The sequence below is a fragment of the Macaca fascicularis genome, chromosome 2 (assembly GCF_037993035.2).
Source record: "Macaca fascicularis isolate 582-1 chromosome 2, T2T-MFA8v1.1".
Classification (NCBI taxonomy): domain Eukaryota; kingdom Metazoa; phylum Chordata; class Mammalia; order Primates; family Cercopithecidae; genus Macaca; species Macaca fascicularis.
In genome coordinates this window covers 11,435,880-11,648,624 of record NC_088376.1, presented here as the reverse complement: position 1 = coordinate 11,648,624, position 212,745 = coordinate 11,435,880, and the positions used below count along the sequence as shown (strand labels likewise).

At 43.8% G+C, this 212,745-nt stretch overlaps 2 protein-coding genes and 1 pseudogene across 17 annotated transcripts in view; 2 read left to right on the top strand and 1 right to left on the bottom strand.

Moving 5' to 3' along the window:
* ADIPOQ (adiponectin, C1Q and collagen domain containing) overlaps positions 1 to 4,627 on the top strand; it is a 14,536-nt gene extending 9,909 nt beyond the window's left edge. Inside the window, exons 2-3 of one of the 2 annotated variants that reach the window (XM_005545459.5) lie at positions 1,072 to 1,290; positions 2,212 to 4,627. In XM_005545459.5, the coding sequence (XP_005545516.3) occupies positions 1,072 to 1,290; positions 2,212 to 2,732 (740 nt within the window). In that variant the 3' untranslated portion in view covers positions 2,733 to 4,627. The remainder of the gene's footprint in view (positions 1 to 1,071; positions 1,291 to 2,211) is intronic. The other variant, XM_074030796.1, reaches the window with a different exon arrangement.
* A 53,517-nt stretch (positions 4,628 to 58,144) lies between these two features.
* LOC102123090 (large ribosomal subunit protein eL29 pseudogene) lies at positions 58,145 to 58,728 on the bottom strand (annotated as a pseudogene).
* A 7,761-nt stretch (positions 58,729 to 66,489) lies between these two features.
* On the top strand, positions 66,490 to 211,532 carry ST6GAL1 (ST6 beta-galactoside alpha-2,6-sialyltransferase 1). 15 transcript variants are annotated; one of them, XM_074030794.1, is made up of 10 exons: positions 66,490 to 66,626; positions 100,951 to 101,092; positions 148,746 to 148,825; positions 155,364 to 155,698; positions 176,349 to 176,480; positions 180,216 to 180,872; positions 187,938 to 188,035; positions 205,791 to 205,889; positions 207,096 to 207,270; positions 208,494 to 211,532. In XM_074030794.1, the coding sequence occupies exons 6-10, from the start codon at positions 180,266 to 180,268 to the stop codon at positions 208,733 to 208,735; spliced, it is 1,221 nt and encodes a 406-aa protein (XP_073886895.1). In that variant the 5' UTR covers positions 66,490 to 66,626; positions 100,951 to 101,092; positions 148,746 to 148,825; positions 155,364 to 155,698; positions 176,349 to 176,480; positions 180,216 to 180,265; the 3' UTR covers positions 208,736 to 211,532. The 15 variants fall into 15 exon arrangements, with proteins under 15 accessions (XP_073886895.1, XP_073886896.1, XP_045243098.1 ...); XM_065539719.1 differs by lacking the exon at positions 66,490 to 66,626 and adding an exon at positions 66,712 to 67,017; XM_015444946.3 differs by lacking the exons at positions 66,490 to 66,626; positions 155,364 to 155,698 and adding exons at positions 66,712 to 67,017; positions 112,132 to 112,313.
* The last annotated feature ends 1,213 nt before the right edge of the window (positions 211,533 to 212,745 follow it).

Sequence of the window (212,745 nt, the reverse complement as noted above, 5' to 3'; positions counted from 1 at the left end):
AGCGAAGGGGAAGCAAGCACATTATATGGCGGCAGGAGAGAGAGTGAGAGAGAGGGGGGAGAGAGAGAGAGAGAGAGAGCACATATAGGGGAAGTGCTACACACTTTCAACCAGATCTTGTGAGAATTCACCTACTATCATGAGAACAGCAAGGGGGAAGTCAGCCTCCATGATTCCATCACCTCCCACCAGGCCCCTTCTCCAACACATGTCGACATGATATTTGGGTGGGGACACAGACCCAAACCATATTACCAGGGCACTGGAGAAACACAGAGGTGAAAGAACAAACCAAGGAGTGAGATGGAGAAGAAGGACTTCCTGAAAGAGATGACATCCGAACTGGGTCCTGAATAGAGATCAGACAGGAGAGGAGGGGCAGCTAAAGGTGGCCCAGGCAAACAAAGGGCCAGCGGATATGTTCATGGGATGATGTGTCTCTTGTTGTCTGTTTAACTGAAGGTGAGTCTCTCTCTCTTTCTCTCTCTCTCTCTCTCTGTGTGTGTGTGTGTGTGTGTGTGTGTGTGCAAATGTAATATACCAAATGGTCAAACATGTGCCCCAGGAGAAGGGTAGAGGAAGAAAGAATGAGAGAGTAAGAAGGAGGAATAGACACAGAAAATGAGAGAAAAGAGGGGAAAGAAAAAGAAGAAAGGAGCCAGGGGAGAGAAGCTGGTTAGCACTGATTGGAGCAATCTGTGTCATCGTACTTGGGAAACTCAAGGATGGATTCTTGGCAAGTTGACTCTTGGAGCTTTCCCTGTGCTTGTTCCTGTGCTCCGATATGGAAAAATTAGAGGAGTGTCATCTGTGCAATCACTGAATTCATAATCTTGGTGAGGAAAGGAGACTACACAAAGGAATAATGTTAAGTATTACAAATTTGGGGGCAGAAAGAGATCAAGGTGGGCTGCAATATTCAGAAAAGTCTTCCTGAAAGAGTTGAATACTGAGAAAGCAGCTCCTTGAAGTGGAATCTGCTGAGGCGGATGGAGTCCTGTGTAGGTATCAGCTGGGTGTGCTGTGTGGGGTCTGTCTCTCCATGGCTGACAGTGCACATGTGGATTCCAGGACTCAGGATGTTGCTGGGAGCTGTTCTACTGCTATTAGCTCTGCCCAGTCATGGCCAGGATACCACAACTCAAGGGCCCGGAGTCCTGCTTCCTCTGCCCAAGGGGGCCTGCACAGGTTGGATGGCAGGCATCCCAGGGCATCCAGGCCATAATGGGGTCCCAGGTCGTGATGGCAGAGATGGCACCCCTGGCGAGAAGGGTGAGAAAGGAGATCCAGGTAAGAATGTTTTTGGCCTCTTTCATCACATACCTCCTTAACTGATATAAACTACATGAAGGCATTCGTTATTAACTAAGGCCTAGACACAGGGAGAAAGCAAAGCTTTTTTATGTAAACCATAAGCGACTTGAAGTGGATTTGAGGTTGGTCTTCCAAGGATGAGAATAGGTGGTGCCTCTATAATGAAGACTTTGACTTTGCTGCATCTGCATGTCCTTTTCCATCCCCTTTCCCATCTTCACCCTCATCCTTATTCCCAATGCATTCATATTCTGATTCCTCTTTCTGTCTAGCTAACTTCTATTCCATCCAGTGGCATTCAACCACATTTACTGCACACCTGCACACCCCCCGAAGGGCACAATCTTGCCTTTGGGGAACTCTTGATCTAGGTAAGATGTCTAATGTGCAAGGCTCTGTTGGTGGTTACTACAAGATAGTCTACTCTGAAAATGTCAAACCGAATGTGAACGAGTATTCTAAGTATGGAGCATAGAGAAAGTGCACTCACCATGGACCTGGATGAAGAATGAAAGCTTCGAGGAGGAAGCAGAGCTTCAACGAGGCCTTGAATGATGGATAGGCAGAATAGAGGAGGAGAGACAGCCTAGATAGAGGGGGTAGAATTGCAAAACCAGGGTTGATGGTGCCAGCACAGAAAGGGCTGGCAGGGTGGAGGGTCTATGACAGAGACCTATAGGGGATAAAGATGGAGTTGAATTTATGGGAGCCTGCCTGTCTGTGGGAGATATAGAAGGAGGAGGTAACATCTCTCTCCTTTTGGGAGCTCTTATTGGTTTCTTGCTCTATAAGTCAAGAAGGTTGTGAGTGGGAGCCACAGGGATGGTAATTTAGGCTGTAACCAACCTAGGCAGGAGTTCTGTTCTTTGTGGTCACTGAGGTCTTCTCATTCCTTAGGTCTTATTGGTCCTAAGGGAGACACTGGTGAAACTGGAGTAACCGGGGCTGAAGGTCCCCGAGGCTTTCCGGGAATCCAAGGCAGGAAAGGAGAACCTGGAGAAGGTGCCTATGTATACCGCTCAGCATTCAGTGTGGGATTGGAGACCTACGTTACTGTCCCCAACATGCCCATTCGCTTTACCAAGATCTTCTACAATCAGCAAAACCACTATGATGGCTCCACTGGTAAATTCCACTGCAACATTCCTGGGCTGTACTACTTTGCCTATCACATCACAGTCTATATGAAGGATGTGAAGGTCAGCCTCTTCAAGAAGGACAAGGCTATGCTCTTCACCTATGACCAGTACCAGGAAAATAACGTGGACCAGGCCTCCGGCTCTGTGCTCCTGCATCTGGAGGTGGGCGACCAAGTCTGGCTCCAGGTGTATGGGGAAGGAGAGCGTAATGGACTCTATGCTGATAATGACAATGACTCCACCTTCACAGGCTTTCTTCTCTACCACGACACCAACTGATCACCACTAACTCAGAGCCTTGTCCCAGGCCAAACAGCCCCAAAGTCAATTAAAGGCTTTCAGTACAGTTAGGAGACTATTATTTAGTTGGAGGCCTTTGAATATTATTCATTCATTCACTCATTCATGTATTCATTCATTCATCAAGTAACTTTAAAAAAACCATATGCTATGTTCCCAGTCCTGGGGAGTTTCAGAAACATGACCAGATAACTGACTAGAAAGAAGCAGTTGACAATGCTCTTTTGTGCCCACTGTTTCTCCCGATGCTCATATCAATCCTGTAAAGCACAGGGAACAAGCTTTCTCCTGTTTTTACAGATTGGGTCCTGAGGCTGAGAGAGTTAAGTGAATGTCTAAGGTCACACAAGTATTAAGTGACAGTGCTAGAAATCAAACCAGAGCTGTGGGCTTTGCTCACTAGACCGTGCCCTTTTATAGAAGCACGTGGTCTCTTTGGAGTGTTGGTAGGTATCTGTTGCCCACCTCACCTGAGACTCATTGAATTTGCCTTTCCCCTTCTATCTCCCACAGACAGGCAGGCTCCCATAAATTCAACTCCATCTTTATCTCCTATAGGTCTCTATCATAGACCCTCCACCCTGCCAGCCCTTTCTGTGCTGGCACCATCAACCCTGGTTTTGCAATTCAAAAGGCAAACCTCCTCCAGCAGAGCTCCCTCAGAGAAAGTGGTTCTATGATGAAGTCCTGTCTTGAAAGGACTATTACTCAGTGGCCCCTGCACTACTCTACTTTTACCTATGTCCCTTCTCATGCTCTTCCCTCCAACTGGGAAAGCCAACTCCATCTCAACGTGCTGAACTCATCCCTGTTCCTCCAGGCTGCCTGGCCAGGAGCTTCTCTGATGTGATAGCCACTGGTTTTGTTTTGTTTTGTTTTGTTTTGTTTTGTTTGAGATGGAGTCTCACTCTATCACCCAGTCTGGAGTACAGTGACATGATCTCAGCTCCCTGCAGCCTCCTTCTCCTGGGTCCAAGCAATTCTGGTGCCTCAGCCTCCCGAGTAGCTGAGACTACAGGCTCACACCACCACACCTGGCTAATTTTTGTATTTTTGGTAGAAATGGGGTTTCGCCATGTTGGCCAGGCTGGTCTGGAACTCCCTGCCTAGGTGATCCACCCACCTAAACCTCCCAAATTGCTGGAATTACAGGTGTGAGCCACCGTGCCCACTCAATATCTCACTTTTTTTTTTTTTTTTGCCCTGCATAAGAGTCCGGGGTGTGAGGAACACCTCCCACCAGGCTAGAGGCAACTGCCCAGGAAGGACTGTGCTCCCTCCACCTCTGAATCCCTTGTAAATGCCTCGTGAAGACCAATCTCTTGAATCCCATATCTACCCAGAATTAACTCCATTCCAGTCTCGGCATGTAACCAGTTTTATCCACAGAAACGTTTTCATTTTAGGAAATCCCTGGTTTTAAGTATCCAATCCTCGTTCAGCTGGACAATATGAATCTTTTCCACTGAAGTTAGGGAGGACTGTGATTTTCAGAACACTTAAAGAATTTTCCATCAAGAAAGTAGCTTGAGCCTGAAATGCAAAACCCATGGAGGAATTTTGAAGCCATTCTTCCCTTGAGTACCAACAGGGTCAGGGAAGACTGGGCCTCCTGAATTTATTCTTGTTCTTTAGGAATTACAGGTTGAGGTAGTTGATGGTGGTAAACATTCTCTCAGGAGACAGTAATTCCAGTGATGCTTTTCAAAGATTTTAGCAAAAACTGAGTTAATAGCATTCTCTATCAATATATTAAAAAACCTATTTTTTTTTTGCTTACAGTTTTAAATTCTGAATAATAATTCTCTCATTTATGTGTATTGCTAATCATTAAGGTATTATTTTTTCCACATATAAAGCTTTGTCTTTTAAAATGCTTGTGTATTATTTTATTTTATTTCTTTCTCTTTCTTTCTTTCCCTTCCTTCCTTCGTTCCTTCCTTCCTTCCTTCCTTCCTTCCTTCCTTCCTTCCTTCCTTCCTTCCTTCCTTCTTTCCCCCCTCCCTCCCTGTCTCTCTCTCTCTCTCTTTCTTCCTTCCTTCGTTCTTTTTTTGTTTTTTAGATGGAGTCTCACTCTGTCACCAGGCTGGAATGCAGTGGCTTGATCTTGCCTCACTGCAACCTCCACCTCCCAGGTTTAAGCGACTCTCCTGCCTCAGCCTTCCGAGTAGCTGGGACTACTGGCACACGCCACCACACCTGGCTAATTTTTGTACTTTTAGTAGAGACAGGGTTTCACCATGTTGGCCAGGATGTTCTCGATCTCCTGACCTCATGATCTGCCCACCTCAGCCTCCCAAAGTGCTGGGATTACAAGCGTGAGCCACTGCGCCCGGCCTCGCATATTATTTTCTACAAGTAAAGATACTATCCAGCATTAAACATAAAAACACTTGCTGCACATCACTTTTTGTGTTTTTCTCTTTGAGATAGAGTCTCACTCTGTTGCCCAGACTAGAGTGCAGTGGCGCAATTTCAGCTCACTGCAATCTTTGCCTCCCAGGTTCAAGCGATTTTCCTGCCTCAGCCTCCTGAGTAGCTGGGACCACAGGTGCCTATCACCACGACCAGCTAATTTTTGTATTTTTAGTAGAGACGGAGTTTCATCATGTGGGCCAGGCTGGTCTCGAACTCCTGATCTTATGATCCACCCGCCTCCACTTTTGTTTTTATTTTTTGAGAAAGATAGATATGAGCTTTTCGGAGGGATGAAGAGGTGAGAGTAAGCCTTGTGTTAGTCAGGACTCACGTTGTGAATGTCATTCACAACAGAAAACCCAAAATATTATGCAAACTATTGTAAGCAAGAAAAATAATGGAAAAATGGAAACATTTATTCCTTTGCATAATAGAAATTACCAGAGTTGTTCTGTCTTTAGATAAGGTTTGAAACAAAGGTTCAGAACAATCAAGACCCTTTTTTGTATGTCCTTCTGCTCTTCCTTCTGCAGTGTAGGCTTTACCCTCAGGCACTACACAGTATAGTTCTAGGGTTTCCCTCCTGATAGCAAAAAGGCTGTGGCCCGCCCAGCTCTCGCATCCCCACGCCACACCATCGGGCTAAATGGACATCATGTTTTCTGGTGGTGCCCAAAGAAGAGAGAGGAAGCTCTCTTTCCCAGATGCCCCAGCAAGTATAACCTTGCATCTCATTGGCTCTGGCTGAGTTGTGTGCCTGTCTCTGACCAATCACTGAGTCAGGAGGATGAAATATTCATATCGACTTAATTGCAGTTTAAGCTAGGGGTATGTAGAGGTATTTTCCCTAAAGCAAAATTGAAACACTGTTATCAGAAGTGGGAGAATGGATGATAGAAGCAAAATAATACCTGTCCACAACAAACTCTTAATGCTGTGTTTGAGCTTTCCTGAGTTTCCCAGAGAGACATTGCTGGAAAATTCCTATTGATTTTCTCTAAAATTTCAACAAGTAGCTAATGTCTGGCCATACTCACAGTCTCACATCTGGTTGGGGTGGGCTCCTCACAGAATACGCTTTCACAGTTACCCTAAATTCTCTGGGGCCGGGTTATTCCTTTGTGGAACTAGAGGAACAGAGAGTGTCAACTGAGGCCAAAACAGGCCTGAGAGAAACTGAGGTCAAGATTTTAGGATTCATGGTCCTGTGATGCTTTGAGATATAATTGTGGATTTGTCCAGTTCTCTTTAGTTCTGTCAGCTTTTGCTTCATATATTTTAGTGCTCTATTGTTAGATACATACACATTTAGTATTATGTCTTCTTGATGCATTTACTCTCTTATCATTACTTAATGTCCTTTATCTCTGATAATTTTCTGTGTTCTGAAGTCTACTTTGTCTAAAAATAAGACTTTCTTTTCTTTTCAACTTTCTTTTCTTTCTCCTTCCTTCCTTCCTTCCTTCCTTCCTTCCTTCCTTCCTTCCTTCCTTCCTTCCTTCCTTCCTTCTTTCTTTCCTTCTTTTTTTGAGACAGAGTCTCATTCTGTGGCCCAGGCTGGAGTGCAGTGATGTGATCTTGGCTCACTGCAACCTCCTCCATGAGCAATTCTCCTGCCTCAGCCTCCCGAGTAGCTGGGACTACAGGCGCATGCCACTGTGCCTGGCTAATTTTTGTATTTTTAGTAGAGACGGGATTTCACCATATTGGTCAGGCTGGTCTCAAACTCCTGACTTTGTGATCCACCCACCTTGGCCTCCCAAAGTGCTGGGATTACAGGCATGAACCACCACGCCCAGCTAACTTTCTTTTGATTAGTGTTTTCACGGTTTATCTTTTTACATCATGTTACTTTAGATATATCTATATTATTGTATTTAAAATGTGTTTCTTACAGACTGTATGTAGTTGGTATCATTTTTATCCAGTCTAAAAACATCTGTCTTTTAATTGGTGTTTAAACAATTTATACTTAATAAAATTGTTGAATTTAAGATGGATAGCCATTTTATTTGTTTTCTATTCACCACTTCTGTTTTAGTCTCTTTCCAGAATTCTTTTGGATTATTTAAATATTTCATAATATTTTATCTTTATTTATTTATTGGGTTTTTGCCTATAACTCTGTGGTACTTTTTGATGGTTGCTTGAGGGATTACAGTGTACTTAACTTTTCACAGTATACATAGAGTTAATATTTTGCCACTTCCAGTAAACCACAGATGGCTTATAATCATATTAGTTCTTCTATCCATTTCCTTTTATGTTATAGTCGTCATATATATTACATCTATATACATTGAAACATTATAGGCAATATTATGATTTTTGCATTCAACAGTTATATATATTTTTTAAAGAATTTAAGAGGAGAAAAATACTTTGCTTATTAGGATCTTAATCATTTCTTTCATTCTTTATTAATTTCTAATGTTCTATGTTTCTGGTGTAATTTCTCAACCTGAAAAACTTTATTTAGCATTTATTTTAGAGCAAGTCTGTTGATGATGAATTCTCTTAGTTTTTCTTCATCTGAGAATGCCTTCAGCTTTTCTGCATTCCTGAAATACATTTTTGCTGGATATGGAATTCTGAGCGGATAGTTCTTTCTTCTAGCACTTTATTTTATTTAGTTTAATTTTTTTCAGTGCTTTAAAGATGTTTCTGTCTTCTGGGACCCATGGGGTGTGTGTGTGTGTGTGTGTGTGTGTGTGTGTGTGTGTGTGTGTGTTTGTATGTGTATGTGTATGTGTGTGTGTGTATATATATATATATTTTCCCTTTATCTCAAAGGTTCTATGGTTTCAGATGAGTAACCTGCAGTCACAGTTTTCTCTTTTGTGTAATTTATCATTTTTCCTTCCAGCTGCTTTCGAGATGCTTTGTTTACCTCTGATTTTCAACAATTTGATTTTGATGTGTCTGGGTGTTTTCAAGTTTCACCTATTTTAAGGTTCATTAAGCTTCTTGAATCTATAAATACAGATCTTTAAGCAAATTTAGGACATTTTCTGCAGACATTTTTTATTTTTATTTTTGAGACTGGGATGTTGCTATGTTGCCCAGGCTGGTCTCAAACTTCTGGGCTCAAGTAATCCTCCTGCCTTGGCTTCCCAAAGTGCTGGGATTATAGGTCTGAGCCACTGGATTTTCTGGCCCTCAGAACTGTGAGCCAACAAATTTCTTTTCTTTATAAATTACCCAGTCTGTGGTATTCTGCTATAGAAGCACAAAATGCGCTAAGATACTGGGCCGACCAGATTCCTCCAGGAATATGAATTAGGATGGACGTAAAACACGCAGATTCAGGACTCATGGGTCCTTCTGCCCTGCAGTGTAGAATAAGAAGAGGCCCAGCTGTGAGAAAGGTAGAGGCTTTGAGAGAAACAGAATCGAAAGTGAGAGAGAGAGAGAGAGTAACATCTTGGATGCTTTCCACTTTTTGGTTCAGTCCTACCTGAGATTTGACTATATCCCAACCCAAGGTGCCATAAGACACCAGTTCCTGTATTTTTATGCCATCTCTCCTTTTAATGTAAGTTAGCTTGAATTTATTTCTTTTATGTACATCTAGAAAGTACACAGTGGGTCAAGCTCAGTGGCTCACACCTGTAATACCAGCATTTTGGAAGGCCAAGGTGGGCAGATCACTTGACGTCAGGAGTTTGAGACCAGCCTGGCCAACATGGTGAAACTGAAAATACAAAAATTAGCTGGTTGTGGTGGCGAGCATCTGTAATCCCAGCTACTTGAGAGGCTGAGGCAGGAGAATCACTTGAACCTGGGAGACAGAGGTTGCAGTGAGCCAAGATAGTGCCACTGCACTCCAGCCTGGGCAACAGAGCAAGACTCTGCCTCAAAAAAATAAATAAATAAAAATAAAAAGTACACAGGATTAGAAATTATACTGTGACTGTGCCCAGGCACCAAGCTCAGGCTTAGTTAGGAAGAAGACTTGGCAACAGGATAATAGAGTCAAGTCATTAGGCCCTCATAAGGTCAAACCTAAAACCCTAGCTTCATTTACATGAATTTTATTAGCAATTAACCTCCTAGCTTAGAAATCCCTTGTGGACAGAGACTGTGGATTTCATCTTTGAATTCTTTACAAAGATCATTGATTTATTCAGTAAATATTTATTGTCTACTTTGTATTAGGCACATCATAATCTTAGAAATGATAATATAATTACCATTTTGAAGTAGCTGCTTGAAATACATTATTTTATTTACTTCTTACAACATCCTGTACGTTAAATACCATTGACCCCCTTGTTAGATAAGAAAACTGAAGCTTAGAGAAGATAATTAACTGGCTCAAAGCTGCAGCTAGTAAATTGTAGAGCAAAGAATCATAGTCAGAGCTGCCTGATACCAAAAGCCATGCTGTTACGAAAAATAAACCCCAATTTCATTGGACATTTTTTTCTTTATAGTTTCAAGACATTGGGGGATAGAGCATTTATATAACCTGTAGCCTTAATGTTAGCAATCCTGTAAATACCAGTAATGGAAGAACTTGCCTTTGTAAAATGAGTCATTGAATTTGTTATGTGGCAGAAAGTCTGGTTGTTTAAAGAAAATATGATGAAATGTCTCACTCAATCATTCATGTGGGCAAGTTCTGGGGACTGCACTGAGGTTCTTTGTAGTGTGGTGCAAGAAAATAAGGGTCTTCCAAAATAGTTGTTCATGCCAGCTGAAATAGGTTAATGCTCAACTTTTCTTTGTTTAAAAAATTCTGTAACTTGGCCGGGCGCGGTGGCTCAAGCCTGTAATCCCAGCACTTTGGGAGGCCGAGACGGGCGGATCACGAGGTCAGGAGATCGAGACCATCCTGGCTAACACAGTGAAACCCCGTCTCTACTAAAAAAAAAAAAAAAAATACAAAAAAACTAGCCGGGCGAGGTGGCGGGCGCCTGTAGTCCCAGCTACTCGGGAGGCTGAGGCAGGAGAATGGCGTAAACCCGGGAGGCGGAGCTTGCAGTGAGCTGAGATCCAGCCACTGCACTCCAGCCTGGGCGACAGAGCGAGACTCCGTCTCCAAAAAAAAAAAAAACAAACAAAAAAAAACTGTAACTTAAGTCCAGGTGCAGTGGCTCACACCTGTAATCCCAGCACTCTGAGAGGCAGAGGCTGATGGATCACTTGAGGTCAGGAGTTTGAGATCAGCCTGGGCAACATGGTGAAACCCTGTCTCTACTAAAAATACAAAAACTAACTGGGCATGTTTTTGGCGGGCACCTGTAATCCCAGCTACTCAGGAGGCTGAGGCAGGAGAATCACTGGAACCCGGGAGACAGAGGTTGCTGTGAGACAAGATAGTGCCATTGCACTCCAGCCTGGACGACAGAGTGAGACTCCATCTCAAACAAAACAAAACAAAACAAACAAACAAAAAACTATAACTTAAAAGTAGAATACTATTTCCCTAGTATGATAAAGAATAACAAATTGTAGGCCAGGCACGGTGGCTCAAGCCTGTAATCCCAGCACTTTGGGAGGCCGAGATGGGCGGATCACGAGGTCAGGAGATCGAGACCATCCTGGCTAACACGGTGAAACCCCATCTCTACTAAAAAATACAAAAAGTTAGCCGGGCGAGGTGGCGGGCGCCTGTAGTCCCAGCTACTCGGGAGGCTGAGGCAGGAGAATGGCGTGAACCCAGGAGGCAGAGCTTGCAGTGAGCTGAGATCCGGCCACTGCACTCCAGCCTGGGCGACAGAGCGAGACTCCATCTCAAACAAAACAAAACAAAACAAACAAACAAAAAACTATAACTTAAAAGTAGAATACTATTTCCCTAGTATGATAAAGAATAACAAATTGTAAATAATATCCAACATTATAACTAATAGCAAAACACTAAATAAATCCCTATTAAAATTGGTACAAAACAAGGATACAACAGGTGCTGGAGAGGATGTGGAGAAATAGGAACGCTTTTACACTGTTGGTGGGGCTGTAAACTAGTTCAACCACTGTGGAAGACAGTGTGGCTATTCCTCAAGGATCTAGAACTAGAAATATCATTTGACCCAGCCATCCCATTACTGGGTATATATCCCAAAGGATTATAAATCATGCTGCTATAAACACACATGCACATGTATGTTTATTGCGGCACTATTCACAATAGCAAAGACTTGGAACCAGCCCAAATGTCCGTCAATGATAGACTGGATTAAGAAAAGGTGGCACATATACACCATGGAATACTATGCAGCCATAAAAAAAGGATGAGTTCATGTCCTTTGTAGGGATGTGGATGAACCTGGAAATCATCATTCTCAGCAAACTATCTCCAGGACAGAAAACCAAACACTGCATGTTCTCACTCATAGATGGGAACTGAACAATGAGAACACTTGGACACAGGGTGGGGAACATCACACATTGGGGCCTGTTGTGGGGTAGGGAGAAGTGGGAGGGATAGCATTAGGAGATATACCTAATGTAATGTAACAAACCTGCATGTTGTGCACATGTACCATAGAACTTAAAGTATAATAAAATAAAATAAAATAAAAAAGAAAGAGCACACAGGTGAGATTGTATAAGAATTTTTAAAAATAGTAATTTAGGTGGGATAGGCAGCTAGCCTTGCTAGGTACTGAAACATATTACAAAATCATAGCAGTTAAAACAGAGTATCCTGGGCCAGGTGCAGTGGCTTCAGCACTTTGGGAGAGCGAGGTGGGCAGATCACTTGAGGTCAGGGGTTCGAGACCAGCCTGGCCAACATGGTAAAACCCCGTCTCTACTAAAAATTAAAAAATTAGCCAGGCATGGTGGACATGTATGTAGTCCCAGCTACTCAGGAGGCCGAGGCAGGAGAATTGCTTGAACCTGGGAGGTGGAGGCTTCAGTAAGCCGAGACTGTGCCGCTGCACTGCAGCCTGGGCAACAGTGAGACTCCATCTCATAAAAGCAAACAAACAAACAAAACCCCAAAAACAGAGTATCTCTAGCGAAGAATGGACAGACAGGTTAATGAAAGAGTGACCAGAATTAGACCTGAAGGTATGTGGAACTTTAATATGTGATAAAAGATTTATGCACTTTAGTTATTTAGAAATAAAGGAACACTCTTGGCCTCTTCCTCACACATGCTTGAAAAATATTGCAAATAGCCGGGCGCGGTGGCTCAAGCCTGTAATCCCAGCACTTTGGGAGGCCGAGACGGGCGGATCACGAGGTCAGGAGATCGAGACCATCCTGGCTAACACCGTGAAACCCCGTCTCTACTAAAAATACAAAGAACTAGCCGGGCGAGGTGGCGGGCGCCTGTAGTCCCAGCTACTCGGGAGGCTGAGGCAGGCTGAGGCAGGAGAATGGCGTAAACCCGGGAGGCAGAGCTTGCAGTGAGCTGAGATCCGGCCACTGCACTCCAGCCCGGGCTACAGAGCAAGACTCCGTCTCAAAAAAAAAAAAAAAAAAAAAAAAAAGAGAAAAGAAAAATATTGCAAATAAATCAAGTAGTTAAATTAACTTAAGGGTGAAAAATGAACCCATAAAAAAACCACTCTAAAAGTATATAAAAATGGCTACTAAGTCTCTAGATCAGACAGGAGACCTTCTAAGTTTAAAATAAGAGAAGAAGAAAAAGAAGAAAAGATAAATAGATGTGGCTACATAAAACTTTAAATTTCAGGGCTTTATAAAAAATGGCCAAAATTGCAAGGCATCAAACCTGAATGCGGGAGGTACTAAAAATTCCTTGACCAGAGGAGTCCTTTGACACAGGTTTTTTTTTTCTTTTCTTTTGTGGTGGTGTTAAGGATAAGAAAGGAACAAGACAAGCAAGCAAGGTGAGGCTTGCCCTAGGTCAACCTTTAGTGTTCATGGAGAAGAAGCTGTAAATTGTGAGGACTAGGAGGTGGTTGGCAGGGAAGAGGTAGCCTGTGGCTGAGCTGGGAAAAGTTGCAGCAGAACCACTGCCCTTAAGAGAGGTGAGTGTAAGTCACTTGGGGTGACCTAAGACACAACTTTTGCTTTCCTATTATTCTTTTTTTTTTTTTTTTTTTTTTTTTTGAGATGGAGTTCCACTCTTGTTGCCCAGGCTGGAGTGCAATGGCACGATCTCACCTCACTGCAACCTCCACCTCCCGGGTTCAAGTGATTTTCCTGCCTCAGCCTCCTGAGTAGCTGGGACTACAGGTGCACGCCACCATGCCCGGCTAATTTTTGTATTTTTAGTAGAGATGGGGTTTCACCATGCTGGCCAGGCTTGTCTTGAACTCCTGACTTCAGTTGATCTCCCCACCTTGGCCTCCCAAAGCGCTGGGATTACAGGCATGAGCCACCACGCCCAGTCCCATTATTCTTCTTAGACAAAACAGATCCTTTCAAAGGAATGGAAGGAATGATAAACTTGGGTTACAAAATATATTTGTTAAAAAATTGGGATCTCATGCCTGTAATCCCAGCGCTTTGGGAAGGGAGAGAATCTCTTGAGTTCAGGAGTTTGAAGCCAGCCTGGGCGAAACAGGGAGACCTTGTCTCTACAAAAAATTTTTTTAAAAATTGGGATCATCCTGAACATCTATTGTTTGTCCTGCCTTTTCAAATGACTTGAATCTTTTTCTATATCACAAAATATAATTTTCTTTTTTTATTTTTAAATTTTTTTTATTATACTTTAAGTTCTAAGGTACATGTGCACAACGTGCAGGTTTGTTACATATGTATACATGTGCCATGTTGGTGTGCTGTACCCATTAACTCGTCATTTACATTAGGTATATCTCCTAATGCTATCTCTCCCCTCTTCCCCCTCCCCACAATAGGCCCCGGTGTGTGATGTTCCCCTTCCTGTGTCCAAGTGATCTCATTGTTCAATTCCCACCTATCAGTGAGAACGTGCGGTGTTTGGTTTTCTGTTCTTGCGATAGTTTGCTAAGAATGATGGTTTCCAGCTGCATCCATGCCCCTATAAAGGACACGAACTCATCCTTTTTTATGGCTGACAAAATATAATTTTCAAATGTGATTTCTTTCCAATGTGATTTGTATGTGGATGCATAATGTTTCATTACATGGATGTCACTATGATTTACGTGAGCAATGTTTATGCCTAGAAATGAGACTTGTCGGCAATGTGCATGTAGATGGAGCAAAACGTCTGACTACTTTGGAGAATGGTGTCAGAGCCCAAATGACTTGGACATCTCCAGTCTGAGCCGATTGGCTCAGTGTTAGTCCTAACTGGAAAAGGGAGATGGGGAGAATGCCTCACAGACTCATGAATGTGTTTGTATGATGCAATTAATGGAGTAAATTATCAAATCCAGACCTATAAAAGCTCAACTATTTTGTATAATTTGAGCTTGTAGAAAACTTCCTTAATATTCCACTGTTGGCACACACACATCTGTTAACTGGCTGAGGTTTGGCAAAGGCAAATCAGTGTTAAGAGTTGAAGTAGCAGCCCTTTCTCAGATTCACACATTCCTTTTCACTTATTGGAAGCAAGATATTATCTGACTCCTAGTCTTGCTTACTTGGCAGACACCTTTCAGTAAATATGAATACATTACATCTCAGCCTTAAACACAAAGGCCTTACTGTCTTCCTCATCCATGACAAAAATCACAGCCGTAAAATAGGAGAATGAATTCTGGTATTCAACCGAAGACAAAGTTTGACTGAGTTGCTTTCCCACCCTGGAAAACTTCCTCTCAGAATAATTTCATGATGGATGATTCTGTGAGGAATGAAACAATGCTGTATCATTGCTATAAATGCTGTAATGTCTGCATGCCAAACTGCTTTCAATGAGTGTTTTCTCTGGAAACTGGAAATTGTGACACAGTCCAGGCATTAGCATACCCCTTTCTTCAGTAATAAAAAGAAAGAATACTGAGCGGAACTCAGGTGTGATAGAGATTTAAGGTATTTCCAAGTGATGCTTGCCTGACACTCTGTTAAATAAAATTAAAAAGAAAAAAAAAAAAAGCAAAAAAGATCTCTCTAAGTGGTATGGCATGATTTCCCAGATACAGCAAAAGAAGCTACCGTTATAACCTGCCTTTTCCTCCATCTTGTCTAGTGCATCTAGACACATAAACTCGTAATTTCCTTTTAACTTAATAAAAATTTATAAAATATGATACAGGACTTAAGAGGGGGAATGCTTTAGGTTGATGGAATTGTCAGAAGGTCTTTGTGTTGGGGATGACATTTGAACTAGGTCTTGCTAAACTGAGGAGTAAAGGAAGATATTCCATTTATAGTGAAGAGCAGATGCAAAGTCAAAAAACAAACAAAACATAAATAAGTTGATAAGGCAAGGTGAGAAGTTCAGTATGGCTGAGAAAAACAATATGTAAGACAAAAGGTCAGAGATAAAGTTGAGTATGGCCAAGCAAAGCAGATAGGGTAGAAAGGATCTGGACTTCATCTTTCCATGATGGAGGCCAACAAAGAACTTTTAAGCAGGAGCACAATATGATCAGATTGACATTATGTCGAGGTCACCTGCTGGAGTTACTGATAACTGGAAGGTATTTGTTATTGGTCCCAGTAAATGAAGACAAAAGCAGTGGTAATTGAATTAAAGAGTCAGTCCTGGAGAAATGTCTGTATTAGAATTATACGGGTAGGATATAAAAGAATAGACCACTGCTGTTTAATTCCATTGGAATGTGGGTATGAGCCAGGTGAAAGTATGAGTGTGTGTCAGGTGGAGGTAGAAGACTTGGCCTCTACTCTCAGAGAATAAACAGACACAGAGTTTGCTACATATCTCTGTCCTATTAGATGGGGCCTGTGCTCTTGAGAAAGTGGTGTATATATCAGTCCATTCAGGAAAATCCTCTGTGACCTCCCTAACATCTGAGCAATTGAAATTACAGGAAGAGTGCTTCCTCTTAGGAAGCCCACTTTATTAAATGTGTCCTCTGGATGCTACCTTTGTATTGAGAATTAGTGCTTTTTAGTGCATTTATTTTGTCATCTTAGATTTTCACGCTGTTCTGCAAGTTATCTTAACAAAGGGCTCTCTGTACATTGAGGGATGATGTTATGAGTAGTCAGGGGTGAGGTACTCGGGATTTATATAACTATAAGCCTTATGACAGTGTCTTCTGAGGTTAGTGGAAGCCCTTTGATGAAGACCTTTCAGGGGTTGATCACAACCAGTAAGAGCCTGGTTCTCCAATTATGATGGTATTTCTGATTTACTTTTCAGCCTATCCAAGCAAATGTTCGGGTCAATTATGGTTTCTCAGAAAGAGGCAGGAAGTGCATACAGCAGTCAGTTGGCCAGATAAGCCAGACGTACCACTTCCCTTTGTCAACTTATCACTGAGTCTGGCTTCCTCCTTGATTGGGTAAACATCCTTTTCTTATCCCTGTTTTTTTCCCCCCAAATCAGCACTTTCCTAATGGTTTCCTGTTTCTGAGCAAAATCTTCCATAAATCAAACATGAAATCAAGCAGAAGAAATTAGTAAGGCCAGCCATGGAGAGAGAATTTGAAGTTTTACAATTTGTCTGGGATATGGAAAGTTCAAGAATTAGATGGGGGTGCCATATCCAGGGCACACACCCTGCTATCCCTTCCTTCTGCACAAGGCTGTGTGTCATGACAGGAGACACTGATAGGCAAAAAGCTCTCCATGAAAGTTAACTAAGATTAGAAATAAACATTTCTCATTTAGGAGTGTCACATTGCTTCTAATTAGTCTAGTGCTTATATACAAGGTTGCAGGATAAAAAATGCTTCAAAGTGAATACATTTCTACTACCTCCTTTATATGACTGGTAATTTTTTTTCTTGAGCCACTGACAATTTTATCAGGGGAAGAGTTTTCTTCTAGTGATCATAAATTTGATAGCTGTCTTAGTCCATTTTATGCTACTATAGTAGAATACCTGAGACCGAGTAATTTATAAAGAACAGTCCAAGATCACGGTGCTGGCATTTGGTGAGGGTCTGTTTTCTGCCTCCAAGATGGCGCCTTGCATGCTGCATCCTTCAGATGGGAGAAACGCGGTGCCTGCCCTCACGTGGCAGAAGAGCAGAAGACAGGAAACCTGCTCCAACAAGCTTTTCATAATAATGGCGTTCATGAATTCATTAGAGAAGAGCCCTCATGACTTAAATACCTTCCAGAAGACCCTACCTCCCCACGCTGTTGCATTGGGGATTGAGTTTCCAATACATAAATTTGGGGGTATACATTCAGACCATAACAATAGCTTATTTTTTGATATGCCAAATGTCTTTTTCAAAAAATGTTTTTGTTACATTGTTCATATTATTTGCTAAACACAGTGACACATGCCACCCTCAGCTACTTGGGAGGTTGATGTGGGAAGATCTTTTGAGCCCAGGAGTTTGAGGCTGTAGTGAGTTATGATCACACCACTGCACCTCAGCCTGGGTGACAGAGTGAGACTCTTGTCTGTAAAATAAAATAAACAAAAACATTGTTTACATTATGTATCATAAACTGGTGTCTTCGTAGGAGAACTGATAATGAAAACTGTGTTAGTTTATGTAAATGTTAAACAGTAAGTTTACTAATCTTTTCTTAAGACTGCAATGTATTAAAATCTGTAAAACTAAATTTTTCACGGGGTTAAGATGAACACTTTACTTGGACCCTTTTCTATAACAATAGAAATAAAAGTGATTCTGTCAGTTTTGATTATTAAACACATTGAACAAAACCTTTGTTTTGTTTAAATTGGTTTTGACTAAAGAAAAAAAAATTTTTAAACAGTTTTGATGGTCTCCCAAATCATCCATTTCTCCTTTTCTTTCTTTTCTGGGCCAGTTATTGGGTTGGTTGATGGAGATCAAAAGATGAGTTTGAAAGTGAGACACAGTTCATGGACAGAAAAACTCATTAGTATAAATAGGTCATTTCCACCCTTCCAAGTTAATCCATACGATCAATACAATTTTAATTAAATCCCGACAAAGTTTTCATGGAATTTTCCAGGCTGATTCTAACATTTTTAGGAAGGATGAGAGGGCTGAGAAAAGCCAAATTTTTCTAAATAAAGAACATGGATAGAGAGTTTGTCCTTCTGGATAATAAGACTTATTACAAAGCCATAGTAATTAAAACAATGAAGCTTAGTTCATGGACAAAAAAATAAATAGAACCAGACATGAATCGGTGAATATGTGAGACTTTTATTTCACATGTTCATGCAAAATAATTCATAATGAAGGTTGCTTAAAAGATCAGTGGGAAAATTATAGATAATTTAATTACTGATGCTGGGATCATTGACTCTATAGATTTTTCAAACCATGAAGTTGAATTCCTTTCTTGCTCCATACAAAGAAGTTAATTCCAAGAAAGTTAAATACTTAAATATTAAATAAAAACTTTAACATTTTACTTATTTATATTTTAGAGATAGAGTCTTGCTCTGTTGCCTAGGCTGGAGTACAGTGGCACAATTGTAGCTCACTACAGCCTCAAATCCTGGGCACAAGGGATCCTCCAGCCTCAGCTTCCCAACTGGCTGGGACTACAGGTACATGCCACCAGGTTTGGCTAAAACTTTAAAAGAAAATATGAAGGTAAGAAAATATTTTATAAACATGACTCAAAAGATATAAACAATAGAGGAAAATATAGTAACATTAAAAACTTCTGTTGGCCGGGCGCGGTGGCTCAACCCTGTAATCCCAGCACTTTGGGAGGCCAAGGCGGGCGGATCATGAGGTCAGGAGATCAAGACCATCCTAGCTAACACGATGAAACCCCGTCTCTACCAAAAAACACAAAAAATTAGCCGGGCGAGGTGGCGGGCGCCTGTAGTCCCAGCTACTCGGGAGGCTGAGGCAGGAGAATGGCGAGAACCCGGGAGGCGGAGCTTGCAGTGAGCTGAGATCCGGACACTGCACTCCAGCCTGGGCGACAGAGCGAGACTCTGTCTCAAAAAACAAACAAACAAACAAACAAAAAAAACCAAAAAAACTTCTGTTAATCAGAAAATAATCTTCAAGAAAGTGAAAGAGACAAGCCGCGAATTGGAGGAAAGTTATTTGCACCACATATCACTGGTAAAAAATTAGCATTCAGAAAACATGAAGGAATAAAAACCAGTCATATAAAAATTAAATAAAAGTATCAAAAGATGCATGATTGGTCATTAATGTACAAAAAGATGGCTATTCTTATAAGTAATTTAGGAAATTAAAACTAAAACCACAATAAGATACCATCTAAAAAGTTTAATTTATAGTAACATCAAACTAAAGAATCTACATTGAAAACTATAAAACATGCTGATATTTTAAAAAATCAAAGTAAATGAAAATATATCATGTTTATGGACTGAAAGTTTCAATATTACTAAGAAATCAATTCTCCCCAAATTGATCTGTACATTCAATTTAATCCCTGTCCAAATGCCACCAGTCTTTTTTGGTAGGATTTCACGAGCTCATTCTAAAATTTACTTGGAAATGCAAAAGACCTAGAACAACCAAAACAATTTTGGGGAAAAAAAAGAATCAAATTGGGAGACTTACGGGACAGAAATCAAGAGTGCATGGTATTGGCAGAGAATAGCCATATAGATCAATAGATAAGAATAGAGAACCCAGAATTAGACCTACACATTAGAACACTAATAACTCAATAATAAAAAGACGAATAACCATACTTTTAAAAAGAGAAACATGAACAAAGATATATGAATGTCCAATGAGTTAATAAAAATATGTTCAAAATAATGAATCATTAGGAAAATGTAAATTAAAATCATGAATAACCCTTCATAAGCACTAGAATGACTAAAATTAAAAAGTCTGACTATGCCAAGTATTGGTGAAAATGTGAAGCCACTGGAACTCTGTTACTTTGTTGTTAGAAATGTAAAATAGCCAACCACTATAGAAAAGCAGTTTGATAGTTCCTTATAAAGTTATATATTTACCACCCAACCCGGAGAAATGAAAACATCCGTCTGTAAAAAAGTTGTACATGAATATTCATATTGGGTTTATTCACCACTCGTAATGGCCTCTAAAAACAACCCAAATCTCCATCTACAGCCAAATAGTAAACAAACTGTTGTGTATTCACCCACTCAGCAATTAAAAGGACCACATTTCTGATATTTGAAATAGTATAGTATAGAGTAATCAAAAAAATGTTATACTGGGTGAAAGAAAGCTGAATTCAGAATTGTAAATACTGTATGATTCCCTTTATATATATAGGTGTAGATTGTGCAGAATAAATGTAGGATGTTAGAAATAAGATCAGTGGTTGCCACATAAGGTGGTGGTGATGGTGAGGAGGAATTGGCTGTAAAAGAACATGAAGGAAATCTATCTATCTATCTATCTATCTATCTATCTATCTATCTATCTATCTATATTTTTTTGAGACAGGTTCTTGCTCTGTGGCCCAGGCTGGAGTGCAGTGGTGCCATCTTGGCTCACTGCAACCTCTGCCTCCTGGGTTCAACCAAGTCTCCTGCCTCAGCCTCCCAAGTAGCTTGGATTACAGGCATGCACCACTACGCCCCGCTAATTTTTTTGTATTTTTAGTAGAGACGGGTTTTCATCATATTGGCCAGGCTGTTCTTGAACTTCTGACCTTGTGATCCACCTACCTTGGCCTCCCAAAGTGCTGGGATTACAGGCATGAGCCACTGTGCCTGGCCGGAAATCTATCTATGTATCTATCTATGTATCTATCTATCTATCTATTTTTTTGAGAGGGAGTCTCGTTCTGTCACCCAGGCTGGAGTGCAGTGGCACGATCTTGGCTCACTGCAACCTCTGCCTCCCAGGTTCAAGTTTCTCCTGCCTCTGCCTTCCAAGCTGGAACTACAGGCACGTGGTACCATGCCCAGCTACTTTTTGTATATTTAGTAGAAACAGGGGTTTCACCATGTTGGCCAGGACGGTCTCCATCTTTTGACCTCGTGTTCCGCCTGCCTCAGCCTCCCAAAGTGCTGGGATTACGGGCGGAAATCTTTATTTTGATGCAGTGATGGTTACATGGGAATTTCCACTTTTCAAAGCTTACTGCCTCATATGCTTAAAACACGTGTATTTTATTGTATGTAAATTATACTTCAGTAAAGTCGATTAAAAACACAATGAGGAACACAGCAACGTGAGTGTATTTAATGCCACTGGAGACTTGAGTGGTTAAAATGCTAAATTGTATGTTATGTATGTTTAACCACAATAAAAAAAAATGAGTTACATTTTTCTTTTTCTTTTCTTTTTTTTTTTGAGACAGAGTCTGGCTCCGTCGGCCAGGCTGGAGTGCAGTGGTGCAATCTTGGCTCACTGCAACCTCTGCCTCCTGGGTTCAAGTGATTCTCCTGCCTCAGCCTCCTGAGTAGCTGGGATTACAGGCACAGACCGCCATGCCTGCCTAATTTTTGTATTTTAGTAGAGACAGGGTTTCACCATGTTGGCCAGGCAGGTCTCCAACTCCTGACCTCAGGTGATCCACCTGCGTTGGCCTACCAAAGTGCTAGGATTACAGGCATGAGTCACCATGCCCAGCCTGATATACATTTTAAAAATTATTATATGTAATTAAAAATTTGAAAGAGATATAAAAATAGAACCATACAATTATTCTCTTTATATCCATTCTGCATTATCTAGATTTAACCATTATTAAGCAAATATAGTAAAATTTTTACAATGTACAATTTTAACAATATACACATACACTGGAATAAACTATTAAATTTATAATTATATTTATTCTAATTATTAAGTTTATCAATATCTATTACATTTTTATACCTGCATAAATTAACAATAATTCATTAATATTATCTTTTATCTGCCCAATGCTCCAACTTTCCCAGTCTCCAAATTTCTCTTCTATCTCAATTAGGATTCAATCAAGAAGTATGCTTTGTTTTGTCCTTTTAGTCTCATTTAATCTAACACAGTTACCTTCTTCCCTTATGATATTGATTTTCTAAAGTCAACACACCAGATGTGGAAAGTCCCGTATTCTGGCTTTGTCTGTTTCCTCATAGTAACATTCACCTTGTTACTTGATTCCCTTTACCTTCTTGTAAAGTGGAAGCTTCTGGAGCTTGATTGATTCAGGTTATAATTTCTGACAAGAATTATTCTATAGGTAAATCCATGATAATTAATGTTGCATTACATCAGGAGACCCATCATGCCAGATAGTCTTATTGTTAGTGATGCCAAATGTAGTCACTCAGCTAAGGTGGTGACAGACAGATCTCTCCATTGTAGTGGTACATTTTTCTTTTTGCAATTTACAAGCAACAGTTTTGGCATCCACCAATGATCACTTGTTCCTTTTAAACCTACTAGATTGGCAAAATTTTTTTAAAAATCTGATAATACCAAGGGTTAACGTAAGTGCAAAGTCATTATTAATTGCTGGTAGGAGTGTAAGTTGATCCATTGGATTTTGCATGGATAGATAGATCCAATGGATTTCCACTTTGGAAATCCATTTCATATTATCTGGTAGAACTGAAGAGGCTTATAGTTTACAATCCATTCTCTCTTCCACCATTTTAAGAGAAAATTCCAGGCAGGTGTACAAGGAGACACACACAATAATTTTTATAGCAGATTGTTTTGTAAGAGCAAAACTTGGGAAACAACCCAAATGTACATCAGAAAGAGAATAAATAAAGTTTCATATAGAATACTGTAAGACAATAGTATTGTCTTACAAATATTGTTTAGAAAATACTGTCAAACAATAGAATACTGTAAGACAGTAATATTGAATGACCTAAAACCACAAGCGTCAGTCTGATAAATCTCACAATCATTACACACACACACACACACACACACACTCTCTCTCTCTCTCTCTCTCTCTCTCTCTCGGAGGAAACATGCGAGACTTTTGATAAAGATGCTGAAATTAACACATATATTTGCCTCTACTCTTTCTCCAAATTCCACTAAAACAACAGCAAATTTTTTAAAAAAGCATAATTGTTTGCACAAAAGCAAATGAAGAAGAGAGTAGACAGGAGCAATAACAACTTTCAGGCATAACTAATGATAATGATTTAGCAGACTGAAAAAGTTACTCTTAAGGTGGCAGGGAAAATGGAAAGAAGTATTATAGATGTTTCCCAAAACACACGAAAGATTCAGGAATTGGCAGCACCAAGTATCTCTTGCAATAGGAGTAAATTTGCGCTTAAAAAAGACAAGCTGGTTTCAATTCTACGCTAAACCTGCAGCATGATGACTGCCCCCTCTCGTCTGGTGGAAGATTGAGAGGGTAAAACAAAGGGCTCAGGTGTAGGCCTGGAAAAGTGGTGGTTATAGCACCAATTTAGCACTGGACAGGTAGGGTGCTGGACCCTAGGAGGCCTGTGAAAATAGCTTAGGTATTCAACAATGGGGTACAGCCACGGAGGCCTACCCAGGTTCAACAGATTGGTAGAAAGGAGGAGACAACATAACAGAAATGCGAAGAGAAAAAGTAGGTATAGTGAGAGTGAGTGAGAGAGAGAATGATTTGCAGATGTGAGGTAAGATTTCAGAGGTGAAATTCTAATGACGACCAACCCTTGGTTTCTCTTCAAGGAAATCTTGCTGAGAAACATTTCCGTAAAACCAGGCTTTGATGCCTTTTGGTTAGGGGTGATGGCTTTCACTATTTTCCTCCACTCTCAATAAACGCCAACAGAAAAAAGGTACTCCAGAAAGAATTTTCACTGTTGCAATATGGGGCAGAAAGAACAAAATTGCACGGGCTACCGTGGTAATAGGAAATAACATGGTGTAAGATATAGTTTTAACAAGCACAAGAGGCCGTGGTGCATCTGGTTTGCCCTCTCTGAGTGCCAGAGTGTTAGCTACCATTGTCAGCAAGCCTGTCTGGTGCATCGTGACCTTCCCAACATCTAGAGGACTTCTTTAACCTAATGAGATGACGATGAGCTGAGAATGACATCTTGAAAAGGCCTGAGTCAGTAGTTCTCCAAGCGGTTCTCAGACCAGCAGCATCAGCATGGGAACTTTGTAGAAATGTAAATAATTTGGGCTCTATCCCAACCCTAATGAATCAGAAGTTTTTGGGGTGGAGCCCAGCAATATGTGTTTTTAACAGCTCTTCAGGTAAGCACACTAAGGTTTGAGAATCACTGACCTGGATTTAATTTTTTACAATTTTCTAAAATTTTTTTGAGTCAGAGTCTCCATCACCCAGACTGGAGTGCAGTGGCGCGATCTCAGCTTACTGCAGCCTCCGCCTCCTGGGTTCAAGCAATTCTTGTGCCTCAGCCTCCCAGTAGCTGAAATTACAGATGCACGCAACCACATCCAGATAATTTTTGTATTTTATTTATTTATTTATTTTGAGACGGAATCTCACTCTGTCATCAGGCTGGAGTGCAGAGGTGCAATGTTGGCTCACTGCAACTTCTGCCTCCTGGGTTCAGGCTATTCTCCTACCTCAGCCTCCTGAGTAGCTGGGATTACAGGTGCCTGCCACCACACCCAGCTAATTTTTGTATTTTTAGTAGAGATGGAGTTTCACCATGTTGGTCAGGCTGGTCTTGAACTACTGACCTCGTGATCTGCCAGCCTCGGCCTCCCATAGTGCTGGGATTACAGGCATGAGCCACCACACCCAGCCAATTTTTGTATTTTTAGTAGTGATGGGGTTTCACCATGTTGGCCAGGCTGGTGTCGAACTCCTGACCTCAAGTGATCTGCCTACCTCAGCCTCCCAAAGTGCTGGGATTATAGGTGTGAGCCACCGTGCCCGGCCTAGATGTAATTTTTAGTCAACTTAAGCATGTGTAACCATATGCAATTATGTGCAAATACTATAAATAGAGCTGATGTTAATCTCTAGCCCCATTGCATGGAGTGTTGGTAAAACTCTTTTATTTTGTGATCCTTTTTATATTTTAGGGGATGTTTCTATTGATTCTCTTCTGTACCCACTGTTTCCTCTTTCATTGGAAGACACTAAAACAATTCAGAAATTTTTATAGCAATGCAGAGGATTCAAAATGTCTGAGTCATGCTCTTCCAAAGCAAGAATCATGTCATAGTCATCTTTTGTTTTTCTTGTAACAGCTTTATTGAAATAAAGTTTACATACAGAATTGTGAAACCATCACTGCAACCAATTTTAGACTAATTTTATCATCCCCAAAGGAAACCTCAAACCTATTAGCAGTTACTCCTCATTTCCTCTGAAATCCTCCAGTCTTAGGCTTTTCCTAATCTAGTTTCTGTTCCTATAGATTGCCTAACCTGGACATTTCATGTAATGCATTACACTATGATGTTTCATGACTGGCTTCTTTCACTTAGTATAATGTTTTGAAGGTTCATCCATGTTGTAGCACTTACTAGCACTTTATTTCTGTCAATTGCTTAATATTCCCTTATGTGGATACACAGTAGTTTCCTCTTATCTGGGGGGCATATGTTCCAAGTTCTCCAGTGGATGCTTGAAACCATAGATAGCACCAAATCCTGTATATACTATGTTTTTTCCTATACATAGATACCTATAATAAAGTTTAATTTATAAATTATAAGACAAAATAGAAATAAAATAAATTAGGCTCAGTAAGAGATTAACAACAGCAATAACTAAATATAACAATTTATAAAAACATGCCAGCATCACTACTTTGTGCTTTGGGGCCATTATCAAGAAAAATATGTGTGACTTGAATACAAGCACTGTGGTACTGTAACTGTCAATCTGATAAGTTACTAAGTGACTAATGGGCAGGTGTTACAGACAGCACAGATGCGTAGGACAAAGGCATGATTCACTTCCTGGGAAGGATGGAGTGGGATGACATAAGATTTTATCATGCTACTCAGAACAAGGCACAATTTCAAACTTTTGTTTTGTTTTGTTTTGAGACAGCGTTTCCACTCTTGTCACCTAGGCTGGAGTGCAGTGGCTCAGTCTCTGCTCACTGCAACCTCTGCCTCCCAAGTTCAAGCAATCCTCCCACCTCAGCCCCCCAAGCAGCTGGGACCACAGGCATGCGCCACCACGCCTGGCTACTTTTTGTGTATTTTGTAGAGATGAGGTTTCACCATGTTGGCTAGGCTGGTTTTGAACTCTGGGCCTTTAGTGATCTGGCTGCCTTGGCCTCCCAAAGTGCTGGGATTACAGGAGTGAGCCACTGCGCCTGGCCCGCACAATTTAAAACTTATAAATTCCTTATTTCTGGAATTTTTCATTTCACATTTTCCCACTGCAATTGACTGTATGTAACTGAAACTGCAGAAGGTGAAACTGCGGATAAGAAGAAGCACTACTGTACAACATTACATTTGTCCATTCATTAGTTGATGGACATTTGGGTTGTTCTCCACTTTGGGGCCATGATGAATAATGCTAAGAATATTTGGGTACAAGTTTTTGTGTACGCATATATTTTCATTTCTCTGGGTATATACCTAGGAATGGCAACTATGTTTAACATTTTGAAGAACTACCAAAATGTTTAACATTTTGAAGAACTTTGTGACTTTGCAAAGTCACAAGACAGAATTTCAAAATTTTTATTTTTCTTTGAGACAGATTCTCCACTCTGTCACCCAGGCATTGTACCATTTTACCTTCCTGGCATCAGTGCATGAGAGTTTCAGTTTCTCTACATTCTCATCAACATTTGCTCTTATCTGTCTTTTAAATTATAACCATCCTAGTGGGTGTGAAGTGGTATCTCAATGTGGTTTTGATTTGTAGTTCCTTGAGAACTAATGACGTTGAGCATTATTTTTGTGGTTACTGACCATTTGTGTATCTTCTTTGCAGAAGTGCCAATTTTCTTGCTTTTATTTGTTTGTTTAGTTAGTTTTCAAGATAGAGTCTCTCTCTGTCTCCCAGGCCGGAGTGCAATGGCATGATCACGGATCACTGCAGCCTTGTCTTCCCAGGCTCCAGCAATCCTCCCACCTCAGCCTCCCTAGTAGCTGGGACTACAGTTGTGTGCCACCACGCCTGGCTAATTTTTGTATTTTTTGTAGAGACAGGGTTTTGCCACGTTGCCCAGGCTGGTCTCAAACTCTTGGGCTCAAGCCATCTGCCCACCTCGACCTCCCAAAGTGCTGGGATTACAGGTTTGAACCATCACTCCCAGCCTGCTAAGAGTTTTATGGTTTCACCTCTTATGTTTAGGTCTTTAATCCATTTTGAGTTAACTTTTGTGTGTGCTGTGAGGTAAGAGTCCAACTTCATTCTTTTGCATGTACATATCCAGTTGTTTCAGCACCATTGATTGAATTGTCTTAGCACTTTTGCTGAAAATCAGTTGACTCTAAATGTGAGATTTATTTCTAGACTCTCAGTTCTATTCCATTGATCTACATATCTATCCTTTTGTCAGGGCTACTCTGTCTTGATACTGTAACTTAGCAGTAAGTGGTGAAATTAGAAAATGAGTCCTTTAACTTTGTTCTTCTTTAAGATTGTTTTGACTCTTTGGGGTCCCTTGCAATTCCATATGAATTCATGTTGCCCCACCCTGAGAAACACATAGTTTCTCAGACCACAGCCCATCCTTATTGACCCACTAGCATAGACTTAATTAGTAAATTCCAGTTGCAATCATTATGGATGATTACTGACCCAGTCCTCAAATCAGAAAAGTCCGGGTGGGTAAGGGGCTCCTATTACTGATGAGGAGTGGACATAGACTGGGTCCCAGGGTACTGTCCTGAGCTTGGTAAGAATGAACTTGAGCATGACTCATGGGGCTGTCTGTGGAGCAGGTTCCCTCTCCATGAGACAGGGGCCCAGGTACAGAGCAACCAACCCAGTACAGAAACTCCTCAGTGTGGGGATGGAGAGCAAACCTCAGGAATTCCTGCATTCTGGGAAATATGTGCCCTGGCAGCTTGGAAACAAGGGAATGACATCATACTAGACAACCTAAAGTAGTTCCCTCTTCAAAACCTCTGAAAGAGTTCAATAAAATATAGTCAACATTCTTTTAAATGCACAGCTGAACTAACAGAAATGTGAAGAAAATTACCAGGGGCCAAAAATAGAGAGAGAGATAACTGGAGCAATCATTATGGGCTCAGGCTAAGGCTGTCTTGGGGCCTTGGCTTCAGCAACCCAGGGGCATGGCTTTTAACACATTACAATGAAAGGAGTAAAGAACTTGTGGCCTGATGAAGTGAAAATTAAGAATGTAATAAGAGTGGACTAGAAAGCAATGCTCGTCCCACCTCCATCCAAGGAAAAAAAAACAAAGCAACTCATTTGTCTCAGCCTGTGTCTGGGTAAAGGTAAAAAAGAGTCTCCTGAGAATTTGCAACACAAACCCAGTACTCCTGGAAATCAAGGGTGTGGGTTCCTGCTTCCCAGGGTGGGTAGTCCTTGAACCAATAACTTGAAAGTAAAAATTAGTCCCTGATCATTTACTTGGCAACAATTTTAAAGTGTAATAATGAACATGGGAGAAGAGGTGTAGATCCTCAGAAGCTTTCACACACTGCTAGTGAAAATATAAATTTGTGCAGTCACTTTGGAAAATGGTTTATCATGACCATTACCTCCTAAAGTTGAACATTCACACACTCTATATAACACACAAGCTCCTTTTGTAGGTGAACGCCCAAGATAGTTGCCCATGAACAACAGGAGATATAAGATGTATATGAATGTTCATAGCAGCATTCCTCACACTAGCAGGCATCTGAAGAATCCAAATATCCCTCGGTGGGGTAAGGAACAATATAACTTAGTGAAATTCATGCAATTAAATATTATACAGGAGTCAAAATGAATGAACTGTAATGACATGCAGTAATATAAATGAATCTTAGCAATATAATATTAAATGAAAAGAGCAAATCCTAAAAGATTGTCAGGCCTCTGAGCCTAAGCCAAGCCATCGCATCCCCTGTGACTTGCACGTATACTCCAGATGGCCTGAAGTAACTGAAGAATCACAAAAGAAGTGAAAATGCCCTGCCCCCGCCTTAACTGATGACATTCCACCACAAAATAAGTGAAAATGGCTGGTCTTTGCCTTAACTGATGACATTACCTTGTGAAATTCCTTTTCCTGGCTCATCCCGGCTCAAAAAGCTCCCCCACTGAGCACCTTGTGACCCCCACTCCTGCCCGCCAGAGAACAACCCCTACTTTGACTGTAATTTTCCTTTACCTAACCAAATCCTATAAAACGGCCCCACCCCATCTCCCTTCGCTGACTCTCTTTTCAGACTCAACTCACCTGCACCCAGGTGATTAAAAAGCTTTACTGCTCACACAAAGCCTGTTTGGTGGTCTCTTCACACGGACGTGCATGACAATTATAGATTATACATAGCATAATACCCTGTGAGTATATGAGTATATATATATTTAGGAATATATATGTATATGTATTTGCATATATACTTATTTATGTGTATATGTATATATGTATATATATGTGTGTGTGTGTATATATACACATACATATATATATATAAAAGAATTAATGAGAATCAGAATTCCGTCCCCTTTGGTAATTGATTCTTTTGTCCTAAGTGCTCCTTCTTGAGGGCTTTGTTTCTAAGGTACTCTTTGTTTTTAATATGAAGTATGGTGCCATCAACGTGAATATGCACCATCATGCTCTCCCCCTCACAGGACTGCACCAGTGCGTACAATCTCCCCATTAGACCCTTATCTCTTCCAGTCAGATGTTGACATTGCCAGTTCCTCCTTGGAACCATTATTACTTCTATTTATATCATTGCGGCTGTGTATGCATGTGAATTCTAGCCCGGTTATGGGCAGAGGGGAGGGGTAAGAATGAAGAGTCATCAAGCAGGGGGAAGGGTGAAAAGAGACTGATAATTCAAACACGTACAGGGTGATTTAGGGACAGGGTACTAAAGAATAGAGTACAGGAAACCTGACACCTTGCAGATGTAAGGAGAGACAGGATTCAGGGTAGGATTTCTTCTTTGTAAATAGATTGACGCCTCCCTTCCCTGGCCACCTCCTCCTGCTTCAATATCTACCTCCTTAAAGTCACCTCTTACTGTGCTTATTGTTATAGTTACTCATAATATCCTTGGGACACTTTTTTCACTGTGGTCCTGAGCTGTTATTGAGGTGATAAATTGCTGAACTTTTCACCGATTTATATCTCTGATTTCCAGTTAAATCATAAGAAAATTGTCCTTAAGCCATGTGTTCATTCATCCATTTGGCTTAGTCCATTCATTATTATGGCCTCAAGTGCTGTAGGGACTTCAGAAATCTTCTTGTCCAACTATCTCATTTTATAAATGAAAAGATGAGGCTCAAATGAGAGGAGTGACTTATAGTAGGATCTATAGGGGTAGTTCTTGGCACGTACAAAATGTCAGCTATTGGTGACACTGAATAGATCTGACATCCTCAGTGACTAGATGAAACATTCAATGTTACCTTCTCCAATGACAAGAATCTACAATACAGCAAAGTAACCTGAATGGAAGCACTGTAGTCACTTATGTGGAGTAGCAGATGAAAGGGGCTGTTTTCTAACATACGTCAAACCTAGAGGGCAGCCCAAGTCCTCGGGGGGTCAGGATAATATGTCCATGTTTCTAAGAGCCCAGGGAGAACCATTCAGATCCTAACTTCATCACAAAAACATCACAAAACAAGAGGGAAGGAAAAGATACCAATGATCATCCCATTCACATCTCCATTTTCACTCACTAAGAGGGATATGCTGCCCACTCTGCATAGGACAAATCTGGGAGCCTTGACGTTGAGGAAGATGTGAGGAATAAACTTCTTTTTTTTTTTTTGAGACGGAGTCTCGCTCAGTCGCCCAGGCTGGAGTGCAATGGCGCAATCTCAGCTCCCTGCAACCTCCACTTCCTGGGTTCAAGCAATTCTCTTGCCTCAGCCTCCAGAGTAGCTGGGATTACAGTCATGTGCCACCATGCCCGGCTAATTTTTGTATTTTTAGTAGAGATGGGGTTTCACCATGTTGGCCAGGCTGGTCTTGAACTCCTGACCTCAAGTGATCCACCTGCCTTGGCCTCCCAAAGTGCTGGGATTATAGGTATGAGCCACAGCACCCAGCCTGAAATAAAACTTCTTAAATTGAAACTTGTACCAAGATGGCAAGAGGAATGGAGTCTAAGAGGCAATGAATAGAAGTTGTTCTTTCTCAGGAAGACCTGGCCAGCTTGGGGTCAGTTCAACAGTCACCTGATCAATCAAACATGTCATGACACCAAAAATATAATAACTTTGATGTTATACATAAATATTCAAGGTTGTCCATTGTAGCGATGTTTGTATAACAGCCTAAATGTCCATGATAGAGCATTGGCCAATGAATTCTAGTACCTTTAGAATGCAATGCTATGTAGGCAATAGACAGGAGGCAGTAGGCAGTAATGCAGTTCTATATTCATTGGCTTGAAAAATTTCTATATTTTTTAGTGAAAAATATTAATTACATAAAACCTTTAGACACTATGTAATTTATATATAGTATGTGAATACATATAATCAACATTTTACTTGTGTGTGTAATGTTTAGGGTGTATGTTTAGGGAGAACGCTGCAAAGACTACTAACAAAATATTTGCAGTGGTTACTTCTGGGGGTTAGTATTTTGTTCTTTTAAATTTTTTCATGGTGTTCTTTATTGCTTGACTTTTCTATACAATGTTTTCTATTATAATCAGAAAAATCAATAAAGGTCTTTTAAAGTCGTTTTGCTTTTTCTTATCTCTCTTTGTGAGAGCACATTGCTTGAAGAGAGGGAAGTCCAGAAAGGAGTAGGGGTGGGTCATACCTGTGGGTGCTGGAGCAAAGCCTGGGCTTATATGCCAGAAGCAGTTGTGATCACTGCCATTTATAGACCTTTTAAGGAGGCTGAGGCCGTCCAACCACATTCTTTCCCGCTTTCCATTCAATGTCCTACCAGACTACTTCATGTCCTAAGTATGTAAGGTTCTGAATTTTACGCCTTTTTACCTGCCTAGGGTGGCTTCTTATCTGGCTGACTTTCATCTGTACTTCAAATATCACCTCCACTTTAAAACCTTCCTGGACGCCAACAGGTAGATACAAAATTGCAAATATTTGTTTATACATCTGCTAAATGTGCTAGACTGTGACTTTCTCAGTGACAACCATGGTGATGGTGATTTTAGCTGTGGAGAAGCCAGAAGAAGCACACTGTAGTATTAAAGAATAGTCAATACTGAGGCTGGGTGTGGTGGCTCACACCTGTAATCCCAGCACTTTGGGAGGCTGAGGTGGGCATATCACGAGGTCAGGAGTTCAAGACCAGCCTGACCAATATGGTGAAAACCTGTCTCTACTAAAAATACATAAATTAGCTGGGCGTGGTGGCACACCTGTAGTCCCAGCTACTCGGGAGGCTGAGGCAGGAGAATCGCTTGAACCCAGGAGGCGGAGGTTGCAGTGAGCCATCGTGCCACTGCACTCCAGTCTGGACAACAGAGTGAGACTCTGTCTCAAAAAAAAAAAAAAAAAAAAAAAGAATAGTCAATATTGTGTTTAGCAGGAAGATAAAACATCAAATACTACAGAGTAACAGATAGCTAGGGCCAGGTTAGTGGTTATGCTACCCAGACTTCCATGCAGGGTGGAAGACGAAAAATGTCAAAATTTCAACCCTCAAGTTAGATAAAAAACTTAAACATGTGGAAAATCACTCAACCTTAAGTACAAGATACTATTTTTCATCAACTATATTGGTAATAATAAAAAAGTTTTATGAAGCAACATATTGGTAATGTTATGGAGAAACAGAAACATTTGGACAGGTGTGGTGGCTCATGCCCATAATCCCAGCACTTTGGGAGACTGAGGTCGGTGAATCTCTTGAGCTCAGGAGTTGGAGACCAGCCTGGGCAACATGACGAAACCCCGTTTCTACAAAAAAAATACAAAAATTACCAGAGTGTGGTGGCACACACCTGTATTCCCAGCTACTCAGGAGGCTGAGGTAGGAGGATTGCTTGAGTTTGTGAAGTCAAGGCTGCAGTGAGCCAAGATTGTGCCGCTGCCCTTCATCCGAGGTGACAGAGCAAGATCTTGTCTCAAACAAAAACAAAAGCAAAACCAGAAGCATTTGCTGGTGGGAGGGTAAATTGGTACAAAGTTTTTGAAAGGCAGTTTGGCAATATTTGTCAAAATTTTAAATCTGTTTATTTTTAGCCAAGCAGTTCTAATGAGAATTTAATATCTTACTCGTATGCGTACATATCTATGAAATGACATGTATGCAAGGTTTCTCACTGGAGCATTTTTCTTTGTAATAGCAAATTTTGTAAACAACTTGAAATTCATTAATAAAGAGAGATCAAGGCTGGGCACAGTGGCTCACGCCTGGAATCCCAGCACTTTGGGAGGCCGAGGCAGGTGGATCACGAGGTCAGGAGATGGAGACCATCCTGGCTAACACGGTGAAACCTTGTCTCTATTAAGAATACAAAAAAAAAAAATAGCCGGGCCTGGTGGCAGGCGCCTGTAGCCCCAGCTACTCGGGAGGCTGAGGCAGGAGAATGGCGTGAACCTGAGAGGCGGAGCTTGCAGTGAGCTGAGATCGCCCCACTGCACTCCAGCCTGAGCGACAGAGCGAGACTCCGTCTCTAAAAACTAAACTAAGCTAAAATAAAATAAAATAAAGTAAAAAACAAAGAGAGGTCAAACAAATTACCAAACATTCACACAATGGAATACGCTGTAGTCTTTAAAAAAAAATAAAGGAGCTTTAGATGTACTGACTTGGAATAATCTCTAAGATGCAGTATAAAATGAAAAAAAGCAAAGTGCATGATAGTATTTATAATATGTTAAAAGTTGTGAATATAAAGGGATATATATATTTCATCCAAAGATATACATAAGTGTATAGTATAAAATATACACTTATATGTATCTTTGGGTGAAGATACACATTTTTGAAGCCCTAGTTAGCTAGGGTTGCTATAACAAAATACTACAGACTGTGTGGCTTAAGAAGAGAAATTTATTTCTCACAATTCTGGATGAAAGAAATTTGAGACTGAGATGTCAGCAGGGTTGGTTTCTTCTGAGGCCTCTCTCCTTGGCATGTTGATGACTGTCTTCTCCCTGTATCTTCACATGGTCTTCCCTCTGTGTGTGTCTCTATCCTATAATCTCTTTCCTTCCTTCCTTCCTTCCTTCCTTCCTTCCTTCCTTCCTTCCTTCCTTCCTTCCTTCTTTCCTCCTTTCTGTCTTTCTGTCTTTATTTTTTGAGACAGAGTCTTGCTCTTGTCACCCAGACTGGAGTGCAATGGCGCAATCTTGGCTCACTGCAACCTCCTCCTCTTGGGTTCAAGTGATTCTACTGCCTCAGCCTCCCGAGTAGCTGGGACCACAGGAGTGTGCCACCAAGCCCAGCTAAGTTTTGTATTTTTAGTAGAGGTGGAGTTTCACCCTGTTGGCCAGGCTGGTCTCTAACTCCTGGCCTCAAATGATCCACCCACCTTGGTCTTGCAAAGTGCTGGGATTACAGGCGTGAGCCACTGCCACGGGACCACAATTTATGCCTTTCTATTACACACTGAGGTCAGAAACTATCCTTTGGGAAGATCCTCTGTCCCCTCATCCTCGTCTGTCTCGGCCTCTAACTGCCTGCCTATAATAATAAAATAAATAAAATCTGCTTTCTCCTTTTTAGAGGAATTTAATGACTAGGGTGGCTAACTAAGAGCTGTGCTCATTTCAGATAAAGTTCATGGCAGAATCGGATTCTTCTTTTTTTCCTTTTTTTTCAGAGATGGAGTTTCACTCATTGCCCAGACTGTAGTACAATGGCACGATCTCAGCTCACCGCAACCTCCACCTCCCAGGTTCAAGCGATTCTCCTTCCTCAGCCTCCCAAGTACCTGGAATTACAGGCACCCGCCACCGTGCCTGGGTACTTTTTGTATTTTTAGTAGTGATACTATTTCACCATGTTGGTCAGGCTGGTCTCGAACTCCCGACCTCAGGTCATCCGCCCATCTCAGCCTCCCAAAGTTCTGAGATTACAGGCGTGAGTTACCGCGCCCGACCTAGAAACTTCTGATTCTTCTGATTCTACATCAGGCGCGTATGTAGAACTCCTGAGGTCAGGAGTTCGCGACCAGCCTGACCAATATGGAGAAAGCCCATCTCTACTAAAAATACAAAATTAGCCAGGCATGGTGGCACATGCCTGTAATCCCAGCTATTCAAGAGGCTGAGGCAGGAGAATCACTTGAACTCAGGAGGTGGAGGTTGTGGTGAGCCAAGATCACGCCACTGCACTCCAACCTGGGCCACATAGCGAGGCTATGTCTCAAAAAAAAAAAAAAAAAAAAGAAGTTTCTTTCAATGAATATCAATGATGCTCCTGCTAGGCACCTAGAAATGGGCTTGACTCTCTGGATTCTAAGGATGAGCCTCAGGGAGAATTATAGACTAACAGAAATTACTCCTCAAACCCCATTTCCAGTTTAATTCAAGTTTTCCTGGACAAGGACAGGCCTGGTCAGTGTTAACCCCAAATCTGGGTGAGTAAGGGGTGTCCAAGGCTCAAGAAGTCCCTATTTTCTTGATGAAAGGCACTCTTGATTTTACGTTATTTGATGCAGAAAGGGAGTCAGACACAATCTGTAAGAGCAGAAAATCCCCAAGTATGCTTTAGCAGGGAAGGCATGACATAATTTCTTCAGAAGTAAAATTACCCACCTAATTATGGATGCGTGGGGCTACAATTACAGATAAATAGCATTTCCAAAGACTAAGGTTCTTCCTGCTTCCTTCTCCACAGCCCTTCTGGCAAAGCTCCCTGGGCCGTAGGTGCTGCAGAGGTGAGTGAGGCAGGCTCCGGGAGCAGTCCTGACTGGAGGACCAGAGGCGAGAGCAGGACAGAAGTGAGATGTCTTGTCTATATTCCCCTCGAAGGGAGGGCTTGCTGCCCAGCTGCAAGGACTCCAGGGCTTAGCTGATTTGCACTCTGCCTCAGCTGTAAAGTGGCCTCACACACAGTCATGCCCCTCCTGGGGCAGCCTGCATCTGGTGACCGAGTGAAGTGGGGACCTGATCTTAGATGCTGACAAGCAGCCCTCACCCCTCATCTCCACTATGGGCTTCTGAGCATTTTGTCAGGTCCCCATCACAGTTCAACTTGTTCCTGGGCCTGATCCTGCTTCTTTCCTTTCCTTTCAGAGGTGCTGAGCCTTCATAAACGTATTGTATCCCCAAACTCCTTTTTAATGTCTGCTGGAGAACTCACCCTATGACAAGGTTAGGGGATGGAGAGTAGGCCCAGCTGCAGATATAGAAAGAAGAGGTCCCTCCGGCCAAGTCTAACCCACATCGGCTCTGGGGCCCCGCTTGAGGAAGAGATGTTCTAACTGGCGGGCAACGCACAGCGCGGTACACAGAAGGGCCGGTGGTGCTCAGCTCCAGGGGGCCTGTCAAAGGCAATGTGCATCTTTACTGTGACTGTGTTCTCTTCCCCATCATATCATGATGTAGGCCCTTACCGTGTTTCTCCTGAATCATTTTGTAGTCTTCTAATTCTTCTTGTCTTTCACCAGACTGATCTTTCTGAAACCCATATCTGATCATGTCATTCTCTTCCATAAAACGTTCCAAAGACTCCCCTTAAACCTCAGGATCAGGCCCAAATGACTTAACTTGAATTATCATTGCCTTGAGATCTGACCTTGCTTTGCTGTCAGCTTATCTCTTGCAGCCCTGGGCTCAGTCAGCCCCTTTCCCACTTCTCACCATTGCTACTTAGTGGTCTGAGGGGGGCTTCTCCTGTTGCTCCACGCACCGGAGCCAACAGCTGAAAACAGTAGACAGCAGTACTCTTCCCTCCTAAAGAGAGCTGCCAACTTAGGCACAACCACCTTCCTGGGGCTTTTTAAGAGATAGCAGAACAGCCCTGATGCCCTACCAACCACCACAAACACCCCTCACCACATCCCAAGTCTGGCGAGAAGGGAGGGTGGTAGAGTGATGGAGGATGGCCAAGGCAGACAGCAGAGTATCCTCAGGACATGGCTTGCTGCATCTCACACTGGAGGGCTGTGCCTTGGGCCAGGCCACTCAGTAGAGGGGCAGACTATTGGGTTGGGAGCAGTGAAGGCGGGAGGATAGTAGAGGTGGACCTCCCATCTGGGAGCACCCAGGAGAGCTCTCACCTGAGACCATGGCGGACCGGGCACCTAAATGCCTGCTACCGCGAGGGCAAGAGGGCCAGCCTGTGTTAGCCAGAGGGTCACAGAGACCACAGAAAGGATCACAACAATGGCTGGTTAGATAGTGACATTCACCCCATGCCCTTCTCTCCTGTCCACCCCCTCACTGGAAGTGCCGGTTGTCATCAGAATTCCAGCCCCAATCTCAATAAGTGAGTTTGAAGATTTTTTGTTTTTATTTATTTTTTATTTATTTTTGAGACAGAGTCTCTCACTCTGTCGCCCAGGCTGGAGTGCAGTGCCATGATCTCGGCTCACTGCAACCTCTGCCTCCTGGGTTCATGGGATTCTCTTGCCTCAGCCTCCTAAGTAGCTGGGACTATAGGCACGCACCACCACGCCCAGCTAATTTTTGTATTTTTAGTAAAGACGGGATTTCACCATGTTGGCCAGGATCGTCTTGATCTCTTGACCTCGTGATCCGCCCGCCTCAGCTTCCCAAAGTGTTGGGATTACAGGCCTGAGCCACTGCACCTGGCTGAGTCTGAGGTTTTAAACTACCTTTTAAAAAACTAGAATGCGGGATCTGAAAAAGGGTGGTTGAAGACAGTAACTCAAAAAGAAAACAATTTTGTGTTTGTGCCCCATCATTACACTTTAGAATGATGCCATCTTCCTTAAACCCCAGCAGGACCACCTGCTTCTCATATCTACTCCAGAAAAGGGTCATATGCCAGGCAGGAGCCAGCTCTGCTTTTCTCCTCCAACTAGGAACTTGGATGGGCTATGGATGCCAGCATTTCTCCCTTCCCTTCACTCTCAGCAGTAACACTAGTTGGCTGAATACTTTCCACTTGCTAGGCAGTGTTTAAATTATTGATGTGTGGCTGGGAGCAGTGGCTCACACCTGGAATCCCAGCACTTTGGGAGGCCGAGGCAGGCAGATCACCTGAGGTCGAGTTTGAGACCAGCCTGGCTAACATGGTGAAACTCTGTCTCTACTAAATATATATAATATATATTGTATTTATATGTATTATTTTTTATATATGTATATACATGTGTGTATATATATATGTATATATACACACACACAAAATTTAGCTGGGCTTGGTGGCACACACCTGTAATCCCAGCTACCTGGGAGGCTGAGGCATGAGAATTGCTTAAACCAGGGAGGCGAAGGTTGCAGTGAGCTGAGATTGCGCCACTGCACTCCAGCTTGGGCATCAGCTGTCTCAAAATAAAAAAATAAATAAATAATGAATGTCTGTCCAATTCAAGCTCATTATTTAAAGAGCAGTCCATACCTGCTCCCTCCATGACTTCTCTTACCCCCTCTAAAACTGCTGCCAGTCGGGCAGTAATGACGCAGTTGGTATCTTTGCAATATTTGCTGATATTGACCCCTCCCTTCTTGAAAATTCTGCCTTATTTGGTTTGTGTGACCTCACTCCCTGTGGAGTTTCTCTTCCCACTGAGTACTCTTTTTCAGACCCATAGATTGGTTTCTAGCCAGCTTTCTTGCTATGCCTTCATGTTGATATAACTCTGGACTCCACTCTTCTCACTTGATTCTCTACCTTAGTAATTGTCTCCTTTACTGGGGCTTCAGTTACTGCAGCTATGAGACAGCCACACTCCAAACCCATAGATCTTTGGGTAATGGTTGGCTCTGCCAGAGTGTCTTTTAGGCAACCTAAAGTGATCATTTCCGAGGTTGAACATACCATCTCTGATAGAGCCAGTTCTTTTTGACATAACCCAGTCAGGAGAATAATTCCTAAGACTGGATCAAGGTTTCTCTCTCTCCCAACTCCACCAATCTCTTGCCAAATTCTTTTATTTCTACTTTTTTTTTTTCTCTCAGAAATAGCATCTTGGTCTGTCACCCAGGCTGGAATACAGTGGTGTAGTCATAGCTCACTGCAGCCTTGAACTCCTAAACTCAAGTGACCCTCTTGCTTTAGCCTCCAGAGTAGCTAGGACTATAGGTGTGTGCCACCAGGCCTGGCTAATTAGAAAAAAAAAGTTGTGTGTGGTGATCTGGTGATCTTGCTATGTTGCCCAGGCTGTCTCAAACTCCTGGCCTTGAGGGATCCTCCTACCTCAGCCTCTCAAAATGTTGGCATTACAGGTATGAGCCACCACACCCAGCCCTTATTTCTACTTTTTAAACTAGTGAGTCTCAAACTTTGGTCTCTGAATCCTTTTATGCTCTTAAAAATCATTGGGTATCTCAAAGAGGCTCTAAGTAAATGAGCCATATTTATAGATATTTACCATACTAGAAACTAAAATAAAAAATTTTTAAATATTTATTTAAAATAATAAACCCATCACATATTGACATAAGTAATAAACCCACCACATGTTTATAAGAATCATACACTGACACATTAACATAAACCCATCACATATTGACATAAGTAATAAATCCACCACATATTTATAAGAATCACACACTGACACATTAACACTAACATTTCTATTAGAAAACTATTTTCCAAAACCAAAAAACTGAGAAGAGTTGCCTTGTTTTACATTTTTGTAAATCTCTTAATGTCTGCTTAACAGAAGGAACTGATTTACAATATCTGCTTCTGTTGCAATATGTTCAATTGCAACCAAAATGCAATGATTTTTTTGAAGTATACAGAGAAAAATTCATCCTCAAACAGATAAGTAGATGGAAAAGGTAGGGGTGTTTTAACATCTTTTTTAGGTAATTGTAGATCGTTCTTTTGTTGCTACCCCAAAGCTCAACAAGTGGTAGTTTCTTAAAGGTTAGCTATAAAGTAGATTCTGAAACCATATCAGTGAATTTTTTATACTCTGTTATATTAAAATCTACTGGGTTATTTTATACTTTGAATGCATCTTTTACTCCTTAATGCATGACTTTGTGACATTGTGTACTGGGCTTTGGAAATTTTGTTCACTGAGTCATGCGTATCTTCCTGGCATTGACCCATTTCTCTCTAAATGTCAAATAATCATATTTGATGTTTGCACTACTGTATTGCTTTGTAGGGCTGCTATAACAGAGTACCACAAATTGTGTGGTTTATAGTAACATAAATCTATTCTGTCATATTTTCGAAGGCTGGAAGTCTGAGATGAAGATATTGGCAGGGTGGTTTCCTCCTTAAAGGGCCAAAGGAGAATCCCTTCGTGCCGCTGTCTGAGTTTCTGGTGGTGGCGTGAAGTGCTTGGTATTTCTTGGCTTGGAGCTGCATTACATCAATTTCTGCCTCTCTCTTCACAGGCCTACTTCCTTGGGTGTGGCTACATCTCTGTATCCAAATTTCTACTCATAACACCAGTTCATAGAATTCGGGGCCTCCTCTAATCCAGTATGACCTCATGGTAACTCAAGTGTATCTGAAAACCCTGTTTTCCAAGGTCACAATCATAGATATAAAAAATTAGGACTTCAACATGTCTTTTTTGGAGCCACAATTCAACCCACAGCAACCATTAGTGTCATCAGAAAAATGTTCAAGAATTGGGAAGCTGTCAGATTCACGGGGTGGATACAAGTCTTCCAAAATTCTAATTTTTACCCGAAAACTTAGATTTCATCATTGGCAAAAGATACAACTGGTAACAAACACTAAAACAAAAACTAGAAAAATTTGTTATTACTGAAGTGAGAGGTTCACTTTGTTGACTTTTAAGAAAATGTCTCCCAAATGTGCAAGTCTGATAACCCGAGTTTATACTAGTAATTTTCTTTCAGGTGAAATCATATTTACCATACTAGAAGTTAAAAGTATGGTAAAACTTTTAACATACAAGTTTTTTCATGTTCCATGAAAAAAAAAAACAGTTCAGTTCTTAACTACAAAAGCACTTTTCCTTGGGACAAACATCATATTTTACTCTGCAACTAAAATGCCTTGTATATCCTTCGTATATTGCATCACACAGAGTATTAAAAGGTTGTGGGCACAGTGGCTTACGCCTGTAATCCCAGCATTTTGAGAGACTGAGGCAGGCAGATTACTTGAGCCCAGGAGTTTGAGACCAATCTGGGCAACAGAGTGAGACCCTGTCTTTACAAAACAAACAAACAAAAATTAGCTGGGCCTGGTGGTGCATGCCTGTGGTCCCAACTACCAGGAAGGCTGAGGTGGGAGAATCGCTTGAGCCCAGGTAGTCAAAGCTGCAGTGAGCGGAGATAACGCCACTGCACTCCAGCAATACAGCAAAAACCCACCCCAAAAAACAAAAACAAACAAACAAAAAAAAGTAGGCTGGGGATTCAGGAATGACAGAAAAAAAAAAAGAAAAAAAAAGGATATGTACTCAAAGGTCAAGACTTAATAAAAATAAATAATATTTATTGCTTCATAAAGGATATTTTAAAAACTTTTTTTTTTCCTCTGTGAGTTGATGGTGGTGAAGCACGCAAGACTACTAGTGGACTTTAGTGCCTCATCGTACTAAGACACTAACAGTTTTACCCATTATTTCTTTCGCACTATTAGTGCAAATATCAATACAGTGAAAAACCCAAATATGATCTTACTGTAATTGTGAAAATAGTTGTGACCTCATGGACCCCCCTGAAAGTGTCTGTAGACCACATTTTGATAACCACAGTCCTAAATAACTCTCCACCAACTCTACCCCTGCCTTAGGACTCATCGGTTCTTAGGAAGACTATTATAGTGCCAGTTCTCTCTCTCTCTCTCTCCAGAGTTGTCCCCTTCTATCAGTCTTCCACACAGCCAGAGTGAGCTTTCAGAAAAGTATCCGTGGAACATTCTTCTGCTTAATACCCGTCAGTGAGTTCCCACTGACTTTAAGGTCCAAACTCCTTAGCATAGGGCATATGATGTAAACTCTGCATCTAGCAATGACTTATGTTTTCCACCTATTCTCCAGCCACATTCTCCACATGTCTTCCAATTCAGCCAGAACAGACCAGTTCTCTTAATCCATCATGCTGTTCTCCCTGCCAGGAATACCCTCATCTCCTACTTCTTATCTGGCTAAATCTTTCCTTACTCTTTAAAAGTCAACTTCTGTTACCTCTTCCAGGAAGACATCCTGGATCATCTTCCTGGTTCATCAACAGGATTAGCAGATTTTCCTTCTCTATATTTCCGTGCCATCGTGGGCTTAATTCTATTGTAGCAATTTTTTTTTTTTTGAGACAGAGTCTTGCTCTGTTGCCCAGGCTGGAGGGCAGTGGCGTGATCTTGACTCACTGTAAATTCCACCTCCCAGGTTCAAGCAAATCTCCAGCCTCATCCTCCCAAGTAGTTGGGACTACAGGCACACACCACCATGTCCAGCTATTTTTTTTTTTTGTATTTTTTAAAATTATTATACTTTAAGTTCTGGGGTACATGTGCAGAACGTGCAGGTTTGTTACATAGGTAATACATGTGCCATGGTGGTTTGCTGCACCCACCAACCCATAATCTACATTAAGTATTTCTCCTAATGCTATCCCTTCTTTACCCCTGGCAACCCCTGACAGGTCCCAGTGTGTGATGTTACCCTCCCTGTGTCCATGTGTTCTCATTGTTCAACTACCACTTATGAGTGAGAACATGTGGTGTTTGGTTTTCTGTTCTTATGTTAGGTTGCTGAGAATGATGGTTTCCAGCTTCATCCATGTCCCTACAAAGGACGAAAACTCATCCTTTTTTATGGCTGCATAGTATTCCATGGTGTATGTGTGCCACATTTTCTTTATCCAGTCTATCATTGATGGGCATTTGGGTTGGTTCCAAGTCTTTGCTATTGTGAACAGTGCCACAATAAACATATGTGTGCATGTGTCTTCATAGTAGAATGATTTATAATCCTTTGGGTATATACCCAGTAATGGGATTGCTGGGTCAAATAGTATTTCTACTTCTAAATCCTTCAGGAACCACCACACTGTCTTCCACAATGGTTAAACTAATTTACACTCCCATCAACAATGTAAAAGCATTCCTATTTCTCCACATCCTCCCCAGCATCTGTTGTTTCCTGACTTTTTAATGATTGCCATTCTAATTGGCGTGAGATGGTATCTCATTGTGGTTTTGATTTGCATTTCTCAAATGACCAGTGATGATGAGCTTTTTTTCATATGTTTGTTGGCTGCATAAATGTCTTCTTTTGAGGAGTGTCTGCTCATATTCTTTGCCCACTTTTTGATGGGGTTGATTTTTTCTTGTAAATTTGTTAAAGTTCGTTGTAAATTCTGGATATTAGCCCTTTGTCAGATGGATAGATTGCAAAAATTTTCTCCCATTCTGTAGGTTGCCTGTTCACTCTGATGATAGTTTCTTTTGCTGTGCAGAAGTTCTTTAGTTTAATTAGATCCATTTGTCAATGTTGGCTTTTGTTGCCATTGCTTTTGGTGTTTTAGTCATGAAGTCTTTGCCCATGCCTATGTCCTAAATGGTATTGCCTAGGTTTTCTCCTAGGGTTTTTATGGTTTTAGGTCTTATGTTTAAGTCTTTAATTCATCTTGACTTAGTTTTTGTATAAGGTATAAGGAAGGGATCCAGTTTCAGTTTTCTGCATATGGCTAGCCAGTTTTCCCAATACCATTTATGAAATAGGGAATCCTTTCTCCATTGCTTGTTTTTGTCAGGTTTGTCAAAGATCAGATGGTTGTAGATGTGTGGTATTATTTCTGAGGCCTCTATTCTGTTCCATTAGTTTTTGTATCAGTTTCAGTACCAGTACCATGCTGCTTTGGTTACTGTAGCCTTGTACTATAGCTTGAAGTCAGGTAACCTGATTCCTCCAGCTTTGTTCTTTTTGCTTAGGATTGTCTTGGCAATGTGGGCTCTTTTTTAGTTTCATATGAAATTCATAGTAGTTTTTTTTTCTAATTCTGTGAAGAACATCAATGGTAGCTTGATGGGGATAGCTTTGAATCTATAAATTACTTTGGGCAGTGTGGCCATTTTCATGATATTGATTCTTCTTATCCATGAGCATGGAATGTTCTTGCATTTGTTTGTGTCCTTTCTTATTTCATTGAGCAGTGGTTTGTAGTTCTCCTTGAAGAGGCCCTTCACATTCCTTATCAGCTGGATTCCTAGGTATTTTATTCTCTTTGTAGCAATTGTGAATGGCTCTCTGTTTGTCTGTTATTGGTGTATAGGAATGCTTGTGATTTTTGTACATTGATTTTGTATCCTGAGACTTTGCTGAAGTTGCTTATCAGCTTCAGGAGATATTGGGCTGAGATGATGGGGTTTTCTAAATATACAATCACGTCATCTGCAAACAGAGACAATTTGACTTCTTCATTTCCTAATTGAATACCCTTTATTTCTTTCTCTTGCCTGATTGCCCTGGTCAGAACTTCCAATACTATGTTGAATAGGAGTGGTAAGACAGGGCATGCTTGTCTTACTCCGGTTTTCAAAGGGAATGCTTCCAGCTTTTTGCCCATTCAGTATGATATTGGCTGTGGGTTTGTCATAAGTAGCTCTTATTATTTTGAAATATGTTCCATCAATGCCGAGTTTATTGAGAGTTTTTAGCATGAAAGGCTGTTAAATTTTATTGAAGGCCTTTTCTGCATCTATTGAGATAATAATGTGGTTTTTATCATTGGTTCTGTTTATGTGATGGATTATGTTTATTGATTTGCATATGTTGAACCAGCCTCGCATCCCGGGGATGAAGCCGACTTGATCGTGGTGGATAAGTTTTTTAATGTGCAGTTGGATTTGGTTCGCCAGTATTTTATTGAGGATTTTAGCACCGATGTTCATCAGGGATATTGGCTTGTGATTTTCTTGTTGTGTCTCTTCCAGGTTTTGGTATCAGGATGATGCTGGCCTCATAAAATGAGTTAGGGAGGATTCCCTCTTTTTCTATTGTATGGAATCATTTCAGAAGGAATGGTACCAGCTCCTCTTTGTACCTCTGCTAGAATTCGGCTGTGAATCCATCTGATCCTGGACTTTTTTTGGTTGGTAAACTATTAATTACTGCCTCAATTTCAGAACTTGGTATTGGTCTATTCAGGGACTTGACTTCTCCTTGGTTTAGTCTGGAGAGGGTGTATGCGTCCAGGAATTTATCCTTTTCTTCTAGATTTTCTAGTTTATTTGCATAGAGTGTTTATAGTATTCTCTGATAGTAGTTTGTATTTCTGTGGCATCGGTGGTCATATCCCCTTTATCATTTTTTATTGCTTCTATTTGATTCTTCTCTCTTTTCTTCTTTATTAGTCTGGCTAGCAGTCTATCTATTTTGTTGATCTTTCAAAAAACCAACTTCTGGATTCATTGATTTTTTTGAAGGTGTTTTTGTGTCTTTATCCCATTCAGTTCTGCTCTGATCTTTGTTACTTCTTGTCTTCTGCTGGCTTTTGAATTTGTTTGCTCTTGCATCTCTAGTCTTTTAATTGTGATGTTAGGGTGTCAAGTTTAGATCTTTCCTGCTTTCTCTTGTGGGCATTTAGTGCTATAAATTTCCCTCTAAACACTGCTTTAAATGTGTCCCAGAGATTCTGGTATGTTGTGTGTTTGTTCTCATTGGTTTCAAAGTACATCTTTATTTCTGCCTTCATTTCGTTATTTACCCAGTAGTCATTCAGGAGCAAGTTGTTAGTTTCCATGTAGTTGTGTGGTTTTGAATGAGTTTCTTAATCTTGAGTTCTAATTTGATTGCACTGTGGTCTGATAGACTGTTAGGACTTCCGTTCTTTTGCGTTTGCTGAGGAGTGCTTTACTTTCAATTATGTGGTCAATTTTAGAATAAGTGCGATGTGGTGCTGAGAAGAATGTATATTCTGTTTATTTGGGGTGGAGAGTTCTGTAGATGTCTATTAGGTCTATTGTTCCAGAGTTGAGTTCAAGTCCTGAATATCCTTGTTAATTTTCTGTCTCATTGATCTGTCTAATATTGACAGTGGGGTGTTAAAGTCTCCCACTATTATTGTGTGGGAGTCTAAGTCTCTTTGTAGATCTCTAAGAACTTGCTTTATGAATTTGGGTGCTCCTGTATTGGGTGCATATATATTTAGGATAGTTAGCTCTTCTTGTTGCATTGATTTCTTTAAGATTATGTAATACCCTTCATTGTCTCTTTTGACATTTGTGGGTTTAAAGTCTGTTTTATCAGAGACTAGGATTGCAACCGCTGCTTTTTTTTTGCTTTCCGTTTGCTTGGTAAATACTCTTCCATCCCTTTCTTTTGAGCTTATGTGTGTCTTTGCACATGAGATGGGTCTCCTGAATACAGCACATTGATGAGTCTTGACTATCCAATTTGCCAGTCTGTGTCTTTTAATTGGGGCATTTAGTCCATTTACATATAAGGTTAATATTGTTATATGTGAATTTGATTCTGTCATTATGATGGTAGCTGGTTATTTTGCCTGCTAGTTGATGCAGTTTCTTCGTAGTGTCGATGGTCTTTATAATTTGGTATGTTTTTGCAGTGGCTGATACCAGTTGTTCTTTCCACATTTAGTGCTTCCTTCAGGAGCTCTTGTAAAGCAGGCCTGGTGGTGACAAAATCTCTCAGCATTTGCTTCTCTGTAAAGGATTTTATTTCTCCTTCACTTATGAAGCTCAGTTTGGCTGGATATGAAATTCTGGATTGAAAATTATTTTCAGGGGTTGGGGGAGGAATGGCATTGGGAGTTATACCTGATGTTAATGACGAGTTGATGGGTGCTGACGAGTTGATGGGTGCAGCACACCAACATGGCACATGTATACATATGTAACAAACCTGCACGTTGTACACATGTACCCTAGAACTTAAAGTATAATAAAAAAAATGAAAATTCTTTTCTTTAAGAATGTTGAATATTGGCCCCCACTCTCTTCTGGCTTGTAGGGTTTCTGCTGAGAGATCTGTTTTTAGTCTGATGGGCTTCCCTTTGCGGGTAACCCGACCTTTCTCTCTGGCTGCCCTTAACATTTTTTCCTTCATTTCAACCTTGGTGAATTTGACAATTATGTGGTTGCTCTTCTCGAGGAGTATCTTTGTGGTGTTCTCTGTATTTCCTGAATTTGAATGTTGGCCTGCCTTGCTAGGTTGGGGAAGTTCTCCTGGATAATATCCTGAAGAGTGTTTTCCAACTTGGTTCCATTCTCCCCGTCACTTTCAGGTACACCAATCAAACATAGATTTGGTCTTTTCACATAGTCCATATTTCTTAGAGGCTTTGTTTGTTTCTTTTCATTCTTTGAAAATATTGTAGTATTAAATAATGATAATTACCTTTATTATAACAAGCAAATCTTGTCTTCTTGCTTTATTTCATTAAGTTCGTCTTCAATCTGTGATATCCTTTCTTCTGCTTGATTGATTAGGCTGCTAATACTTGTGTATGCTTCACGAAGTTCTGGTGCTCTGTTTTTTAGCTGTATCAGGTCATTTATGTTCTTCTATAAACTAGTTATTCTAGTGAGCAATTTATCTAACCTTTTTTCAAGGATCTTAGCTTCCTTGCATTGGATTACAACATGCTCATTTAGCTCAGAGGAGTTTGTTATTACCCACCTTCTGAAGCCTGCTTCTGTCAATTCATCAAACCCATTCTCTGTCCAGATCTGTTCCCTTTCTGGCAAGGAGTTGTGATCCTTTGGAGGAGAATAGACATTTTGGTTTTTGGAATTTTCAGCCTTTTTGTGCTGGTTTCTCCCCATCTTCATGGATTTATCTACCTTCAGTCTTGGATGTTGGTGACCTTCGGATGGGGTCTCTGAGTGAACGTCCGTTTTGTTGATGTTGATGCTATTCCTTTCTGTTTGTTAGTTTTCCTTCTAACAGTCAGGACGCTCTGCTGCAGGTCTGCCGGAGTTTGCTGGAGGTCCACAACGGACCCTGTTTGCCTGGGTATCACCAGCAGAGGCTGCAGAACAGCAGATTGTTGACCGTTCCTTCCTCTGGAACTTTCGTCCCAGAGGGGCACCCGCCAGATGCCAGCCAGAGCTCTCCTGTATGAGGTGTCTGTCGGCCCCTACTGGGAGGTGTCTCCTAGTCAGGATCCACAGGGGTCAGGGATCCACTTGAGGAGGCAGTATGACTTTTTTTTTTTTTTTTTGAGACGGAGTCTTGCTGTGTCTCCCAGGCTGGAGTGCAGTGGCCTGATCTCGGCTCACTGCAAGCTCCGTCTCCTGGGTTCACGCCATTCTCCCGCCTCAGCCTCCCAAGTAGCTGGGACTACAGGCGCCCGCCACCACGCCCTGCTAGTTTTTTGTATTTTTAGTAGAGACGGGGTTTCACCATGTTAGCCAGGATAGTCTCGATCTCCTGACCTCGTGATCCACCCGCCTCGGCCTCCCAAAGTGCTGGGATTACAGGCTTGAGCCACCGCGCCCGGCCTCAGTATGACTTTTATCAGAGCTCGAACGCTGTGCTGGGAGGTCCACTGCTCTCTTCAGAGCCATCAGGCAGGGATGTTTGAGTCTGCTGAAGCTGCATCCCCAGATGCCCCTTCCCTCAGGTGCTCGGTCCCAGGGAGATGGGGGTTTTATCCGTAAGTCCCTCACTGGGGCTTTTGTTCAGAGATACGCTGCCCAGAGAGGAGGAATCTAGAGAGACAGTCTGGCCACAGCGGCCTTGCTGAGCTGCGGAAGGCTCCACCCAGTTCGAACTTCCTGGCAGCTTTGTTTACACTGTGAGGGTAAAACCACCTACTCAAGCTTCAGCAATGTCAGATGCCCCTCCCCCCACGAAGGGTCCCAGGTCAACTTCAGACTGCGGTGCTGGCTGTGAGAATTTCAAGCCAGTGGATCTTAGCTTGCTGGGCTCCGTAGGGGTGGGACCCGCCCAGCCAGACTGCTTGGCTGTCTGGCTTCAGCCCCCTTTCCAGTGGAGTGAACGATTCTGTCTCACTGGCATTCCAGGTGCCACTGGGTTATGAAAAAACGACTCCTGCAGCTAGCTCGGTGTCTGCCCAGTCACCCAGTTTTGTGCTTGAAACCCACAGCCCTGGTGACGTGGGCAACTGGAGGGAATCTCCCTGTCTGCGGGTTGCGGAGACCATGGGGAAAGCACAGTATCTGGGCCAGAGTGCTCTGTTGGTCATGGCACAGTCCCTCATGGCTACCCTTGGCTAGGGGAGGGAAATCCCCTGACCCCTTGTGCTTCCTGGGTGAGGCGACACCCCACCCTGCTTTGGCTCGCCCTTCGTGGGCTGCACCCACTATCCAACCAGTCCCATGAGATGAACTGGGTACCTCAGTTGGAAATGAAGAAATCACCTGCCCTCTGCATGATCTCACTGGGAGCTGCAGACCAGAGCTGTTCCTATTCGGCCATCTTGCCAGCACAAATTTTTTTGCATTTTTAGTAGAGACGAGGTTTCGCCATGTTGGCCAGGCTGGTCTTGAACTCCTGACCTCAGGTGATCCGCCCGCCTCTGCCTCCCAAAGTGCTGGGATTACAGGCATGAGTCACTGTGCCCAGCCTATCATAGCATTTTTAATATCATACTATAGTATTAAATAATGATAATTACCATTATTATAAAAACAAACATCTATGCACTATTTGCTGGACACTGTGTCAAGCACTTTAAATGCATCATAATTTCTGGCATATTAATTTATTAATCATATTAAGTCTTCAAGTTCCTTAACCTCAGGGTATGGGAGGTAAGAGAGCAATAAGGTTCATAGTTTTTCTTTTTCTTTCTTTCTAGTTATTTATTTATTTTTGAGATGGAGTTTCACTCTTGTCGCCTAGGCTGGAGTGCAATGGCACGATCTCAGCTCACTGCAACCTCCACCTCCCGGGTTCAAGCAATTCTCCTGCCTCAGCCTCCCGAGTAGCTGGGATTACAGGCATGTGCCACCACGCTCAGTTAATTTTGCATTTTTAGTAGATACGGGGTTTCTCCATGTTGGTCAGGCTGGTCTCGAACTCCTGTCCTCAGGTGATCCATCCGCTTTGGCTTCCCAAAGTGCTAGGATTACAGGTGTGAGCCACTGTGCCTGGCCCTCCGTATTTTCTCATGAGAATTCAAAAGTGATTCAAATGGCTCCTCCACTATGTGATGTATCGTTTTTCCTCTGGTTGCTTTCAAAATTCTCCCTTTAGTTTTCAGCAGTTTGACTATGATAGGCCTATATGTGTCTTTATTTACATGTATGAGGCCTGGGGTTCACTGAACTTGAGTTTATAATGTATGTCTTTCAACACATTGGGGAACATTTAAGCCGTTTGTTCTTTAGAAAATTTTTTTCTGGTCTCATTCCCTCTTCTACTTCTGGAATTCAATGACATGTATGCAGGTATTTTTATATTGTACTACAGGTCCCTGAGACCCTATTCAATTTTTTCAATTTTTTTTGTTGTTGTTATCAGACTGGACAATTTGTATGGCTACAGAAATTCTCTCTCTCTGTCTTTTTTAAAAAATCAAGTCTGTCCAGTGAATTTTTAATTTAAAACATTGCATTTGTCAGTTCTAAATTTCCATTGGTTCTTTTTTATATAGTTTCTATTTGTTCTTTGAGATTTCCTGCCTTTCATTCATTAAAGTACATTTTCCTTTACTTTGTTGAGGTGAGTTGTAATACGTGCTTGAGAGTTCTTATCTGCTGCTTGGGTGGGTCCCAGTTCATTGTTTTTTCTCTTAACCCTGGATCATATTCTCTGGCTCTGTACTGTTTTTTTCCTCTTAACTTTGGATCATATTTTCTGGCTCCGTGCATGGTATGTGATTTTGGAGTATATTTAGGCATTATAAATTTGATGTTCTGGAGATTCTGCATCTTATTATGTTCTTCTGAGAATGTTGATGTTTTGTTTTAGCAAGCACTTAACTTAGCTGAGCTCAAACTGCAAAACTCTATCCTTTGGACAGCAACTCACCTCTTGGGTCATTTTCCCTTTGAGCATGCCTTATGTGAGTGTGGTTCAGGAATCTGCCCAAATCTTGATCAGAGTTTAGACACAGGATCCAGGTCTTTCTCACTCTGGCTCATTTCTTTCTAGTATCCTCCCACTCCCTGCTTTCTAGCATGCTGTAGTAGAGTTTTAGCTATCCCCGTAGTACCAACCTCAGCCTGTGCTCAGGCTACAAAACTACAAAAATAGGAAACTCATCCCTTGCCATTTCACTTATCCAAGATTTGACTCCCCCCGGATTCTGTCTGCTTCTATTTACTCTTTAGTGCCTTCGGGCTTTTTGTTTTTGTTTGTTTCTTTGTTTATTTCATACAGAGTTATCTATTATCTGTAGGAAACCAGGACCTGGTAGATGCTTATTTGTCCATACCAAAAGCTAAAATTGCTGGTACTTTTTTTCTGTTGCTTTTACTTTTGCTGTTCATTGTGTTAAATGTTGGGAGGAGAGACATTATATCATCTAGAGTCATTTTGCCATCTTTGTCCAGAAGTTTTCTTGTGCAAATGGTTTATTCTTCTAGAGCCTCAGCTTTATAATCTATAAAATAAGCGAAATAGTTCTTTGTGGAGTCGTTAAAAGGTTTAGATGAGATATCGCGGGTAAAATGTTTTAGCCCAGAGCTTGGAAGTTAATAAGATTATTACCATTATCTTCAGTGTCAGTATCTCATCCCTAACATGGTGCAGAGTATGTAGTAAGAGATAAGTAATGATTGTTGGATAAATGAATTAGATACATGAAACTAGAGAAGGAAGAGAATGGATACAAGAAATAGTGAAACTAACTACAGGAAACTGAGAAACTGCTTTAAGGCTGGCATTTCCTCACTGGAGCTGGGCACGTAACAGACACACAGGCCTGTGGCCAGGTAGCTCTTCCCTCTGGCCAGGCTCTGTTACACAACGTGTTCTCTTTAATTTGTGCGGTGATTCATGACACAAGCTGCAGCATGAGGCCAGTCCTGCAGAGCTGGGGGAAGAGTCTCCACATCCCCACTTTGTACACTTTCCAGAAGGCACTGAGGAATTTTGGGGGGATTCTGGAGCCTGCGTGGAACTCCCTTGATTCATGAGCGTTGGAGGAAATGTCTGAAAGCTGCATTTGGGTGGGGCAGTAGCAGAGACAGAATGGATACGTTTGGGGATGGAGGAGGCCTTCATTCTCCAAGCGTGACAAGCTTGTAACACCCGGACTTCAGGGAGGAACTATTACACACCCCAGAGGGCCGAAATGCCAACCCTCAGCAGGCGGTTGCGTGCTCCAAAACCATAATGGTATTTACCAGGGTGAAGGGGGCCAGCATTTAGGCACTACCAGTGACTGTGCTTCTATTCACAGCACCTGCCAGGGCTACTCCAAGAGGACGGTAATGTGAGCAAGCTCCTTGCGCCTGGGTGTCTTCTTTGCTGGATAAAGATACAAAAAGACTTTTGAAAATATTATTAAGTAACATGTTTAAAATGGTAAATTTTATGTTATGCTGGATAAAGATACAAAAAGACTTTCGAAAATATTATTAAGTAACATGTTTAAAATGGTAAATTTTTTGTTACGTCTGTCTTGCCACAATGACAAACAAACAATATTGGTAAAATAACACATGCTCATTATAGACAATTTGGAAAATTAAGAAAGATTTAAAGAAGAAACAAAGTTATTTATATTCTTTCTAATATTTTGACATATGTATTTCTTTTCTTCTTTTCTGTATCTGAGTGGACTTTTTTTTTACTTAACTCAATTAAGTAATTAATTTTACTTAAAAAATCCTATAATGTGGGATTTTTTGGGGGTAATTTAGCATTATAATCTCAGCATATTTGTCATTAAGTATTGTTTGAATATCTTTTAATGGATTCAAAGAAATTCATTTATGGATTCATCAAATTGTACTTAATGTTCTCAGTGGTTATTTAGGCAGTTCTTAATATTTTGCTAAAAAAAAGACACTTTAATAAACATCTTTAAACATGAGTCTTTGTGTAAACGACCTTCTGAAAGTAGAACTTTTTTCTTCTCTTCTTTCATCCTGCTTAGATCCTGCATCTCCTTAAATGCCAGGCTCAGAGTTGGCCTCTGCTAAAAAAAAACCTACCCTGAGATTTTCAGTCTGCAAGAATCCCTGCCTTCTCTGACTCCAATTCATTCATTTCTTTCCTCAAACATTATTTTATGACATATCAAATTTGTATATGTTTTATCAAATATTAATTTCTTCTCTAATGTGATTGCTTAGTACAATGATTATGGCTAAGCCTATTGAGTACTTACTCTATGTTGGCCCTTTTTAAAGCACTTTACATGGATTATATCATTTCATTTTTGTAATACTATCCATGCTTTACCTATGGGAAAACTGAAGCATGGAGAGGGTAAGTAATTTATCAAAGATTGCTCAGCTGTTCCTTGGGTGAGCTGGGATTTAACACCGCTACTGTGGCCCTGAGTCCATTAATTGTACTAACATTTATGAATACTGCCTCAGCTGGACTATTCTAGGGAGTAAAGTAGACAGAGCAAATACACTTCTGTCCTCTGGAACGAATTCACAGCCTGAGCTGCCCTACTGAGTCTGGATCGTAAAGGGTCTTGAGCGGTTTCCTGATGACGGTCTGTGGGTAAATCTTACTCTCTTCCATGCTGTGTACTCCTGCAGGGCTGGGATATTGTCCCCTTCTGCCTTCCACTCCCATAAAGCACACACTTAGTACCCAAGGGCTACTCATAAGGCCCTCAAACTGATGGCTGGGAGGTAGCAGAAAGAGATCTGAGCGCCTGGAGAGCGGGGTTTGCTTCTGTCACTGTGAAACACAGGTGAAGTTTCTCTACCAGTCTGGTGTCTGTTTCTTCATAAGGGAAATGAGATCATCTTTGATGTTCTGAGAGAGTGGTAAGATCTTCCAGTAATACCTTAGGTTTTTCTCGCGTTGGAAAGAGGAAACTCTAACATAAGACCCTCCGGTGGCCCTGAGCTCTTTGATCTGGCCCATGGCCTGTAATTTCTGGGTTAAACATGAGAAAGCTGTCTCCACACTGCTCCTTTTTCAGTATGCAAAGATGTGAACGGAAATCTTTTAGAGGCTAAAAAGCAGTGCTAACTTTCTCACTGCTACATGTAATCACAGTTACAATGTGTGTGTGTGTGTGTGTGTGTGTGTGTGTGTGTGTGTGTGTGTGTTTTGAGACAGAGTCTCGCTCTCTTGCCCAGGCTGGAGTGCAGTGGTGCGATCTCAGCTCACTGTTACCTCCAACTCCCAGATTCGAGCAATTCTCCTGCCTCAGCCTCCTGAGTAGCTGGGACTACAGATGCCTGCCACCACACCCTGCTAATTTTTGTATATTTAGTAGAGATGGGGTTTCACCATGTTGGCCAGGCTGGTCTTGAACTCCTGACTTCAAGTGATCCACTTGCCTCAGCCTCCCAAAGTTCTGGGATTACAGGTGTGAGCCACTGATCCCAGGCAAGTGTTTTGTTTTGAATGAGATTAAAGGAAGAAAGAGGAACAAAAAAGAAAGAGGAAGAAGAGGAGAAAGAGGCTTCCTATGCCAGGCCATAGGCATCTGGCTTTTCTGCATTGGTCCTAAGGTTAAAAAAAAATTAGTTGTTCACCTCCTTCTGACTGGTTTTACATCGATTAATTATAATACCTTTCTCCTTCTGTGTGGCACACAGCCTGCCACTGCATGCACCAGCGTTATTGCTGATCCTTGATGTGATCCTTCGAGGAATGAAGTACTTCCATTTCACAGGTTTGGAGAGCTAAGGGTCTTTTAAAAAGCTATCTGGCTGATTAAAAGCAAGACAGGAAGCAAACTCCACTCTTTTCGGCCCCAAAGAACTCCTGAGGCACCACCGCAGCACTGAGTTAGCTGCAGTCTCATTAGTTACCTAAAGAATGAACTGTTAGCAGCTGATGGAGAGGCACACTGCAGAGACATGGCCTTTTTGGAGTTTTTTTTTTTTTTTTTTTTTTTTGGAAATGGAATCTCACTCTGTCTCCCAGGCTGGAGTGCAGTGGTGCAATCTTGGCTCACTGCAACCTCTGCCTCCCGCGTTCAAGCGATTCTCCTGCCTCAGCCTCCTGAGTAGCTGGGATTTCAGGTGCGTGCCACCAGGCCTGGCTAATTTTTTTGTATTTTTAGTAGAGATGGGGTTTCACCATGTTGGCCAGGCTGGACTCGAACTCCTGACCTTGTGATCCAACCGCCTCGACCTCCCAAAGTGCTGGGATAACAGATGTGAGCCACTGCACCTGGCCCGTTTTGGAGTTTAATTAAAGACTTTGGAGGGGATGAGAGATGGAAATGTCAACTAAGAGGAGCAAGCCTATTTCCTGGCCATGAATGGAGCTAGGAGAGACACTTCCTTCCCTCCCGACCTCTGTGGTCCTAGGCCAAAATTTGGGGAATGGCTAAGTGAGGAGGGAAGGTTCCGATCTGATTTAATTTATGACTCTAAATCTGATAAAGAAAACTTTGTCCTTATTTGTGGAGTTATTTATGTAAAACAAAGTGTGTTTCTACGAAACACCTAATGCCTATTTATCTGAAAGGGTTTTAAAAACCAAATTCCAGGCCAGGCGCGGTGGCTCACGCTTGTAATCCCAGCACTTTGGGAGCCGAGGCAGGTGGATCACCTGAGGTTGGGAGTGCGAGACCAGCCTGATCAACATCGAGAAAAAACAGCTCTACTAAAAATATAAAATTATCCGGGTGTGGTGCACATGCCTGTAATCCCAGCTACCAAGGAGGCTGAGGCAGGAGAATTGCTTGAACCCGGGAGGCGGAGTTTGTGGTGAGCTGAGATCATATCAAAGCAGTCTAGCCTGGGCAACAAGAGGGAAACTCTGTCTCAAAAATAAATAAATAAATAAATAAATTACATTGAATAAAAAATAAAAACCACATTCCATTTAGTTATACATCAAGTACATGAGAAAACAAAAGGTACAGTCCCAGGAATTTCTGCATGTGTCTACTTCAGAGAAGGAAGAGATTAATGTGGATGCCAGGCTTCCAGGAGGAGCTTAGGATTGAACCAGACCTTAGAGGATGGCTTGAAGGCGGAGAGAGATGAAGGAGGCTTTTCAGAGCAATGAAGAAGCAAGTCCTAGTGGAAGAGACAGTGAGGAGACAGTCAGGTCATCCTCCCCTCACTTTGCCTCCAACGAAGAACGAGTGAGCCTATTGGTTAAAGAGTGGCTCTGAAGTCGTACACATCCTAGTTCAATTTCCATCTTTGGCAATTACAAGCCTTTGGCCAGTTATTCAAACCTGCTAAGCCTTAGTAATCTCATTTCCAAATGCGGTTAATGACGCACACCTCCCAAGGTCTTTATGAGGATTAAATATCATAACCATTTCAGCTCCTGCTTCAGTAATTTGAGGAAGTCATTATTATCTCTTAGATCATTCTGGAATATCCAGATCCTAATCTCAACCACGCTCTATTTCACCTCAGTAACCAATGGAAATTACAATTTCTTCTAGCTAGTGAGATCTTTGAAGCAGTAAAACTACCCCGACTCTATGTCAGAAACACTGGGGTGAAGGAAATGTGTTATCATAAGTCCAGATTCACACAAAGCCATCTCAAATGAGCGTCTTCTTTCTTCTCCCCAGCAACAACAGCAACATCCCACCAGACTTCTGGCCATTCTCTATAACCTCCACTTATCACGTTACACATTTTTCTTGGCACTTTGAAAAGACAGGCTGAAAACCCAGGCTAATGATCCCCAAGCAGCATGAAAAGTCAGAAAATAATGAGCAGGTCCTGATTCCTCTCAGGAACCTCATTATGAAGGGCAAGCACTGAAATTTCTGCTTTTTCTCAAGTCTTTTGTTCTTTATACATTTTTCTGGGCTACTCTCTGGCCCTTTATTAGCCTTTACAACAGAGTCAGAAGATCTGGGCTCTAGTCCAGCTGCTACCACTTATTAGCTGGTGATCTTTGGTAAGTTATTATGCTTTCTAGAACTCAGTTGATTTATCAGTAAAATAAGAATCAATTGAAAAATGTATAGGAATGCACCTTGCAAGTCCTCTAAATGTGTAATGCATATTAAAGTGAGTAGATGAATCAAGCAGGCACAGTGTACCCCTTTTACCTTAACCCAACCACCAGAGAAGTCCCAGATTCTGCAGTAAAATACTTCCTCAATAGTCCACTCTGAATGGATTTAAGACCTTTGCGTCTGTTCTGGGGAAGAAAATGTGTTTCCTAATAACAATCCTTCCTGTAAGTTTGAGAAAGGCCTCACAGAGGAACTTGGTTTGTAGAATTACAGCCCAGCTGGTGGGTTGGGACCCCAAGCAGATTGAATCCAACCCTTTGAATATAATCATATATATGGTTAACACACGTGCCTGTGCTTACGTTCCCCCAGACAGTCACGAACACACACAAATCTTCCACCTCAGTGGGCCTGAGCTGGAGTCCCTGCTTCCTGGATGAAGTTCTGGGGCCTTCACGTCATGGCCTTGTCTGAGCCTGTCTGGTTAGAGAAGTGCAGGCTCTTATTATAGACTGCCTGCTTGCTAATTGAACTGGACAGTTGAGTGCTTTATGATATCACCAAGTAAGACTGTAATGGAAAAGGCTGCACTGTTCAGGGGCTATTTCCTGCACTGAACCATTTCAGTGCTTCACAAATGCACATGTTATTGTCCGAACACTTAGACCTTAGCAGAGCTGGTTATAGGTTAATCCAAATCACCACCTCCTCCATCAGCTCCTGCCAGGAGGATGCTGAGGCTGTATGCTCAGGGATTTTTTTTTTCCTCTTTTTTCTTTTCCTTCAAGAAACAGAATCAATATCCATGTGCACTCAGATTCCTAATAGGGAGCTGCCAAAGGTTTTACCTTGAGCCCTGTACAAAGAGGGACCAGAAAATTAATGTAGTTTCATAGGGAGGCGTTTAAACTTTAGGAAATAACATTTTTTTTTCCTGCCTCAGGTTTATTTGTACAAACAGCACAGGAGGACCCCAGCCCCATACCGATGGCAGCCGGTGGGCGGTGCAGGGGGAGGGGGTGGTTGCACCAGTCCTTCTGTCCTCACGTTGGCACACAGAGATACCTACTCTGAAGCCTTTGTAGGGGCCTGGGCACCTTTGGGAGCCTGAGCTGGAACTGAAGCTGGAGCTGCAGCCTGGACCTTGGTTTGGTCCTTAACCTTGGCCTTTGGCCAGCATAGCCTGAGCCCCTTGGCAATGCAGGCACGAGCATGCTTCCCCAGCTTGGGGTGGGCAGTGTAGGCAAGTCCATCGAGCTTGTGGCTGAAGTCGCACACACTTCAGGGTGTACTTTGGGATCCTGGGCTTAGCTTCCTTGGGCTTTACGAGGCCTTGATAGCCTCGGCACGTGCACTCATGGCCTTGGCACTGTTGGCCCGCATCTTCTTCAGGCCCTTCTTGTGCTTCTTCGCAAAGCGCATGTTCCTCAGGAACTTGGGGTCCATCCCCTTAAGAGATTCGTATCTTTGTGATCGGGGTTTCTTGATACCATTTCTGTGCCATTTTCAGGACTGGTTGTGTGTGGTGTGGTTCTTGGACCTGGTCATGTCTGCACTTTAAGCCACGGCTCCTGAAGCACCTACAGTTAGAAGAGCAGGAAATATCTTAATGATAACAAATGTGGCTTTTTCCAAAGGTTATTGCACAGCTATTTGTGCTCAATTAACTACCGGTGATGATAATCATTGAGAATGTGGCTGAGGCTGCAGCCATGCAGCTACTGTCTAAAGCCCACAGTCCCTTGGCAAAGGGCAGCACCGCAGAGAGGGCTCCCTTGGTGATGGAGCACGAACATGTTCGGGCATGGTTGGTGGCCTTTTCCCCTTTAGAGGAATTTCTTTGTGAGAAGCTAGAAAGAGCCTTAGAGGTAACCCAGTTGACTTGTCTGTAAATCCTACAGCTCATCAGCATTGCCTGGGAAATTTGTTAACAATTATAGATACCCAGCATCTGACCTCAGAACCATTAAATCTTGGGGAGGAGAATGAGGATTTATACTATAAACAATTTCAGCAGGTGGCTCCAAAGTTCAGCCAGGCTTGAAAACAACTTTTGCCCAACTGCCCTTGTTTCATAAAGTAGTAAACTGAGAACAAGAAAGGGCAAGTGCCTTGGCTGAGGTCTGCAGGCTGGGTTGTGAGGGTTTAATGTGGAATGCCGGCCTGTTGACTCCTAAACTGGTGTGCTGTGTGTTATGTGGCCTCTCTCATCAAATATTGGCTCTCCTGGGGGAGAGATGTAGAAAACACATGTGAATAAAACGCAGTCAGTGATGGCGTAATCCTTTGAATTGAATGTTCAAGTCACCAGGACTCAGTGCTGGTCGTCACTTGCTGTAATTAGTCAAATATTTTGGTTAACAATTCAGCATCACTGGCTGAGTGCCGTGGCTCGTGCCTGTAATCCAGCACTTTGGGAGGCTGAGGCGGGCAGATCACCTGAGGTCAGGAGTTCAAGACCAGCCTGGCTAACATGGTGAAACCCCATCTCTACTAAAATACAAAAATTAGCTAGGTGTGGTGGCGGGTACCTGTAATCCCAGCAACTTGAGAGGTTGAGGCAAGAGAATCGCTTGAATCTCGGAGGTGGAGGTTGCAGTGAGCCAGGATCACACCACTGCACTCCAGCCTTAGTGACAGAGCGAGACTCTGTCTGGAAAAAAAAAAAAAAAAGAATTCAGCTTCACTAGCTGGGTGCCATGGCCCATGCCTATAATCCCAGCATTTTGGGAGGGTGAAGTGGGCAAATGACTTGAGATCAGAAATTCGAGACCAGCCTGGGCAACATGATGAAACCCCATCTCTACAAAAAACACAAAAAATTAGCTCGTCATGATACAGGCGCCCGCCACCATGCCCAGCTAATTTTTCTGTATTTTTAGTAGAGACAAGGTTTCACTATGTTGGCCAGGCTGGTCTCGAACTCTTGACCTCATGATCTGCCTGCCTCTGCCTCCCAAAGTGCTGGGATTACAGGCGTGACCAAAAACAACCTTAATGTCCAGCTGCAGGATAATGGTTGAATAATTTATGATGCATTCACATATTGTTAATAGCTACTGCTTATTCTGTGCTTACTGTGCCAGATATTGCTTTAAGCACTTTTCTTGTTATTAATTCATTTGTTATTTATTTATTTATTTATTTTGAGACAGAGTCTCGCTCTGTTGCCCAGGCTGGAATGCAATGGCGCAATCTCAGCTCACTGCAACCTCCACCTCCCGGGTTCAAGCGATTCTCCCTGCCTCAGCCTCCTGAGTAGCTGGGATTATGGGTGCCCACCACCACGCCTGGCTAATTTTTGTATTTTTTGGTAGAGACGGGGTTTCACCATGTTGGCCAGGCTGGTCTTGAACTCCTGACCTCAGTTGATCCATCTGTCTCAGCCTCCAAAAGTGGTGGGATTACAGGTGTGAACCACCACGCCCAGTCCATTTATTAATTAAAATAACTTTATGGGGCAGATACTATTATCCTCACTTTACAGTTAAGGAAACAGAGCCAGAGAAGTTAAGTAATTTGTCCAAAGTCATGAAGCTAGGAGGTAGAAGAGTCAGGATTCAAACCTGACTTAAGAGTCCTCTCAACCACTAAACTGTCTCTTGTATAGCCAACGATTAGTACAATAAACCACGAATAATTTGCTGAAGAATGCTTGCTTTGCATGTAATAAGGGCTAAACTGAATGACTACATTTATTGTTAAATACACATAGGAAATACTTATGACATATTTAAATGGGGGAGAAAAGCAGGATATCACTGTATGTACATTATAATTTTAACTATAGAAAGTTGTGGAAAAATGCCCAGGAAATAACTGGAAGAAAATAGGCCAAATGGTTAATTCTGTTTGTGGTTGATGGGCTGACAATTTTTCCCCCTTGCTTCTTTAACTTTGTCTGACTTTTCCGAATTTTCTAAAGCAAATGTTACCTGTAACATCAGAAAAAACGCTGTTAAAAACTGATTTCTAAAAACATGAGACCTTACAGACGCAGGATTGGGACAGATCACCAACAGGCAGCAAATACTGATTCTTTTCTCCCCAAAGAAATTAATGCAAAGAAGTTTCATTGACCCATGTAACCTCTTGCACAAAACACTGACTATTCCTGCAAGTTATTCTAACTGTCATCCTTAGATCATTAATACATAGGAGGCAATTTCTACTTTGGTTCTGATAGAAGTCTCCCAAGAGAAGCCAATTTCCTGAATCTTTTTGAGAGAATTTATTACAAGCATCTTTGCTTCCTCAGAGTCCCCGAGTTCTTGTATTCCCTACCATTATCAGTGTATCTGGTCTCCTGGGCATAGCTTATGAGTAGATGTTCAACACATGAAAATTATTTTTATGAACCGAGATATTTTGCTTAAAAATATGTGATTTGGGAACAGAGTCTTGGTTTCTCCTCGTGTCTTCCCAAGGACCTAGGATGGGGTTGGACACAGGAGATAGTTGGATGAAGGGCAGCCTAACTACTCATGTGACCACATGATATGTATATGTCTATTTCTTTTTTTTTTTTTTTTTGAGACAGAGTCTCGCTCTGTTGCCCAGGTTGGAGTGCAGTGGCCGGATCTCAGCTTACTGCAAACTCCGCCTCCTGGGTTTACGCCATTCTCCTGCTTCAGCCTCCCGAGTAGCTGGGACTACAGGCATCCGCCATCTTGCCTGGCTAGTTTTTTGTATTTTTTTAGTAGAGACGGGGTTTCACTGGGTTAGCTAGGATGGTCTCGATCTCCTGACCTCGTGATCCGCCCGTCTCGGCCTCCCAAAGTGCTGGGATTACAGGCTTGAGCCACCGCGCCCGGCCTGTATAGGTCTATTTCTCTGACCTATCCTGATCTCACCATGCCCATGTTCTACTCTGAGGTTTCTGGAGCCAGCAAGTCACTTCTTGCTGTACTCGGGGCTGTGGGGCCAGCCATCCTCCCAGTCTTGTGGCTGTGATCCTTTCATGAGACCTATTCCTAGTTTCCAGCCCCTGCATTCTAACACTCTTCTTTTCTGCCCCCACTCTGCTTTATCAGCCCATCTGTGCAGGTCTGCCGCACAGCAATCAGCAGGAGCCATCCCTGTGCGCTTAAATTAGAGATGCTGTCATTCTCTCTCTCTCTCTCTTTTAATAAAGCAAAGGAATTCATTTCTTACAGTTATGGAGGCTGAGAAGTCCAAGGTCAATGGACTGTATCTGGTGAGAGCTTTCATGCAGGCGGGGAGTCTGCAGAGCTCCATAGTGGCACAGGGCATCACACGGCAAGGGGGCTGAGCATGCTGCTATTTTCTTTCTACTTTTAAACTTGAGTTCTACAGACTTACTAGACTAGCTGTGTATATATATATAGTCATTATCCATAAGGCTAGAAGCATTGAAAGCCAACATGGTGGGCACAGGCAAACCACAGTTCTTTTAGGCCCCTGAACCTATCCTCATATTAGACAACATGTACTGAAGAGGAGACCTGACATGAAGAGGAGAGCTGTGAGGTTTATTTAAGGAACTTGATGAGCATCTGTAGTGGGTGGGGAAGAAAGATTTGGGAGGACATTTTCAATGCTTACTGTCTTCCCCCCCCCCCATGAAACATCACCTCCAATTCAAAAGTGTTATGAACGTATTATTTGCAGGTGGATTGTTGTAAATGAAAATTATGTGTAAGGCATTATGTGTATTAATCCTTAAGCTGTCTGAAATGATGACTGCACAATGTATTACCTAAAAATATTATATATTGGCTAAGGTTGAGGTCAAGGGTTGGGGGAGGAATGGGGGATGTGTTAGTCTGTTTGGGCTGCTATAACAAAAACACCATAAATTGAACGGCTTGTAAACAACAGGAGTTTATTGCTTATGGTTCTGGAGGCTGGTAAGTCTGACATTAAAATGATGACAGACTTGGTGTTTAGAGAAGGCTCAGTCTCCTGGTCATAAGTGGTACCTTCTAGCTGCATGCTTACATATTGGAAGGGGCTAGCTAGCTCTCTGGAGTCTCTTTTATTTTTTTTTTTTAACATATATATATATATATTTATTTATTTTTGAGACAGAGTCTTGCTCTGCTTGCCTAGGCTGGAGTGCAGTGGCATGATCTTGGCTCACTGCAACCTCTGCCTTCCGGGTTCAAGAAATTCTCCTGCCTCAGCATCCTGAGTACCTGGGACTATAGGCAAGTGCCATCACGCCCAGCTAAGTTTTTGTATTTTTAGTAGAGATGAAGTTTTGCCATGTTGACCAGGCTAGTCTTGAACTCCTGACCTCAGGTGATCCGCCCTTTTCAATTCCCCAAAATGCTGAGATTACAGGTGTGAGCCACCATCCCTGGCCCGGGTCTCTTTTATAAGGGTGCTAGTTCCACTCGTGAGGGCTCTGCCTCATAACCTAATTACCTCCCCCAAACACCCCACCTCCTACTACCATCATCTTGGGGGTTAGAAATTCATTGTACGAATTTTGGGGGATACAACATTCAGACCATAGCAGGAAGGTGTGGGTGGAGGGCCCAGAACTGAGATACTGTCCAGAGGGAAAGTGGGTATCTGTACTCCTCAAAAAAACCGAAACCAACCAGTCAAGGCAGGGACCCCAGAGACGATGGGAGGAGAAGCCTCACATGTATAGACTGGGGAGGACCGGATCATCTCCAAAGTAATGCCCCAGCCTCTGCCTCTCATTTATAGGTCAGAGGGTCCCCACTGATGAGACAGAACCTCAGTGGAGGCTGCTCCACAATGGTTCCCATCCTGGAATTTTACCAGGAGCACCCCTGCTTGCCCACTCATCTGTCTCAGAGGTCCAGGAAATTTTCGCACCTGTCATATCATCTGTGCTTATCTCAGTGTTGAGATAACCTTTTCCCTTGTTTTCTCCTTAATTTGATTTTCCAGTTCTCTGGAAAAGAGAACTGTGGAATGGGGACTGGACAATCTTTGAAAGAGCCTCTCCTGCTTTTGTTCTTAGTTTTTTCTGTTTTTTGAGACGGAGTCTCGCTCTGTTGCCCAGGCTGGAGTGCAGCGGTGCGATCTCAGCTCACTGCAAGCTCTGTCTCCTGGGTTCACGCCATTCTCCTGCCTCAGCCTCCTGAGCAGCTGGGACTATAGGTGCCTGCCACCATGCCTGGCTAATTTTTTGTGTGTTTTTAGCAGAGACAGGGGTTCACTGTGCTAGCCAGGATGGTCTCGATCTCCTGACCTCATGATCTGCCCGCCTTGGCCTCCCAAAATGCTGGAATTACAGACGTGAGCCACTACGCCTGGCTGTTCTTAGTTCTTAAGTAGTGTTGACACATGGGTGATGATGAAGGAGATGATTAAGGCTTTCAAAGAATGTGGAAGAATGTGTCAAATTCTCTCTTCACTTCCTAGATGACTTCAGTTTCCTAATCCATAAAATAGGACAAAGACCACTACTTATCTGATGAAAAGGAGAGACAGTGTAATAAGCAAGGTGCTTTGAATACTGTATTACTCCATTTTCACACTACTGAGAAAATGACAAATTACCTGAGACTGGGTAATTTATAAACAAAAGAAGTTTAATTGACTCACAGTTCCGCATGGCTGGGGAGGCCTCAGGAACTTATAATCATGGTGGAAGCTGGGGGGAAGCAGGGCACATTGTACATGGTGGCGGGTGAGAGAGAGGATACAGGGGACATGCCAGACACTTATCAAACAACCAGATCGCGCGAGAACTCCCTATCACAAGAACATCATGGAGTAACGGCCCCCATCATCCAATCACCTCCCATGAGGTCCCTCCCCTGACACATGTGGATTACAATTCAAGATGAGATTTTTGGGTGGCGACACAGAGTCAAACCATATCAGATCTCCAAATGGTAGCTATTATTTAGATGTCCTTTTCTTCTGTCTTGACACAGTCACTGACACAGTTCAGGCTCTTATTATATCTCCACTGATGTCAACTTCCAATCTAGTCTCTTGCATTCTCTGCTTCTGCCATCTATTTTCCAGTGTGGTGCCAGAGGAATCCTTGTAAAATACAAAGATGCATGTCATGCTACTGCACAGAATCTTTTAATAGCCTCCTTTTCTTTCCCCCCTTTTTAGAATAGGGCCTAAAATCTTCAATGTAGCATCTTTCCAGAAATAGTCTTCTGAACTTGTCTGCTTCTATTCATTCACTCATACATACATTTTACTGTTAGGAGCACCTTCTATATGCCGAACACTAAGCTAAGTGTTTCACATAGGTCATTTCACATAATCCTGAAAACAATGCTTTCCTTAGTATCTCCATTTTGCAGAAGAGGAAAGGGAGGCTCACAGGATGTGGAACTCACCCAAGAAGGCACAGCTAGTTGGTTATAAAGATTTGAATTCACTCTGGCTGGCACTCTCTTCAATTGGAGCTCTTTGTACCGAGCAAAAATGTCTCAGGGGCAGTAGGGAAGGGAATGACAGCATCAGCAGAAGGGAGCCAGGATCAGGACAGGGAGGAGGCAGTGTTTGGAAGAAGGGTGCTGGGGACGGGGTGCGGATGTAACTTCCCTTTCCAAGGTTGGTGATGGGGAGTAGGCACCTCATTTGGAGACAGAACTTTGGGCCTGGGCTTCAGGCACTTTAAGTGTGCACTGGACTTTGTGTTCCCAGAGGACCCCCAAACATTTCAGTACCTCCTTCCTTTCCCCCTTCCCACCCAGCACACACCTGGTGCCTAGCGTGCACTCAGTAGACAACTGGGATATGACTATTGCCTCTGGTAGTCACATCCTCTCTTTCGGCTATGGAAGGCTGGAGTCGAGGCCTTACAGGCCCCTCCCGTCCTCCTGTTGGGCAGTTTTTCTATCTTAAGGGAAATCGCACTGGGGCTATCGGGGATGGTCAGTACGCAGCTTGGTTAATCCTCTTTCCTTCCCCAGCAGCCCCACCGTCGTCCGGGTGAAAAGAAAGAACCACGCTCCCTTCACCATCCAGGCTGAGGCTTCGGTCTTTCAGCTTGCAGCTTGGGGTGGAAGCCTCTGGGTGCAGGGGTTCGAGGGCGCTCCTCTCCCTCTGTATTTGCCATTTGAGAGCGCCTAGTACGAGCCATGCCCCAGTGTTGGGAGGTTAATGCCAAACGCAGTGAAAGATTTTGTTCTTTCCTATTCTAGATAAGAGGAATACGAGTCTTCAGAGAGGTTAAGTGACTTCCTCAGGGTCTCGCAGTCAGCCGGTAGCAGAGACCGGGTGTATAGTGCCCGCATATTAGGACCAAAAGCCCGACACTGCTAAATTCACCCCTCGCGGCCAAGCGGGCAACAGGCATTTAGGGGTCTCTGCGCAGCCGCGTAGCCCCTCCCACTTGGTTCTCGATCCACCCTCCTTGAGGGCAGGCGGGATTGTGGCATCACCCGGTGCCTTCATCAGGAATCTTTAACCCCAAGCCCGCTCGCTAGCGACCTCCAGGCCGGTTTGGTGCGCGGTGTGGCCAGTGGCGAGAGGTGGAGTGGGGGCGGAGACCGACCCAGTCTTCGCAACTCTATTTGCATACGGAGGCGACTCGCTTCCTTCCCGCCCCTCCGCCGCGCTCTTCCTTCCTTCTCCCGTCTCTTCCAGTCTGCGTCTTCGGTCCCCCGTTCCTCCCCAGCGGACCCCTCCTCCGAGACTCCCTTGTGGGGTTCCCAGCTCCCGGGCGCTCCTGCCCTTGCCGAGCGCGGTTTCTGGAGTCACCTGGGGGAGGGGAGTCCTGGGCAGGGCCGGGCTGGGGAAGACGCCTGGGGCACTGCCCGGCGCTAACAAAGGGAGCCGGTACCGACCGGCGTGGGCGCGGAGCGGGCGGCCGCCACTGAGCGGGCTGAGCAACCGCAGCCTCCGCGGCCGAGAGTGCAGCGAGTGAGTAGGGGGTGCGGTGGGCGGCGGCGCGGCCCGGGCTCTCCCGGAAGGAGTGTGATGCAAAGGGGCGCGGAAGGATAGCGGAGGCGCGGGGCCCGTGGCGCGCCTAGGGCGCAGGGAATCTCTCTCCAGCGCCGCCTCAGTTGCCTTGGCTCCGGGGCTGGCCGCCTTTTGGCTGGGGGTGTGTGTATATTTGTCCGGGCCAAAGGGCCACCCAGGTTTCTCTGTGGCTCCGCGAGCCTGCGGATCCACAACAAACCCACGTGCGCGCAGCTCCGGGGAACACCGATTTCTCCACCGCACCGTCAGTGTTTGGCTGGGGGGTGGGGGGAGTGGGGAGGGGCGGTGCGCCTCGCAGAGTCCGGGTTCCTTCAAATCCTGCCTTCTGGGTTTACGGATCGACAAATTGGGGCCCGCGGCAGCGGAGGGGGCACAGGCACCATAACAAACGCACGTGCGCCCTGCCCAGAGATCTGGACGCACCGCAAACCCTTAGGGGCTGCCCTACGGTGCCGGGCCATTGTCTCAGCCTAGGGGGAGGGAGTGGCTCTAGAGGCGCCACTTGCTGGAGGAGGGCGAGAGAGACATTTAAAAGGTACCGCTTGGGCATCAGACTAAACTGCCAGACTTAAAAGGGAAATCAAAACAAGAAAGCAGCTACAAAAACGTTACTCCAGGCTGAGAGTCGGTCCCCGGCCGTGGCGCATTCGTTTGGGTGAAGTGGGCCACCCCTCACCTTCACCTCCTGGAGCGCTCTTAGAGATGTGGATTGGGTTAGGGTCTAAGGGTGCCCCTCAAAAAAAAAAAACAGTGCTGGGCGCACTATTGTTCCCGCACTCTGGCGATTGCGTCTGTGGGGGATATTTTGGGCGCCTCCTCAGCCTTCGGGAAGAATGGTCAATGTACGCGTCGCCCAGTGCGGTCTTGTGCTTTACCTCTGAGGCCCGTGTCCGTGTGCCCAGACACCCCAGATGTCACTAGCCCCTTTTGGCTTGTTATGCATTTTCGCAAGCAAGGCCAGCCGAGACCTCATGTTCTAGCTGGGGACATACAATTTTCAGTTCTGCGTTTATTTGAAAGAAATTCCGAGACCCGGAAAGAGAGAACTCTTGTTTGTTTTGCTTTTTCTTTACTTACATATGCTCAGCTCAGCTTTGCAGATGTTAATCAGACACGATCTGCAGCAGGGAGATGGTTTCGGGGTGAATTGGTCTCTGAGGCGATGGTGTTGGTGCAGGTTGTGGGCGTGCAGTGTGAGCAGGAGTGGAGGCGCCGCCACCCCAGTGTGTGCCTGCTGCCTCACCTTGGCTAGTGTGGCTGAAGATTAACCTGTTCCGGGGGGGGGGGGTCCTGGAGAGCTTCCAATCCTATTGCACTGTTACTGAAAGGGTCTAGAGAGCATCTAGGGAGCCTTCTTATTTTACAGGCAGGAAGCTGAGGCCGGGGAGTTCAGCCACTTGTCCAAGTTTAAACCGGGTGAAACAGGTCACAGAGAGAACACTGAGTGTGGGTCTCCCAACTCCCACTGCATCGCCCTGCCGGCAACTAAAGGCAAAACCGGGATTCTGTGGTTGGCTTAAAAGGCAGTGGCCTTAGGCAGAATAGGGTTAAACAAAGAGTAATTCAAATCGAAAGCTGCACCCTTCCATTATCCTTCAAGAGTTCTTTATTCTGTTGAGAAAAAATAGATTTAGTCATTCCTTACTCTCCTTCTAGCCTTTCAAAAGCTTAGTTATTTTTCTCTCCTGGCTGCCCCTTCCCCTCACATTGGAATAAGGCCAGCTACGGAGACTCCGATGTTTTGCCTCTCATCCTTGTGCCAGGAGGCCTTTGTTTGGGCAAAAGCATGGGCTGTTGACATCAGCCGCACGGGGAGAAAGTGTCTCTTAGAAAGCTACTCCTGAGTCACTTGTGAGAGCATTGTTTCCATTGATTTTATTAAAGTTACTTTTTTTTTTTTTTTTTTAATGAGAGTCCCATGGAAGTAGCTGCTTATTTTTGTATTTGGCAGAGAAGTAGGAAAACCAAAACAACACGGAGAAGCCGGATTTCCCCAAAGTTAACATGTTGTTTTGCACTGTCCCTGTTATCTCCTAGTTACACTTGTTTCTTTTCCTTAGAGTTTCCAGGGTGTCATGATGATTCTGGTAGCATCAGGAGGCAGCCAAATGCCTAGGCAGATAGGGGCGGGGGGTACCCGGTGAAACCCCCACCTCCAGGCCAAAGACAGTTTAAAGCCTGAAAGCCAAGCTCCAAGTTGAATCCTCAGACCAGAGTGTGAACTTCTGTTTGACATGCTTTCCCCTAATTGATCCCTACTTTTCACCTATTTTACATATACCTACCCTTTCCTAACTGGCTTTCTACACTGCCGTGCCCACCTTTGAGTGATGTCTTTGCTTTAATCTTTTTTGCATACTCACAAACCCGGTCAGCATGCATTCCCTATTCTGAGTCCATAAAAGTCCCTTGACCCAGCCACACTGGGGAGCTTTTCCGTCTTCAGGTAGGGGACCAACCCCACGTCTCCTCTCTGCTGAAAGCTGTTTTCATCACTCAGTAAAATTCTTCTCTGCTTTCCTGTCCCTTCAATGTGCAGTGTACCCTCATTATTCTTTGGTGTGGTGCAAGAGCTTAGAACCACTGAATGCGGGTACAAGCTATCATACAGTGAGCTGGGACACACTGGCATGGCTCAGGGAAGCACAGGTGGGGCGTCGCTGGCCGGAGGACCAAGAAGAAAAATCCTACGTCAATTCCACTTGGCCGTGCCGTAAAGTTTTCTCACCAGGACGCCGACCCTGTAAGGAACTTCAGAAATCATCTGACTGGACCCTTTTACTTTCCCGATGGGAAAACTGAGGCCTAGAGAAGAGAAATTACTTGCCCAATGATACACAACAATGCACGGTCTACTTTTGGTGCCCCTTTTTGCATAAAAGGGAAATTGTTGCATCAAATCAGTTGTTGTTGGTACTCCACAGAAAAGCCAAAGTTATGGTTGTTATAACAACACCCTTTAAGTCAGAGAACCAGCTCCTTATGGATTTAAATAGGTTTGGTTATTAAGCAAAGCCAGGGATCCCAGTGGTAGGTATGCTGAATATTGCAGTTATCTCTGGGGATCAGCTTTCTTTAGTGTTTGCTAAATGGTTCACTTTACTCTTGTGCTGGGTTCCTCCATGTCTCTCTGTCTTGTGCTTCCCTATTTAGGGGCTGCTTTGTGTGAAATCATAAGGCAAGAGGCAGTGAGAAGACAGAAGAGAGAGGCGCCACTTAGCTGTTCATGCTGCTTAACCTCTTGGGCTCCAGTTTCCTTCTTTGTGCAGTGAGAGCCCTCTTTGCCCAGTCTCTGCACAGGCTGTTCCAGCAGAGCGGAAGATGCTCAGGCTTTAGAGCCATAGGAGGGGTTTGGGGTCATCTTCCTGTCTCCAGTATTACTTTAAGACCAGCAGGCTGGGCCGGGCACGGTGGCTTACTCCAGTAATCCCAGCACTTAAGGAGGCCGAGGAGGGAAGAGTTCGAATTCCTTGAGCTCAGGAGTTTGAGATCAGCCTGAGCAACAGTAAGACCACCTCCCCCACCGCCATCTCTACAAAAACTAAAAGAACAGAATCAGCCAGGCATCGTGGCACGCTCCTGTGGTCCCAGCTACTTGGGAGGCTGAGACAGGAGAATCGCTGGAGCTTGGGAGGTGGAGGTTGCAGTGAGCTGAGATCTCGCCACTGTACTCCAGCCTGGGCGACAGAGCGAGACCCTGTCTCAAAAACAGAAAAGGAAACAAAACAAAACAACAACAGAACACCAGCAGGCTGCTTCTGCGTTGTGTAAAGTGACGGGAGTAAGGTGTATGAATCTCCTGGGGTTGTTGAGGGCATTAAGTCACATGACACATTCTTACGACCGGTCAGACCTCTTGGCAGGCTTGAGTGCTTACCAGCTTTCAAAAAAAAATTTTTTTTTTAAACTTTTATTTTGGGTTCAGGGGTACATGTGCAGGTTTGTTATACAGGTAAACTTGTGTCATGGGGTTTTGGTGTACAGAGTATTTAGTCACTCAGGTACTAAAACTTGTACCCAGTAATTATTTTCCCTGCTCCCTTTCCTCCTTCTACCCTCCACCCTTCAAGAAGGCCCTGGTGTCTGTTGTTCCCCTCTTTGTGTCGGTGTGTTCTCATTATTTCGCTCCTACTTATAAGTGAGAACATGTGGTATTTGGTTTTCTGCTCCTGCGTTAGTTGGCTAAAGATAATGACCTCCAACTCCATCCGTGTTCCTGCAGAGGATATGATCTCATTCTTTTTTATGGCTGCATAGTATTCCATGGTACATGTGCACCACATTTTCTTTATCTAGTCTACTGTTGATGGGCATTTAGGTCTTTGCTATTGTGAATAGTGCTGCAGTGAACATATGTGTGCATGTGTCTTTATGGTAGAACAATTTATATTCATTTGGGTATTTACTCAGTAATGGGATTGCTGGGTCAATGGCAGTTCTATTGTTAGTTTTCTGAGGAATCCCCACACTGCTTTCTACAATGGTTGAACTAATTTACACTCCCACCAACAGTGTATCAGCATTACCTTTTCTCTGCAACCTTGCCAGCATCTGTTACTTTTTGACTTTCTGATAATATCCCTTCTGACTGGTGTGAGACCAGCTTTTAAAGTGGTAGAGAATGTTAGTGGGAGAATGACCCCATAGGGTAAGCTCGTGGGCTCAGATTAGAAAAACCTCATCTTTCACAAAGAGGTGTAAAGCAAGGCCTGCCAAGCTGTCAAGCGAGGCTTTGAGTAGTTGTGAAGTTTGTGTGACTCTAAGGTGACCAGAACTAGAAAAAAAAAAAAAAAAAAAATTAAAATCAGAACCTTCACACGTAAGTGAGTAAAATCTCGAGTCATTCTGTTTATGTGTTCTGTGTTCACTGACAAACAGGTGCTGGGGGTGGAGGGGTCTTGTGCTTAACCTGAGATTACAAAGAGCATGGAGACCCATTCTTTGCCCGAGGAAAGCCCAGCCTAGCTCCACCACCCTCGCTTAAAACACTTTTGGCTCTCCCTTAGAAATTGCCCTCAGGAGCCCAGAGAAAATTGATCTAATTTATCTCAGTATTGACCTCTGGGGTCCCCTTCTCTTCATGAATAAAGGCAAGAGCAGGTGGTAAATGACAGAGTAGAAGAGGGAAGGCTTCAGAGAAAATCTGGCCCTCTGGAAATATGAGGACATGGTTGCATTAAAAAAATACAGGAATAATTCATTAATGAAATTCGCAGTAATTGTTCTGGACCATTAGATTCCTGAGAATTTGGACAGGGAGTTAGTTGCTCCGATGTAGTATCAGTCATTTATTCTGTAAGAACTGAATTAGAGGCCAATGAATTTTTTCTTGCTTGTCTGCAGAAAGCTATACGATGGCATTCTGACTCCTATAGATGTATTTTTGATAGACTTATATGTAACAGTAACATTGAGCAGTGCAGTGTCACCATATTAAAATACTGAGATGATTTTCTCAATCATTATTATACTGGAAAGGTCAGGTTAGCCTTCAGAATCAATGTAGTGATTTAATTTTTATTTATTCTGATTATAAAAATAAAGCTAGGGTCCAGGCACAGTGGCTCATGCCTGTGATTTCAGCACTTTGGGAGGCCGAGGCAGCTGGATCACCTGAGGTCAGGAGTTCAAGACAAGCCTGGCCAACGTAGTGAAACCCCATCTCTACTAAAAACACAAAAATCAGCCGGGCATGGTGGGCGGGTGCCTGTAATCTCAGCTACTTTGGAGGCTGAGGCAGGAGAATCGTTTGAACCTGGGAGGCGGAGGTTGCAGTGAGCCAAGATTGCACCACTGCACTCCAGCCTGGGTGACAGAACAAGACTCTGTCTCAAAAAAAAAAAAAAAAGATTGCCCGTTGAGGATAATTTGGAAAGTTCTGTACAAAAAAGCATAGAGAAACAGAAAAAAATTCCGTTATCCAAAGACAACCCCTCTTAACAGTTGGCAATTTTCCTTCTTTTTTTTTTTTAAATGGATTTATTTTTTATAAATGGTTGTGAACATACTGTATGTGCAATTATGTCTCTTGCCTCCTTGCTTAACTTTCCCATATATACATTTCATGGTTAACATTGTATTAAAGCTGTACCCTTTCATTCATCACCCATATCAGCTGTTCAGCTTCCCCAGGGTCGTGTGGACCCCTGGGATCTCATCATTTCAGTGAGGGCCTGTAAAATTTCAGGAGCCTCCAACTGCCTCTGCCTTTCCCACCGTTGTCTCAAGTGTTCAGCCGTCACCCATGGGTTCTTTGGAGGTCTACAGGTACTGGTATTACAGTGGGGAGAGAAGAGGCCTGCACGTGGCCTTGAGTTCTAGTCTGCCCTTGTAACCTTCAAAAACTTAACTTTAATACTCCAGTCTTCATGTCTGTACGTGTCAAATGAGCAACTGCAGTGTCACGTATTAATTTATTCACCGCATATTTGAGTGCCCACTCTAAACCAAAGATAAATAAGAAGAGCTTAGTTTTTCAGAAGCTCGTAGTTCAAAGGAGGAGGCAGGGGTAACAAGAGATTAGTGCAGGATGCTGGCGACCGTGAGGAGGGAGTCACCAATGACTGGAGCAGTGGGAAAGGCTTCCTGCGTGAGGCCACATTAGACAGCCAACCACATCGAACTTTCTCTTACTGTTATTGACACCGTGATTAAAATATCTGTGAAGAGCCAGGTGTGGTGGCTCACTTCTGTAATCCCAGCAGTTTGGGAGGCTGAGACAGGCAGATCACCTGAGGTCAGGAGTTGGAGACCAGTCTGGCCAACATGATGAAATCCTGTCTCCACTAAAAATACAAAAAACAGCCAGGCATGGTGGCGGGTGCCTATAATCCCAGCTACTCGGGAGGCTGAGGCAGGAGAATTGCTAGAACCCAGTAGGCAGAGGTTGCAGTGAGCTGAGATCTCACCACTGCACTCCAGACTGGGTGACAGAGCACGACTCTGTCTCAAAATGAAATGAAATGAAATAAAATAAAATATTTATGAAGAAATCTCTGTTCATTTTCCAGATGATTCCCATAGGATAGTCCTAAAGTTGAGATTACTGGGTTATACTTTAAAGGGTATGACCAGTTTTAAAACTTCATGGATTTAGTTCAATTACCTATAAAGTCTTCAAGTAGCTAAATATATATTGTGGGAATGGGAGAAACTAACAGCACAATGAATTTGGGATTTGCATTCTTGCCCACTATGTACCACCTATGTAGATTTGGGCAAGCTACTTAAGCTTACTAAGCTTCCATTTCCTTCTCTGTAAAATGGGGATAGCAGACCTTATCTCATAGGCAATTATGAGCATTAGATAAAATCATAGGTAAAAGGCTCAGTGCAGTGCCAGGTATACAGGAAGCACTCAGTTAAGTAATAGCTGTTATTGTTATAACTGAGGTTTTCACAAGCCGCACACTTTTGCTCCTGGTATTTTTTCTTACCACGACAGCAGGCTATTGTTTGGCTTTCTGTGCTGAGGGAAGCAGAAAGTTAATTAAAATGGAAACCCCCACCAAGTGACAAGTTGAGAGACAAATGATCACTCACATGATAGGTCAAAAAAAAAAAAAAAAGTCTTTCTTATTATGGAAAATTTCAAACATACACAAGTACAGAGAAGAGTGTAAGGAACCCTATATATCACTTGGCTTCAACTCTGACTGAAACTTGAGGCTGATCTGTAACCCCATCATCAACCCCAGATTACATGCAAGTGCATCCCAGACATCTTATCAGCCCGGCCATAGCTATTTCAGTCATATGTCACATGATGCGTGTTTGAGGCACTGAGTTGTGCTGGCTAGGAACCTGTCTCTGCTGTCGCAGTCATGGGACTGTGTGTGTGTATGTGTGTGTAGTGGGGATTGGGAGTTAGGAGAGAGACAGAAAGTCAACCGAGGAACTGTTTTTTTTTGTTTTGTTTTGAGACAGGGTCTTGCACTGTCACCCGGGCTGGAGTGCGGTGGGACGATCATGACTCGCTGCAGTCTCTGACCTCCCAGGCACAAGCAATCCTCCTGCCTCAGCCTCCTGAGTAGCTGGGACTACAGGCATGCACCACCACACCCAGTTAATTTTATTTTTATTTTTTGTAGAGATGGGTGTCTCACTGTGTTGCCCAGGCTTGAACTCCCGGGCTCAAGTGATCCTCCTGCCGTGGCCTCCCAAAGTGCTGGGATTACAGGCATGAGCCACCATGCCCAGCCTCCAACCTGGGCACTTCTTAAGTTTTACTGCCCAAGTCAGGAGGCCTTCCTGTGTCCCGAACAGACAGAGTGGAAGGAGCACTGAATTTGGAGTCAGGAAACCTGATTTCAAATAAGGGCCCCACCCCTTAATGGATGTATGCTTTTAGAAAGTGACTTTTGAATTTCTTGGGGCATATTTGTAAACATTTTGTGAGTATTATATGAGATAATCCATGTGACAGCTGAAGTGGCTTAATAGGAGTTGGACCTAAATCAGACTCGAGCCCAGCCTTCCCTTCCCGAGAGGCAGTCTCCAGATGCAGCTGAGGTCCCTGGCTGCCACCTGCGGCCTCACTAGAATGCATTCAGGGAGCGTTGCTGCCGGTCTCTCATGCCGAAGATGTGGTGGTGGCTCAGATGAGCATCTGACTCACACAACGCCCCATGCTTGCAAATCTCCCGTCCCCTCTGTTAGTGCCTTTCCTCTGCTTTATGGATGAGGGCAGGGGATCCAGAGAAGGTCCCAGTCCTTGGTAGCAGGCCCTCTCACACCCCTTCTATGGGAAGGCAGGGTCCCCTCTCCACCTCTGACTTTGATGATTCTTCGTCTCCTCTAACTTCCTGTTACACCCAAGTAGGAATTTTTGACTCAAATAAAATCGGAAAGTCGATCTGATTTAGTAATCAAGTCAAAGTCCTCTCCTTAATCCTCTGGGACACCCATTATTTCAACACCTGGACTGTGACTTGTGGTCTCTGGCTGTTGCTGGCTAGCTATGTGACCTTGGACAAATGCATGCCACCCTGGGTATGCCACCTCGGAGAATCAGCGCTCAGCCCTGTGCAGTGCCTTCCAGCACTGAGATCAGCAAATGAAACATACATGTAAGACTGGGAGGCTTCTTCACATAAATAATAAATGAAATGATTTTTTTTTAGAAGATTGAAATGGGGTAAAAAGTTAACCCCTCAGCTTATGCCATTCCTCCCTCATTCCACTTCTCTTTGCAGTGACTACGGTTTGCAGTTTGATGTCTGTCCTTCCAGCTCCTTTGTACACATTTATATAGGTATTTGTGGTTATATGCAAATACGTTTTTAAAACTCAGTAGATGGATTACGATCAAACTTGTTCAACCCGTGGCGTGGGGGCTGCATGTAGCCCATGATGGCCTTGAGTGCGGCCCAACACAAATTCGTAAACTGTCTTTAAAAATTATGAGGTTTTCTTTGCATTTTTCTTTTTTCTTTAATCTCATCAGCTATCATTAGTGTTAGTGTATTTAATGTGTGGCCCAAGATGATTCTTCCAATGTGGCCCAGGGAAGCCAAAAGATTGGACATTCCTGACGTTATACTAACCCATTTACAAACTTGCCTTTTTCATTTTACTGTGTGTATTGGAGGCCTTCCCATAACAGTGTTTATTTTTTTTTTCATAGCTGCATTGCATTCTATATTTTGAATGTGTTTTCCTTACCAATCTTCTGTTGATGGACATTTATGTATTCCCATAAAAATATATTTCTAAGTGTTTTTAGACCTCAAACATTACGGAAAGATAGTTGTAAATGTCAGTGGGTCAAATGAACCTGGTCCATCAAGTTCTGGAATGGGTGGTGAGAGAGTGGGCGCAGAAACACGGGGGTCTGCACTCTGGAAAGCGGATTGGAAGGGCTCTCAGGAAGCTACCAAGAGGCTGCTTGCATGGAAGGTTATTTTTGGAGGTAGCCTGCCTGGTTTGGTGTCCTCAGCTGCAAGTGCAAAAACTGAGCTGCGTCATCACCTTCCCCTCCCCCTCTCACCATCCTTGGGCCTTCCAAGTTTGTTTCTGTTCTCAGGGTCAGGATCCGGACCTCGTGGGAGAACTGGCACTTCAGTGATAGAGAGGGAGGAGAGAGAAGTGAAGAAAAGGAGTGTTTGATCTCAGGCTCTGGAGGAGGAATTGTGATAGTTATATTGTACTTTGTCTGGTTGTTCAAACCTACCTGGAGTGTTATGCTTCCCTGGGTCCCCTCCAGAGAGTGATAAAATGATGCAAACCCAGAAATTGGCTACTCGGAAGACAGTGGCTTAGGACAGCATATCGGAGGTGGGATAAATGTGGAAACTAGGACTTTCTAGTCTGCCGGAGATAAAAATAAGAGGCATCCTTTTCATGTGGAAGAAATCACACTTCATTAGAGGCACACTGAGTGGCTGCTGCAGAGGGGAGAAGCAAGATGGGGGTGGGTGAGGAGGGGAAAGAGTTGCAGGAAGACAAATGAGAACTGACTTAACGGAGCTAGCCAACAATGGAACAAGCTATGTCACAAGGGCGCCGCGCCGATCACATAAAGTGATCCAAGCAAAAGTTGCAAGTAAACTTCTTTGCCATCAGAGGACTTCTGCGTTGCAGAGGGGTTGACGTCAACGCCCACGTAGGCCCCCTCCAGCTTTGAGAGTCTGTGACTATGGGGCAAGAAGCAGAAAGGTGCAGACTAGAACTAAAGGGATGGGGCAAGTTATAGACAATGTAATGAAGCAATTTTCACCTGCTCTGAAAAGGTGGAATAAGATGGAAGCCATCAAAGGAGGCTTCAGCCTTGTTTCCCTTGGATCTTGGCAACCCTCTCCCTGTTCTGTCCTTGGCTTCAGCTCCCTTTGGCCTTGTATTCATAAATTATTTCCACCAGAATAGATATATGACATACACTTGACCAGGAAATCTGGCAAGGAAATGACCGGGAAATCTGGTCTGTCAGGAGATGACCAGGAAATCTGGCAACTGGAAAAGAACTACCTGCCCCAGGAGGATGATTGTACATTTTTTTCATTGCAGTCTTTGTAAATCTGCATCCATCTCCTGGTTGATGGAGTCTTTCTCAGCACAGTGCTGAGCTTCCAGCTTTAATTTTAGGAATGCTGTACCCTTTACAACCTCTTGACGGTCCTCTGTGCTGGAATTGAGGGCACCCACCATGTTTAAGGCTGATCCCTTTCCTTCCTGCAAATGAAGAATAATGTTTTGACTTGAGTCTTAGCCAAGTCTGGTGAAGGAAACGTGGCAAAATTTACCATCTTCTGGGCTTTTGCTGTGTGCCTGGCCCTGATTAGGCATGATGTGTGTTCCCTCATCCAACCATCATAGCAAGATCTGCTGTCTCGGTATCATTCGCTCCATTTTGCAAATAAGAAAACCAAGCTTCAGAAAGGGCTAGAAGCTCATCCAAAGTTTCACTGCTGCTGAATGGTGAGGCTGGGATTGGGTGTAGTACAGGTTTTTCCACTGCTAATAATTCCTAGTCCTTTGAGTCTGAGACATGGTTAGTCCTTTTGGTTCACTGGGGGCTTCACTGAATAATATCTCCTTACAGAGTTTTTCTTCCATTTCCTTAAGAACGTATTAAAGAGCTCGTGAGCTAGTCATGTGTGACTAGCATGCCTTTTAGCTTCAGCATACTTTTGCTCCTTTTTCTTTTTAATAAGAGTTATTTGGGTCAAGCCTGGTTTGCACTTGTTTTATTTTTTCCTTGCCCTTTAAAGCGGTGATATCTATCTGTAGCCATTATCTAGTTCAGACTGGGAATAAGCACACTGTTAGTGAGCATGGCCGTAGATTGACAGGTACCACTACTTGGCTACCTGAATTAAGCTTGTAAATGGCACTCAGTATCAGCACTGTTAATGGCTTATCTTGTAGTTGTGCTTTAAGGTTCTTAAGCAATTTCTTCTTTTGTAGAGTTTATTCAATAATTCAACAATAATTTGGTCATAAAATATTTGTTGAATGTCTGTTATATGCTCAGCATTGGGAATACCTTCATCAAGAACACACATTGTAGATATGTACACACACATATTCAGTGTAGCTAGCAGAGCCTTGGAGATTAGTGGCAGACAAATCACCCATATCACCCTCTTCCTCTTTTCTCATAGTCCTTGCTTTGTTCTTTCACTCAACAAACATTGAGTGCCTGCTGCAGGCCATCCACAATGCTCATTTCTATTTTTTTATTTTTAAAATTTTAAAAAATTTATTTATTTTTAAGATAGAGTCTCTTTTGCCCAGGCTAGAGTGCAATGGTATGATCTCAGCTCATTGCAACGTCTACCTCCTAGGTTCAAGTGATTCTCCTGCCTCAGCCTCCCGAGTAGCTGGGATTACAGGGGCCCAACACTACGCCCAACTAATTTTGGTATTTTTAGTAGAGATGGGGTTTCGCCGTGTTGGCCAGGCTGGTCTCAAACTGCTGATCTCAGGTGATTTACCCGCCTCAGCCTCCCAAAGTGCTGGGATCACAGGCGTGAGCCACTGTGCCAGGCCTGCGATGCTCATTTTTAGAACATAGACCCAAATAATCCCCATAGTCTGTTCCTTCCAGAGCTTAGTTGAAGGTGGATGTGCACGTATTAATCACAATATAGTGTGATAAATGTGATGATTTGGGTGTGCACAGATGATGGGAAGAAGATACAGTGAGTTTGGGAAAGATTTCTGGAAGAGGCAACACACAAGCTGGTCTTAGAAGGTAGGAGCTCTCAGCCTCGGGGAAATGAGCATTTCTGGGGCAGGGGAAGGCTGCAGGAGCAAAGATTTGAGGGTGAGAAACGGCTCATTGTATGTGTCAGGGAAACACTAGCAGGTTGATATTCCTGGAGAGAAATGCATGAGATATGAAGTGGCGGGAGTTGAGGCTGGAACCATTATATGCATTATTTAATAGAATTTTCATAACACTGTATACACTATTATTATCTTAATTTTTTTTTTTTTTTTTTTTGAGATGGAGTCTTGCTCTGTTGCTCAGGCTGGAGTACAGTGGCGCGATCTCGGCTCACTGCAAGCTCTGCCTCCCGGCTTCAAGCCATTCTCCTGTCTCAGCCTCCTGAATAGCTGGGACTACAGGTACACGCCACCATGCCTGGCTAATTTTTGTATTTTTAGTAGAGACGGAGTTTCACCATATTGGTAAGGCTGGTCTCAAACTCCTGACCTCATGATCCCCCCGCCTCAGCCTCCAAAAGTGCTGGGATTACAGGTGTGAGCCACCATGCTGGCCTATTATCTCAAATTAATAGGTGAGGAAACAAAGGCTGAAGGAGATTCATGACTTGCTCAAAGTCAGACTGTGAGTGTGTTCAGTTGCGTGGACTTGAACATAGGCCTGCTTGCCTCTGGAGCCCATGTCTCAGCCTCCACTTCAGTGCCTGCAGAGGCAGGCTGTGAAGGTCTGGCTTGCTGGCTAAGATGATTGTTCCCTCTCTTAATGTTTCAAGGACAACACCCCTTGCCGAATCCTCTTCTTTCCACCTGCCTCATGGTGTTATCCACCTTTTTGTTAAATTGGGACCAGTGGGTCTGATGTTGACAGCTTTTCTGTAGCTTGGTTCTAGGGTTTACCTTCCCTTTTATCCAGCCAATCATTAGTCCATAAATCTTCAAATAAAATCTTTCTGTGCCCAACCATGTGTGAAGAGGGAGAAGAGTCATCCTGTTTCTCAAAAGCTCCAGGTTCATTTGTGAGCCCAGGTAGTGCCTGCGAATCCTTTAGCTTGGGGGAACCCTTTGGGAACTGGAACAGGAACAATCACAGTTGGTTGGAGGAACGTGGGCTAATGGGCCTTGAGCTGTCCCTTTAAGGATGAGTAGGAGTTGCGAAGGTGGAGGGTATAACATATGAGCAAAATTATTGTCTCGCTTAATGGTGAATGGGACCTCTTTTTCCTATTCTCCCCATCCTCCAAGATAATTCCTGGGTTAGAGTTGGCTCTCGGGTAGAAGAGGCAGTATGGGGAATTCATTCATGCAAAATCAAGATTATTGAAAACTAATCAGATCCCAAAGACAAGATGATGAAACTACACAGTGAAATAAAAAAGGTAATTACAGAGCCAAGGAAGACATTGAGGATAAAAACAATGTCATTACAGAAAAAGTTAACAGGAAACATAACAGAATCTGTTGAAAATTAAATTGCTAACAGAGAAGGAAGGCTTGAGGAAAATCACAGCCTACGCTGAGAAAAAAGATAAAGCACTTAAATCAAAGATGTAAAGATCATACAAAGGTGGCCCTTCAGAAGGGTCACTGGAGAGGTAATTGGAGAGTCTGCGGAGGCACGCATTGCTTTTGCTCATATTCCATTGGCCAAGACTTAGTCACATAGATAGACACAGCTGGCTGTAAATAACTGTGGGAAAAAGTCTCCAGCTGAGAGGCCATATGCCTTCTTAAAACTCAGATTTGGGGGAAGCTTTCTACTACTGAAAGGAAAACCTGGTTATTGGGATCAACTAGTATCTGCTTTAAGGGAAGTCATGTTGGTCTCACACGTGACTAAGCAGGATTGTAGAGGCCAGGTGAGGTGGCTCATGCCTGAAATCCCAGCACTTTGGGAGGCTGAAGCCTGAGGATAGCTTGAGGCCAGAAATTTTGAGACCAGCTTGGGCAGCGTATGGAGACCCTAATGAAAATCATTAGCTAGGTATGGGAGTGCGTGCCTGTAGTCCTGGCTACTTGGAAGACTGATGTGGGAGGATCCCTTGCCCATGAGCTTGAGGCTGCAGTGAGCTGTGATTGTGCCACTGTGCTCCGGGCTAGGTGAAAGACCAACACCCTGTCTCTATTTGAAAAAAAAAAAAAATTGTTGTAGAGTTCTGGGACAAAGGCAATGGGACTGAAGAATTTTACACTCAAATTACTTTGCAAGTACCTCAGGCAGACATCCTCACACATGCAAGAATTTAGGGAATCTAGCGCTGACGAGGCCTTCTCAGGAAACCCACTTGAGGATGAAAAAGATTAATCAACAAACATACTTAGGAAGGCATAGTGAAAGGTCAATTGGTGAACTCTTAATCCATTCAAATAGAGAAGCAAAGCTAAGCACGGGCAGGGATGGGCAGTGAGGGCTAAGGAACAGAATGTGAGGAAGTAGAAAGAATATACCAGAAATAGGGGGTTAGGGGAGATGTGAGGAGATGTTAAGTGTTAACTTTAATTAGAAGTGTACCTTTTCTGGCCGGGCGCAGTGGCTCATGCCTGTAATCCCCGCACTTTGGGAGGCCAAGGCGGGTGGATCACCTGAGGTCAGGAGTTCGAGCCCAGCTTGACCAACATGGTGAAACCCCGTCTCTACTAAAAATACAAAAATTAGCTGGGCATGGTGGCGGGCGCCTGTAATCCTGGCTACTTGGGGGAGCTGAGGCAGAAGAATGGCTTGAACCCGGGAAGCGGAGGTTGCAGTGAGCTGAGATCACGCCACTCTAGCCTAGGCAACAGAGTGAGATTCCATTTCAAAAAAAAAAAAAAAAGTTCCTTTTCCTTATAAAATAGAATAATGAAATTAGTTATTTTCTTTTACTTTAAAACATTTATTATTATTATTCTTTGAGACAGTGTCTCGTTCTGTCACCCAGGCTGGAGTGCAGTGGCACGATCACGGCTCACTGCAGACTCGATCTCCTGGGTTCAAGTGATCCTCCTGCCTCGGCCTCCAGAAGTGTTGGGATTACTGGTCTGAGCCACTGCTCCTGACCCCAAGCAGCTATTGTATAAAGCAATCCCCATCTATCCTTTCACACATCCTTTCTTCCATCCTCCACGCTTCTATCCATATACAAATATGGAGATGTGAGGAATGAAATTAATTCATTTATTTTTTCCTGGATAGAGGGCTCTTGGGTGATTTTTAGCTCTACATAGTTTCGCATATTGATTGACTTTTTATAAAATAATGAACTAGTCTTACTTAAATAAGACCACTGAAGCTATTCTGAAAGGCGCCATTAGATATTGGTTCCCGGGGAGTGAAGAGTGGGAGGGGAGATACAGATGGATGAACACCATGGGGGATTTGAGAGTCATTTATGCAAATACCTCACTCTAGGTACACAGGTACAATTATCTCTGCTGTACACATGAGGGAACTGAGGTTAAGGGTGAGAGATCTGTGCTTGCTTCAGCAGCAAGGGATGCGGGAAAAGTACAATGATACAGAGAAGGTGAGCGTTAAAACATAGTGATGTTTATCTGCCCAGAGTCGCATGGCGGTGAAACTGATTTGAGCTCTCTGTGCTGCCTGCACAGCCGTGCCCGTGGTTTTTCTATTGTGCTATGATTTGTGGTGCACAGAGACCGGAATCAGCCACCTTTGTGAAACATAAAATGTAAAAATAATTGTATAGGTAAATATTTTATACATAAGTCTATTTTATACATTTACACTTATGTTTAGATTTGTATTTATTATTACTTATATTTACCTATAAAATAAAACATGTTTTAGATGTAAATTTTGTAGGTACATTTTTAAGTAAATGTAAGAGCCTACGTTATGGTGCAGGCTCCACCATTCAGCGGCCGCGTGGCCCCAGGCTACTTAATCAGAACCCTAATTTCCTTACCTATAAAAGGCGGTAATAATTATGCCACTGCCTAGCCTGAGATGAGTTTTTATGTTCAAATTAGATCATAGACGCTAAGGATGAGACAGTTTGAAAGAGGCACACAGAAGGGTTTGTTATTGTGGACACACCCCTTGCTCTTCTGAGAGCATACATCTGTTAAAGCACGCACAGGGGTCTGTGAAAACTTTCACAGGCATGAGCGCAGCCCCTACAGGGTTCAAACAAATAACCTGGTCAACAGGCAAGAAACTGTGCTTCCCTGACTCAGGTAACCGGCTGGAGGCTGCGGTGAAGGCAGCGGAGAGCGAGGGAGGGAGGAGGCAGGGAGTGTGTCTGCTTTCCCCCTGCCTGGGTGAGAGGGAGACCGCTCCTGCCTGCCTTCCTGGGGAATGTCTGGGCCTGAGTTGCGTCGGGATGGCTGTCAACAGCTTGGTGAGGGTGGAGGAGGCTCTTCCAGACGTGCCAAGCTACAGGAATGAATGTTGGAGCTGCCGCGCCAGCAGGCCCTGCCACGTCTGGTAGAGGCCAGTGGTCTGAAAGAGGGACAGGAAGGACAGGGTTGTCAGGGGACTTGGGTGGCCAGCTTTATTCTCCAGAAGTACTGAGGGGGACAAGGCAAGGCCCTGGCCTCAAAGAAATTGGGCTTCTGACAACACTCATCAAACTGGGCGGGCAGCCAGACCTCTGCACTGAGCTAGTGTGGCTGGAGGCACCTGACGTTTGTTCCGGGAAGGATCAGGTTGGTTGTAGGGTGTGGGTTTGGGCCTCATATGCTCTTGGGGGTTCAGAAACTAGAGTGTGTGTGTGTGTGTGTGTATGTGTGTGTGTGTATATGTGTGTGTGTGTGTGTGTGTGTATGTGTGTGTGTGTGTGTATGTGTGTGTCTGTGTGTGTGTGTGTCTGTGTGTGTGTCTGTGTGTGTGTGTGTGTGTCTGTGTGTGTGTGTGTGTATGTGTGTGTGTGTGTGTGTGTGTGTGTATGTGTGTGTGTGTGTCTGTGTGTGTGTGTGTGTGTGTGTGTGTGTGTGTGGTCATTGGAGAGAGACCCAGGCTATTCCATATTGCTGAAGAGATCCGTTTCTTCCTTATCTCACTGGTCTCTCTGCTTTACCAGCGCCTTTGGCTCGGCCTCAGCTCCAGCCAGCCTTAGTTCTGGAGGAGCCCCCTTAAATTCATGGCCCACAAAGGAGAGAGAAGACCTCTGATCCCTTGTGCCATGCTCACTGTGCTATGTGAAGTTTGCTATGTTAGACCATGACATCCTGGATGGTGGGGATGATGACTGGGTTCTCTGCACAGCCCTGGGCCCAGTATCCTGCCCAGCCCTTAGGAGGCCTCATGGAATGAGCTCAGCCTCCCTGAGGCTCCTGTTTGTCCACTGAGGTAAGAACACATCCAGTCAGCAGTGAGATGAGTGGGTGCTCTCTCCGTAAGATCAAGGTGTGAGAGCAGGCAGTGGATTTGCAGTAGCCCGTGGTGGGAAGCGTGTGAGGCTGTAGTGGGCCCTCCTGCTCCACCAGAGTCATTTTTCCTACCTGCCATTTCTAGCCTTGGAAATGAAAGCCAAGCAGCCAGGTGAAAGAGGGAAAATTCTCCGGGATGGTTCATGGATCTGAGCCCTGGAGGAGAGTCAAGCTTGGGACCTTGTTCTTCTTGTCTTATCCTTTTGGGAACCAGGGTCATAGGAATTTGTTCCAGGTGGGAGAGGGAAGAAGGCAGGTAGGGAGCTGTGACGCGGCAGCCGGGCTGAGTCATCGGTTACCTAAGAACCTGCCTCAGGGATTGCCTTTGTGGACTGCACAGTGCGGGTGCTGGGAGGAGGCTGGCCTTGGGCCTGAGCTGGAGGTGGTGGCTGACAGCGTGAGGAATGAATCCCCGGAAGATGCGTCCTGCTAGAGGGCTTGTGACTCCTGCTAGAGGGCTTGTGACGGCGGCTCTTTTTTTTTGCTTTTCACAATGAACATCTTATTCTGGGCTGCAAATTTGAATGAGGGGAAAAATCTGGCCGGGAGGAGATGAACCAAAGGCGCCTCACAGGGAATCCTTCTGTACTTGGAGAGTCCTGCCCTTGTCTCCCCAGCCAGATCCAGTGACTCACAGTAGGAGGGCTTGGAGGCAACTCACTGCCTTCCCTGTTAACTACCATTTGCAAGGTCACCTTCCTCAGAAAGACCTTATCATTTGGAAAAAAAACCCACGCACTTTGTAGCCAGACAGACTTGGGTTTAAATTGCAGTTGTGCCACTTCTCAGCTGTGCAAGCTTGCCAGCTTGGCCTCTCTGGTCCTCGGTTTCCTATGTTAGTCTATATTCATCCTTTCTGCCTTACAGCATTGGTGTGAGTCCTAGATGTAGTGCTTAACCTAGTTTTGGGCACATGATTGGAGACCAATACATCGTGGTTATTTTTAATATCACAGCACATGTGAATGGTTATTCTCAGTTATTGGCCACCTGATGGGCCACTTTGCTAGGGGCTGTGAATATAAAGAGAAATGAGATACAGCCTCTCCCTGGAGGAACTAGGAGGAGAGCCAGGCCTGTGGAAGAGGGCACAAAGGAAAGAAAGCTGCTCAAGTTGTGGAGGGAGCAGGAGGCAGGGGCAGGGAAGGCCAGAAAAGAGAGATGATATCCTCAAAGGCTTTAAAAGAATGAAGAAGAATCTGCTAGGCATTTGGGGTGGGGGTGGCATTAGATTCATCCATAAGGGAGGGCAGAGCTAACAGTGGAGGCTCCCTGGATGGGTGAGCCCTCGGGCTTCCCCTCTCTGCTGGCATTTGAGCCTACTCAGTTTGGGTCCGGATAGAATCTGCAGTCGTTTTCCGGCAGGTGGTTTTACATGGGCAGGAATCCAGCCAGGCCTGACTCGGGGAGATGGTGTTGAGGTGACACTTGTCATCACAGTGATCTCTCCATAGGTATCTGGGCTCCAGGCTTAGGGCTAGGAGCAGGAGTGGGCCTCGTCGGAAGGAGTGGGACAGATTACCAGACAGGAATTGCAAAGGCAGAGCTCACTAAAGTGCAGGCTCCAGGTAGTGTGGATGGAGGGGCTTCACAAAATGGTACAAAACTGTTGTTATCAAATTCAGACAGCAGGTAGGTGGGAGGAGGGGTGACCTGTGACTTCTGTGATTGCTGGGAAGTTCAGAGACCCTTTGTGCATTGCTCAGTGTCAAATAAAAGGAACTGGAGAAGACCACTTTGATAGTTAAGGATGTACATTTGTGGTTTTAGTTATTCACAAATGACTCTAAAACTCTGTGATATGATATGATTGGGTGAATCATTTGAATGAGATAAAAACAGGATTTTATTTGCTGCATGCATGTTGTGTGTCACTTAGGTAGTGATAAAAACAAATGTAGAAGCTTTCATTTACTGAACTCTTACCGTGTCTAGGCATGCTATATGCTTTACAAGTATCTGATTTAGCCCTGGCTAAATCCAGCTCTTTGAACTCCATACCTACTCCACAAATCTGAGTGTGACCGTAGAAAAGCATGGTGTCATCCTGGATCAGAGTTTTGTTCTTGTTGTCCAGGCTGCAGTGCTGTGGCGTGATCTCGGCTTACTGCATGGAGCCTCTGCCTCCTGGGTTTAAGTGATTCTCCTGCCTCAGCTTCCTGAGTCGCTGGGATTACAGGCACCTGCCAACATGCCCTGCTCATTTTTTGTATTTTCAGTGGAGACAGGGTTTCACCGTGTTGGCCAGGCTGGTCTCGAACTCCTGACCTCAGGCGATCTGCTCACCTTGGCCTCCCAAAGTGCTGGGATTACAGGCATGAGCCACCGTGCCTGGCTGTAATTCTTGACCATGACTTTTAAGTGGACATTGGTGGTGTAGGCCATGTCGCTTCATTTTGTTGGTCCGTTGGTTCTCAACCCTGGCTGTCATTAGTGTTACTAGTGGGAATTATAACAAGTATTGCTGCCTGAATTCCTCTTAAACTAATGAAATCAAAGTCTTTGTGAGGTTGACCTGGGCATCAGTATCTCTTTTTTAACCTGTGCTGTTAATTCGGGTGAATGATGGTAGAGAACCACGACCATTCCTCTGTCATCTAGATGACTGTTTCACACCTTTTTATCTCTTTCTAACACCTTCCCCATCTTCCCCATCTTCCCACCTTCTCTTCTTCTAACACCTTCTCCATCCATACTGTCAATTGATAACCTTGTTTGAAACTTACCTGAAAAAATAATGGCAGTTGGAAGAAAACTTTCATACCTTTTGTCTTAGTCCATTCAGGCTGTGATAACAAAATACCATAAACGGTGGTTTATAAACAACAGAAATGTATTGCTCATAGTTCTGAAGGCTGGGAAGTCCAAGATGAAGGCACTAGCAGATTCGGTGTCTGGTGAGCGCTTGCTTCCTAATTTACGGATGGTGCTTTTTCACTGTGTCCTCACATGCTAACAGGGTTCACTAGTTCTCCAGAGCCCACTCTATTAGTCCATGTTGCATTGCTATAAAGGAAAACCTGAGACTGAGTAATTTATAAAGAAAAGAGATTTATTTGGCTCGTGATTCTGCAGGCTATACAAGCATGGCACCCGCATCTTCTTCTGGTGAGGCTTCAGGAAGCTTTTACTCACGGCAGGAGGTGAAGAGGGAGGGGGTGTGCCTAATTTTTCTGCTCCTGGAGAGAGTTGTCTGTATTTGCACCCTGCACTCCTGCTTCTCTCATTCTCAGTTAAACTCAATATAATCAGTCTTTTGTACCCATCACACCACCAAAACCATACCATTTAGGCTTACCAGTGTCCTCTCTTGCCAAATCCAGTGGTCAGATCTCAGGCCCTCTCTTGACTGATCAGCCGCTTTTGATACAGTTGACCATTCCATCCTCCTTGAAATAGTTTCTTCTCTTGGCTTCTGGAACATCACTGTCTTTGCTTCTCCTCTTCTCTCACTGGGTTCTCTTTCTCAGTTTCTTTTGTTGGCTCATTTTCTTTTCTTTTCCTTTTTTTTTTTTTTGAGATAGAGTCTCACTCTGTCACCCAGTCTGGGGTGCAGTGGCGCGATCTCAGTTCACTGTAACCTCTGCCTCCTGGGTTCAAGCAATTATCTGTTGGCTCAATTTTACTTGGTCACTGTGGAGTGCCCCCGGGAGTGGCCCTTGGACTTGGCCTCTTCTCTGTCTCCTCATGCCCTGGCAATCTCATATCATCCATTTACTGACAACCCTCAATTTATATTTCCAACCCACACCTTTTCCCTGAATTCCATGCTCAGATATTCAACCATCTACTTGATAAGTTTCCTTAGGCGTCTAATATGCATCTCAAATATGACAAGCCCAAAATCGAACTGCTGCTTTTCTCCCTAAAAGAGCCATCTTCATTTCAGTGGACAGCAGTTTCATCTTTCCGTCTTCTAGGGCTTAAACTCTGGAGTCATTCTAAATTCTCTTTCTCTCATGTTGCACCCACTCTGTTAGCAAACCATGTCAGCTGTGCTTTCACAATAAATTAAGAAACCAACTACTTACTCAATTCATCAAATTTCTGTTGGTTCAGGACAGAGACCTGTTTCTTCTCTTAGAATCGTTTCATAACTGAGCTTCCTGCTTAGAATCTTGTGGTATGTTCTCAAAACAGTAACCAGAGTGATCATTTTAAAAGCTGTAGTAATATGTCGTTCTGCTCAAGAAACCAACAAAGGCTTCCTCTTTTACTCAGAGCCAGTTCTTAGAAAGGCCTACAGGGTTCTGTGTGACCCAACCTTCAGACCCTGCAGACTTCATCTCCTGCTCTTTTCCACCCCTTCATTCTGCTTCACCTCACTGAGCCTACTCCTCAGACATAAAGCACACTTTGGTCTCAGAGCCTTTCCACTGCTTCCTCCAGGCAGGACACCTTCCTTCATGTATCCCATTGTTTCCATCTCTTCTTCAGGTTTCTATTTAAATGTCACCTTGTCAAACAGGCCATTTGACAGCCTTATATAAGATTATAATCTCATGCCTGTCTCCTCCCACTGTCATACTTGACTCTCTCCCTTTTATCCCGCCTCGCCTCGTTGCTCTTCAATAGCGTAGGTGGCCATCTGAGTTATTACCGTGTGTCTGTTCTCACTAGGAACTTGTTTCCGTGAGGGCAAGGATGTTGTCTCTTTTGCTCACAGCTATTTCTTTAGGACCCAGAGCAATGCCTCAGGAATCAGAGGCATCATCCACATTTGTTGGCTGAATTTAACAAAATCCTCACAATGACACTTCAAAATTAGTTGGAATAACCCAAAATTTGTACATGAGGAAACTGAGACACAGAGAGGTTTTTTAAAATTTTATTTTATTTTATTTTATTTTATTTTATTTTAAGTTCCAGGATACATGTGCAGGATGTGTGGGTTTGTTACATAGGTAAACATGTGCCATGGTGGTTTGCTGCCCCTATCAACCCATCACCTAGGTATTAAGCCCCACATGCATTAGCTCTTTATCCTGATGCTGTCCCTCCCCCAGGCCCCCTGACAGGCCCCAGTGTGTGTTGTTCCCCTCCCTGTGTCCATGTGTTCATATTCTTCATCTCCCACTTATAAATGAGAACAGATGGTGTTTGATTTTCTCTTCCTGTGTTAGTTTGCTGAGGATGATGGCTTCCAGCTCCATCCATGTCCCTGCAAAGGACATGATCTCTTTTCTTTTTATGGCTACATAGTATTCCATGGTGTATATGTATCCCATTTTCTTTATCCATTCTATCATGGATGGACATTTGGGTTGATTCCCTATCTTTGCTACTGCGAATAGTGCTGCGATGAACTTATGCGTGCATATATCTTTATAATAGAAGGATTTATATTCCTTTGAGTATATACTCAGTAATGGGATTGCTGAGTTACATGGTATTTCTGGTTCTAGATCTTTGAGGAATCACCACACTGTCTTCCACAATGGTTGAACTAATTTACATTCCCACCAACAATGTAAAAGCGATCCTATTTCTTCATAGGCTTATCAACATCTGTTGTTTTGTGACTTTACTAATTGCCATTCTGACTGGCATGAGATGCTATCTTCTTGTGGTTTTGATTTGCATTTTTCTAATGATCCGTGATGTTGAGCATTTTTTCATATGTTTGTTGGCCACATAAATGTCTTATTTTGAGAAATGTCTGTTTGTGTCCTTTGCCCACTTTTTAATGGGGTTTTTTCTTGAAAATTTGTTTAAGTTCCTTGTAGATTCTGGGCCGGGCGCGGTGGCTCAAGCCTGTAATCCCAGCACTTTGGGAGGCCGAGATGGGTGGATCACGAGGTCAGGAGATCGAGACCATCCTGGCTAACACAGTGAAACCCCGTCTCTACTAAAAAAAATACAAAAAACTAGCCGGGTGAGTTGGCGGGCGCCTGTAGTCCCAGCTACTCGGGAGGCTGAGGCAGGAGAATGGCGTAAACCCGGGAGGCGGAGCTTGTAGTGAGCTGAGATCCGGCCACTGCACTCCAGCCCGGGTGACAGAGCGAGACTCCGTCTCAAAAAAAAAAAAAAAAAAAAAAAGTTCCTCGTAGATTCTGGATATTAGACCTTTGTCAAATGGATAGATTGCAAAAATTTTCTCCCATTCTATAGGTTGTCTGTTCACTCTGATGATAGTTTCTTTTACTGTGCAGAAGCTCTTCAGTTTAATCAGATCCCATTTGTCAATTTCTGCTTTTGTTGTAATTGCTTTTGATGATTTTGTTGTGAAATCTTTGCCTCTGCTGATGTCCTGAATGGTATTGCCTAGATTTTCTTCTAGGGTTTTTAGAGTTTTGGGTTTTACATTTAAGTCTTTAATCCGTCTTGAGTTAATTTTTGTATAAGGTATAAGGAAGGGGTCCATTTTCAATTTTCTGTGTATGGATAGCCGATTTTCCCAGCACCATTTATTAAATAGGGAATCCTTTCCCCATTGCTTGTTTGTGTCAGGTTTGGCAAAGATCAGATGCTTGTAGATGTGTGGTCTTATTTCTGAGACCTCTATGCTGTCCCATTGGTCTGTGTGTCTGTTTCTGTACTAGTACCATGCTGTTTTGGTTACTGTAGCCTTGTAGTATAGTTTGAAGTCAGGTGGTGGGATGCCTCTAGCTTTGTTCTTTTGGCTTAGGATTGTCTTGGCTATATGGGCTCTTTTTTGGTTCCATATGAATTTTAAAGTAGTGTTTTTTTCTAATTCTGTGAAGAATATCAATGGTAGTTTAATGGGAATAGCATTTAATCTATGAGTTATTTTGGGTGGTATGGCCATTTTCATGATATTCATTCTTCCTGTCCACAAGCACAGAATGTTTTTTCATTTGTTTGTGTCCTCTCTCTCTCTCTCTCTTTTTTTGTTAGACGTAGTCTCACTCTTGTTACCCAGGCTGGAGTGCAGTGGCATGATCTTGTCTCACTGCAACCTCCACCTCCCGGGTTCAAGCGATTCTCTTGCCTTGGCCTCCTGAGTAGCTGGGACTACAGGTGCGCGCCACCACGCCCAGCTAATTTTTGTATTTTTAGTAGAGACGGGATTTCACCAGGTTGGCCAGGATGGTCTCGATCTCTTGACCTTGTGATTCACCCACCTCAGCCTCCCAAAGTGCTGGGATTACAGGCATGAGCCACCGTGCCCAACCTGTGTCCTCTCTTATTTCCTTGAGCAGTGGTTTGTAGTTCTCTTTGAAGAGGTCCTTCACTTTCCTTGTTAGGACTATTCCAAGGTATTTTAATCTCTTTGTAGCGATGGTGAATGGGAGTTCATTCATGATTTGGCTCTCTGCTTATGTTTTGCTGGTGTGTAGGAATGCTTGTGATTTTTGAGGCACAGAGAGGTTAAGCAAGTTTTTCAGAGTAGCACAGCTTGCTAGCATAGAACTAGGACTCAAATCTGCCAAGTGACTGTGTCCTTAGATCGTCTGTCTGTGGAGCCTGGCCTTCCCCCTGCACCCACATCTCAACTACCTCATTTTTTTTCATATCTTGTTGCAAGCAGCCGGCCCCACAGAGTGAGAAAAATCCCTGTGAAAAATGTCCCAAGTGTGACTGGAGGTGTAGGAAATGCATACACAAACAAGCCCTTATCTGCAACTTTCAAGTCCAAAAATTTGTGAAAGTGAAGCTTTATTCTTAACCCATTTGGTGGCGAAACCTGATTTGGACTGATGTGAGACTCCTTATAAATCTATGCCTGTAAAATGTGTGTGTGTGTGTATTTTTTTTCTTCCTGGTAATTAATATTTCCTTTAAGGCTCTTTCCAGGAACATGCTCAGTTTTAAGACCTGATTAAGATCAGGCACAGCAGGCCAGGCTAAGAAGGGCATATGTGAAACGCCGTTCTATACCAGAGGGAATGAGGGAAAGTCTACACGCTCACCAGTGAGGCCTCTCGCTGCTCCCAGCACTTTTTCTGCTTCTGTCACACGGTGCTGGATACTAGAGTCAGATTCTGCTTTCCCTAGTCATGAGGCTAGAGGAGTCTTTCTGCATAAACTTAACAGCCCAAGAGAAGAAGCCTGTAGATATTGATATTTAGGGGGTTCCAAACAAAATGTACAGCTGACTCACAATCACCTTCCCGTAAGATCCACCAGCTCAGAGGTACTGATCATGCACACAGAACATCTGGACAGCTAATGATAACCAGATATTTGAGAAAAGTTTGAAACATGAAAGGCAGAAATTAAAAGAGACAAACAACAACACTAGAAACTCACAAGAAATAGAGAAAATATAGGGAGCAGAAGAAAACGTCACAAAACCTGTAATTACTAGCCTAAGAGAGATAAGAGAATATGTTGCATGAATAAAATAAAAGCAATGTGCAACAAAGAGGAGTATTCAGAGACTAAGAAAGAACTTCTGGAAATTAAAAGTGTGATAGAAGAATAAATCAGTAGAGGGTTTGGAATATAGAATTGAAGAAAGCTTACGGAACCTTGCAGAAAGTCAAAGAAAGAAAGAAAATGTGCTGGGTGCGGTGGCTCATGCCTGTATTCCCAGAGTTTTGGGAGGCCAAGGTGAGTGGATCATTTGGACCCAGGAGTTTGAGACCAGCCTGGCCACATGGCGAAACCCCACCTCTACTAAAAAATACAAAAATTAGCCAGACATGGTGGTGCATGCCTATAGTTCCAGCAACTTGTGAGGCTGAGGTGGGAGGATCACTTGAGCCAAGGAGGTTGAGGCTGCAGTGAGCTGATGTTGTACCACTGCACTCCAGCATGAGCAACAGAGTGGGACCCTGTCCCTCCCAACTAAAAGAAAAGAAGAGAAAAATAAAAAAGGATTATTCTAAGAAGCCCAACATCAGATTAGTAAGACTTGCAGAAAAAGAGAATAGAGACAATGAAAGGGAAAATTTATTAAAGAAATAATATAAGAAAAACTTTGAGAACTGAAGGACATTGAAAAGTCCGCTTGAGTACCCGGGGCTATGACTTGAGAAAAAGACACACGCCGGAAGAAAAGCTTCTCGGCAGGAGAGAATTCCCCCCAAAACAAATGGATTATATATAAGAACAGAAATATGATTGACATCATCTATCTCTACAGAAGCTAGGAGACAATGAAGCCATTCCTTAAACTCTGAGAGAATAGTATTTCCAACTGAGAAATTATATCCTGACAAATTATTAATCAAATATGAGGGTGGAATAATGGCATTTTCAGGTATGGGAAGTCTCAATGATTTTTATCTCCCAGACAGCATTTTTTGAGGAATCTACGATGCACCTGTTTCTCCAAAGCTAGAGAGTAAACTAAGAATAAATGGGATCTTCCTTTAAGCACAGAGAGCAACCACTTCAGGTTGAAGGAGGAGAATGGAAGGTTCCAGAAGGCAGATTTTTAAGAATTAAGAAAAAGATGAGTACATAGCGGTATATTTGGTGTACTGTGATGAGTTTTATAATTTTGTTGGAATGTTGAGGGCTGAATTTGTGACAAGTACATAGAAAGTTAAGCAAACAACTGAGGCAATAATGGACTCTACAAATGGCAACTAAGAAATGTACATGAAAGGAATTAATCATAACACCACACATGGCTCAGCTATGAACAATAATTTATCTGGTTGTAATAATGTAACTTAATAATTACTTGACAAAATAATGTAACTTAATAATGTAACTTATTAGTGTTGACTTAAAAATGCTATAACTATTGGGAGAATGTGGGACAGGAGAGGTGGTATATGGAATGGTGGTAAGGAGCTAAATCCTTATTTTCTATAATAGGAAGTCTATGAATAATATCTTATATTGAAAAACTATAAGCATGCTATTTAGATACACTGAGATGACTCTGGAAATAGATACAGGAGTTGAAAGACAGAATTAGGGATGTGGAGGGTGGGGCAGGGCCTGCTGTTTCTCCTTACAAGCCTTGCAGTACCACTGGACCTTAAAAATCACGGGTGTGTGTTGCTTTGATTTGAAAAAGGGCTCACTGTGCTGGGCGCTGTGGCTTATGCCTGTAATCCTAGTATTTGGGAGGCTGAGGCTGGTGGATCACTTGAGGTCAGGAGTTCGAGACTAGCCTGGCCAACATGGTGAAACCCTGTCACTACCAAAAATATCAAAAATTAGCCAGGTGTGGTGGCAGGTGCCTGTAATCCCAGCTGCTCGGGAGGCTGAGGCAGGAGAATCATTTGAACGTGGGAGGCGGACGTTGTGGTGAGCTGAGATTGTGCCACTGCACTCCAGCTGGGGCAACAGAGTGAGACTCTGTCTCAAAAAAAAAAAAAAATAAATAAATAAAAATAATAAATAAATAAAGATATAAATAAATAAAGGCTCAGTGTCTCCCCCTGTATCCAGATTGGCACCTAAAATAGGCATGCAATCAAAGCTGAATAATTGTTTGCTCTAGAGAACATATTAACAACACCATCAAATAAATGTGCAGAGGCACCCTCCTTTGGAAATTTTGCATATGGCACTGGCAGAAGAACTTCCCTTTTCTGGTTCTCTAAATGCAGACACTATTTCTCTTTTTGTCAGAGCTCACCCATGTCCTCACTGTGCAACTCATACTTAGTTTCAGCTCTTTGCTGAAATCTCTTGGCCTAGCACTAGAGGGAGGATAAAGAAAAGCCCCTGGAAGGCAGCTGTGGGAGGCAGCTTTGTGTGTGGAACTCTGGCTTAGTCACTTACCTGCTTTGTGCCTGGGCTGGTCACTAAAGCTGTCGTCACCTCATCTGAAAATGGAGAAAATATTCCTTGCGTCATAGGATTGTGTGAGGAACAAATGAATAACTTAGTACATAAAGCGCCTGGCATAATAGATCTTATCTTGGCATATAGTAGTTGCTAAAAAAAAAATCGAAATTAAAAATAAATGAACATTTGTGGTGAATATTATTAGGTCTAGAACAGGAACCCCGTCATGTTGGATCTGGGCTCCCCACATGAACCATCAAGAAGGGATGTGAGCCCTGGGAGAGGAAGAGGGGGACAGAAATAATCCGGGAGGTCTCCTTATCTTAGCAGACGTTCTTATTGTGTTTTGGGTGCAGTGTCTTCTGATTTGATTGCTGTGTTCAGCAGATTTGTAGAGACCCAGATTCTGGAACGTTTTATGCACAAGGATCAATAAAAGCTCTTAGCTTATTTAGCTTCCATATTCAAACATCATCAGGACCATTGCTCACATCTCAGACAATGTGGAAGAATGGCTCCAGGGTTAAAAGGGTTATCTCACCCTAAGGCTCCAGTGTGCTGAGTGGGGATTGCTTCTTGAAGCCAAGGGCTTGGGGCCACAGCCTTACTCCTGTGACACGTGAACCTGTTTTCTGACTCAACATAGAGCCCTTGAGCAATGGTTCTGCTTTGAGGGGCTGGGCCATGAAACTCTTTGCTCAATTTATGAACTTCTTTGGGTTCCTTGGTACCTGGTGGGCTCTCCAAATCCTGGTTCTGGGTCTGTGGTCGGTGCCTCGCACATTGTACACCTACTTGAAGGAAACGCTTGCTGGAGGCAAGAAGGAGTCACTGCGCCCAAGGCAGCCTCTCATTTAGCCACCCTCTTCCTTAGAATCATCTTCTGTGTCATCTAGGTGCTTCTGGGTCTAAGGGTGGAGGAGAAAGGGGATTGGCTGAGCTGCTGCCAGGGGCTCTAGGGTTGGAGGACAGTACAGTGCCCCAAGAGATAAAGCAGAGAACAGGCCCTGAGCACAAGGAAGGAGTTGAGCACAATCTTGGCTGACTGGGCCTCAAGAGGAAAGTAAAGAAACCAAATCTGGATGTCAGGCCCAGTGACCCTTATGGGATAGGAGGGAGCTCAGAGAGCAGAACTTGTGGTAACAGATTACAGGGGGTTGTGAATTAAGTGGAAACTGTGTTAAAGCGGCCAGGAAGCATGTGAGTAGGTAGGAGGCGTGCAGAGCCCATGATCAGCTGAATCTGCAGTGCCCAGTATGGCAATAGGAGGAAGTTATATAATCTACTTAATAGAAAAAAAAAACAACTTTAGAATTTAAAATAGAAGAGTCATCCAACTACACTTTAGCAGTCTAGCATGGCCCTATCAGTAGATTTTTGTTTTCTTTTTTTTTTTTTGAGATGGAGTGTCACTCTGTTGCCCAGGCTGGAGTGCAGTGACACTATCTCAGCTCACTGCAACCTCCGCCTCCTGGGCTCAAGTGATTCTCCTGCCTCAACCTTCTGAGTAGCTGGGATTACAGGCGCCCACCATCACGCCTGGCTAATTTTTGTATTTTTAGTAGAGGTGGGGTTTCACCATGTTGGCCAGGCTGGTCTTGATCTCCTGACCTCAGGTGATCCACCCGTCTTAGTCTCGGCCTCCCTAAGTGCTGGATTACAGGCATGAGCCACTGCGTCTGGCCCCATCCAGTAGATTTTGATTATCTATCTAAATTCAGCTACAAATTTGAGAAAAAATTTTTTTTGTTTTAAAAAGACTTTGAGTGCTTACAATGGATGGCCCAAGCCCTGCCCAAGACATGCACTGGGCCATAGGGGAGCCCCCAGTCTCACTTAGAGCGCCCTTAGGCTTCAGGAGCCAGAGCTAGCTGGGACCCCAGAGCCCATTTAAACCAAGCTCTTGCACAAGATGAAGAAATCCAGGCCCATGTTAACTCTTTTCCTGCCCGGGCCTCACAGGCTGGGTTACTTGCAGCACCTGCCCTCAGTACCAGGCCTCTAGTTTGCATAGATTTGCTGTGTTGAGCAGAGCTGGAAATAAGTCCTGCTCTTTCCGTTCTGATTTCCCAGCCCAAGATTGCTACAGCCTCAGGGCCTTGGAGAGACTGTTGTACGTGGAACAATTTGGTTGCAAGAAGCAGAGACACCCTCCCAAATTGAAGGGGTAAGGGAGTGCGTGCAGGAGTAAGAAGTATGTACAGACGAGCCTCACGGCCACTGGACTCACTACATACCTGCTGTCCTGGGCCTGCATGGTGTCCTGTGACCTCTCCCTGGGCCTCTGCCCTGCTCTCTTTGTAGGCCAGCTTCCTCTCCTTCCATAGAGCCCCCTGTAGCTCCATCGCTTGATCTTTTTTTTTTTTCCCCCCCGAGATAGAGTCTCACTCTGTCGCCCAGGCTGGAGTGCAGTGACTTGATCTCGGCTCACTGCAACTTCCACCTCCTGGATTTAAGCAGTTTTGCCTCGGCCTCCTAGAAACTGGGATTACAGGTGTACGCCACCATGCCTGTTTTTTGTATTTTTGGTAGAGACAGGGTTTCACCATGTTGGCCAAGCTAGTCTTGAACTCCTGACTTCAGATGATCCTCCCGCCTTGGCCTTCCAAAGTGCTGGGATTACAGGCATGAGCCACTGCGCCCGGTCCCATCACTTGATCTTGTGCATGGCATTTGCCTGTCACGATTCTACCAATACCTTTCCCTTAACTCCAGGGTCTACCACCAGCTGACTAGAGTTTTTTTTCATAGTTGCAATTTTGAAAGAGTGTCAGATTGGCCCAGCTTCCTCATGTATGGATGAATTGTCTTTAAGTCAGAGTTCTACTCTTTGTCCATCAGGGGAAGTCCAGGTGAATGAGTAGGTGGGGTAGGGGCAGGGTAGGCAGGTAGAATGACTTGCCTAAATATTGGAGATCTGCAAACCGTTTTCCAAAGGACTTAAGAAGCATGAAAGGAATCCCCCATTCCCTCACGAATTGCAAATTGCTATGACTGGAGTGTAGGGTGCATGCGAGTGGCAGGGCACAGGGCGGGTCAGCTGGAAAGGGGCATGAGACAGGTCCCCAAGGCTTTTGCCTGGGTCACGGGGCTGAGAAACCTAGTTATCTGTGTAGGTGAATTATCCATCTCTCACTGAAGGTGTGGCCTGGAGTGAAAGGAAGGCTACAAGAGGCTGGCTAGGGAGAGATGGAGAGTGGGGTCTTCCTTCCTGTTAAGGAGGCAGAGCAGTCAGCCCAGTAGTGCCCACCCCACTCCCGCCCCAGGAACACTTTGCTCTTGTTCCCCCAGGAAGGCTCCTTGTGGGTGGCTCCTAGCTGACCACTAGCTCAGCTGTTTGCCTGTTAAGACCTCTTTCCTGACTGCTCTTCTTTCCCCACAGTGACCTTGGCTCGTGGTGTTTTGTTAGCATTAATTATAAAGGCAGCGAAGTGCTCAAGGCCTCAAGCAACTTTTTCTTTTTCCATCTCACTGGATGCCTTTGTGGTTTGCCCTGAATCTTTGTGAGGTCTTGACGTTACCACCCGTCGCGTGGCTCACTCCGCTGCAGTTCTGTCTGTCAGCATCTGCTGCCGCATGGGATGACTCTTGTTTCTCTCTGTATCGAAGGGTTTCTTTGCCCTGGACGCTGTCCTTGTGTATCTGTCACTCCCCTGTCCCTCCATGGGTTTCTCTTTCTCTCCTTACGAATTATCATTCATGTACCCCTCTTTCCTAAGCTTGATTAGCGGAGTTCATTTAGCATAGTGGATCTTATTATAGGCTGGGGGTGAGCTGAGTGTGAGCATGAAAAATGAAAAGTCAGACTTTGAGAACTCCACCTTCATTTCCACTAGAAATGGTTACACCGGGTGAATGAGGATGTGTGGGTGAGGGAGGGGCTTGGGGGAGAGAGGAGTGTTAGGGGAATGGGCACATTTCTTCATTGCTGGGAGCAGTTTCTATGGTACCAGTAGTCCTGAAAGTAGCATGCCAAGACTGTTCAGAAGCCTGAAAAATTTGGAAAGTCTCTGACCCAGCACAATTTTATTCCTAAGACTGTCTGAGGAAAATAATCGTGGGGATCCCTGGAAGATTTTGTTTTAAACACTATTTGCCGTTAGCCAAAAACAAAACAAAACAAAAGGTTAGAGGTGACTTAAATGTCCAGCCTTTGAGGGTTGGGTACAATTTATGGTGTAGCTATGTGGGGTACTATACATGGCTCACTGGAGACCCATGGTACCTATATATCATGTAGCCGTTAGAATGATGCTGCTGAAGATTACTTAATGACACAGTACTTACTAAACCATGCCCAGCTTTATTACATCTTTATAAATAATCTGAAAAATAGAAACAAGAAACAGGCAGAGTATGTTATCTATAGTTATCTTGGATGAAGAAAGAATAGGTACATTTTGTCCTTTTCATTTAATTATATTTTCTAGAATTTATAGATTGAACATACATTTTTTTGACACAAGGAAAAACAATTACTTTAAAAACAAATGCTCTCTATTCAGACAACTATAATAATATATGGGTTGAAAATTTAGAATCAGTTAAAAATGCTTCCAAAATGAATTAGAAATTAAATTCACTTTTTTTTTTTTTCTGAGATGGAGTTTTGCTCTTGTTGCCCAGGCTGGAGTGCAATGGCGCGATCTTGGCTCACTGCAACCTCCGCCTCCCGGGTTCAAGCGACGCTCCTGCCTCAGCCTCCCAAGTAGCTGGGATTACAGGCGTGAATTCACATTTGTAACAGCATAAACAACATACTATAGGTCAAAGGAGACTGTGAACAAGTTTGATGTAGTTGTTGATTGAAATCCATTGTCTGCAGGCCTTCTCTAAACACAAGTCTTGGGCCCTATCTGTAGCTTTCTAGCCCTTGCTTTCTCTTACCATGAGTAGTGTGTAGCGCAACGATTCCATGACTGTAGTTGAGTTTGCTTTGCCTAATCTGCAACTCACTCTCAAACTGTACAGCCCCAGAGGGATGAGTCTGGGTGAACATGTAGCTGGTTGAGGTCCTGGAAAGGAGGCTGGCTGCCCCAGGTGAGGGCGGCGGTTCTGAAAGGAGCACCAGCGACCAGAGCTGGCAGTGGGAGGAGCAAAGACTCTTTCCTCCTGGATGTATTAACCTACGTGCTTCTGGTAAACTTCGCTTTGTTGTTGTTTTTTTCCCCCCTGCAGGCAAGGGGAGAGCCAATTGCACAGAGCCTTGCGGCCAGCAGTCCCGGGAGAAGTGGTGAATGTCATGGAGCCCAGCTGAAATGGACTGGCCCCCTTGAGCCTGTCCCAAGCCCTGGTGCCAGGTGTCCATCCCAGTGCTGAGGTAAGACCCCTTGAATCCCAGCCTGAGGAAGAGAGGACACAATGCCTTTTTGCAGGGGCAGGAGGCAGAGGGCCTTCTCAGGAAATAAGGAGCAGTTAGTTTCTGGTTCAGTTAAACCATCTGCTTCAGCCTCCGCCCATTGGGAGGCAAGGTCATTTGGTGGCCAAAGGCTTCTGGTTTGTCAGAGCAGGTCTTTTGGAATCTTGATGGGAGTTGTATTTTCTCAGTTGCTGGTGAAATTCGAATTCCCAAGGGAATAAATGTATCCTCCAGGTAAGACTGCACCAGATTCAGGTGAATGCTTAACTTAAATATACCTCCTCTGCTCTGCAGGGGAGCTCTTGGGAAACACACACACACACACACACACACACACACACACGCACGCACGCACACGCGCGCGCGCTTGTGCTGCGCTCTCTCTCTCTTTCAACCCAAGGGTGACGGAGTCACAAATTATGCAGAGAGGTTATTCCAAAACATTCTGGGAAGCTCACTAAAAATTGATTTTAATGACCTAGATATGTTCTGATGATAAAGAACTATATGCTCATAGGATGATTGGAAAAATACTGTTGTGGAAGAAAATACAATATATCTGAAATCCTGCCCCTGTTAACAATCCTCCGGGTGGTTTTCTATTAAGGTTACTCTTTAAGCTTCCATAGGATGTTGATTTTTCCTGTGTGGAGGTGGAAAGGTGAGGCAGAAGGAGAACTTGCCCCCCCTAATCTGGAAACTCTGTTTCCCAATTTTTATATATTCAAGAATTTTGCAAACTGCTTGTTAAAAATGATTAAAAACGATGGGTGGATTGAAACTGACCACGATGGGAAAACTTATGCCACGGAAATGAGCAAGTGCTACAACCCAAGGCTTTTTCGTTTTAGAAATTCTGATTAGATAAGCAAGCTGCTGGGTTCAGGGCTTACTCTACCCCAGGCTGTGGGGCATCCTGCAAACCACTTCCCTTATGCACGCCTTCATTTCCTCACCTGTGAACGGTAGGTGCCCAGTAACATGAGTTGCATGAATAAATGAACGTGAGATTTCCGTCATTATTTCATACAACAATCGTGAGGGTCCCATAAAATCATGAAAATAGAAATGTTTTTGCATCCAGTGAGCCTCCCTGCCCCTGTAGAGAGGGGCCTGGTTGACTAGGCAACCTTTGGTTTAGTGGTAGAGAGAAGTTGGCTGCATTTCCCCCTTTGGCTCTGGCTCCTTGGGGAGCCTTTAGATTACTGACACTGTTTTATAAAGGCAGATGAAAACCCACCACTGACTGACCAACATCTGGGGCACATTTCCTTCCCGGAAAAGTCAAAAAGTTGGTCAGAGAAGTGTGAAAAGGGAGCCTCAGCAATGCAGGATGTAAGAGCCGGAACTGAAATCAGAGCTTTTGACTCATAATCTCTAATGCGGGTGTAGGGGACTTCTTGCCAAATGTGAAATTGCAACAAAAGCCTCTTTCTTCAAAGCCCTGCTGTTGCAGCAGATTAGAGCCAATAAATTAGCATAATGAAGTCCCAGCCTCTGTCCCCCTCCCTCTGCTTCCTGAATCTCTTCATGTGTCCCAAAGGAGGGATAGGGAGCGGGTGGGACATCCGTTAAGCACCAGTTTATCTTTGTAGAATTGTAGGTTCAGAAAATTATAAAGGTGGTAAGGTCTACAGAGTCCATCTGGTCCCACACCCTCATTTTAAGAACCCCAGGCCACTGAGCTGGTGATGACCAGTGCCTGAGGAGAAAGTACGTACTCCTGGGAGGAAGGGAGCTCAGGTTGAGGGGTGGAGGATGGAGCGCTGCTCAGGAGGCTGCCTCATCACGGAGCTTACGTATAACTGGCAGGGAACATGGTGGGTGGTCTCCAGGTGCCAGCCCTGCCTCTTCCCTTCCTAGTCCTTCCCCCGTATCTGAAGTCCCAGTGTACTTACTTCCTGAAGTACCTCTCTAGTGTGTTTGGACTTAAGGCCATCAGAGGCCTGGTTTTCTGGTCAGCAAAATCAACTAAGATCTTATTTTTTATTTTTTTTGGATGGAGTCTCACTCTGTTGCTCAGGCTGGAGTGCAGTGGTATGATCTTAGCTCACTGCAACCTCCGTCTCCCAGGTTTAAGTGATTCTCCTGCCTCAGCCTCCCGAGTAGCTGGGATTATAGGCATGTGCCACCATGCCGGCTAATTATTTTGTATTTTTTATTTACAGATGGGGTTTTATCATGTTGGGCAGGCTGGTCTAGAACTCCTGACTTCAGGTAATCCACTCGCCTAGGCTTCCCAACATGCTGGGATTACAGGTGTGAGCCATCGTGCCCGACCTAACTAAGATCTTATTCTGAGAACCTTTAGGTCTATTTATGACAAAGGGAAGGAAGGGAAGAGGCTGTTGATTGAGCTCGTGATGGTTCCCAGCAGTGTTTTGTGATCTGTCTACATTATCTCGTTTAATTCTGCGATGAGCTAACAAGGTATCTATCCCATGTCACGGATGTAGAAATTGGGTCTCCCAGAGGTAAAGAGACTTCTGCGAGATTTCACAGCTCATAAGCAAAAGAGATACACTAAGGCTGTCTGTGACCTCCACAGCTTCTCAAAGCTAGTGAGTGCTCTTTATGGCAAGCACCTGCCCACGTGGTAGTTCCAAAATCCAGTTCTGACACAGAGTTTCTCCCGTCGGGGAATATCATTCCATCTCAGATGCTCTGTGAACAGCTGCAGCTCAAAGTGCTTGGAGCTTTACAAAATGCTGCACTGTTCCTTTTAAACCCCAAGGGCTCTTCCTTGTACAGTGAGATAGCACCAGAGCTGGGAGCATTTAGAGAGGGCTACAGTGGAGTCCTCTCATTCAGCTGATGCCCCAGGAGGTGAGGCCCAGTGGCACTGGGCCCCCAAATCTCCCCGCCAGTTAGAAGCAAGGGGCATCTCAGTCTCTGGACTCTCAGAACTGTTTCCAGGGAAGTGCGCAAAGACAGATATGCTTACTTTTCCTCTGCAACTCGGGAAGAGATTATTCCTCTGGCTAGAGGGATTGAATTCAGTTCCACAGATACTTACTGAAAGCCTACTATGTGCCCTGCCAAATATCTCAGTTTGTTTGGGCAAGAAACTCTGGCCCACACTTGGACATACAGATCTGACAGGGACAAGAGGAGGAACTTCCATACTTCAAGGCTGCTGAGGACCTTCTCTTTTCCATCCGTTCTGTCACCACTCATGTCCAGCCTTTCCTTCAAGAACTCTAAAGGGAGAAATGATGTCTCAAGTAGCTGTGTGTCCGGGGTCCCCAGACTCCTGAAGAGGTGTTTTGTTTGTTTGTTTGTTTCTTTGTTGTTGTTGTTGTTTTTGTTTGTTTGGTTGGTTTTTTTTAAGATGATGTCTCGCTCTGTTGCCTAGGCTGGAATGCAGTGGCACAATCTCAGCTCACTGCAGCCTCCACCTCCCGGGTTCAAGCGAGTCTCCTGCTTCAGCCTCCCAAGTAGCTGAGATTACAGGCGCCTGCCACCACACCTGGCTAATTTTTGTATTTTCAGTAGAGAGGGGGTTTTGCTATGTTGGCCATGCTGGTCTCGAACTCCTGACCTCAGGTGATCCACACGGCTCAGCCTCCCAAAGTGCTGGGATTACAAGTGAGAGCCACTGTGCCTAGCCTGAACACAGAGTTTTAAGCGCCTGACTTGCTAACTGGGGCACAAACCAGCAGGTGGGGGAGGGAGTCAGGGTCTTTGGAAGAGACTTGCTGAGGGACAGGGCTGAGGGGAGGAGGAGGCAGAGTGGCAGAGGGAGTGATTTGGGGAGGCACTGCTAAGTGGAGGTGATGCTCTGCCTTCAGCTTTGGCTTAGCAGGGCACTCAACGTGAATTAGAGCCGAAAGAGCTCCTTGGAAGGCTTGATCGTTAGACATCATGTCTTTCACTCGAAGAAATGGAGGCCCAGAAAGGGGAAGGATCTTGTTTGTAGCATGGGAGGAAGTGGAGTCTGTTCTGCTGACTGTCTGCTCAGGTCCTTGACACAAAACCGCCATGGCACTAGAGGCCAGGGTGTCCTGGGGAGCAGGCACAGCCCTTCCTGCCTTAGCCCATCTGGCCCAGGATGGGCTGACTTTGGCTGTTGGAGGTATTTGTGGCAGTGGCAACCCAAGAGGGAGAGGGTGTCATTTCAGTGATGCTGGAGATCTCTTGCAACCCCAGACCCTCACTCTCCTTTGGAGCCTTCATAGAGGTCTTGCTTAGGCCAGGGAGTTACAGCCTGTGGCTTCAGGTTGGGAATTTGCCACTGTAGAAAGGCATCACAGTATGGAGAAAAGGGCCCAGCTTTGAAGCCATTTGACTTGGGGCTGAGCCTGACTTGACCATAGCTGCATGACCTCCCCACTTTCTGACCCATTTCTGACCCGCTTTCCTGACCCAGTTTCATCATCTGTAAAATGGGCCAAATAATACCTACCTTTTCCCCACAAAGTAGATGTCTATTAGATGGTACCCATTAGTCTTTTTTTCATATACCCTTATTGAGGTGTAATTGACAGACAAAACCCTACACATACTTAAGTTGTACAACTTGGTGAGTTTTGACATATGTATACAGTCATGAAACTATTCCCACAATTAAGTTAATAAACATAATGATTACCCCTAAAAGTGTCCTTCTGAGCTTTATCTCTCCCTCCTGCCCCCTTCCATCTCCTGCCCTCCAGCCCCAGGCAACCACTAGACTAAGCTGCTTTCTCACACTATAGATTCGTTTGCATTTTCTGGAACTTTATGTAAATGGAATTATAGAGCATGCATTTTTTTTTTCCATTCAGCATAATTATTTTGCTGTTCATCAATGTTGTGTGTATCAGTAGTCCTAGTTGTGGATATATCACAATTCATTTATCCAATTACCTGTTGACAGACATTTAGATTGTTTCAAATTTTGGACTATTAAAGCCATTAGAGTCATTTGTGGAAAAAAATGTTGTGGGATATAAGTATTTATTTCTCATGAGTAATCTCCTAAGAGTAGAATGGCTGGGTCACATGGTGGGCGTTTGTGTAACTTTTAAAGAAGCTGCCATACTGTCGTCTAGAGAATGGGTACCATTTTATGTCACCACCAGCTGTGTACTAGAATTCCAGGCACTTCACTTCCTTGCCAACACTTGGTATGGTCTAACTTTTTCTTTTTCTTTTTCTCTTTCTTTCTTTTTTTTTTTTTTTGACACAGAGTCTCACTCTGTGGCCCAGGCTGGAGTGCGATGGCGTGATCTCAGCTTGCTGCAAACTCCGCCTCTGGGGTTCAAGCGATTCTCCTGCCTCAGCCTCCCGAGTAGCTGAATTACAGGCGCCTGCCACCATCTGGCTTATTTTTGTGTTTTTAGTAGAGACAGGGTTTCACCATGTTAGCCAGGCTGGCGTTGAACTCCTGACCTCAAGTGATCCACCCGCCTCAGGCCCACAAAGTGCTGGGATTACAGGTGTGAGCCACAGCGCGCAGCCCATCTTTTTCATTTCGATAGGTGTATGGCGATACCTCATTGTGTTTTTTTGTGCATTCCCATAAACACGAATGATACTGAGCTTCATTTTATGTGCTTATTTGCCACTGCATGGCTCCTCTGGTGAAATGTTTAGATTTTTTTGCCTGTTTAAAGAAAATCGGGTTGTTTGTCTTCTTATGATTGAGTTGTAAGGTTTCCTTATATGTTCTACAGATTAAGTCCTTTACTGGATATGTTTTGCAAAATTGTTCTCCAATTCTGTGGCTTGTACATGACAGGAGATGAAAGCAAGTAAACTAATTATTGCAATTCAGTTGAATAAGTGTGGTGCACAGGAAGTGCAGAGGAAGAGCAGTGATCTCAGGATGGGGAGTCAAGGAAGCTTCCTTAAGGAGAAGCTATATGAATTGGAACTTAAAGGAAATGAAAAGTTATCTAGGTGAGGGAAGGGTAGCCTCAGTAGACGTCCGTATGTGCAAAGACATGGAAATACGAAATGTCATGGTACACACAGTGCTATGAATAATTTGACCCGGTTGGAACACCAGGATTTTGGAGCAAAGAGTCAGAACTGGAATCCCAGTTTTCTTACTGGCTATGCGCCTTTTCTTTTTATTTAACTTTTTATTTGGAAACAATTGTAGATGGACAGGAAGTTGAAAAGATAGTACAGAGACTCCTCGTGCATCCTTCATTTAGTTTCTTATTTCTTCTTACATAATTATAGTACGATATCAAAACCAGGCATCTGAGATTGGTACAACATGTGTGTATAGTTTGTGTCATTTTCTCTTGTGTGTAGGTTAGTATAGGCATCACTAGAATCAAGATAGAGAACTATTTCTTTTTCTTTTTCATTTTTTTTGAGACGGAGTCTCGCTCTGTCACCCAGGCTGGAGTGCAGTGGTGCGATCTCGGCTCACTGCAACCTCCACCACCCGGGTTCAAGCAATTCTCCTGCCTCAGCCTCTTGAGTAGCTGGGTTTACAGGCGCCCACCATGCCTGGCTAATTTTTTTTTTTTTTTTTTTTTTTTGTATTTTTAGTAGAGACAGGGTTTCGCTGTGTTAGCCAGGATGGTCTCTATCTCCTGACCTTGTAATCTGCCCGCCTCAGCCTCCCAAAGTGCTGGGATTACAGATGTAAGTCACCGCGCCCGGCAGATACAGAACTGTTTTATCATCAAAAAGGTCTTCCTTGTGCTGACCCTTTATTGTCACCTTGTTTCACCTCTATAATTTTGCCTATTGAGAATATTCTCTAAATAGGATCATACAATATACAACCTTTTGAGTTTGGCTTTTTTGCACTCATCATAATGCCCTTCAGGTCCACTAAAATTGTTGAATTTATCAATAGTTTGCTTTTTTTTAAAATTACTGAATAGTATTCCATGGTATGCATATATCACAGTTTAACCATTTGCCTATGGAAGGGCATTTTGGTTAATTTCAGTTTTTGGCTATTACAAGTTAAGCTGCTACGAACAATTGTGTTCTGATTTTTGGGTGGACATACATTTTTGCTTCTCTGATATAAATGCCGAGGAGTTCAATTGCTAAGTTGCATGGTGAGCATATTATTTTGCTTTTGAAGAAACGGCCAAACCATTTCATAGAGTGGCTGTATCACTTTACATTCCCACCAGCAACGTAATCCACTTCCTCCACATGCTTGCCAGCATTTGGTGTTGTCACTTTTTCTTAACTTTAGCTGTTCACTTTTTTTTTTTTTGACACGGAGTTTCGCTCTTGTCGCCCAGCCTGGAGTGCGGTGGTGCTCTCTTGGCTCACTGCAACCTCCGCCTCCCAGGTTCAAGCGATTTTTCTGCCTCAGCCTCCCGAGTAGCTGGGATTAAAGGTAGCTGAGATTACAGGTAGCTGGTATTACAGGTGTGTGCCACCAAGCCTGGCTATTTTTTTTTATATTTTTAGTAGAGATGGGGTTTCACCATGTTGGCCAGTCTGGTCTCGAACTCCTGACCTCAGGCGATCCATGTGCCTCGGCCTCCCAAAGTGCTGGGATTATAGGTGTGAGCCACTGCGCCTGGCCAACTTTAACTGTTTTAATAGATGTGTAGCGATATCTTATTGTGGTCTTCATTTGTGTTTCCCTAGCAGCTGGCTGTGTGCCTCTCTTTCTGCTCCCCCAGTCTAGCTGTCTAAATCTAGACCACAGCCTGTGCTCCTTAAGCATGAGAAGCAAGAGGATTTGGTGCTGACAAACTCCCAGCATTTTCAGAGCTGCCCCAGAAATTTGACTTCCTTGTTCTTCAGCCCAGTTCACCAGTTACCGGAAATCTTTTGTCATTGTCCTTGGTGACGCATGAAAAGTGATGTTTTATGGAGCTGTGTATTTTTCCAGGGAGGATTGGTTTTGTTCACAGATGAGCAAACAACCTGTAAGTGCTGATTTTTTACTATGCTTTCCACCCTATTCCTCCCTGGTGCCGGCGTGCCAACATCTCTACTGACTGGCAGCAGAGATGAAGAAGCCTCTAGAGCTGGCCCAGGAGGACTGTGTTCTCAGTATTTAGAGATCATACAGTACCAAGGGCAGCTGCCATGGCCTCAAGCCTTCCCTAGCTCAGCATCTTCCACTCTTTCCTCTTCCGGATGGAGAGGCAACTTCAATGCACTGGGGAAAGAAACGAACAATGACAGCAAATGATATTGCACTTCTTACGGACCAGGCACTAAGTGTTTTTTGTATATTAATTCATTTAATCCCCGTGACAACCCAAAGGATTGGGTACAATTTATAACTCCATCTTACAAATGAGGAAACAGGCCTAGAGAGGTCTCATAGCTAGTAAGTTGGAATTTGAACCTGGGGAGTATGACACCCAAGTCTGTCCTCTTAGTCATTATGCTATGCTACCTGCCCTTCCTTCCTTCCTTCCTTCCTTCCTTCCTTCCTTCCTTCCTTCCTTCCTTCCTTCCTTCCTTCCTTCCTTCCTTCCTTCCTTCCTTCCTTCCTTCCTTCCTTCCTTCCTTCCTTCCTTCCTTCCTTCCTTCCTTCCTTCCTTCCTTCCTTCCTTCCTTCCTTCCTTCCTTCCTTCCTTCCTTCCTTCCTTCCTTCCTTCCTTCCTTCCTTCCTTCCTTCCTTCCTTCCTTCCTTCCTTCCTTCCTTCCTTCCTTCCTTCCTTCCTTCCTTCCTTCCTTCCTTCCTTCCTTCCTTCCTTCCTTCCTTCCTTCCTTCCTTCCTTCCTTCCTTCCTTCCTTCCTTCCTTCCTTCCTTCCTTCCTTCCTTCCTTCCTTCCTTCCTTCCTTCCTTCCTTCCTTCCTTCCTTCCTTCCTTCCTTCCTTCCTTCCTTCCTTCCTTCCTTCCTTCCTTCCTTCCTTCCTTCCTTCCTTCCTTCCTTCCTTCCTTCCTTCCTTCCTTCCTTCCTTCCTTCCTTCCTTCCTTCCTTCCTTCCTTCCTTCCTTCCTTCCTTCCTTCCTTCCTTCCTTCCTTCCTTCCTTCCTTCCTTCCTTCCTTCCTTCCTTCCTTCCTTCCTTCCTTCCTTCCTTCCTTCCTTCCTTCCTCTTTTTTTGAGATGGGGTCTTATTCTGACACCCAGGCTGGAGTGCAGCGGAGGGATGTCATCTCACTGCAACCTCTGCCTCCCGGGTTCAAGCGATTCTCATGTCTCAGCCTCCCAAATAGCTGTGACTACAGGCACAAGCCACCACACCCAGCTAATTTTTTGTATTTTTAGTAGAGACAGGGTTTTGCCATGTTAACCAGGCTGGTCTCGAACTCCTGACCTCAGGTGATCTGCCCGCCCTGGCCTCTCAAAGTGTTGGGATTACAGGCGTGAGCCACCACACCCGGCCACTGCTTGTTACTATGTGTACACTACCTGCACTAGGGTGGATAGAACCTCATGTGGCACACATATGATGCCATATAACATGGCTCATGGGTTCACAGTGCCCAGCACAGGAGCATGCACATAGTAGGTGTTTATTTAAAAAGTTGATTGAATGCTGAATGAGTGAGCGGGCTCTCTTCACTGATGCACTGAGGTAAGGCACATACTCCGTGTTTGATTTCAGTGCAGCACTACCCTATAGCTCGGCAGACACCTGGGTGTCTCCCCTTAGGAGCATGTGGGAAGAAGAGGAGGATTTGCCGTGAGCTTTCTCTGGGGCAGGAGCAGTTTGGGATGTTGAGATGGGAAATGGAATATGGAGAAGTGAGTGTATTTCCAGGGGGAATGAAGCGGTCTTTGGAGACCTGCATTGGCTGTGGGCTGCCCAGATGTGAGTGGGCTCAGGCCCTGGATCACTGCTGGGAAGATACTCTTCTGTTTTATTTATTTATTTATTATTTATTTTTATTTTTGAGATGGAGTTTTGCTCTTGTTGCCCAGGCTGGAGGCACTGGTGCAATCCCAGCTCACTGCAACCTCCGCCTTGCGGGTTCAAGTGATTCTCCCACCTCAGCCTCCTGAGTAGCTGGGATTACAAGTGCCCGCCATCATGCCCAGCTAATTTTTGTATTTTTAGTAGAGACAGGGTTTCACCATGTCAGGCTGGTCTCGAACTCCTGACCTCAGGTGATCTGCCCGTCTTGGCCTCCCGAAGTGCTGGGATTACAGACGTGAGCCACCGTGCCTGGCCCTCTTCTGTTTTCTGAGTCTCCTGTGCACTCAGGGCCAGCTCACATACACTGCAGAAACAGGCTGGAGGAGAATGATACAGGAGACCAGACCTTGGAAGATAGCACATGATTGCACTGGCCCTCAGATTTTCAACCCCCTGCCTGTGCAGCGGTAACCTTGACTACATTGTAGGGACTCCCATCCACTTCATCTCACTCTTGCCCATCAGGGGTGTCTGGGAGAGAAGTTTCTAGCCTGACAGATCTGAGTTCCAGTTGCAACGCCTCAGTTGCCTCAGCTGTAGACAGAGCAATAATAATAGCCAGTTTGTAGACTGTTGTGAGGGCAAAGTGGAGAAGTGTGTTAGGGAGTGTTGGCTCCTTCTCCTAACTCTTTGCCTCTCTTCCTCTCCTGGAGGCCCTCATCAGGAACACCCAGCTCTAGGGCAGTGCTGCACTGAAAGAAAACAGGGCACATGTGCCTTACCCAAGTTCAGTCAGTGAAGAGTGTCCATTCACTCATTCAGCATTCAATCGACTTTTTAAATGAACACCTACTATGTGCTTGCTTCTGTGCTGGGCACTGTGAACACATGAGCTATGGCACTTGACCTCCTGGAGCATGTGGTCTAAAGAGAGAGAGGCAGATACTAATTAAATAGTAACATGATCAAATGTGAAACCATGAATTGTGGGGGTTGCTGTGGAGGAAGCTCTGTGGTGCTGTGTGAATGAACAACAGCCTGGGAAGCCAGTGGATACCTCCTCAGGAAAGTGATTTCAACCTGGGGTTTGACTCTCTAGCTCTGGGCCACTGGAGAGGCCAATGTGGAAGGTTCAGTAGGATCAGTCCACTTTGTGCTGTATTCTGACTCTAGGCTGACCAGGCACCTGGCCACCCCAGGGCCCTCATCCCTGCTCCAACAGCCTAGACTGTTCCGTGAGATTACCCATATCCAACCATTTGCAGGTGCTGCGGATACTGCAGGAACCGAGACTGAGCTTGGATTCCACACCTTACAGACCTGGAGCATCTTTTCTGTTGTTTGTTTTCGGATATGCTCATAACTCAGTTTGTCACTCAGCTGAACAGAGTGAGCCACCGTGGTGGTTTTGATCATCATACAGATATTTAAGGACAACTTTATTAAGGTACAGTTTATATTCCATGAAATCAACCCATGTTAAGTATACAATTCAGTGACTTTTTAAATAAGCTTACTGAGCTGTGCAGTTGTCACCACAATCCAGTTATGGAACATTTCCGTCGTTGGGGGGGTCAGCTTTAGATGCAAAAGACAGGAGAATTATTTTTGTTTTTATGGAGTTAGTTCTGTGCTCCCAGCAGAAGATCTCATTAATTAATTAATCCAATTAGTATTTACGGAGAGCCTGGGGGGCCCACAGCAGGGCTGGGTGCAAAAGGGAATAAAGAAATTAACAGGTGGTGGGGGCTTCTTCACTGTGGCTGATGAGCTTCCCACTGAAGATACACTGTTACGTGTAGCCTAACTTGCCTGCTCAGACGGAGTTCATGGAGGCTGCAGGGCGCGTTTCTGCTTTCTACCCTGTAGCTATTATTTGAAGGCAAGGCAAAGGCCTTCTTTTGCAATACCTGGTATTGCAGTGAATTATCGACTGAGCAGACAGAGAGAAGTGTACTCGCCAACATCTGCAAATAGCTCCAGGCTTTGGCAGGCCTGGATACAGGATCTTGGAAGAGAGGAGAGTGGGTATGCTGTTTACAGTGCAGATTTGACAGGTGAAATTGGGGCGAGGGTGCACCGAGGGAGGAAAGGAGTGCAGGCAAAGTCAGGGCCAGCGGCCAGGGTGAATCCAGGGAAGTGGGTGCCTGTGTGCACAGTGGGTGTTGCTTGGAGGCTGGGGAGTGAGTGGGAGTACGGCCTTGTGTACTCGACTGAGGCATTTGCACTTAATGGAGTAAACATGGAAAATGCAATTTCAGTGTCTGAGGAGGAGCTTAATGACTCAGAGCTGGACTTCAGGAGATTAATCTTTGGTGAGGAGGTAAGAAGCGAGGGACAGCCGGGCATGGTGGCTCATGCCTGTAATCCTAGCACTTTGGGAGGCTGAGGCGGGTGGATCACCTGAGGTCAGGGGTTCGAGACCAGCCTGGCCAACATGGAGAAACCCCGTCTCTACTAAAAATACAAAAATTAGCCGGGTGTGGTGGCACATGCCTGTAATCCCAGCTACTTGGGAGGCTAAGGCAGGAAAATCGCTTGATCCTGGGAGGCGGAAGTTGCAGTGAGCTGAAACCGTGCTACTGCACTCCAACCGAGATCACACCATTGCACTCCAACCTGGGCAACAGAGTGAGACTCTGTCTCAATTAAAAAAAAAAAAAAAAAAGGCGAGGGACACGTTGGGACACTGTCGTGAGGGTCCTAGTATTAGATGACGTGGACCTGACTTGGACAGGGGCAGTGAGGTAAGGAAAGAAGTGCATGGGAGAGAAAGTTCTGCCAGGTGAGGCGGAGTGATTCTTCTCTGTCCCTGAGGTCTATACGTGCCTGGCCATCTGCCTCTTGCCGTTCAACCAATCTCCCTCTGCCTGGCCACAACCGAAGCTTCCCACAGTGTGTTCTCCCATGGCTTCTTTGTACTCTCCCGTCCTCTTCTTCCCTCTTTTTCTACTTCTCCTGCCCAGGAGGAAGGAGAGGAGCCAGCGAAAGGGACGGAGAGAAACACAACGCTGTACCCACGAAAGGCAGTGCCAGGGTGGGCAGTGGAAAGAGACTTCCAGAGAGGGTGGCTGGCGGTGCCAAACGCCACAGAAGTGAGTGAGGCTGGCACTGAAGGAGATCTGGGGGACTCAGGATTGGGACTAGGGTGAGACCTTCGTTACCTCATCCCAATCCTGGCCCCAGGGGGAACTGGGGACCTCAGAGAAAGCATTAGTTTACAACAGGCTGGACTAAGTGTGGGACTGTTTCTTCCGAGGACAGCCTCCCATAGGAAGCTGCCTGAAACTGCTTGGGGCTCACTGATCTCCTTCTTCTCCACCCCAAGACAGCCCCTCAGGGTCTCCATGGGCTTGCTAGAGTTCCTGCACACAATATGAAAACCACAGATCAAATTCACCTCCCCGCATCCTGCCACAGAGAATTCTGAGACCCAGCAAAGTACCTGATTTGTCCAAGGTCATCCAGTGAGGTGTGACTTTGTGGGTCTTCCTTTGCTTTCCTTTGATTTATCATCTTCAGTTGGTTTACGCTCCCCTTTTATTCACCTCCCCCTAACCTTCCCCTCCTCCATAAGAATTGGCAATAGAGAGTTGATGGTTGAGGTCTGATTTATAGCTGAAGATTGAGGTCAAATTTGTAGCTGAAGATTGAAGTCCATTTATTGAGTGCCTCCTTCTACCAAGCATTGTTTTAGAGGTGTGTACAAACATCATTTTATTTAATTCGTTTTTTTTTTTTAATTTGAGATAGCGTCTCGCTCTGTTGCCCAGGCTGGAATGCAGTGGCACTATCTCGGCTCACTGCAACCTCCGCCTCCTGGATTCAAGTGATTCTCCTGCTTCAACCTCTCGAGTAGCTTGAATTACAGGCATGCACCACCACACCTGGCTAAGTTTTTACATTTTGGTAGAGACAGGGTTTCACCATGTTGGCCAGGCTGGCCTCGAATTCTTGACCTCAAGTGATCCGCCTACCATGGCTTCCCAAAGTACTGGGATTACAGGCGTGAGCCACCGCGCCCGGCTTTAATTCTCATAAGACCCTTTCAAAGTAGGTGTCATTACCCCATTTTCCTGATGAAGAAATAGAGGCTCCTAGAGACCGAATGGCTTGCTTACTTTGGATAGTTACTAACTGGTGCTGCTGGTTTATATTCTCTCCCCACACACGTATTTCTTCAGTCACTCATGTTTACTGAGTGCTTTAATGCCAGGCACTGTTTTAGGTGCTGATACAATATGAATAAAGGACACAAAAATCCTGCCAAGACCTTCTCCATGTGTCGCTTGCTTGCGAGGGGAGATCGGCTTGTTCTTTACAAAATCTCCTGTGCTGGATGTCTCAGGGCTGGGTAGAGCAGCTGCTGTGTTGATTGGCTATTGCTAAGATGAAATTCATGGCCCAATTTGCTTCTCAGCCAGCAAGGCATATAGACTCTTTCTCTCCGCTCCCGGGGGGTCTCTGAAGCCTTCTGCTGAAACTGCCCCTAGGCGAGATAGTTTATTCTGTAAGGAGTGCGACTGTAGCTCCCTCCCCCATGGCTTCTCCCCCATTTCTTTGCTTTTATCACCAGCGGTTTCCCTCAGCCACCACCCCTAGCAGAACCCTGAGTTAGTTCCACGATTTAGCTCTGATAAAGGCGAGCTATTTTGGCTTCCTCTGCCCTAAGCCCCAGTGAGAATTTGGACTCAGTGTTTTCACTTGTCATTTTAGACTGTTTGCCAGAGTTTGCGGAAAAAGGCCTGTATTATTAATGCCCTTGCCGGGAACAGCTGCACCCTGCCAGGTTGTCATGTGAGACCTCTGAAAAGCTCCGAGCTACAAGGCCCGCAGCTCTCCTGGGCCCACTGGGTCAGGTGGGAAATGTGATCCTACAGAAACTGCAAGCAGCCAAGGAGGGCGGAAAGCAACTTGGAAGGAACTGATCAGAGTCTCACGTAGGAGACGCAGCCGTCCTGGGAGCGGCCCGGGAGGCCTAATTCCATCTTGTGCCTCCGGGGGCCTGCTATATTTGAAGATCTTTTAGCCTAAGGGATTTTATCACGTCATATAAAAGACACATAAGATAAAAATGAAGATATTAATAATCAGTTTGATAATATTTAGAGAGCCATTATTCCTTATAGTGGTCACTATCCTCGTCACTTGAAATAAATTAGTTTTAATTTTCAGAACAAGCCTTTGAAGTGAATGGGACTTGTTATTGCCATTTGATAGAAAAGAAAACAGTCTCAGTCGGGCGTGGTTGCTCACGCCTGTAATCCCAGCACTTAGGGAGGCCGAGGTGGGAGGATCACCTGAGGTCAGGAGTTTGAGACCAGCCTGGCCAACATGGTGAAACCTTGTCTTTACTAAAAATACAAGAATTAACTGGGTACGGTGATGCATACCTGTAATCTTAGCTGCTTGGGAAGCTGAGGCTAGAGAATCGCTTGAACCTGGGAGGCAGAGGTTGCAGTGAGCTGAGATCACACCACTGCATTCCAGCCTGGGCGACAGAGCAAGACTCCGTCTCAAAAAAAAAAAAAAAAAAGGAAAAGAAGAAACAGTCTCAGAAGGGTTAAGTGAATTACCCAAGGTTATGCCAGGTAGTAAAGGGTAGAGGTGGAATTTGAACATAGTCTATCTAGCTGGAAGCTCATGCTCCTTTCAGGATGTTGTGAGCCACTAGACACATCATACTTCTCTGACGCCTCAGTTTATCTCTGCAGTTGGTTCCCACTCCTCTGTCTCTGCCCATTACTCTGTTAGCAGCTTCTGGAGCCTGGTGTTCCAGGAGGCACTTGACAAGAGTTCACTATCTGGTGAGCCAGGGGTTAGTGGGGTGGATGGTGGGGCTTCAGGCCAGACCAGGAGCCAGAAAAGACGGTCTCTGTCACCCTGTCTTCTATTCACTGAAATGACCCCTCTTCACCTCTTCATGCTCCATCAAAGCTCCTTTTTAGTGCTGGGAGCTCACCACGGAGTTTAGAGAAAACAATCTAATAATGTTACTTGCTTGCGTAGAAAACCTCCACCAGTCCCAGTTGCTTGCAGGATAAATTGGGACTAGAAATACCTCTGCCTGGAGCACATGTCCTGTTGAAGACCATTTCTCATCCCTGCAGCCCTTATACCCTCTCCCACCTCACAGCTTCTCCCCATCCCTTAACAGAACGGGCCACTTTCATGACTGAGCCTTTGTACTGCTGTTCTCTCTGTTGGGCATGCCTTGCTCTGCTTGGTGAACTCCTATTCAAACTTCAAAACCCAGGATGAACTTTACCTTTTCTGACTTCTGACTTCCTCTAGTAGAGTTGGCACCACCTCAGCCCTTAGTTTTTAATGCTTTACATGATTTTCCACCCAGTAGTTTATGGTCTTTCTCTAAGGCCTCAGCAGCAGCAGCTGGGCCCTATTTATTTCTGTATCATCTGTATTTGGGGCATATTGCTGTGAACAAACGAATGAGGGCTCATTATAAAACAAACTGTATAAAGTATGAGTTACAGGTGGCCCCACTCTAACTGAAGTGTTAGGTTAGGTTGGGGGAATTCAGAGAGAGGAGAGGTGATAGGCTGAGGCCTGGCATTATTGATTAGTTGACCAGTGAGCTGTGCACTCTGCCTCGAGCGCATTATTGCAAATGAGCCTAGGACCTATTGAGAGAAGGTCCCAGCGGGTGGAGTAACAGTGGGAGACCTTACCATTGGGAAGTGAAGCTTAGGTCTTCCCTGTTCTCCAGGCCAGACTCAAACTCTGTGCCTGATCTGCCTCCCAGGAGAGGAACTCCTTGGGCAAACCTGGAGAAAAAGTGGGGATTTGGGATGGTCCCCAAAGGAGAGTGGGGGTGTGTATTGTGCAGAAGAGGAGTCGAAACAGAGACAACAGAAAGTCCAAGTCAAGCCTTCTTTACTTAATACGTAGTGCTCGGGGGCATCCTTCTGGCTGTAGCATCTGCCTAATGGCTGCTCCTAAGAATGCAACATGAGCTGAATTCAAACATGAATTTGGAGCCACTACCTGAATATATGGGTTGTTCTATGCCACTGGGCCCCCGGCCCATTTAATTTCTCCTTCCCCTGCTACCAAGGCTTCTGAGAAGTTGCTGTGTAGGCACTTAATGCTTCGGAGATGGTCAGGTGTGAGTTTAAATCCTGGTTTCAGGCACTTTAGTTGCTAATTGTGTAGCACTGAGCAAAAATAATAGGGATGCTGCTTTTATAGGGCCATTCAGGTCAGTGATGTTGGTGATACTGCCGAGAGCTTACTATGTGCCAGGCATTATGCTAAGTGGTTTATGACCATTATCTCATTTATTCCTCCGAATACCCTACAGGCAGATGCTGTCATCATTCTGAAGTTCCACATATATAACTGAGGTTCAGAGAGGTTAAGTTGCCTGAAGCCATAAAACAAATGATGATGGAATCAGATCATGGACCCTGATATGTCACATCTTAACCATTATGCCATTGGCGCACAGTTTGCCTGATCCTAAGAATCACCTGAGACTCCTGTTAAAAGAGCAATTCCCAGGCCCTGTCTCAGATTCTGATTCAGCCCACCTGGGGTGGAGCCTGGGGCGCAGTAGATGCAACAGGCACCCTGGATGACATTAGGATCTGGCAAGTTTAAGAAACACTATATTGTGCTTTCCTGCCTGTAAGGTGTGGTTCATGGTTGGCCCTCAAGAAATGTTAGCTGTTATTATTACGATATAAATGGATTGAGAAGACAGCTTATTGTGAAAGAATGTATGTCTTTAAAAAGCTTATTAGCCCTGGCACTAGATTTTAAAGATAAAAGTCAGCTGGGTGCGGTGGCTCATGCCTGTAATCCTAGGACTTTTGGAGGCCAAGCCAGGTGGATAATGAGGTCAAGAGATTGAGATCATCCTGGCCAACATGGTGAAACCCATTCTCTACTAAAAATACAAAAAAAAAAAAGAAAAGAAAAGAAAAAAAAAAAAATTAGCCAAGTGTGGTGGCACATGCCTGTCAGTCCCAGCTATTAGGGAGGCTGGGGCAGGAGAATCGCTTGAACCTGGGAGGTGGAGGTTGCAGTGAGGATCACACCGCTGCACTCCAGCCTGGGTGACAGAGAGAGACTCCATCTCAAAAATAAATAAATAAATAAATAAATAAATAAATAAATAAATGAATGAATGAAAAATAAAAAAGATAGAAGTCAAGGGGAAGTAGATCCTGGATCAATGAATCTATACTCTGATACTCTAAACTCAAAACTATCTGCAAATAGGATGAGTGCCTTTTTAGGTCCCTGTCACTAGTGGTCAAGCAATCATTTCCGTCATGTGTGGGTGTGATGCCTAAGCTGTTCTTCAAGGACCCAGTCCTCAGTCAGTGTCTGCTGTATACATGCAGGCTTCAGAGGGCATTTGTGCACTGAGGAGGGCTTTGGGTGTGTTAATATTCTAGAAGAGGTGGAGTAGAGCAGCTCTGCAAAGTAAGGAAGAAGGTAGGAGGTGTTAAAAAGAAAAACTTTAGACAAAATCAATGTAACAGAGTTTATCTGAGCAAAGAACCATGCATGAATTGGGCAGCACTCCGAACCAGAAGAGGTTCAGGGAGCTGTGCTGCAGCAGCGAGGACAGTGAGCTTTTGTAGGCTGAACATGAAAAGAAGACTAAGAAAATATATTTTATTAGCATGAGAAGACCCTAGTTAGAAGTTAGTTGGCGGTTTCTAATTGATGAAACCTCTAGTTTCATTTTACTGCTTACATTGAATTGGATTTTGGTTTGCTTATGTAGAAGCTCTGGTTATGGAGACGACCTCAGGCTAAAGGCCTCCTTCTCATTTGCTTTAACAGAGGGATGGCAGAGGTAGAAGATAGCAGATATTTTAGGGCCATCACTACTGCCTCGTACCCTGGGTAACCTGCACTGAAGTCTTCTCTGTAGCTTCAGAGCATCTAGATCCCCTGTCATGCCACTGATATACTAAAGCACTTCATTTTCCTCGGGGACTGATGATGTCTTGTTATCTCTTATTAGCATTCCAAGGCTTGTCTTATTTTTGAATTCTCAAGGTCCATTTGTGGGCATATAAATTACTGAAGGCAGTCAGGAAATATTGTCCCATCAGAGCTGGGAGAAGGACTCAACCCTGGTCCATTGACCTATTTCCAACCTCAGCTTTGATGACAAAACTCAGCAGAAGCTTTCTCGTAGACTAAAAGCACTTTATAAGACACTGCTTAAAGCTGAAGGAAACCCACTGAAAGATCACCCTTGAATACCTCCTTTACTGAGACCATGATTATCTGGGATAGAATCCATAGTAATAGCTGCTACTGTGCACAGGGATTGTGTGCTGGATGCTTTACATGTATTTTCTCATTTAATTCTCCTACCAACTCTATGATAGTAGTCACACTATGATACAGGTCACACTGGTATTGTTTCACAAATGAATACATGGGCCTAGAAAATTCAACTAGATTTCCTTAGGTTAGCAGTAGAGTTGGACTTCAAACCTAGGTCTGTGTAGCTCACAAATGAACACTTACTATGCTTATACCATTTTGCCTCATTAGAATAATAGGAAGTCCTTCCTTTTTTGGTGAGGAAGAAATTTAGAGATTGGTTACCCTGACTGGAGGGTGGCAGATCCCTACATTCACATTTGAAGTCATTCCTAACCTTTTTAAATGTGGATAAGCATGAGCTTAATCAAGTCATTTCTTAGTAAGATAGATTGTTGGTTGCTCATGATTCTCAGTGAGGATCTAGTAATGCCAAGAATCATGGCAGACAGTTAGGGGGAATGTGTATCTGCAACTATGGGGCTGTATGGCAAAGATGTTGAGGGCCAGGAATTTGACTACTTTTGGGGAGTGATGACAACTGAGTACAGGAAGTGAGAGGAAGGGAGCATGTACCGTGTATCATTTAATCAACCTTGAACTTGAGACCAAAGGGAACATACCCTAAGTTTAACTAGGATGGATTTATCCAGATATAATGGCATCATAAATTGAAAAGTATCTATGTATAATTCTCTCTCTCTTTTTTTTTTTGAGATGGAGTTTTGCTCTTGTTGTCCAGGCTGCAGTGCAATGGCGTGATCCTGGCTCACTGCAACCTCCGCTAACTGGGTTCAAGTGATTCTCCTGCCTCAGCCTCCCAAGTAGCTGGGATTACAGTCGCCTACCACCACACCCAGCTAATTTTTGTATTTTTAGTAGAGATGGGTTTTCACCATGCTGGCCAGGCTGGTCTTGAACTCCTGACCTCGGGTGATCCACCCGCCTCGGCCTCCCAAAGTGCTGGGATTACAGGCGTGAGCCACCGCACTTGGCCCCAATTCTTTCTTTTTAATAGTAATCTAATTACATTTATTTGGCTGCTTTGTTTTCTGCCTCAGGTATGCTAAGTTTGTCTCTCAAAACTCTTTGTGGGCAGGAATTGTAGTTTATGTGGTAGTGATGGTTGTATTTTAATTTCACAGAGTGTCTAGCAGGTAATAATTAGCCAATAAAATGTTTTCATTCATTCACCAAATATTTATTGGATAGTTACCATGGTTTGGGCACTGGACATAAAGATGCTAGGGATACAGTGATAATTATTACTTAGCAGTTGAAATGCTTACAGTTTTAAGGGAAGACAGACATGTAGGGAAATTAAAATGACATTTTAATTTGATTAGAATATAATTGAGATTTTTTTTTTTTTGAGACGGAGTTTCGCTCTGTCGCCCAGGCTGGAGTGCAGTGGCCGGATCTCAGCTCACTGCAAGCTCCGCCTCCTGGGTTCACGCCATTCTCCTGCCTCAGCCTCCCGAGTAGCTGGGACTACAGGCGCCCGCCACCTCGCCCGGCTAATTTTTTGTATTTTTTAGTAGAGATGGGGTTTCACCGTGTTAGCCAGCATGGTCTCGATCTCCTGACCTCGTGATCCGCCCATCTCGGCCTCCCAAAGTGCTGGGATTACAGGCTTGAGCCACCGCGCCCGGCTATAATTGAGATTTAAGTACAATTTATTGGGAACTCAGATGAGAAACAATGAGAAAACAAAGAGAGGGAGACAGATTTAAGAAATATTCTGAGAGTAGAAATAGAAGCTTGTGACCTATTCAGTTGGAATCAACACGGTTCATGGGATTGCTCTAGGGGCAGTGAGGTACTGGCCTGGACAGTGATCCAGGAGCACTCAGGGTGAGAGATGAGTTGAATATGAGGTGAGAAAAAAGGAAAGTTGAAGATACCAAGCTTAGCAAGATAGTAAGAGGTGGAGAGAGGGAGGGAGGGGATTATCATGGTTAATATATAGGGAGTGCTTATTACTATGTGTGAGGTAATTAACATGAATTGCCTCATTTTTTCCTCATAGTAAAAGAGGTAGGCACTTTTGAGGATACAGACACTGAGGGCAGTTGAGCAGCCTGTCCAAGATCAGACTTCTGAGGAGTGGAAGAGTTAGGTTTACGCCCAGGAATCCTTGCTCCAGAGTAAACAGTCATGCAGCTGGGTGGAGAAAAATTCCAGTATCTGGTCAAGAACATCCGAGAAGCTCTCATGCTGGTAACTCCCAAATGTGTATCTCCACCTTACACCTTCTCCCTGACCTCTAGACTTTCCTGTCAGGCTTCCTACTTTACGCTCTGTTTGACAGTCTCATCTCAAACTCAGAACATCCAAAACTGGACTCCAGATTTCTTCTGCTCGCAGGTCTGCTCTTCCTTTGTCTCCTCTTTTTCCGTTAAAGTAGCACCATCCATCTAGTTGCTTGGGCTCCAACCCTTGGAATCATCCTTGACTGTTCTCTCTCTCACACTCACATCTAAAATATCAGGCATGATTTTCAAAGCACATCTAAAATATACCCACTTCTCACCACCTCCACTGCAACCACCTGGTCTAAGCCATGAGCATCTCTCTCTGGGACTACTACTGTCTCCTTGCTACTGTCCCTGTCTCCTATTCCTGTTCCCACATGGCAGCCTGAGCAATTCTGGCGTATTAAGTCAGATCCAGTTGTTCCTCTGCTCAGCCTCCTGCAGCAGCTCCTATTTTATTTGCTAAAAGCCAGAGTTCTTGCCAAGACCTCAAAGGCCCTGCCCAGTCTCCTCCACCTCCCCAGGGTCGTTGTTTGTTCCTCCGGGACACTGTCTCCATGTATCCTCTTCCTTGTTCCTTTCCTTCCAACCAGTGTACATCTGTGCACTCCTGCCTTGAGCCTTGTGGCAAACACTCTTCCGCAGATACTGTGGGACTCATTCCTTCACCATCTTCAACTGTTTGTTCAAATGTCCCCTTCTCAGTGAGGTCTCCTCTGACTGCCCTTTTGAAAATGGAAACCTACCTCAACCCAGTACTTCCAATCCCCTCTTTCTTTCTTTCTCCCTCTCTCTCTCTCCCTTTCTTTCTTTTTGAGATAGGGTCTCGCTCTGTCACCCAGGCTGAAGTGCAGTGATGCATTCTCGGCTCACTGTAACCTCCACTTCCTAGGTTCAAGTGATTCTCCTGCCTCAGCCTCCTGAGCAGCTGGGATTACTGGTGCCCACTATGACACATGGCTAATTTTTGTATTTTTAGTAGAGATGGGGTTTCACCATGTTGGTCAGGCTGGTCTCAAACTCCTGACCTCAAGTGATCCGCCCACCTCAGCCTCCCAAAGTGTTGGGATTACAGACATGAGCCAACGCGCCTGGGCCAATTCACCCTTTCTTGTACTCTGCTCTACTTTGTTCTCTGAGCACTTAGCATCTTTTAAGATACTAATTTTTTGATTTGTTATATTTATGGTTCTTAGTGTCTCCCTCTGCTAGTATGTAAAACTCTAAGGATTTGATCTTCATCTGAGTTATTCACTGTTGTAGCCTATGCACTAAGAATTATACTTAGCACTTAGCAAATGTTTAATACATTTTTTTTTAAAGTGAGTATAAGTGTAGAATATAAAGCTTTTGTGCAGGTATCTACTTTAAACATTTTTGAAAGGATATGGTCTGAGGCTAGGCACAATAGCTTACGTCTGTAATCCCAGCACTTTGGGAAGTCAAAGTGGGTGCATCTGGAGCTCAGGAGTTCGAGATCAGCCTGGGAAACATGGCAAAACCCCATGTCTACAAAAAGGAAAAAAAAAATTAGCTGGTCACGGTGGAGTGTGCTTGTAGTCCCAGCTACTCAGGAGGCTGAGGAGGGAGGATTGCTTGAGCCTGGGAGGTGGAAGTTGCAGTGAGCCGATACTGCACCACTGCACTCCAGCCTGGGTGGCAGAGTGAGACCCTGTCTCAAAAAAAAAAAAAAAAAAAAAAAAAAAAAAAGAAAGAAAGAAAAAGAAAACGAAAAAAAGTTGAGGTCGAGTCTGAGGGAGATGTGACTGGGGGCTGGCCATGTGGAGGCGAGAATCCTCCCTGTGTGTGTGGGCATTTTGGTACTGGCAGGAAGCTGGTCCCAGAGGAGGCTAAGCTGGGGAGGATGCCTGAAAGGCATTAGTGGGAGGGAGTTTGAAAAAGACCCAGAGAGGCCTGTTTGAAGTAAGTATTGGAAAGGACTCTTTAGATTTTGCAATTAGAAAGGCAGTTTCAGTGGAATGATGTGAGCTGACTTCAATTATTTAAGGAACCATTGGAAAGTGGGGAAGTGTAAGCAAGTGTAAGCAAGTCAAGATACCCTGCCATAAGGAAGGAGAGATTAGGTTGCTGTTTGAGGAAGTGATTTGTTTGAGGTATTTTTTTTTTTAAGCTCTACAAAATATCATCTTTTGGGTGTGAGTAGGGATTGGGGAAATGACACAGTAAGCTAATAACATCCAAACCAGCTTGTGAAACATCGTGCAAGTTCTATCTGGTTCATACCAAAGAGTCCCTACTCAGTTCAAGCCTCTGTCATGCCTGGCACATAGTGTTGAATATTGTATTCAATAAATATTCAACAATAAATGTTTGTCGAATACAATATTAAATACTGTAGAATTTAGACAGGTCCCTGTATCAACAACAGCAACAATGACCACCACCGCCACCACCACAACAAAATAACAAGAATGTCCTGTGTGGGGGGTTGCTTTTTGATCCACTTGCCTTTGGCTAGTGATGTCTTTTTCTCCTTAGTGACATGCTCTTTAGCACTTTGAGCAGCTGTATGTGGTTCTATTTTGGTTTCCTCTTTACTGCATGGCGATTATGTTTTCAAAAGGTGAATCTTCAGGGTGACTAGAGTGACGTGTTATCTGAGTTCTGGATGGAGGTAAGGGAATATCACAGTGAGTCTGGGGAAGCAAGGGGACAAGAGAGTTGGCCAAATGAGGCGGAAAGACCCTGGACTTGCGATCAGAAGAACCTGATGTCAAATCAGATCCATTACAGCAAGTCGAGCCACCTCTCTGAAAGTTGGATTTAAATGATCTAAGGTCATTTCCTTTGGATTTTATAGAAAGAATCGTGTCAGGAGAAAAAGAAAAACAAGAAACCGTGACTTGCTGAACATACTCAGAACCAAAGTTTTTCTTTCTTTCCTTTTTAAAAAAAGTGATATACAGCAAATAGAGGCTTAGTTCCGTAATGGTGGCAAATGATGTAATGTTCACAGATGTCCTGGGGGAAAACAGAACAATTGACTTCTATTTTATTCTTACCTTTTCTGAGGAAAGTCAGGCAGACTAAATAGGAAAGAAAGGAAGGAAGGAAGGCAAGAAGGAAGGAAGGAAGGAAGGGAGGGAAAGAAAAAGAGAAAGAGAGGGAGGGAGGGAAGGAAAGGAAAGAAAGGAAGGAAGACAGGAAAGAAAGAAAGCAAAAAGAAAGAAAGAAGAAAGAAAGAGCCCCTAAGGTTAGTAAGTATCTTATATCCCTGGAACTACACTAGGCACATACATACCTTATCAGGTGAAGGGCGTTATGTCAATGTTTTAGGTAACCTACCCAAGGTCCACAGCTAACAATGGGAAGAAAAGATAGAACAAGCCTTTGGGGGAGAAAATTGAAGCCCATGGCCCATAAGAAATAAAGCCAAGAAATGTAGTTGCTTAAAGTCAGCCAGATTCCCCAGCACCCAGCACAGTGTCTTATTCTTAGGAGAATTTGAGAAATATTTATTTATCTAAGGGATAGTTGGTTGGTTGAATGAATTACCTGAGGAAACTTGAAAATGTGTTTTGCTGAAGTGCTGTTGAAGGTCCTCAAGGTCTTACGGAGATGGGAGAAACGTAGGGGGAGAGAAATGTAATTTAAATTTTCAAAAGGAATAATTATAAACCAACTGTATCAGGAAGTAACAGAGATGACCTACGTAAAATGCATAGCACTTGGTAGTACTCAACAAGCGATAACTATGATATTTAAGGGAATTACTATTATCATGAAATAAATATGTTTCTGCTGCTGCTGCTTATGCTGGAACTTGAGACATAGAATTATGGGGCCCATATTTAAAAGCACTTTAGTTTTTCTCTATCCATGATGTCTCATGGTGTAAGGTAACCATTTCCCAGTTGGCAGTCATGCCTAGCTTCTTGTACCTCTGCTTTAGTTCCTCTTTGTGGTGTCTGCACAGTAAAATTTATATACGGCCATATAGCCTATATGTTAAAGACCATCCCAAGTATCTCCTCAGTGGTCAGGCATTTTTGTATGATACAGAAGCATAACTTTTAATTGACATTGACTGTGGTGGTAATTAACTGAAAGCTCTTCTATTAGACAGTGAACATCTTTGTATCCTCAGTAACAGGATTTCTGTTCTCGTAGACGAGATGGTAAATGTGGACTGGATGGTGGTTCAATTGGTTTACATGTAGTGCTTCTAGAACTGTCACTAAAGGGTGATCATTTGTGTTGGTCATGGGGATAGTGCCTCTCCTCAGCTCGAACCTGTGATTTAGATGAACACATAAAGGGCTTGTTGATCACATTTACAGAAAATTTGAAGCTGAGAGGGGTAGAAAATATTGTATATGCCAGAATCAAGATTCCCTGTAAACTTAACAGCCTAGAGTAAGGACTGAGTGAAGAAAGACAGGCTGCACCAAGGTAAATGTAAAGACCTAGCTGTCGGCTCCAAATACCAGTGGTTAAGCCAGGCAGTGTGTGTGGGTGGGGTGGCATTGGCGGGGCTAAGGATTAGGACTTGGCCTAAGAAAAGATAGTGAGGCTATCAGTTGCTCACACTCTGTAATTCCAGTACTTTGGGAGGCTGAGGTGGGGGGAATCGCTTGAGGTCAGAAGTTTGAGATCAGCCTGGGCAACATGGTGAAATCCCATCTCTACAAAAAATACAAAAATTAGCTGGAGGTGGTGGTGTGAGCCTGTATTCCCAGCTACTCAGGAGACTGAGGTGGAAGGATGGCTTGAGCTCGGCAGGTGGAGGTTGCAGTGGGCTGAGATCACACCACTGCACTTCAGCCTGGGTGACAGAGCCAGAGCCAGACCCTGTGTCAAAAAAAAAAAAAAAAAACAAACAAAAGAAAGGCTAGTGCACCTGATTTCAACCAAGTGAGAATCACTGACATGAAGCTACTAAAAACTAACCAGAAGCTTTTAGTATTTGCATCATAGAGGTGTAGTCATTCCTCTTGTTTTATAGTAGTCGGGTCACACCTGGAACTGAGCTTACTGTCATTCTTTTAAGAGTGAGGTGGGCAAATGGAAATAGGCCCAGAGGACAATAAACAGAAAAGTTAGGAGATTCAGAAACCATGTTATCTAAAGAATGATGCAAAGACTGAGACTATTTTGCTTGAAAAAGAGAAGGTTTAGAAGACTGCCATAGTCTTAAAAGATTGTTTTATGGAAAAAAGAACAGACATTTGTTAGAACCAGGAATGGATGCTTAGGGGAATGGGGAAAGAGTTCGGTCCAACGTATAAAAAATTTTCATAATTAATATTTGGCTCTCTGCTGACAGGCTGTCTTGAAAGGAGAATTATCATTAATACAGATGTGGAAGTAGATGCTGGCTGGCCACTGTTTGTTGCTATTGAGTGGGAAATTTTTATTCATTCGGTAGAGGATTGGGCTGGTGTCCACTAAGATCTTTTCTAGCTGTGATGGTGTGATGCTGGGCCTCAGAGAGCAGGAAGCCCTACGCACCATGTTCAAGGGAACCTGGATAACGTTGTTGGCAGGCTAATGGGAGCTGGCAGTGTAGAAAACTTGAGCTTTGGATGCAAAGCTAATGATTAAAATCTTTCTGTATTTGACTTGCTGTCAGCATAGAGAACATATCAGTTTGAGTTTATGTAAGATAATTCGTATTTCAAGGTGCCCACCACGTCGCATTTACTATTTGAGAAACAGCCGAATAACTGAGGGCATTTGATTTTGCATATCTTCTCCCAAGGGATCTTGGGGACACTGTGGACCTCCTGGATGTCCTTCCAGCACTGCTTCAGCAAGGTCCCGGTCAACATAGGAACCCTTCCTTATCCAACCTTATCTGTAGGGGCAGTCTTTCCTCAGGGTGCTGTAGCCACAGGCTTTGGAGTTAGATGAGTTGGTTTGAATCCTAGCTTTGTACCAGCTCCACGGCCTTGGGCAAGTGGCTTAGTTCTTCATGTAAAGTTGTTTTTTTTTTTTGTTTTTTTTTTAGGCTGTGCCTTGCTCTGTCACCCTGGCTGGAGTGCAGTGGTGTGATCTCAGCTCACTACAACCTCTGCCTCCCAGGTGCAAGCGATTCTTCTGCCTCGGCCTCCCCAGTGGCTGGGATTACAGGCACGCACCACCATGCCTGGCTAATTTTTGTATTTTTAGTAGAGACAGGGTTTCACCATGTTGGCCAGGCTGGTCTCGAACTCCTGACCTCAAGTGATAGGCCCGTCTTGGCCTCCCAAATTGCTGGGATTACAGGTATGAGCCACCAAGCCTGGCCTAAAGCTTCTCATCTCTATCTATTGAATGCAGGCGACTCATTTCCACCTGCCAGGTTCTTAATGATCATTAGAGCGAGAGAAACTGCCCAGCAGTATAGCACTAGCACGTGTTCCTGTTCAGTCAGTGGTGTTAATATTTGTGATGATAGGCATAGACTATTGATAGACTTGATGACTATATTCAGTCGTCTGTGGGTAGCTACTTGGTGTGAAGAATTCCTTGGCCAGGGCTGAGGAGAGTTCTCTATCTTATGTCAACCCCAGCCGCCTTCTCCCATCCCTCCCTCTTAGACCATACGATGCTCTTTTTTTTAATTTCCTCTAAAAAATTTCAGTAAAGAATATAAACCAGGAGGTAGAAGGCAGGAGAATCGCTTGAATCCTGGAGGCAGAGGTCGCAGTGAGCTGAGATTGTACCATTGCGCTCCAGCCTGGTCAACAAGAGCAAAACTTCATCTCAAAAAAGCGAAAAAAAAAAAAAGATATAAACCAGCTTCTGGCATTACCCAGGAGCGGCTGACCTAGATGCTTGTTCCAGTAAGTTCTCCATCACTCCCTCTCATGCTTGTCTGCCTCCCCACCTCCTCCACCCCTGCTTCCAGGTCATCTGCAGATCGCTGGGCCGGGTTTCACAGTATTGGTGTGAATCACCTCACCAGGCTTCTGCCCTTTGTGCTTGGTGCTTGCTAACTGACTTTTTTCTTTTTCTCTTGTGGTGAGGATTTTTCCACTGAAGCCTTTCATTTATGATGTGGGAGAGACAGATAGCACCTAGCTAACTGCCTTCTCTTGGACTTGCTGTGGTTTGACTTTTCAGCCAGGCCAGGTATTTATTTTCCCTTGGGTGGAGTGTGGTTCTCCCATAGATACCTCATTCATGATTCATTTGTTTAGGGCATACAAAAGGCATTTCTTAGGACCCAGCCTGGGCCTAGCGCTGTGGTAGGTGCCTGGGCTTTGGAGAAGGCTAGGGTGGTTCCTAATTCTCTGAAAGGTCATGCCCTAATAGAGGAAACAGACAGAGAAACTGTGAGGGGCGCTGTCTTGGGGTCTGTACAGGGTGCTGTGGGAGCCCAGGGAAGGGTTCCTAACTCAGACTGGGGATCATGGAGGCTTTGACTCCTGATACTAAACTACCTCTTATTTGACACACTTTTTATGTCAGACTTCCTGGTTCTTCCCACCTATTGAGTCAAAGGGTGTCTCTGGTTCCTCGCTGGATGGACTGATACAGGCCATTTCACTCACCCTCCCAAGGGACTGTCTCCTGTGGCCTCTCCGGGTCTCATCAGTGGAGGTGTGTGTTCCTGTGGCGGGGGTTCCTTGGGAGCATGGGTGATTCACCAGCTGGCCTCATCCCGTACTGGTCCTCTGGGGTGATCGCAGTTCACCTTGTCTCCTTTGCTCTCACAACTCCACTGCGGGGGGCAGAGGTGGAGATGTTGAGCTTGTGGGCAGAAATAAGTTCCACTGAGCCACAGAGCCTGACTCTCTCACCTTCCCACAATAGAACTCAAGTTGGAATCCTTTCCCCAGCCACCTCCCCTCCCTTCTGAGGACAGAGGGTAACCTGCCCATCATCTTTGGGGTTATCAGTGGGTCCAACTGTTTGAGAGGATTTTTGGATAGCATACCATGTTATTGTCGCCAATCTCCCTCATCTTCAGCTGACCTCTCATATGGCCAAATTGATCCCGAGGTTGGGAATCCAGTTCTTTGAACTGAGCCCTTCAGACTCTGCTGTGGTACGTGAGAACAGTTTCAGTATTCCGCCATAAATACCTTGCAAAATTCTAAACGTAGTGCGTGACCACTGACACGGTGTGGCTGTGTCCCACCCAAAATCTCATCTTGAATTGTAATCCCGATGATCTCCACGTGTCAAGGGAGAGACCAGGTGGAGGTAATTGAATCATGGGGCGGTTCCCCCATGCTGTTCTGATGATAGTGAGTTCTCACAAGATCTGATGGTTTTATGAGTGTCCGGGACTTCCTCCTGCCTCCTTGGGAGGAACGTGCCTTGCTTCCCCTTTGCCTTGCACCATAATTGTAAGTTCCCTGAGGCCTCCCAAGCCATGTGGAACTGCAAGTCAATTAAAACTCTTTCCTTTATGAATTGCCCAGTCTCTGGCAGTTCTCACACAGAAGTGTGAGAATGGACTCATACAATCATGACCTTAAAAAATAAATAAATAAAACAACATGGCGGGGCGTGGTAGCTCCCGCCTTTAATCCCAGCACTTTGGGAGGCCGAGGTGGGTGGATCACCTGAGGTCAGGAGTTCAAGAACAGCCTGGCCAAAATGGTGAAACCCATCTTTACTAAAAACACACAAAAATTGAGCTGCATGTGGTGGCGGGCGCCCGTAATCTCAGCTACTCGGGAGGCTGAGGCAGGAGAACCCCTTGAACCTGGGAGGTTGCAGTGAGCCGAGATCTCGCTACGGTACACTAGCCTGAGTAACAGAGTGAGACTCTGTCTCAAAAACAACAACAACAACAACAAAATACTTGAGGCCTACTTTTTTTAGAATACAAAAGCAAATTAGACGTGGTCTGTGGTCCTTGCCCCTAAGGTGCTCACGGTCCACTATTTATCCAGGTCAGATAGTTTCCACTGCTGGTCAGCGTTTATGAGGCAAACTGTTTACTAACTTGCCTAACACTGCCTGTCCCATGCAGTTCTTCCTGGGATGACAGCAGCTAGATCCTGTGACAGAGGACAGCCGTTCCCCAATCCCTCCCATCACTCCCCTCCTCTGTCTCCTGGCGATAGCTGTGGGCTGCAACTCTGACTTGAGTGTTTGTGTCCCCAATGCGTCTAGCTGCGGGTGGGGGCTGCCTTTGCAGGTACTTGATAAACACCTGCATGAGGAGTTGAAATAACAAGTTCATAAAGGAATCTAATTAGAGGGCACACTGCTGGTGGGGTCCCTGTGGTCCCTGTTTGGTGGCCCTTGGGCAGAGCACATCCTTTGACAGTTCACTCTCATAAACATCCAGTGTGGTTCCTAAGGGGCCATAATAAGCTGATGGAGTTAAGATTTAAAGAAAATTATTTCCCGTTTTTGGCATAGGGTCACCTGTACATCTTTCATTCTGAACAAAAAAGTCATGCATGTCTTGTCCTGTTCTCTCAAGCAAGTTAGTGAGATGGAAGACAATGGTGGCCAGAGACGCTGGAAGCGAAACTGAACAGTGGCGCAGACTTGCAGAAGCTCCCCCTTGGGATCACGGGGTGTGGTTTTTCTCTGCTTCGCAGTGAGATAACTTGACAGGGTTTTTAAATTTATTTATTTTTATGTTTTAGAAAAATAAGAGGCCTAGGTAGATAACTGTGCCTTCAAGGCCTTCTTTCCACCCAGAGGTAGCAGCATGCTAGAAAAGGAAAGGGCGGGCCTGGGAAACTAGATTGGAAGTTTGGCTTTGTCACTTTCTAGCTGTGTGGTCTTTCGAAAATCATTTGCTTCCTCTGAGCTTCAGCTTCTTCACCTGTAAAATAATCAACCCACAGAGTTGTTCAGAAGATTTACAATAAAAGAGAGAACCTAGCACATTACTTTGTGTGATACTTGTAACAGTGATGAGAATGATAATAATCATAATAACAATTGAATGCTAGGCTCTCCGCTGCTGCATGTAGGTAGATGTGGCTCTACTTCCTCATCAAAGAGGGTCTCTGTGGCCTGAAGGACTCGGCAGGCTCCTTGCCTTCCATGTATTTCTATGTGTTGAGATGAGATTGTCTTCAGTCCTTAAATATCAGCTCAAGTAGTAGAGGCCTAGTACAGCTTCACCTTGGAGGAGAAAAATATGTCGATTCAGCTCTACTCAGCAACTTTTTCAAAACGAAGAGATTGAGAGAGAAAGACAGAGTAATTGAAATAATGCCCACAGTTCTGACAGCCACTTGGTCAGCTGAAAGCCCACAAGTGCAGGTGCGGAGACATGAATTAGACTTCTCTCAGTTTCTAGGGTGAGCAGCTTGTGGGGCCAGGTGCGATCCCAGTATTTAAATGTTTGTCTTTTTAATGTAACATGGTGGTAAACTGAAGATAATTACTTCTTCTGTTGCACATCCTGATCCCTTTCAGGGCTGGAGTCTAACGCAGCTGCGTTAGATTCACTGAGTGAATTTTACATGAGTGTTCAGGCCTGTATAAACAGACCATATATTCTGTACCTCATAGGTGATTCAAAGTGGGGGGACTTTTTGTTTGTTTAACTTTCATTTACTGCATATGAATAGTCATACAAAATAAGATGTTGTTTTAACTGACTTCGAATTCAGCTGTTTATTTTTTCATTTTTACTGTAGATATTTCAGTTTTTCTACGTGTATTTAAAAGACAGAGACCCTTTAAAAACAGGCTGGGTGCAGTGGCTCACGCATGGAATCCCAGCACTTTGGGAGGCCAAGGTGGCTAAGGAGTTTGAGACCAGCCCGGCCAACATGACGAAACTCCATCTCTACTAAAAACACAAAAGTTAGCCAGGCATGATGGGTGCCTGTAATCCCAGCTACTCAGGAGGCTGAGGCAGGGGAATTGCTTGAACCCAGGAGGCGGAGGTTGCAGTGAGCCAAGATCACGCCACTACACACTCCAGCCTGAGCAACAGAGCAAGACTCCATCTCAAAAAAAAAAAAAAAAACCTTTAAAAATAAAAACGACAAGATACTATTATCACATTCAAATAAGTAAATATTCCTTAATACCAGGTATGGCGTCAATATTCAATTTTCCTCAATTATTACATATATGCGTGTATGTGTATATATTAGTGTGCGTGTGTATGTGTATGTGTATAGATGTGGGTGTGTATAGTTTTAAAGTAGTTTGTGTATTCAAATTAGGATCCAGATAAAATCCAAGTGCAATAGATTGGTAACAACTTTAAGATTGTTAAAATGGGCCGGGCGTGGTGGCTTACGCCTGTAATCCCAGCACTTTGGGAGGCCAAGGCGGGCAGATCATGAGGTCAGGAGATTGAGACCATCCTGGCCAACATGGTGAAACCCTGTCTCTACTAAAAATACAAAAATTAGCTGGGCGTGGTGGCTTGTACCTGTGTTCCCAGCTACTTGGGAAGCTGAGGCAGGAGAATGGCTTGAACCTGGAAGGTGGAGCTTGCAGTGAGACAAGAATGCACCACTGCACTCCAGCCTGGGCGACAGAACGAGACTGCCTCAAAAAAAAAAAAAAAATTATTAAAATGCAGGCTGTGCATGGTGGCTCACTCCTAAAACCCCAGCACTTTGGGAGGCTGAGGCAGGAGGATCACCTGAGGTCAGGAGTTTGAGACCAAACTGGCCAACATGGCGAGACCCCATCTCTACTAAACATGCAAAAATTAGCTGGGCATGGTGGCTTATGCCTGTAATTCCAGCAACTCGGGAGGCTGAGGCAGGAGAATAGCTTGAGCTGGCGAGGCAGAGGCTGCAGTGAGCCGAGATCATGCCACTGTGCTCCAGCTTGGGTGACAGATTGAGACTCTGTCTCAGAAAAAAAAAAAAGATTGTTTAATGAATGCTTTTAATCAATAGCTTCCCATGGGAGAGATCACTGATTTGAGATATAATCTTTGGGTGAGGTGTGTGGCTGCACTGTGTCTGTGTGCACAGGTAGACACAGGCCCGCAGATGCCGCAGCCATATTATCGGCGCGTATTTATTCCCATCGCATGTACCATTCCTCTCACAAACAGCTGCTTCCTGATCATTTGTCTTTTTAAATAAGAATAAGATATTTTGAGATTCTTTTTTTCTCTTTAAATATTTGAATGCAGGTCTATTCGAAGGACCAGTATATTGAATAGCAGTAATATTTGAAGGACTAGTCGGCTGTAGAAGCCTTGACTTCGGATCTTCACCCAAGAAGCTTTGTGTATTGGCTTTTCCTGGGCCATTCAGATAGACAATTGCGTTTTTGATACAGTCAGAGTTTGCAGCTTAGCTTAACTAGAGATAATCCGGATCTTATTTTGGAATTAGGAAGGAACATGTTATGAGGTAGAAAAGCCCACTCGGTTACCTACACGATGGCATAGCTTTGTGCTTTTCATGCTTTGTGGCCTTGCAAGGAGGTAGCGTGTGGGTGGTTAGGAGTTGTTTCCTGGCTAAAAATAGGAACAGCATGTTGTGAGACAGGAGCTTCTTCTCTCACAAGCCTCTGTGCACATAGTGGAGGGTTATGCATTTGCTGCAGGTAGTACTTAAGCTCCAAGAACTTACGGCACACATGCTTGAGTGGATCATGGGTGAGCTGGAGAACCTGAAGTAGCAAAGGCAAGAAGGCAACAGCGTTCCATCTGTGGAAGGACCTACCAACCAGGTATCTCTGGTGACAGGGCCCATCTCATAGGTGGCCCACCGTACATCATACCCTGATGTTTTCTTTGCTTTAAGTGCTACAGAATTCCAGGCTCATGCATACCTTTCTGCTCTCCTGTTGTGCAAATGTCTGTACGCTAGAGTCCTTCCTGTTGGCCACTACCTACGTGAGCCCTGCTTCTTGCCCCTCTCTGCTTGGGTCCCTGCTACACCGGTACTCTGCTTGGGTCCCTGCTACACTGGTACTCTGCTTGGGTCCCTGGAATGTGGACCCACTTTCCACTTTGTATTGCCAGTTTGTTTCCAAGGTCATCTCCACTTTGAGCTTCTTCGTGACCACTTCACACAGCACACTTGGTGTGGGTGGCGGTTTGAGGGGCTCTGTCTGGAGCACTGCGCTTTGGCTATGTTGGAGGCGGGCAGGTGGGAAGGAAGAAGTGTATTCTTGGGGAAATTTGGTTTTAGAGACAGGAGACATGGAAAATAGTTAAGTAATAATAGAAAATGGGAGGCATGGACTATCAGAGGAGGCTGGGCAGTCCTGCCTGGGCATGTGACGCTACTTCCTCCTCATCTCTATAGTCCTTTGCATTTATCAAGCACTGTCACACGTGTTATCTCATGCAACGCCCAGGGTGTTGCCCCCCCTGTTTTGTAAGTGACAAAACTGTCACTGGATGAAATGACATGCTAAAGGTCATCTAGTTAGTAATGGTAGAATGAGGGCTGGAGCCCAGTCTTCTGATTCTAAGTCTAGTTCCTATTCTGCTCTTCATCATCTGTCTCAGAATGGTAAACTGAGGCTTGGAAAGGAAAAGGAACTCACCTAGCCTAAAGATTAAGGGTTTTAGGCCAGCCACGGTGACTCATGCCTCCCAATATTTTGAGAGGCCGAGGTAGGAGGATTACTTGAGTCCAGGAGTTTGAGCCCAGCCTGGGTAACATAGTAAGACCCTGTCTTTTCAAAAAATAAAAAAAAAAAATAACCGGGTGTGGTAGCACACACCAGTAGTCACAGCTAATCAGGAGGCTGAGGTGATTGGATCACTTGAGCCTGGGAGATTGAGGCTGGAGTGAGCTGCGACGGAATCATGGTACTCCAGCGTAGGACAGAGTGAGATTTTCTCAAAAAAAAAAAAAAAGGAAGGATTTTAGACAGTGCTGACAATACTGAGACAATGCTGACCAGTGAGTGGGGACAGACAAATAAAGAAGTAACATTGTGCAGAACTGTGTTCTAAGCCAGTGCTATCTAATGGAAATAGAAAGCAAGCCACATGTGTGGGCTGCATACATAGTTTTCAAATTTGTAATAGCCACATTAAAAAAGCAAAAAGAGGCCAGGCATGGTGACTCATGCCTGTAATTCTAGCACTTTGGGAGGCTGAGGCAGGAGGATCACTTGAGTAGGAGACCAGCCTGGGCGACACCCTGTCTCTATTATTATTTTTATAAAATTTATTTTTTTTAAAAAAATAAGAAACAGATGAAATTAATTTAAACAATATAGACCTACACAGGGGTTAAGGGCACTAGCTCTCTTTGAAGTTGAAAATCCATGTATATTTTCTAAAAGTAGACTCTGAAAAATAAGACAAAGAAAGAAAATTCATGTATAACTTTTGACTCCCCCTAAACTTAACACGAATAGCCTACTGTTAACCAGAAGCCTTACTGATAACATAAAAAATTAATGAACACGTATTTTATATGTTATGCGTTTTATATACTGTATTCTTATAATAAAGTAAGCTAGGGAAAAGAATGTTATTGGGAAAATCAGAAGAAAGAGAAAATATATTTATTATTGAATAAGTGGAAGTGGATCCTCATAAAGGTCTTCATCCTCATCATCTTTACATCGAGCAGGCTGAGGAGGAGGAAGAGGAGGGGTTGGGATTGTTGTTTCGGGAATGGCAGAGGTAGAAGGAGGGCTGGGCGAGGTGGGAGAGACAGGCACACTCAGTGCAACTTTTATTGAAAAACATCTGCATATAAACGGAACTGTGCTGTTTAAGGATCAACTGTATTTTATTTAACTCAATATATTCAAAATACTGTTACTTTTTCATGTAATCAGTATAAAATTACGAATCATACTTTCTACATTCTTTTTCCATACGAAATCTTCGATGTGTATTTTTACACTTACAGCACGTCTCAGTTTGGCCTAACCACGTGTGGCTAGTGGCTGTTGCATTGTGGAGCCCAGTTCTAAGCATTTTACATATATTATTTCACATAGTTCAGATGGTTGAGGAAATGAAGCCCAGAGAGGTTAGGTAACTTGCCTGGGGGGCACGAAGCTGGAAAGCCACAGAGCTGGATCCCGTCCTCTCCTTCCTCTTCCCACTCTGGCCAACAGCCAACCCTCCAGGAAGGGGGCCCTGGGGCAATGCAGGGGCAGCTCATTTCCAAACCATTGTTAAACTTGCTCTCCTGGAGGCAGCTGGTCCTGGGGAAGTAAAGGGAATCCTCCTCTTTAGATGCATACGCAAAAGTTAAGGGCATCCTTTTACTAGGCAGTAAGCCTCTGTCTAGGGATGTGGGACCATAACGCCACTCTCCACTTAGCAGGTGTGCACCATTCAAGGTGATAATGCATAGGAACAGCTCAGCTAAGCCAAAGCCAGGCCATTGTTGGTGCTGAATAAATGTGTTTTCTGTCCTCTATGCTAAGGCAAGACATCCGCGGAAGTAGACCCGGATTTGTCGCCTTCAAGGGAGACTACTATAATCTTTTTGTTTGTTTGTTTGTTTGTTGTTTTGTGTTTTTTGTTTTGTTTTTTGCTTTTTGAGACGGAGTCTCGCTGTGTCGCCCAGGCTGGAGTGCAGTGGTGCAATCTCGGCTCACTGCAAGCTCCGCCTCCCTGGTTCAAGCAATTCTCCTACCTCAGCCTCCTGAATAGTTGGGACTACAAGAGTGCGCCACTGCCCCTGGCTAATTTTGTATTTTTAATAGAGATTGGGTTTCACCGTGTTAGCCAGGATGGTCTTGATCTCCTGACCTCATGATCCGCCATCGTTAGCCTCCCAAAGAGCTGGGATTACAGGCGTGAGCCTCCGTGCCGGCCAAGACTACTATGTTCTAATGAAGGGGAAGTGGAGTGGGAGGGCCATGTGCGTGCTCTGGGGGCAACAAACTTGGTGCCAGACTTGCTTTTCTTGTTTTACTCACAAACGTTATGACAGCAGTCAAGATACACTTTTATTTATTTATATATATTTTTAGAAACAGAGTCCCCCTCTCTTGCCCAGGCTGGAGTGGTATCGTAGTTCACTGAAGCCTTGAACTTGTGAGCTCAGGATCCTTCTGCCTCGGCCTCCTGAATAACTGGGACTGTAGAAGTGCGCTATCACACTGAGCTATTTTAAGAATATTTTTGTAGAGTGTGTTGGCCAGACGGGTCTTGAACGTCTGGCCTCCAGCATTCCTCCTGCCTTGGCCTCTCAAAGTGTTGGGATTTATAAGCGTGAGTCATGGTGCCCAACCAAGACACATTTTAAAAACCCTGCCTCCTGACACATTACTGTTCACTGGTAACAATGGTCCTTTGCAATCATAGTCTGTTTGCAAAACAAGCTTTTAATAGAATTACAATTTTAGTGTTGATCAAAAGTTTATTTTGGGCCAGGCGTGGTGACTCATGCCTGTAATCTCTGCACTTTGGGAGGCTGAGGTGGGCGGATCACCTGAGGTCGGGAGTTCGAGACCAGCCTGGCCAACATGGTGAAACTCTGTCTCTACTAAAAAATCCAAAAAAAAAAAAAAAAAATTAGCTGGGCGTGGTAGAGGGTGCCTGTAATCCCAGCTACTCGGGATGCTGAGGCAGGAAAATCTCTTGAACCCGGGAGGGGAGGGGGCAGTGAGCCAAGATTTTGCCATTGCACTCCACCCTGGGTGACTAGAGCGAGACTCTGGCTCAAAAAAAAAAAAAGAAACTTTGTTTCTCCCGTTATCATAAACATTGTTTTTCATCTGTATAGTGCATGTCGTGTGTTAATGGCTTCATAGACAATCATGGACTTCTGGATCACAATTTGCTTTTTCCTATGGCTATTTAGGTTGTTCCAAAATTTCTCAGCATTACATTTGATGCTACAGTAGGAACCCACAAATTTATGTTTCTTTTCTGTTTTTGAACTATTGTTAGTTGTTCTGAGGTATTTTCTTAAGGTTTCACTTCTTTTTTCCCAGCCATGAGTGATACGTGAGCACAACCGTTTTGCTATTAATCACCAGCCTTGGGTGTGAAAATTTACTCAGTTCTGCTAAATTTAACTGGACTAGAAATGGGCCAAGCATTTGTGTGTACTTCCCCAGATGCTTTTTAGAACACTGCCTATGAAACTGACCAGAGTGTCAGGTGAGGCCATCATTGGCAGAAAGGTGCCTTCCTTGGGAGAAGGTGGGTTAAACAGTTTTTCTGTGCAGATTAATGGTGAGAGCCAAACCTGAAGACCCACAGGTTTCAAGCTAGCCATGTGGCTTCACTAAGTTTGGCTTCAACTTCCCACAATGGTACAGAAGCAGGGTAGAACTTGGGGTTCCTACGTGAACTCTGGACATTCTGAAATGTCCACAGCCCGAGGAAAGGGATGAGCTGCATGTCACCTTCCATACCCTCTGCTGCACATAGATCTGTCTCAGGCATTGAATCAGAGGGATGTGTGACTTTGGACCAATTATTTTACCTCTCTCTGCCTCATTTCTTTATCTAAAATCAGATGACAGCAATGTCTCCCTGTAATATTGCAGTGGGGATTAAATCTGTTAATACTTGAAAAGTGCTAAGATCAGTGCCTGGCACATAATTAGTACTCAATAACTGTTGTAAATGTGGGTTTGGATCTCACTTCCAGTGCTTTCTAGATGCCCCCTTTGGTCAAATGGCTAACATTTCTGAACTTCAGGTTCATCTGTAAAATGGGATTATCGTACCTGCTTCAGCAGCATGTTAGGGGTTTAAGTGAGAAAATGCATTTCACACAGTGTCCTGCACATAAAGGGCTCACCATAAATGTAATGAAAAACAAACAAATGGCCGGGTGCAGTGGCTCATGCCTGTATTCCCAGCACTTTGGGAGGCTGAGGCGGATGGATCATGAGGTCAGGAGTTTGAGACCAGTCTGACCAACATGGTGAAACCTTGTCTCTACTAAAAATAGAAAAATTAGCCGGGCATGGTGGCAAGTGCCTGTAATCCCAGCTTCTCAGGAGGCTGAGGCAGGAGAATTGCTTGAACCCGGGATGCGGAGGTTGCAGTGAGTCGAGATCATGCCACCACACACCAGCCTGGGCGACAGAGTGAGACTTTGTTTTAAAAAAAACCCCAAAAAACAAAACAAACAAACAAACAAACACTGTTTTTAGCTTTATTTTCTGCTCTACCAAAGAGAGAGCTTTGTTGCCTTACATTGGTGTTGTAATTAGCTCTTCGATCTGACCATATTTTCTATTATGGTGTATTTTTAAGTGCACATTCTAGGTTTAAGGCCATCATGAAACAAATGGGAGGCAAATCAACATTTACATGTGTCTGAAGCTTTTAATATGATTTTGTTTTGGAGATGAATGAGCTCATAATTCCACAAAGAAGGGATGATATTTCATATACTTATTAGTTTAGGGATTTCCCTCCCACACTTAGTGTCATGGGAAACTGTCAGGTTTATGGAAGCTATCAAATATTTCTTTATGCTCAGCAACACAGAAGAAAGTTGTCTACATGATAAGGTAAAAAACACACTCCTTAGGAAATGCAAAGAAATGACCAAAAAGACCCTTGAGCCCAGCTCATTCCCCTCCCCTGGTCTGTCCAACTTGCCCTCATCTTCTTGTCTGAGCTGAGACGTGTCTCCCTGGCAGCCTCCCTGAACCATCCAGCCTGGGAGCTGGGTCCTCTGAATGGTGAGCCACTCTGCGGCTGTCATGTCCTCCTCCATGCCCCTTTCTGGAGACAGAGGCATTTATGGAGTGCTGTGATGTTCAGGCCGGGTGTTAGGTAATGGGTGTTTATTGGCTGAATGAATGAACTTGTAAAAATCTTCCTGTGATGATAGAAGTGTGTGTAATAAAGACAGGTGGATCTGCAAAGCCAAACAAGAAGAAGAGAGATGCCATTATCTGCTCAGGCTAAGGAAAAGTGAATGTAGTCATTACGTCTGGAAAATGCCAAGGACTTCTTTCCTTCATTTTTTACGTGGCCTTGCACCCTGTGAAGCATTGACTGGGAGGTTCATTGTGGCTTTCTTGCTGCTAAGCATCTCCTCTCTGCCAACATCTCATCAATTCCTGTCTGTACCACTTACCTTTGCCTACGATTTGGGGTGAGGAAAGTTCTGTGATTTGTCTGTTTCTATTTCTGGGTAAAATCTCAACTCTGGGCATATCAGCAGAAAGGGTTTTGAAATGTCCCTTGATTCAGATGATTCTGAATCAATGGCATGTATATGTGTGTGCATAATTACCCTTATCCAAAAAATTCTGCATTATAATTCTTTAAACACACAGGTTCACAAATTATTAGAAAGTATATTTTATATACTATTTACAGTAGCAAAATATCAATTTTAGAAAGTATATTTTACATACTATTTACAGTAGCAAAATATCAAATGCAAGAAGCAAATTTAATTAAAGATAGGCAAGACATTTTACTGAAGACTATAAAACATTAGTAAGAGAAATAAAACAATGGCTTATGCAATTATGGAAACTGACAATTACCAAGATCTGTGACTGGCAAGGTGGAGGCCCAGGAGAACCAATGGTGCAGTTCCAGTCTGAGTCCAAAGGCCTGAGAACCAGGGAAAGCCAATGGCGTAGTTCTAGTGCAAATGCCAGTTGGCTTAAGGCCTTTCAGCTTGAGTTCAAAGGCAGGGGAAAAAAAACCCAAAACCAAACCAAACCAAAACAGCAACAACAAAAACAATGCCCCAGCTCAAGGCAGTCAGATAGGAGGAGCTCCCGCTTACCTGTGGGAGGGTCCGCCTATTTTATTGTATTCAGGCCGTTAACTGATTGGATAAGGCCCACCAGTAGAGGGGGCAATCTGCTCTACTCAGCCTGCTGATTCCAATGCTAATTTAATCCAAAACAACCTCATTGAAACACACAGAATGTTTGACTAAATATCTGGGTACTCTGTGGTGCAGTCAAGTTGGCACATAAAATCAGCCATCACCATCAATTTGGGGGAAAACTGACATTTTAACAAAATTTAATCTTTCAGTTTATAAACATGGTATATATCCCCCATTCATTTAGATCTTTTATTTCTCTCACTAGTGTTTTGTAGTTTTCAGTAAAAAGTCTTGCCTATCTTTAATTAAATTTGTTTCTTGGCATTTGATACATTGCTACTGTAAATAATATATATTTTCAATAATTTGTGAAATTGTGCTTTTAAAGAATTATAATGCAGAATTTTTAGGAGAAGGATAATTGAAAATCCATCAAGACAGCAGTGAAGTTTAGGAACTACCATTCTGGACATAACTGTAAGTCATTAATAAAATATTCCTTACATCCCTGTGCTACTTTATTGTTCCAAAACATTTGTTTTTCCTTTGGTCCTCATAAGGGTTCTTAGAAAGAGACAGAAGAGCTATTATTTCTACTTTCATACAAGGAAATGTGGCCTCAGGGATTGATGTGGTTTGAATATATGTCCCCACCAAATCTCATGTTGAAATGTAACCCCCAGTGTTGGAGGTGGGGCCTGCTGGGAGGTGTTTGAGTCATGGGGGTGGATCTTTCATGGCTTGGAGTTGTCCTCACATCAGTGAGTTCTCGTGAGATCTGGTTGTTTAAAAGCGTGTGGCACCTCCCCCGCCACTGCCTCTTGCTTTTGCTTTCGCCATGTGACGTGCCTGCTTCTGCTTCACCTTCCACCATAATTAAAAGCTCCCTGAGGCCTCCCCAGAAAGTGAGCAGATGCTGGTACCATGCTTGTACAGCCTGCAGAGCTGTGAGCCAATTAAATCTCCTTTCTCTATAAATTACCCAGTCTCAGGTGTTTATAGCAATGGAAGAACAGACTAACACAGGGAGACTATCTAAAAGTCCTGTGACTAGCAGGTGGCAGAGCCAGCCCCAGAGCCCAGGACTTTTCCCAGGAGAGAGGTCCTACTTCTGATACTGAAGTTTTTCTATAGAAAGATGGCCTTTTATAAGCATTACTGAGAACATACTTCCAGGTGCCCAGGAAGAATCTCCTGCCTGTAGCCTCCATAGGCAGTGTAGGAGGAAGAGAAGAAGACGGCAGAGTGGACCAAGGTAACAATATGTAATACACTAGAGTCGGGAGCAAGAACAGTGTCCTGTTAACCTATATAGCACTTTTGTGCTATTAAGAAAGGGTGCCCTTTCAGCCAGGACCAGATGCCATTATGCAATGAACAACTTGTACAGTCATATGTGACATCCCAGAGAGATAACAACAAATACAGAAACCTTAATCAGGAATTAATTATTGATGAGGAAGCTAAATTGGTGAGTATTTTGTTTCTTTCCTTTAGAGAAATTCATTGAAAATACTTTCAAGATGATTCAAAGCTAAAAGAGAAGAAATCATCTTTCTTTCCTCTGCCTTTTACAGCCTTTCTATCTTCTATCCTTTCTGTTTCTTGTCTTCTTCCTTTCCTTACTCAGCACTTATTGAGTGCCAGGGCATGAAAATGCAGAGATAAATGAGACGGCATCTCTCCCTAGGAACTTCTAAGTCTTAGAAACTTTTTTGACTGCCACCACCAAGGAGAAGTACATTTTTTGGTATTGCAGTTTTGTTTTAGGTCTTTTTTTTTAAGGGTTATATATTGAAACATTTATGAATGAAATGATGAGTTCAGGATTTGTTTCAAAATCTAGGGATCTAGGCGTGAGTGGAGTATACACAAAACAGGATTGACCGTGAGTTGATAATACTGAAACTGGTCATGGGTCTGTGGGGGTTCATTATCTGTCATCCATCTTTCTAATGATCTATTTGAGACAAAAGTTTCATCAAGCTCTACTTTCTCTCATTACATGCAGTGAATTCTGATATTTTAAAATCTAGTTTATTCTCTCTTTCAAAACCTGGTCCTTGGGCCCTAAATTGTTTTTGAAACCCACGAAGGTAAAATAATACGTATTTTAAAAAACACTGATGTATTGAGGGAGAGAAGGACCCATAAAATAATTGCTTACTGTTGACCAGGAAGTGCTACTAGAATATGGTCAGAGGGCTGTAGGAGCACACAGGAGGGAAGGACCGACCACCAGGGTCCTGGGGAGTCTGGGAAAGCCCTTCAGTAATTTGCATGGAAGAGGAGACATCTGCATCTTTGACAAGATGGTGGGGGGATATTTGACCTTGAGGATGAGGGAAGTGGTGCAAGTGGGATGAGCCAACCTGAGTTCGGTATGGCTGGAATGTGAGGGCTGTTGGGGAGGGCAGGAAATGAGGTAACAGATAGCAGCAGCAGCAAAAGTCACATGTCTTCTGGAACAGTCTAAGGAATTCAGATTTTATCTGTGTTTCAGGGAACCATTGGAGGGTAAACTGAGAAATGACCCTGTTTCATTTGCCTCTTACAGAGATCATTCTGTCAGCTCTGTGTAGGTAGAGCAGTCTACCTCTGTGGTCATGATTTAGAGCATAAAACCTATACCCAAAGGAGAGCCAGTCTGGAAGCCAGATCTAACCTACCTCATGTCCCCACTCTGCCACATGACTTCTCAGATCTACACAAATTGGGCTTTTTCAAGTATTTATCAAAACAAAAATTGCAGTTGCTTTCAGTACGTAGGAAGAGGTGGAAATTGAGCCACTTCCCTGTGTGCTCCTTTCCCCTTTTCCCTGCATAGCCTTCTCTCATGTGCAGAGTTATGGCCACCTGTGAGAGATTCATAATAATCACCTACAATGTGGCATTTTTCTAGGTGCTTTACAACTGTTACCTCACTTAATCTTCATAATAATTCTATGTGGTAACTATTATTGTTATTAGTTTCATTTCATAGATGAGGAAACTGAGGTAAAAAGAAGTGACTTGTCTAAGGTCACACATCTAGCAATTAGCAGACCTGGGATTTTGGCAATCTGGCCCCAAAGTCTACTCTCTTCACCACCATTGTGCTTCTTGATTAAGTTTTATTTCATTCCACTCATCTCCTTAGACTCAGATGTTTGAACAAAGACAGTCATGAAAAAAATTGGGCTTTAAGTTTTATTCTCAAGATTGCCAAATCCCTTTCTTCGCTAATGAGAGGAGGAGGAAAGTGTTCTAGCTGGGAGAAAAAGGATGGCTTCTTAGAAGGAAGTGGTATTTTAGTGGAGCTTTGAAACATGGGTGAGAAGTAAATTGCTGAGAAGGATGAGTTGCTAGTACAGCCAAGATGAAATAATCCAACCACAATCTCTACCAATGTTTACAACAAAAAACTGGAGAGGATGCAAAAAACTACATGAGAACTCTGAACAGTAATAGCAGGCAGGCAGAGTACTGGGTTCAAAACTTGAACAATGACTCACAATGAACATGGATTTGCAGAACAGTATGGAAAGCTAAGAGTCCGAGATAACTCCATCTTTCTAGCTAGAGGAAGCAGTGAGGAAAAAGCCACTGGAAGCCAGAGAGTGTGAGGAAATCCCTAAGAGGAGAGAGCTGGAAAAAGGGATCCACAAATTGGACTGACAAAAGTCCTGGGCACACTACAAGGTGTGCATGCATGGAACAGACCCAAGAGGCACAGAAGAGGTTATAAGAATCTAACTGTGATATTAACAACCATCCAAGTCCCAGACAAACTCTTGAATGGAGCATGTGACAGATTGACTCAAATGGCATAGCAAAAGCTTTGAAAACTGATCTGTCACTCATAAAAAGCGAGACAGTACTTTCAGTCCGAACCTAAGTGGGTTAATTTCCTGAAAAGAAACAAACAAACAAACAAAAAAATCAACATTTTTCAGATAATTTTTAACAGGATCCAGAGTCTCACAACATGATATTTAAAAATCCAGGATATAATTCAAATTTACTCCATATCAAAACAACCCGGAAAATCTAAACAGTACTCAAAGGAGAAGACAATTCAATAGGCACTAACACGGAAATGACTTAGATCGCGAAATTATTAGACAATAACTTAAAGTAAGTATGACCATTCTCCACTCTTGAAATTGATGGAAAGATAGAAGTTCTCAGCAGAGAAATAGAAACTGCAGAATAATCAGATAGAAATTTTAGAACTGAAAAGATGATATGGACTCAGTGGCAGAATAAAGATGACAGAGAAAAAAGCCAGCAAACTTGAAGGAGACCAATACAAATTATACACATGAAATATACATTATGAAACAAAAAACTGGAGAAAAATGAAAAGCATTTCATGGTACTGTGGGACAATGTCAAAAGGCTGAAAATTCTTGGTATTGGAATTCCATCTCAGAAGGTAAAAAGAAAACTACTGGTGCAGAAAAAAAAATATTTGGAGAAAGAATGGCTGAAATAGTTTCAAATTTAAAGAAAGACATATTTTTACAAATCGAAGAATCTCAGTAATTTCAAACAGGGTAAATTTAATGACGACTCCTCACCCACCTCATAAGAAAACTTCTGAAAATCAAGGATTAAAAAACATTAAGAGCATGAAAATATGACACATTATACTTAAGAAAAGGGAAGGAAGGAAAGAAAGAAGAAAGGAAGGAATCAAGAAAGAGAGAAAAGAGAAAAGAAAAAAGAAAGAAGGAAGGAAGGAAGGAAGGAAGGAACTCAAATGACTGTCGATTTCTCATCCAAAACCATGGTGGCCAAAGACAAAGACAGTGAAACTCCATCTTTAGAATACTGGAAGAAAAAAAAAAACAACTATCCACTGAAAATTTTATATCCAGAAAAAATACTCTTTGGGAGTGAAAGCAAAATAAAGATATTTTCAGGTGATGGAAAACCAAGAGACTTCATTTCCAGGAGACCTGCTCTTAAAGAAATACTAATGGAAGTTTTTCAGCCTGAAGGGAAGCTGTACTAGAGGAAAAGTTAAAACTTGAGGAACAAAAGAAGAGCAGGAGAAATAATAAATATCTAATAGATTCCCCTTGATAAAAATACACACACACAAACATAAATCTCATGACATGGGTAATTACAAACTACTGGCAATATTTTAGATTTATTTCCTTCAAGTCTTTTTTTTTTCTGTGAATATGCATTTCTCTCTTTTTCTTTTTTGGTGTTTCTCTCTCTGTCTCTTCCTTTCATGTGGACATTTCATAACATATTTAAATATTCCTTTTTGTTAGGATTTGAGGTTGTTTCAGGTTATGCATGGACTGAAGTGAAACTACAGTCTTTGGCAGCTTTTCTGATAATTTCTTTTTTGGAGATAGAATTACTGAATTAAAAGAGAGTGGACATTTTTAATGCTTTGATACTATTTGTCGAATTGCCCACCCTCCCTCCCTTCTTTTTTTCTTTCCTTCCTTACCTCCCCCCTTTCTTCCTCCCTTTTTCTTTCAACTAAGATTATGTAATATATAGTTTTATAATTTTTATTTATTCACACTATATTGTGAGCATTTTCCTGTTTTGTTAAAAAGTCAATAATTTAAAAAAATTTAAGTTGATAATGGTACTATGGTCATATTTTTTTAAAAGGACATAATTACGTATTTATGGATGGAATGATATGTCTGGGATTTACTTAAAATACTCAGGGATAGGTGGCTATTAATAAAACAGTATTGACCATGAATTGATAATTGTTGATGCTAGATAATGGATACATGGTGGTTCATTATTACTACTTTCTATAGTTTTCTATGTAAGTGCAATTTTTTTTATTTTAAAACTTCATCTGAGTGTGGTGGTGTGTGCCTGTAGTCCTAATGCTTGGGATGCTGAGGAGGGAGGATGGCCTGAGCCCAGGAGCTCAAGGTTGCAGTGAGCTATCACTGTGCCACTGTAGTCCAGCCTGGGTGACAGAGTGAGACCTGTTTCTAAAAATAAGTAAGTGAATAAATGTTTTAAAAGTAAAAACTGTAAGAAATTTTTATGAATGTTATTTTAATTGTTTAATCATAACCCATTGTGGCCAGGTGCGGTGGCTCACGCCTGTTACTATAATCCCAGCACTTTAGGGGGCTGAGGCGGGTGCATCACGAGGTCAGGAGTTCAAGAGCAGCCTGGCCAAGATGCTGAAACCCCATCTCTACTAAAAATACAACAATTAGCCAGGCGTGGTGGTGGACACCTGTAATCCCAGCTACTCGGGAGGCTGAGGCAGGAGAATCGCTTGAACCCGGGAAGCGGAGGTTGCAGTGAGCTGAGATCGCGCCACTGCACTCCAGCCTGGGCAACAGAGTGAGACTTTGTCTTAAAAAAAAATAATAATAAATCATAACTCATTGTGTGGATATTTCATAACATATTTAACTTGTCCTCTTTAGTTGGGAATTGAGGTTATTTCAGGCTATGCATGGCTGACATAAAACTGCAGTCTTTGCTTCTCTGAATATTTCCTGTTTTTGAGATGGAATTACTGGGTTAAAAGAGAATGATCGTTTTTAATGCTTTGATATATTTAATCAAATTGTCCTTCAGAGAAGACATTCAATGTTATTTTTCCATGAGTTATTTAAAAGTGACTTTGTCCGCTGTATTGTAATTTTTTAGTCTATTAATTTGGTGGGGGAAACTGTATGTTATTATTTGAATGTGAATTTCTTTTATTTCCAGTGACATTGAATCCCCAGCCTGTCCCTGAATTGGTTCCCACCTGATTAGGGAGGAGGCAGAGAGAAGAGTAGAAAAAAAAAGTATGTATGTATGTATGTATGTATTTATTTATTTTTTGAGATGGAGTCTCGCTTTGTCACCCAGGCGGGAGTGAGTGGTGTGATCTCGACTCACTGCAAGCTCCACCTCCCAGGTTTAAGTGATTCTTTTGGCTCAGCCTCCTGAGTAGCTGGGATTACAGGCATATGCCACCATGTCCAGCTAATTTTTGCATTTTTAGTAGGGACAGGGTTTCACCATGTTGGCCAGGTTGGTCTCGAACTCCTAACCTTAAGTGATCCACCCACCTCGGCCTTCCAAAGTGCTGGGGTTACAGGTGTGAGTCCTTGTGCCCGGCGAAAAAGGATTTATTTTCTCTTCCTCATTCTTCACTTTGAAGATGAGAGGCAAACACAGACAGATCCCGGATTCAAATGCTGGTTCTACAACTTACTGGTTATGATTTTGTACCTTTATTTTTCTGACCCTCAGATTTTTTACTGAAGAAATCAGGGCAGTCATATTGGCCTCCCATGAACTGTGAAGTAATAGACATTAATACAGAAAATGCTTGGGGTGCAATGGTCAATCTGAAAATGGTAGCTTTTGTTGTCCTCAGGAAGCTGAGGCTCAGGATGTGAAACAACCTCCTGCTCTTTTTCAGAGGTGGCAAGGAACTCGGAGCTGGGTTCCTTCACGCAGGGAAGGCCCCTTGCAGGAACTGCTGCTGCTATCTGTGTCATCGCTTCTTTACCGTTTATTCTTCCAGCCTCCTGGCTCAGTCTTCATTCCCTGCTGGGCATGAAGGCAGCTATCACAGGCCAGGAAAGTCGTGTTAGGGAATTGGGTCTTAGGTAACTAATTCAAATTGCTCATGGTATTTATTTGATTCAGTGGAAATGCACCTTGCAGTGTTTGATTCAGAGGACTGGTTCGAATTTCAGGAGGGTTTGTTTGACATTGTCTCATCTTACTCTCCGGAGCAGGATTCAGACCTGGAACGCTATCTTTCCAAGGCAGCCTAGCCAAGCTATGGTCTCTGCCTCAGTTTATTGCCCTTTCCCCAGGCCTCACATCTTCCTCCCCACTCAGTCTGCCCAGGCTCAGGTCCTCTATGTTAGTCGTACTCTTGCTACACACCTGCCACCTCTGTCAGAAGGTTGAGAGCAGCCAAAACAGAAACGGGAACTGTGGCTCTCAATAAACTGCTCGCAGACCGAGCGAGAAGCGGGAGTGCTTTGTCTGTATTGACTGCATTTTTTTATTTCTTTTCTTTTGTTCGAGACAGAGTCCCGCTCTGTCACCTCGGCTGGAGTGCAATGGCACGATCTCATTCACTGCAAACTCCGCCTCCCAGCTTCAAGCAATTCTCCTGCCTCAGCCTCTTGAGTAGCTGGGATTACAGGTGCACACCACCACACCTGGCTAATTTTTGTATTTTTAGTACAGACGGGGTTTCAGTGTTGGTCAGGCTGGTCTTGGACTACTGACCTCGTGATCCGCCCGCCTCGGCCTCCCAAAGTGCGGGGATTACAGACGTGAGCCACCTCTCCTGGCCACACGTTTTAGGTTATTTCAACACCAAGCAAATAGTCCTCCTGGGCCCAGGCTCACAGATGAGACCAGAAAACAAACCCCACCATACTCTCAGCCCTGAGCAGGGGTGCTGCCGATCGGGCACGGGGCATTTCTTCTGAAATGAAGACTGGGTGCCAGGCCGTAGGGCTGCCAGCCTGCCCGTGGTTTCTCTCTGGGACCATCTGACTGATTTCCTGTTTTCTTCCCTGAGCACATTCAGTGCAAGAGGTCTAAGCATGAGGGTGGGAGGTGCGGTGAGTTTGGCCTGTTTTCCAAACAGAGGGAAAATCCAGGGAAGTCAGCAGGCTTCGTTGTGAGGCATCGGGTCTACCAGCGTTTTCTATTTCAGGCCATGAGCACCTGCTCTGTGGAAATGAAAGCAAATATTTACCAGGCAGGGGCTGCAGAGGGCTGGCAGGGGTGAGGTGGAAGGGCTCAGGGAGAATTTAACAATGTTGTGTTTTCATCTTGATGATCACACAAAATGATTCTGTACCAGTCACGATGACTTCAATTCATAATGGAGGAGACGTTTAGCGTCTCAAGTGCTTCTCGAACACTGTTCTTCGTCCTCTTCAAAATGGGAGCGTACCTAATCTGTAAGCTTTATTTCCTGTGGTTCTACAGAAGTGACGAAATAACAGCACTGTCTGGAGATACTTAAAATAACAAACATTTCCTCTGAACAGTTTAAAGGCTTCTCCCATCTATTACTTCCCCTGTGCTTTCCCTTAACTGTGAAATAGGGACTATTAAGTCCTTTTTTTTCACATGAGGAAACAGAGACTCAGAGAGGATGAGTGACTTTTCTGAGGACACACAGTGATTTGGTTGGAGAGTTAGAGGACCTCACATTTGTGCCCCAGTTTCAGGCTTTTTCTATTAGCTCAGTCTTCACAGTGACACCCCCTTGACCCTGCCTCCCACGAGAGTCCCACGTTCCTATTCTCTTTGCTGTGGAGCAGTGTTTGAAATAGCTAACACTCAAAGTGGCAACTATTGTTTCGTTTTGTTTTTGTTTTTGAGACAGGGTCTCCCTCTGTCACCCAGGCTGAAGTGCAGTGATGCAGTCTCGGCTCACTGTGACTTCCACCTCCTGGGTTCAAGCGATTCTTGTGCCTCAGCCTCCTGAGTAGCTGGGATTACAGACGTGTGCCCCACGCCTGACTAATTTTTGCATTTTTAGTAGAGACACGGTTTCACCATATTGGCCAGGCTGGTCTTGAACTCCCGACCTCAGGTGATCCGTCCACCTTGGCCTCCCAATGTGCTGGGATGACAGGCATGAGCCACCGCGCCCGGTCACAAATACTGGTTTTGTTGAGATGAACATCAAGGTCTCCTGCTTAGCCAAAGATAAATACTGATTCATGAGACTCCCAAAAATTTCATCTCATCCTTGGAAATGAAGACTTTCCACACTCAAGAGCAGTCAAGCCAGGCTCCAGCCTTCTGTTCCTCTTCCCCTGCTTCCCGGCAGGTACAGGTTTACCAGATTCCCATTTATTAAGCACCTGGCATGTACCAGGCACTGCACAATCCTTACTTCTAACCCTCACCGCAGTCCTGTGAAGCAGGTGGTTTTGCACACATTTTAGAGATGAGGAAACTGAGACCCCAACTATCATGTAATTTGCCTAAAATTGCATGCTGATTAATAATAAAGCTGGGATCCGAGTCTAGATTTGTCTGACTCGAAGGCTTGGTGCAAATGAAATTTAGCACCATTCCTCCAAACTGAGCCTTGTCTTAGGGTCTTTCGCCTTCTCAGTCTTGGTCCTTGGTCCCCTTTAGTTTTTTCTGGGCCCACCGTTTTGAGCTCAGTTATCACAGCTATCAGCCTCTTGACTGAATTGATTGACCTGGATGGATGTGGTCAAAACAGGCAAGTTCACAGCTCTGCCTTTCCCAGGTCAGCACTGGGGTGAGGTGCAGGGAAGGCGGGAAGCCCAAGGGCAGCTCTCTTCCTTCTGTGGGCCTCCTTCTTACGTCTCCATCCTCCTAAGTCACATTCTGTGCTTGGTCAGCATGCAGGAGTTGGGACTGTTTTGAGGACTTGCTTTCAGGTTGTGGGGAGGGTAGTGCACTGGTATGATAGCAATACATTCCTGAGCAAGTCATCTGGCCTCTTCCAGCTGCGGTTCCTTCATCTATAAAATGTTGACACAGTGTGTCAGAATGTTGATGTTCACCAGTGATTTTTCCTGAGATCTTTGCCAATTCTCAAGTCAACATCCTTATGGTCATTGTTGCCAGGATCTCACTTATTGCGTACAGTAGTCTAAGAGGAGGCATTTTGTTCTCGCTTGACAGAAGACAAAATCACACACATGCCACCAGAGCACATAATTCCCCCTTATACTGTAGATGCAATCAAGCAAAGTTGAAAATCTAAGTGATCTCTGTTCCTTATTGATTCCACAAATAAAAGGCACCAGGGATTTCAAAATCTGTTAAAGGAAATTCATCACTGAGTGTAAACCCTCCCTAACATGGGCTAGCAATTTTGTTTCTCTGGGAGCCACACTTCACAAGCCAACAGTTATTTCTGTCACTTCCTAATACGTGGAGGGTACGGCATCCCCTGCACACTAGGTTCCAGCCTGAGTGTGAGCTCTCGTACATACGAAAGGACTGGCCCCTGTGAGCTTCTTACTGCACACACTTCATAATTACTCCTTAGCAGACTTAGGCTGTTTCATGTCTAGGACCTTTGGAGTTATTCTCAAAAGTGAAAATCCCAAATGTTGATTCTGTAAATGCCAAGGGTCAATTGTAATATTAACAATGATCCAGGGCTGCTGGAGGATTCAATGAGATAAAATGCTAAGCGTCCAGCATCCTAAGTGTGCTCTGGGCTTGGGACCTTTCTCATTCACTGAAATCTTTTGCTTTCAGGGTTAGGTGGGCATGGCTGTGGCTGAAAGAGTCACAGGTCAAACAAGATGATCATCTTAGTACGGGCATTAAGAGTGCTGTCTTTCCTGGGTGCAGCAGCTCATGCCTGTAATCCCAGTACTTTGGGAGGCGGAGGTGGGCGGACTGCTTGAACCCAGGGGTTCAAGACCAGCCTGGGCAATGTGATGAAACCCTGTTTCTTCAAAAATTCACAAAAATTAGCTGGGTGTCGTGGTGCGTGCCTGGAGTCCCAGCTACTTGGGAGGCTGAGGTGGGAGGATTGATGGAGCCTGGGAGGTCGAGGCTGCAGTGAGTTGTGATTGAGCCACTGCATTCCAGCCTGGGTGACACAGTGACAGTTTGTCTCAGGAAAAAAAAAAAAAAAAAAAAGAATAGTCTTGGATTCAGACAGTTCTGGGTTTAAATCTTGGCCCTGCCATTTACTAGCAGAAGTCCTTTAACTTCTTTGAGATTCAGGTTTCTTATCTGTGAGATGGAAAGGGCAACACGGTGCTGACCTTGGAGGGCTGTGGTGAGACTGAATGAGCTGTCGGATGTCCTGGGCTGGCAAAGTGCCTGGCACGTGGGAACACCCCAGGAGGCAGTCATAGTCACTTTTTCCCCTTCCTTTCTTTCTGTACAGAGCCACAGACCCCAGCTTCATGCTTGTTGATGATTTCAGTTCCTGTCTAAAACCATTTTCTTGTTTACAAACTAACCATCTTCCGCCCCAACACACACCACAAGCCCCCGCCGTGGATGCCAGCCAGACATTCTACTCATCAAGCGCCACTTGCCTATCCTGTGCTTGGCAGTGCTAAAAAGGAGACAGAGAAGGGATATAATCTTATTTTCCTGACTGGAAGAATAAGAGTCCCACACGCAGCACCTGGAGAAGCGGGCGGGAGTGCAGGAGAGGTGTGCGCCTGTCAGGAGTGTGAGTAGAAGTCGACAGTGTGGCGAACTCCTCACTGGAGAGTCTGAGAAGCTTCCTCCAGGGACATGGGCTGGAGCTGGGGCTGCCTTTGGGGACCTAAAGTGAAGGGAAACGGTAATGCGGGGAGGCAGTTTGGGGTTGAGATGAACCATTGAGTGATGACTTCTGTGGATCTGTCTCCCAAAGAAAAATGTCCAAACATGGGTGAGCGTGCTCCAGTAAGCACCCAGAAAGTGCAGATATAAAATGTCCTTCATGTCTGGTAAGGAGGGAAGCAAATGTGAAAACCCCTGGAGAACCAGCCCCTGCCTCCCAGGAGGCAATGACATGGGCCAAGAGCAGAAGTTGAGTTCTGGCCTTCACCTGGGATTGCTCAGAGGGTAGCAGCCCCTTTGCCCAAGAGACTGATCTGCAGCCATGTTGCTGCCTCTTCATGTAGTGACCAAAGACAAGACAAGATCACCACGTGGGGAGGAGAGAGAAGTGAAAGGCCCACCTTGATGCAAGGGCGATTAGCTCTTTCTCCAGCAGTACTAACTCACCTTGGCCTGCTAATCAATGTGTATTCTTCAGAGGAGGCGATCCCCTTTGAGTCCAGGAGAACAGAGTTGATGACAGTGTAGCCTGAAATTCCTGGGGCCCTCGACTGAAGCTGTGGCCTTGCCCCTTCCTCAGTAACTCTGGGCTGTTATTGGGCAGCAGACTTCCTAGGTTGTGGAGGAGTCTGGGTTAACTGGGGACTTTAAATGCTTGAGCCATGCATTGACTCATTAACTATGTCTACCCTAGGCTGAACTGGTGTTCCCCGTCCCTTCCCAGGAAAGGCCTGGCCTCTCTCCCATTCTGCCCAAGGTCACCCTCTGTGAACTTTAACATTCTTCCTAACTATTTTGATGTTTATTGGTCCAGATCCATTAAATCAGAAGCTACTGAGGATAATATCAGGCATCTATATTTTTAAAATGCTTCCTAGGTGATATTGATGCCCAGGCAAGATAGAACTACAATGTTCTAAGTGGTTCCCTTCACCTATACCACTCACTTCCATGGCTATGAGATTAGGGGTGGGAGGGCAGGGGAGGGTTACACCAAGGGCCTTGAAGCTCTCAGGACAGACTTGAACAACCTTTTTCTCCTCTATGTTCCCTTCCCCTTTCTCTTTGTAGGGGGCCCATTTGGCCTTGGACAGATCCTAGCAAAGACGTCAGTTTGTTAAGACGAGAGAGGTAAACAGTTGTTGCCTTGGTGACTTTAAGGAGAGGTAGTTGCACTTCAGTGACTCTGGCAATTAGAAAACGTCAAGGAACACTGGCTCAGACTTCCTCCTGCCCAGATTAATAACACAAAAACTACGATGGACATGGATGGGAAGAACGGCCGCCTGGCACGATCCCCAGCCCTGGAATTCCGGGAGGACATGATTAAGAAGACATTATTAGACATTGTCCTCACTAAAGAGACAGTTAAAGCGGAGTTTGAAAACGTCATCAGATCCACGTTGGTAGGATTTCAGAGAAAATTCTTATCTTTGGTATTTCAGTAGAAATCTTTCCTGGTTTGTTGCCATTTGGTTCTCCTTTGCAATTTAGCATGTGAGAATTCCGGGCAGCCTGATTCCTTGCCCATCTTTGACAGCTCTGCTGCTGTGTCCTGGGGGAGGCAGGTTTCTGACGTAACTGCTGCTCTGCCTTTGCCTGGTGAGTGCTGAGATGGAGAGGCAGGCTGGTATCTGTTTGATCTGGTAGTCCAGGAAAATTGTAGTTTTACATTGTTTTTCTCCTGATTTCTAAACATGTGAAACCAGATTCTTCTGGAGAAACATAGAATGCCTTAATTTTGCCTAGTTGGGGGCTGTTGGGGTAGTTTTTCTAAGCAGTCTTTTGTGTCTAGCCAACCAGTAGAACCTGATTTTTGGGGAGGTGAATTAGCCAGGGTTCTCTTGAGGGACAAAACTAATAGGATAGATGTATTGATAAAGGGGAGTTTATTAAGGAGTATTGACTCATGCGATCACTAGGTGCGGTCCCACACAGTCCGTCTGCAGGCTGAGGAGCAGAGAAGCCAGTCCGAGTCCCACAGCTGAAGAACTTGGAGTCTGATATTTGAGGGCGGGAAGCATCCAGGACGGGAGAAAGATGTAGGCTGGGAGGCTAAGCAAGTCTAGTCTTTTCACGTTCTTCTGTCTGCTTTTTATTCTGGCCAAGCTGGCAGCAGATTAGATGGTGCCCACCCAGATTAAGGGTAGATCTGCCTTTCCCAGCCCACTGACTCAAATGTTAATCTGCTTTGGCGACACCCTCACAGACACACCCAGGATCAATACTTTGCATCCTTCAGTCCAATCAAGTTGACACTCATTAGCCATCACAGGGGGTATGCTAAGCAAGAATTGTGTCTATGGCTGTAATCACAAAGTTATAATTGTATTGGAGTAAGCTCCACAAACCAGAGTCCCTTGTCCAGGGTCTCCAGAGATCCACCAGACACTGAATATCTCGAAAAGCTGGATGGGAGAAGCATGTTCACCACAGCAAACCTGCACAGCCAAGAAAATCAAGTTTCTTTGTTTTATGCTAAACTTTCATCAACCGATTGTGGTAGTTGTGGCAATCTCATGCTGTTCAGAACCTCTGATTGGCAACAGTATCTTTGTTCATTTGATAACAAATAAGAACTCAAATTTTAAATTAAAGTTAGTTGACAACATCTTTCAAATTCTTGGAATCATGTCAGGGGAAACAAAGTACAAGAGGATATGATTTGATGTGGAAGAATTTAGGAGCTCTTGGCTTTGCTTAAATTAGGGTGTGCTTCTGTTATTTCACTGGGATTGTGAAATGTTGGGATGAGGAGATATGAAAAATCTATAGCTGAATATGCTAATGATGGTTTTAGACCATAGAAATAAATATTCAGGAAGTCTCTACTGAGTAGCTCTGTAGGGTAATGTTAGCTGCTAGAGCAAATAAACTCACGTCTTAACCATCGTGGCCCAGAAGTGATACATGTTATTTGTACTCACGTTTCTTTACCAATAACTAGTAAAATGATCCCATCTATATGCTGCGTGTGTTTGTGTGTGTGTAAAATGCAATCCCTCTCTGGGCAGTAATTTACAGCACTAACTCTATATGGCAGAAGGAGCAAACTTTGGGTGGGGCAGCCAGCTATCCCTGATGTGAGGAAAGAGAAAGAGGGGTCAGAGCATTAAGTGGCAGCTCAGGTGGCACACATTAAGAATCCAAGCTCTTAGAGAAATGGGAGTACTTCATGGGAGAGGGTTTCTGGTGGCCAGGACACATGGAGCCCCTCTCGGAGGCACTGTGGCTAGTGCAGGTACCCTCTGGGGACAACAGGGTGTCAAGCACTCTAAGTCTAAGAACAGAAAGTTTGGGTTCTAAGGTCCAGATGAGGGTGAGGTTTGCTCACTGAAGATTAAGGAGATGAAGATCAGGGCAGAGTAAATAGGTGTCACCAGAAGGTCAATACAGTGATTAGCAACTGTAGTTGAAGTGATAAAGCAGAGAGGCTCGCAGTGGCCCTTGGAAGGGCCTGAGTAGAGGGACATAGGATGAAGAGCATGACCAGTTTGTCAGAATAATCTGGTCAGCCAGGTGTGGTGGCTCATGCCTGTAATCCCAGCACTTTGAGAGGCTGAGGCAGGTGGATCACAAGGTCAGGAATTCAAGACCAGCCTGGCCAAGATTGTGAAACCCCGTCTCTACTAAAAATACAAAAATTAGCCAGGCATGGTGGTGGGCACCTGTAATCCCAGCTACTCGGAAGGCTGAGGCAGAGAATTGCTTGAACCCAGGTGGTGGAGGTTGCCGTGAGCCGAGATCACGCTACTGCACTCCAGCCTGGCAACAGAGCGAGACTCTGTTTCAAAAAAAAAAAAAAAAAAAATAATAATAATAATAATCTGGCCACATCCTCGTTTGATCATTTACAGTGACATTTTGAGCAAATGACTTAAACTCTCTGAGTTTCAATTTCTTTATTTACAAAAGGATTGTTAATACTCCACCCCACAGGGTGGTGGTAAGGATTAAATTTGGTAACATCTATAAGATGTTAGCACCCAGTAAGAGCTCAGGCCATGGGGCCCTGGGCCATTCTCACCTGGATAGTTGCAAAGGTCTTCTTTTTGACTTTTGGGACCTGCTGCTTATCACAGTTGATTCTGAGGGCAGCATCCGGTGATGCCTTTCTTTTTTTTTTTTTTTTTTGACAAGGAGTCTTCCGCTGTCGTCCAGGCTGGAGTGCAGTGGCCGGATCTCAGCTCACTCTGACCTCCACCTCCCGGGTTCACGCCATTCTTCTGCCTCAGCCTCCCGAGTAGCTGGGACTACAGGCGCCCGCCACCTTGCCCGGCTAGTTTTTTGTATTTTTTAGTAGAGACGGGGTTTCACCGTGTTAGCCAGGATGGTCTCGATCTCCTGACCTCGTGATCCGCCCGTCTCGGCCTCCCAAAGTGCTGGGATTACAGGCTTGAGCCACCGTGCCCGGCCCCGGTGATGCCTTTCAAACATATATCAGCAATGTCTTAATCAGATGAAAGCCCAAATCCCTACACCTCTGTAAGGCGCCACGTCATCTGGCTGCCCCTCTATAGGTATTTTGCTGTTCCCTCTACCTGCAACCCTCTTTTCTCAGAAATCTGCATGGTTGCCTCCCTCATCTCTGTGAAGAGAAAAACCAAATTCTGTAAAATATTTTAAAGAAGTTTATCCTGAGGCAATATGAGGTACTGTAGCCGAGAAAAACCACAAACCCAAGAAGGCTTGAGTAAGTGGTCCTGAGGCAGTCGGGCCCCAGTGTGGTTTTATACATTTTAGGGAGACAGGCATTACAGGCAAAGATGGAAATCAGTACATGGAAGGTAACTGTTAGTTCTGCCCAAAAAATGTGAGACATCTCAAAGTGGGGGAGGGGGTGTGGTGTTAGGATATATGTTTCTTTTTTTTTTTTTTTTGAGATGGAGTCTCGCTCTGTCACCCAGGCTGGAGTGCAATGGCGTGATCTCTGCTCACTGCAGCCTCCGCCTCCAGGTTCAAGTGATTCTCCTGCCTCACAGGTGCATGCCACCACACCCAGCTAATTTTTGTATTTTTAGTAGAGATGGGGTTTCAGCATGTTGGCCTCAGGCCTCCCAGAGTGCTGGGATTACAGGCGTGAGCCACCGTGCCCTGCCTATGTATTGGTTTTCATACATGGTTCCTGGCACATACCCCCATAGCCCTTACTACAGTCTTGCTAGAATGTTGGGCTTTTTAGACTTCAGGGGCAGGCCTTAAGAAACAATCTCTCTCCTGCCGTCCTTTCACCTGCCCCAAGGCAGGATTCTAATGTTTTTTGGCCTGACTGTGGGCCTTACGACCCTCCCATGAGGCCAGGCATGGTGGCTCACGCCTGTAATCCCAGCACTTTGGGAGGCCGACGTGAGTGGATCACCTGAAGTCAGGAGTTCGAGACCAGCCTGACCAACATGGTGAAACCCCATCTCTACTAAAAATAGAAAAATTAGCCGGGTGTGATGGCGCACGCCTGTAATCCCAGCTACTGGGGAGGCTGAGGCAGGAAGAATTGCTTGAACCCAGGAGGCAGAGGTTGCAGTGAATCGAGATGGTGCCACTGCACTGAAACTTGGGCAGCAGAACAAGACTCTGTCTCAAAAAAAAAAAAAAAAAAAAAGACCTTCCCATGAGAGGTTCCTACCCTATGCCCTCCCCTGGGGGAAGGAATGCTGACGTCAAGAAGCTTCTATAAAAACCCAAGAGGACAGGGTTCAGTGAGCTTTCTGATAGCTTAACAGGAGGAGGTTCCTGGAGGGTCGCACAACCAGGAAGGGCATAGAAGCTCTGCATCCCTTCTCCCACACCTTGCTCTACACATCTCTGCATCTATATCCTCTGCAGCATCCTTTATAATAAACCAGTAAATGTAAGTAGGTGTTTCTCTGAGTTCTGTGAGCCTCTCCAGCAAATTAATTGAAGCCACTGAGAGGGGAACCCCAATGGAAGCTGGTTGGTCAGAAGTTCTGGAGGCGTGGACTTGTGACTGGTGGAGAGGGGGATGCCTTGGACACTAAGCCCTCAGTCTGTGGGATCTGACACTATTTCCAGGTAGTGTCGGAACTGAATTAGCGGACACCAAGCTGGTGTCGCTGCTTGGTGCTGGGGGGCCCCCCACACATATGGTCACATAAGTCGACTTCTGTGTTGATTGTGGTGTGAGAGCAGAGGAAAGATGGCTAGAGAGAGTTTTCCCTGCACAGGGACTTGGGGGGTTGAGGGTTAGGAGAGGGCTGAGGGGCCTTACAAGTCTTAAGTGTGTTTTAGGGATTCCTTAGCTAACAGTAGCTGAGAGAGTTAAGTTATTGTCTAGTGACTTGAAGTCAGTAGGAAGGAGGTTGTGGGGGCCAAGGTCCTTGGTTGAGGGGTTGGAGCCTCATAGATAGCAGCCCTCAGGGTGAATAGATAGTGATTGTCTCTTCTCAGACCTTTAAGTGTCTGACTCTCAGTTAATCTCTCCTAGATCTGGGAAAAGCCTAGCAAGGGAAGAGGCATTAATAACGATTCTCTGGAGATGCCTGTTTCCCCCACCAAAGATGGCTTTGCAGTCCGAAGGGCCGTCTGGCAGCCTTTTCCAAATATGTTAAAGAAATGTATTTTGGGGTAAAGTATTTTAATTTCCTTCAGAGTCTGCTGTCATGTGATACCAAAGTCAGGTTGGAAAGTAAGCTACATTTTACTGGGTTCATTTAAAAACCCATTTAATGAGACTGTATTGTTTGTAGGGTATGACTTAATCTTTGCCTTTCATGGCCTTAGGTATTGTGTATAGTTTGGTATCTTATTGCCACAAAGCGTCTGTTTTGTCAGTCTTATAATCTCTGTTTTACCTTAATGCTGGTCACTTGTGCCTAAACCCCAAAAGGGAGGGGTATGATGAGGGTGTAACCTCCTTTTGGTCATGGCTGGGAATTCAGTTTTTCCGGTTTCTCCGGGGTGCCCGTGGCCAAATAGGAATCCATTCAGTTGGTTGTTGAGGGGCTTAGGATTTTATTTTTGGTTTACACCTCCTTCCAACCCTTGTCAAATGTCTTCTTCTCAGTGAGGCTTCCTCTGATCATCTGATTTAAATCTCCACCTCATCCACCCCAAGCTTTCCCTATCTCTCTTCCCTACTCTAATTGTCTGCATATCAGTTATCTCCTTGCAAAGCACCAGGGATTTACGTTGTTTGACTCTTTATTTATCCTCACTGTAAGGTGAGTGCTGGAGGCGTTAGGGATTTCTAGCTGGTTTCTCTACTGCTGTGTGACAGTCTGGTTCGCAGTAGGCGATCAGCATTTGCTGAACGAATGAACCTATCGTATGAGTATTGGTGTAAGTTTTCTCACAGGCCCTGGGGCCCCCGCAAAGTAGAGGAACTCAATCTTCCCTGTTCATTTCCTCACCTCCAACTCCCTTAGACTACCAGGACTTAGATCTTTTTGGATATATATATATATAGATATAGATGTATACACATGTTTTGCTTGTTTGTTTTTTTGAGACAGAATCTTGCTCTGTCGCTTGGGCTGGAGTACAGCGGTGTGATCTCAGCTCACTGCAACCTCTGCCTCCTGGGTTCAAGTGATTCTCCTGCCTCAGCCTCCTGAGTAGCTGGGACTATGGGCGCACGCCGCCATACCCAGCTAATTTTTTGTATTTTTAATAGAGACGGGGTTTCACTGTGTCAACTAGGATGGTCTCGATCTCCTGACCTCATGATCTGCCCGCCTCAGCCTCCCAAAGTGCTGGGATTACAGGCATGAACCACCACACCCAGCCTATATGTTTTTTATATATATACACACACATACTCTCTCTCTCTCTATATACACACATATACATATATGTTTTACATATATACATATGTTTTACATATATACATATATACACACATATACTCTCTATATACACACATATCTATACATACATACGTGTGTGTGTGTATATATATAGAGAGAGAGAGTATATGTGTATATATATTAAAAAAAAAAACCTGGGAGAGCCATTGAATTTGAAACCACCAAATCTCAACAAGCCTTGGAATCTAACACTCAGTTTAAGGAAACACAGAGCAGAGAGGAGAACATTAAACAACACCCTGAGGAAGCCGTGAGCCGGGCTCAGAACATAAGCCACTCCACAGGAGAAATGACTTCATTTTCTCAATAAATATTTGCCATGGAAAAGAAGAAGTAAGGGAGTGAGGAACTTTTCTAAGATAAGAGAGAATTGAAAACGGCACATCATCCAAACAAAATGCCCCGTCCTTGTTTGGATCCTCTTTTGAGCAGGTTAATGTAAAAGACAGTATTGAGAGAACTGGTAAAAATTTAAAAGTGGATTGGATATTAGGTGATAATGGCATTGTGGTCATATTGAATTATTATTTATATTCATATATTTTCTGGCAGAACCTGGTGCGTGTGTGTGTTTATATATCTGTGTGTGTGTGTCTGTGTGTGTTTCATAGTGAAGAGAATCTCAGGGTCTACATTCTCAATTCTCCCAGGGGTGGTACGTAGGTAATTCTGGATGCCATGGAGTTAGTTAATGCATTGCATACAATGGAGGTCTTAGGACATTAAGGCTTAATTTTTTGTTGGATCTGCAGTTGGGAAGAGCTGGTGGCAGGAAACTGATACAAAGTCTGGCATTTGCTTTAAATTACTCCAGGAAAAAACAAAGCAGTGTAGTAAAGATTAGGAGGTGAGACAGTTCCTCTTTCTGAGGAGGTGACGGGCCCACTTTTTTTCTCTCTGCCTCTCTGTAGCACGGGGGTGTGGTGTAGTGTAGGGGTGTGGAGGAAAGAGTGGGTGGCTGTGTTGCTGGGGAGGGGTGAAGTGTTTTTTCAACCCCCTCTGTATAGGCCCTTCCTGCGCTCTTCTCTGCTTAACGCTGATTTACCAAGCGGAGTGCAGGTTGCGTGGTAAGCATGTGGGAGATGCCTACTGGGGCTGGGGCATGTAGTGGGGAGTGGGCATTATACAGAAAGGGAATTCATGGGGCACGAAAGGCCTACTTTTTGCCAGGTACCTGTCAAATAGGAAGGCAAATATTTCTACGAATACATGTCTGTCTGTCTGTCTGTCTGTGCGTGGGGTGCAAGGTTGAAGACAGTAGCAAATGGCTCATGATTTCCCTTTGCCATGGCTGCGTCAGTCTGGAGTTCGGAGCTCACCTAATCAGTTCTGAGTGGTTGGCTGTGGTCAGGGACCGCAGCCTGACCTCATGGTGGGGACACAACACCCCCCCAACAAAGTTCTGATCTCCAGGCTCTTAGAAAACCTCTGGGGAAATGTACTCAGGGAAATGTTCTGAGGACTTCATTATCAGTGCTGCCTGGCTGGGAATCTCTGACCCTTGACAGGAGTGAAAGCCCTTTATCTTCAGGTCTTTGCTCTGGGCAGGATCTCCCCATCCCCACCATGAGCCTTGCAGGTGGGCCTGTCCTCAGGTAAATACTTGCAAACAGTCACAGCCTCTCAGGCACTGTGCGCCCCTCATGGCTTCCTTTCTTTCACTCTCTTCTCAGATTCACCAGCTACAAGTCGGTTTCTTGTTGCATATCGCGCTTCTGACCTTTGCTGCGCTTTTGAGCAAAATAGTGACTTGTCAGAAATGTTATGACAAATGGTTAATGTTTTGATCCATGTTGGTTCCCACTTGATAGAGCTCTGGGTAGGAGCTGGGGTGTTGGAGCCAGACAGCCTGGGCAGGCTCCTCTGGGGACTCTGTGAAGCGCATGGTGATAGCAGTCCTTGCCTTGGGCACTGTTCTTGCTGCAGGAGTTAAATGAGCTTCGCCAAATTACAGGACCTTTACTGCCTGTAAATTACTTAGCACATAGTAAAAGCTCATTCATTATTAGCTAAAATGAAGTGATAAAAAGCTATCATTAAATTGTCAGCACAGCCCTGCCGAGGCAACCTTTTAAGTATTGTTATCCTTCAGATGAAGACACAAGGTTCACAGAAATTGACTAACTGGCCTAAGATAACTCACAGTGCAAAAGCCAGGATTTCAATCTAGGTTTTTGAGACTAGAGCTTGAGTGAACTGTTTCTCCAAAGCCAAGGCTTCTCAAACTATTGGTGGTGAAGAACCAAATTTTTTTCCCAATTCCTCTCACGTCAGTAGTTTTGTGAAATATGATAAAAATGGAGCCGGGCGTGGTGGCTCACGCCTGTAATCCCAACACTTTGGGAGGCCTAGGCAGGTAGATCACGAGGTCAGGAGATCGAGACCATCCTGGCTAACACGGTGAAACCCCGTCTCTACTAAAAACACAAAAACAAAATTAGCCAGGCGTGGTGGTGGGCGCCTGTAGTCCCAGCTACTCGGGAGGCTGAGGCAGAAGAATGGCGTGAACCCGGGAAGTGGAGATTACAGTGAGCCGAGATCGCACCACTGTACCCCAGCCTGGGCGACAGAGTGAGACTCTGTCTCAAAATAAATAAATAAATAAATAAATAAATAAATAAGAATGAATTCCAGAATCATGAAATGAGAAAAAGGACATTTGAAATACAAGCCCCATTTTTAAAAAAAGTATTGATAACAGGCATAAAATTACTTTAAAATTACTGTAAAAGTCACTTACACTCCATTTCTGTACTTAACTCATCTTGCATCTTCAAAAGCCTTCTCAGCGTAGCACTTCTCTGCAGCTCTCGCTTTCAGCAGCACTGTTCTCAGCTACCTGTTTCTCACCACTTGCCTGAGCATTAATTACCTGGGGTGCTTATTAAATGCAGATTTCCAACTTCCCCCCAATATTCCCCCAACCTCCCAGACTACTTGGATCAGAATGATTGACACAGAATTCAGGAGCCCGCATTTTAACAAGTGATTTTAATGATTTGGATGTGCTCTAAGTCTGAGAATCATTGTGTTCTGCAATGTTGCCTCCTCTCTACAGATAATAGATAAGAGGGTAAATAGTGAAGGGAGTGCAGTGTTTTATTCCAGCCCCCCTTCTTGCCTCCCCCTTCTTTTCTCAAAAAAAAAAAAAAAAAAAGTTCAAAGGCTTCCTTTCTGTAGAAGCTCACTGACAGAACCTACTTTCCGGACTCAGCACACTTCAACAAACAGGTATTGAGTGCAAACTGCAGGAGGCTGGATAGCTGTAGAGCTGACCACAAGATGCTCACAAGTAGTAGAGAGTGAGTGCAGGTAGGAAAAGGGCAGACCTAGGGCATTTCTATGCATAAGGTGGGGCAGAAGAGGAGGAGCCAGCAACGAGACCAGTGAGGCATTACCGGTAAGGCGGAGGAAAACCAGGAGAAGTGCAGGTTTTGGAAGCTAGGTGAAGAATATGCATTAAGGAAGAGGAAGTGACGGACTGCTGATGAGCTAAATAAGATGAAGACTGAGCACTGACCATTTGGTTAGCACTGTGGAGATCGTGGAGGTCCTTGTGACTGACAAGATCAGGTTCATGGAGATAGGGGAGGCCTGATTGGAGTGGGTTCAAGTGAGAGTGGGAAGATGGCTATTGCAAACAAGCCTAGTCTCCTAGAAAGACAAGTCTTTCAGGGAGTTTTACTGTAAAGGAAAGAGAAATAAGGCATTTTAAAGAAGAGAAATGAGGTCAAGAGATTTAGGGTCAGGGCAGCAAAAGGGAGTTTATTTAGAACTCTGCAATGAATGACTCAATATGTGACTTCTGTAAAGTCGTGTATCTTTTAGTTAATTCCTTGAGTAGAATAGAAAGAATTGTCTATCGTGACTTTTTTCTTCAAGCTGTTTAAGTCTCCCCACTCCCAGACTATATCATTGTCTAAGAAGAAAGGAGTTTGAAAATCAGTCTTGTTATGTAGCTTAATTTGAATACATCCAAAAAATGACATTGCATTTTTTTTCATATTTGCTGAATCTATTTTTTGGCTGGAGTATTTTAAAGTAGATTTTTAAAGTAGATTTCATCTCTTACTACTTCACATGCAAAGAGCAGGAGGACAGGGGATTGATCTCCCAAGGGAGGTCCCCCGATCCGAGTCACGGCACCAAAATGTCACGCGTGTCCGTGTGAAGAGACTACCAAACAGGCTTTGTGTGAGCAACATGGCTGTTTATTTCACCTGGGTGCAGGCAGGCTGAGTCCGAAAAGAGTCAGCCGTCATTTGTTTTTTATCCCATTTACCTGTTGATGAAACCAGTTCAGTTGTCCCATAGGAAGTCTTACCTTCTGGATTTGTCTGATAATTTGCCTATGGTGTTATTTAACTTGTTCTTCTTTCTTCTGTATTTCCTAAAAACTGGAATTGTATATGAAGGCTTGATAATATACAGATTAAACATTTTGGGCAAGAATTTTTCATAGGTGGTTAGCAGGGCATGGTGGTGCGTGCCTGTGATCCCAGCTACTCGGGAGGCTGAGGCAGGAGAGTAGCTTGAACCTGGGAGGCAGAGATTGCGGTGAATGGAGATTGAGCCAGTGTACTCCAGCCTGGGTGACAAAGCAAGACCTTGTCTCTTAAAAAAAAAAAAAAAAGAATTTTTCATAGGTGCTTCATATCACGTCACATCAAAAGGCACACACTGTCTAGACGTCTCACTGTTAATGATGCTAAAGGGCTGATCAGGATCAGGTGGTGGCTGCTTGACGCATGAGAGGTGTTTTGATTTTGCTTTTTAAGAGCAGCAGTGTGTCTATATGTTGATGGGACTAATCTTTGACAGAGGGATACTTATCAATAAAAAAAAGGGGGGAGGTTTTCTAGAACAACTTTCTTAAGTAAACAATAATGTGTAGGATCTAGTGGACAAGTGTTGGTTATTGTAAGTGTTGGACATAGCCAGTTCATCGATAGGGATGAGGCATATGGACATAAATGCATAAATGCAGATAAAGGGGGCTCTGTTAGGGGGTTTGAGGAAGTTCTAATCTGGCAGCTTTTGTTTTCTCCATGAACAAGTAGCAAATTCATCACAGGAGAGTGAGATTGAAAGGAGGAAGTCAGGTAGTGGGTGAGTGCCAGATGAATTGTCTGGAAAAGTAGCATGTGATTTCTGAGACGCATTAAGGACCTCCCGGCAGTTAGTGATCATAAACTTGAAGCGAAATCAGTAGGCATTGTTGTGCAATTTTCTCTAGCCGTGCTCAGTGGCATGTTTGCCCGTGTGGAGCAAAACAGAGGGTTGGATTTAACCGGGATTGGGTTTTAGCCAGTCATGTGTGATCAAAGAGGGCAAGGGACTCATTATAATGATTTTGACCATGGAATTTAAGCTGTGTAGGAAGGGAAGGAAGAATATGGGGAAAGTGAGGGACAGTGACAGATGGAAGGATTAACCACAGAAGCTTGTTGGAGTTGGAGTACTAATTGGAATAAGCTGCATAGACAGGAGTGGTAGTTGGAGATGGGATGCCTGAACTCAGGATTATGAAAGGTATTTTTGGGAAATAACAAGATCAGAGATACAACTCTGGGAGTGAGTGGCCGTGGTCACAATCACTGGGGTAGAGGAGATCAAAGGACTGTGAGGCCAGAGGACTAGAACATCCTATAGATGGGTATTCATATCACGAGGAGGTATGATAGAAACAGTGTTGGAGCTAAAATATTCAGGCAATGAAGCACAGTATTTTGGGTTGGGGAGAAGATGGCTGCAGCCAGTAAGTGGGGTCATAGGTAGCGGCGTCTGCACAGGGTCTCTGTGAGGATGACATGTGTTGATGCACGTGATACTCTTCACTTTGAGGCTGACAAACAGCATGTACTCAACAAGTGTTAGAGGTTCTCCATCTGAGTCTATGTGGCTCCAGTGAGTAGAGCTTAAAACACTGGCTTTATAGTTATTCATTTTTTATTTTATTTTTGAGATAGTCTTGCTCTGTTGCCCAGGCTGGATTGCAGTGGCACAATCTCAGCTCACTGCAACCTCTGCCTCCCGGGTTCAAGCAATCCTTCTGCCTCAGCCTCCCAAGTAGCTGGGATTACAGGCACCCACCACCACACCCAGCTAATTTTTGTATTTTTAGGGAAGATGGGGTTTCACCATGTTGGCCAGGCTGATCTTGAACTTCTAACCTCGAGTGATCTGTCCGCCTCGGCCTCCCAAAGTGCTAGGATTACAGGTGTGAGCCACCGTGCCCAGCTGCAACACGGGATTTATTTTTACAAGGAAGTTGATTTTCCTTAACTTTAAGATATTTCTAAGAGGCAGAGCTGCTCGCACAGTTGTGTGTGGTCTGGAGCGGTAGTAAATTCCCTGTCATTCAGTGTATCCAACAGGCAAAATGAACATTTGCAATGATGGTGCCGTCAAGGAGATTCTGGCAACTGAAGGTGATGGGTAGGTGGGTGGGAGGGAGTGACTCTAGCAATTGAAGGCAGTGGACAGCGCGGAGGGATGGTGTCAGGAGCTAGCTTCATTCTTGCATTCAAACATGACTGAGCATTTCCTAGCTGTGATCCAGGAGCTCTCAATCTGGTTAGGACAGATCCGCAAACAGATGTCACATAGTTTGATGAGGGGAAGAATAGGCACCATGGAGTGAGGCTGATATCTCTGTGAGGCCAAGGAAGGCTTGAGAGTCAAGGAGCAGTTAAGCTGGTGTTGGAAGCTGAGTGGAAACAGCCCCATGGGAACAGCATGGGAAACGACACTAAGCTGAAGAACTTCTTGTGCAGAGCTGCAAAGGCATGAAAGAGTCTCCGACATTTAGAGTGCCATTCCACTTAATCTGGGCAAATTACTTATCTTCCCTGTCTCAGTTTCCCTGTTTGTCAAAATGGGGGTAGTAATGGTATCCACAGAGGAAGGGACGGTGGCTGTTGTAATCCCTTTGAGTGGATTATCTTTGTTTTTGAGACGGAGTCTCGCTCTGTCGCCCAGGCTGCAGTGCAATGGTGCGATCTCGGCTCACTGCAACCTCCACCTCCCGGGTTCAAGTGATTCTCCTACATCAGCCTCCTGAGTAGCTAAGATTACAGGCACCCACCACCACACCTGGCTAATTTTGTATTTTTAGTAGAGACGGAGTTTCACCATGTTGGCCAGGCTGGTCACGAACTCCTGACCTCAAGTCATCCACCTGCCTCGGCCTCCCAAAGTGCTGGGATTATAGGCATGAGCCACAGTACCCGGCCGAGTGGATTAACTTACTTGATTCTGTAAGTCACACTGTGAGGCAGGACTTCTTGTTATTACTATTTCTATTTTACAGATAAAGATGTCTTAAATCTTGAGTCTTAAGGGGTTGAGTAACTTGCTCAAAGTCAGGTATCTGGTGAAAGGCAGTTTGGGCTCTTGTCTTGATAAATCTGATTCCAAAGCTTGTATTGTTCATCCCTAAGCTATAGTCAGTGCTTGGCACATAGCTAGTGCTAAATAAATGGTAGTTGTTATTGCCAGGATTGCTAAAGTTTCTCACCCAGATTGTTGAGGGTTCTGTTATCACTTCTACAGCTGGTTAAAGATCCGTAGTGCTGCTATCTCATCCGCAGCAGGGACTGGTTTTGGAAAGCCCCCGTCACCTATGATAAACCTAGATAAGTTGCACCACTTTTGTTTCATTTGGTTGATTTTTGAGAATCTAAAGTGGAGAGTGATTTTTATCTTCTTAGAGGGCAAGGTGTTTTGAGCAGATGCAGTGGATGTGAGGGAGGAAGAGCTGGGGTTGATGCACTTTTCTGATGTCTGTGGGCTGTATCAAACAAAAAGTTTCATGTCCTGCCTGCCTGCTGGAGGATGGCAGCAAACCAGCATTCACAGGCAGGAGGTGTCATCCAAAAGTCTGGTGACTGCCCACAGTGTTTTCTACATGGGGCTAAGAAAGAGCCTCTTCCATGAGTGATGCTGGGAGTAAGAGCTGTCAACCCGTCACCCATTTATTCATTCAACAAATGCATACTGAGAGCTTATTACGTGCCAGACATTCATCTAGTGTCTAGAGATACTCCCTGGAAAGAATAGAGAAGAAAGTTGACAAGATTCCTGTTTCTGAAGCTTATATTTTTAGTGGAAGGAGACAAACTAATCAAATACTAAATGAAAGCCTACATAATTACAAACACTCACGCCACAAAGGAATTCATGCCATGCAAATGTCAGAAGGATAACTATCAGAGAAATTTTCTGACTCTTCCAAGGTTGCTGCCCAGAAATCCGTTCTTTGAGTTGATGAAGAGAGCCCCAAATGTTTTGACACAGGGCAGAGTGGCACCTCTCACTTTTTCCCTGGTAGTCATACCTAGGGCTTGCCTGCCTGCCTGCCTCCTGGTCATGAAGAGCTGGGGTTCTCCCAACTTGAACTCCTAGCCTTCAACAGAGGATTTTCTCTTGGCTCATGGGGTGAAGTTAAGTATGTCCATATGGCTTCCTCTTAGTTCTATTAATGCTAGATCTCCTAGGACAGGCCTTGAAGCCAGGTTAATATTGTGCAGCAAGTTGATACACAAGATCGAAGTGTATTTTTAGTATTGCCCCCAACAGTTTTGCCTTAATTATTCAAGTAACATAATAAAAATAATGAAGTTGGCCAGGCATGGGTGCTCATGCCTGTAATCCTAGCACTTTGGGAGGCCGAGGTGGGTGGAACACCTGAGGTCAGGAGTTCAAGACCAGCCTGGCCAACATGGTGAAACCCTGTCTCTACTAAAAACAAAAATTAGCTGGGTGTGGTGGCGGGTGCCTATATTACCCAGCTACTGGGGAGGCTGAGGCAGGAGAATCGCGTGAACCTGGGGAGCAGAGCTTGCAGTGAGAGACTCCATCTCAAAAACAAAGAAGAAAATAAAACAAAGGAAAATAAAACAAAACAAAACATGTCAAAAACAAAGAAGAAAATAACAAAGGAATAACAAAGGAAGTCAAACTGATGAGAACTATCTTTCATCAGTTTACCCATCAATGGTATTCAAGTCTCAACCATTTATATTTTTTCTAGACAGTTGGACATACATACCTTTTAGTCACCATCTGAGTACACAGATAACATTTTCTGTTTTGCTTTTTTCATTATAAGATTTTAAGTGTTTTATTCCCTATTACTATATAAATTCATACACAATTGTTTATTTCAGGTGGCTATACCATGGTTTTCTTATTTCCTTATTGCTAGATGCTTAGTTGTTAACAGATTTGCACCTTGATAAATAAGTTTGACATTAAAAATTTTTATTTTTGGCAGTGTTATTAGGAAAGTTTATAGTGCTTAACACTTACTTCAAAAAGTTAGAAAGATCTCAAATTTACAACCTAATATTGCACACAGAGGAACTGGAAAAAATATTTACCCCAAAGCTGGCAGAAAAAGAAAAAAATAACTAAAATCAGAGCAGAACTGAACAAAATTGAGACTCAAAAATTCATACAAAGAATCAACAAAACCAAAAGTTGGTTCTTTGAAAGGATAAACAAGTTTGGTAAACTATTAGCTAGATTAACAAAGAAGAAAAGAGAGAAGATACAAATGATCACAATCAGAAATGACAAATACGACATTACAACTAATCCCACAGAAATATGAAAGATCTTTGGAGACTATCATTAATACCTCTGTTCACACAAAGTAGAAAATCTAGAAGAAATGGACACATTCCTGGAAACTCACAATCTTTCAAGATTGAATCAAGAAGAAATTGAAACCTGAACATACCAATATCAAGTTATGAAATTGAGTCAGTAATAAAAAACTTACCAATCAAAAAAAGCCCTGGAGCAGAAAAATTCATAGCCAAATTCTATCAGACGTACAAAAAAGAGCTGGTACCAGTCCTCCTGAAACTATTCCAAAAAAGTGAGGCAGACAGATCCCTTTCTAACTCATTCTATGAAGCCAGCATTACCCTGATACCAAAACCTGGCAAAGACACAGTAAAAAAAGAAAACCACAGGCCCATATCTCTGATGAAAACAGATGTGAAAATCCTCAACAAAATACTAGCAAACCGAATCCAGCAGGACATCAAAAAGTTATCTCACTGTGATCAAGTAGGCTTCATTCCTGGGATGGAAGGTTGGTTTTACCTAGACACATTAATAAATGTGATTCACCTCATAAGCAGAATTAAAAACAAAAGCCATATGATCATCTCAATAGATGCAGAAAAAGATTTTGATAAGAGCCTTCAAGAAACTAGGCATCAAAGGCACATACCTCAAAATAATAAGAATCATCTGTAACACACCCACAGTCAATATCATACTGAATGGGTAAAACCTGGAAACATTCTCCCTGAGAACTGAAACGAGGGATGCCCACTCTCACCACTTCTATTCGGCATCGTATTGGAAGTGCTGTCCAGAGCAATCAAACAAGAGAAAGAAGTAAAAGGCATCCAAACAGGAAAAGAACACAAACTGTCTCTCCTTGCTGACAATAGGATTCTATACCTAGAAAACTGTAAAGACACTGCCAAAAGGCTTCTGGAACTAATAAACGACTTCAGCAAAGCTTCAGGATAAGAAACCAGTGTATAAAAATTCATGGCATTTCCATAACCAGTAATTTTCAAGCTGAGAGTCAAATCAACAACACAATCCCATTTATAATAGTTGCAATAAAATGTTAAATACCTAGGAATACATCTAATCAAAGAAGTGAAATATCCCTCCAAGGAGAACTACAAAACTCTGCTGGAAGAAGTTATAGATGACACAAACTAATGGAAAAACATTTTGTGTTCATGGAGTGAAAGAATCAATATCATTAAAACAGCCACACTGCCCTAAGCAATCTGTAGATTCAACACTGTTCCTACCAAGCTACCAATGTCATTTTTCACAGAACTAGAAAAAAACTATCCTAAAATTCATGTGGAACCAAAAAAGAGTACAAATAGCTAAAGCAATTGTAAGCAAAAAGAACAAACTCAGAAGTATTCCAGTACCTGACTTAGAACCACACCGTAAGGCTTGTAACCAAAACAGTATGGTACTGGTACAAAAACAGACACATAGACGAATGGAACAGAATAGTGAACCTAGAAATAAAGCCACATACCTATAATCATCGGATCTTTAACACAGTCAACAAAAATAAGCAATGGGGGAAAGAACACCCTATTCAATAAATGATGCTGGAATAACTGGCTAGCTGTATGCAGAAGAATGAAACTAGATCCCTTCCTTATACCATATACAAAAATTAACTTAAGATCAATTAAAGATTTAAATGTGAGACCTCAAACTATAAGAATCCTAGAAGAAAACCTAGGAAACACCATTCTGGACATCAACCTTGGGAAAGGATTTATGACTAAGTACTTAAAAGCAACTGCAACAGAAACAAAATTGACAAGTGGGAAGTAATTAAACTGAAGAGCTTTTGTGCAGCAAAAGAAACTATCAACAGAATAAACAGACAGCCTGCAGAATGGAAGAAAATATTTGCAAGCTATGAATCCAACAAGGGTCTAACATCCAGAATCTCTATAAGAAACTTAAAACAATTGAACAAGCAAAAAACAAATAACAACATTAAAAGGTGAGCAAAAGACATGAACAGACAATTCTCAAAAGATGCATATAAGCTGCCAACAAATATGAAAAATGCTCAGTATCACTAATTATTAGAGAAATGCAAATCAGAAGCACAGTGAGATACCATCTCACATCAGTCAGAAAGGCTATTATTAAGTCAAAAATCACCAGATGCTAGGGAAGCTGCAGGGAAAGGGGAACATCTACACACTGTTGTTGAGAATGTAAATTAGTTCAGCCACCATGAAAAGCAGTTTGGAGATTTCTCAGAAAACTTAAAAACAGAACTACCATTTAACTCAGCAATCACATTGCTGGGTATATATCCAAAAGGAAATAAATGTTTCTACCAAAAAGAGACATGCACTTGTGTGTTTATTGCAGCACTATTCAGAATAGCAAAGAATGAAATCACCCTAGGTGCCCAACAGTGGTGGATTGGATAAAGAAAATGTGGTACATATACACCATGGAATACTACACAGCCATGAAAAAGAACAGAGCCATGCCCTTTGCAGCAACATGGATGCAACTGGAAGCCATTATCCTAAGCAAATTAATAATGCAGGAACAGAAAACCAAATACCATATGTTCTCATTTATAAGTGGGAGCTAAACAGTGAATACTGATAGACATAAAGATGGCAATAATAAACACTGGGCACTACAAGACGGGGGAGACAGGGGAAAGAGTTTAAAAACTAATTATTCAGTAATTGCATGGCAGGAGCAGTCATACCCCAAGCCTCAGCATTGTGCAGTATACCCAAGTAACAAGCCTGCGTATGTACCCCCTGAATCTAACATAAAAGTTAAAATTATTAAAAAAAAAAAAAACCTTTTCTTCTTTGTATGCCTATTGCTTTATAGAACTCATTCTTTATCTCATTAATCCTCTTTCAACTGTCATCACAACTATGTAATGTAGAGAATCATTTTACATGTGGGGAAACTGAAGTGTATAATCTTTTTTACTTTTGAATTATTTATTTATTCACTCTTGCTCCTAGAAGTACAGTACGTGGTCCATAGCCAGGAGCTGTTAATTCTATGGCCTGAATACATTCTAGAAAGGTTAAATTAATTTATATGATCCTTTGAATGTATATCAGTTTAATTATAATCTGTCCAGCAACGAGTATTATGTAGAAAACTGCTGAGTAATGTAAATTCTATAAACTAGTTTTTTAGTATTCTAGTTGCCCCTCTTGGGTTTCTCTCAAGATTAACCATAACTTTATATGCTTGTTAACTGTGCTTTTTGTTTTGTGATATGTCTGTTCACATTGATTACCTCTTTATTTTGGGAAACTTTTACTACATTAATCCTTTTTATATTTTGACTTTTCCTTTTTATTGTAGTTACAGTATTTTTCATTGTATAGATGTTGAAATTTTCTTGCAACTGAATGTATTAAACTTTTCCTTTGCTGTTTTCCTACATTGCATCAAAAGAAGAAAGAGCTGACAAGTATATAATTATATTTTTAGCTGTTTTTTGTTGGTTTGTTTAGAGACAGGGTCTCACTCTGTCACCTAGGCTGGAGTGCAGTGGTGCTCATAGCTCACTGCAGCCTCTAACTCCTGGGCTCAAATGATCCTCCCTCTTCAGCCTCCTGAATACCTGGGACTACAGACACGCATGCCTGGCTTATTTTTAGCTTTCTAAAGTTATATTTTAATACTTTTGTACATTTTTTCAAAGTCAAAGAATAATGAATGTACATTTTAGAAATTTTGGAATATATGTCAAATGATAAAAAATGAAAACATCTATTATTCTTACCATTCTGGGTGTACTTTTTTCTAGTACTTTTTCACATTTTTTTAAATGTGTGTGTTTTTTTTTTTTTTCTGAATTTGGATAGTATTTACAGTTTTATAGCCTATTTTTTCAGGTACAATTATACTGACTGAACTTTCATATATTATTAAATATTCTTTGAAAATAAATAATTTTTTGAAAATCTGTCTGAAGTTTATTTCAGGATGGACCTAATTGCTCCCTATTTATCTCCAAACCAGCGATTAAACAATCTGTTCTTCCCAGGTTGGTCCATGGTGGCTGCTTTAGCTTTCTAGCCCATTCTTATCTGGTGTCAAGTCTATTTCTTTCATTTTTTTTTTTTTCTTTTGAGACAGAGTCTCTCTCTGTCGCTCAGGCTGGAGTGCAGTGGCATGATCTCGGCTCACTGCAAGCTCCACCTCCTGGGTTCAAGCAATTCTCCTGCTTCAGCCTCCCTTGTAGCTGGGACTACAGGGACTACAGGTAGGCGCCATCATGCCTGGCCAGTTTTTTTTTTGTATTTTAATAGAGATGGGGTTTCACCGTGTTAGCCAAGATGGTCTCGATCTCCTGTCCTCATGATCCTGATCCGCCCGCCTCAGCCTCCCAAAGTGCTGGGATTACAGGCGTGAGCCACCGCACCCAGCCGGTGTCAAGTCTATTTCTAGGCTATCTGTGCTGTTCACAGATCCAGAGCATTGCACCTTTAATATGCTTTTCTCTCTTTTTTTTTCCTGAGCCCTGGAGGTTTCCTGGGCTGAGACCTAGCCTAGCTCTGCAGAGGCACCTTTCCATCTTGTTAATGTTTAACCCTGCCTCTGCTGGAAAACAGCGCTCACCTTCTCTCTTTCTCTCTCTTGTTTTTTGCCTTTGCAGATGAGTTTTGATCATCCTGAGAAAAATGGGCCTTGGCCTCCAGACCCAATAAATCTTCCCTCCCATGGAGAATAGTGCTAATTCCTGAGGACCTGAAGGGCCTGCAGCCCCTGGGGGATTAACCAGAAGCAGGTAAGGAACACACAGAGGCATGGGCTAGCAAAGGGGTACATTCCTGAGTAAAAGCTGGTGTGGCAGATGTGCTGACAGGGAATCTCAGGATCTCAGTATCTGGCTACAGCTTTGCTGTTTTCTTTTTGTATACATTTTTTAGTCCTCTTTAACTGCTGATTCAATTTGGGTTTGGTTGTGGGGTATAGAGAAATGGCTTGTGCATTTCTATTAACTGTAAGATTTAAGTTATTCTGTATTTCAGTCAACCATTCTGAGTTCCTACTACGTGCCACAAATGCAACTGGTATTGAGTATGTCGTGATGGGTGGGTCGGGACAGGATTTCCTTGCTTTGAGCATTGATTTCTGCTGGTTCAGTGTTGGCCGGTTCTTTGAAGGTGGTAATGCAAGTTGCTGTCTTCTTCCTCTAGGAGCCTCATGATGATTGTAAAGACTCTCTTATAAAATTGCATCAGTTCAGTAATCTTTCTTTGAGTATCCGCTCTGGCGCCGGCACTGTGCTGGGTACTAGGGTTTCAGAAAGGATGCCGGGAGGAGTTTTCCTTTAGCAGCAAAGTCAGGCATGTAAAGCAAGCATTACAGAGCACTGGCTGGCAGCAAAGGGGAACAAAGCTAGTGCGGAGGGGGAGGTGGCCTCCACTGACCTTCAGAAACAGAAAGGTGATGCTGTCAGAGCTGGGAAGCACATGGACAAGGAGAAAGGGTGCAGTCAGTGCAGACACCTGGATGCTTAAGAACAGTCTGGTGTGATTGGAAAATTCAAAGCTTGGTCTGTTTTTCCAAAACATTTATAGAGAAAAGTTTGTACTCTTTTCCCTCAGTTGCACCATTTAGTGAAAGCTTCTTCAGACTCTGCCTTCTTCAAACAACTTGAGAGATGAGAGAGGGTCTTGCAGTTATACGTGCCTGTGACCAGAAACTCTAGCTACCTGGTGGACTTGGAGCGTCAACCAAGGGTGGTGTCAAGGGACCACAAGAGCCCTGATGTGGGATTTCAGATGAGTGCCCTGAGGCCATGACAGGTCACAGGCTGTGAAGGCTGAGGCCATCTGATGGTTGCAAGACTGTCATTGGACCCAGCTATTTGGAGGAACTCTTCTTTCCTGGGAAACCACACCTTGGAGAGTAGGTACTGGGCAGCCGCTCCCTGAGCCTCCAGTCCTGTGACAGTGAATCAGGCCCTTCCTGCCATGTTGTTTCATTCAGACATGTCAAAGTCAAGTTCCAAGTCCACTATTTCCAAATCACTCATGCAACTTTGAAAGTTACTTGTGTTTCCAAACCTCACAATACTCAGCTATAAATGGAGCTCATAAAATCTGCTGCCTATAGTAAGTCTGTAAAACCTTACTAATATGGAAACCTTAATACGGAAAGTCCCCTTGAGTGATAACACAGTGCACAGCAGGGATGGCAGGCTTGTCTGCCACTGTCTGACAGATCAAGTTGCCTCTCTAGTGACCTTGAGTCCGACTTGATCACACTGACTTCTCACTGCCCCTTATCACAGATGCATGTCCTTGGGTGGAAAGATGATGAACTTTTAGAGTCAGATAGACCTGGGCTGGAATTCTGGTTCTAGAACTGATTTGCTGTTGATGTTGGAGAGACCCTAGAACCTTGCTAAGCCTCAGTTTTTTCATTTCCTAAAATAGGGTTGTCAATAACTCTATCATAGTGTTGTGGTAAAGGTTCAATGAGATATTGCAAGGAAAGTGACTACCATGTAGTAGGCCCTCCTTAAATGCTACTTGCCTTCTTTTCTCTGGTTTTTCTTCAGCTGTCATATGGTTATGTGATTACCTGTGTTGGGTATCCGTGGAAATTGAATTCCTTAGTTTCTTGGTAATACAAGCTTCCACCCTCCACTTCATGATCTTATATCTGAATTCTTCTTCCGCTGTGTGCATTTAATCATTTCCACAACCTCAGCAGTCCAGGATAGGAACCCATCATTCCCAGAGCCACTGGATCCTGAGGTCTGGGATGGTGGAAGCACTGCTTTGGTTGGTACTGCCAATGGATTCCAGGAATGAGCTGGATGTCAGTTCATGAAGGAGTTCCCAGGGAAGAGCCTGGAGCTCGGGGCTGCTGAGTTATGGCTGCGGCTTCACACCACCGTCTTCACTATCCCCCATCACCTCCACATGGTCCCCAGGCTGAGCTGCTGCTGTCTCTGTTCAGAATACCTCCTGTGCTTTTTTGCTTACCTTGTTCAAATCCAATGAATACCATCCTCTTGTTTTGTGCTCCCGACACTTTGCAAATCACATAGGGCAGAGAGAATTATTCTAAAAAACTCAGGAGCAGAAATATTAAGTGACCTGTCCAAGGTCACCAAGAATGGGGATAAGAACCCAGGTTTTGTGAACACCCAGTCCAGTACTACTACTACCTTTTCCTGATATCCATAGAAGCAGGATCCATGGGAAGAGACCTCAGATCCCTAGTGGGTTAGCAAAACCCCGGAGGTGATTGCTTTGATTCACTATTGTAAATAAACCCAGTGAATGGGGAAAGAATGTAATGTTTTCCAAAAGATACAGACATTATTTGAGTTCAAAGTACTTCCAGTTTCCATTCAGTTACACAATAAATTCTGAGAAAACAAAGTAGGTGTTTACCCAGAAATAAAGAGGACAATTCAGTCTCTATTTGCTCAATGAAATCTATTTTCCAGAGCTTTTTGCAGTTCTGTGCATGTTGTAGTGGAAAGGTCATGGGTTATGGAATCAAGTCCACTTGGATTTGAACCTCAGTGCAACCATTTCCTCAGCTCTGTGAGCTTGGACACTTCCCTTGACTTTTCAGAGCCTCAGGTTGCTAATCCATAAAATGGAGATGATAACACCTTTAGGTTAGGAGATGCCCTTCATATTAGATTATGCTATGCTTGGTGCCCCCAGAGTTGTGTCTCATGGTGGCCCTGGTTATGGCGAAGTTAAGTGAAGTAACATCTAGCATGCTTAATGAATTTTTGTTTCCATTTCCTTAGTTGGCTGCATGTCTGCTATCTTACCTAGATTTCCTAGCCTCTATCATGAGGTGAGTCAGCTTCCTGTCTCCGTAGTGCTCTTCTTGCAGGGTACTGCACGAAACTATGTGGTGGAGATAACCCCTGATCTTCTCATGCAGGAGTCCAACATCGCAGCCCTTAGAGAGATGCGTCGTAAGTCTATGGCATCATCTATAACGAGAAGTCTTTTTCTGGCTATTTTGAAGGTGTGTTGGCCACTTACTATTTTGGAAAGTTTAGGTTTGGTGATGTGAAACAGTCAGCCTGCTCTTTTGTATTCTGTTTTTTTGTTTTTGTTTTCCCAAGCTGCATGGCTTCATTTAACACATGTTGCAAGGCCCTAGGAACCGAATGATTTGCAAGGTGTGGTTTCTGACTTCAAGAAACTCAGAGTGCAGTCAGGGAGGTAGACAAAGGCAATCAGAAACTAATGTTCAGCATAGAAAAAGTAATGATAGGAGGACATATAATAAAGTGTTCATGGCTCAAGAGGAAGAGGGGAGTGTCCGAGGGACTACTGTCCACGTTCAAAGTCCAAATTGAGGCTGACTTTTGTCAAGAATTACTTAACAGGCTGCAGAGGTGGCTAGGAGGTAGACCAGGGCTGGAATTCAAGTCACCTCACTTGAAATCTATTGATCAGTCCATCGCTCCACCTCATGCCACATTGGGTTTTTCTTCACATCATTTGTGTTTTCTTTGTCTCACTTTTTTTAGGCTTGTTTTCCTGCTCAGAACAAAGTGGCTTCCCTGAACACATCTTCATTATGATTCACACCAACTTGAAGAAGAAGTTCAGCTGCTGTGTCCTGGTCTTTCTTCTGTTTGCAGTCATCTGTGTGTGGAAGGAAAAGAAGAAAGGGAGTTACTATGATTCCTTTAAATTGCAAACCAAGGAATTCCAGGTGTTGAAGAGTCTGGGGAAATTGGCCATGGGGTCTGATTCCCAGTCTGTATCCTCAAGCAGCACCCAGGACCCCCACAGGGGCCGCCAGGCCCTCGGCAGTCTCAGAGACATACCCAAGGCCAAACCAGAGGCCTTCTTCCAGGTGTGGAACAAGGACAGCTCTTCCAAAAACCTTATCCCTAGGCTGCAAAAGATCTGGAAGAATTACCTAAGCATGAACAAGTACAAAGTGTCCTACAAGGGGCCAGGACCAGGCATCAAGTTCAGTGCAGAGGCCCTGCGCTGCCACCTCCGGGACCACGTGAATGTATCCATGGTAGAGGCCACAGATTTTCCCTTCAATACCTCTGAATGGGAGGGTTATCTGCCCAAGGACAATATTAGGACCAAGGCTGGGCCTTGGGGCAGGTGTGCTGTTGTGTCATCAGCGGGATCTCTGAAGTCCTCCCAACTAGGCAGAGAAATCGGTATGTTCTGGGCTTGTTCTGTGAATGGCAGTGCTTATTGGGACTGGCTGGGCATATTGATGGTATGGGAGACAAGTGGCCCAAATGTGGCTCAGTGGACCGGTGGAGTGGGCCCAGGGCAGTGTTTTTTCAGAGTCACAAGTGACACAAAGGGAGTTGAACAGATGGCACTCTAGGCCCCCAGCATCTTTATCAATTTGAAGAGTTTCATTATTGTTTCCTAATATTTTTAGTTGATATATAATAATTATATATATTTATGGGGATATTTTGATACATGTACTCAATGTGTAATGATCCAATCAAGGTAATTAGAATATCTACCACCTTGAACATTTATTGCTTCTTTGTGTTGGGAACAGAATAGTTTTATTTTGTTCTGTTTTAAATATTGGAATTGTGCAGAAGATTTCATCTGAAAAGAGAGTTCCACTGCTACCAATAATCAAAAGCCTACAATTGACCTTTGAAAAGACTTGAAGCATAGATCTCTACATCATTTCCAGGTTCTGAAATTCTGTTGTTTTACCTGATTAATGGAGGACTCTATTGGCCTCAACAACCTGGGTAATTTTCAGCTTTTCTCTTTGAAAAGATTTAATTGGGTCAGCAAGTCTTAACTGTGGGCTATGGACCAACTTCAGAGGGTCATAAATCCCTGCGATTGCACGTAAAAATATCTGTGGATTAGGTGTGTATAATGTGTGTGTGTGTGTGTATGTGTATGTATATGTACATGTGTATGTATATGTATGTATATGTGTATGTACATGTATGTGTATGTATGTGTATGTATGTGTGTGTACATGTGTATGTATGTGTATGTATATGTACGTGTATGCATGTGTATGTATATGTATGTATATGTGTGTATATGTACGTGTATGTATAGGTATGTATATGTATATGTGTATGTATATGTACATGTGTATGTATGTATATGTATATGTGTATGTATGTGTGTATATGTACATGTGTATGTACATGTATGTATATATGCATGTACATATACATGTATGTGTATGTATGTATATGTGTATGTATATGTGCATGTATAGGTATGTATATGTGTATGTGTATGTATATGTATATGTATATGTGTATGTGTATGTATATATGTATGTGTGTCTGTGCATTTTTCCAGGAAGGGAGCTTGTAGATTGCAGTTTATTCTCTAAGGGATCTGTGACCCAAAAAGGTTTCAGAGTCACTGGTCACAATATATTAATTTGCTTTTCTTGAAACCCTTTGTAGTGAATCAAGATAGAAAGTCTCTCTATATTTGTAAACCTGTGTAACAGAGAGCCTTATTTCTCTTATGCTGAATGTGTTTTCCATTATTTGAAATGAATCAGCTAAAGAAAGCAAAGCACAGGAAGCTGTGCTCCCCTGTCAGCCTGGAGGTACTGGAGCAGGTGAGGTCATATGTCTCCTTTTTTATTTCCTTCATTGGATTGCCAGGAAAAATGGTCTGAAACCCAGAACAGGCTCTCAAAGAAGAAAAGTAGGCCCAAATTGGATTCTCTAGAGCAGAAATAAATGGTGAGATCACAGTTTCTACCTCCCCAAATAGGCAGCTGCCCTGCTGGCCAGCCCCACCTCAACTTTTGCTTCTGTACTTTTGTTTTTTCTTGGACTTTGTTTTCAAGAAACTAAATGTGATTGGTTTTTGTTCATCCATAATGGAGCGAAGTTTCTTTCTTTCTTCTCCATTTTTGCTGCTTATGTTTGGGATATCCTAGGTATTAGCTGATCCTTGTTCTTCATGTCAAAGTTAACATTGCGTGCCTGGCTGAAATTATACTGAAGTTTGAGACAGGGCCTGATACCTCTGTGAACTGGAACTACAGCTTTAATTTTATGCACTCCTTAAAGGTTTAGAGTGGTTTAAATAAACATTAATAATAAAAATAATATTTTTCTATAGACTGCAGTTTCAACTTCAAAATAAGGATTTCCACAGAAGGACTTTGATTCTGAGATGTAATAAAAATTACATGTTAGACTTCGAATGTTCTGCTGTTATAGGGTATATATCTTCTTGGCATTTTGTCTAACAAATATTTTAAGACATTCATTCATGTATTCTTTTACTTATTCATGGATTCATCAACAATACAAAGGGGAAGGGGAGGGGGAAAGGAAAGGCCCTTTGTTGAAGCCTGAGTTGCAGGCAGCGTGCCAGGCCCATACACTTCCTCCTGCATCTGGAATTTGTTGAGTCTCTTCCCAACTATTGAATGGATCAGATTATTTCAAATGGTTTTCTTTTACAAATAACATTGCTGACAAGCAGGGTTTTTGTGCAGATAACTTAGGTGACCACTGTTGACATTCAACAGGGAAATATCCTCAGAAGTGAGGCTAGAAGACACGAGTAAGAGACATTTTATGATTTTTTTTTTTTTTGTCCGTAGCAAGATTTTCTATCAGAGAGAGTGTAATAACACACTCTGCCTCCAGCAGTCTCACAAACCAGCCAATGGTGGGCTCAGTCATTTTCAGTTATTTTTGATAGTTTACTCATACATGTTAAGTATCTTAGATTTGCTGGAATTTTCATGTTAAACAGTAGCATAATTTTAAAACACTATCATTAATATAACTGATGCTTATTGTGCATCTGCTGTGTGTAACATGCCTTGCTCTTTTCATCCTCCCAGAAGTCCTGTGAGGTCGATAAGATAATTGGTCTCATTTTGCTGCAGAGCTAAATGCAGAGGCTCAAGTGCTTACACCACTGGCTAATGGCAGACTGGGGTTTGAAAGCAGAGTGCTTGCTTCAAAGACTCCACTCTTAGCACCTCTGCTGTTGTGCCTCGTAATAATTGTAGCTTCGTAATACAATTGGGTGTGATTATTCTTTTGTTATGTTAAAACATTTCTTATACTCCTGTCTATTAGCTGTCCTAGACAAGAAGAGAAGGATATTCTGAGTTAAGGCAAAGGCTGCATGGGGAAAAGTGCCCCGTGTGTTTGGGCATCACAAATAATCCTGTTTGGATGGGCATCACAAATAATCCTGTTTGGATGGCATGTGGGACCTTGTGGGTGAAGATGGGTGAGGAACGAGGCCAGAAAGGTAGCTAGGCATTAGCTCTTGGAGAATGTTGACAGTCACAATAAGGACTTTAGGTTTCCTTCTTCAAGCCATGGAGAGCCCTAGAAGGTTTTTGAACAAGGGAGATTTCTCACTTATACTCTATGAGTCCCTGTTTTGTACTGTATAATATCTCCATTATCAGGCACTATTGCCACATCCAGGTCAGAAGTGCCAGGCCTGCCCGGGCTGTGGTAGCCGTGATGGAGAGAAAGGACCTTACTTGAGAGGCTTCATGAAGTAAGAGGCAGAACTTACTATCTAGCTGGAAATGATCTTGAGTGAGAGGCAGGAGCCAGGATGTCTCGCCTGGGAGCAGGCTGTATCTTACCAGGGGGAGCAGGCTTCCAGAGGAACGCACATTCCGCTTTGGATGTTCTGACACTGAAGTGTGTGTGGATTGCGCTGGGTAAATATCTATGCTGTAGAGTATTTAATTCTAGAGAAGGGTCAGATGTCGAGACAGTATTTAATTCTAGAGAAGGGTCAGATGTCGAGACAGATTTAGAAGTCATTTGTATCAAGGTGAGATAATGGTTATAATCCAGGGAAGACGACCAATTAGAAAACCTAGGAAAAGGTTTACATTTAAAGGACAAATAAAAGAACAGGGATAAGCAGGAAAAGTCAGAAGGGTCAGAGACCGGCTAGAGGAGAACTAGGTGTGCACCATACAATGGAAGGCAAAGGGGGATATAGTTTGAGGGATGTTGGCTGTTGGTATCAAAGTCTGCAGAGGTGGGATATATTCTTGGGCAGAATAAGGACTGAGAAGACACCTGTGAACTGAGTAGTTTGGAGAACATGATCAGTTATATCAGGGGTCAGCAAAACCTGGTCTTGAACACCTGACCTCAGGTGATCCACCCGCCTCGGCCTCCCAAAGTGCTGGGATTACAGGTGTGAGCCACCGCGCCCGGCCTGATTGGCTTTTTTCTTAGAATCACGTCCAAACTTCATACCTGGGCCCCCATGTCCCCGTACGATCTGGTTCCTGCTAACCTCTGTAACTGCATCTTTGATTTTTTTTTCCCCTAACTCCTTGTCTACAGTCAAGTTCCTCCCCTCGCTGTGGTCCTGACACTTGCTGCATCCTCTGGCTAGTGGACTTCTCTGAACCCTTCCCAAGTCTGGCCATCCTTTGGGTCTCAGCTCCAAGGCATTCTCTGAGTCATCACTCTATGAAGGAAATTCCCTCAGTGTGTCTGGCACACAGCTCAGCTTGTTGGTGTCACAGTATTTGTCACAATCTGCAATTATCTTATATGTAGGTTGTTGTGTGTCTTTATTGTCTATCTCCGTGCAGTAGAATGTCATATCTTTGATGGCATGGACCTTGTCTTTGTTGCTCACAGCCGTCGTCTCCCGTGTCTAAAACTGTGCCTGGCATAGAGTAGGTGCTCAATCAGTATTTGTTGAGTGAGCAAAACAATTCTCCTTTCTTATGGTCAACATCAAGCATCCGCTCTAACCTAAGCCTTCTGTGTGGGATGTTCTCCAGTTGCACCTCCAAATCCCACTCTCACCTTTTTCCATCTGGCTCTGTCCCTGAGAAATTGAAATTTTTTTTTTTTTTTTTTTTTTGAGAATAGTCTCATTCTGTCTCCAGGCTGGAGTGCAGTGGCACAATCTCGGCTCACTGCAAGCTCCACCTCCTGGGTTCAAGCGATTCTCCTGCCTTAGCCTCCTGAGAATCTGGGATTACAGGCGCACACCACCACGCCCAGCTAATTTTTGTATTTTTAGTAGAGACGGGGTTTCACCATGTTGGTCAGGCTGGTCTTGAACTCTTGACTTCAGGTGATCCACCTGCCTCGGCCTCCCAAAGTGCTGGGATTACAGGCGTGAGCTACTGCACCCAGCACAGAAATTAAAATTTTGAACTGTGTTAACTGGCATTATTCACTCTCTGGGTTTTCTTTGGGACTGGCCAGGAGAAGCACTGGCATTAAGCTGAGAAGAAGACTAAGGTCAGGGCACCTATTTGGCCATGTTTCGCCTTGCAGAGTACACTCAAGCTGAGTCTTTTTCTTGACTGAAGGTGTCAGATCCTGCCAGGAGGCCCTCCCTCTTGGTCCTGCTCTCTCCCTTTTCCCTTCAGGTCTGTGAGATCCAAGGGAAGGAGCTGAGCCAGGTTGGGATATTGACTCCCCCAGACCCCTTCTTGCTGGTTGGAGGTTGGCAATAGCTGTGTTCCTCTCCTAAAGGCAACAGCTCCTGATAGGTGTCCCTCCGCAGCTCAGGGTCTGTGCTCATCAGGCCACAGTAGACCAGGGGTAGTAATGACTCCATGCAGTCATCAACCCTGGGGCTTTAGCCTATTCCATGTTGATTTCTTTAAACTCTACCCCAACTTGGTAAGTAGTCCTTTTATGAATCTCTCAGTTACTCTGTTGGAACTTCTCATCTCTTTTCTACTGGGATTCTTACCAATAATTTATGGAAAGTTGACTGAAGTTTCTGATGGATCTGTGTTTCTCATGCAATTGCTACTAATTTCTTTCGAAGCAGTGACTGATTATGACAAAATGGGTTATAATTCTGAGTTGTGTAAAGATATACCTCCTGCCCTATGTGCACTTCAGTGTACCTGCCCTGTAAGATGATAACAGTTGGGACTGTGCCCTTCTCAGGTAATTTTCAAACCATTTCGATGAAATTTTGCCCTAGGATTGAGGATAGGGTTGTGTTTTCATGACTGAGGTTTCTGTGTTCCTAGGGTTTAGTACATACATTGGAACTGAGAGAGAGAGGCTTTCATCCTTAATTCTGTGGATATCCTCTTTCTAAATCATCTTGTATTCAGTCAAATGCCCTCACTTCCCCAGATCCTGTATGGATGGATGACCCAAAACAAACCTGAATAGAACAATAGAGGATGCAGCTGACCTCCAGCTGCAGTGCAGATTTCACTGGTGAGCCCCAAACTTGCTTGACCAAGTAAGATTGGAAGAAGCTCTCATAGGATCACAGGGTTGGGATGGCTCCTTAAAGTCTTCCCTCCTCCACCAGATTGGTCAACGTTGGGTAGAAAAACTTTTCCAAGTCTTCCAAACACTGCTTAAACAGTTGCAAAGACAAGGAGCTAGCCCAGGAAGCTTAGGTTTTTCAAGATGGTCTGTTTGATTTTGACTGGATTTAGTACATTGTTTCTGACAATGGCAAAGAAAGAGAGAGAGAGAGAAAAGAAAGAAAGAAAAAAGAAAGAAAGAATGAATGAAAGAAGGAAAGAAAGAAAGAAAGGAAGAAAAAAGAAAGGAAGAGGAGAGAAAAAGAAAGGAAGAAAGGAAGGGAAGAAAAGAAGAAAGGAAGAAAGGGAGAAAAGGGAGGAAGGAAGGAAGGAAGGAAGGAAGGAAAGAAGGAAGGAAGTTAGTTAGTTGAGACCTGTGACCTCCTCTTCCATTGCTGCCACACCAGGTCTGTGACTCTTCCCTGGGCCTCAGGTTCCCAAATGGAACACCTGGGGGCTGTCTTGGATGCCATAGTTAAATCCCGTCCATTTGCTGAGCACTGCATGCTTTTCAGAGTGCAATGGGGTCCTTTGCACTTGTGGGATACACTGAACCTATGGTAGTGTTTTCATTTTTCTAACAGATGTAGAAATATAATCTACTGGTGATACCAAGAGAATATTTGGTTTGTTGCTTTGATAACTGGAGTAGCTATTCCACTGTAAGTAGCACACTGGTTTTGTTCACTTTTCTGCTGTGCCCAGGCACAAGTGACTGTCTTTGAATGGGCTTCAGGAATGCCACAGTATGGACCCCTTCAGCCCTTACAGTGGCTGGCAGACAGGTGGTCATCTCTGCCTAGGAGCTTTACCTGAGCACCACACAAATACTGCCATTTCGCCCTGTGGATTAGGATGCGGAAGCATTATTGCCTTGCCTCCTCCCCTTACCTTTCTCTTTTTCTGCATATTGCCAGTGCTCATCACCTCTTTTCTGTTTCTCTGTGGTTTACAGATGATCATGACGCAGTCCTGAGGTTTAATGGGGCACCCACAGCCAACTTCCAGCAAGATGTGGGCACAAAAACTACCATCCGCCTGATGAACTCTCAGGTAAAATTTCTTCTGTGCAGCTGTGGAGGAAGGGAAGGACCACACTGTGGTCTGTAATGTGGAATGTATCTACTGGGAGCACATCCAGGCTGCCAGTGAAGTCTCGTGATCTTCCTGAGTTCCTGATTCCTCACTGGAGAAGAAGACAGTGATTGCATGACCCAACCTGGTGATGTGTTTATTTAAAGAAAAACCCTTTGGTATCAGGTCTGCTAATGGAGGTGTCGGGTGCCCAGGAAAGTAGAGTTGAGCTGTCCTTGAGGCTGCAGGTCGTATCTGGAGGCTTGCATGAGGGACAGCGGAGCCCAGAACATCTAGGGGAGAGTGGGGAGTGTTGTGAAAAGTGAATGAAACAATACACATGAGAGCACTTTATGAACTGTAAACTGCTCTGCCACTACTATAAGACAGTGTCACCATGTAATTACGTGTAATATGGCATAGAATTCATGTACTATATCATAAATTCCCCTGGATAATTAGGTTCCGGGAGTATTTTCAGGTAGTATGTGCTGATTTCTCAATACTAAGGGAAACTTGAGAAATACTCTTGCCACAGGGTTCTGTTAATAGATTTTATTAGTGGGAAAAACTGTATTACACATATATCAAAATATCAAAAATTGCACAATAGGGCCGCAACCTGCCCATCTCACAACCACCACCATTTGCCTTTTTCTGAATAAACATATGTGCTCTGGGTGTTTTTACGTCAATGTTTAGTCTACACACTTCCCTAGGAGTCCTGGGCATGGGGTGGATCCTGGAACGGATCAGAAATGCCTTTTCAGCAGTGTCCAGTGGTGTGTTTCTTTCCTTCTCTACCAGGGCTCCACTTCCCTGTATCTGTCTCTTCACTCCCTTACTTTGAGGAACTCACCAGATAGGCAGAAGCTGCTTCCTGCACAGCCCACTTTCCTTTTGAAGCCCACAACCTTAAGAATTTTTTTTTTTAAGTATACTTTTAAGTTCTAGGGTACATGTGCACAACATGCAGATTTGTTACATAGGTATACATGTGCCATGTTGGTGTGCTGCACCCATTAACTTGTCATTTGCATTAGGTATTTCTCCTAATGCTATCCCTCCCCCTGCCCCCTACCCCACAACAGGCCCTGGGGTTTGATGTTCCCTGCCCTGTGTCCAAGTGTTCTCATTGTTCAGTTCCCAACTGTGAGTGAGAACATGCAGTGTTAGGTTTTCTGTCCTTGTGATAGTTTGCTCAGAATGATGGTTTCCAGCCTCATCCATGTCTCTGCAAAGGACATGAACTCATCCTTTTTTATAGCTGCATAGTATTCCATGGTGTATATGTGCCACATTTTCTTAATCTAGTCTATCATTGATGGACATTTGGGTTGGTTCCAAGTCTCTGCTATTGTGAATAGTGCCGCAATAAACATACGTGTGCGTGTGTCTTTCTAGTAGCATGATTTATAATCCTTTGGGTATATACCCAGTAATGGGATGACTGGGTCAAATGGTATTTCTAGTTCTAGATCCTTGAGGAATCGCCACACTGTCTTCCACAATGGTTGAACTAGTTTACACTCCCATCCACAGTGTAAAAGCGTTCCTATTTCTCCACATCCTCTCCAGCACCTGTTGTTTCCTGACTTTTTAATGATCGCCATTCTAACTGGTGTGAGATGGTATCTCATTGTGATTTTGATTTGCATTTCTCTGATGACCAGTGATGATGAGCATTTTTTCATGTGTCTGTTGGCTGCATGAATGTCTTCTTTTGAGAAGTTTCTGTTCATATCTTTTGCCCACTTTTTGATGGGGTTGTTTGTTTGTTTGTTTTGTAAATTTGTTTATGTTCTTTGTGGATTCTGGATATCAGCCCTTTGTCAGATGAGTAGATTACAAAAATTTTCTCCCATTCTGTAGGTTGCCTGTTCACTCTGATGGTCATTTCTTTTGCTGTGCAGAACCTCTTTAGTTTAATTAGATCCCATTTGTCTATTTTGGCTTTTGTTGCCATTGCTTTTTGTGTTTTAGTCGTGAAGTCCTTGCCCATGCCTATGTCCTGAATGGTATTGCTTAGGTTTTCTTCTAGGGTTTTTATGGTTTTAGGTCTAACATTTAAGTCTTTAATCCATCTTGAATTAATTTTTGTATAAAGTGTAAGGAAGGGATCCAGTTTCAGCTTTCTACATATGGCTAGTCAGTTTTCCCAGGACCATTTATTAAATAGGAAATCCTTTCCCCATTTCTTGTTTTTGTCAGGCTTGTTAAAGATCAGATGGTTGTAGATGTGTGGTGTTACTTCTGAGGCCTCTGTTCTGTTCCATTGATATATATATCAGTTTTCGTACCAGTACCATGCTGTTTTGGTTACTGTAGCCTTGTAGTATAGTTTGAAGTCAAGTAGCATGATGCCTCCAGCTTTGTTCTTTTGGCTTAGGATTGTCTTGGCAATGTAGGCTCTTTTTTGGTTCCATATGAACTTTAAAGTAGTTTTTTTCCAATTCTGTGAAGAATGTCACTGGTAGCTTGATGGGGATGGCATTGAATCTATAAATTACCTTGGGCAGTATGGCCATTTTCACAATATTGATTCTTCTTAACCATGAGCATGGAATGTTCTTCCATTTGTTTGTGTCCTCTTTTATTTTGTTGAGCAGTGGTTTGTAGTTCTCATTGAAGAGGACCTTCATATCCCTTGTAAGTTGGATTCCTAAGTATTTTATTCTCTTTGTAGCACTTGTGAATGGGAGTTCACTCATGATTTGGCTCTCTGTTTGTCTGTTATTGGTGTATAGGAATGCTTGTGATGTTTGCAATTGATTTTGTATCCTGAGACTTTGCTGGAGTTGCTTATCAGCTTAAGGAGATTTTGGGCTGAGATGATGGGGTTTTCTAAATATATAATCATGTCATCTGCAAACAGGGACAGTTTGACTTCCTCTTTTCCTAATTGAATACCCTTTCTTTCTTTCTCTTGCCTGATTGCCCTGGCCAGAACTTCCAACACTATGTTGCATAGGAGTGGTAAGAGAGGGCATCCTTGTCTTGTGCCAGTTTTCAAAGGGAATGCTTCAATTTTTGCCCATTCACTATGATATTGGCTTTGGGTTTGTCATAAATGGCTCTTATTATTTTGAGATACATTCCATCAATACCTAGTTCATTGAGAGTTTTTAGCATGAAGGGCTGTTGTATTTTGTTGAAGGCCTTTTCTGCATCTATTGAGGTAATCATGTAGTTTTTGTCATTGTTCTGTTTATGTGATGGATTGTGTCTATTGCTTTGCGTATATTGAACCAGCCTTGCATCCCAGGGATGAAGCTGACTTAATTGTGGTAGAAAACCTAAGCAATACCATTTGATGCACCGTTGGATTCAGTTTGCCAGTATTTTATTGAGGGTTTTCGCATTGATGTTCATCAGGGATATTGGTCTAAAATTCTCTTCTTTTGTTGTGTCTCTGCCAGGCTTTGGTATCAGGATGATACTGGCCTCATAAAATGAATTAGGGAGGATTCTCTCTTTTTGTATTGATTGGAATAGTTTCAGAAGGATTGGTACCCGCTCCTCTTTGTACCTCTGCTAGAATTCGGCTGTGAATCTGTCTGATCCTGGACTTTTTTTGGTTGGTAGGCTATTAATTATTGCCTCTATTTCAGAGCCTGTTATTGGTCTACTCAGAGATTCAGCTTCTTCCTGGTTTAGTCTTGGGAGGGTGTATGTGTCCAGGAATTTATCCATTTCTTCTAGATTTTCTAGTTTATTTTCGTAGATGTGTTTATAGTATTCTCTGATGGTAGTTTGTATTTCTGTGGGATCGGTGGTGATATCCCCATTTATCATTTTTTATTGTATCTATTTGATTCTTCTCTCTTTTCTTCTTTATTAGTTTTGCTAGTGGTTTATCAATTTTGTTGATCTTTAAACAAAAAACCCAGCTCCTAGATTCATTGAATTTTTGAAGAGTTCTTTGTGTCCCTGTCTCCTTCAGTTCTGCTCTGATCTTAGTTATTTCTTGTCTTCTGCTAGCTTTTGAATTTGTTTGCTCTTGCTTCTCTAGTTTTCTTAATTGTGATGTTAGGGTGTTGATTTTAGATCTTTCTGCTTTCTCTTGTGGGCATTTAGTGCTATAAATTTCCCTCTACACATGGCTTTAAATGTGGCCCAGAGATTCTGGTACATTGTGTCTTTGTTCTCATTGCTTTCAAAGAATATCTTTATTTCTGCCTTTGTTTTATTTACCTGGTAGTCATTCAGGAGCAGGTTGTTAGTTTCCATGTAGTTGTGCAGTTTCGAGTGAGTTTCTTAATCCTGAGTTCTAATTTGATTGCATTGTGGTCTGAGAGACAATTTGTTATGATTTCTGTTCTTTTACATTTGCTGAGGAGTACTTTACTTCCAACTATGTAGTCAATTTTAGAATAAGTGTGATGTGGTGCTGAGAAGAATGTATATTCTGTTGATTTGGGGTGAAGAGTTCTGTAGATGTCTATTAGGTCTACTTGGTGCAGAGCTGAGTTCAATTCCTGGATATCCTTGTTAACCTTCTGTCTCGTTGATCTGTGTAATATTGACAGTGGGGTGTTGAAGTCTCCCATTATTGTGTGGGAGTCGAAGTCTCTTTGTAGGTTTCTAAGGACTTGCTTTATGAATCTGGGTGCTCCTGTATTGGGTGCATATATATTTAGGATAGTTAGCTCTTCTTGTTGAATTGATCCCTTTACCATTATGTAATGGCCTTCTTTGTCTCTTTTGATCTTTGATGGTTTAAAGTCTGTTTTATCAGAGATTAGGATTGCAACCCTGCTTTTTTTTGTTTTCCATTTGCTTGGTAGATCTTCCTCCATACCTTTATTTTGAGCCTATGTGTGTCTCTGCACATGAGATGGGTCTCCTGAATACAGCACACTGATAGGTCTTGACTCTATCCAATTTGCCAGTCTGTGTCTTTTAATTGGGATATTTAGCCCATTTACATTTAAGGTTAATATTGTTATGTTTGCATTTAATACTGTCATTATGATGTTAACTGGTTATTTTGCCCGTTAGTCAATGCAGATTATTCCTAGCATCGACGGTTTTTACAATGTGGCATGTTTTTGCAGTGGCTGGTACCGGTTGTTCCTTTCCATGTTTAGTGCTTCCTTCAGGAGGTCTTGTAAGGCGGGCCTGGTGGTGGCAAAATCAATCTCTCAGCATTTGCTTGTCTGTAAAGGATTTTATTTTTCCTTCACACATGAAGGTTAGTTTGACTGGATATGAAATTCTGGGTTGAAAATTCTTTTCTTTAAGAATGTTGAATCTTGGCCCCCACTCTCTTCTGGCTTGTAGTTTCTGCCAAGATATCCACTGTTAATCTGATGGGCTTCCCTTTGTGGGTAACCCTACCTTTCTCTCTGGCTGCCCTTAATATTTTTTTCCTTCATTTCAACCTTGGTGAATCTGACAATTATGTGTCTTGGGGTTGCTCTTCTTGAGGAGTATCTTTGTGGTATTCTCTGTATTTACTGAATTTGAATGTCAGCCTGCCTTGCTAGGTTAGGGAAGTTCTCCTGGATAATATCCTGAAGAGTGTTTTCCAACTTGGTTCCATTCTGCCCATCACTTTCAGGTACACCAGTGAAATGTAGATTTGGTCTTTTCACATAGTCCCATATTTCTTGGAGGCTTTGTTTGTTTCTTTTTACTCTTTTTTCTCTAAACTTCTCTTTCCATTTTATTTCATTGATCTGATCTTCAATCACTGATACCCTTTCTTCCACTTGATCGCATTGGCTATGGAAGCTTGTGCATGCATTGCATAGTTCTTATGCCATGGTTTTCAGTTCCATCAGGTCGTTTAAGGTCTTCTCTACACTGTTTATTCTAGTTAGCCAGTTGTCTAATCTTTTTTCAAGGTATTTAGCTTCCTTGCAATGGGTTTGAACATCCTCGTTTAACTCGGAGAAGTTTGTTACTACCGACCTTCTGAAGCCTACTTCTGTCAGCTTGTCAAAGTCATTCTCCGTCCAGCTTTGTTTTGTTGCTGGCGAGGAGCTGCGAACCTTTGGAGGAGAAGAGGCACTCTGGTTTTTAGAATTTTCAGCTTTTCTGCTCTGGTTTCTCCCCATCTTTGTGGTTTTATCTGCCTTTAGTCTTTGATGTTGGTAACCTACAGATGGGGTTTTGGTGTGGATGTCCTTTCTGTTGATGTTGATGCTATTCCTTTCTGTTTGTTAGTTTTCCTTCTAACAGTCAGGTCCCTTAGCTGCAGGTCTGTTGGAGTTTGCTGGAGGTCCACTCCAGACCTCTTTGCCTGGGTATCACCAGCAGAGGCTGTAGAACAGCAAATATTGCTGCCTGATTCTTCCTCTGGAAGCTTCATCCCAGAGGGGCAACTGCCTGTATGAGTTGTCAGTTGGCCCCTACTGGGAGGTGCCTCCCAGTTAGGCTACACGGGGGTCAGGGAACCACTTGAAAGGGCAGTCTGTCCATTCTCCGAGCTCAAACACTGTGCTGGGAGAACCACTGCTCTCCTCAGAGTGGTCAGCTAGGGATTTTTTTTTTTTTTTTTTTTTTTTGAGACGGAGTCTTGCTTTGTCGCCCAGGCTGCAGTGCAGTGGCTGGATCTCAGCTCACTGCAAGCTCTGCCTCCCCAGGTTCACACCATTCTCCTGCCTCAGCCTCCTGAGTAGCTGGGACTACAGGCACCCGCCACCTCGCCCGGCTAGTTTTTTGTATTTTTTAGTAGAGACGGGGTTTCACCGGGTTAGCCAGGATGGTCTCGATCTCCTGACCTCGTGATCCGCCTGTCTCGGCCTCCCAAAGTGCTGGGATTTCAGCCAGGGATTTTTAAGTCTGCAGAAGTTTCTGCTGCTTTTTATTCAACTACACCCTGCCCCCAGAGGTGGAGTCTGCAGAGGCAATAGGCCTGGCTGAGCTGCCTTGAGTTCTGCCCAGTTTGAGCTTCTCTGGCTGCTTTGTTTACCTCTTCAAGCCTCAGCAATGGCGGATGCCCCTCCCCCTGCTAGGCTACTGCCTCGCAGGTCCATCTTAGACTGCTGCGCCAGCAGTGAGCAAGGTTCCATGGCCATGGGACTTGCCAAGCCAGACACAGGATATAATCTCCTGTGTGCCATTTTTTAAGACAGTTGGAAAAGCGCAGTATTTGGGCTGGAGTGTCCCATTTTTTTCAGGTTCCATCTGTCACGGCTTCCCTTGGCTAGAAAAAGGAAATCCCCTGACCCCTTGCACTTCCTGGGTGAGGCGATGCCCCACCCTGCTTTGGCTCACCCTCCACGGGTTGCACCCACTGTCCAACCAGTCCCAGTGATATGAACCATGTACCTCAGTTGGAAAAGCAGAAATCACCTGTCTTCTTTGTCGATCACGCTGGGAGCTGCAGACTGGAGCTGTTTCTGTTTGGCCATCATAAGAATATTTTTATAATGGGATAGAAATTGAGGAACTTAACTTCTTTGTAAGTGGTCACCATCTTGTTTTTTTGTTCTTCCTCTAATACCTTTTTTTTTTTTTTTTTTTTTTAAGAGAATCACTTTCTATCACCGTCACATCTTCCAGTCGCTTCTAGGTGCTTCCAATGCCTGTTTGTTGTTCAAATATATATTTTGGCTTTTGGTATTACTTTTATTACTATTATCGTTATTATTATTATTATTTTTTGGGATGGAGTTTCACTCTGTCACCCAAGCTGGAGTGCAGTGGTGTGATCTTGGTTTACTGTAACCTCCGTTTCCTCGGTTCAAGTAATCCTCTTGCCTCAGCCTCCTGAGTAGCTGGGATTACAGGCATGCGCCACCATACCCGGCTAATTTTTTAATCTTTAGTCGAGATGCAGTTTCACCATGTTGTTCCAACTGGTCTTGAACTCCTGACCTCAGGTAACCACCCACCTTGGCCTCCCGAAGTACTAGTATTACAGGCATGAGCCATCGTGCCCGGCCTACTTTTATTAGTACTAGAAGAGATAGGATTGAAAGGAATGGATTGGCTAGCAATAAACTCTCTGGGGCAAATGACAGCTGAACTAGACTTTGAAAGATGGGAAAGACTTGGGAAAATAGCAATAGACAGGCACTCCAGAAAGTGGAATTGGCAAGACAGAGGAGAACAGGAAATGAGGGAGACGTTACACCACTCCAAGAGTAGCATAATGGTCACTCCCCTATTAGTGATCAGGCTGGAGTGCAGTGGCATGATCATAGGAAATGAGGGAGACATTCAGATACCCCTGGCTAAGTTGGAGGTGGAGGTGTGGAAGAATTGGCTGGCATTGCCCTGTAGAGAGAGATGAGGCTGGACCTTCATGGCTGCTTGTGCTCTGGCAAGTCTGGAAATTCAGACAGAGGGTTAGGACCAGCTTTGCCCCTTTCCCTTCTCATGCTTAGTCAGAAACCCTGGAGCTGGAGAGCACTTTAGGGAGCACTAAAACCTCATCTCTACTTCTATATAAGATGCTACCTAAATATCCAGGAGAGATGTTCATTTACTCTTAATTAATTCATTCATTCAACAAATATGTTCAGTATTGAGTAGAGTGTGGCAGTCAGTACATAAACTCTATAGTTAGCCTGCTTGGGGTTGAAATCCAGCTCTGTCTCTTACTAGCTGAAGGATCATCAAGTTACTTCTCTCTAAAAAAGGGAGAACAATTCCCTTACAGGGTTGTTGTGAGGTACAAATAAGAAAAATCTGTGCAAAGCACTTAGAACAATACCTGGCACATGTATCAATAAACGTTAACTGCACTTACTATTGATATTTGCAGACACTGGTAGTGGAGGATACAATTGTGAGCAAAACAGACTCAGCCTCTGTTCTTATGATGCAATCAAATAGTTTTACAAATAAATAAAGTTGCAAAAGAGAACTAGAGAAGAGAGTGGTCAAGGTACTAGGAGAGCCCTGAAAGGGGAGATACGAGCTATTCAAAGTGATCAGAATCCCCAGGTGGATGGTACTTGACTGTGTAGAAGGAATGTGTGGATGTTGAAAAGGGTGGGATAACAGCTTTTCAGGAAGAGGCAACAGCATGGGTACAGTTTTGTGTGGCAGGAAATGGGGGACTAGGACTCAGGAAGAGGTGAGTATATGTGGGGCTATGTGGTGAGAGACAAAGCTAAAAGCAAGAAGGAGTCAAGCCATGGTGCTGCACTGAGGCATCTTCTTTTTTCAGCTGAGGGTGGGGGGGCTGGCCTGTCGCCCAGGCTGGAGTGCAGTGGCGCGATCTCGGCTCACTGCAACCTCCACCTCCTGGGTTCAAGCGATTCTCCTGCCTCAGCCTCCTCAGTAGCTGGGATTACAGGTGCCCACAACCATGCCGGACTAATTTTTTTATTTTTAGTAGAGACAAGGTTTCACCATGTTGGCCAGGCTGGTCTCAAACTCCTGACCTCAGGTGATCCATCCGCGTCAGCCTCCCAGAGTGCTGGGATTACAGGTGTGAGTTACCACACCCGGCAGGGTGAGGCACCTTCTTTATGGCGTGATTGGATTTGCATTTTGTAACCATCACTTGCTTCCATCTGATCAGAGGGGCTGCAGTAGGTGAAGATACATAGTTAGGAAGGTCTTGCAGTGGTCTGGCTTAGATATGCTGATAGCTTGCACAAGAGTAGGGGTGAAGGTGAATGTGAGAAAAGAATGTATTTAAGGGCTACTTGGGATTTGCAGTCAACAGGTTTTAATGTCGTGTTTGATGTGAGAAGTAAAGGGAGAGGGGCCAAAGGTGCAGCTTGGTTTCTTTCTTGTGTAACTTGGCAGCTAGAAGTCACTGAAATTAGAAGTCAGCCCCTTATCCATGGTTTCACTCTCTGCAGTTTCATTTATTTGTGGTCAGCTGCAGTCTTAAAATATTAAATGAAAAATTCAAGCAATAAGCAGTTCAGAAGTTTTAAATGACACATCATTCTGAGTAGTGGGATGAAATCTTACATGTCTTACTTTGTCCCTTCTTCATCACAGGAAGAAGGATGAGTACAGTACAATAAAATACTGAATAAATAAACCAATTCAATAGAGTAGCAGGATCCAAAATTAACACACAAAAATATTCATTTTTTCTATTATATGCAATAACAATGAATGATCTAAAAAGGAAATTTAAAAACAATTCCATTTACAATAGAATGGCATAAAAAAGCATAAAATATTTAACCAAGGAGGTGAAAGACTTGTACAATGAAAACTACAAAATATTTCTGAAAGAAATTAAAGAAGACACAAAAACCTGGAAGACATCCCATGTTCACAGATTGAAAAAAGTATTGTTAAGATGTCAATGATACCGAATATGATCTGCAGATTTAAGGCAATCACTATGAAAATCCAAAAGATATTTCTTTTTTTGCAGAAACAGAAAAAGCCATTCTAAAATTTATATGAAACCTCAAGGGACCCCAATTAACCAAACAATCCTGAAAAATAAGAATAAAGCTGGAGTTCTCTCACTTCTTGATTTCAAAAAATACATATGTTACAATAATCGAAGCAGTGAGGTACAAAGACAAACATATAAACCATTGGAATAGAATAGAAAGTCCAGAAATAAACTCTTGTATATATATGTAAATGATTTTTGACGAGTGTGTCAGGATCGTTCAATGAGGAAAAGACAGTCTCTTTAAGAAACGCTACTGGGAAAACTGGCTATCCACATGCAAAAGAATAAAGTTGGACCCTTACCTAACACTAAAAATAAAAATTAACTCAAAATAGATCTGTGACCTAAAACCTAAATGTAGACCAAAAACTATAAAACTCTTAGATGACAACATAGGGCAAAAACTTTATGACATCAGATTTGGCAATGATTTCGTCATTATGACACCAAAGGCATACATATGTAACAAAGGAAAAAATATACAAGTTGGACTTTATGAAAATTAAAAATAATTATAAGTCAAAAGGTCCTCTCAACAGAGTAAAAAGACAGCACACATAATAGGAGAAAATATTTGCAAGTCGTCTATCTGATGAGGGATTAATGTACAGAATATATAGAACACTCATCAAACAACGATAAAAAAGAAATCAAAGTACCCAATTTAAAAATGGGCAAACGACTTGAATGGACATTTCTCCAAGATATGCAAATGGTTAGTAAGCACATGAAAAGAGACTCAACTCTTTTTTGTTAGGGAAATGCAACCCAAGAATACCACACAGTACCACCTCACACCCATGAGGATGGCTTCTATGATCAGAAATTGGAATCTGTGAGCACTGTTGATGGGAATGGAAAATGATTAGCCACTGTGGAAAACAGTATGGCAGTGCCTCAGAAACTTAAACGTGGAATTACCATGTACTCTAATAATTCTATTTATTGGCATATACTTACAGAAATTGAAAGAAGGGTCTTGAAGTGATATTCGTACCCCCATATTCATACTACTGTTGTTCACAATAGCTGAAATGCAGAAGCAGCCCAAGTGTCTATTGATGCCGAATGGATACGCAAAAGCTGGTTTATACACATAATACAATATTATTCTTAAAAAGGAAGGAAATACTGATACTGGCTACAACATGGATGAACCTTGAAGACATTATGCCAAGTGAAATAAGCCAGTCACACACACACACACACACACACACACAAAATACTACATGAATGGCGGTTGCCAGGGAATGTGAGGTGGGAGGGGGAATGGGGAGTTACTGTTTAATGAGTATAGAGTTTCAGTTTTGCAAGATTGAAAAAGTTTTCGAGATGGTTTGTGGTGATAGTTGCACAACAATATAAATGTACTTAATATCACTGAACTGTACACTTAAAAATGGTTCAGATAGTCATGTGTATTTTAATACAATGTTTTAAATTGGAAAAAATGTCAGTAAGGGAGACAGTCACAGAAGGACAAACACTGTATGATTCCACTTTATATGAAACACCTGGAGTAGAGACAGAAAGTAGAATGATGTTTGCCAAGGGCTAGGAGGAGAAAGGAATGCGGAATTGTTGTTTAATGAATACTATAATTCATTTTGGGAAGCTGAAAAAGTTCTGGAGATGGTGGTGATAGTTACACAACAATATCAATGTACTAAGCTGAATATTTAAAATTGCTAAAATGGTCAATTTTATGTTATGTATATTTTATAAGCTGTTTTTAAATCAACAGGGAGAAGCCAGTTGATGGAGGGAGAAAGTGAATATACTAAAAAGAGGAGAAAATGATTAGTTACCGAGAACATGGTGGTGGTGGAGCCAAAGCGTAGTGGAGGATGACCCCCGGCAGGAGGGAGTCAGAGGGAAGAAGGTGGGAGTGGTATAGCTGGAGGCAGTCGGTATTACAAGGATGAGAGGGCGTCTATTTTCTCTGCAAAGTGGGATGCAAGGCCAAGTCAGAAGGAGGCTGAGCCGGGAAGAGGTTTTAGTAGAGAAGGTTTGAGCAAAGAGATTGATAATTGTCATTGGGGTGAGTGGGACAGTTAGTAAACCTGATGGAGTGGGATTTCCAGGTTATGCTGGGCTACTTTGAGTTTGAAGAGAATGAATTTAGAGAGAAACCAATCTCTGTTTGATGCATGGATGGCAGGATCTGGAGGTGAGCAGGCAGCAGCAAAGAAGAGAGGGGAGAGTGGAGGAGCCCTCCCTGAGCGTTCTCTTGGACGGTGGAGGCCGCCTACTCTCTGAACACCTCTTCGTGATGTTTCAGTCTTCCTCACTGTGAAGAATGAAACCCCAGTCCTGCAAAGATTCTGAAACTGTATTTAAGGCCAAAGTAAGGTTGCCTGGGAATTAAGAGTACTGGAGTCAGACAGACTGTGATCAGATCCCTCCCCCAGCACTTCCTATGTGAGTGACTTGAGCAAGTTGCTTTACTTTACCTTTCTGAGCCTCAGTTCCCTTACTCGTAAGATAGAAATATGAATAGTTACTATCCAGGGTTTTTTTTTTTTAGGATCAAAGGAGTTACTATGTGTGGAGCATGTCACCCGGAGGCTGGTCTGCAGCAAGTGCTTTGTAAATAGTAGCGATGGGCACGACTGAAACTTCAAGGTCTGCCTCTGCCTGTTTGCGAATGACTCCACCTTCCCAAATCCCAACAGGGAAGGTGAGTCAATTTGAGACCACTTGAGAGGCATCTAGCAGAAGGGAGGCAAGACTTCTGTTGAAGGATAATTTTTAGGGAAAAAAGGGTAAGATGATGACTCTCATACAGATATAAAAATGAATTCATCATGAAGATTCTATTTTACTTGTATGATGGAACCAGGTAGATATTACAACTGGTTCAGAGGAAAAGTCAAAGCAACACAAATTTGGAGTAAAGGAGTGAAACTAGTTTTTGTGTGAGCTAAGGCAGGGGGAGGGGAGGAGTCAGTTGAAGCTCTCCTGGGCAGCATCCTGCCCAGTAGGCGCATGGATTAGTTGCCTGCGGTTCACAAAGGGTTGTGAAATAGCTCCCGTGGAATCAGAATCTGATAGGGAGGAAGAAAATGGCTTTCTACCGAAGCAGATTTGTTTTTCCCCTTATACTTATATAGCTCTCTGTGCACCATTGTGCCAGGGCTGAGAGGAAGGTAGCCCACTTCCTGGGATACACTATCCACCCTCAAGGGAGCCTTTCCTGCTTCTTCTTAGGCAAATCAGCTCTCTTTTCTCACCTCCTGTAAGCAACACTAAGTATCTGGCTGTTCCTTTCGTACTCACGTCCTGGCCGCTCCATGACGGCACTTGTTGTGGTACTGAACTGTGATGGACACTTTCTATCATTGCCCTTTCTTACCTTCATATCCTAAAAAGCCGGTGGTCTGTCTTCTCTGTCTTTTGTCCTGGTCAGTTATCCTAACTATTTCGTGTCCGTTTCTGTGGATTAGCAAACGGGGTCCCCACCCCCACTGCACAAGGAGAACATCTGGCACCCAGAAGTCACTGAGAGAATAGCTGTTGCTTTGGTAAAATTCTGCCTCTGAGTGGCTTGTTCTCTTCCCAGACGGGGAGGTCCTCCTGACAGCAGCTCTCTTCTCTTTTTTTTTTTTTTTGACAGTTTTGTTCTTGCGCTCAGGCTCGAGTGCGGTGGCACAATCTCAGCTTTCTGCTCTGCCTCCTGGGTTCAAGTGATTCTCCTGCCTTGGTCTCCCAAGTAACTGGGATTAGAGGCACACACCCCCATGCGCAGCTAATTTTTGTATTTTTAGTAGAGACAGAGTTTCGCCATATTGGCCAGTCTGGTCTCGAACTCGTGACCTCAGGTGATCCACCTGCCTCAGCCTCCCAAAGTGCTGGGATTACAGACGTGAGCCACCTACACCCGGCTTCAGCAGCTCCCTTCTAAAGGCATCTGGACCCACATTTGTTCAGCTCCCATCCCTTTGGCCGTGATGAAGGCATGCAAAACAAAAAAGGCACTTTTCTTATTGAGAAGGTGGCTTTTTATAGAGAATGGTGTCATACTGTTAGGTTTCAGGCCAGCAGACCTAGTCAGGCATGTGATGCTTCTGTGCCAGGTGTGGCTATGAGAGTCAACAGGAAAAATGATATATGTAAATGGGTGGGTCTTTAAATAAATGCAGTTTTGACTGTAAGTGTAAGAAGGTTTCTGTGAGACTCAACTCAGTACCTCCTGTACCCAGTGCGCCCGACAGAGAAGACAATGTGACAAGAAGACCCAATGGCTTCCTTGGAAGCTTTTGTGCTAGCTGGAGAGAGACCTACTTCCTATATGCCTAGCGACAGTCCATGCTGACTGGGCTGCAACCAGGACATTTCCAGATTACTCAGCGGGGCTTATCTTGAAATAATAGTTGATGCCATTTGTTAGATATATTATATATACCATCTAAGGGTCTTACAAACCTTATCTCATTTGATCTTCGTAGCAAACCCTGTGAGGTATGACCCAACCACCAGTTTCCCTCAGAACTCAGACTCCCAGAGTTTGAGTGAGTTGCTCAGAGGAGCCCAGAAAGTCAGTGACAGAGGTGGGATTTGGATCTAGGTGTTTGCCACCAGCACTTTTTTAAATCACCAAACCTTTCTGGAAGCTCCAACTTTTCTCCCCAAGATACTGAAAGACAGGTATCTGGATGGGTTGGCGGGGCAGGTGGGAGGCGGCTGGGATTTCCATCAACAACAGGTCTAAAACCAGCGACGGTGAGCTGAGCGATTCTGATGGAACCCCTGCCATACAGTCTATTAATATAATAATTGGAACTAAAATTTAAACATGATGGCAATTATGAGTTCTGGGACCTCTTGATTTGGGCCAGCACTCTCAAACGCTATTTCTCCGAATCAGAGAAAGGAGGCCTTCAGGCTGTGCCTTCACATGGCTTTTCCTCTGTGCGTGGTGGAAAGAGAGAGCTCTGCGAGTCTCTACTTGTTGTAAGGACACTGGCCCCATGGAATTAGGGCCCCACCCCATGACACATTTAATCCTAATTACCTCCCTCACAGTCCTATTTCCAAACAGGGTACTAGTAACATTGGGGATTAGGGCTTCAACATGTGAATTCTGGGGGCACACAATTCAGTCCATAACAGAGGGAAAACAGATCTGAGAAGAAAAAAGTCCAAAATATGCACAGTGGTAATATCTGAAGATGTGTGTGTGTGTTTGTTTCTATTCTTGGGTTTTCTAACTGTCCCCAGTGAGCGTTTGTCACTTTCTAACTGAGAGGGTGACTTTAAACAGTGTCTTCAGCGGCAGCACTCCATGCCCTGGTGTAGCCTTTTCCTGGCAGATGTTCCCCAGGGCTCTGCCCTTCTGCCAATGACTTATTCTCAGCATGAACTCCCCCCTGCCCCCTAAGAGGATCTCCAAACCCAGGTCACACTACCCCTGCAGGTAATTACAGGCATTTGAGAACAGCTTTATTCTTCCAAGAATAGCTGGTCCCCTCAGCAGGGCCTTACAAAGGGGTTATGTCTAAATAAGGCACCTGAGGCCAGGAGATGTGAAATGGTCCATCTGATACCATGGAGTGAGTTAGACACAGAGCAGGACTGGAACCCATGCTTCCAATTCCCCATCCAGTTTTAAGGCAATCTCTTTTCTTCTTTTCTTTTTCTTTTTTTTTTTTTTTTTGAGACAGTCTGACTCTGTCACCCAGGCTGCAGTGCACCTTAGACAACTATCCTTGTCCACCTTTCCTGCTACCCTGTGACCTCCTGGAGGGCAGGGACTGTGTCTTTCCTTTGGCTCCTTAGCACCCAGTATAGCTGCACAACCTCCCGCCAAGGTGGACCCACCACCAGTATTTCTTGTCCCAAAGATATATTGAGGAAATGAGAGTATATTCTTCAGGCTTCCGGGAACTTCCTTACGTCTGTAGGACGGTATGGGGATGGGGATAGCTCAGTGACGGTAGAGGCTTGCGACAGATTGCTATTCTGTGGGTTGCACACGGGCCATCTCCCTTGCCATAGTTTTTTCCAGATACTGCAGTGACATTAATTAGGTCTCAGCCTTGGTGATGTAGACCAAGATGGAGAGGGATTATTGTCGTGATTCTTGCTTTCATTTCAGTTAATTCTTGATTTGATTTCTGCCATTTATTCCTCTCAATTTTTACCTGGGCAACATCATCTCCCACCTGCTTTTCAAGGTGAATGTTGACAGCTGATTTCATATATTAGTTCTGGCTTTCTTAAGAGGGACACGGCTCCCTTCATTCTTAAGCCTTTGGGGCTAATTTTCTTTCTCATTCACTCATGGTCTCCATTTGATCCACAACACAGCTCCCGTTTGAGAGAGCAGAGCAAACGTGTTATTCCCATTTCACAGATAAGAAAATAAGGGCCTAGTACTATTACTCTGTTTGCTCAAGATCATAGGAAAGTTAGTGGCACAGCCAAGAGTTGTTCCTGGATCTTTTTGTATCCGAGACCAGTATCTTTTGCCATACTTTTCTTTATTTTGATAAGTAATTAACATTTACATGTATAATTTCCCCCCAGAATTTGGATTCTTTCTTAGGATAGATTCCCAAACATGGAATTATTGAGTCAAAGAGTATAAATATGCTTTTTTTAAAAAACAAAAAACAACAAAAAAACCACTCTTAGTACATTTTGCAGAATTATTCAAGCTAGGTTGTCACACTCATGTTTAAGCCAGGCAGGTGTGACTACCCATATGCAGGCCAGCCCAGGAGCCAGTGTGGTGGGGAAGGGCCATAGCCAGCCATTGCTGGATCCCTCAGCCAGCAGAGGCACACATGAGCTTCTCACCGGCCTGGTGAGAGTCTCCTGTTGGGAGGTGCGCATTTTTGCACGCACTCTGGCCTCTCCACACAAACTGAATATTTCATCTGGTGCTCAGCCACAAGCACAGCCATCTGCTCCAGTGCTGCAGAAACTATTGGCTGTGTTGGACTTTGTGAGAGATCCTGTGTCAGTCTCCACCACGATGTATATGTAGTGTGCTGGACTTTCTAGGTGACTGAAAGGATTCCAGAGATAATTTTGATTATATGAGTCCCTGACTTCAGACTCTACTCTTGTGGCTCCCACACAAGGTGTGACTCCAGGAGGCTGGGATGCCATGCTGTTTTCACTGTACCCTTGTCCCCGTAATCTCAAAGCCTGAGTGGATGGAACCCTTTCTATTCTATGGCTAGTGGCTTGTGATAAATGTCCTTTCAGGTCAACGCCGTGCAGGCTGGCATCTTTACCTTTCTTTCACTGAAGTTAAGTGCCACACCAGAACTTAGAAGCCTCACAGGCGACTCTGGGGTCTCAGGCTGTACCTTGTGCTGTGTCAGCTATTACTTCATGTCAAACAGTTGCATATGAATGTTCAAGTGACAGCTCATCTCTTTCCTCCTGCAGTTGGTTACCACAGAGAAGCGCTTCCTCAAAGACAGTTTGTACAATGAAGGAATCCTAATCGTATGGGACCCATCTGTATACCATTCAGATATCCCAAAGGTAAGTGGGTGTCCATGGGAAATAGGGGTTGAGCTTCCTGTCTGTCTACAGATTTTCCTGATTTCTTAGGTTTTTAAAGTCATGGCTGACATTGGCTATCCCTAAAGGCTGGGTATTTGAGTTTTAGGATACCCCATTTCATCTGGACTAGCAGATTCAGAAGTATTCCTGTCCTATGCCAGCTACTCTCCTTGCCCTGCCAGGCACTGCCAGGTATTGTCTCCCAGTTATAGTATTTACTGGGATAGTGGCTGGAGCTCCCAACATCCGGGGTAGGTTGTTCATTAATGCAGTTACTCCTAATGAGCATCAGCAGAACTCGAGAGTAGTTGCCATTACTCCTGTAAATAATATTAGCATGCTTATTTCACACTTCCAGTATCCAGAATTCTTCCCGTTTCACTCTCATAACAATTTAAGGAGATCGATGGAAGTGTGGTTGTTCCCATTTTACAGACGGGGAATTGGAGTGTGGAGAATGAAAGTCCCCGTCCCAGGGCTTGATTTACTAAGCAGAAGGCGCAGATCTGCAACAGCAGCTCTTTCCCGGGAAGGAGACCTGAGTGGAGGCCTGCTGGATTCTAACCTCTCTGGAGTAGTTCTCTCACTGTTCATGCATGTCAGTTGACCTCTCTCTGATACAGGCTGCTGTGGCCTCAGGACCATGACTCCTGAGAAGGGCAGAGAGCACTCATCTTGGGACACTTAAGTTGGCTCTACCAATGCCTGACAGGCTCTGGCGACCCCTGGCACCCTCACTGTCTGACTTTCAACAGTTTTGCACTGATCTCACTTAGAACTCAAATATGCCTAGGTCGGGACAAGGACTCTGAACCCATAGATGTGGCAACTTATGCTCTAGTTTTCTCCCCTTTAAAAATGAGAGATGGGGCCAGATGGTAGCTGGGGCTCTTCTCAGCTCTGATAGTGTTCCTAGACTCTGATCCTGAAGCCTGAGGCTGATCCTGGGTCGCCAAGGTCAACTCTCCCCAAAAGCACAGGCGACAGGCCAGGCCCCACCCTGCTATCCAGTGAAACCTGTGACCGGAAGAGAAGCCTGTAGTCCGCTGCAAGAAAAGGGCTGTGCCTCAGGAGCAACCTTGTTGGTCCTTTCCCCTCCCCATGGCCACTGATGAGGATGACTCCTGGGGGGAGCAGCTCACTGGCCCATTTCTCCCTTGAAAGGACCACTTCTTTCTTTTTCAGTGGTACCAGAATCCGGATTATAATTTCTTTAATAACTACAAGAGTTATCGTAAGCTGCACCCCGATCAGCCCTTTTACATCCTCAAGCCCCAGATGCCTTGGGAGCTGTGGGACATTCTTCAAGAAATCTCCCCAGAAGAGATTCAGCCAAACCCCCCATCCTCTGGGATGCTTGGTGAGTTCATGTCGGGGAAAAGACCTTGCGTGTTTGTTTCTAGAAGAGATGAGCTTTTTGTCTGAGGTCTCATTCATTCATTCGTTCGTTCGTTTGTCCACTAAACAATTGCTAGAATTTTGCTCTGCTTGTACACCGTGCCAAGTTCTATCTAAAATACAGAGGTGAATAAGATAGAATTCTTTTTCCCGAGGGTATCTATTGGGGAGGTCAATCAGATGTCTGAGGCAATATTCAATTTGTGCCAGAAGGGAGAGACAACCTGGGGTCATAGGAGAGAGGACACCTTCTAGCTGGACAGTCACATATAGCCTCATGGAGGAAGTAGCGTTTGGTAGGCTTTGGAGAGGGGAGAATATGGCAGAGGAAGATGGAGGGAAGGGAAGCCACGAACAGGGAGGGAGGCGGGAAAATGAGGAGCGGGGCTGTACCTCAGATGAGGGGAGCAAGGCACTTTTCTCAGGTGTACAATTTAAGGGGGTACCCCTTAAAAACTCAGTCATCAAGATAAATAATATTGTAAGACAGTATCTTCAGAAAACACAATGTAAAAATTCTGATGAATGAAACAGCAAATATTTAAATAAAGATAGGATCAGTGGCCGTGCTGTGCAGAGTTTATTGGAACAATGCTGGTCACGGGCCCTCTCCTTGGATTTTCTCCACACCTCATCATACAGGCTGTGGAGTGCTCCTGTTCCAGCTGTCCCTTTGCCCAGCTAAGGGAAGAAAAGTCTTCCCTCCCCGACACTGTTTCATGTAAGTGCTGTAAGGAAAAATCTGCTCCCAAACTGCACCATCCAAGAGGTTCCGCAGGATGTCACAGTGCTAGAAAGTGCTAGCTACACATGATGGCACTGTCTCCTCAATCAGCTCAGTAATCTTGTCCTGTTTCTTCAAATAAATTACTCCATGGATATATTCATTGGCTGATTGATGGAGTCATTTAATCTACTAGCATTTAGGGAGCATCTGTTATTCACCAGGCCCTGGCCTAGGTGCTGGGGATTCAAAGGTGTATCACGCTCATACAGCCCTGCATCCTAAGGAACACTGCTGGGCTTGGCTTGCAGAAACTTGGATTGGGAATCACAGTCATAAATAGAAACTCCAGAGGGAAAGCTCTCCAAATTTGGGGTCAGGAGCTGCTGGACCCACTGGGCAGAGCTCTGGGGTGCTGAGGTGGGTTGTCAGGCATGACTCACCTCTGCTCCCCTCTGCAGGTATCATCATCATGATGACCCTGTGTGACCAGGTGGATATTTATGAGTTCCTCCCATCCAAGCGCAAGACCGACGTGTGCTACTACTACCAGAAGTTCTTCGATAGTGCCTGCACGATGGGCGCCTACCACCCACTGCTCTATGAGAAGAATTTGGTGAAGCATCTCAACCAGGGCACAGATGAGGACATCTACCTGCTTGGAAAAGCCACACTGCCTGGCTTCCGGACCATTCACTGCTAAGCACAGGCTCTTCACTCTTCTCCATCAGGCATTAAATGGATGGTCTCTTGGCCACCCCAGCCTGGGAAGAACATTTTCCTGAGCAATTCCAGCCTGTTCCTTTTCCTCTAGGGGCCTCTGTCAGCAAGAGCACTGGGGCTTCAGGAGCCTGTGGTCAAGAAATCAGGTCCAGCCTTCTCTGTAGCCAGGCAGTTTATGAGCCCAGAGCTTCCCGCCACACACATGCACACATGTCTAGCATTCTTTCCAGACAGCAACCTCCCCACCTTCCACCGTGGTAGATGCAAGATCTGCCTCCCCCATCAGGGCTGCCAAAGCTGGGCTTTGTTTTTCCCAACAGAATGATGCCATTCTCACAAACCAAAGCTCTATATTGCTTGAAGTCTGCATCTAAATATTGATTTCATGTTTTAAAGAAATTCTCCCAAATTACAATTGTGCCCAATGGAGGGTGGCTCTGGGGGGCAAGTACGTGGTACAGGGGATTGGAAACATGCTCCACGCATCCAGAAAAAAAGTTGCTTCTGAGGTCCATGCCCCTGGAACATGTTCCTATCACTCTGGCTGGTTAGGCTGGCCCTTAGACTGGGTGCTTGTGAGCAAAGGGGCCTTGGTTAGCCCACTTTCCCTCTCCATGTGGAGACGGAAGGTAGAGAAGGGTACAGTGTCTGTCCTCGAGTTGCTACAGTTCAGTGAGAGAGGCAGACATGTGAACAGGCAGATAGGATTCAGTGTGCTCAGTGCACTGGGGATCTGTAGAGAGATGGGCTTGCTCTCTGTGCACCCCGGAGGGCCACGCACTTAAACTGTGTGTGTGGATCAGAGAAGGCTTTAGAGCACAGCAGGCACTCAGATGAGTCTTAGAGGAAGAGAAGAAACATGGCAAGCAGATTACATCTGAGCCATTTGAGTTGCATTTTTCTTTCTTCCCATATTTACTTTCTAAGATCTACCTGAACTTAGAGACCCAAGATATTTTTTTAGGAAACCTCCTACCCATGTCTGAGGTAGCAAGTGCAGCCTCATGACACATACGAGGCATTGCAGATCCCCGAAACCTGATTTCTCTAGGCTCTGCCTGGCCTGACCCTGTCCTGTTAGCTGGGTTTGCATACCACAGTCCCATTCTTCCTTTTCAATACCTACCCCCAAATCTCCTCCTAACCACCATCTGTTTTTTTGGGTTTTTTTTTTTTTTTCCTTTTCAAGTCATCTTCCCCTCCCAAATTACTTTTAAGCCTTTTTTGCTTTAAAAGCATCCTGACCCCAATTTCTTTGAGCGCACGGGCATTTTGCTGAAGGTCTCTCAAGGAGTAGTGGTGTGGCTCTCTGGACTTACGTCACTCTCAGAGGTCAGAACCTTGGAGAGCAGAACTGATTCTCACCAGGTGTGAGAGGTGTGCTAGCAGATTGCAATGCCCTGCGCCTCTTCCTTGCAAGTGAGCAACATCAGGCTCTCTGAGCAGAGGCTGGCCCACTGTGGTTCGCAAACACGCTCTCCAGATGGTTTTACCAAGTCCCCTCTCCCTGATAGGGAATCCTGCTGGACCAGCGCAGCCCTGGTGTGGAGAGGTTAAAAGACTTGCACAAGATCAGCAAGTGATGCTGTAGAGCCAGGGCTCTGCACTCTCAAGGCTGGCCCCATGTGCTCAAGGGGATCTAACATTTGGGCTCCAAACCAACGATCTCGGAGCTGGGATCCTTATTTACTGCCAAACCCTCCTCTTATGTAGCTAGAAAGGGCCCTGGAGTGAGAAGGCCTGGATTTTCAAACTGATGCTCCCCTATGACTAGCTGTGCCACTGTGGGCAAATGCTGTTCGTTGAGCCTCTGTTTCCACACCTGTAAAGTGGCGATGATGACCCTGTCTCACAGTGCTGTTGTGAGGATTACAGGAAAGCCCCTGTCCTGGCTCTGTACCTGGCACATAGTAGGTGCTCAGTTCATGCTGGTTTCCTTCCTGCCTTCAGTAGGGACCTGCTCTGTGCTCACACCTCGGCTGCATGCACCCTGCTGTGACGGAGGCTAGTGGGGAAGAGGTCCTGTTCTCAGGGAATTAACTGTCTTATTGGGAGACAACAATTGCCCTCCTTGGAATACCCAAGAAACCTTGCAAAACGGTGGACAACACAGAGCACGCCCTCCTCCTCGCTGCCTGCAGCTCCAGTCTGATTCTGCCTGGGAATGAGCAGAGCACGTGGGCTGCTTCACTGCTGTATAGGACAAGCCCTTTACCCCAATCTGGGCCCATGAATTCCTGGCTTGGTTTATGTTCTGATTTGACACACTCATTTGAATCTTCGAATCATGACCACTGAGCGCAGAAGAGGTGGCATTCTGACAGCAGGACATACATGTTGGTGTGGAGACTGGGACGACACTGGGTAGAATCTAGTTTTTAATTATTATTAATATAAAGGATCAAATTAATTTAAATGTGATTCTGAAGTCTACAGAACTTTTAGTTCTGTGCTGTCTATATGTGGACACTTTGGTAAAATGCAAATTATGATACGGATGTTATCGTTGGTCTGGTGAGAAGTTTCATATTTATGACAGTTAATTTAGAAATTATGACTTAATGCTGCCTCTGTCTATGGGGTTCTGTCTTCTTTGATAGCCATCTATTCATCTGGATCACGGGGCCCTCTAATCCTTCCACCAATCAAATAAGCTATTGCTATTGGTTTGGAGTTGAGACATCAGTCTCAGAAACTTCTGAAAAATGCCTAAGCTAATTCTGAATTACCCAAGGATTATGTCAAATTTTAAAATAAATGTGTGTGTGTTTTTTTAAGCTGCTTCTCTCTTCTTATTTGCTAAAGGAACAACTGCTGATTGCCAACTTTTATCTCCAAAGAGGACACAGTCCTTACCCACTAGCTCCTTACCCACTAGCTCCTCTAGCCTTAGACTTACTCTTCAGTACTCCAGGAAAAAAAAAAAATGTGTATTTATTGGAAAGATCACCTCTTTGAAATATTGACTGGTTTACTGATTTTTTTATTTTTATTTTTTGCTCTTGCCTGGATTCACACAACTAACTTGTTGCATCAAAGAAGAGATGGAGTTGGGCAGAAAGCAGAACATAAGGAAGATCCTTCCCTTGGTTTCCAAAACTCTAAAATCCTTAAATGAATGATGTCTTAAAAGGACTTACAATGTTTGGACACAAATCCTAAGGAGCATGAGTCAGGGGAGAGAGGATGATTCCTTTCTCCTGTGAACTGCCCACCCCCTTGTTACGGGTTGAATTGTGTCCCCCAAAATTCAGATGTCTGAAGTCCTAACCCCCCAGTACCTCAGAATATGACCTTATTTGGAAATAGGGTCATTGCAGATGTAATTAGTTAAGGTGAGGTCATCTTGGAATAGGCTGGGCCCCTACTCCAGTATGACTGGTGTCCTTTTGAAATGTGGAAATTTGGAGATAGGCTTGCACACAGGGAGAACACCATGAAGGCTGAGCTCACAGAGACAGCAAGCACCTGCAGCCTCCACTCCCAGCCCACTAGTAGGGTTCTCCTCACCGACAAAGCCCGATTCTCAGCGTCTTAGATGCTGCTCTTAGAGAGTGCTTCATGGCCTAGCAGTGTGCTGAAGCCTCTAGAGCCATGAGCAAGATGGGAGAAAGGACACACAGGACTCAGGGACTGCCACCTCCTTCCTAGTCTCAGGTCCTTGTCCTCTGGATGGCCTTGGTTTCCACTTCCCTCATGGCCCCCAGCGCAGCTCCTGGGACATGTTGTAATGTGATAGAAAGTGGCTGTAACGCCGCTTTCCACTCTCACTTAGGCCAGGAACGCTTGCTCAGGAAACTCATGCTATGGATGGGATAATGGCATCAGCTCAGGAGAGAGGAAAAGGCCTTCTCAGTACCCCTGAAATCCCACCACCCAAAGCACTGATGTCCCCATCCAGGTGTTCTCAGGATTAATCAGAAAACAAGTTTATAATGGGAAGAGGAATTCTCTTCGATCCAGTGAATACACATTAAACAGCCGTCATGT

Coding starts and splice junctions, on each gene's coding strand:
- ST6GAL1 (XM_045387163.2), top strand. CDS start 180,266: ATGATTCACACCAACTTGAAGAAGAAGTTCAGCTGCTGTGTCCTGGTC. Junction 180,873..187,937: donor CCAACTAGGCAGAGAAATCG/GTATGTTCTGGG, acceptor TGTGGTTTACAG/ATGATCATGACGCAGTCCTG. Junction 205,890..207,095: donor ACCATTCAGATATCCCAAAG/GTAAGTGGGTGT, acceptor TTTCTTTTTCAG/TGGTACCAGAATCCGGATTA.